At 41.3% G+C, this 243,793-nt stretch overlaps 13 protein-coding genes and 1 long non-coding RNA gene across 25 annotated transcripts in view; 9 read left to right on the top strand and 5 right to left on the bottom strand.

The window, feature by feature from the left end:
- Window positions 1-506: 506 nt before the first annotated feature.
- ppp1r13l (protein phosphatase 1, regulatory subunit 13 like) lies at window positions 507-15,371 on the bottom strand. The gene is made up of 13 exons (XM_084351520.1): window positions 15,019-15,371; window positions 8,903-8,965; window positions 8,682-8,800; window positions 6,935-7,487; window positions 5,713-5,805; window positions 5,457-5,545; window positions 4,585-4,945; window positions 4,024-4,490; window positions 3,775-3,912; window positions 2,957-3,090; window positions 2,697-2,863; window positions 1,942-2,135; window positions 507-1,834 (listed from the first exon to the last, which is right to left on the bottom strand). Exons 2-13 carry the CDS (start codon window positions 8,937-8,939, stop codon window positions 1,799-1,801), a joined length of 2,388 nt encoding a protein of 795 aa, XP_084207646.1. The 5' UTR covers window positions 8,940-8,965; window positions 15,019-15,371; the 3' UTR covers window positions 507-1,798.
- Window positions 15,372-16,016: 645 nt separating this feature from the next.
- On the top strand, window positions 16,017-18,692 carry opa3 (outer mitochondrial membrane lipid metabolism regulator OPA3). Its single transcript, XM_084350789.1, has 2 exons — window positions 16,017-16,205; window positions 17,736-18,692. The coding sequence occupies exons 1-2, from the start codon at window positions 16,064-16,066 to the stop codon at window positions 18,062-18,064; spliced, it is 471 nt and encodes a 156-aa protein (XP_084206915.1). The 5' UTR covers window positions 16,017-16,063; the 3' UTR covers window positions 18,065-18,692.
- A 392-nt stretch (window positions 18,693-19,084) lies between these two features.
- Window positions 19,085-29,910, top strand: hnrnpul1 (heterogeneous nuclear ribonucleoprotein U-like 1). The gene is made up of 16 exons (XM_084351836.1): window positions 19,085-19,190; window positions 19,692-20,005; window positions 20,305-20,568; window positions 20,811-21,024; window positions 21,210-21,283; window positions 21,803-21,942; window positions 22,353-22,452; window positions 22,553-22,665; window positions 22,933-23,199; window positions 23,551-23,673; window positions 23,761-23,889; window positions 26,352-26,520; window positions 27,293-27,559; window positions 27,743-27,900; window positions 27,999-28,226; window positions 28,994-29,910. The coding sequence occupies exons 2-16, from the start codon at window positions 19,726-19,728 to the stop codon at window positions 29,108-29,110; spliced, it is 2,643 nt and encodes an 880-aa protein (XP_084207962.1). The 5' UTR covers window positions 19,085-19,190; window positions 19,692-19,725; the 3' UTR covers window positions 29,111-29,910.
- Window positions 29,911-30,307: 397 nt separating this feature from the next.
- Window positions 30,308-48,918, bottom strand: rasgrp4 (RAS guanyl releasing protein 4). Of its 2 annotated transcripts, none has more exons than XM_084351837.1 (18): window positions 48,489-48,918; window positions 46,478-47,784; window positions 40,139-40,281; window positions 38,664-38,775; window positions 38,375-38,437; window positions 38,130-38,261; window positions 37,848-37,989; window positions 36,295-36,468; window positions 36,008-36,124; window positions 34,340-34,615; window positions 34,169-34,249; window positions 33,779-33,883; window positions 33,540-33,649; window positions 33,239-33,389; window positions 33,117-33,153; window positions 32,459-32,590; window positions 32,133-32,350; window positions 30,308-31,356 (listed from the first exon to the last, which is right to left on the bottom strand). In XM_084351837.1, the coding sequence occupies exons 2-18, from the start codon at window positions 46,492-46,494 to the stop codon at window positions 31,246-31,248; spliced, it is 2,121 nt and encodes a 706-aa protein (XP_084207963.1). In that variant the 5' UTR covers window positions 46,495-47,784; window positions 48,489-48,918; the 3' UTR covers window positions 30,308-31,245. The 2 variants fall into 2 exon arrangements, with proteins under 2 accessions (XP_084207963.1, XP_084207964.1); XM_084351838.1 differs by having other exon boundaries at window positions 47,407-47,784.
- Window positions 48,919-51,115: 2,197 nt separating this feature from the next.
- On the top strand, window positions 51,116-117,273 carry ryr1b (ryanodine receptor 1b (skeletal)). 6 transcript variants are annotated; one of them, XM_084351830.1, is made up of 107 exons: window positions 51,116-51,401; window positions 65,031-65,150; window positions 65,255-65,356; window positions 68,301-68,375; window positions 68,528-68,606; window positions 68,846-68,958; window positions 69,072-69,171; window positions 69,420-69,516; window positions 69,609-69,683; window positions 70,125-70,281; window positions 70,413-70,577; window positions 70,826-70,947; window positions 71,114-71,300; window positions 71,685-71,820; window positions 71,923-72,018; window positions 72,296-72,414; window positions 72,687-72,820; window positions 72,912-73,153; window positions 73,238-73,430; window positions 74,228-74,444; window positions 74,542-74,646; window positions 74,755-74,858; window positions 74,957-75,040; window positions 75,125-75,284; window positions 75,467-75,614; window positions 75,732-75,937; window positions 76,090-76,264; window positions 76,370-76,578; window positions 76,666-77,012; window positions 77,497-77,632; window positions 77,864-78,024; window positions 78,748-78,910; window positions 79,038-79,124; window positions 79,431-79,657; window positions 79,911-80,355; window positions 80,447-81,010; window positions 81,141-81,341; window positions 81,618-81,729; window positions 81,819-81,962; window positions 82,120-82,393; window positions 82,654-82,771; window positions 82,897-83,029; window positions 83,256-83,350; window positions 83,459-83,594; window positions 83,679-83,862; window positions 84,085-84,196; window positions 84,319-84,439; window positions 84,534-84,703; window positions 84,865-85,085; window positions 85,386-85,476; window positions 85,696-85,836; window positions 85,941-86,104; window positions 86,528-86,606; window positions 86,719-86,808; window positions 86,985-87,128; window positions 87,272-87,349; window positions 87,454-87,529; window positions 87,638-87,761; window positions 87,890-88,005; window positions 88,123-88,190; window positions 88,381-88,502; window positions 88,794-88,843; window positions 89,895-89,955; window positions 90,080-90,206; window positions 90,301-90,409; window positions 90,502-90,583; window positions 90,831-90,961; window positions 91,105-91,425; window positions 91,657-91,897; window positions 92,298-92,385; window positions 92,488-92,580; window positions 93,006-93,020; window positions 95,170-95,340; window positions 95,610-95,669; window positions 95,769-95,903; window positions 96,009-96,121; window positions 96,251-96,347; window positions 96,456-96,562; window positions 96,654-96,705; window positions 96,806-96,886; window positions 100,208-100,307; window positions 100,780-100,859; window positions 100,995-101,071; window positions 101,526-101,599; window positions 104,870-104,950; window positions 105,232-105,320; window positions 105,706-105,834; window positions 106,487-106,591; window positions 108,192-108,221; window positions 109,243-109,272; window positions 109,437-109,518; window positions 109,615-110,924; window positions 111,012-111,094; window positions 111,214-111,406; window positions 111,694-111,780; window positions 112,108-112,365; window positions 112,472-112,602; window positions 112,718-112,760; window positions 112,840-112,973; window positions 113,063-113,123; window positions 113,210-113,356; window positions 113,471-113,605; window positions 113,699-113,855; window positions 114,730-114,794; window positions 114,911-115,011; window positions 115,107-115,158; window positions 115,434-117,273. In XM_084351830.1, the coding sequence occupies exons 1-107, from the start codon at window positions 51,354-51,356 to the stop codon at window positions 115,527-115,529; spliced, it is 15,276 nt and encodes a 5,091-aa protein (XP_084207956.1). In that variant the 5' UTR covers window positions 51,116-51,353; the 3' UTR covers window positions 115,530-117,273. The 6 variants fall into 6 exon arrangements, with proteins under 6 accessions (XP_084207956.1, XP_084207958.1, XP_084207957.1 ...); XM_084351832.1 differs by lacking the exon at window positions 93,006-93,020 and having other exon boundaries at window positions 96,806-96,868; XM_084351831.1 differs by lacking the exon at window positions 93,006-93,020.
- A 1,601-nt stretch (window positions 117,274-118,874) lies between these two features.
- LOC311256367 (galectin-4-like) lies at window positions 118,875-125,016 on the top strand. Its single transcript, XM_084351360.1, has 13 exons — window positions 118,875-118,959; window positions 119,215-119,303; window positions 119,845-120,049; window positions 120,368-120,481; window positions 121,074-121,100; window positions 121,212-121,283; window positions 121,397-121,423; window positions 121,590-121,625; window positions 121,770-121,796; window positions 121,877-121,906; window positions 122,197-122,285; window positions 122,394-122,559; window positions 122,686-125,016. The coding sequence occupies exons 1-13, from the start codon at window positions 118,915-118,917 to the stop codon at window positions 122,830-122,832; spliced, it is 1,074 nt and encodes a 357-aa protein (XP_084207486.1). The 5' UTR covers window positions 118,875-118,914; the 3' UTR covers window positions 122,833-125,016.
- A 995-nt stretch (window positions 125,017-126,011) lies between these two features.
- Window positions 126,012-152,562, bottom strand: axl (AXL receptor tyrosine kinase). Its single transcript, XM_084351487.1, has 20 exons — window positions 151,791-152,562; window positions 147,369-147,579; window positions 146,814-146,914; window positions 146,505-146,687; window positions 142,997-143,077; window positions 142,734-142,849; window positions 140,443-140,638; window positions 136,206-136,345; window positions 135,975-136,119; window positions 135,179-135,196; window positions 133,725-133,854; window positions 133,367-133,458; window positions 131,321-131,416; window positions 130,189-130,266; window positions 129,599-129,691; window positions 129,081-129,202; window positions 128,455-128,564; window positions 128,041-128,200; window positions 127,352-127,488; window positions 126,012-126,838 (listed from the first exon to the last, which is right to left on the bottom strand). Exons 1-20 carry the CDS (start codon window positions 151,951-151,953, stop codon window positions 126,379-126,381), a joined length of 2,832 nt encoding a protein of 943 aa, XP_084207613.1. The 5' UTR covers window positions 151,954-152,562; the 3' UTR covers window positions 126,012-126,378.
- A 2,426-nt stretch (window positions 152,563-154,988) lies between these two features.
- LOC311256167 (uncharacterized protein) lies at window positions 154,989-162,472 on the top strand. Its single transcript, XM_084351017.1, has 7 exons — window positions 154,989-155,102; window positions 156,658-156,718; window positions 157,067-157,162; window positions 158,814-159,072; window positions 159,921-159,954; window positions 160,178-160,364; window positions 161,671-162,472. The coding sequence occupies exons 3-7, from the start codon at window positions 157,108-157,110 to the stop codon at window positions 162,024-162,026; spliced, it is 891 nt and encodes a 296-aa protein (XP_084207143.1). The 5' UTR covers window positions 154,989-155,102; window positions 156,658-156,718; window positions 157,067-157,107; the 3' UTR covers window positions 162,027-162,472.
- Window positions 162,473-164,749: 2,277 nt separating this feature from the next.
- Window positions 164,750-168,738, top strand: LOC311256230 (cytochrome P450 2F3-like; the record flags this gene model as incomplete). Its single annotated transcript, XM_084351086.1, has 9 exons — window positions 164,750-164,920; window positions 165,000-165,162; window positions 165,289-165,438; window positions 166,531-166,691; window positions 166,935-167,111; window positions 167,303-167,444; window positions 167,544-167,731; window positions 167,935-168,076; window positions 168,246-168,738. 9 exons carry the CDS (start codon window positions 164,750-164,752, stop codon window positions 168,425-168,427), a joined length of 1,476 nt encoding a protein of 491 aa, XP_084207212.1. The 3' UTR covers window positions 168,428-168,738.
- A 7,794-nt stretch (window positions 168,739-176,532) lies between these two features.
- LOC311256233 lies at window positions 176,533-189,240 on the bottom strand. The gene is made up of 2 exons (XR_014622455.1): window positions 189,062-189,240; window positions 176,533-183,235 (listed from the first exon to the last, which is right to left on the bottom strand). It is a non-coding gene; the product is annotated as an uncharacterized lncRNA (long non-coding RNA).
- A 5,905-nt stretch (window positions 189,241-195,145) lies between these two features.
- On the top strand, window positions 195,146-201,346 carry cyp2y3 (cytochrome P450, family 2, subfamily Y, polypeptide 3). The gene is made up of 9 exons (XM_084351085.1): window positions 195,146-196,517; window positions 196,928-197,090; window positions 197,560-197,709; window positions 198,096-198,256; window positions 198,417-198,593; window positions 198,827-198,968; window positions 199,309-199,496; window positions 200,006-200,147; window positions 200,369-201,346. Exons 1-9 carry the CDS (start codon window positions 196,347-196,349, stop codon window positions 200,551-200,553), a joined length of 1,479 nt encoding a protein of 492 aa, XP_084207211.1. The 5' UTR covers window positions 195,146-196,346; the 3' UTR covers window positions 200,554-201,346.
- Window positions 201,347-202,455: 1,109 nt separating this feature from the next.
- On the bottom strand, window positions 202,456-209,406 carry LOC311256232 (cyclin-dependent kinase-like 1). Of its 4 annotated transcripts, none has more exons than XM_084351091.1 (10): window positions 209,319-209,406; window positions 207,880-208,068; window positions 207,245-207,366; window positions 206,139-206,211; window positions 204,923-205,013; window positions 204,358-204,558; window positions 204,112-204,194; window positions 203,957-204,013; window positions 203,391-203,543; window positions 202,456-202,652 (listed from the first exon to the last, which is right to left on the bottom strand). In XM_084351091.1, exons 2-10 carry the CDS (start codon window positions 208,045-208,047, stop codon window positions 202,557-202,559), a joined length of 1,044 nt encoding a protein of 347 aa, XP_084207217.1. In that variant the 5' UTR covers window positions 208,048-208,068; window positions 209,319-209,406; the 3' UTR covers window positions 202,456-202,556. The 4 variants fall into 4 exon arrangements, with proteins under 4 accessions (XP_084207217.1, XP_084207218.1, XP_084207216.1 ...); XM_084351092.1 differs by having other exon boundaries at window positions 209,184-209,363; XM_084351090.1 differs by having other exon boundaries at window positions 208,931-209,362.
- tgfb1a (transforming growth factor, beta 1a) lies at window positions 209,369-225,108 on the top strand. 3 transcript variants are annotated; one of them, XM_084351087.1, is made up of 9 exons: window positions 209,369-209,459; window positions 210,725-210,933; window positions 211,740-211,783; window positions 214,581-214,757; window positions 221,200-221,469; window positions 221,648-221,882; window positions 222,516-222,666; window positions 223,587-223,697; window positions 223,815-225,108. In XM_084351087.1, exons 2-9 carry the CDS (start codon window positions 210,821-210,823, stop codon window positions 223,860-223,862), a joined length of 1,149 nt encoding a protein of 382 aa, XP_084207213.1. In that variant the 5' UTR covers window positions 209,369-209,459; window positions 210,725-210,820; the 3' UTR covers window positions 223,863-225,108. The 3 variants fall into 3 exon arrangements, with proteins under 3 accessions (XP_084207213.1, XP_084207215.1, XP_084207214.1); XM_084351089.1 differs by lacking the exons at window positions 209,369-209,459; window positions 211,740-211,783 and having other exon boundaries at window positions 210,915-210,933; XM_084351088.1 differs by lacking the exons at window positions 209,369-209,459; window positions 210,725-210,933; window positions 211,740-211,783 and having other exon boundaries at window positions 212,410-214,757.
- Window positions 225,109-241,743: 16,635 nt separating this feature from the next.
- ppp5c (protein phosphatase 5, catalytic subunit) overlaps window positions 241,744-243,793 on the top strand; it is a gene marked incomplete at its 5' end in the record, with an annotated part of 8,652 nt that continues 6,602 nt past the window's right edge. Inside the window, 2 exons of the mRNA XM_084351645.1 lie at window positions 241,744-241,840; window positions 243,532-243,773. Coding sequence (XP_084207771.1) covers window positions 241,744-241,840; window positions 243,532-243,773 — 339 coding nt within the window. The remainder of the gene's footprint in view (window positions 241,841-243,531; window positions 243,774-243,793) is intronic.

Raw genomic sequence — 243,793 nt, 5'->3', positions numbered from 1 at the left:
ATGAAGCATACAAGCGTTGGTGTTTTCTTAATACCAGTGGGATAGAGATAGTCTTCAGATCAAAAGGATTGAGTCAGACTTAATTAAAAAAATATTAATCATGAGTGTAGTTTTTTTTAGTAATTACCCTTATGCATAATAGTGCAGCTAATTGATTCATTAAGAATCACAGCAGTCGCTTGGGTGCTCTGTTGTATAAAAGAAGAGCAGAGGGAGAAGGAACATGAGAATAAATATAACTTCAAAGAAGACACAAACAAGTACTAAGAGGGTTTAATAAAAGCCACAACATACAGGACTAATACCGCACAAAACTGCCTCAATAAATGTTGTTTTACTATATATTAGTTTATATGTGCTGAGTATTGACGAATGTAAACGTTAGCTGGTGCTGAATTTTAACTTGAGTCTACAGCGCCACCTGCTGGTCAGAAAAGGATATTTCACAGTCTAAATTTAAGCCACAAACACACAAATATGACAAAAGATTTCAAAGAAAACCAAAATCATGTGACTCAAGTGTTTATTGAATATTTAAACATTTGGTCACTGTGTGCCCCCTTGGGAGGGGTTACAGGTTAAAAGCACAGCAGTCCCTCGCTACATAAGTGTTACTCTGAAAACTGATAACATACAAAACACACAAACAATGCATCACCAAACATTCAATGACTGTGACTACACATACAGCTACAAAAAGACCAGTTTCATAGTCATAGAAAACATGCATTCCCTTTCAAACAAGATTCATTTAAAAATAGTCTACAGCCACATTGTTAGGAAAACATTAAACATGCAACCCCGTCATCAGAATAAATGCTGGCAACGTACGTTTCTGCAAACCACGGACATGGAAAGTGTCTGGATTTAATCCCTGGCCAGGTGTAAAGTTGGCAAAATATCCAGCGGTTTCATGCTTACAAACATTGAAACATCCTCTCGAACGGTGGTCTGTCTCTGTAACGCCACCGCCGTCCCCTAAACCGCCCAACATGACTGTCGGTCCATGTGCATGTAATGCGTACAGAAGAAATGTTGATATGATACATATGAATTTGAATGTATCGGTGGTTTGCAGAAACATAAAATGCTAACTGGAATGAAACATCACCCCTCAAATAATATTTGGCTAGTAAAATCATGAATGTGGGTGTTAACAGGATCCATCAATGCTCAGAAGAAGTTGCTTTGCACAATAATAAAGACAATGTCATCTCCTGACCACCTATTCACCGTTCAATACTTATTTGATGAAGCAGCAGACGACTCTGTTCCCATAATGGTCAGGTTGATTTTGCTCTGATTGCAGAAGCAACAATCATGTTCGTTATTAGCATACGGCTAAATTGACCTTGCTGATGAGTGGACTGAACACCGACAGCTACTCTTTGCATTCTCATTACTAACCAGCCAATGAGTCAGAAATGTCGATTTCTGACTGGAAAAAGTCTGAGTAAAACAGCAGATAGTATGGCCTTTTTGTAACCTTTGGACAGACATCATGTTTGACAGAAAGGTTTAGCAGAATACAGAGTCGTAGCATTCAAGAAAAAAAAAAAAATCCTACAGCAGAGCCAGCACAAAAGATTTATCCTTGTCAGTGAGGCCAAAATCAATACTGAGACTTCTCCTTCAATCCCCTGACTGACAGATCAAAAACATCGTTCATGCCCTGCAGCAATACAGCCTTTTCATTATCACACAGACACTCCTTAAAAACAACAGTGTGACGCTGTAAAGCAGCTTTTCAGACAGTCCTCTGCACCCATTTGACCAGGGTTGATCATCGAGCGACCACTCAGCAGAGAGATTTTGGTCGAACTTTCGGGAAAAGCTGGAAACAAAAACCAGAAGATTAACATTCACGCTTTATTTGTGTATTATCAGGAGGTGCAGGGTTAACTGTTCAACCCTTCATTAACATTGAAATTATTATCTTACCCCAAAGTAGTTGCTTGGAACAAGGCCCTCCCGGCCACAGAGCGAGGCCCACCACCAGTCCGACCCCTCAGGTTTCTGCAGGATGGTGACCATGTCTCCCTCTTTGAAGCTCAACTCATCGGCTGCCTGAGCCGGGTAGTTCCACAGAGCGTACAGCACCCCGCTGTTCTCCACCCCCATGGCCTCCTCCACACCTGGTATTACAAAGAAAGCAGAATAAATATGTATGTCTAACACTTACAGTACCAGAAACAGATAGTTTATTCTTCCCGACTAGTGTTCTGGGAGTTTCAAAAGCATTTCCAGCTTTACTTTAGAAATATAGCAAAACAACATGGTGGCTTCTAGGATGAGCACCAGGCTTTGTCACCAATTTTACATAGCGACCAAACTGTCCCATGATGCACAGTAGCCCAAGAAGACTTTTACCCATGAGCTTATTTTGTAAAACGAAATGACTTGTTTCACTGTCATAATTTGATCCATTCAGTCCGATAACATTTGGAAAAGTCTAGAAAGCGGCACGATTATATCACTTAATCCATATTCAAATTAGTTAAATTCCATCTCTGCCCCTAGATCCCGCTAAATCCTACACACTTGACCTTTAACCAGTGGTTAGAGGTGCAACTGTCAAACACAAACTGTCATTAAATGATTCATTGCGTGTTCATTTTTAGCATTTAATAGTGCAGTGTCATAGGGTGTATCTGTATCTGTGTGTGTTGGTGCACGTGTAGGTGTAACTGCCTCACCCCTCAGGAAGCTCTCGCAATCTTCAAACCCAGGAGCGTAAGGATCACACTTCTGGGAGGCAGTTGCGCCGTCACTCTGCGTCATGGCCATGACAGCAGCTCCATTCCTCACCAAAAACTCACACAGAGGACGGTCGTTACACGAGGCCGAGCAATGCAGTGGAGTCCTGTGGGCCGAAGCACTGGCAGTCAATAAAAACATCTAGGAATACAACTTAAATGCCAATTATAAAGGCAGGAAATAATAAGCAAATCTTTACCAGCCGTGGCTGTCTGGGGCGCTGACATTGGCTCCAATGCGAACCAGGAAATCCACAACATTGTAATGGCCCCCGCAGATGGCATTGTGAAGGGCAGTGATGCCTTCATCATTGGGTTGGCTTGGATCAGTCATCTATGGAAAAGATTTTACACACTTGAGTGGATTCATCAGCTGAACTGTCGTTAATCATGTGACAAGAACTTCTGCACACTGTTTAAGAAGTTTTGTGTTGTAACTTCCAAAACTACTGCAAAACCGCCCTCAACCGCAACTGCTGAAATGGAAGAAGATGCTGTTTTACTGGATGAGCAACTTCCAGGGAAATGTTTTTCTGTATGAAGAAGATGCAAAGTCTTGTTGAAGGAGGGAATGCAGGCTCAGCAGACCTTCCCCGAGAGAATGGAAGTTAAATATAACATATGTTCAGTGCTTCTTAAAGTCTACGTCCTGTAGCACCGACTTCGGCACTGCACTCACGGACTTATTTCTGAATGAAAGAGTTTAGGAGTTTCTACCCGATAAACTTTATTTATGGGGACTACTGATGTAAGCTAAAAAGATTTCAATATGTTAAAATGCAAGCTCACAGTGGAAAACAAGGTAAACTATTCAAAAACGAATTAGTGCCTATCTCAGTTTAGATTGTAAATGCTGCTTGAGGCTGCATTGTGCAATAGTTTATTGTATTCTTATCGCTGGTTGTGTAAATTGTGCAATATGTTTAATGAAGGATATGTGTAATCTGTGTTTTTGTTACACCATATTGTGCTTGTTTTTTTAAAGTGTTAATGTATTAGTTTGGGCCTACACACACACCTCCTGCACGGCCCTCTGCACTGTCTCCAGTTCTCCAACCAATGCTCCGTCCAGCAGCAGGACGAGTGGGCTGAGCCGAGCTCGCCTCCCTGAAGCATTGCGTTCCCGATTGGACCGCCGCAGAATGGAATGGTAACTCTGAAGGGACAAACAGGAAGCAAGCGTGTATAAAGTAAAAACTTGACTTGCATATTCAGTAGTACATGACAATTGTCACTTTACAGTGATCGCTTTACAAAGATTTCTTACTCTGAAGTCATGGGGAATCAGTGAAGATGTCTGAGGTAGAGGGGCAGGAGGCATGGCGCAGTCCTCTCCATCTGAAGAACTGCTTGAGTCGCTACCTTGCTCCCCCTTCTGGCGGTTTTCCTTCCTGTGAAATAGCTTGTCGATGAGATTTTTGTACTGGTTCGGCTGGTAGTGGGAGGCCTTCTTAAGGGGCCGCGACTGGTCCACGGAGCCCCTTCTCTTCAGGGCTCGGGGAATTTCTGACCGGATACGGAGCAGCTCCTCCAGGTCAGGAATCTCCTGAGTCTGGGCCTCAGGAGCCACCACTGGCTGTAGCCTGGTGGGGCTGAGGGGACGGGGAGCTTTGGGTGCAGCCTGCTCACCCTCCCTTCTGCCCTCCGGCATGCTGGGATTCTCCAAAATCACAGGTATGTGATGAGCAAAGTCCAGCCGCTCTAACTCTGCATCTACATCGCCTTGGTTTAGCACTGCAACAATGGATACAAAAGGTAAAATGAACAAAGATCCTGTGAGCATAGAGCGTGTCAGAATGAGTGTGTGCACAGGTGTGAAATGCATTACCATCACTGTATATGGCTGGCTGTCTCAGCTCAGGTGGGTAGAGCACAGGTTGGTTGGAGAATTCCCTTGGGAAGGGTACGACTGGTGGGTAAGGTCCCATATCACCTTCTTCTCCCAGGACTCTGGGATGGCGAGTCGCAATCGCTCCCCAGTGAGGGTTTTGGAGACGCATGATGACAGAGAGAGGGATGGGCTTGCGTGGACGGGACTGAGTAGATGTTGGAGGAATAGAAATACGGGAGATGATGGGCTGAAGGTGATAGGGGGAGTGGACTGGGGATGAAACATCTGGAGGAACTGATATCCGTGTGTTACGGGGGAGAGAGCCATGAGAGTACTGGAGAGGTTTAGAGTGAGGAACCTGGGAAGGAAAGAAAAGAGGGACAAGTTCTTACTAATCCTGATCCACTGATTAGATGACTGTGTAATTTGAATGGTCTCTGATAATGGCAAATCACAGACAATCATAATAATTTAACTCTGAAGCTTAAGCCTTTTTTTTAGCTCATTGTTTTGATTTTACAGAAAATGTATGTTTCAGTCTCTCAACAATCAGGCAGCCAGTTGTCAACTTTTGGCAGCAAAAAAACCCCATAGTTGTAATTAAAAAACAAAACAAACAACCAATTGTGGAAAAGGAAATGCTATCATTGAGTTTTTGAGTTCAAGCAGATAATGAAAGGTGTGCCATTTCTACAAATCCTGGCTCGTGTCCCCACCCAGAGCCTGTTAGCCACTACACCCTGTTCTTATCTGTGAAAAACAATGCAAGGTGACTTGCAGTCACTTCCATTTGTCGGAACAACAAAAACACATTTGGGCCACAACGTCTCTCACAGCGCCTTCTCAAACTTTTTGTCATCACCACCCACCTTTTTAGGGCTTGGGGCCGGAGGGGGGCCATCAAGGTTGGATTCTCTCCAGCTGCTATTTGGCACAGACGGCCGCAGCCACTCTGTCTCTGTAACAGGAAAGTGTTGATTTAAAAAAAACAGAGGCCACATACAGTACAGGCAGACTGCCAGTGCTCCTCACACGTTGTACCAAAAGTATTTGTCCTGGACTAATTCTACAAATTAAAAAAGAAAAAGCGTTGACGAAGAACAGACTGAACGAAAATAAACTAACTGTCATAGGTGTGGTGAGGCTTCCTCTCATAGGACACGTCCAGATCTGTCTCATTCCACTTGGCAGGAGTCTTTTGCCGCTGCATGCCCTCATCTGAGATAGGGAGATAGAGAGAAAGAGAGAGTGAGAAAGAAACACACAACAATAGAGAAAGAGTGGCAGAGAGACTTTCTTTGTTGAGTTGAATAATCACTCTTTGACATTAAACCCAAATTCCTTTGGATGGGGTAGCAGTGACTCAAAGCACTTGTTAGGTGATATGTCGAGGTGCATTGTCATAACTTTCTTTGTTTGTTTAAATGTTTAGTAAGTATTAACATTATTATGTTGCGTAACCTATGTATTCCATTTTTGCTACCGTTCATTTACACCAAGAGCTTCCACACCCACCTCTAATGAAAACACATTGTTTTGGGCTCATTAACGTAACAGCAGGTGAATCAAGGCAGCCTTCTTAATTGGGAATGGCAGCCTTGCTGGCCCAGTTTTTGAGATATTGGCCATAGAGATGTTTGCCTTCTCTTTACCTTCTCTTGACCTTGTTATGAGCAGTTTCATGAAGGAACTATTTTCTTTCAGTTCTTGGTGCAGAGGGAAGTGTGCATCTAGTTATGACAGGTTCACGCCTGCGATATATAAACATAAATGGTGTCGTCCTTGGCTCAGCTGTAACGTTCACTAGCTGAGTTACAGTAGCTAGTCTCTCATCCAATTTTTTGTTCCTACATGAAACTGGTCAGCACAAGGTCTGTGGATTATCTTGAGTAACCGGGTGATGATTTCTGAAGTCGAGTGCCATTTAGTGTCATTATATTCGAGAGAAGGATTATCTTTAAAATTTGGCAACTAACAACAGGACAAACTATGTATTTTTAATTTATGGGTGAATTGTCCCTTTAAACTGCACTTGGACATGCACAGGACATGTGTAAATAATTAGTCCATCCCTAAACTAGATTACTTTTGTTTCCAAATGAACCCCCTTTTCACAAAAAATAACAATGCTGGTCATATTGTAAATTCAACAGCACAAATCAATTATATGGTGAGGTATATTTTCTTTTATAACCAGTATGGCAGTCTTTCATGTAATTTCTCACCTTGCATGTACGTTTAACTCAAAATGGCTGTACTAGGAATACGGTTAGTTCATCATAAATTATATTTATAGCCCACAACTTCCATCTAACTGTTTTACAGCTGGATAACGACAGTCACTTACCAGGTTTATTGAAACCGCCAAAATTTCGTGGTAGTGTTTTGGACCCTGAATGATTTAAAAACAGAGGAGAGGGGCTTCGGTCTGGCCGAGGCGACCTACGACCCATCGAGCTGTTGTCATAGGGGCTCAGCAGGTTGGAAGACCGCGATGGACGGTCCAAACGTGTGGGGCTTGGAGAGGGGCTTCTGTCCATGTAACTGACTGAGCCTCGTGGGCTCCTGTTGTAGTGAGGGGAGGCACTACGTCTCGGGGAGCGAGGCGATGGCATGGGGCTTCGCCGGTCGTACGAGTAGCTGTCGGATAGAGTCTGAGGAAGTGGAGAACTTGCCTCCGTGCGGATCTTTGGGGATGAGAGTGGGCTGGTGAAGAAGACAGGGGAGTCATTTTTATTCCTGGAGATGATGGAGTCAGTGGGATGGAAAGTTGTTGAGCTCGGGGAGAGAGGCTGAGAGCTGGAGCTGCCATTACTGCTGCTGGTTGACTCCCTTGTTGGAATGGAGGTGCTGGACAACTTGGTGGACTGATGCTTCTCTCTGGAGGTTGTAGAGTTGATCTGAAGGAACAATTTATCGGGTATAAATAAGTATTATGTATTATTATGATTTCATTTTAACAAAAATAAAACAACACTTATTTTGTTTGCATTCAACAGCTGCTGCACCAGTGGGTCTTTGACCTTCTCATACAATATGGTGCTGTTGAATACTGGCAACATAAGTGTAGTATTAGTTTAGGTAATATGACAAGATTTTTAAATGTGACTGGAAAGTACAGTAGTAGATACCCATTTAATTTGGACAGGTAAACCTCAGGAACACATTTTACATTTGAGAAAGATCAATGACAGAAACCCTCTATTGGAAAACCACGATACTCCCTAACAGCGCGCTCACACTAAGTATGTTTGACCTCCAAAGTTTGACTAGTGTAAGCGCTCCATTGTGTGCTCAAGCACTTCCTTGACCTTGGCACGGTTGGAAGAGGTGTGCTTGGGCATTGTATGGTTGCTCATGCACGACTGCCAACGCGATTGTGCAACTGGACATGAAGTATAATCATGGGTATTACGGCGCCTTGCATAATCAAGAAATCCAGGAATGTGAGGGGCAGTCTATGACCAAAACGACACAAAATAAGCCACAAAAAGTCAGTAAAGTTACAGTCATGTTCTCTCTGTTGTTCTCCATTGCACTGCAACCGCGCTACAAAGTGATGACGTATGTACAAGAGGTAACCATGCTCAGGCCCGGTTGCAGCCAGAGCAATGTGAGTGCCCTTGCATGAGTAAAATATTTTTGTATGTTTCTGCAAACAACAAATACGTTCAAACTTGTTGAGCTGACTGTCATGCCAGAAGAAGGAGGGGATGGCTGTGGCCTTACAGATAGGCAAAATGCCAAGTGAGTAGTGAATTTGACATTTGTAAGACGTTGGGGCAAATTCCAACTGTGTTCATGGTGCCAAAATCAGGTTATCCAAAAAAACAATCTTTTCCTCGCCCTAACCAAGCGGCTATAAGCACAGCATTGTCACACAACATACAGTTAAAGTAAAAACTGAACCTAAAGAAACAAAAATTTGCAGCATTCACACACAAGTTTCAACATATCCACGGTTTGAAGAAACATACATTAGCAACATTTATTCTGGTGGATGAGTTGCTGTAAACACTACACAGCATATAACTACAATCTGTTTCAAACTAAAAGCTGAAAAGAGAAAGTCAGTACTGAAGGTATGCGTGTACCTGAGAGCCAGACTTTGTGTTGTTGTTGTCGGAGGCCTCCTTCAGCATGGAATTGAACTCTCTGGACAACTCATCCGCTGTAGCCAGCGATGCATTCAGGTCATCATTTATACTCTGGACTGAATATAAACCACAAAAAAGCACCATAGAAAATTAGCATACAATAATACTCCCAGGTGCACAAATATGCACTAAGCCAAAATGACAAACCAAGGACTCACACAGCATGCTGCTGCCAAAGCTTGTTTGGGAACTCATGGCTGTGAGATCGCAGCTTTCGGCTCCTGAAAAAAGAAACACATCACAGCTGTAAGGAGAGCAGTCTCACACAACCTCCAACTGACAATATTTTCAGAATCTCACGAGATGGATTCTCATTCAGCACTTTAACACAGATTTTGCACGCATTTTTTATGGGACTCAGCATGCCTGTACCAATGAAAAAATGCAACAGCACAAAGATTTGCATGAACAGGCTTGGCATCTTGCCCTTCAGGTTCCTCACTTGTTATTTGCTTAATGCAATAAAATCAGGCTTGCTGCAGCTAAAAGTTGTGTTTAACCATACCCGTTCTCTCCTGCCGCAGGCTCCCAGCTCTCTCAACGCTTCTGACGCTCTGACAGAGAGCCAACTTTCTGGGAACAAATAACCTGAACTCTCTACATGTCTAAACAGGCCACAATTTCCTCATACTTTGTTGACTGTAGATAAACACTAGATTCATGCCTTAACCATCTATGTGATGGATCACACCACTCAGTGACATCAAAACCCTTTGAGGCCCCATTAAGGAAAAATGGTAGCAGTGTCTGTCCTGCTTGCTGACTCATCAGCATCATCTGTGGTGCCAGGTGTTTCAGCTTAATACCACATATGACTTGTCTGTGTGAAAAGCCAGTTTCAGACACACAGACAGGTGCAGTCAAGTGGATGACATATTATACTAATACTCCAGACAGCTGTGTACGACAACAGTTGAATAAGTCCGGACTGACATAAACCTATTCAAGGTTCAAGATTCCTTTACCCATTACTTTACAACACAGGGTTGTACCATGAAATGCAAGCTGTCATCACAAAATGCTTAAAAGAAAGACTGAAACTTATTGTGAAGTGAATTGAGGAGTCTCCCAGCCTGAGGATAGAAGCTGCCATGTGGTCTGGTGGTACGGCAGAAGATACTTCTGTATCACTTGCCAGAAGGCAGCAGAGTGGACAAGCAGTTGCTGTGGTGGTTGTTGTCTTTTAGTATCCTTTGGGCTCTGTTCAAAAATCTCACCTCACCGATCAATGTTTTAATCACCCACTGCAGCGTCTTCCTGTCCTGGGGTGTGGACATTGTGTGACATAATGTTTTCAGTCAAGATGCTTTCTATTGCACCTTGTAAAAATTAATAAGAGCTCTGCACATAAATGTTGCCTTTGACATAGTACAAGGAGTTCTTAACTGGTTATGAGACAGTCAATGCCTCTGTTTGACCTACATTAGCAAACATCACAACCAAGACAACCAAACAAGATTGCCTGTTTATATATGGTTATTATAGTATGTTTTATCTCTTATCTAGTTGGATAAGTTACCAGCGGGGACACTAGAACAACAACAACAACAACAACAACTGTCAAATATAGAGGAAAAGACTCTAGGTAGCTAAGTTGCCTGCTTCTATTTGTGGGGAAATTTTGGTCATGGTAAAATTAAAATAAGTGTAAATAAGTTCAATGCCTTAATAAATTGTTCAGTTTGGTTCATGCTGAGAGGGGACATGTTGGAATAAAAAAGAAAAGCCAACTACTCAATGGCAAGTTCCTCGTAAACTTAAAAGACAAAATATTAAGTGCGTCTTTCTCTTTTAAGTACTTAGAAGCCTTAACATTGTGGAGAACCTTTAGTTAATGACATTTTGAAGGGGAACAGTAAGTCCTGCTGTGGCCTTCACGTACGTCACAATAAGATAAGATGCCATGTTAGTCTAAACCTATTTTTTTTATGTCATTACCGTACTGTAAATATGTACAGTACATGTTTAGGCTGATGAAATATCTCAAAATAACAGCCAGTCGTACATTTATCCAAGTGCATTGAGCCAATCTAACACACCTGTCCCTCATTTGCAATCCTAAAATGAACTAATAATGGCCATGTATAGTCGGGCAGAACATAAGATCAGTCTCTCGCCTGTGGAAAACAAGGACTTGTTGCTTGTTAGGCCTTGTTACTACAAAAAAAAACAACACAAAAATCATGCACAAACTCGACAAACCCTAACCAACATTTGATTATACGCGTCCTTCTCAGTTACCGGATAAGCCAGTAACACCAGTTAAACATTAGCTAGTGCAGAGAGAAAACACGTTAGAGGGTCATGAAGTTAAAGTGTTGAGCACAGTCAGATAATAGCTACTCATCAAACTGTGTGCTGTGCTGTGGCAGGCCGAGTCTCAGTCAGGGCTGGTCACAAGCTCAAATTCCTCACCACTCCTCCCAGTGAGGCATGTAGTTCACACACAGCCTGAGACGCTTATCTTTGTCAAGAGCAGCTCACACAGAAAGAGACTGCACTCTCACTGACTAACAAAGGTCAGGTCGATCACTCAGTCACTGAACTCTCCTCTTCCTGCCCAGTGATTCATTCACCCCTCCTCTTCTTTTACCGTGTTGGTATATATTTGTGTTGTAACAAGCAAAATGTCCTTAATAAGAGAACAGGTGTAACAGCATATATTAATTAATTAAATGTGCTAAAAGGAATATTTTAACTGGTTATGAAACAATCTTAATTTAGCAATGATCCCTCTCCATGACCTGCATAAGCAAACAAGACTATCAGCAAGAAGACTGACTATTTCTATAAAGTTTTTATTTTTAACAGGTAGGACAAGTCATGAAACAAAATTGAGGTGTCTCAGCCTGAGGAAAGAAGCTGCTTTAGTCTGGTGGTACGGCACTAAAACAAAGTTTACCTTGTTTCAACATCGTCATCTTTTATCGACAGTGGCCACCAGGATTAAAAAAAAAGGAAAGTAGTAGTAGTAGCTTTAAGTAATGGCCAACTTATAATGCATTTAAAAGGTTAATTCATGGGTTAATAGACTGAAAAAAGGGTATTTCCCTACTTCCCTCATGACATTATATGCCATAAGGGAAGTAGGGAAATGTTATTTTGTAGTCTTGAGGTTATAGATTGTCAAAATAATCTTCTTGTTTTTGATCTTTATCTTGACAGCTTGTGCTGTTAATTCACCTTGTCCTCTTTCGCTTTTCTTATCCGCATATTTTATTACTGTGCAAATAAACGAAGGTAAACTGAACAGCATTGGCTAGACTTGGTAAAATGGAGATTTAAAGAAGAGTATCAAGTGAGGCAACTGTTGCACCTTAAAGTAGACACCCAGTAGAGAGGAGTGTTTGTCTTTAAGAAGTGAAACACAGAAACATAAATCATTTTAAGATTCAAAGTGGAATGACGGCTTGTGGTCGCTGCAGCAGTGCTGTCCTCTATTCCTGGCTTGCTGGCGCACTTTGGTTTCTTTCTAAAGAGAAGTTTCTTGGAAAACCCCATGTTCACTTTCTTTCCAGTCCTGTTGATTACAATGTCAGCTGGTTCCACCATTTTAACAAGCAACAATTAGCTCTGTCGAGTGGTAAAGCCAAGATGAAAGCCACAAGATTAAACCACAAAGCAGGAAATAAAGCTCACTGGCTACCTCCTCATAGTAGACTTTAAAAAGCTGGGAATTCTTGTTGACAGACACTCAGAAAAGCAGAGATCATGTGGGAAGCACAAAGGAGGTTGACGGATTAAAGACAATAATCATTAGCTTTGCAGAATACCAGGGTGTGTCTGACCAAGATTACAAGCAGTCCCACCCTCTTACGTTTCATGCCCTTCACCAGAAATCCCAGATTACACAAGAAAATGAATCTCTAGTTTCTGCTGAACTCTTGTTTCCACCCAGCCCTACATTCACCCCTCTGCATCATATCCTTCCTCCAGATCGCTCTCGCTTTGTCTCTGCTCACTCTTGGCAGGGAGCTTGGCTGAGACTGAATGATAAAAGAAATTCCTCTGAAAAACTTCCCATTGTGGGTTGCTTTTCACTTGTTTTTAATGGAGTCTTGTAACCAAAGTCTAGTGTTATGTCAACAGGCAGACAACACAAACTAAATTATGACCCACAGGTGTATAAATCTTCTACTGATCCCCACAGCTGTGATTTTATTCTCATATAGGTGCCGGTCAAACTCATCGGACTCAGCTTTGTTAGACATTGAATGCAATGTTAACATTGGGTCACCATTATCTCATGTAATGGGAATCATTGAAATGGGCTGTTGGCATTTCTGGATTCTGACAAGAGATTAAGGCCAAGGCTAATTGTGCAATAACAGGATAGAGGTATTGTGTTATTACTGAATCTGAGTCAGAGTGCTCGAGGAAAGAGATCATCTGGTGAATTCATGGTTTTCATCTTTGCTTTCTGCCACAACCACATAAACAGTGTGTTCCAAAAAAGTGTATCCAAAAATATCACCCCAGGTCTCATAGATTATGAAACAACGACCAAACTGCCATGACATGGCAATAAACTGTGGTTGTTTCTTCTCCTACATGAGCTGTTGACTTAAATTTGACTACTGTCAAGTGCTGAATTCTCTCACGACCTGTTATGGCTCATTGATTAATCATGTCTCCAATTTCCAGACTCCAACTGTAATCTTTCTCCACCCAAAGCACTTTATTATGCTACACCCACACCTCTGAAATGCATTTCTGCCTACATAAATAGATAGTGTGCATTTGCGCAATCATGAACACACAAAGTACATTCTATTCATGACAGCAACCGTCACTGCCAAAGACTACAACCTTAAACAATGCAGCTCGACTGATCTCCTCAAGCTGAGGATAACAGTCAGCCTGTGCAGACACTAAAGGTACATAAGCTATGTACCGACCGGAGGGTATTTTAGAGATGATAGGAACTAATCCCTCATTACGACTATGCCTTCATTCTTTGGCATGGTCGTTTCTAGCACTATGCAAATTATCCTATTCATTTCTAGAGCAACACTGTTCTCCACAGCATGTGACTCAGGAATCTCTCAGTGCTACACAACATAACAGACATTTCTGGCAAGTTACATGCTCTATTTAGTACCTGCAGTGTGTCATGCACGAGCAAAGAGTGAAAAGCATTGCCACGACGGAGAAGTTACACATGTATACAGTGTCTGCTAGCATGTATCTACATGCATGAGTGCTCAATTATGCATGTAGATACATGTATGAGTGATGACTCAAGAGAAAGTCAAATTACAGTCATCCTGGGTAGAGTACGTTCAGTTCATTAGGCAACAGGTTACAGCGTGAATCACATAATGCAGCCCAGCTGGTTTTGAGTGAGAACCAGCACAGAGCACACTGGTTGGACAAACTCAATTTAAATCCTGCTCTGAGAAGAAGGTTGGTTTGTTAGTGGATTACAGTTATTAGTGATCAACGCTGCTCATAAGTTCAGCAAATAACTAACACAGTTGAGTTCCTTCCTTACAGTCACAACAAACAGGACATGAGGAACTCATGTTACAATGGATCTTTTGTTTATCACAGCAACACTGAAAGTTTTATTTAGTGCCAGATCACAACAAAAGTTATATCAAGACACTTTGCAATTAGAGGTTAAGACCATACTCTTTAATTTACAGAGGCTGAACATTCCTCCATGAGCAACAGTGGCAAGAAAAACTGCCTTTTTTAAAATCACAGTTAAAGACATCAACCTACCACCAGGCACATTATGGTGAACATCCAATAATAACACCACAAAAAGGATCATAAAAATACCATTCAATCAGATAAGATTACTATTAAATAATAATCATATGATCATAAATCATTTTAAGGAAGTCACAAAAGCCCACAGGTGATTGTAGCCTATAGTAGTAGCAGTAGTCAGTGTGGTTGTTGGTACTGCACATCAGTGGGCTAGATCAATGACCAGCAGCTTTCCTCTGTGGTTGTAGCCTGCTAGGCATGCCAGGCTGCGATGGTAACATCTGATTTTCATTAGTTTGAGACCAAGCTCCTCCTCGCATTCATGACCCCTCACAATGAACGAGAAAACCATGGAAAGAAGTATTCAATAGGGGGGGAAAAAAGGCGTTTTCATGACTACTGGCGCTGCGAACAGAGTCAAAGAGCTAAACAAACAATACACTTCTCGCACAGTACAGACACGATCTTATAGTAAAACAATGTACTCTCACCTCACACTGTGTTTCCTACGCAGATAGGTGTGTACGCTACGGGACGAATAAAATAAAGTCCTTACCTCAATGGATGAGAGCCTTTTTGTTCGTCTGTCCCAAAGTCGAGAGGAAACCTGAGCCCTCTTCAAAGTTTCTTGCCTTCCTGCAGTTGCGTTGCTTAGTCTGTGTTTCTCTCTCTAGTGGCGGCTGCTCCAGACATTTAGTCATAGCTGCGCACCGAGTTGAGTTATTTTCGCTCAGTCCAGCCCCTCTGGCTCTCCACGCTGCTGTAACCCGAGCCAGGTGTTTCTAGCACAGCTGGCACAGGTAGCCTAAAGCATAGCCTACCATCGTCTCGAGCTGACATTTTTACTGATGTTTTCTTTAAAGAGCCTACATGGTGCATAATGTTCCTACAGGTACATAAAGCTAATGACAGCTTTATAACCCCAGCAGCTATAACTCTCTTTTGTATCCAAGTAATCACATACTAAACAAGTCTAAACTAAATATAAGATACTTTATGTCATTGCATATTCAATTACAACAAAATGTTAAATTAATTACATCCAACCTATAGATGAAGACAATGACTAACAATTATGTCATTTGTTTTACATGATTATGATACATTTGATGCACATTTATAAAACTTAGGTCTTATAATTGAATAATATCTCGTGGGCCTATACAATATATAACTGTATACATGTGGAGAATAACATATATTGTCATAGATTCATCTGCTGATTCTTTTAACGATTAATTGATTAATTGTTTAGTCTATGAAATATCAGTTGTGGAAAAAATGCTCATCAAAGTTCCCCAGTGTCCAGATTTTGATCGACTAATCAATTAATCAACTATATTTGCATTTCTAATAGCATAATGTTGCATGTATGAGTGATGGTCATGTGTGTAAAATAGCTCATAGTATATGTAATACCTCTTGTTTCACCAGAAACCTCATTGCAATACAAAGTTCACATGATTAATACGGTGAGCCATTTAATAAAGCTTTGTCTTTCACACGCGTGCGCGGATTGGTGGCCGCATTTGTCAATCAATTTACGTCATCGCGTAACCTCAGCGTGCTCCGCCCCGCGCTGGTGAAGTATTTCCGCCAAGATGGTTGTTGGTGCCTTTCCCATTGCCAAGCTCCTCTATCTGGGAGTTAGGCAGATGAGCAAGCCTGTGGCGAACCGAATAAAAGCGGGAGCCCGGAGAAGCGAGTTTTTTAAGACTTACATCTGTCTGCCGCCAGCGAACAGTGAGTAACCGAGCTAACGGAGCTAGCAATGACCGCTAGATTTCAGTGTCAGTTACTCGGACGATGGCTAAAGCGAAAGGGGTGCAGCAACCAATCACATTGCACCTGTCAAGAGCGCTTAGCCAATCATTGTCGTAGGTTAATCTGGTAGACCAATAGGAGCCGGGAAAGCTCTAGGAAGGCGGGTCTTGTGTGTCATTGAACAGGTTGTATGAGGCCGAGCCTCTGCTGTGCTATCAGCACAGGACAGCACAATGCTTTCTGCCCTTTTGCCCCACGTCCTGTTCAGATATTGACATAACAGTTGAATTGGTGAGCATATTTCTGACCAGCCACTGTGCTCTGTTGTTTAGACACATCAGGCAGTTCTGTTTAGTCGCAATAAACACTGTCAAAATAGAAAGAAGAGCTAGTTTCATGTAAGGTTGTTTACACTGAATATGCATATTAGAAAACTTGTCCCATCCTCAGATGATCTATAACTAGTCACAGTTCATTTTCAAAACATTTACATTTTTCACACAACATAAAACAGTACTATACAAAAACTGTGACATATTAAGAGGACAGCAAATCTTTCCAATATTATATTGATAACGTGGAAGAAAACCTTTTAATTAGGAAAATAGAGAAACATTGGGTATGATCATTCAAAGACATATCTCTTGATACAATTAACAATATTATGGACACTTGGACAAATGCCACAAGGTACTGACTGCTTTTAAAGAGACAGTTCACCTCAAAATCAAAAATACATATTTTTCCTCTTACCTGTATTGCTATTTATCCATCTAGATTGTTTTGGTTTGAGTTGTCATGTTTTACAAATAGATAGCACTTGTTGTTTCAAGTTGGAGCTATTCTCCTTCTATCCAACTACATCGTTTGACTGTGCAGAAGGACACGTGCATGTGGATGAGAGGCTTTTGCTTAAGACAGCGGGGGATGTTAATCGAATTCTCCTCAACTGAGCTGTACCAAAGCTAGCTTTGTTAGCTAGCCTTTTGTCCATAAATAGATGCACACTTTCTAATGAGTGGCGATACAGGAAGATATCGCTAAAATTGACATCTTCCAAAACTTGGCAGCTCACACCAAGACAATCGAGATGGATAAAAAGCACGACAGGAAGTGAGAAAGACAGGTATTTTTGATTTTCTGTCCCTTAAATGTATTCAGATTGTGTTAGTTTTCCTGTATTTAATGTTTATATCAAGTTTGATGTCTGTCAGGAAATAATGTTTTGGAAAATTGTAAATAAGTGTTTGTTCAACCAAAAAACAAAACAAAACAAACAAAAAATACCCTTCTGTTTTTATACCTCTACGGGTCATTGTAGCTGATAATATTAGTAATAATAAATGTCTAATACTGAATATCGTAAAACTGTTATATTTTCTGAGATGGTTATCGTAAAATGAAAATGTCATACTGTTGCAATCCTTGTTCAAATGTGACCAACACCAAGATACCATATTGATAATCTAAGTGGACCTGTGCGATCACCAATGTTGTTTGTCCTCACAGTTTACCACTGGATTGAGATGAGAACGAAGATGCGGATCATGGGCTTTCGGGGTTCCACCATTAAGCCGCTGAATGAGGAGGCGGCTGCAGAACTGGGTGCAGAGCTGCTGGGAGAGGCAATCATCTTCCTCATTGGTGGTGGATGCATGGTGCTGGAGTACAGCAGGCAGGCTGCTAATTCACGCCGCAAAGAAGAAGAGCTGAACGAGACCATCACAAACCTACAGACTCAACTAGCAGAACTCGAACTAACCACAGAGACTCTAGATGCTCAGCTGAGGGAGGTCAACAGGCAACTGCTGTCCTTTCCTGTTATCAGCAAAAAGTGATTAAATTAGTTCTTTGCATTATGACGTGGCCCGGTTTGCTGGTCAGTATGTGAAAGAACAAGAGTGCAAAACATTGTACTGCCATATGTACAGCCTGATAACGGCCCTACTTCATACGCAGTCCCCTGTCCGTGGACAGGAAGTAAGCATATCAGTGCACAGGGAATGTGGGTGTTGTCAGTAGCTTATGTTTTGAGCAACTGGTAGTAATGGGGGATTGTGATATAGACTATGATATTCATAGTGTATTTCTATGGTTGATCTTGCATGTTCATAAAGCTGACTGTATATAAAGATTTACAGTAAAAACTCCATCATATTAAGTTTTCCTTTCGTTTCAGTGATCGTTATGGATCTTGATCATTTATGAAAGTGATTTTCATGATTTAATTGACTTCAGTTGTGAGTGACTCTGGATTTTAGATTGACTCACGCTTGCCCTTGATTGCCAAAACGGATAACAAAAACAAACATCTGATCATATCAGTGGATTATTTTTGAGTGTCTGCCCCTATTGGTTAATTAACATGACGTATTTTGCTGTAAATCCCTTTTCTGGTGCAGTTTTACTGGATGTGATGACAAGTGTAAATGGATGGTGTAAAATAAAATGGTATGCTGTCTCAGAGTTTGTGTCGCATTTCACATAAATTAAGATAAACTTCACTGAAACTGAAACTAGAAATTCAGCCCAGATGATCCCCCTATTCTTCCAGTCGCTCCACACTAAATGGGTCATTTAGTGGAGTGCTGGCAGAAGTGATAAGGCGGGCACTTATAAAGACTACACTACCCAGCATTCGTTCAATGTAAACACCGCATCACTTCCGGCTTTGGAGTGTACCAAGTGCGTGACGGGTAACGTACAAACTACTTAAGCTCATATGTCGATTCTCCTTCATATTAAGCCGTCCAAATATAACATAGCAATACAAACTAGCATTTTCAACGTGTGCACCTCGGTTTGTTAGGGAAACTAGTAGTCCAATAATAACCCTGTGTATGCATGTGTGTTGGTCCAGTTAACTTCCGGTTTTATGTTTGGTCTGGTGTCCGACCCTAGAGGGCAGTAGCGACTGTCTCCATCATCTATCACGGCTGACCCGCGCAACTCGCGTGTGAGGAGGTAGGCCTCAACATTATTTTTTGTCTTATTTTGTGTCTTAAGTGATAAACTGCCCAAAACTGCTTTGACTACAGGACTTGCATGTAAATCAGATCAACGCTTGCAGCTTGCGTGCTCTCAGAGTTAGAATTACATGCATTGGTTCGCGGTCTGTTAGCTAGTTAGCTAACGCTAGGCTAAGAAGGTTACAAACGTTAGCCCACGTAGCACCAACTTGAAGTGGATAGAAACATGAGCAAAGATCACAGAGATAGGTTTACCTTGCAATAATTATATATGCATATGCCGTTATAAAGTAAGGACCACATGGTTTATTTTATAGATGTTCTGCGGAACCAGGTACGGCGGTAACTTATTAGCTAGCGCTGCTTCTAGACTAGCTAACAAGCTAACGTAGCCTGTTTGGCTAAGGCGGACTGCCGCCATCAGCTATCGATTTGAAAGTTAGACGCAATGTTGTTAGTCCTACTTAACCGTGTTTTTTGTATCTGTTTTTTGTAGCAACTATTTAAAGACAGCAAACATCTGAAGCACAATGAGTGTTGACGTAAAGAAACTGAAAGTAAACGAATTAAAAGAGGAGCTTCAGCGCCGCGGCCTGGACACCAGAGGCCTGAAGGCGGACCTGGTGGAGAGGCTGAAAGCCGCTCTGGAGGCTGAAGCTCAGGATGATGCCCCGGCTGATGCCCCGGCTGATGCCCCAGAGCAAGGGGAGCAGGACGATGAGTACTGCCAGGACATCCAAGACAACGAAGACGAAGAAGATGTAGAAGATGTAGAGGATGTAGAGGATGAAGAGAATGAAGAGAAACAAGGTATCCCCCATTAATGCTGTTACTTTAAAAATATATTTTGCTATCCCATCAGATATTGGCGTTGAAGATGTGTGGTATATTAACTTAAGAGTCAATTTTCCACTTTACGAAATCTTTGATAGGCGCCCCAGTTATGCCTGATTTTAAAGTGCCTGCCTATTTTGTCAAAGTGAAGTTGTAGATCAGAAATTTGAAGAAATCAAACTGTCAAACAAATTCATGCATATTGTTCCACAGGTTCATATCTTTCTGTTTTTGTGAGCCTGACACTTAGAGTTTTGGACTACCCTCTTTTTCAGATGCAGAAGTAGATGAGGAAGAGGAACGTGAAGGCGATGGCGATGGTGATTTTCCTCAAGAGGAAGATGAGGGTAGAGATTCAGGTGGTTACTATGAGGATGAGGAGCCAGAGGGCGAGCCTTTTGAAAGTCAGCAAACCTCAGACTCGGGTCACAGCATGCCCGACTTCACAGCAGATGTTGACATACACAAATCTGAAATGATGTCTGAGGAAGAGGCCAAGCCTGTGCCTGAGCCAGAGGCGAGCGTTGAGCAGCAGAAAGGTGATTTTCAATGTTTTATGGCTATACATGCAATATGAAAAATGCCCTGGAGACAGAATCTTTTTGCTCCCAGATGCCATTTAGAAATGTTTGACTTTTACTTATTTTTTTGAAATAAGACATAATAATTTACCACATAATAAGACGTAATAATTTACCTCAACAAGGTGTTCTTTTTAATTAAGTGTGCTTGTACAGTTCTACCCCATGAACAGGTAGCTCACTGTGATTTTTCATTTCAGAAGTCAAGGTGGAGGTCAAAACTGAAGATGACGCCGAGGCTGTTGGAGATGTAGAGCAGGATAATCATGGGACTGAACATGAGCATGGACAAGAGGATGCAGCTCAGGCTGAGCAAGTCAAAGCTGAAGGTGACAAAGGTGGACACCAAAGCCGCAAGCGACCATATGAGGAGAACAGGAGCTACGGCTACTATGAGCATCGTGAGGAAAAGAGGTATGCTCATTGTAAATTGTGATATTTGGAATTTAGGCTTTTAGCTGATGTTTTAAGTCAGCATAATAGTACAATACTGCAAAAGTAGAACAATATACAAAATATACAGTCATTGACTAGTGTATTTATGTGAATTTTGTCAATAATACTGGTTGTAAACTTCATACTCTGCTGATGTCGCACAGATCCCGAACACCACAGCCCCCTGCTGAAGATGAGGAGGAGAACATAGATGACACTCTTGTCACAATTGATACATGTAAGTATGGGGATTAAATGGATCTCTGCCTGAGTAAAGATGACTTGTGAAAAATGTAGTTAAAGCTGTTATGAATCACTGTCCCAGCTGTAAACAGACTGAGCTGGCTGGTTTGCATTCTCAATAAGCATCGCTATTCAAGTTAAATTTTTAGATTCAGATTAAGTTATTAATGTATCATACAATAGTAGCATTTTCCCGAAGGTCAGGTCCATGTGTCCAAGAAGGAGTTAGGACAGTGTAGCAGTTAGATTAACTCACTCCATTCTGCTTCAAACCTATAGTGCAGCAACTCTCAGTTCCCTGTCAGGTTTTTTCCCCTCAACATATCTGTACAGAGCATGTTGATACATTTTACTGTGACATATTAGTAAATGGAAAGCATTGCCCAGAGGTAAATGCCATCTCAAGATCCATTTTGAAATGCATGTCATGTCATGTTTTGCAAATAAAATGCTGGATTTGTTATGCCACCTTTTCCAAACAAATAACTTGAAATACGTTTTGGCTTCTTTTCAGACAACTGTGATCTGCACTTCAAAGTTTCCCGAGATCGCTACAGTGGTTATCCACTGACAATTGAAGGCTTTGCTTATCTGTGGGCTGGAGCACGAGCTTCACATGGTGTCACCCGCGGCCGCGTGTGTTACGAGATGAAGGTAACGTGTGCTACACGCACAACCCTAAGATGGGCATGCTAACTTTTCTGAGGGAGCAAGTGGTTTCATCTGCTGAGACATGGGGCTACTGTAAATTAACATTTTCTCTATACTGTGTGGACATAATGGTCCCTAATACATGTAACAGGCTTTATTAATTTATTATTTTTGAAACAGTGGATGAGCAGCTTCTTTGTTTCTCCTGTTAACATGTAATATCTTTACATTTAAGTATTACACACAGTTTTGGCCTCAAAGCTGGTCTTAACCATATATTTGTACTGTCTAAAATTGCCATTGCCATCTCTAACAATAACTACAGAATTTAGTTAATTTAGTTGAGAAAAGAAAAACATGTTCAAGTAAATATATAAATACATATTTTGTCATATTTGTCTCCCACTCTTCAGATCAATGAGGAAATTCCAGTAAAGCACCTGCCCAGCAGTGAGCCAGATCCCCATGTGGTCAGAATTGGATGGTCACTCAACTACTGCAGCACTCAGCTTGGTGAGTGGAGCAATTTCTATTTGAAATGAATGAAACTTTCCTGCTAAAGAGAGCCGTGGCCAGAAATGGAAACAATGTGTTTCTTTATGACTTGTTGTAGGTGAGGAGCCCTTCTCCTTTGGTTATGGAGGAACAGGAAAGAAATCTGAAAACTGTAAGTTTGCAGACTTCGGCGAGAAGTTTGGGGAAAACGACGTCATCGGCTGTTACGTCGTAAGTAATGGCAGCTGTAATTCAATCCCTAATCATCTTTTAATTGTATCATATAAGGATAATTTGGAATTACTGCTTTATTGTCCTCTATTACAAAGCAGTTAAGTGAAATGGATGTCTGTTAGATTAATTCATCAATGATTATATGTTATTTTTCACAAATAATTGTGGTAAAAAATTGTAGTGATTCTGATATTGTTTTGTCCACGTAGTTGACACTAACAAAAACTAATGATGCTTTTTGCTGCCTCATGACTTTAATTTTAGGACTTTGACAGTGGTGACGAGGTGGAGATGGGCTTTTCTAAGAATGGGGTGGAGTTGGGCGTGGCTTTCCGGACAACCAAGGAGGCGCTGGCGGGTCGTGCCCTGTTCCCTCATGTCCTGGTGAAGAATTGTGCCGTTGAGTTTAACTTTGGACAGAAGCCGGCACCATACTTCCCCCCACCGGAGGGTTACACCTACATCCACAATCTTGAGATGGAGGACAAAATCAGAGGCACTAAGGGACCTGCCACCAAAGCTGACTGCGAGGTAAGGAAGCACTGAGAATATAAACCAATATCTGGCATTTTTGCTAAAAAACAAAAAAGAACCCCATTAAACTGTGATTGATGCGTGCAGCCTGAAAATTGGGTCCAGTGCCTATAAAACAGAAATATCACCCTTTTCAGTTTTGGGATTTTTTTCTCAACATCAATGTGACACATAGTGAATGTAATTGGCAAAGATTTAACAACTGCTGACGCAACCATATGGTAAAGCATATTTTGAGTCACTATATCTTATTGAGAGGAGGTTTGAATTTAACAGCTGTCAACTTTAAATCTTTGCACCTCTGAAATGGATGCAGAATTAACATGTTTTTTTGTGCACTTATTTCAGATCTTGATGATGGTTGGCCTGCCCGCCTGTGGAAAGACTACTTGGGCCATAAAGCACGCAGAGACTAACCCTGAGAAGAAGTACAACATCTTGGGCACAAATGCCATCATGGACAAGATGAAGGTTGGTTTGGGCCCCCACTGCCCAGTTAAACACACTTCACACAGTGACACTGACCACCATGGTCTTATCTGACTATTTGTTGAGCAGGTGATGGGTCTGCGTCGCCAGAAGAACTATGCCGGGCGCTGGGATGTTCTGATCCAGCAGGCCACCCAGTGTCTGAACAGGCTGATTGAGATCGCTGCCCGCAAGAGACGCAACTACATCTTAGATCAGGTACTGCCCTCACACCCACACTCTGCTCTGATACACGCCACAGTCAGTCAATGTGCCCTGATGATCAATCTCTCTAATGGACTATTTATTTATCTTTCAGGGGGCTCTGTGTATGATAGAGTAGAAGAAGCATTGATCACCCTCTTGTCACTTGCTTGTCATGTATTGAAAAAGAAAATGATTAATGGCTCTCATAAGTGACAGAATATTTCATGTTTTCATCCCTCAGTATATTTTCACTTGCTATTTCTTGTCATAATACAGTATTGTTTGTCTTGTGAATTTCAACAATGTACAAGTAAACCATGACTATGTAAAGATGTTGAGAAACAAGTAAGCTCTGACTGGTGAGTAAGAAAAACACCTTCTGTTGCTAATTTAATAAGACAGAGTTGATAGCTTTTTAAAAAGCTATTTTAAGTGAGATACATGGAACTTTTGAGTGTGTTTTTTAATGAATTGACCCTGAAGGTAAGTAATGACTAACAGTTTTTAGATTTTCAGATGCTTGTGCTAGGACAGTGTAAAAACAGGTAGGTGGGTCTAATGATGGATTGGCTTTTCCGTGGACACTGTGAGTATATGCAGGTGGGTTATATCTGTCTGTTGTTGTCTTGACTGGGACTAGAGTCCGTATGAAGACGAGGTAAGTCAAGGTAAGTGTGAGGGGGACCCGTCAGAATAGCAAGTTGTTTTGATGTAGCTTGATATTGTAAACCTTAAGAGTATGAGATTGACAAAGTTTTACAGTAAATTGAGCTTATTAGAAAGAGAGCATTTACTTTATGAAAAAAGAGTTGTCAGATGTATGCGGTTGATTTGTAGATGTTGTCAATGGAAATGATGGTGTGTAAGAAGTGGTAGGGTTCATAAGTTGGGATTGAAATGAATGCATGAAGATTTTTTACTAATCTTTTATTTATGCATTGAAAGTGTTACAGTAAACAAGTCACAGTAATGATGAAGTGTAATACCATTGAATTGTAAAGTCATATTAGTTGCTAAATTTGTTACGCTGCTATTAATATTATTATCACATTCAGAATAAAAGTATTAAATGTTACTTATTGATTTCAAGTTGTCATATAAATATTAGTCTGACATTGCTATAGAACTTCTTTTAACATACTCAAAGCCTAGTGTTGCTTGTGTTTTGGTGAGCATAGAAACATGTGGTTACTGTTGTGTAAACAGGGAGATTGTTAGATTACAGCTGATACTTGAGTTGCCGGCCAATTCAGAAGCTTTATTGTGCGTTTATAAATTGGTGACTGTGAATCCTTCATTTGAATAATGACAGTATGATGCTGACTTTATTTTTATAGCTGCGTTTGCCAGGTGGTTTTGTGGCAGCTTGAATTCAGAATATAATGTGTAAGTTAGCCTTATTAGGGGTTTGTTATAAAGATCCATTATGTAATTGCAAACAGCTGCAATTTTTAAACACTTGAGGATTTGTTAAGAAATGTTTTAATTCGGTTTTTTATTTCTTAAAGCTGTACAGATGTGTCAAGGAATATTTTTTAGAATATAGAGAACCAAACAGAGATTTTAAAGTGTGGCTAAGGTTAACAAACAACTGTGGTGATGGAAAGAAATGTAATGATGCAATTAACAATCACATTTAGGTTTTTGGTGTTCCCAGTTGTCATGAAGTGGTTAATACTGAGGTGACGAGCTTACATATTTACGTGGCAAGTAATACAGAATATTTATTTAATCGAGTCGTTGTAACAAATTTGAAACTGCTGTTATCTCGCTTGTTATCGGAAATAATTTATTGCAGCCTAAATTTGCATGTGGTAGATTGTGCTTTGGCCATACGTTTTTTTTTTCCTTTATTCAATAATATGCAAAGAATATGGACTGGTATTGTGTAAGAACCAGAATTATCAAGCTGAATCAACATTGCTAAAGCAAAGTATATTTGAATTACTTTGGAGGTGCTTCACTTTTCTTTAGAATCCTAACTCTGCATTTTCATTTCTGCAAAGGCATAGATAAGAGGTCATGACGGTGGAAAAATGCTGACATTATTAATTCCAGTTGTAACATAACTTTTTACAAGAATCGCACTGCATGAAGACATAATTGAACAAGCACAGTAATTCCTAATATCACTTTAAATATCTATATTTTATTATTTATTGATCTGAACTTCGTATGTTGTTGTGACTGCGCGAACATACTGTACAGTGTAGTCAGTTTAAGCATTTGTGGGGTCCCCCTGTGTCCATAACTAACATTCGTCAGGAGTCACAGGGCACCTGGATGCACAGATCACGAGGTAAGTCTGTGGAGTGATGAGAGGCCATTAGAACCTGAGTAAAAGCGTAGACTGACATCCAAGCCAAACCTCTCTCACTTCATTATTGCAGGGTTCCAGCTTCCTTCCAGTGGAAAGCCATTACAAGTAAACAATAACAAACAAGCTTCTACTTCTTTCTTGTCACCATTGCTAGACAAATGTATATGGATCAGCAAGGAGACGAAAAATGCGTCCTTTTGAAGGTTTTCAACGCAAGGCTATTGTAATTTGTCCCACGGACGAGGATTTAAAAGAACGAACATTAAAGCAAACCAATGAGCAGGGGAAGGATGTGCCCGATCATGCTGTTTTAGAAATGAAAGGTAGGAATGCTGTGGAAAAAACAAATAAAACACCAGATCTACTTTTTTACTTTTCTATGTGTTGTCTCTAAAATCAAACTTGGAAGATGTCCCCCTCCCCCCTTCCCCCATCATAGGCTTTGGCCAGATATCAGACCTGGACATTTTTTTTTTTTAATGGTCCACATAAATTCGATTCTTCCTTATTTTTTGCCCTCTATCTGCCACTTGCCATACAGCTTACCTTTTAATGCACTGCAAACTGAGACTCGGGCCTTGTTGAGGCCATGTAATAGTCGAGCTAATATTGCACAATTTGCTTCTCTGAAAAGGATGTTTCCAAATAGCAAACTTACAAGCAGTCACGTGCTGAAGTTTTTGGAAGTTAATTTGTAAGTGCGTTACATCAGCTGTTCTTGGTTTGCAGTGCTTTTTCCTCCTCTCACCAACCTTCTAGTTGTCCTTTTTGCCCCCTCCCCACCTCTACTGAACTCCCCCCTCTCCTTTGTCTGCTTAAACAAATTTTTCCTCCATGTTCCCCTGGAGGTGATGTTTGTTCCCTCTACCCTGCCATCTGCTTTCATCTATCTGCTCTTAGTTTCTGCTCTATGATGTCCACTGTCTTTGTATGGTAGTAATTATTTTTCATTTTGTCTTCCGGTGGTGTGCCTCCTCTGGTCTTCACTACAACCCCCTACCCCTCTCTTTCTCTCTTTTTCTCCATCCGTCTCTTGCTGGATGGGCTGTCTCTCTCCTTCTCCTCCTCCTGTGGTCACCTCTATCACTCTCCAAGCCAACTTTACTCTCCCTGAGGCTTGCGACTTCCTGGAGGCAGTGACGTACGCTGAGCTGCAGTGCGAAGAGGCTGAAAATCTGTTGAAGCAGTACAATGAGGAGGGCCGCAAGGCTGGCCCACCCCCTGAAAAACGCTTTGACAACAGGCAGGGTGGGTTCCGCGGCCGTGGCGGCGGTGGTAGCTTCCAGCGGTATGACAACCGTGATGGGCCTCGCAGTGGCTACCAGAACCGCAGTGGAGATGGAGGCAGTGGATACAGAGGAGGTGAGTGAAGGAGTCAAAAATATCTTATGATGATGTTTTTTTTCTTTTTTTGTAAAGCTAAAGTAATTTTGGTTACATCCAAGCTGCATAGCTAATGAGGTTGCTTAAACACATTTGTTGGGTTTACACTAACGTTTTGTATGTATATTGTAAATTGTAACATGATTTTTGTTTATTTGGCAGGCTACAATCGTGGCAGCTACAACCAGAACCGTTGGGGAAACAGCTACCGCGACGGAGGCTCTGATTCACGCAGTAGTGGATATAGCCGCAGCCAGCAGTCAGGAGGAAGCTATAATCGCTCTGCCCCGTACACCAAGGGAGGAGGAGGATACAACCAGGTACTTATAAATTTAGAGAAATTAAAAAACTGAAAAAACAGATGAAATTTAATGTAAATGTAATGTGAAATAAATGTATTTCTCTTCTTCTTCTCCAGGGCTACAACCAGAGCTACAGTCCAGGATACAACCAGGGCAGCTACAACCAGAATTACTACAGCCAGTACCCAGGATACAGCCAGGGATACAGCCAGAGCTACAGCCAGACACCTGCCACTGGACAGACGTACAACCACCACCAGCAACAGCCGCAGCAGCAGCAGCCGCAGCAACAGCAGCAGCAGCAACAACAACAGCAGCAGAGCTACAACCAGCAATATCAGCAGGTAGGCAATGACTAATGAAACACTGCCTGTCCCTGCCTTTAATGCACATTTGACAAAATAACTAAAATGGGTTGAAGAGGGTGTAGCATTGTACCTGGTGAGGTAACATTAACCTCAGGTAGCTAGCTAACCCTATTTGCAGTAGCCACTTACCACTGCCTGGGGGCAGTTCCATTCCACCAGTAGAGGTAGTGATAGGGACGTACCAGAAATTGACATAGCTGGGCGGCGTTATGCTGGTGCTGCTTGGTTTAGTGTTTAAAAAAAACAAACAAAGGCAGTGCACATTCTCCACTTTATATTTGTGCTATAATTCGGCTGAATACACATCCTAAATTTGTAAACAAAGGAGCAAACCACAAACATATTTTTGCTGGAGGTATTTAATGTTTGTCACTCATACGATAGACTCTGGGTGTTTTTTCTTCTAAAAGTGAAGCACCCTGCATAAGAGAGGTGCAAAAATGGAAATTCACAGATAGTTAGGGGGGAATAAATACATTTTGCATGCCTCAGGTTTAGAATTGTTGAAGACGTCTGCGGCACTCAAGAGTATAATGAGTTAAAATCCTTAAACGTCTCCTTAAATGACGTTTTAACTCGATACCTTCTTGAGTGCCTCAGACTTTTTCAAAACTCTATACTAGTAGGTTCCCTTAACTGAAGAGCACCAGGGGGACACCATTCTTCACACTTCTCACATAGTGTTTTTTTTTCAACTTTTGCATGCTCTCATTGCTGTTCTTGCTTTCTGTTTCTCCCTCCAGTATGCTCAGCAGTGGCAGCAGTACTACCAGAACCAGAATCAGTGGAACCAGTATTACAGCCAGTATGGCAGCTACCCTGGACAGGGCAGCCAAGGCTCATCTTCTGGTTCCCAGTAGCTTCGCCCTGCATCTCTACCTGCATCCACCTGTGTCCTAAACCCTCTGACCTCTGCAGCAAGTTGATTTTTGTACAGTCTCACATCAAGTCCCCAGTCATAACGGTCTCTGTCGGGTTTAACACAGTAGCCTTCATTCCTCACCAATCAGTGTACACTTAAACTGTATACAGTTTGATGTCTTTTCATTTTTTTTTTACTGAATGAAGTCTTACCCTACGCAGTGACTGTGAGGTGGTAGATGATAGGTATCAAAGCATTTAATGAATGTTATCTATTATGCATTGAATGTGGATGTCTGTAGAACTGCAAACTCCACATTTGCTACAGATTGAAGAGGTTATTGTATATTTTATAGGATGCATAGTGTGAAAAAGTGACAAGGCAGGATAAATACAGCAAATCCTGAATAATTTTGCTTGTTTTGAGAAGCTTAACAAAGAACAAAATGCATGCTTTTTACCTTCATGACCCTTTTTCTCTTGCTCTTTATTTTTCAGTTCTGAGTGAGCACATTTTATTTACTCCAATAGAATTCATACATCATTTTTTTATAGGTGTTGTTGATACTGTAGTATTTAAGCGTTAATTGAGTCTTTGATTGAGAAGAATATTTTGCCACTCTTAGTAGTTATGTGCAGTTTTTTTTTAATCCCTTTTGTGATTGGTGTTTATTGAGTCCAGTAGTTAAATCTTGTTGTCAAACCCATTTTTTTCTACCTGAAAATGAAAATCTGACTGACCAGTTACCCAAGCTGTCTTCTTGTCTTTATACAATAAATGCAATTGTATACGCCTGTAGATGTTCATGTGTTCCTTTTTTTCTGCCACAAACAACACATACTGCATGATTCATCATTGTTGTATTTTTCTTATTTTCAACAAGATTGAAATTGAAATTGAAGACAAAGGACAAAACCAAAAAAAAGCATTTATCTTAAAATAATATGCCAGTTTTATGAGCATATGTATAGTTCCAGTGCAGTCCTGCTGAACCTTGAGTGAACTTTAGGAGTAATTTAAAAGTCAAATGTTGTCAGGGCAGGAAATAAAATGTTTTCCACGGCTATTTGTGGTGGCTGACTGATGCAAGTGTTCTTTCACAAATACATTGTGAAAGCAAGAGAAATCGTGAACATTTTCTGGAGATATAAAAGACTAATCGCATCATAATCTCAAGGTTAATCACATGCAAAAATCCAGTATTGCCATAAAGAATGGGCTTCATTTATTCGAGACATTTTCCACCATTGTCCTAAAATAACCAGAGATTAAGGGAGTAGATGGCTCATAAATGGGATGGCAATACCCATGGGTTAACAAATGACAGATTGTGTCATGGTGCACATATATTAACCAAGCCAAAGTCAAACAAATGCCAATTATACATTTTTGACCGCTTACTTTCCAAATTCATGAGAGTTGTCATATAGCTGCCAAAGTTAAAATGAACCAGACTTTCTTTGAGTTTAGTGTTAATTTCCTACCCTGCATTTTCTTTATAGGGATGCACAATAACATCTGCACATGATCGGTATTGGCTGAAAAAGGCTTTACAATATTGGCATGAAATTAACATTTCTGGTAATGCAACAGGTTGATGAAGCTTCGTGTACAGGAAGAGTTTACTAATTACTTTTCTTATTTTCCAATACAGGAAAATCTTTTTTGCAACTCGGGGGGGAGAGAAAATAAATGCAGATATTATCATTGGCCAAAATAAGTGGATGGTGGCAAAAACTAATATCGTGCATCCCTAATTGCGTGTATATTAGATGAGGAAACCCTTGATGTCTGTTGTCATAAATGACCTTCTTCATAGAGGTTGTGTTGAGTCTTAGCACCAGAGAAGCAAGGCACCTGTTCTAAAAACAAGACGAGGTGTTTATAAATTACAGTGGGAAAACTGATGTATGAAGCCTAAACAATAAACCAAACTAATGAGACAGACACAAATAAAATAATAAAAACATATCACAACCATACTTGAAACATGAGGGAGTCCATGTATATTTGCTGGTATTCAGAAAATCTCATCAAGTTCAGTTCAACACCAGTCAGACACAGCTGTGTCAGACACGTGGTGGTGTCTGGATGTTTTGTCCATGAGGGGGAAATGTTGGAAGATAAGAGTGCTCAGTCTGGCTCTCTGCTCTTGTCTTTGTAGAGATGCAGCTCCTCCATCTTCTCCTGCAAGAATGAAACAGGCATGGAGCTGCCTCGTGTTCTCTGTGGCAGTGTGTTAAGCTGGAAAAAACAGAAAAGACAAAATTATCATCAAGAAAACTCAGAAACAGTATTTTATTTTCAGTTTCTAGTGGGAAAACTTGTACACCTCCTGTAAAAAAACTCGGTTAATACAACCAAAACTATGGGCTACGTGTGGTGGTAGCTGTGAGCTGGCAGAGGCTATTTTCTCAGTTCTCTATTGCTTAAGAGAAAGAGTTCACTTTTGGAAAGGGCAGCCAGGCACAGAAAGGATTATTTCTTGGTTTGATTGACTGTGCGGTGACAACACCTGCGTAGGAGCTTTGTGAGGGGAATGAAGTGAAAAACAAAATTATAGCCACAATTATACAAAGATTATACAAACAGAGGATTTAAATCAGGGTTAATCAATTACAAATTCAAATGGGCCAGACTTTAAAACCAGGAAATATACTGTAGATGGGCCACACATTTTCAGCAGCCATCTATAACCATTTCAGTGTATGCATACATTGCCACATGTGATATTTATGTAAACTGGGCCACTCGGAGGTTGCCTCTGTGCCAGATGAGGCCCGGCCAGCATGTGTGGTTGACTCATATCTTTTGTTGCAGCACTTCACAGTGTTTAAGTGAATCACTGCTGCAACTTCTTAAAGTGTTATTTCTCCACATATAGTCACTCTATAGATTTATGATGAAACTGATATGTCTTCAGTTGCCGAGGTGAAGAGCATGAACACAGCAACATAGCACAAAAAACTAGCACTAAAAGCCAGAAAAGGCCAAGAAACTCTGTCCTCAGTTACAATCACCTTGCAGCGTCTCACCTTCCTGTCTGGGGACGCATGTACAAGAGAGTTGTGGTGGTTTCCCCTCTTGTCCTTTTTCTCAGGTGTCCACACCCCAGGATCCGTCTGAGTCGAGCGGTCTGACAGCGCAGAGTCTTCGGTGTTGTTTTTCCAAACCGAGGTGCCCTTGTTATGTTCTGTCTCATTACTTTGGGGGAAAACAAAGGCCTCCTCCTCTGAACCTGACAGAGAACATAAAAAAATCAGTTTGCTAGGTTCGAGGTCATTTTATAAGCAGGGTATTTTAGGTGTTAGCTGTATGTTTTGTATATGATGTAGAAAGGACGTACTCCAGCTGTTGCCCTTGGTTCTTGAGTCAGGGGCAGGGGTGCAGGGGCAGGACCCTGTTGTGTTCTTGTGTTTCTTCGAACACTCCATTCCCACCAGATCTCTACAGTGTCTGTGACAGTTTATCCCACAGTCTGCAAACAGACAAAAACTTTAACAGAAGCATTTCTACTTAAAGGATCAGTCCACTCAAATTAAAAAAAAGGTCTCTGAATTCAATGCTTTGAGCACCACGAACCAAATCACTTTCTCAGACCAAAATGATCTGCTTGGCCGGATACCACAACTGGTAAGTAAGAAAATATATTTTATATATATTACAATTTTTTTTTGTATTTTTGCTGAACAGACCCTTTTTTTGAGCTGGTTCAGAATGAGCCAGTTGATTGACCTCTGGTTTTGCTGCTCGCAGCTTTCTTGAGGACTGCTCATCCAAAACTACTTCACACGTGACGCTGACTGTGTAGACTTTTAAACTCAAATTATCAACTTTACCAAGTGTGAAGTGGACTGAATACAAGTTTAATAAGACATCTGAAGAACATACAGACAGAAAGACAGAGATCCCTTGTTTTATAGTTAGATACAGGGCATCATCTTGCTCTGATGAAGCTGATTACTCTTTGATGAAAACTGAGACCACATGGATTGTGATCTTACCTTTACAGTGGTAGCCCTGCTTGATGACTCCCCACAGCTACAAGAGAGCAGACACCATACATGTTATTGCAGTCTGACTGGCCATGTATATAAGACTAAACGTGGATACAATGGATACTCACAAAGCTTCTACATGTAGAACACAACGTTGGTCGTTTATACGTCATTTCATGGAAGTTATGCGCGTCTTTGAAGTTGAAGCCCAGCTTGGCACATACAGACATTCCCCTCATGAAGTAAGAGGTGATTTCCTCACGGCTGATTTGTCCTTCTCTGGGCAGAAAATTTTCCAAAGTGCAACACAACAGTGAGTAAGTCAGTTGAGGGTTTTAGAAACCATTCAGCAGCTCATGTTGTTTCATGTTTTCTCAGTTTTGCAGCCACAACAACATGAGAGGCCTTTGTGCATTGCAGCTTCCTCACCTGTCAGTTTCGTGAGTGCAGAAGGAAAAGGGGAAGTTGGCTGCTATTTTCTCAAAGTCCTCCAGCGAAATGTAGTCATCCTGATTCTGGTCGTAATTTTTCATTATGGACTGCAGGGGGCAACAGAGCAATCAGATGTTCAGTTGCACTTGTCAGGGAGCAGTTGGTTAGTTCTGCTTTAGCCTGCCAAGTAATAAGGAAGTGAAAGACATGGTTTTGTTGCAGAGTCACATACTCACATCCACCATCTGTTTGACGTGTTTAGAGATGGTGTCAGGGTCGAGCCTGGGTGTGACCCCTGAACCCCACTCTGCCACTACAGGCGGTTTAACAGGAGCTACAGGCTGTGGACCGACAGATGCAGTGATGAGACACGAAGGACTGCACATGTGAGAAACAGGAAAAAAAGAGCACACCCACCACATAACACGCTTCCCTAACGTACGGCGCTTTGATGTGGCACATTTTGATGTATTTCGACACTGAGTCTGTGCTTTTGTTTTGAAGATGTTACACCCACAGAGAGTACGCAAATGTCCCCCGTCTTGTGAAAAGAGGTTATAGCAAGTGAGAGCCTGACGGCTTGGGAGAGAACTCAACTTCAAAGAGGGGTATTTAGCTCTACTGACCTGGATCTTGGGGTTCTTGGGTTCCTTGGTGTATGAAAGTTCATATATCTCATCCTCAGTGTAGTATAAATCTAGAGAGAGCTGAAGCATTAAAGAACATAATTTGAGATGTTCTCGTCAAAATCTTTTTATCTGAATTCTTAAAACACTCTCCCAGTTTCTGTGTCGTACCGTGAGCAGATGCAGGAGGTCTTTGTTGGCCTCGAAAGGTGGCGTGCAGCTGTGTATAGACAGCAGGTCGTTGATGTTGCTGTACAGATGCTGCAGCTTGCTCAGGTTGATCTTGTCGTCGTCGATGTAGTCCGGCAGGGCCTCATTCAGCGAGATTAGATCCTTCAGGTGGACACCCAGGATGGGCACCTTGAAGCCGCTGCAGTCGTTGTAAACCCGCCGGTAGTTGATGTAGTTGCTGCGTGAGGAGAGCAGCTCTGTCATCTCACTCAGGGCCTCAAAGAGGACAAAGATCAAGAAGGTAAAGATAAATGAGCCTGTTGTGTGTCTCTGTAGTTAGTTATTCGAAGGCATACTGTGCAGGATTTGTTGGTTGCTGTTCGTAAACACATCTGGGACCACATGTATAAACCATGCGTACACAGGAGGAATGTTTCCAAATGTATAAAATTCTACGGGTGATGGTCGCACCATCTTTCCACGCAGATTTCCGAATGTATAAAAATCCACAGAGGGAGAGAATGTGTTTACTGGTACACATCTTAACACCCTGTGTACCATGCACGCAGTCTTTTCAGTCTGATTATTGTGATTTTGCAAGTTGGCAGAAAAGGATAAGAAATGTGTGAATTAGGGTGGCGTTTTATTTAGGGCTGTTTTTTCACTAAATTGTGTTAGGATTACATCTATAGTTTAAAAAAACCTTCACTATGATCACACGCTGCTGAAGTGATGTGTGAGTTTTTAACCTTACTTACCGTCTTCTGTAAATGTGTTTGTCAGTATGCATTATGATAATTATAACGATCTTCATTTAAATAAACAAATAAGTACATGATTTTTATATACATATATAAATATTGTTTTCCAATATTATTGGAGAGTAAGAATACCTTCAGGTGTAACCGGCACTATATAGGGGCTGTAGCCGTGCGTAATGGCTGTGCCACATAATACAATCAGTAGCCATGTTGCCATAAATATAACATGTTACATGGTTACATGGGAGGTGCTGTCGTCATTATTAAACTACCACTGCTGCCAATGAAAATGTATCTATGTCACTCAGGCACAAATGTTCATGAGGTAATGTATCGAGTTTTATTCTTGTTATATCTAGTCACGTTCGCCAACTTCCTTCCTCACTCTCTGACGTACCAACTGCTGTTTCCTTGGAAGTTATTACGAAAATTACAGAACTTTGTTGAACTTTTGCTTTTTTTCTTATCTTTTAGTGATCAAATAATCATAATAACCCATTTGGTCCACAACATGTTGAATACACAATGTGTATACAGCTGGCAGCCTTGCTTTAAGCAATATGTTAAATTATTATACTTTTTGTCTGACTCAACAACTAAAGAAAAATAATTGATATAAGGTTAAGGCAAAGGAACCTGTGTTGTCCCCCAAAAGAAAACAAGAAGTGAAAATGTGACCTACTGTAAACCAAATAATTCTCCAATTTGCTGTTACACTTTCTATTATAACAAGCTATATTGATTTTACAAAGTAAGTAACAGCAGCATAAAATTATGAATAACAAAATCACACACGCATACGTTAAAACCAAAAATGTCCAAGAAGGTGAAAGATTCAAGAAAGAAAAGCTGAATTGTTATGGCTTTGTGGTGAGGTAGCCTGACTCCTGTGTAATATTTGAAATACCTTAGTGATGTCAGGAGACAGAAGGTTAGAGGTGTCTTTGAGGCGGGAGATTGAGCTGTGACAGAGGCCTCCAGTCACTGCCATTAGAGTGTTAAAGTTTTGCAGCGCACGAAGTTTCTATAGCGGAGAGAGCAGAGGGAATGAATGCGTGGTGTGAAACAGCAAGTAATTTTCTCCAAAAACAAAACCAAGAAACCAAAACAAGCACATTTGTTGGCAGCCAAACAAAAATCCCCTCTGAGTCTCTGAACTATTTTTTTGTGATGTCCGATCCCTCGCCAGTTTACCTGGGCCACGTGAATGAACTTAGTGAAGACCTGGGCTCTCTGCTGGGCTGTGTGTCTGCTGAGGATCATCAGCTGGACCCACTGGGAGACTCCGTTACACATCATGACCGACCGCTCCAGAGCAGGGTTGTCCCTCACTGAGCCTCGCACCACGTAGCTGCGGTAGTCCAGGAACTGGCCAATCAGATAGCAGTGGTCAGTCAGGAACAACTTAAGGTGTACGAGGGTAGAAATCTGTCACCAAATTCAAACTAGCTGGTTTCAGCAGTTCACCAGCCAGATAATTGTATCAGCCACTGTTGATTGTCAGACAGATTATATTTTGCACTTCTCGCTGCTTTTCTACTGAAAGAGAAAACGGTTCTCCTACATCTGGAAGGAACATCTTACCTGACTTCTCCATAAAAGCAACGCATACAAGAAATGACTTGCCTAAAGCATTGATTTATGTTACATTTTCCATTTAATCCTATTATATAAATTCAATGTAAAGGATCACATTGAATGCAAAGTTTTTCTATTACGTTGAGTCAATGTGTAAAAATTAAAAACTACGTGTGATTTATTACAGGAGACCGAATAACAAATTTGAAATGCCTTACTTTTATTAGATGAATGATAAAAGCTTGAAAAACACATTATTTTATGTAGATGTTCCTCTTAATTATATATGCTATAATTGAATAAACAATAAGGTTAATGAGTATGAATTTAATTTATTCACGTTGACTCAACATGATAAAAATGTTTTAATAAATGTGACACTACACTGAAGTAATTAAAATACTTACGTCACTGTCTGAGGCTATTTTTTTTGGGGAGTTTTTTTTGTGACCCTTTCTAAATGGTTAGAGTCTAAAGATGCAGATATTAATTAGTTATTAAATAAAATAAAAGTAGAAAAGTAAAATAAAAGCACATGGATTTTGGTACGGACGTTCTGCTTTGCCAGAAAGTAAGTGGTCAAACTACCCATTGGATGCTGTTGAAGTACTTCAGTGAAGTACTCTTACGTAATCTGTTTCCAGATTATTGCCAGTATATACAGTACATATAATAATTAATTTATTATATGAGCTACAGTAACTACCTATAATAGTAATACAAAAAGGTTTTATTCTATCGAAGCTGTGGCCTTTAAACTCCCTTACAGTCTGTTGTTTCATTTTAAGTACAGCTGTCTCTGCATTGCATCAAGATGTACAAAAGTGTGAGTGCAGTTAATTGTTCAGCCTCATTTTAACATTTACACAGAGAAAACAATGATAACCTTAAAAGCCTCTGCTTAGTTGTCGGTTAAAATTATGTTTTAACTATAAATTGTTGCTATTATAGCATGTCTTTCTTTATCAGGGTTATTATGAGACAATTATATCCATATAACCTCTGGTATTGCAATTAGTATTTGTTCAGTTAAGAGTGTTATCAAATCTTCCTGGTTTGCACTTTCACCTATTATGAGTGTTTCTCTCAGGAGCAGCAAGTCATGGCAACAGGATGAGGTCTCATTAAGTAACAACAGCAAATAATAAGAGGCTGTTCACTGAACTTACTGAAACGTTACAGAAGTTCTTGAACTCCAGGTAGCTGAGGTGCTCAGCCATCTCATCTGGCTCCATGTGGTCGAAGATCAAAGACACCTTCCTCTTCTTCACAGAGGGTGAGGGTGCCTGGAATATGTTCACATGAGGGCTTCTAGGAAAAGAAAGCCAAGCAACAGGACAAAAATACTCGGTTTTTCTATTTATAGAAAAACTCTATTTTCTATTTATAGAAAAACTTGTTTGAGTTGTGGCCAAATAAGAAAACTATAATCCCTCCAGGGCATGGCTCACAGGCAGGAGGTGTCGATGAGCTGCGAGTGCGTCTCCTCTCCATCTGACCGAACCAGCGCCCACAGGTCCCCCATGGTCTGCTCCAGGCGGGGGTCCGCCTCAAATACCGCCGGGAACTGGCTGATCCACTGCCTTGCCACACAGCAGAACAGAAAGTATGTTTACTACCCGCAAACAGAGCAGGATAACCAGTTCTATCACAGTCTGTCATACAACACGCTCATGTGCCTGGCGTCCTTACTCACCTGGTAAGGTGGCAGATCTGTGAACGCTTTAGTCCTCTCTTGTCTGAAGGACAATCCTTATAAGTGAGAGACAGAGTCAAGGATCTAAACACGCTGAGCAGATATGGCTCAACATTACAAAAGAAAAAAACACCAGCAGGGATATATATACTTTAAATCTGCTTTGTCGACAAGGAGTGCAAAACAAAGCCATGCCTGTTTCCTGATCTGATTAATGAATGTGGACATGTGATTGGGAGCAGTGCACCGGTGGGACCAGAGTATTGCACTGAGTGACAGAGGAGGATATAGCGTGAGAAGTTTCTGGGCAAACATTTGAGATGGCACAACCCAACTGTGCATCATCAGCGTCATGTGGACCAGCTGGGACCCTCTGGGGCTGGAGAGCTTCCCTTCTGAATCTGTAACCAAAACAGAGCAGCACATTTTACATTAAGAGGATTAACAACAAAAACTACAACAACACAAACTGTGGGCTGCACCGATGGCTCAGTGGTCAAGCAGTTCAGTTCAGTCCAGTTCAGTTGAGTTGGTTTTAGATGTTCATATTGGTTTTCTCCAGTTGCTTCGTTTTCCTGTCGCACCCCTAAGACATGCAGCACAGATAGATTGACCTGGATCTAGGGATTTAAAATTTCCTGTAGGTTGAGTGTCGACCTGTATTAACCTTGCAATGAAATGTCCATCAGTTATCCCAAAGGCCAATATGACATTGTCAAACATCTTGTTTTGTCCACAAGCCAACTATATTTAGTTTACTGTCATAGAGCCAGAAAACAGTCACATTAAAGAAGCTGGACTTTTGGATTTTGACTTTTATTCCTTAAAAAACTACTCATACAAAGTATTCAATTATCAAAATAGCTGCTAATCTTCTATATCTATGGATACATGTGCGTGTATGTGATCCGCTGTGCAAGTAGTCTACTGTCTGACACTTTTCACGCTTAATACTATAATAAATATAAGAGCATTAATTTTTATTTCTACTGTACGTGAGGTTTTGATATAGATTACTTATTGATATTACTTTAAAGATACATGTAGCATGACTCAAAGGGTCATTACAAACAAACCACCTGCTCCAAAACAAATTCTACTTCTGATATCCAGATGTTCAGATGTTTTTTCATTTATTTCCTTTTGTCCATTTGTGGTCAACACAACATAAAACTACTCAACATCAGTGTCTCCGTTCCTGCTTACTAGCTGTGGACTTTTTTTATTATTATTTTCTACCTTGATGAAAACTATTCCCTAAGAAAAACTGTAAGGATCTTATATTTGGAAAAGCATGTTGGTTTTTTTTAAATGTCACTTTTTTCAGTTTCTGAGCACGAAACAGATTCCATTCACAGTAAAGGTACCGTGATGGTAGCAGGACTGGATATTTCAAAACCTTCTTTAAATTAAACATAAACTATCTGTGTGGTGGATACCATCAGGGGCATCCAGGCATGTTTTGGGAATTTGGATGACCTGACCAATGAAGAGAGTGAGACCACTGAAAGAGAGACAGAGAGGAGAGAGATTTGTATAGTTTATACTGCATGGGAATAGCTCGTTGGCCTCTGCAGCCCAACAGAACAAAGCTTGATTGTATGAGACTGCCCTTTGTCTCCCTCACTCCCTCCCTCCCTGTCAGTTTCTCTCACCCTCGATTCCCCCTCACTCTCCCTCATCCCTCATTTATATAACCTGGTTGTGATAAAGAGTAAAGACACATGACAAACTTTGGGAACACGTGCAGGGACACAGACTGACCGAAGCAGTTTAGGCAGCGCTGTATGAGCTCATCCAGGCTGGCAGCGCTGGCACTGGGAGCAGAGCTGGGGCTCTGCAGGGCCCGGCTGATGTCCTGAGGACTGGGGCATGTATTCCTCCTCCGCTGGACCAGTTTGGGCTTCCTGAGACAGAGAGAGGGAGAGCGACAGGGAGCGAGCGAGAGCGAGAGAGAAAGAGAGAGTCAGACGCAGACAGGGAGAATAACTAGACTAGAAATAAGTAGAACAGAGTGTGGTGAGGTAGTGCAGGTCAGCATCTGAGGAAATGCAGCTCCCCACATCTGATAAGCTGTGCTACAGCGCTGCAGCTGTCTAAACCATCACGTACTCACAACTGAAAACAACTACATAGCGTTCTGTGTTTCTTCGCCCAAAGCTACCTGACAGATAGTAGCAGAACAGTCAGGAAAATGTTCATTATTCGTCAAGTAGGTCACAGACTTGGACTTGTACTGACATTTCGTCTAGTCACGAAGCATCACAGGTTCAGGTATACTTTCAAGAGTAGGAGGAAAAACTGGCCCAGTTACAGACAAGTGTACTGTATTTTCACTTGATCTGTGCTTTCAGAAGCTTTTTAAATTGAGATGAGGAGTGTTGATTTGGTTGCAATCAATCCTAAATGGCACTAAATCCTACACACTAGACCTTAATTCAACAGCTAGTGACGAGGAGACCAATATGTTATTAGATAATAGGGTATATATAGTTATAATGAACACTGTAATTCCCTGAATGAGTTTAAAAAACTTGCAACACAGCTGTGTTTATTAGGTGGTTTTTATAATTGGCCAATTGTTTGTTGTATTGATGCGTGCCTTTCAAAAGTAGTTACAGTATACACTGAAAATATCAAAGGCAGGCTGTAAAAGTACAGTATTACATAACATTTGGATGGGGTCATTGCTATGATACGTTGCACATCTACAGCAATACTGATTTGCAATCCATTGTAATTTTTGAGCATTTCCTCAGAAAACCAGTCCCACTCAGCGCCTGTTTGCGTATTCACAGAAGTACAGCACAGTTTGTGGGACACATGCTAGCTGGAGGTATTATTTACTGCAATGTTATGCAAATGTACTGTATGGCAGCATGTAGAAACTGAGCAACATGACACCTCAAAGCTCGTAGATACATAATTTGCAACTGTGAGAAGGTGTTACTTTGTTTCAGGGATCACCATTAAACCCCAAGGGTTCTGAACCAGTTATGTTGAGAGTGTTGATATTAGTTGTGTTTCAACGGTAATAACTGAATGACAACATTTGTTTTCGTACAGACATATCATAAACCACACCCTTGACCATACAGAGAAGTTGGATTGGTGGTGAGTGCGATCTCAACTGCAAAACAACTTTGAATCAATGACGGTCAGGATCCACTACTTTTCTGGAGTGTTACCACGGTTACTCTTTAAGGGCTTTTCAAATACTTTGTGATTAATGCTTCCTCTTCAGATCAGGGACTCAGTTTAGCAATGTTTGAATTTATTTCACAATAGCCAGTAAGTGACTCTTTTCGTATATCTTACATTAAAACTCATATCTTTGCTTCAGTTTTGCAAAAGAAAGTTTTTATCCATAATAGAGATGAAACCTTGTTTAAAAAATGTGCCAAAACTCTCAATGTTCTGCTCATGTATTTCAGATTTTGTTGTCATGTGTCTGTAGGAACAGTGTGTACCACGTATGTATCGCTGCGAAGCTGTGTGAAGTGTTCTGTATACTGCGGCTAATGTGATGACACTACCAGGAAACACTATGAGTTCAGAGAACTGCCGACAAGTTCCCTGAATGACCAGATCTGCATCCCCTTCTCTTAACCTGCGCTCGTGAGCGGCTCATTTCCCCCCCCCGCCAACTCATGTTCTCAACAGACACACACACAAGCACGCACACACCAAATAACTAAACATAAACATGCTTGCCGGTCACCGAAAAGAGCTTTATGTACAACACATGAACGGACACTCATGGACGCACAAATTCATACAGGCATACAGGGTGACATTCACTGATCTATTTATACCACGAGCTCCTCTCCTGCCTGTACGTGCTGTTTTATCCAACCGTCACAGTTATCACACCACACATTTCCCCCTCAGCCATGCCTTGATTCAGAAACCCTGATGTCAGTGACGACCCCATCTCTCTGCATCCTGGTAGTCCTGCTCTAGGCAGCTGGTTTGAAAACCTGCTGGGCGACAAAACCACACCTCTCCTCCTCCTCCTCCTCCTCTTCGCCTCATTACACCGGCTGGCTACTGAATTCAAAACACCAACACTAAACAGCACGGCATGTACCACAGTGAGCTACTTTACGGTCCAGCTACATGTAGGTGAGACTCACAACACATAGAGGCCTTCGTGGGAAAAGGCAGACAAGCACACAAGCTGCCTGGGTTAAATTTATCTTGGCAATATGGCGTTAAAATATTATTGCCCTTATATATAATATATAAAATATATATCTTGATGTTTTGAAATCTCCTCAAACATAATCATAAGTAATGTAGATATAATGACTAAGTGAGTAAAGGCAACTGTTGCAGCCTTTACAACCAGAAAAAGACAACACTTATGACATATCACAATATAACAATATACAAAATCTAATGTATATTCACATAACACAATACCAATATAATATTGATATATGGCCCAGCCCTATTTTATGTATACCTCAGCCTTTTACACTTCTACAGCCTCGTCCAGTGAAGATTAGTGGTTGAAGGATTGATGGACATAGATTTTTTTAATCTTAAATCTTAAATAATGTGTACATTATTTAAAGAACAGTGTGTAAAATTACCTGGTGTCTTGAAACCTACTGAATACACTTCACGTCACCTCATCCTCCCCACAACCGCAATTTCTAGACACTGATGTCTTATAGGCCTCTGTGCTACACTAAGCTGCTTCCAATTGACCTTTATAACAGTAAGATTGACCTTTTTACAGTATAACAGTAAAAGATATATATGCCTGTTGGTCTCTTTGCATTTTTTCTTAATTAATAATTTTTCCCATTTTAATTTCTTTATTGTGTCCTGTTTTTAATATCTCCATGTGTATGTTTTACATTTTTGTATAATGTGCAAACCGACGAAGTAAATAAACAAAAATGAAACAATTGAGGATTCATTTCGTGACTTCTGATAGATGGTTTTCTTATCTCAGTGCCCTTTACAACTCGTCATCTCCCTCTTTGACTCAGAGTGAATCCACTTCTGACTGTCAAAGCAGTCTTACATATGAGGGGAGACGCTCGCTACTACAAACAGAAGTGCTGATTGGGAAATGTTATTGATGTCATGACGTTTGTCAGGGAATTTCCCCAAGATTGCTGAGCAGGTAACGCACAGCACAGCAGTCACTGATCTCTGTGTGATGAGTATAAGTAGCTAAAGAGACGGAGATCTGTTGGTAAATACACTCAGCATGTGGTGGAATCAATGCAAATCTGAACACAATTGGAGTTACTGTTACAGCATTTGCATTCCCCTTTTCCAAAGAGTCAGATCAGAAACTGGTTAAACAAATATAGCAGTTACACCCCCTGTACTGTAACAATGCATCCTTGGAAACACATAACTGCTGATAGTGCAAAAGAAAAGCCTCCTGTGCATGATAATAAGGAAAAAAACCCTCAAAAAGGTTGTCTCTTTCTTTAAATATTAATTAACTTGGGTCTGGGTCCATCATATCACTGATTTTATTCTAGGAAGACCTTCTACACCTCCTTTTCCTCACTGACTCTTCCTTCGCCCACTTTTTCCTCTTCCTTCATCCTTGCTCTATTCAAGCCATTCAGGAAACTGCTACTCCTTTTTCTTCTTTGGAAATCCCCCTCTCACTCCCTTTCCCATCCGTGTCAGGGCTCCTGGCTAGAGATCCAGTCCCCCCCCCCCTTCTCCCTCCCTCGCTCTCACACTGGCGGGGGGATATGCAAATTCCTCTCTTTTTCTTTCCCTAATTGATTAATTGAAGCCAGGGCCCTTTGAAGGCCTTGTTTGTGAGCTGCTCTTTTTCTCTCGCTCTCCCCTCTCACAACCTGCGCTCTTGTACCCTCTGCATCAAGAGGATACATCCACTGCAAAGAGCCATTCATCCATTTGTTCCAACAATAAAGTAACTGTACCAACCATTGTAGTTTACCTCAGAAAAATAGCAACCTATTCATAAATGTTTTGGGCTATTTTGTGAGGAAGAAGACATATAAACTGTTTGGGACTGCAGCCAGGACTCTGTTGGACAGTGAAGTTATACCTGTACCACTACACACACCTTCAGTGCCTTGACATACTTTCTCTATGTTCTCTCTCTGTTTCTCTCTATCACACACACACACACACACACACACACACACACACACACACACACACACACACACACACACACACACACTTATCACACATAATCTATATCAGTAATTCTGCTTCATTTTATTCTCCTTCCTCTACAAAGCTTTTCACAGCAAGTCTCGCAGTTTTCTAATGATTTGTTAATTTTAGCAGAACCTAATCTTGGGTTGAGTTCACTTTTCTGAACTGTTAAGTCCCCAACACGCAGCTCAGCATGACAGTTAATCTAACATCGAAAAATGCACTAATGCATACACATCTCAGGATCAGCTCTTATCTTCCAAAAGTCACAGTGTCACTCATTACATAATGACCCTAAAACAGCTAACAGCAGGTAGCACCACAGTATGCATCACTTGTTTCTTTGAAGTATATTTAATGTATTTATGTATCTATTCAGCATAAACCAGGGTTATATTATAACACAACAAAGACATTGCTTTACTGCATGGATACCTAAAAAAGTATACGTCACAGAAATTATTGAGAAATGCTGCAATATGCTTCAGTAAGCTTATTTTTTGGCCAACGTTGGCACAGAGTCCAAGTACACAAAATAAATTTAAGGTAATTTCTGCATATTCACTACACATATTTGTATAGGACAGCTGCAGATGTAGCAATACAAGTGCCAGTCAACCCTGTTCTCAACGACATCACTCCTTCTGCCCTCTCTTGCAAAATATCACCTGGCTGTAAACCACTGTGACTGGAAGATAATGGTGAAACACTGTCACATACAATTACAAAACATAGCAGATCACTTGTCCCCTTTCTTCATCTGGCACAGGTCTGTCATAGAGCTAATAAAGGATTTAAAATATGTGCTCTTGCATTTCCCACATAGAGATTCCTGCATTTTTTTTATTTCTTTTTATATCAGAATGTAGAAAATTTGAGTCCAACTTCAAGTGATTTTGTGTCACGTTATGTTATTTTATGTTCTGAATGTAATGGTTTGGTGGTGACTGAGTTTGAGTGAGAAGATAGTTCATGAATTTTGAATGATTTGGTCATTTTGTGTCATCGCAATGAAAAGTGACCCAAGGTTAAGTCCACATTAACTTCTGTTGTGCTGACAGTGTGACACATTTTGAAAAAGTGAACTCAATATTGAGGGATGCCAGTTACCAATATTCAGAAACTGTAATTCCAACTATTGATGTAAGTTAACCACGCCACTGAAGGAGATGCACAGTAATGCTGCCGCTCCATCAGTCCACCTTAAACTCAGGTAGTTAAGTCACACATAAAACACATCTGACTACCTTAACATTCAAGACACAACCCTGTCATTCCAGGCAATCTGATAAGAGCTGCGGTCACAACTTCAGCAGTAAAAGAGTATCACTGAGAACTAAGGCCACTAAATGTGTAATTTGTAAGCAGTATCCAAGATCAAATGCAAAAAACCATCATTAACTGACATGTAAATGTAAATTAGCTGGTTAGAAGAGAAAAGCAGAACACATTTCTGTGGAAAGGTGAGCAGGCAGCACTCAACAGGCATACACAACTGTTGAATGTCAGAGTCTGCTTGTGTTCAGTACACACACATAATTTGAGATGTTGATATTCTTCACTGATATGCAGGTCAAACACATTAGCTGTGACTGTGTATGTGTGTGTACGTGTGATATGTGTGTCTGCAACCTTTCTTTTAACACAAAGCCTCTTTCTCTCTCCACTGCACACTGTCTGGATTCAAATAAAGGGCAGAAAACATACACACCAAGCGGAAAATCAAAACTAAATGCCCTCGTTTCTCTTCGACTTGTCAAGAGCCTTTGCACAAACCACACTGCATCTCATAACCTCAAGGTTCACACATTGCTGCTGCACACAAAACACTTGCTGCTGACACATACTTAGACTTGCACAAGACACTGAGCTGCAAGTGGGTCCGAGTGCACCAGACTCTCAGTTTTGATGCACTCTCTTTTTTTAAATTACCTCTTGGTCTTGTTCATTGCAGAGCTCTTCTCCTCAGCGGCACTCCTCCTCCACTGGTGATCCGCACGGGCATCTGAGCGTGTCCCTACAGCTCCATGGTTGACCCTGCTCCTCCTCCTCCTCCTCCTCCTCCTTCTCTGCTGTGTCCTCTATGTGTTTATGTGCCCAGGACTGCAGGAGCGGGCACAGGATGGAGAGCTGCTGGGGGTAAGAGCTGCCCACCAACCAGTCATAGACTAGTCTGAACTCCACGCCTAAACCCTGCTTATCAAACCACTTTCTGTGTGTCAACCTCCCTCTCTATCTAAAGATATCTATCGACCACAAACTAGCAACACAAACGACTCGGTGCTCCCTCCACCTGCAACAAGGCAGAAATGCTAAGAGAAAAAGCCTCAAACAAGCCTCAAACTGGACTCCAATAGCGAACAAAAGTCATTCACTTGTCCCTTCAACATAAACAAGTCAGCATCTTAAATGGAGGAACTGGCTCTGACAGATAGGGGAACTCACATCAGTTTCTGTGTGTGTGTGTGTGTGTGTGTGTGTGTGTGTGTCTGTACAAGGGGGAGGGGAGAGTAGAGAGAGAGAGAGAGAGAGAGAGAGAGAGAGAGAGAGAGAGAGAGAGAGAGAGAGAAACTGAGCACAAATGCAGTACCAATAGAGGAAGGAGGAGGAGAGTTAGAGAGATAGTGATGAGCAATCATCTAAGCACCATCAGCGTACTCCAGGAAGCGACATCTGTGGCTTTTTTTCGGAGCATCAACGCAGAGAGAGAGAGAAAAAAAAAAAAAATAGGCCACACCTAAATGTCACTTTATGATGCAGTTTTCTGGAGTGTTGCCTGAACTTGGCAAGAGATTCAGTTCCTGAAAAGAAATCCTTAGATGTCTGATAACATTGTTGAATCGTGACCTGTGTCTCCTCACCAGATTTGTTCATCCAAGGTCTCCAGTGTCCCCCAAATCACGTCTATCACCCTGATTTCTTCCTTTTCTTCTTTTTTTTTAAAACTCCCTCTGTCATTTCTCAGGGGAGCAAGTGATTACACAGGGAGGTAGTGTCTGTGCTTGTGAATGTGGCTGTGCAGCTGGACAGGGAGACTCAAAGGGATCCTTGTTTTAACACACCAAGAGGAAGAGGCGACCAAACAGGGGACATTAATGTCCCTAAGTCTGCAGAGGTGGCTTCTTTTGCTGCAGGAAGCTGACTGGCTGGCGGAGAGAGTGGGTGATATGGCATTCAAAAGCAGGGAAAGATGCACGGAGCAGGAATCCTGCAGTCCTTGCACGGCAACTCCAACACACCTAAAAATGCATTAGGATTTGCATTAGAAAGGAGATCACTGAAGGACAGGGTTTATGGAAATGTAACTGAAGAGAAAAAAAAAAAAAGTATTAATGGTCTTTCCTGGTAATGTGGTAATCTTACTGTAATATTAAGCAATAGGTCATTCAAACAGGAAGAGTTGCAATCAACTCAGCTGGTAAATCTAAAGACACTTGACACATGCTGGAAGAATAGAAAACCTCTAAAGGAGCTAATTTTTATTATAACTCAACACCATAATCAATATTTGGTACAATCTTTTGTTTTGTGACAGACATGTTTATTTAGGAAATTCAGGACATTGTTTGTTTGTTTGACGACTTTTATTTTGTCATTTCTTGTAAAAACGGAAGTAATTGGACGATTGACGGTAACGAAAAGTAAAATTAGCTAAACAGTAACTGACGGACTCAGGGTTTTTGTTAAATTATGACTTTCTGGGAGAAGTGAAAGTTTAATTAACATAGCCTACTTAACATGTTTTTAAGTTAATTCGTAATTTCTTGTGTCATAAGTTAACTTTAGTTGTTGTAAGCTAACTAACTTGTATGCTAACTAGCCTCGTTAGCGCTAACGCTATCTGTCTTTTGGAGATGATTTATTTTCCTTCTTTTGTTTTATTTATTTTTCAAAGAACCAGCCCAATAAGCTGAATTAGACAACATTAACAACCGAGACTTACCATTATACGCCTATCTCACGGCTCTGACTGTTTTAAGCTAATTAATGCTAATTATTGATCAGTTCAGTGCCCAGTGGAGATCCACCACAGAGACGTTGAGGCCAGTTCTCAGTGTAATGTCGCCACCTTCAGGCGCGGCGCCGCAACTGCACGTAAACGGAGGCAGATTCATGAGTTGGCAGAAAAAAACAGGCAACAGCAGGTCTCTTCTGAGTCAGGACTCATACTCCCAGAATTCATGTTAGTTTTGCTTCAGTGGCGTATCACCTCCTCCTCCTCCTCCTCCTCCGCCTCCAATCCGTTTTACCCGCTGGACGGAGTTGTATCCCTGCGAGCAGCGTCCCAAAACATCGTAATAGGCTGCCAGCTGCTGTTGCAGTGGGAGCTGGGCGAGAGGGCGAGCATGCTGGAGGATGCCAGATGGAGTCTAAGAAGGTAAGGATGTGAGTGTGTGGTGCACACTGTCTGTGGGCTGGTCAGCGTTTGCTGATTGAGTGTGTGATGCGCTTTTTCCGCTCAGACTTCCAGGTTTTCTGTCTGGTGCATCCTGCCTGATCTGACCAGGAGGGGTGTGCCACTGACACCCAGGCGCATCCACTGTTCCCCACAGGGATGCATCAGGCTGTCAGTGCAGACAGAGCTGGTGATTTTGTGAAAAGATAGCATGCTTGGCCTGCCATCAGGCGAGTTTGTAGTCTCCTGCGAAACATATTTTCTGGTCCTTTTCTTCATTTTGTGTCAAAAGGGCTAAGGGGATTTAATTCAGCTGTAAGGGGACTGACAGGGAAGCTGGATGGACACCATGTAATGTTCAGGTAAATTAAATCTGATGCTTTGCACTAAGGCTGCAAGATAAAGATTTTGATTTGATTGAATAAGAATAAAATGCTAATCATAATAATAATAATACAAAATATCATAATTTCCCAAGGTGGCATTTTCAAATGACTTGTTTTGACAACAGTCATCTGTGTGATAACAGATTTCGTAGAGATCAGCAGCAAATCTTTACATGTGAGAGGCTGAAACTGGCAAATATTTTTGACATTTTCGCTTGATAAATTATTTACACAATTAATCAATCATTAGAAGTGAAATAAATGTCATGCTGATTAGCTAAACGAAAGGACGAAAGGCAGAAAGTCACTGCCAGCATTTTTAAATCAAAGAATAAATGAAATTAAAAAGATAACTGAGACTATTTCTTGATGGTGAAGTGTCTCAACGTCATTAAGAAACGGGACAGTTTCATCTATTTTAAGTAAATACAAAGATTTTTCTTGCTTGTTTGCAGAAGAAATGACCCTTGGTACTTTAACGCAGAAGCATAAAAAAAATCTGAAATTTTATGGGAAAATGCCAAAGTGCACAAAGCTCATTAAAAGCCAGACATACTGTCTAGTGTCTCATCCTGTTGATGACTTAACTTTAGGAAAGCGTCTGCACTGAATGGACCAAGCGTCAGGCTGAGCTTTGCATTGATCCAACAGATTATAGGTTGGATATTGGCAGTTTTTAAGTTCAAATCACCTGATCATCCAGGGAAGAACATTGATTATATTATTTACAACTGCTGAGTTTTTTAAATACTTTTTTTTTAAGCTTTAGTTGTTATATATACTCTCACAAATACTGAATTATTAGAACATTTTTAAAAATGTGTATGCTTACATTTCATAATCATATTTATTTTAATCAGGAATACAGTAATAACAAAAAATGTAGTAGCCTATTTAGACGAATTGATTATTGTACACTAGAACTGCAACTATTTTGATAATCTATGAATCGCTTCAGTCAATTTTCAAGCAAAAATGTCAAACATTTGCTGATATTAGCTTCCTGTATTCCCTTTACACCGTTTTGAGCTCTGGGAAATTGTGAACAGCATTTTTCTGACATTTTATAGACCACACAATTAATCCTTTAATTGTGAAAATAATCAGCAGATTAATCGATAATGAAAATAATTGTAAGTGGCAGCCCTACTGCACAGATCTCCCATGATGCATCCCTACACGATCTGTCCTGCGTTACTCCTGCAGTGACCTGTTCTTGTTTGAATGCCGTACATCATCACATTAAACTCACACAGCCTCTTCAGCTGACTGTCAGGTGAAACAGATGTCTTAATTTTCCACATAGCTCTGTTTGGGTGCAGAGCAGCTAATGCGGTGTTAATGCACTCATTCACCTAATTCTTAAGGAGTTTCTGTACAGTGCAGCTGACTTATTCACTTTGAAGAGTTAAGGTGTGTGTTTGTGTGTGTGTGTGTGTGTGTGTGTGTGTGTGTGTGTGTGCATCTGTTCTTACTGCACACTCCCAAAAGGCTAGTCCTCACCCCCCTTTCCTTTTATAGCCTCAGACATGTGGAAGGAGGGGTGGGATGTGTGTGTGTGTGTGTGTGTGTGTGTGTTGGAGGGGGACAGCCTGTGTGAAGGAGTGGCCCACTTCTACAAACATGGCGGCATGGTGGGATGGGAGCCGTGTAAATGTGTAACAAGGTGCCTACCCCTCCCACCTCCCCTCCCTCCCTCCCTCCCTCCTTCATCTGCGGTTGGGGGGATGCAAGGCGAGAGGGGAGAGGAGTCGGGGAGAGTCTCGCCTCCCGTCACTCTCTCTCACAACACCGTGAGAGCCACAGGACTCATGCTGTCCTCCAGCACACCCACACACACTAGCACTGAGAGCGAGACACGCTGAGAGCGAGAGAGGGTGAGAGAGAGGGGTACAGCACGAAGAAAGGGGAGAGAGGGAGGGACATAGCAAAGGAGATAAAAAAAAAATCCAAAACCTGAAGAGAGAAAACAAAAGGATTTTCTCTTTTCTCCCGAGGAGCTGCTGCGAATAACCCTCGGTGAAGGATGGCAGAAGGGGGAGAGGGAGAGGAGGAGATTCAGTTCCTGCGAACGGTGAGTCCTGCTTACTCTCCTTCTCGGGAAGAGCTAACCTGCACTGGCTGCTGGAGGGGAGTTCGGGGCTGGAGAAGAAGATGAGGAGTTTTGATACGTGAAATGAGCAAGAAAGGAAATGAGAAGCAATTAATTTACACCCTGTGTGATTCAACTCTTGACCTAAAATTAACTCATGATCTTCCAGCGTCAACTTTATTCCTCCACTGATTTCACAGTTTCTCCACTTTTAGCACTTTTGCTTTTCTGGCAGTGGATATTTAAGTCATGTCTGTAGTTGCAGTTCTCCGAGCCAAGGCCCGCTTCTGTATATAGTTGACTATTTTTGCGTTGCCCTGAATGTGCCATGACCTGCTTATTAGTTGCTCTCTTTAAACTTGGTAATTGATTTCTTTAATCTCTCGTGAGCGCAGAAATCCGGGGGTTGTTAACCTACATTACGTGATCATTATTTTGATCTTTTCAGTATGCACTCCTCATTGTTTTGCCTAATCTCTTTTATATTACTTCCAGAATGTTCTGGGCTTAAGAATAGGTGGGGTAACACTGTATGCGTGCATATGTGAGCAGCGAGCACAGATAGATAGACAGGGGCTGGTGCATCTGTTAGCATCGTTATCTATTTATATCTGAGGAAAGTAGAGCCTGTCAGTGTGGGGTGAGGAGGCAGAGCAACAAGCTACTCAGAGCCTGCAGGGGACAGCTGGCCAAAAACTGCATGTCTTCCTTGGAGAAGCCAACACACAGATATCCACTTCACAGTCTCAAAGTGGGGGGATGACCCTGAAAATGACCTAAAACAGCTGAGTTGTTGAAATTTGTTGTCAAAGCTAAAGAGAAGGGAGATGGATCTGAGACATGTACTGTATTATTTGGTCTGAATATAATGTACATTTGATCCAGTTGGTGCTCTCTCTCCATGCACCTTAACCTAAAGCCTACCACCTTTTGGACCTAAACCGGTGTTGTAAATAAGCTTATAGGCTTTAAATGCAGTGAAGTGTGACATTGATTTATGCTACATACTTGTCCCTGATACGAAAAAATAATCAGGATGAAAAATGTCGAGGAACCCTTGATTACTGATACCAGTAATCTAGAGTTGCAATGATTAATCAGTTAGTGGTATTAAATTAATCACCAACTATTATGATAATCGATTCATTGTTTTGGGTCATTTTGTAAGGAAAAAAAGATTCTTTGATTTCGGTTTCGTAAATGTAAATATTTACTGGTTGGTTTACTCTGCTATGACAGTAAACTGAATATATTTGAGTTGTGGATAAAACAAGACATTAGACACGTCATCTTCGGCTTTGGGATAAACAGATCAACATTTTTCACTAGTTTCCAGCCTTTTTATGGACCAAATAAGTAATTGATTAATCAAGTAAATGATTGACAGATTAATCGATCATGAAAATTGTTTTTATTTGCTCCCTAGTCTTCTGGTTTCTTTACTCCTTTATGACAGGAAACTGAATATCTTTGGGTTGTGGACAAAACAAGACATTCGAGGACGTCATCTTGGGCTTTGGGAAACACTAATTGCTATTTTTCACCATTTTATGATATTTTTTACAGACTGTATCAAGAAAGAATCGATTAATCAAGAAAATTAATAAAAAAAAATGTCTTGATAAAAGATAATCATTAGTTGCAGTAATTACCTGAAGGATTGTAGGGTAGGTAAACAGAATCAGAAACAATTGTGTTGGTTTTTAATGACAGTTTGCTTGAGATAATTCATTTTATTGGTGTTGACAGTTTTAATTTGTCGGTAAACAATAATACCAAAGTAGCGCAGGACTAAATCAGCAGCAAAATCTCCACAATGAAATGTAACTCCATTTAAAGTGGAGCTCTACATAACAGCTACAGTTACCGTGATATTTACCTCGCTGTCATTTTAATCTCGTTAGCTGTGAAATAATAGTTCAGGTACAAAAGAGCCCAGATAGCGGCATGCAGAAAGACCACGAGTAGATTATATTGACTGACAGGATTCCTGTCAAGCTTGTGGAGTCAGCCGACAATACCTACAAGATGATGGCATTACAGAGAGAGCACAGCTGTTCCCTCTATTACAAAACTATCAACAGCATTTTATTTTTGCTTCTCTTCAGGAATTGGCAAATTAATTGTAAGACACGTAGGCTAAACACTTTGAATGCCTTCACTGGGTTTGTCCTTTCACTCAAGAGCTCAGTTATGAAGACACTATTAGACACCAACACTTCAAAAGGAAAAACAATACAGCTCTATGTGAATTATTAATGTCGCGTGTGCTTCAATGGGTTTATCTTCGACACTGTCAGGGTCAGGGGTTCGACCCCCCTTGGGAATACAGGGCTAAAAATGTAAGTGCTCGTGGTGCTGTGAGGACCTTTGGATTAAAGCATCCACCAAATGGTCTGTGTTATCAGGCTTTTAATTAGAGGCCAGTGATGGGAGGCATTGTGTGAGTCAGCTGTTTCTCTCTGCTGGGGTTTTTCCCTGAGTTATATTGGAGGTGGGAGGTGTGATGAGAGTGGTGTGTGGGCACAGAGGAGTTCTTACCTCACCTGGACCAGCAGGGGCAGCAGACCGTAGTTAGAGATTTGCTGATATAATCTTTTTACCATTACATAACCTTAAGACATGGCGGCTTACATCTTGTATGTCAAGATTCACTTTTCAGCAGAGGTTAAACTCAGCCCCTTATAAATCTTCCGAAAATACAGCCTTTGTGAGCTCAAAGCTGAGCACATTTCTGCACATTTACTGTGCATTGATAACTATAGCTTGGACTGCAACTAATTTCAGTTATCATGGTCTCTACAGGAGTAAGACAAGTTAGCAGAGATGCATGATGGGGGATCTATATAGTTGTGCATCCAAAATTTCTTTCCAAAAATAGTCCTTTTTTTCCCCCAGAGCTAAGCACATTTTGGCACACATTACTGTGTATTGATAGCTACTACTTACTGCAGGTCCTACAGAATAAAATCCCTGGGCAATGAGGAAGAATGGTGTTTTTTTACACAAAATAAACACATCACACAAAATATGCTTCTTTCACTGTGACAGGCAGTATAGAGTTTGACGTTATATGGACTATGTGCTAGGTTTGAGCTTACTAAAGTTAAGTTCAGGGAAAACGAAAGCTTTTCAGAACTTGAACAATGGCCGTTGCATGATATAAGACCAAGAAGGAAGGGTTAATTTTTGGGTCGCCATGCGGAAACTGCTGATAAAATAAATTTGCCTTACTGAACTTCCCTTGGGACAGCTCCTCAGAAGTGCCCTCTCGAGTGTTTTTAGGTCAGATTAGCTTGAATTTATATTGCTGTTAGAAGAAAATCCATTATTCTGCGGGAATCATAACTTCAATCACTTCTTAATTGCCAGCTGCTCTCTGTAATGTGTTCTCATGATTGTACAGAGTTTAATTTGTCACAAACATGAGCTGAGGAATTGATAAAAAGGCACATTTTATATTCAGTTGAAGTTTCCCACAGTCCATCACCAGGATCTTGAGTGTAATGTTGGAGCAAACACACAAACTCTACAGTAGATTATACAGGTTGCCCTCCCCTGTCAAGGTAACTGTGAACATGTAGGTGTTCCTGCCGCTTGAGAAACCCATTGTTGTCTATTTGAGGAAGGAGCTGAAAAAACATTAGCAGTGTAATCCTGTCATTTTTATCCTTTTCTCTGTTATTCTTCTTGTTTTTCACCCCTGCTGGGAATCCTCTAAATAAGAAGAAACGATGTGGAGGTGTGAGTTTGAGAGTGATGCGATGCAGCGTTGCACCCATGAGGGTTTTGTTTGATAGTAAGAGGAGGAAAGAAGAGGAGATTAGATCCTTTAAATGCTGAACCTTCTCAATGTGAAACGGGGAACGCAGGAAAATACTTTTGGTCTTCTTTAACACATCTCTGGTGATCGTTTTCACATCACAAAAGGCCACACACAGACTACTCACAGTGCTGCTCTATTCTATTCAGGGGTTTATTGTGTTATTCGAAAATGGCCCAGGCTGTGACTCATACTCCAATAGTTGTACAGTCTACACTTGCTGGTGGTGTATGCATGCCACTCTCTGTACAGTAGCAGGTTACTTAAATTTTTTTGCCCTCAGTTAAATTACAGGTATCTAGTATTTAACCTCCCTTCTTAAAATAACACCTTGCAAGCACTTCAGCCCCCACAATAGCTGTCAAGGGATCAGCTTAGCTTGCAATTGCCAGCAGTCTTTTCCGTTCTCTTTCAAAAAAGCCTATAACAACAGACTGCCGAAATGTCTATAAACACATGAGAGTCGACATCAGGTGACCCAGAGTTCATACAAAGGTGCCATTTCTCTGATGGCGACGATAAAAGCTGCGTCACTGTTTCATGATGCCACATTTGTGGTTTGAATCACACAGGCAAAGTGAGTTTGAAGGGGTATTCAAGCTCCAGTCTATAACAGCAGTTTCTTTTTATAGTATGCCACTATAAGTCACACACTCTGGAGGGAGAAACCAGAGGAGTCAGTGTCCTATTTGCCAGCATCCTTTGGGAGATCTGGTGTGTGTGTGTGTAGAAAGTGGATGTGTGTGTTTCTGTGCGTGTCAAGTGAACAGAGATCTTGTTCATTGTTGTGACAGTCAATTGTGAGAAATGCAGGTCTGCAGGCGCCATAGTAACTTTGTCAGACCTGTATGTTCCTACCGAAGCTCTGATTTAGTGAGTTATGAGTCAAAATGTCACAACGTGTTGATGTCTTTCAATTTTCAGCTACATTTAGCCCAGTTTAAATGTAGATATCAAGACGTATTTTGACCTGCAAACAGTTCAGTGCTCACAGGGTGGATAGTGGTTTTTGGGTGGCTCGTGCAGAATTTGAAGATTTTAGGAGTTTCTAGAATAGAAAATACTTACATGTCACAGTCAAATCAAGACACATTAACATAGAAGCACAATAGGAGCTACTTTAAAAAGAGCACCTAGTACTATGTTCAGGACTGAATCAGAATAAGAAAGATACTTTTTTGCCTTTTTTGATCAACAATAGAGATACAGGTGATAAATGCTGGGAGGGAGAGAGTGGGACGATACACATCAAAGGTCACTTTTTTGTCATATTGTATGACACTTAAACAGTTTTAGGTTGCTTTAAAGTGACTTCTTAGGCAGTGCTTTCTCGGTGTGGGTTCAATTATGCATTCAGTTCCAAGTTAGTAACATTTGGTATCAACAAAACATTTTGATAGTTATTTTTAAACAGTAAATGTTTAATTTATTAGGCAAAACTTTGTTTGAAGGGGGAATTTGAAGGGTTTCTGATTTGATAAGAAAAATAACAACACTGGAGATTAGATTAAGATTTGATGACATGCCATCCCTGATCTTCCGTCATCAAAAGGCAACAACAGGCGACAACATCTTCCAAATGCAGGTTGTAAAAACATTGCACTGCTTCTACAGGGTATCCTAACTAAATTCTGCAAAACTGCTAAGCCCACTTTTATCCCCGTCTCTCTCTTTCTTTTGCCTTTAAAATGTAATTTCTGTTGCCCAGATGGAGAGTTATCATGTCTGGATTGCTGCAGTTTATATGACATTGCCCAAGGAAACACAAAACTGCAGTGTGATCTACAGTTTATTTTATTTTGCTTGTTTCTGCTGCTGTTCATCTGTACAGGGACAGAGAGTCTCTTCCCATTTTTCACAAGAGTCTCTTCCCATTTTTCATAACTGTCATTTTACCTTCTCTTTCTGTTTCTGTTCCTTTTACAGACAGACAGACAGACAGACACACAACACACACACACACACACACACACACACACACACACACACACACACTCTTTACATTAGTGAGCTACAGTAGCAGTAGACTTTGGGACGGCAAATGACGGACAGGGGTGATGGAGGTTGGGCGGGTGTCAGTGAAGCAGGGCTTTAGAAGTGCTGAGCCCAGGAGATGAACACATCCACAGCGGGACAACACATGCAGACACAACCACACGCTTACACAGCACCTGTTAGTCTGCAGCGGTTTACATAATAAACAGGTGGTGTCGTCTGCTTTTTCAGGCACGAGACAGAAACAGAGAGAGGGAGGGATCCTGTAGAAGCAGCGTTACAAAGTGACACAACTGTTATGCAAACTGGCGTTTGTGCGAGTGTGTGTGTGTGTGTGTGTGTGTGATTAGCTCTGTCACCGTACAACTAGAAGGAGCCAGGGATCTTTTCTGGATGAAGGTCCCAGTTGTTCCTTACCATGTTATCACTTATAGTTCAAAGACCTCCAAGTCAGGTCAAGTCATAGACAATACAGACTGCCTTATTTTTAATAGTAAAATAAAAAATAAAAACATGCCTCCTGTAAGTATATGCTCCTTAACAACTTATCTACTAAATTATACATACTTTACATTGCTGCTGATGATTTTTGTAATACAGCTTTACATTTTTGGCAACACATCCTCATGCCTAAACGACTGAATAGGTCCATTGTCAGTGACTCCAAAATACCACAGTTCCAGAAAACAAGAAACACATCAGCATTGATTTCAGCATGATTTGCAGTGATTTAGGTGTGATGAAGTGAATAGTCTAAAACATGCAAGACCATAGATGTGGTCCTTTAAAGCCCTTTAGAAGTGTTTTGTGGCTAGACACCGAGTGTTTACTTGATAATTTCTCACTCTCATTGCTTTGTTCCAAGATGCCATATCTTCCATAATATGTGTGCAGGGGGAGTTTTGTCAGAGAGGAAGGTGTTGGAGACTATTTTGGATCCACAGTGTCGTTTTTTGGCTTGAGACACTTGAATTCTGCTGCAAAAATTACCTTGAGAAATCGGACGATATTTTTTCCGGAGCTGTAGGAACCCGGTGTTATGAAACAATAACTTTGAGCAAAAGTTGAGATGAAACGATGAAGATGTGTTTCGTGAACTTCAAGGGAGGCTCAAGGATGCTTGTTTCAGTCAAACGCTTCATTTTAACTTTTCACAGGCACAAATGTAAGTTGGTGAATAGTTATAGATAGATTGGAGGTGTTCCTTGTATTTGCCCCAACATTTCATTTCATGCTTGTCTTGTACAATAAATCTCTCACTGCACCTTAACTCACTCCTATATTAAATCTTTGGATTATGCATCAGCTTTAAACAGGAGAGTACATTGCTTACTCTTAAGGCAGATAGACTTTTTAGTTGTATGGATTTTGGATTAAGGCCAGCTAAAATAATTTATTTATAACAGTGTTTTCCTTTGCATCGCTGCTGTCTGCCAGACTTATCGTCTTTCAAAGGGCAGAGGCTGTTTAATGTTTGATGTCTGGTAGTTTGTTGCAGTTTAACTGAGCTGGAGGGGAATTAAGTTGGCGTTGGCTGTCAAAACACAATGTGTCAATGAAATTAAACATTAGTGTCTCTTAGAATCTGATTAGTGAATTATCACCATTGAAGCCTTAAGTACCCGGTAGCTTAGTTTTGAGTGAAACTCATAAAATATGGGAATATATGCTCTTTAGTAGATATTTTTCATATCAACCTAAATCCTTCTTAACAACTTTATCAAAAGAGTGTATGAATCTTTTGCTGTTGTGGCCATTGTGAAGGTTATAAACCAGTAAGAATTAATGTACTTTCAAATGGCACAAGTCATTTAATTTCCTTATTTTTAGCTACTATAATCTGCTTTTTAATCATTTTCCTAGGTAGTGATTAGTTAATTTTTTCCTTTGCCTTTTTTCTCATCAGAAGCAGAAGTCATCCACTAGTTTTCCTCTGCTCAACTGCCTTCCCTGTGAGCAAGAGAGTCTCACTCTTTATCCAAGTGAGACTTCTAAGTATCTCCAAGTGAGACCTCTAAGTATCTGCTGGTCAGCAGAAGGAGGGAATGTGATAGTGACAGGTGCAGCCACTTAAAATAGGAGAGGAGAGGAGGGGAAAGGCCCACGGCAGAGTGGTAGAGGTAGTGGAAAGAGGGAGAGAAGAGAGGATGGCAATGAAATAATAAGAGTACAGAGAGTACGGAGAGAAAATATGGGTAAGAAGAGTGTGAAATGAAAGTCAGCATGATCAGGACAAAGGCTACAGATAGTACTTTAAATGTTCTCGACACTCGTCTGTGTGCAGTGAGAGATTTATCAACAATGACTCAGTGCAGCACAATAACTCTTCTGTCTCAAGCCACCTATAACATTTGTACTTCATAACCTATCTACAAAACTCAGTCATCCAGAATACATTAGACATATAACTCAGAGCAGAGACACACATGCACAGATACGTCATTGGCATTGAATGACTCCTGCATCACTGCAGCAGTGTGAAACATGTTCTCATGTTGTTCACAAGCATATAGCATGTTGTTCATAGATTGGATTAAGTAATCGTTGCTTTGTTGTTTATTGTCCCACTGTCAGACAGTCTGCAGGGACTTCTTCCTCTAATATTGTAGCTACAAAAATCCTGACACTGTAGTGAGCATTTATATAAGGGAAGGAAGTTTGCAAAGGTGCCTCAAACCTGCCTTCTTTGTAATGGCCAGCAGGCGGGGGGACTCCACTGGTTCAGAAAGATGTCTGATTATATTTAAGCTAATGACAAAATGATCCTGCTTCTCACTTGATTTATTACCTCAGTAAACTGTTTCCTAGTTTCAAATCTTCTTCAATACAGCATGATGTTCATTTTGTAAATTACGGTCCCATTTAGAGTAGAATAGATGATAAAGAAGGGTTCTCAGTCAGATCCAATCAGGATATCCGCCTTAGCTTCACCTTCTCATCCAAATGGTCACTTCTAGCTCCAAAAAACCAAGATGGTGGCAGCCATAATGCCAAACGCAGGGCTTCAAATGGTAGTCCACAAACCAATCGGTGACGTCACAGTGGGTTTACACTTGGTGGTGAGTTAAGGAGATGCTCTGGCTATTTTAGAGGTGATATGTAAGAGAGATGGTGTGCTGGCTTTGTGTGTACTGTATCTAACCTAAAGTCTCTCAGGCAGATCTTATATTCACACTTGATGAGTCGATTCATATCCTCAGCACGGACTCAAAACCCTCAATTAGGGATGCATGATATTGGATTTTTGCTCATATCCCTTTTACCGATATTTTCCAACATCATTTTGGACGGTTGCAAATGGACATATCAGTATATATGTACATACCTACTCTTATTGTGATGCTTCACTGGCAGATGCAGACATAGCAATGCTTTTCAAAATGTACACATTCTCTGGGCAAAATAAGAAAACTACTTAGTCATTTTAAAGCCTTTATGGGCCAATATGGATGGTGATGGGGTGGACATTTTATCAGGACAATGAAAATGGTCTTATAAAATACTTTAGACTTTAGGCATTGATTCTGAAAAAAAATAACTTCATCAAAAATAGCCCCTGAACAGAATTATAATACAAGGCAGAAACATTTGAAAGAAAAATGCAAAATAAAGTCAGAGAGAACAGAGGAAGGTTGTTTGGGAGATTTATTCTTGGAGATATTTTAGCAAGTAGAGGAGAAAGCAGAAGTGAGAATGCATGATTTAGGAGAATGAGAGTGCCATGAGGCCCTTCAGACTGCAGTCTGTGATGAAGAATCCTGATAGTGCACCAGCATGGTCTCCTCTAGCTTTCAAAGGGAAACCCCATCACCACTCCCCCCTCCGCCTTATTGAACTGTTTCTCTCCGCCACCCACATACTGTGCAATGTGCTGTCCCTCACTCTTTTTATGTCTGCGGAAATATAATCAATGGCCCGAGGTGGCCTGCATCAGCACACTTTGATGAGAGCATTGGGCAGAAATCAGGACTGCGAAGAAAGAATGGTTATATTTTTCATCTGACGAGTGATTTGATGACTTGGCAGGGTTTCAGTGGGGCGGATGTGGCACTTTGTCAATTCAGAGTTTTGAGACCGTGGTGTGAAAGTAAACAGTGAATTGAAATAGAAGGCGAATATTGAAATGAAAATATCCAGAAATCAATCATCAACTGAAATAAAGATTGACACGTATTAAAGATTAGAAAATATGTAAATATTTTAGAAGTTGCACAAACTAGAATGAAAATAGACGAAAATACATTTGTCAAAAAAACTACCAAAACTCAATGATTTAAAGTTGGTCTATGTTTGTGTCTACTCGTCACACGTCATGGTTTGTTTGGGTTTTCTCATGGTGATAAAAGGAAAGGCTTGCAACTGTTGATGTATAAAAAACAATGTAGTTTATTGTGCTAACATGCAGTTGAAAGTCAAGCCAGGAAATGAGCTTTTTGGGTACTGCAACAATAACCAGTGGAGTTAATGCAGTGACTAAAGCCACTAGTCCCATTTTCACACTTTTAAATGTCATTTTTGAGCGGTCAACAAATCCTGAATCAGCTGCTTACCTGCTACTAGAGAAGACAAAGCTCCCAATTAAAGTTAAAAATGTATCAGCACAGCTGGATGGTTGTGTTCATTCTCCATTACTGCATCAATTCAGACTGTGTTAAAATGTCCCACACAGCAGGTTGCCAGATAAACTGATCTTATCTCTCTGTCCAAGGCTCTGTTGCCTCGCCTTTCTCCCCCTATAAGGATATCCACCATAAACAAAAGCGTCACTGCATGATCGCAAAACTAAACAATCTAACACACTCTCTGCCAAACATCAAGAAGTGTATAAGCTTTGCTCACAGATGTGGAATAACACCTCAACGCCCATCCTGCCCTACCCTATACTTGAGTAGAGCTTGAGCAGATCGGTGGGGGAGGATATCTGTCAACATTTTGCATCTGTGTGCTTGTTTGCTTCCTGTTGAGGGCGGGCAGCGTGCCTGCTTGTCTGGGGAACCCTGGCTACCCTCTGTCTGCAAGTTCACGATCAGACGGCCCTGGAGAATATACAAAGGTGTCTGCTTTCAGGCGCTATCTGTGCCCCTGGCTGTAAATCTCTGCTGCATTACACACCTCTATTTGAGCACACACTGTGTGTTTGTTTGTGTAACTGTCTGTCTGTTTACATCCAATTGTCTCTACGTCTCCCTTTGACCCCGAACACCCGCATATCCTAGATGTTTCAGCCGCCAAGTCCAAACATGGTTTGGCTGTAACCCTACACCAGCTATGTTAATGGGGCATTAAATGCATACAGTTCTTCGCCCCCTGTCCTTGTATAAAATCAGTTGGTCAGGTGGGTAACTTTCACTCTGTCTACCTGTCTTGGCTCCATCAGGTACAGTCATGTAAAGATTAACAAATAATCAGGTGTTGTGGTTGGCTGACAATAAAGCGTCAGATGCACATCCTTTAAATCCTTAAAGCTGCCTCTATTAATAACGGGGTGAGTTAAGGGGTTGTGTGGTCTCCAAGTCAGCTTTTCACGTGGTCAAATTGGAAGTGATTCACACAGTGTGACTCTTGGAAGGACACAGCTCTGCATTTGCTGATGCACTTTACAGAGTACTCTTGTCTGAGTGTTGTCTGAGTACCCTAACATTGAGGTTGGAATAACAGGTCAAATGCTGGCCGAGGCTTATGTGTTTGTCTGATCCAACCACAAGTTTGCAGGTAACCAGTCATTTTCTAAAGACAATCTTGACTGGTTAAATAAGTTATATGTAACATTTCTGCATTAAAATGTCAAAAAGCAACTAGACCTTTTTATATATCTGTAAGTCTGTAATTTTAAGCTTCACAGTGCGTGTTAGAATACATTTTGTGGATTTGAAGAGTGATGTTGGTTCCTCTTTCCTTCTTACTATAGTTTGTTGCATGATGTCCTCGCACCCATAAAATATCTGATTCCATAATATTTATAGTTTCCCATGGACGTTGCTTTCAGTTAGGTTTTTTTATTTTGTTCTGCAGTTCGGAGTCGGCTCCTCTGCCTTTTTGATGTTGCTTACAGAGGTAGAGTGATTAAAGGAGGGGAAATCTGCCATGTGAGACTGTGGCTGTAGAAATAGATGGACTGCTGTATAACGTTGGTGCATATATCGCCTACGGTTGTCATCTGATCGCACAGCTTGTCTTGGAGCAATGAGTCACTCGGTTACTTCAGTCTGCTTTTAGACACTCAGAAGCTCAGCCCTATCTCCTTAATCGGGGACTGCAGTCTGTATGCACTGTCCTCAAAACATGGCTACTTTAGCCCAATTTACCCTTTCTGCTCTGCCAACTTCAGCAGAGCTTTTTCTGTGACCTTACATTTATTTTCTCTGCAGCGATGTCTCAGAACAGTTGTGGCTCTAGCCCTGATAAACAAGGATCCATGTCACTGTAGTGTATAAAGCTGCTGGTCTTACAAGCTTTGAAGTTGTGTAAGTGGTACTGTACAGTAGCTGTTGTTGTACAAGGTAGGTGGGAAAGATATTGCACCCCCTTAACATTATTGAGAACTTGATCTCTCTTTTGTACAGTCTTTATGCAAATTTTGTGAAAAAGTCATTTTTGTATAGTCCATCGACAGGTTTAGTAACACTGGAGTTGCCATGAAGTGGTGTTGCTCATGTCTGCAGTGAAGGAGAGAGGGCACAGTGCTCCACTTTCCAGAGTGCAAAGCAGGGAACGCGAGGACAGGACAGAGGAGACATTTCAAGGCTGAGAAGAGATAGATGATAGCCTAGCCAAAGGAAGAGGGGGCACTCTTCAGCCAACGAAACACTAGAGGCCTCTGGGTGTAAGAGAGGAGTAGATGTTATGAGGTCACTGATCTGCATCACTTTCCCTTTCCCCGCAGTGTGCCACAGACATCGACATGCAAACATTCTGCCCTCGACCTCGCTTTAAAGAGCATGTCTATTCTCCTAAACACTCAGTCATGAAACATCGGTGGCGCTGAATCACCAGGGCAATCAGCTAGCAGGTCAAGAGCAAGAACACAGTATAATTCATTGGTTGTTAGACAAGAGGGGAGAAAAGGCAGAAATCTTTCCAGAACTGTGGAGAGGAATATTACTCAGGTTAAGTGATAGATCCACTTGCATAATGACTGAGTAGAAGAAGCAGCTGAGAATGTGTCAGTGTCAGGTGTGGGTTTCGCAGGGGAGGGGTGTTTATCGCTGTATTTACACCAGTCTCCGGAGGGTCCAAGCATTGACGAAGAGCAACAAATTACTGTCTGTTAGCATTCTGCTTGTGTATTAGGTTGTGAATATCTATTGTGCCGGCCACTACTGAGAAAAAATGTTTGCAGACTTCTCAACTGGTCGTTTAAAATATCGTATCAGTGTTTTTGGATATCTCCAAAATCACACCAAAATAATACCTTTACAGCTAACAGGAAAAATGTGTATGTTTTATTTTAGGGTGAACTGTCCCTTTAATGTAGACTGTGATGGATTTCATTAGTAAAGCAAGTTTCAAGAGTTTGCTAATTGATGTCTATACAGTGTGGAAATAAAAGTAAAAAAAATACATCCAAACATATCATAATAACTCGGTCTAGGTGAGAAACAAATATCCAAAACACAAAACAGAGTGTGCTAAAATATGAAAAAGCAGGCTTAGAAGGGACAACCAGCAGCAACAATCAGATCTAAGGGGAATAAGTGTGTGATTGAATGCCAAAATTAGTTGTAGTAGCGTTAAATAATGTGTGCCAAAATGAAAGAACAGTAAATAAGTGTTTGATTGTGTTTTGGGTGCAGGATGACCACATCGTTCTGCAGTGCACTGCCTCTGTCCTGAAGGAGCAGATTAAGCTATGTCTGTCCTGCGAGGGGTTTGGGAACCGTCTCTGCTTCCTGGAAACCACATCCAATGCTCAGGTAAGCCCCGGATAAGTTCCTCCCTCTTTTTGTCCTGTGTTGTATGTACGAAACCTTGTTTTAATCAACTTTGTTGAACCTGTGTGTTGTTTATATATTTGCAGAATGTACCCCCAGACCTGGCCATATGTAACTTCATTCTGGAGCAGTCCCTGTCGGTCCGCGCTCTGCAGGAGATGTTGGCCAACACGGTGGAGATGACCGATGTAGGTTCAAAAACAGAAAATAAAGTATAAAATGAGTAATAGATAGAGGAATTTTTGGAAATGGGACGGTCCTTCCTCTTCTTCTGTTTATTTTATTGGGTCTTTTTGGTTACATAAAGATTGCAGATTGGGCCTTTAAACATAAATGCAATAATCCTGTTTGACTTTGAAACTCACCATAAAGCATGTTATACATCATGATCCTTCAGTCTTTCTGAACACCATAGAAGGAGTTATTCTTTGCTTTTATTTTAGTATGATTTTATTTACCTGTTATCTGACATGCCCTCCCCTTCCCTTCTTGCTATCTGCCAAGCAGGCAGTCGATTTGGATAAATGGGTATGTCTGTTAACATGTCTTTTTTCCTGTAACGTGTGTCCAAACCAACCTGGCAGCTGTCCTCGTTCTTGTCCTGTTGCCCACTGGATGTCCTATTGAATGAAATAGTGCTGTATCATTCACACATTTCATATCTGTTTAACCCTCACCCCAAAGGTGGTGATCACTCTGTACACCTATCATTATTTTTATGAGTATGTCTTTAAATGATCCCTTTTTTTGCTGAGTTGTTCCTTATCCTCTGAAAAATACATAGTTACTGTTAAAATAAGTAAGCTTTATTTAGGCTGTGGTAAACAATATTTAGTGTACTTCTGTTTTTTTTGTGATAAGACAACTGCATTTGTTACAACTCATTTTTACAATAGCAGGCAAATCTAGCAAGGTGTCACAATGCATCATTCATTTGCTTTTCATGCAGAAATATCACCAGCTTCACCGTTCATCCTTATACCATCATGATAAATATGACCTTACCCTGCTTAATGTTGTTCCTTTTGTTTCAGCACATTGCTCTTTGTTAGTCTTTGTCAATGTCAAGCAAATTTCTGTCGCCCTTTTTATACAGAACGTGTTTTCTTACTTCTGCAAAAACTGAATGTAATTAGACAAGTCTCGTCTAACTTGGCTGACCTTAAAGACTTTAAAATCAACATAATGTTTAAAAGTGTCATATAGCTAACATGTTGTTGTTTGGTAGTATATTTTTCTTTTCCACTGGCTAACTAGAAAAAACATAGGTGATGTCACATCGTCATGATATTTTTGCAGACGTCTAGCAATCTAGGATTTAATTGAAGTCCCTTTGACTCAATGAGCAAGCTTTTGTAGGGTCAACATTCAACAATCATATAATGAGAACTCATCAACATATTATGAAATTACCAACATACATCATCCTCAAATATCCAGAATATGAGACAGTCGAAAGACGTATTGTGTTTGTAGTGTAACTTACATTTCCGATAAAACCCTCTTTGAGATTTGTTGGATATCGGAAACTTAAAAAGTGGAGGAAAAGTAGGTGTATCAGTGTGTAGAATTTAATATCATACTCATGTAGTACCTTGTTGTCAAACCAAGATGAAACAACAAGTATTTTGACTAAACCTCCCATGAATCTTAGTTCCAGCTATGCTATCCAAATGGCTAGCACGTACAATGATAGAGACTTAGAATGAGAACACAACAACCCAATTTTTCAGCTATAGTGAAAAACAGATGAAAGAAACCTTGGTTCACTGAAGCTAATGGATCTTCTGCTTTAGGAAAGCCTCTCTATTTGCAGAATTTCCTTAGTTGCATTATCGTGGCCAGTTTGGACAGCTCTTGACCTCACAGGAGTTGGAGGAAGTGGATGAGCTAGGCCTTTCTGATAGTTAGCAGGAGGATGAGAATAGCATGGCACGCGGCCCAGTGGAGGGTTCCACCCGCCTCTGTGGATGAGGAAACGAGACACCCCCAGAGCTCTGGACAGGCCTATCTCCCTCTTAAAACACACACACGCATGCACGCACGCACACACACACATACCCACACATCACCACCACCTGTCGTAACAAAGCCTAGTGCTAATGCCGATCAGGGTTAATGGTATAGCGTTACCACTTGACTTACCTGCCCCTGAATCATCCTAGTGGATTATAGGTGCTTAACCCTACATAAAGGCTTGACATTATCTTTCTGCTGGCTCGACCTGGCTGATTTATCTATAACTGTTGCAGTAATTGTGTTTTCTTGTTGCATCCTTGCTGGATGTTGAGAAAAGGTAGGATGGATTAATGTTATGTTTGCCGTTGTGTAAGATAAAATCTCAACTTTTTTATTTTTACTTATTTTGCACTGTATCAAACTTTGTTAGTGACATCGTTGTGATACCTTGTCTGAGAATAATGATTCATAACATAGTTTAGTCCTAGTTACAGTACTATCTCTATGCCGCTTTATTGCTTATGTGGTTCTTGTTTTTTATGTTGTATTTGTACGTATAAAAATTAACCCCAACATTTTCTGTACAGTATTTGTTTTTTGGAAAAAGCCGTTTATCAGTGATGTGGAGCTGTCCCCAAATGACTTATTTTTTGTCTACAAATGACTTACTAAAGTATTCTTTTCAGGGTTGTTCTTTTTTCTTCTTCTTAAAAATACGATGATAAACTTTCAGTACACACTCAACTTGGCACAATTGTTAACATTCACTTCATCTCATCTGTCCCATCATTATTTTTTCTGTATCTTTTCTCTAAAATTTAACGAAAAGAGTTTTATTGGTTCCCAAAGGATATACCTGGACATGGACAGCCTATGCTTACAAATCATATGGAAATGTACTGTATTGTTAATATAAATAACATACAGCAGTTTTATATTCAACATACAGTGCTATACAACATCGAATTACAAAATACAGTCGCAACAAACAAAAAAGTGTCAGTTGAAACTGATGTTAATGTGTTGTGATACATTCATTTACAGTTATTGACAGTTTTGTTCCTGTGACCTCCAGACCTAAAATATTTCCATTTCCTTCTGGTCTGATCAAGGTGTAATTGAAGTTTTGTTAGGCTGTTCTTTTAAATATCGCTCTATCTTCTCTTCCTCCAGTCGTCCCAAGGTGGAGGTCATCGTACATTACTGTACGGTCATGCCATCCTTCTGAGACACAACCACTCAGGCATGGTAAGACTGCATCCAGAGTTGGTTTAAGGAAAGGAATAAACTATTTGAACAAAGGATGGTCTAATTCCAGTTTGTTTACTGTAATCTACATCCAAATTTGTATCTGCATTTTAAAAAAACTCTGTCCTGATTTAAAAAACTTTTTTCCCCAGTACCTGAGCTGTTTGACTACATCGCGGTCACTCACGGACAAGCTGGCCTTTGACGTGGGCTTACAAGAAGATTCAACAGGTAACTGATTACTGAAACTTGTTATCCCTTAGTAGTATGGTTGAATGTTTTTTTTTCTTTCTTCGTGTTATGCATTCTTTGCGTTTTGCTAAGTTGAGAAATAGAAACATTGTTGAGATGACGGTTATTGTGAGGGAGCAGTATGTTGTAGGTGGACAGGCAAGGCTTTTGTTATTGAGTGAACATCAGTCAGTCTCCGTTGGGAAATTTTAGGTAGTTGTTTGTTGTTCTTCTTGCAGGTGAGGCGTGTTGGTGGACCATTCATCCAGCCTCAAAGCAAAGGTCAGAAGGTGAAAAGGTCAGGGTGGGTGACGACCTCATCCTTGTCAGCGTGTCCTCTGAGAGATACCTGGTAAGACTCTTTATACTCAAAACACTTTGCTGTTACACAGTGGATGATTTAGACATGTAAATGCTGTGCTCAACTTGATCTTTTTTCATCCTGTTCTTGTCCTCCGTCCTCAGCACCTGTCCTACGCCAGTGGAGATCTGATGGTGGACGCCTCCTTCATGCAGACACTGTGGAACATGAACCCGATCATGTCAGGATGTGAACTAGCTGAGGGTACAACCTTACCTTACACTTTTTCCTGTGCAGCCCTGGAAAGCTTTCAAACTGAAAATTCATATAAACACACATTGATATACATAGATGATCTGCATGTTTTATAGTTGTATTTCAAAATATCAACTGTGAGCAGACTGGGTGCTGTCAGAAATCATGTACCCTGCAGTTACCATATACTGTACATAAAGAGAAATGTACTCACAGATTGCATCACAACATACTGTGGTGTGTATTCCTCCTCTCAGGGTTCCTGACAGGAGGTCATGTTCTCAGGCTGTTCCATGGCCACATGGACGAGTGTCTGGCCATTGCTACACCAGAGGAAGGAGAGGAAAAGCGCAGGTAAGAGGAAGCAGAGCAGGTCTGAGCAGCAAAATACCCTCTTAACCTGATTCAATATGACCGTTTGTGTCTCTGCCCTGACTCTGTTACAGAATGGCTCACTATGAAGGTGGTGCTGTATGCAGTCAGGCTCGGTCCCTGTGGAGGCTGGAGCCTCTCCGAATCAGGTGATTGTCCCCTCTAATTTTAAATTTGTGCCAGATATGCTTGTTGGCTGATTTTTGTTTATTTATAATGTTTTTTGTGAGTGATAAGTCCTAAGTATTGGACATTTTCTTTCCTGTTGTCATACCTTGCATTTGAACTTCTTATGTTATGATTTTAAGCATCAATTGCCTTTATTTAATAAGAAATTAGTGGGCCGTTAAAATAGGAAACTTATGGGGAAAGGGAGAAGAGGATGGCATTCAACAAAAGTCTGTTTGTTCTTGTTGCATGTTAACAAAGTGTCTGTTTTGTTACTTGTTGACACATTGTCTATAAACTAGTAAAAGAATTGCCTGAACGATTTCAACCGCAAACACCAGGAACTGATAGTTATGATGAGTGGTAATTAATTAATCAGCTTTTTTAAAATCTGTTGTTTTTCTTCTGATTTCTGCCTGCAGCTGGAGTGGTAGCCACATGAAGTGGGGGCAGTCGTTCCGTATTCGCCACATCACCACAGGCCGGTACCTGTGTCTGGATGAAGAGAAGGGTCTGTTGGTGGTCGATCCAGAAAGGGCCAACACCAAATTATCTGCTTTCTGCTTCCGTGTTTCAAAGGTCAGAATGAACATTTTGAGTTTCTCTGGACTCTTGCCTTTGGTTTCTGTTATTGTGCTATGATTTCTTCTCTCATTGACCGCTGTGTGATTTTCTCCCACCCATTTTTCCTCCTGGATTCCCCTGAGCAGGAGAAGGTGGATGTGGCTCAGAAGCGTGATGTTGAGGGGATGGGCATTCCAGAGATAAAGTATGGAGAGTCCATGTGCTTCGTCCAGCATGTGTCCACAGGCCTGTGGCTCACATATGCCTCCCTGGATGCCAAAGCTGCTCGTTTGGGAATGATGAAGAGAAAGGTTAGGTTCTACCTGGGGGATCAAATAGCACAAACACTGTCTTATTATAGCAGTAAAAGCTGAGTTGAGTCTCACATTTTTAATCATACAATAATAAAAATGTTTATGTCTTTGGGCTACTTTAGATAGAGCATGGCTTTCCCAGTATCTTAAGCACAAGATAATCTTACTTGTGTAGCTGTTACATGACCAGCCAACAGAACAAAGGGATATCATCTGCAGTAAAATGATGTTGTTCGTATCCCCAGGTCATTCTGCACCAGGAGGGTCATATGGACGATGCCCTAACTGTGTCCCGTTCCCAGACTGAAGAGTCTCAGGCTGCTCGTATGATTTATAGCACTATGGGCCTCTTCAGGCAGTTCATCAAGTAAGTAAATGCATTTTCAAATGTGGTGGGGGATTCCTCTTTGTGTCATGATGTAGTGATGAACAGTGTTGTAATGTGGCCCTATTTGATCTGAACTGTAAAAACTAGGAAGACAAAATGTTTAAAAGATATGACATTCTTTGCCAATTTGTTTGTGTTTTTCCAGGGGTTTGGACTCCCTGAGTGGGAAGAACAAGTCACCAGGGGCTGTGTCACTTCCTCTGGAGGGGGTCATCCTCTCTCTTCAGGATCTCATTTTCTACTTCCGTCCTCCCGAGGAGGAACTGGAGCATGAGGAGAAGCAGACCAAACTTCGCTCCCTCCGCAACCGGCAGAACCTCTTCCAAGAGGAGGTGACCTGCATGCTGCCTGCACAGCCTCACCCACCCTCAGACTATCCATATATGATTTTGATTTTGTTTCTGTAACATCACGCACACGTACAAAACATAAACTTTGTTACTACTTTGTGAGGACATAGCTTACATTTATTCCCTGTAGGCTTACTTGAACCTCCACCACAGTACCATAACCTACATACCGAAGCACAAACCTTAACCAGTAACTCAAACCTCAACTAAATCCCAAGTCTTAACCTTAAAATTAATTGTGTCTTTCTTGTACTGTGATGGAATATGAGTTACCACAAGGTGCTTGTTTCAGCTTGTTTCAGCTCGTTTTAAACAACATAATAATGATGTGTGCATCCACCCTTATACTTCTGTTTTCTTTCTTAGGGAATGATCACTATTGTGCTGGAGTGTATCGACCGCCTGAACGTGTACAACACTGCTGCCCACTTTTCTGAATTTGCCGGGGAAGAAGCTGCAGAGTCGTGGAAGGAGATTGTCAACCTCCTCTATGAGCTGCTGGGTAGAAGAATCACATATGCTATGAAAAGACAAAGTACATATTAAATGTTGTCTGAACTGAATAAAGTAACATTATTTATCTCTCTGTGTCTCCACTGAACAGCTTCTCTAATCAGGGGGAATCGCTCTAATTGCGCTTTGTTCTGTGACAACCTGGACTGGCTGGTCAGCAAGTTGGACCGCCTGGAGGCTTCTTCAGGTATCAAATTCTTCTCACTTACTCACTGATACATCATGCACAGTAGAGTTGTTCTTTAGTTGGCTCTGATTTGAATAGAAATCTCCTCCGATTAGATAATGGTTTAACTCTTTTGCACTTTGATTAAAAAAGGTGTTTTATGTAGTTGTGTTTAAGCCATTTGATTTCTTTTGATTTTGATTGTTACTGATATGTCTTAATTTAGTTCTTAAATCTTATGGGTGCAGTGTCTCTTCTGAAAATGCTTAGATTTTATCATATTTTTCTATACATTTAGGTATTCTTGAGGTGCTGTACTGTGTGCTAATTGAAAGCCCTGAGGTCCTGAACATCATCCAGGAGAACCACATTAAATCCATCATCTCTCTCCTGGACAAGCATGGAAGGAATCACAAGGTTTGTCTTTTCTCACTGCCAGGAAACTGGTGGATGAGTAACATTAGCCAGCTGCAAATTGATTGACTCCAGCTGGCAGGGTTACTTTACGAGACACTATTGTAGGCGGTGATTTGAAATGTTATTGCATCCTGAAATCACATTTGGCTCGTAAAAAACATTTCTTGGTTTTGTAATTCTAATAGAAATTGTAGTTAGTGGATGAATGTGTGAATTGTCTGCCCCGCTCTGCCACATTTAGACAAAGAGCTGATAGTATTGTTTGCCTCTAGGTCCTGGATGTCTTGCGCTCTCTTTGTGTGTGTAATGGTGTAGCTGTGAGGTCCAACCAGAACCTCATCACTGAAAACCTACTGCCTGGTCGCGATCTCTTGCTGCAGACCAACATTGTAAATTATGTCACCAGGTACGTGAGTTGCTGTTAAGTTGTTGCTACAGACTGTTGGTTATCAGGGTCTTTTCTGTTTTTTAACTTTCTTTTCTCTTACTTTACTCAGCGTAAGACCCAACATCTTCCTGGGTACATGCGAGGGGTCCACACAGTATAAGAAGTGGTACTATGAGATGATGGTGGATTATGTAGAACCCTTCGTGACGGCGCAGGCTACCCACCTGCGTGTGGGATGGGCTATGACCGAGGGCTACAGCCCCTACCCTGGAGGAGGAGAAGGCTGGGGAGGCAATGGTGTGGGAGATGACCTCTACTCCTATGGCTTTGATGGACTGGATCTGTGGTCAGGTATGGTGACTATTTAATATACTATTTTCCATGGTGATGTATGCATTGTTATATGACTTCCACACACCCTGCTCTGCCGTTCAGGTACCGTACCCCGCCAGGTTGCCTCGCCCAGTGCCCACACCCTGGCTGCAGATGACGTCGTCAGTTGCTGTCTGGATCTGAGCGTGCCCAGTATCTCCTTCCGTATCAACGGCCACCCAGTTCAGGGCATGTTTGAAAACTTCAATGTGGACGGCCTTTTTTTCCCTGTCATCAGCTTCTCTGCTGGAGTCAAGTAAGTATAAAATATAAAGTGCTGTCCCATGTTCACTTATTTTTTTCATTTTCTTTTAATGTATCATTGTGCATGTTCATTTCATTATTTAACAGTAAATAAATGGAACAAATATTAATGCAGTACAATTATGCAAGTGCAGAGGCTTGCAGAGGGATTTAACAGTTTCTTAGGAGGTTGCTGGCTTTCAAAATGATGTCAGTTGATACCAATTTATGCTCTAACAATGTAGGAATACATACACTACTAAAAATTAGTTAGGGATATTTTAGTGTTTGACTTGATTGTTTATTCTGTGATATATCTGATTTTTTATTTTGTATAAATATCCATGCACATGCATATATGCACCCATATCCCAATATCCTAACTATTTTTGAGTAGTGATTAGTGAATAGTAATACAACATGACTATCGAAAGAAGCGAAAGAAATAATTAACAACTGGTAGAATATTTCAAATGATTGATTAAGTTTCAAACAGTCCTGTATTTTGCACGACTTACAATCCTTACAATTATCTCCCACATAGTCTCTCTAATACTTACTATGTTCTGTCCCCCAAAAGGATTTTATAGCTGCTGCGTGTAATGATCCCTCACAGTGCTGAGATGGGGCTAGTGGTGCAGGGAGGGAAACACAGCCTCAGGAACTGGCACAGAAATTAAATCAATGTTTTCTTTACTATGAGTCTTATAAACATCAAGGCAGTGTTGCCACAAAGGACTCAAGTAGTATATAAACATGTCTTTGGCGAATAGATAAAGACTTGGATTTATTCTCTTCCTGTCACCTCAGGGCACGGTTCCTCCTTGGCGGCCGTCATGGAGACTTCAAGTTCATGCCCCCGCCTGGCTATGCCCCGTGCTACGAGGCTCTGCTGCCGAGGGAGAGGATGCGTATTGAGCCCATCAAGGAGTACAAGCATGACTTCAGTGGTGTGCGCAATCTGCTTGGTCCCACCCAGTCCCTCACACACACCTCGTTCACCCCTTGCCCTGTGGACACTATTCAGGTGAAAGCCCAAAACCTGAAACCAAACTTTGATCCAGTCATTAGAAGATCTGTTGCATATTGTTTCTTTCTGTTTGCTGTCTTTCCTTTCTGTATAGATTGTTTTGCCGCCCCACTTGGAGCGCATCCGAGAGAAGCTGGCAGAGAACATTCACGAGCTCTGGGCTGTCACCCGTATTGAGCAGGGCTGGACCTATGGGACTGTGAGTATGGAAAAGATACAGAAGCAACAGCATGGGAATATTGATTTGACAACCTCAGATTTAGATGATATTAATTGGTGAGTAACCTACCATTGTCTTCCTCCACAGTTCAGGGATGACAACAAGAAACTCCATCCTTGTCTGGTAGACTTCCAGAGTCTCCCTGAACCAGAGAGGAACTACAACCTGCAGATGTCTGGAGAGACTCTGAAGTGAGTTACCGAGATTTGAGAGATGTGAAGGTCAAAGGAGGAGTTTCATGTCCCTGGAACACAATTGTTGATGCCTGTGTCCTTTCATTATCCCACAGGACTCTCCTGGCTCTCGGTTGCCACGTTGGTATGGGTGATGAGAAAGCAGAGGAGAATCTCAAGAAGATCAAGCTGCCCAAGACGTATGACAGCAAAGATATTTCTGTCTGTATAAGCTAACTCTCTACACTATCTTTATGTCTGAATATAAATTTGTCTGCCTCTAGCTATGTGATGACCAATGGATACAAGCCTGCCCCCCTTGACCTCAACCATGTTAAACTGACACCAAACCAGAACCAGCTTGTAGAAAAACTGGCAGAAAATGGGCATAATGTTTGGGCAAGGGACCGGGTAAGGCAAGGATGGACCTACAGTATTGTGCAGGTAAGCATCCTTTTTAAACCCTTAATAAATCCTTTATTTAGTTACTTTTATTATGTAAGTCCTCTGGTCAAATGTAGTTGACCCTAAGCCATGCTGCCATTCTACTGTTTAAAAAAAAAAAAAAGTTTTGTATATTGTCTTCTGAAATTATATATCAATTTGTGTTCTGTCATGCTTCTCAGGACATCTTAAACAAGCGAAACCCTCGTCTGGTACCTTATAACCTGCTGGACGAGAGAACTAAGAAAACAAACCGAGACAGTGTTAACAACGCTGTCCGCACCCTCATTGGCTATGGCTACAACATTGAGCCTCCAGATCAGGAGAGCAGTAAGTCAGCTTACCTCATGATGACAATTGAATGTAGAATATCAGGCAAATTCAAAATGATTTAATACCTCCAACCTTCTTAATCTTATCTGCAGTCTTTTCCTTCTTTCCCTGCAGCTGGCCATGGCCTCGAGAACATTCGCGGGGACAAGGTACGAATCTTCAGGGCAGAGAAGTCGTACGTTGTCACCCAAGGGAAGTGGTACTTTGAGTTTGAGGCAGTTACCACGGGGGAGATGAGAGTGGGCTGGGCACGTCCCTGTGTCCGCTCTGACACTGAACTGGGAGCAGATGAATTAGCCTACGTCTTTAATGGCAACAAGGTCAGTCCGCATCTTTAGGTTCACCTTAGTTAAACCAGTGTCAGTCCAATTTGATAAAGCTTTGATTGGGCAAATGTTTATCACTGTCAAAGTAGGTAATAAGCTCTGTATATTTTATTCTTATTGATTATTATTGATTTAACCCTCTCCAGGCTCAAAGATGGCATATTGGCAATGAACCCTTCGGTCGCCAGTGGCAGTCTGGTGATGTAGTTGGTTGTATGATTGATCTGACTGAGATGAACATCATGTTCACACTCAACGGAGAAATGTTGATCAGTGACTCAGGCTCGGAGATGGCTTTCAAAGACATTGAAATTGGGGAAGGTAAGAGTTAATGTTCATTTTACCTTATTGATTGATTTGCATTAGTTGCGGTAACATAAGGGAATACAAAATATGTATTACTTTACTGTTTTTTTTATCCCTCAGGTTTTATCCCAGTGTGTGCTCTGGGCCTGTCTCAGGTTGGAAGGATTAATCTTGGTCAGAACGTCAGCAGCCTGCGCTACTTTGCCATCTGTGGCCTGCAGGAAGGATTTGAACCTTTTGCCATCAATATGAAGCGAGACATTACCATGTGGTTCAGTAAAAGTTTGCCCCAGTTTGTGCCTGTACCACCTGAGCACAATCAAATTGAGGTAACACCGTAGTGACACTAAATGTTTAATGAAGAGAGAACTTTGAAACTAGATAATTTATTTATCCTTAAACATGTTGTATCCCAGGTATCACGTGTGGATGGGACTGTGGACAGTGCCCCCTGTCTGAAGCTGAACCATAAGACCTTTGGCTCGCAGAACGCCAATACTGATATGCTGTTCCTCAGACTGAGCATGCCCGTCCAGTTCCATGAGACTTTCAAGATCCCAGCAGGCACCACCCCTCTCACCCGTGCCCTCACCATACCCGAGGAGGAAGTGGTAGTGGTAGAGCCTGACTCAGAGTTTGAAGTTTTGAAAAAGTCTGCCAGCCGCAAGGAGCAGGAGGAGGACAAGAAGGAACCATCTGTAGCTAAGGATATCTCTGTGGAAAATGAGAAGGACACAATGTCAGAAAAGGGAAAGAAACTAGGGTAAGTGTTGCAGTTTGTGGAGGAAAAAGCCGCCTAGATTTAAAAGTGCAGATTATGATGTAAAGAAGTCATCCATGCTCTCTGTAAAACAAAACATGGGTCAGGGAAGAGCATCCACACTAATTGAGACTCTGTGGAGTTGCTCAATTTGCTTCAGTTGTGATTACTTTTCAGCCTGCAGGGAGTGACAGTTTAAAACTTGCTGTCGAATTACAAATTGCGTTTTAAACAGCATCATCTCTTCCATCCAGCAACAGCAAGACTCAACTTAGCAACTTATCCTCTTTTGCCCCTTTGTTTTTTTTTTGTTGATATAAAGAAAATGTCCTAGTGTCTGTGCTACTTGCAGTTGACTGATGTTACATTATGGTTTTTGTTAAGTAATTCAAAAATGACCTGAATCAAATCAAATTCAGCTTAAAGATTTAAATGTCCAGTTTTAAAAAATAGACTTCAAATGTATGTTATCTTCTGTGCAAAACAGATTCTTCTCCAAGGCCAAGAAGGCTGCAATGACACCTCTCGCTCCTCCTCCTGCCCCTCCAACGGTGCCCCGTTTGGTGGAAGATGTTGTTCCTGATGACAGAGATGACCCTGAGATCATCACGAATACCACCACTGTGAGCTATTCATCCTCTGCTAATGCAAAACTTAGATGTCAAAATTATCCCTCCAGTTAGTGCAAAGTCCATGGATCAGGCTGGCATGATTTGCTGAGCCTGCTCATGAGGATTTGACTGTATATCATGTTGCAGCATACTACTGAAGCTATTAGAGTATCTGTTTATAATCCAGTATTACTGCTTCTAGATATCTCACTCAGATGTCTCATTTTCTCTTTTTATTTTCAGTATTATTATTCTTTGAGGATCTTTGCTGGGCAGGAGCCCTCTGGTGTGTGGATTGGCTGGGTCACTCCTGACTACCACCAGTACGATCCAAGCTTTGACCTCACCAAAGTGCGCTGTGTCACTGTTACTGTGGGAGATGACAAAGGCAACATACATGACAGGTTAGTCTTCCACATTTCAATGGTATTTTATTCAGAAGAGCAATGCCTGTACTTTTAAATGGTAAGACTATGTATTTATTATTTATTGAATCTTGTTTTAAAAGTTATGTGACATAGGCTAGCCGTTTCATTCACACACTGGAGGGATTAAGGACAAATAGCAGTAAAAAAATGCCAAAATACATGGTTGTAATTCTAATTTATGGTGTTAATGGCACCTCGATGGGAGTTGTCATGAAAATGAGAGGGTATCTAATGTAATCCCTTAACTAAGTAATAGTGGTAGTAAAGCAAAAAGGAACTTTATACTTTTTTTTATTTTCTGTGGTATCCCCCAAGGTTCAATACTTGGTCCCATTTGTTTCCCCATTTAAATGATTTACTAAGCTTTAAAGGTAAATAGCTATTTAAAACGGACACAAAAACTACCCTCAGGACATCAAATCCTTAATCAGAGAAAGTTAACTTAGTAAGAACTGCCTCACTGTGTGTGTGTTATTTTCCATTTTCTTCCCATTTAGATAGAGATAGATAGATCGATACTTTATTTATCCCGAGGGAAATTTAGACATCCAGTTGCAGGAAATTTAGACATCTAGCAGCATTTGTTTTGTTAATTTCTCTCTGTGCTGTAAGGCACTTTGGATCAACTGTATAGTGTTTCTACTGCAATATGAAAAAGATGAGTTATAACATTGCAGTGCATTTGCTATTTTTCTGCAGTATGAAACATAGTAACTGTTACATGGTGTGGGGAGGTGACCTAGTCAGCAATCAGCAGACCCGCTTCAGCCAGGAGGACATGGTGGTTGGCTGCTTGGTCGACTTGGCAACAGGTCTCATGACTTTTACAGCAAATGGAAAGGAGATTAACACCTTCTACCAGGTAAGAAAAGTTACACATTATAGGTTGTGTGTGTATTTGTATCAGTATTTTTTAGACTCAACCTCAGATGTGTCTAGATGAGTTATGTAACACTGCAGAGCTGTAAAATCTGAGGTGTTCCTTTCAGGTGGAGCCCAACACCAAGCTGTTTCCTGCTGTCTTTGTTCAACCCTCCAATCAGAACATGGTGCAACTGGAGCTGGGCAAACTCAAGGTCAGAAGCTACCTTTGCGCACATACTACAGTAAACATTTTTCTCTGGAAGTAATTGTTTCCTTTCTGATTGAGATTCTCCAACAACTTTTATTCATTGGAAATGTGTGTCATGTGGTTCATCAATAAAGTCTAAGAACCACACTGCTGACTGTAGTCTCTGTTGAGCAGAGACTAAACAGTGACAAATATCTCACACATCACAAGTACGTCTGGTGTATTATTGTGGTATCAGCACCTTTAAATGTCTTCTTGTTGTCTTGTTTTTTATCCTTTTGTTATTTTCTTTACCTCTTCTCCCTCTCAGAACATCATGCCCATCTCGGCAGCCATGTTCCGCAGTGAGCGCATGAACCCAGTCCCTCAGTGCCCTCCCAGGCTGGATGTACAGATGCTGACCCCAGTTATCTGGAGTCGTATGCCCAATCACTTCCTCAACCCGGAGGTGGGAAAAGTGAGTGAGCGGTTGGGCTGGATGCTGGAGTGTACTGAACCTCTCACCATGATGGCTCTGCACATCCCAGAGGAGAACAGGTCAGAGGCAGTAGCCACAGCAGGCAGACTGCAAGTTACCAGCATTTCCTATGGTGCATTGCAAGTGATTTAGTTTGGTGAAAAATGTGCGCACTAGCAGCAGAAACTAAAATACGATTAAAGTTAGGAATTTGCTTTGCAAAATGTGGGAAGATCCATCACTACAACATAATGCATTTTTTCATGATTATGATAATTGGTCACCTGTGTTAGCTGATTAGTTTTGATCTTCGAGTCTCTTTTTGTTTCCCAGGTGTATTGATGTCTTGGAGCTGTCGGAGCGCCTGGATCTGATGAAATTCCACTACCACACACTCATGCTCTACTGTGCTGTGTGTGCACTTGGCAATAACCGTGTGGCTCATGCCCTGTGCAGCCATGTGGATGAATCCCAGCTTTTCTACGCCATCGAGAACACCTACCTTCCTGGACCTCTCCGCAGCGGCTACTACGACCTGCTCATCAGCATTCACCTGGAATCTGCCAAACGGGCACGTCTGGGCACCAACCGGGAGTTTATCGTCCCCATGACTGAGGAGACTCTTAGCATCCATCTCTATCCAGATGAAATCAAGGCACATTCTCTCCCCGGCGTTGGCCTCACCACCTGCTTACGGCCCAAGCTGCATTTCTCATCCATCAACTTTGTTGGCACAGACCCTGACTTATACACCCTTAGTCCTGTTTTCCCCCTGCAGGTAAGAGACAAGAGACAAGTTGAATTGGAAATTCCCTGACATTTTAGTATCCTTTTGCTTATTTTTATCATTAATCAATTTCTCTCCTCAGGAGCTGAAGACCAGGGCGATTAGCATGTTAACAGAGGCTGTGCTGGATGGTAGCCAGGCTATGCGGGATCCAGTAGGAGGCAGTGTGGAGTTCCACTTTGTTCCAATCCTGAAACTCATCAGTACGCTGCTTATTCTTGGCATTTTTAATGATGAGGACTCCAAGCACATCCTCAAGATGATAGATCCAAATGTTTTCAGCGGAAAGGAAGAAGAGGAAGAGAAAGAGAAAGCTGAGGAGGGTGGAGCTGCTGAAGGAGAAAGTGAGGAAGCAAAGGAGGAAGAGGAGTCCGAGCTTGAGGATGAAGGGGTCGGTGACGAGGAGGAGGAGGAGGAGCTGAAAAAGCTAGAAAAAGAGGAGAAGGAGGAAGAAGCTGAGCCTAAGGAGGAGGGGGAAGAGGAGGAAAAGCAGGAAGAGGGAGAGACCAAAGTAGGAAAAGTGGATGGAGAGAAGGCAGAGGAGGAGAAGGAGGCAGAGGCAGTGGAGGCAGAAGTGAAAGATGAGGAGGAGGGTCCAGAAGAGGGATTACTACAGATGAAGCTACCAGAGTCTGTCAAACTGCAGGTGAGTTATTGTCAGCTGCTCATGCTGTAGATGTAGGCATCTGCACAGTATTCATATACTTATATACTGTATCTGTAATCTGTAATAATACATCTCAAACTCTCAATCCAATCTTATCTACTTCTCTCAGATGTGCACACTTCTGCAGTACTTCTGTGACTGCGAGCTGCGACACAGAGTTGAAGCCATTGTGGCCTATTCAGACCAGTTTGTCCACAATATTCAGAGCAACCAGCGTGTCCGTTACAACCTGTTAATGAGAGCCTTCACCATGTCAGCTGCCGAGACTGCACGAAGGACACGCGAGTTCCGTTCACCACCACAGGACCAGGTACTGATTAATAATGGTTTCGATTAAAATTGGATTTTGATAATATTCCTCCAACGAGTCATTACTTCTGAATGTGTGAACTGAAACTTAGAGGCAAAGCAACAGATGTTATGTCATATGGAACATGGAGAACACAAGAACAGCAAAGGAACACACATTGTATTGCTGAAAAAAAAAAACCCTAAGAATCCCAGGAAGTCAACGAGAAGAAAACGAGAAGAAGCAGAGCCGACAAAACATGTTAACTGGGTTGTGATTACTGTGTTCTTCTTAAAGGTTCTTTTACTGACCAACTTCAAGCAATGTCCAGAGGATGAGGACTGTCCAGTGCCTGAGGGGGTGCGGGACACTCTGGCAGAGTTCCACAATGACCTCCTGCTTCACTGTGGTGAGAAGATTTTGGTTACTCTGCAGGTGTGAATTACTTCTTATGTTAAGTATTTTGGGGTCTTAATGCTCAACTCACATTTCACATAGGTATACATATTGAGGAAGAGGCAGAGGAGGAAGAGGTGGACACCTCACTGAGGGGCAGACTCGTCAGTTTGGTCGACAAGGTCAAGAACTTGCGCAAGAAGGAGGAGGAGGAGAAGCCAGAGGTTGAGGAGGAACTAAAACCAAGTAAGAGTAACAGCCAAGTCACTCCTGAAATATTTGAAGCACTTGGTTGATTGTCCACTTCAGTCCAAAAGTAGTGAAATCGGCCTTTATAAATCCAATCTAACACATGATATTATACAGCAGTCATACTGTATCTCTCTGTATCTGCTTCAACAAGGCACCCTTCAGGAACTGATCTCCCACACCATGATCCACTGGGCCCAGGAGTCCTTCATTCAGAACCCTGAGCTGGTGCGTCTCATGTTCAGCCTGCTCCACAGGCAGTATGACAACCTCGGCGAGCTGATCAGAGCACTACCGAAAGCCTACGCCATCAACGCTGTGTCTGTTCAGGACACCATGGACCTACTTGAGTGTTTGGGACAGATACGTTCACTGCTTATTGTTCAGATGGGCCCAGAAGAGGAGCGTCTCATGATCCAGAGCATTGGGTCAGTGTGGGGTGATGATATATACTTAATATGCATCTGTAGTGGTGACAAAGGTGGGACATGTGATATTGATTTAAATATTTTGATATTGTATTTCATATTTTTAATCAGTAATCTATGTTTGTTAAATGGTTCAGGCTCTGTGGGTTTTCCTCCTGCCCTAAAATCTCTAATTAATATCCAATGTGTCATAAGAACTTCAAATTAAGTGAGCAAAGAAATATGAATTTGACTTGTGTTTGTTATGTATTACTTTTTAGGAACATCATGAACAACAAGGTGTTCTACCAACACCCCAATCTGATGAGAGCTCTTGGTATGCATGAGACTGTCATGGAGGTGATGGTCAATGTGTTGGGCGGAGGAGGAGACTCAAAGGTAACTGTGATGATTTTCAGTTCAGCTTTTCTATCTTTGTGGAGACTTAACTTCAATGTTGGAGTGTGCACCACACGGTGCAGCCCACATTAGACAGAACTTACCTTTTTACTTTTTCTCTTCAGGAGATTCGATTCCCCCAGATGGTGACCAACTGCTGTCGTTTCCTGTGTTACTTCTGTCGCATCAGCCGACAGAACCAGCGCTCCATGTTTGACCATCTGAGCTACCTGCTACAGAACAGTGGCATCGGCTTGGGTCAGTATCAGCCACCTGTTTGCTGTACTGTAAATAGGACAACTTTTCCAGTTTATTTAAAAAAGTTGATATAAAGGTCAGACTCTAAACTGTCCCTGTCATCAGATATTGACCACAAGAAGTAGCTTCCTTAAACCTATTTCTTTTGAAAAATATAGAATGATGAGACTGTATATTAGGCAGTGATGAAACGTATAGGCTCACTGTGTTTATTTTAAATTTGCAGGCATGCGTGGGTCCACTCCTCTGGATGTGGCTGCGGCTTCTTGCATTGACAACAATGAGCTGGCCTTGGCTCTACAAGAGCAGGACCTGGAAATGGTTTGCGAAAATTAAAAAAAATTACAGGAAAGGACCACACATGAAAGGGTACATTGGACTTGTTATCTTATAACCTTCTTGGTGTCCTTCACATGCGCGGTGATATAGGTGGTGACATACTTGGCAGGCTGTGGGCTGCAGATGTGTCCAATGCTCCTTTCTAAGGGCTACCCCGACATCGGCTGGAACCCCTGTGGAGGAGAGAGATACCTGGATTTCCTTCGCTTTGCTGTCTTTGTGAATGGTCAGCACCCTCATATAATGATTACATTTGTAGTTTAGAGTTTTGACTAACTGTCACTAACATTTGCACACCTGCTCCTCACAGGAGAGAGCGTAGAGGAGAATGCCAACGTTGTGGTGCGTCTGCTCATCCGTCGGCCAGAGTGCTTCGGCCCAGCCCTGAGAGGAGAGGGTGGGAATGGTCTGCTGGCTGCCATGGAGGATGCCATCAAGATCTCAGAGGATCCAGCAAGGGATGGACCCACTGTCAAAAAAGACAGACGCTTCATGTAAGTGGTAGCACAGCAGCAATGATACTTGATGCATGCAGGCTTATTGACCTTTCAGTTTGTATTTACAAACTTTGATCAAGCTGCACAGTTTGACTCTACAAATAACAATCTGGACACACTAAGTAATGGACATTGTTGTGTATTGTCTAGTTTCTTTTAAAGCTATGCTCAGACAGGCACAAACAATTGTGGAAAGAAAGACGTTTTCTTGATTGGCAGGTTTGGTGGTGAGGAACAGCATGAGGAGAACCGTGTACATCTGGGAAATGCCATCATGTCATTCTACTCTGCCCTCATCGATCTGCTTGGTCGCTGCGCCCCTGAGATGCATGTGAGTGGGACAGATTTTCACACCATTAATTTCTCATAAACCTCCAGGCACATTGGCTCAGTATGTGGTTGAAGAGCAGTGTTTAGTCTCTCACAGTATCTCTTAACTGTCCTTATCTACAGCTGATTCAAGCAGGCAAGGGTGAGGCTCTAAGAATCCGAGCCATCCTCAGGTCTCTGGTGCCCATAGAGGACCTGGTAGGGGTCATCAGCTTGCCTGTGCAGATTCCTGCCTATGGCAAAGGTTAGATTATATGGACACACTTTGTAAATATACAGTATTTGGGAATATTTTAGCATTTTCCTGCACATATAACTTTTTCCTTTCTAAACCACAGATGGTCAGATTATTGAGCCTAAGATGTCAGCCAGTTTTGTGCCAGACCACAAGGCATCCATGGTGCTGTTCCTTGATAGAGTGTATGGTATTGACAACCAGGACTTCCTGCTTCATGTGCTGGAGGTTGGCTTCTTGCCTGACATGAGAGCTGCAGCCTCTCTGGACACGGTGAGTAAGAAAAGACACAGACGAGAAAGCAAATGGCAAGAGAAATATTTTCTTCTGTCCACTCCAGAAATGTCTATGTTGATGTGACTTACTAGCTATCTGTGTATCTGAGTATTATACTAAGTGCAAATAGCTTTTCTGTCTCCCTCTTCCCATTAAAGGTGGCTTTCAGTACGACTGAAATGGCCTTGGCACTGAACCGTTACCTCTGTTCGGCTGTTCTGCCTCTGCTCACCAAATGTGCCCCACTTTATGCTGGGACGGACCACCGGGCCATCATGATTGACTCAATGCTTCACACCATCTATCGTTTGTCCCGTGGCCGAGCCCTTACCAAGGCTCAGAGGGACGTCATTGAAGAGTGCCTCATGTCGCTCTGCAAGTCAGTTTTCATCCCGGTTTCTCTATTTAGATTTTCTCTATGTTTGATAGTTGGGCATCTGAATGATAATAATAGTAAATACATTTTAAATGTTATTAATTAAACCTTTATTTATCCTTGAAGTCTCTTGATATCTGACTAAATGGAAAAAAGAGTTAACATGAGAATACACAGACGTGTGAACACAGACAGCCAGTTTGCAACATTGTGCTCTATGTAATTGGCCCCTGAAAATACATAAAGGAATATCACATTTTGAACATTTACATTCCTAGTGAAGCATTTTGATGACATTTACAGGTACCTTCGACCCTCAATGCTGCAGCATCTACTCAGACGGCTGGTATTTGATGTGCCCATCCTCAACGAATATGCAAAGATGCCTCTTAAGGTTTTTATTGCATTTTCTTATTATATTGACTAGAGGAGAATTTAATAAATAAATTCAAAGATATCATATATACACACAATCTACCCAATCTGTGTTTAAAGTTCAGTTCAAGCACTGATTGATTGATTGCAGTTGTTACATATAGATATTAACTAGTTAATTGCTTCTTGTGACTAACATAAATTAAAAATATCCCCGATTGTGATTCAATTGTTTCAGCTGTTGACTAATCACTATGAGCGCTGTTGGAAGTACTACTGCTTGCCTAACGGATGGGCTAACTTTGGGGTGACCTCAGAGGAGGAGCTGCATCTTTCTCGTAAACTCTTTTGGGGAATCTTTGAATCTTTGGCACACAAGGTAAGAGAGGAATCTCCTGGTGTCCCTCCACGCTTGTTATTCTGTACAATTACACAGGGTTGCAAGTTATGTCATTGACTTCTCTGATGTCATCCTAACTCTAGAAATTTGATGCAGAGCTCTTCAAGATCGCCATGCCCTGCCTCTGTGCTATAGCAGGAGCCATCCCGCCTGACTATGTGGATGCCAGCTACTCCTCTAACACTGAGAAAAAGGCCTCTGTGGACGCTGAAGGCAACTTTGATCCTAAACCAGTCGAGACCACCAAGTGAGCAGGAAAATACAAGGCATTACAAAAATAGTTCACAGTGGTCTACAGAAACAACATTTAAAAGCACATTATGATATAATATGATATAGTTTAGATACTTGTTGCCTTTTAATGCAAAATTATGCTTTAAACATAACAATGCCAAACATTAACAGATACATTTCATTTGCAACTATGTTGTTATAGCCTTGTTAATGCCCTTTGAAGGGTGTTTGTATAATGAGCAACGTCAGCATCTCATTTTCAGTGGAAAAATCAGCAACTGCAAAGACGTGAAATGTGCTGCGACGTATGACCTAACAAAGAATTGCAGTGAGATTTAGCTAGGCTTATTGAAAGCTAATAAAGTAATTCCTTTAGGTAAAAGTGAATGGTTTTTATATCCTATGCAGTTTGAAATGTGAGTCGATCTATTCACAGCACAATCATCCCAGAGAGGCTGGATACTTTCATCAACAAATATGCAGAGCATACTCATGATAAATGGGCCTTTGAAAAGGTCAGTTATGTCAATTGTAAATCAGCATATATATATATTAAGTCCTGATTTGTTTTTTGAAATTGCTAGTACGTTATAATGATTATGTCGATGGTTCATGCAATTTTTTTAGATTCAGAACAACTGGACCTATGGAGAGGTGTTGGATGAGAATGCGAAGACTCACCCAATGCTCCGGCCATACAAAACATTCTCTGAAAAGGTAAAGACTCGCCACCTTCTGTATAGTCAGAATCCTGATAATGTGCACACAGGTACAAAACTGAAGCTAAGCTTATTTATTAGCCAAAATTTGAAACTAATATTCCTGAGCCAGGAACTTTATTTAATAATAGGCACCCAGTTAATTTTTAAGTCTTCTTCTTCTCTGTTTTTCAGGACAAGGAGATTTATCGTTGGCCCATCAAAGAATCCATCAAAGCCATGCTGGCCTGGGAGTGGACCTTGGATAAAGCCAGGGATGGGGAGGGAGAGGTTGAGAAGAAGGCCACTACCACACGCAAGATCTCCCAAACTGCTCAGGTACAAGAGAGAGGAGGAAATAAACACTCAGACTACTGTTTTTGTGTAGCTATAACACCTGCGTGTTTTAGCTACAGATCAATAAATGCTTATCTTGTCTCATCTCATGTCATTTCATCTCATCTCATCTTCTTTGTCTTCAGGCCACTTATGATCCCAGTCACGGCTACAACCCTCAGCCAGTAGACATTGGAGGAATGGCCTTGTCCAGAGAGCTGCAGGTATGTATCTTTCTGTCAGTCTTTGCAAGAATAGGTCTCATATTTTGGTTAGATGTTTGTCAGGAGCCTGATTATTTAATTAATGTTTCCCCCTCTCCATGCAGTCTATGGCTGAGCAGCTGGCTGAAAACTATCACAACACGTGGGGCAGGAAAAAGAAGTTGGAGCTACAGGGCAAAGGTAAGAGCAGCTCTGTTTTCCACATCCTCAGCTGAGAATTTTGTTTCTAGTGGTGGCTAGTTTGCAGTCTGTTCAGTCAAAAAATTACTTAATTATTGCTTCTCTTAGGCGGTGGCACCCATCCTCTGCTTGTGCCTTATGACACCCTGACGGCTAAGGAGAAGGCCAGGGACAGGGAGAAGGCCCAGGACCTCCTCAAGTTCCTCCAGCTCAATGGATATGCTGTGACGAGGTAAATTTCGCTTTTTCATTTCGCTGAGTTAGTAAAATGATGAAATGATGAAATTACTGATAGTTCTCCATATGTTTCTCTGTTTCTTTATTTTTAACTCTCTCTTCCCTCCTACCCTTCTTCCTCAGGGGACTGAAGGACATGGAGCAGGACATTTCCTCTATCGAGAAGCGTTTTGCCTACGGCTTTCTCCAGAAGCTTCTTAAATGGATGGACATCGCACAGGAGTTCATCGCTCATCTGGGTACTGTGGTTTTAGAGACAAAGGCCTCTCATGGGAGCAGCACTTTACTGTGTATTGCTTACTTCAACTTGCACGTTTGACTGAGAGCTTACTTACTCTTATCTCTGTTTTTAACAGAGGCTGTGGTTAGCAGTGGTAGAGTGGAAAAGTCGCCACATGAACAAGAGATCAAATTCTTTGCCAAGGTGAGCTGTTTGATGCATTATTGTGTTCTCCTTTTGCTTGTCTGCCTCTACAAGGAAGTCATGTGTAGTAACAGATTCATGCCATCCTGCTGCAGTTAATGAACACTGAGAGATGGTCCCTGTTTACTGGCTCGATAGTGTGTTTCTTATTTCTTGAATGAATATTTCATCCTGGGTTGTTATTTTATAGATCCTCTTGCCACTTGTAAATCAGTACTTCAAGAACCACTGCCTTTACTTCCTCTCTACTCCTGCTAAAGTCTTGGGGAGTGGAGGACATTCGTCCAATAAGGAGAAGGAAATGATTGCAAGGTATGTGCAGTAAAAATGTAGAAAAGGTTATTTAAAAGACTGGCTTGTTCTCTGAAATATGTGACTTGAACTCTTACCATTTACCTTTCCTTTAGTACAGTACTTTCATGGGACAGTGTCTGTCCTCTACCTCTTCCATCTCCCTTCATCTCTCTCGTATTGAGTGATGTCCCTTATTTCCTTGACCTCCCTTTTGCTTTCTGTGTCACTCCAAATATCTTTCCTGCCCTGTTTCCCCTTACCGTCCTCTACCCTTCTCCCTCCTTTTCCTCTTTTCTCCTCCTACCTCAGTATCTTCTGTAAGTTGGCTGCTTTGGTGAGGCACAGAGTATCTCTTTTTGGTAAGGAATCTGCATGGTGGTGTTATGCCCTGTCACCATCCCTGTCCCTTTGTATCTGTTTTCCTGTCTAATTTCTCTTCATTCCTCTACCTTCCCATTTGTACAATAAATACTAATCAACATTGTATCACAGATTCACATATAGTCTGTTGTCTTACGCTCTCATTCCCTCCTTACTGGATCTCTTCATCTAATGCTTCTCTCTCTTTAGCTCACCTACTGCTTGGCTTTGATGTTTTCTGTAACCTGGGGGTAGATGCATACAACTCTGTATAGATTCATGACTAAAAGTCTGTGTATGCACAAAGACAGAAATATGCAATATTTTCTTTAGATTTAGAAAGTTGCACATACGCCTGGTTCTGTTTTATAAATCTCACACGTCTCACATCATTCAGACACAAGGCTATTCAACGTGCTTTGCAGGGGCATAGTTTCACATTAAAACTAAGATATTAAGAGAACATTAGAATATAAAATTGAAACAGACTTTACAAAGTGCTTCACATTTAAAAATAAAATTAAATGATTGCAAAGGGGGGTATGATGGCTCAGATTTAAATAAAAATATGATAAAATTTGTCACAAAGTAATAATTTCAAATTAAGTTCAGAAATGCTCAGATTTTGACAGAAGATGTAAAGACTACATGAATACAATCTCAATCATTGAAATGAGCAATTAATTTAAACAATGTTTTACTTTTATGTTACATCATCTTATATTTAATCACTGCTTCATCATATCACCTGTAGCTATCTCTTGAAAACTGTATTCACCCCTTGTAAGAAGTATGTGCAAGGTGTGCACATTCTCACCACACCTTCCTTTTTCAATAATAAAAATGCCAGTTTATGTCGGAAAGGCATATGCATGGTTTTTATAACACGCTGTACCACAACTGTATGCCCTGTCTTCTGTTTTTGATGTGGAGCTTTTAAGATTATATCTGGCCTCTACAATAAATTGAAAGTGTGTGTGTTGAAAGTAATAGAAATGGATTTTAAAGTAGGAAAGCTCTGACAACACATGTTTGCTGTGCTGTTTTCAGGAACAGATGCAGGTGCAGTGGTAAACTGTCTGCACATCCTCTCACGATCACTGGATGCCAGGTAACTCACTATCTTTTGGCAGGATGAAAATAGAAACAAACCACAATCATTAGATTATATGCAGCTTTCTTTCTTTCTTTCTCCCTTTTTTTTTTTACACATTTTTTGTGTCCTTCTTTTTAAGGACTGTTATGAAATCAGGCCCTGAGATTGTGAAGGCGATCCTGCGTCAGTTCTTTGAGAGTGCTGCGGATGACATTGAGAAAATGGTTGAAAATCTAAAACTAGGCAAAGTGTCCAGTCGAAACCAGGTCAGGCACAGCACCATACTGTGTTTTTTTACATTGCTGTACATTTTTCTTATGAACTGATGTCCATATTTGTGTATGTATTATGTTCCTGTAGGTCAAAGGTGTGTCCCAAAACATCAACTACACCACCATTGCCCTGCTACCAGTCCTCACTACACTGTTTGACCACATTGCCCAGCACCAGTTTGGAGATGACGTCATGAGTGAGTGAAGGGCTTCTCTCCATTGAATGAATGGTTCATTGTTTGTCCCTAACTGACTAAAAGTGCAATGCATCTCTTCTCTTTATCTTCAGTGGATGACTTGCAGATATCCTGCTATCGTTTAATGTGCAGTATCTACTCTCTGGGCACTGTGAAGACTCCACATGCAGAGCAGTAAGTAGAGTCTGCTTATGTCTATGAAAATCTAAAAATATGTAAGAAAGTTTCTTTGGACAATTTGCATTTATGTGGAATTTGATTATTAAGTCAAGTTGATTTATTTACATAGCTAAAAAACACTTACATAAACTGCCTCTAACAGGAACAAATTGTAATGTCTGCTTCAAAAGATTGATTTGTACAATGATTTTACTTGTTTTGACACTTCATGAGGATTTTGTGGTATTTTTCTCCTCTGCAGACAGCGACCAGCACTTGGCGAGTGCTTGGCCCACTTAGCAGCTGCTATGCCAGTGGCTTTCCTTGAGCCAGTACTGAATGAGTTCAACACGTTTTCTGTTTACACCACCAAGACTCCCAGAGAGAGATCCAGTGGGTTTTGCGTTCTGCCTTGTTTTTCTCCCTAGCACAACATCACATTGTTTTTCTTACTTGTTTTCTAATTATTAGAGTGTGGTAATGATTAACTTGTTTCCTTAACTTTCGATTCATCTTTCCACTCTCTCTCTCCCCAGTTCTGGGTCTTCCAAACCAAGTGGAGGAGCTGTGTCCCGACATCCCAGAGCTGGAGATCCTGATGAAGGAGATCCATGACCTGGCTGAGTCTGGGGCTCGCTACACAGAAATGCCCCATGTGATTGAGATCACCCTGCCCATGTTGTGTAACTACCTCCCTCGCTGGTGGGAGAGGGGCCTGGAGAATTTCCCTGACATGGAAGGTCAGATCTGCACCTCTGTCACATCCGAGCATCTTAACCAGCTGCTGGGTAGCATCATGAAGATTGTGGTTAACAACCTGGGTATAGATGAGGCCTCCTGGATGAAGAGATTGGCAGGTCAGTGAGCAGTTTCACAATAAGATTTTACAGATTTTCACAGCTAAACTTACATTTTCTTTTTTTAATCTTATATCATACCCACTTAAATATGCTTCTAAAGTAATTTACTATATTATTACTATAGCAGTATAGAGTATTTTTATATTTGGTACATTGCATATTTGTAGAAATTCTTACTCACTCTCATTGCTGCTAACTACCGTTGATTCCCGTATATCCCTTGTCCAGTGTTCGCCCAGCCCATTGTAAGCAGAGCTAAACCAGAGATGCTTAAATCCCACTTCATCCCCACCATGGAAAAGCTGAAGAAGCGCTCTGGAAAGGTGGTGGCCGAGGAGGATCAGCTGCGCATGGAGGGCAAGACAGAGGTGGACAGTGAAAATGGGACCATTCGAGATGAATTTGCCGTGCTGTGTCGCGACCTGTATGCTCTCTACCCCTTGCTCATCCGCTACGTGGACAATAACAGGTAACTGAACTTACCAATGTCATGAAAAATGTTTCAAACACATTACTGCTGTTGTGTTATTGCTGTTTAGTATCACAGTTAGTTGACACTATTCTCCTGAGTGAGTATGGTTCTTCTTTTGTGGACGCAATATTATTTGTATTTGGTGTAAAGACTAAACCACAGCATATTTTGCTGTAAAAGATCAGTGTCTAGTGCTTAAACTGACATCATCTGTGTGAGCACCAGACCATTTTTTATTATATCTTTAGTTGGAAAACCTTCAGACTTCATGGAATTAACTTTATAGCTAATAATATAGATAATCTGACCAAATTCAATCTACCAAAGCAGAATGGTCAAATGTCATCAGTATAACACGTTTTAGGGTATGCTCACACAACCATGTCTTTTTCTGTAGGGCGAGGTGGCTGACCTGTCCAGACCCAGATGCAGAGGAACTTTTTAGGATGGTGGGAGAGGTCTTCATTTACTGGTCCAAGTCCCATGTGAGTCCTCTGTTTTTTTGTGATGTTTTCTGATTTAGTTTTTTCTATATTGTGATTTGTGTCTGTCCTTTGCCATCTAACATTTGTCTTTGGTCATTACAGAACTTTAAGAGGGAGGAGCAGAACTTTGTAGTGATGAATGAGATCAACAACATGTCCTTCCTGACTGCCGACAGTAAGAGCAAGATGAGCAAGGTGAGAGTGGACAAGTAGACAAATGGTCAAGTAAAACATAGCCTGTTACTTACAGTAAATAGATGTCTTATTCGCTTACTCCATATCTTGAGTTTAACTCATTAAGAAACTAAACTCTAATAATAATTAATATTCCACTAACACCACCCATTCCAAGCAGGGAAAGATTCAAGGAAACCCTTCTTGATCTATTGTCAGCTGTTGTTTCCTTTCTTTCCTTTTAAGTTGCTATGGATATTAAAGTCAGGTAAATGATTATTATGTAAATAAGAATAATTTTCTAGAATGTCAGAGTAATAGGTTATTACATAACTAATAACATCCCTTCAGCAGGACAATGTAATAGTGTTTAGGCAGTAGTAGGAGTGTTGCTAACTGTGTTTTCTCCTTATATCCTGTGTCGGGGTTGGACGCTGGGCCACTAGGCCGGAGATGGAGAGGTTAGATTGTGTTTGTGCACGAGCGCTGTGCTGATCGCATGGCACCCTGAGTCTGAGGAGGCATTTCATCAAGCTCTCCCATGGATTACCACACTTCTTACACACAGACCCCAACATTCACACACATACATACACACAAACAGCGCTATAAAAAGACAAGATAAAATAAAATACAATGCAATGCAATGCGATACGATACAATACGATACGATACGATACAATACGACACAAAGACAAAAATGAGTACAAGTTAGGGCTGCAGAATTAATCGAAATATTACTGAAGTCACAATTTGGCCAGGTACAATATGCAATTTGCAAAGCTGGTATTTTTTGATAAAGGTCAAATGTGTGATGAACAGCATTATAAGAAAGTGCTGTAGGGCTGCAGAGATGCCCTGGCCTCCAAACCTTGTTCTTCAGATGGAAGAAAACATGTACGTTTGGTACAGACCTCAACAAATGTCACATCAGCATTATTTAAAATGTTTTTCAGTGAAAATATATTCATGAATCATATAGTTATCTGAGTTATCTAGTTGTCTGATCAAATAATTGTAAATACATTTTTTTACTACCTTGTGCAGCCCTAGAAAAAAGAGGAACTTAAGGAAAATAAATAATTAAAAGTTTATGAAATCAAAATGAAAATAGGAGGACAGGATATAGCAGTACTCACATCTAGAGTTTTATTTAAACTAATAGACAATATAGTAACGGCAATATCATTATAATGCATATCTATGGGTGAAATGATTCTGTACAATGTAGATTTTGTCGAAAATGCTTATATTAAGAGTATTTTCTATGAGTGGGACGTATTTGTGATTGTCTTGAAGTAATATGGAGTGTGAGTGTGCGTGTGTTAGCGATGTGTGTCTTTATTTCTATGTCTGTGTTTGTATATGTGTGAGTCGGGGTCTGGAGTGGCTTGATGAAAGCTCTTTGCTGTAGATCGTAGTGGCCTGAGAGGTTTCATGGTGCTTGGCTGAGCAGTTGTGTATTTAATTTGGAGTGAACGCTCCTGCAGCCGAGCACCATCACCCTATTCTCTTTGATTAATAAACAGTTTGCCTTTAGATCGTCCCTATTGGATACAACTGTGGAGCCGATGCTACTCTGCCATCTGTGATGTTAAAATGTTGTTGTTGACGCTTGGATTTTTTTCAGCTTTTGTGGTAAAGATTCCTGCGCTGGTGGACTCTTCTCTTTTCCATATTATCATTGACTTTGTGTCCACTACTTGTTTACACCAAAAAGCTATGAACCCTCCCTCCCTGTCATTAGATTCACATATACCATTTATGTAGCATAATGTTGCTAGCTGGGTGTTGGCGGAAACTGGAGCTAGCTTGACATCACCAGATAGCTGTCATCATATTTACTAACTGGACTCGTTCCTTCATGTCTAATTCATTGACACCATTAAAGTGTTAAATCATTGAATATCTAATAACTGTTTGATGTTTTTCATGGTTGCCGTAAGATAAATAAGAAAACCTCCTCTCCTTGACTATCAGATGGTCATTACTGTAGTGAGCTTCTGTTACCTGATCATCACAACGCCTCTCTCTGCCCAAAGAGTAGATTTATCTACATACACACACACACCATGCACACTGAGGGCAGAGAGGGTGCTGTGAGGCCAGACAACAGTCAGTAATGAGCATTGGGAGCCTCTGGACAGGAGTGTATGAGAAGAGCTCCAGGGCGATGGAGCTGACCCCATAGACTTGTGCTGTTCTGTGTGCTATCCAACGGGCAGGATGTGCCCTGTGTGGCCTCTGCACTACTAACAGTGAGGCTGCATTGTGTGTAGAGACTGTAGCTGATGCAGCAATGAAGCAACTGAAACACCACTAGAAGTTTTGGAAGAAAATGTAGTTGTTGGTCTGTCTTATTTCAGCTGATGAAAAATCTCTTTCATTTAGTTGCTGAAACACTTTGTCAGCATGCTGTGATCTTTTTGCAAAATGTGACTAGGCAGTTGGTTCAATCTTCCTGTGTTTTATTTAAGTCTTACTTCATCACTCAAAAGCCTCTGATGTCACAAAGATATTTTATGAAAAGGAAATGCTTGATGTTTGAGGCGCAGGTGTATGTAAATGTAACAGTGAGGCATCAGTGTGAACTTTTCTTTCTCTCTTTAGTCTGGGGGCTCAGAGCAGGAGCGTACCAAGAAGAAGCGGCGGGGTGACCGCTACTCTGTGCAGACCTCCCTTATCGTTGCAGCATTAAAGAAGCTGCTTCCCATCGGCCTCAATATGTGCTCCCCTGCAGACCAGGAGCTCATCAATCTTGCCAAGATCAGATACTCACTGGTACTGTAAAGTGTTTCAAGCCAACTTGCTGACTGTATTTTGTCCCACCATGGGAAAACTGGCACATTCTTCATTTGATTTATTTCATTTATAAAAGTATGTGAAAATGATCCTATAAAGTCACATTTGTCTGTATTCACAGAGTTCAGTCTCTTTTTCCTTTTGAAACTCAGTATACTGTTCTTTACTAAACCCTAATATGTTTTTGATTGTCTTGAGTAAAAGATGAAAGATCATTGTCCTCTGAATCTTGGTCTCTTTCCTTGTAGAAAGACACAGATGAGGAGGTGCGGGAGTTCTTGCACAACAATCTGCATCTGCAAGGGAAGGTGGGTAGACTCTTAAATTGTTTTACATATTGAAGAAAATAAATATTAAAAAAAACACTATCTTAATATCTTTACATACATTATACATATTGGTTCCAGGTGGAGGACCCAGCTATGCGCTGGCAGATGGCTCTTTATAAGGAGATGGCAGGAAAGGCTGAAGATGCAGAGGACCCTGAGAAGGTGGTAAAAAGGGTACAAGAGGTGTCTGCTGTCCTTTACCACATTGAGGTGGTGAGTAGAAGACAAGCCAAAGAAACATATTTAAGCTTTAAACTTCAGCTCTTGTAAATATTTTCAGGAACAATTTGTTACAGTGGACATTTTTTCTTGCTATAGACAGAGCATCCCTTCAAGTCAAAGAAAATGGTGTGGCACAAGCTGCTGTCCAAACAGCGTCGCAGGGCAGTCGTGGCCTGTTTCAGGATGACGCCCCTGTACAACATCCCCACGTAAGGATTCCCTTCATACTCACTAACAAAACAACCTATTAAGATCAGAAGGCTTTACATGTGCCATCACAACCCGTCTGAATTAAGTTTTTATTATGTGTTAAGTCTTAAATATCGGTCCTCACACAGGCACAGGGCAACCAACATGTTCTTGGACGCCTACAAGCGCAACTGGTTGGAGACTGAGGGTTATTCATTTGAGGACAAGATGATTGATGACTTATCAGTAAGTCAGCCTCCCTTTAGTTCTGAGTCACACAGTTGGCATTAATGGCATATTGGTATATAAGAAGGTTTTTGTCAAGATTCATGTTATCTCCAATAATTAAATTAGAAAGCCATGGAGGAGGAGGAGGAAGAGGAAGAGGAGACTGAGACGAAGCCTGACCCCCTTCATCAGCTGATTCTTCATTTCAGTCGTACAGCTCTCACAGAAAAGACGTAAGAGCATCTGGCTGCTTCTGCATTGCGCCTTTGTTACCTGCCTCTGAGTAGGACTCACTGATTCCTGTTATGTGATGTCTCATTTCAGTAAACTTGACGTTGACCATCTCTATATGTCTTATGCGGATATTATGGCAAAGGTAAGTGAGCAGCACCTTAAACTTATTGTCAGCATTGCATAAAACCTTTTTTATTACAAGGCGTGTAAGATTGCTTATCTCTTATGTCCTACGTCTCCAGAGCTGTCACATTGGTGAGGAAGACGAAGGGGGAGAACAGGAGGGGGAGGAGCCATCCTTTGAGGTGCGACAGACAGAGATGGTATGGGGGGACCAGGGGAAGGGGACACAGGGGAGTCAGCGGAGAAGCAACTCCCCACGCAGTGATCACACCAGGGCATCACACTCGGCACACCCCCCCCAATCCACCATTTACTACAACATTTCTCTTCTATTCTCTTCCTGTCTGTTCTCACTTCTTCACTCACACCACTTGTCTATTTCCTGCTATGGTGGACTGACCTGTGCATGCCTTTGCTGGACTCTTCCCACCAGTCGGATCAATGTTGCGGAATCAATTTGTTTTATTTGCTAAATTGCATGACTTGAGTGCAGAGAGATGGTGCAGCTAAAGACAACAAAATGAAACCCAGGTCAAAACAAACCACTGAGTCTTTGTGCCAGCTGCATCATTTCAGAAACATAATTTCCAAGTCTGATGTGATTCTGAATTTTTAGGAGTTGATAGACTAAGTCGATCACATCTCACAAGACATTCGCTAGAAATGTTTTGCCAGCATACCATTGTTATCGGTTGTGCACACAGCCCTGCTCCACAGACACACCGCGCTGTTTTTCCCAACACGAACTGGGCAAAATGCATTACAAGGCTTTTTTTAAGTGGCAGCACCTGTCGTGACGAGTCTAAGGGTGATTGGATCTATCACAGAATAGCTGCTAAATTCAGCAGCATATCAATACATTTGCAGGACACTGTTTGAAAACAATTAAGTGAAAAATGCCGACTTAGCCGGCACAAAACCTGCACAGTTATGGACACAAATAATCATAAGTGTCTAAATAAACAATAACTTAGTAAATCAACTCCTTAATATGGTGATTTGAATGAACATCTCAATGATTTGTTTTACCTTAAAAGCCAGATTTGGACCCTGTAATGTAGCTATAGAGATTCATGGCTTTTCCTGGAGGGTAGCATCGCAATCATTGCACTGCAGATTTCTTAACGTACTATAATAATCCCTTCGATGTTGATTATAAACATTATTTTCATGTAATGAACATTATTACTATTCCTTTTTGGTACCTGATATGTGCTAAGAAATGTGATGTTGCTATCCAAGACTTAATTGAGCAGCTCTTTGTGGAAACTGATAGTTATCAAGTGAAGCCATGCAGAAGATTTCCTAACAGTGAAAAACCAGCTCTCTTGTACTGATCGTGTGTGTCTGTGGCAAGTCTCTCCTAGATTTGCACCACCTTTTTCCCCGACTCACATCGTCCTGTACTCACTTGCTAATTGGTCTGTGTTCACCTTTATGGACTCACCTGGTAACTTTAATTCAAAATCTAACAACTGGCAAGTTAACGGATTTTGTTTGTCTTTACTTTGAATTTGAAAATGTCTCCCTCTCTGTGCTCACCAAGGACTACAGTAAAAGCCTGCACAGTCAGCCGTGCATACACTTGTCCCAAACACAAGCACGCAAATTCATGCAAATACAAGCTGCATCATTCACACAAACACACACACACACACACACACACACACACACACACACACACACACACACACAGAGACATACTCACACCCATAATCTCATAGAAACTCTTTTCACTCACCACAAAGACACATCATTTGCTCGAAAGTTGAGCAGAGCCTCTAACTAGAAAAAAGTTTCTCTGTAACTTTTGAAAACACAGTCAGGCTTACGAGGGAGGGGGGCGGAGGGAGGGGTAGAATCAGTTCTGGGTGCTTTGGTTGGGGCTTTATGCATGGTTTGCAGTGGGTGGGTCACATCTAACCTCTTTTGTCAACAGGATGGTTGTCAGCAGCTATATTGTATGATTTGTAGCAAAGAGAGTTATGTACTGTAGTTTGATATAGGACAGTGAAGAGCATTGACGTAGAGTGCTGTATTGTCTAGCAGCATTAAAGCAACGTAATATGATATTACAGCAGTGTAATAGTGTACACTACTATTACACCCGTGTAAAACTAACAATAAGATAAAACTATATACTGTATATTACAGTACATTGTATACAAACAGTATACAATATCTATACACGGAAACACATATGATAAAAACAATTACATTTTTACTAAGATCAAACTGAACTTTTTTTTTGCAATTAGATATTGAATCAAAATCTCATCATTTACTTTTTAGCTGAAAGATAATTAAATATCATCACGTAAGACTTGTTATGTTGCTTTAAGTAAATCTGAAATGATTATCTTACAGGAGGCGATTGTCATGACTTCCCAAGAGAACAGTGCTAACTGACCTATAGTCAATTTGAGTAAAAGCCTTTGCCTGAATTTCAGCTAAAGTTCACAGTAATAACCTGTAGTTAAACTTAAAAACAGAAAGGACCCACATGATGCTGCTGGAGGTAGTGTAGCTGTAGGCCTTTTAGATAGCTGACACTCAGTTGTAATGCTGGAAGCAGGATATGCATGCTGTGTTACTACATCTACTGTTGCTTACTCGTAAAAATGTGTGAAATGTGTGTTTTATGCTCCGGGAAGAAATGTTTGCTGCCATCGAACGTTTGCTGCCTCTGAATGATGTCAAGAGCTGGTGTAACTGTTTACATCACTAATACACATCGTGTTCAAATGGAAGAGAGTGTGTGTGTGTGTGTGTGTGTGTGTGTTGCTGAATTTCTGTCTTTCTGAGACTTCATATGAGTTTTAGTCTTTTAGATTTGGCTTTTCCATGAAAAGAGGCCGGTGCTGCAGCCAGGTCCTGAGCCCAAATCATGATCTTGATCAATTTACATCAGCAAAACAGTGATTTTTTTAAATAACAGGTTCATTTAGGACCCTGAAAGGAATAGTTCAACATTTGGAGAAATATAAATGATAGCTATCTTGGCTACAGTCTAGTTTATTACAAAGAGCAGATGCAGCAAGCTTAACTCCGTCATAAGCGCAAAAAAATCTAAAACTGCATAATTTATCATCTTAAGACATTGAAATTTTAGTCGTTGCAGCTATTTCTTCGTGTACGCCCATGTTTTTGTTCACCCAGCACATCTGCCCAACATCAGGACCAACCGTATTTGTTTAAGGAGATACCGTAGTGCTGAATCTGGCAACCTCACTATGAGGACGATTCAGTAGTTACAGTATTTGTCAAAAATAACTTCATACATTTAACGAATCCTAGAGTCATCATGTAATGCTAACTGAGCTAGCTGACTCCATTTGTATCCAGTCTTTGTGCTAAGCTAAGCGTTATTAGGAATGTGTTTGGGTGCAGTCAATTGATGGTCACAATTAGGACAGAGGAGGAGGATGTTTGTTCATTTGTGTGTGATTGAGTGAGTGTGGGGGGCAGTGCAGCCTTTGTTGACAGGGTTACAGCTGTGTCCTTCCTGCTCTGCTCCACAGGAAAAGGAGATGGAGAAACAGAGGCTTCTGTACCAGCAGTCCCGTCTACACAACCGTGGGGCTGCTGAAATGGTGCTGCAGATGATCAGCGCCTGTAAAGGTAGCTGCTGTACCCACTCACACATATGGACTTGAACACTGACACACAAGTTTTTGTCACTTTCATGCCTAATTTCCCATGAATGATATATTGCCCATCTGGACAAATCTGTAGCAATTATTTTTTTGAGCTGTGTAACTATTATTGTACCCCCTAGCCCATTTTCTTTGGATGCCAGGATTGAAATGTTAAGTCAAAATCAGATCAGTGGTGTTATTGAAGATATTGAAGATAATTATGTAGATTTTGGACCTTGCCTCAAGAGGTGAATTATGAAAATGTTAAAAAAATAGTGGAGAGGTCATTCTCCCAGGTTTCAGGGTACATAAATACCAGATCAGCTTTTTAGACACTAGCATTGAGTAGGTAGTCAGATATATGTTTTGTGATGGCAGAGATGATCCTTCTCTACTTTGATTTCATTGTTGGGTCAAAACCTGTTGGAAACCACCGATGTATGGTTTTATTTCAGGTGAACCTGGAGCCATGGTTTCTTCCACACTCAAACTGGGAATCTCCATCCTCAACGGAGGCAACAGTGATGTACAGCAGGTACTGTAAATAGACAGCGTGCAAGTTTGATATACATTTTAGACAACTGAACAAAATTTTGATGATCTTAATCTTTGTGGTAGATTTCTGTTGATAAGAAAATCTGTTGTGTTCTCTCTTCCTGTCTGTGTGCAGAGAATGCTGGACTATCTGAAGGATAAAAAGGATGTGGGATTCTTCCTTAGCGTTCAGACTCTGATGCAGACCTGCAGGTCTGTAATGCATTTACATGTTTTTTTGACAGTATATTGTGATTGACTGACAGCAGAGATTAGAGCAGTATTTCAAATAAATGTATTAAAGATATGTATTGAATTACTTTTGAGAATTTTCACATTTGTATTTCACTTAGCAGAAACAACACTTCAAGAGCTTTTATATGCTTATTTAAAACACTTAAACACATTAATTTATACCAGTGCAGTGCCCCTTCAAAATGTACATGTTAGATTGCTTGACCTCTGGTATTGGTCACTGCAGTTTTCTTGAGATCCACTCATCCAGCCTACGTCACACTCCACACTGATTGCAAGGAGTGATCAAAACATTAACATTAAAACTGAAATTAGCTGATAGTTTGGTATAACCTAATTTGTAATTTGCAAACTAGACACTTTTTGATGTAGTCGTTCCCATCCCTGCTGACTGAGTATTTGATGTTGACAGCGTTTTGGACCTGAATGCTTTTGAGAGACAGAACAAGGCAGAGGGACTTGGGATGGTTTCAGAGGAAGGCACCAGTGAGTATGGTCTATAGCTTCTTACTGACACACACTACTGTATGTGAACGCACAGGTCATACACACTGTTACGTTTAAGTACACACAAACACACTCTGCCACATATTTGTTCTCCTACTTAATTTTGCATTGGCTTGTTATATAATCTGACAATTTTCTAGTTCCAGTGTGTAGTCCACTCTTGTATGCATTTGTGTGTGTCTAAGTGTGCCTGTTTGTGGATGCCGGGTTGCAGGTATGTTTTCATGGAATTGTGTTGGGCCCACGACTCTTGTATAAGTCACAGCATTTTGACTGTTGATGTATGGTGATGATCTGTTTATCACTCACTGACAGCCATGAGATTTCTGGACTCACTGCGTCTCTCTTTGTCTTTCTCTCTCCTACATCTTGTTTACTTTGCCCGTTTTCAACCCTTTACCCCTCACACCTACGTCCTACCCACTGTCAATTTGCTGCTCTTGCGGTTCTCAGATAAGAAGCTAGAACGTGGTAAATGAAACTTTGCTCTCATATATTTTCTTTCTTTCTTTCTCTCTCTCTTTTCTGTCCTCTCTGTCTCTCTTAGCTCTTAATCACCTGACTAGTCTTTTCCTTGCTGTGAATTTAATATGCATTTCATTTCACACTCAAGGACTCAATGAAATGAAACTTTATACTCACTGAAACCTTGCAATGATACATATGCTGCTGTAGCTGTACTTGTACAGTACCGGTAATTGTATCTTTGCGGTTTTCCTCTTGAAGTGATTTTAAAGTTTGATTTTCATCCTTGAGTGTTTTATCACAGATCTACTGTAACTCTGACACACTTGATCAATGGGAAGGAAAGGCAGTAACCTAATTCTTCCTCTCCCACTTATGTAGATCATAGAGAACTACACTGACCCAGTGTCCTAGAAACTCTGAAATGAATTGCAGCAGCAGTCAGGACTCTCTAAGCTCTGTATAGCTCTTACTCACATTATTCAAATATAGTTGGTTTGGCTGTTTTATGGTAATTTGTCCAAGGTTGACCCACAAAGCTGGACCATCTGTGAAAAACAAATGCACAAAAGTCCTTGCATTCCCTAAAATACCCCCTACGTTCTGCTTATTTTGATGTAATCCTCCCGTATCACAACAGTGTCATGGGATTTTCTGTGGAAAATCAGGTCACAAAATTCAATTGTAGCTTTGTTGTTTGGAAAGACTCAACAAGGCGATCTTCCAAGTCAACAGGGTGCATTAAAGTTAAAAGTGTAAAACGTTTGCTGATCCTGCAAAGCATTTGGTAGCACTGAGGAAAGCACAGACTTTCCCAATTCTTTGTCTCATCAGGTAGGATATCATAAAGTAAAAAATAATTAGAGAAGATAACCAGAAAACAGACAAAATAAAAGGGGAAAAAAAGGCCGAAATGCTACACAGAACAAATCTGTCTAGCTAATTTCACGTAGTATAGTATATGAACACAGTACTCTCAGCCTAATGCTTAATGTATATAATGCAAAACATGATAGTGTTAATTGTTAGAGTAATAAAACTATTGGTAATTCATCTAACCTGTAATTATGTATTCTATACTCCTAACCTATTGACGCTGTTGTATGTGATCCTGCACCTTTGCTTGCTATGGATACTGGATTATTTAGCTATAGTCACTGTGATTATCCCCGGGACTGTGTCCTTGTTAAACACTATAGGAAAATACGATACCCATGATCATCGCCGCAGTTTTGCTTTGTTTTGTTTTTGTACCGTCACGGTGCAGTCTGAGCATGCGTGTGCATTTTTGACGAGGACCGTTTCTGATGGCATGCTATCGCAGGACTATAAGATGTGTGTTTTGTAATGAATGAGATTTAAACTGTAAAAAAGTGCAATATTCAAATCAAAACATACTTATAGTCAATACTATAGTTAATGAACTGCCCACACAAAAAAGCTACTGACTTGCTGTGAGAAGATAACTTGCCATTCCTGACAACAGCAGGGATAAGCTGATTCTGCATTTTAGCGTGTATTGAGTGTTGTCTCCCAAACATCCATACTCATATCTTGTTGGAGTTTGAAGAGTTCAGTAGATCTGTCCTGCATGTTTGTGTGCCCTGAAGTTTATCTCTGTGTTTCTGTGTTTCACTGTCTACATTCGTGTCACAAGTGTTTGCTCAGTCGTATTTTTATATATGTGTTGTTCCCTGGTTTCCTGTCTTCATTTATTTGTGTGTTCCCTGTCCATTTCAAAGTGATGTGAGTGTTTGATCTGTTTACTTGTTGAGTTTTGTTGAATAGATGTTTTTGTAAAAAAAAAAAAAAGAAACAGGAGAGCTAGACAGAGGTAAAGTTTGGGGGAGGGAACAGGAAGAAAAACCAAAAGTTGCTTTTGGTTTTTCCAGCATGGAAGCTTCAGCCTCCATTTCCTGCTGACAAATGGACTCAAAGGTCTCTGTGGTTTTACTAAGATATTCTAATGAAAGAAGGGGAGTGGTCTGAGGTGATGTACTTACAGTTTTACTGTTTTTGTCCATGCCCATGTGTGTACACACTTATACACAGTCACTGACACTTGCATAAAATCATGCATACATATAATAAAAATACACTAATCAATCTCAGTGTCATTACACACACACTCTGTGCTTTAGTTTCATTTACTGTTTTATGCTTATTGACAATATTTTACTACTAAATCTGGAGTATTTTACAACGTTTACTGTGTATCAGTAGATGTAAAGTTAGATATTCATAATCACCATTTCACCAGTGTCGATTCTTAATTAAACATCATTGATGCTTTATTCTAAAAATCTAATCTGAATACTAAGATGGAGATATTACCAGTGTATTGTTTTAATGCGGGAACCTTGTTGTTCCTTTAGGTAAGAACTTAATATACCTTAATAAAAAGCAATGAGAAATGCCATTTGTAGGAATAGTAAACTCTAGTTTGCAATTGATTTTGTTGGTAACATTTTTCAGAACATTGTTCTTTAATTTTATCATTTTTAAAGTGATATTACAGATATCTTGCATGACAGTAAGAGGAAAATGCTCAGATTCAGGAGCACAATAATTCAAGAGAAAATTCAGATGTTTAATAGCCTTGGGATAAAGACTTTAAATACACTGGTATTTTCTTATATCACACCTAATTCCATGTGTTTATTTGTGTTTACCACTGCGACTCTAACCAATAACACAGCAAAGTTACATATATACCCAGTGCTGGGACTGTTGAAAGCTTCTTCTGCACAGAGTAATTTTCTTTTCCTGTGTCCCTCTGCCCAGATGAGAAAGTGATGGCGGACGATGAATTTACGTGTGACCTCTTCCGCTTCCTCCAACTACTTTGTGAGGGCCACAATAACGGTGAGTCTCTTTACCAAACACCAGACGGTTTAAAGTGACCTTCCAGCAAGGAGAGTGCTCGCTCGAGTGTCCACCACTGTCCTACATTTATCTTGTATGTGTACTTATGCTTTGCCCGCTGCCTGGATTGTGAAAGGTAGATACTGACATTTAGGGACGCTCTATTTTTTTACTGATGGTAAAAGAAGTAACCCTACTCAATATTTGGTTACCATTTATGAAATTGACGTAATTTAGTTGTTGAAAACTCAAAATGAAGTGCATTTTATTTCCACTTTCAGATTTCCAGAACTACCTGAGAACTCAGACAGGCAGCACCACGACCATCAATGTTATCATCTGCACTGTGGACTACCTGCTTCGACTACAGGTCAGTCTGAGTTACTGATAGCAGTTCTCTGATCTTCAACCCATTGATTTCAGACCAAAGCCTCCTTTCTTATAGATGTATAGATTGTGCACAAACCCACATTGTTTCAGTGCTACTTGTTGAAATATATCTTCAAAACAAGAAACCACTTTCACTGTCATTTTTTCTGAGAGATTTTTGGATCTCAACCAGAACACATACATTTATTTAGTATTTCTGTCATGTGTGTAAAAATATACCTTATCTTCTCTGTACTAAAAGTATATATATATTTCTTCTATTTCTGTCTTTCACTACAGACAGATCTATCAGTTTTTTTGGTTCCATAGTTATAAAGTATTTAAAGGTAACATCGTGTTTTTTTCCTCCTCCTTCCTGTATACAGGAGTCAATCAGTGACTTTTACTGGTACTACTCAGGAAAAGACATTATTGATGAGCCTGGTAAGAGGAATTTCTCCAAAGCAATGACCGTGGCTAAGCAGGTCTTCAACAGCTTGACTGAGTACATCCAGGTGAGAGAGTTTTTGTGTGAATGATAAATAGAGTACATGTTGATTCATAATGCAAAGCATAATTTCAAGGGGGCTCCACGGGTCCGGCTGGGGCAGGGGTTAAATTTCTGGAAGCGACCCTCCAGCGTAGTCATTCATTCTGTTAAACATAATTGTATGAGAATGGGAAGCCAATGGGAGATCATATGTTTGTCACTTGGCAATGCCAACATCCACTGGTTGGAGGTTGTAATCTGTAGGTGGTTAGCCTGAACACTGTGCATGTTACACCCTTTCAGGTTAGCAGGTTTTCCCCACATTACGTGGAAATTGGCCTTTTGGGCTGAGAAAAGAAAAGGCAACGAAATACAGTAATTCCAGTTAACTATCACTGTAAAACCTGCTTCTCCAGATACATTTTAATGTTTGGAAATGCTAAAACCAAGTTATAACGCAGTTAACCAAACAAACCATCAGATGAACCGAATCACGTCACTTCCAACGAAGCGAAATTGACAATGAAGCCAGATTTTAAACTTCTGTCCCCACTGAAAATACCTCCTCGTGAAATTTTGTTTCAGAACATTAACTTTGAAACAAAAGACAATGTTTAAATATATATTTGCTAACATGCATCCATACATTTTCAGCATTGTGTTCTTGTGTCTGACAGGGTCCATGTACTGGTAACCAGCAGTCTCTGGCCCACAGCAGGTTGTGGGACGCTGTTGTGGGTTTCCTACACGTCTTTGCTCATATGATGATGAAACTGGCTCAGGTAAGAAACTTCCCAATAAATGTTTATTTTTAACCTTTTTCTAGCCAAAATACGCAATCTATTTCTCCGTGTATTTCATGGGTCTGTAGAGAATCCAGAAAATTCAGCATTTTGAATAATTTGTTTGTTGTTTTCCAGTTTACGAAAAGATGAATACAAACAATTTGGAGATAGATGTTTATACATTTCCGAATGGTATATTTTAATACATTTGCCGCCTTTGAGTTTACTAATTTTGTGAACTGTTTCTCTTATGGTTCCTGCAGAGTAAAGTATGTATTCATTTGATTTTTCTTTTGTCTAATGAATTGGTTTCTATGTCTCAACTAGTTTTTCCCCTCCTGTCAACCTTCTGTCAGACTGTTTCTGCCTCTTTACTGAGCGATTTTATGTTAAATACACAGAATTAAGGGTTTATATTGAATATGACAGAATTTTGTACATTTTGTGCAACATATATTTTCGATGCTGTAGGTTTTAGTCAGATTCAAACCTATAAAAAAGTATAAATTGCACAAGCTTCCATGTTAATACAACTATATGATTTATAATTGATAAGAGTTTGATTTAATTATAAAACAATTACACCAAATGCTGTTTTAATTTAATTTTCAGCTAACCTTGTTGTCATTGTATTAGTTACCACATTCATTAGCTGCGTTAATTGTTTGAATTTAATTGAAATAATCTTTTTACTTTCAATTTAGATTTCCTTTATCCCTTTCCATTTAGCAAGTGTTTCTGAAACCTGCACAAACCATAGTTGGCACTATAGTAGAAAAGGCTAATAACATTATTAAATACTGTTTTAATAACTAAAATTAAATCGAGAGGCTTTTCACTAGATTCATTGACAACAACGTGGATTCAGTAAAGGTGGCAGAAACAATTTGAGAAATAAAACAGATACTCTTCTTCTCTTACTCTTTAATTTCCTTTCTGATTCTATATAATACAGTTAATCCAGTTTATCTAATTTATTTAGGTTTAGGTTTGTTTTATAACACTGACCGATGCGTAAGTTCTGCTTGTGCTTTGGACAAACGTGTGTTCGCTTTGATAAATGTGTGTCTGCAGTCTGTAACTTGTTTGACCTAACAAGGAGCTGCAGTGCTTCCCACTCAGTCTAATGTTGTGTGACAGTGTTGATTACTACTGATGCTGCTATTCAAAATGCATTTTTGTGTTTTTATTTGTTGAATATCTTTCAAATGGTGTCAGGGTTTGTTAAAAAAGCAAGTTAGATTAACTTTCACATCGGCACTTTCAGATGAGTGTTGGTCTTGTGTATATATATATATACAACATATATATATGTATATTTTTAGAAATTTTAGAAAAAAATATTTTTACATGAGCACTGAAAATATGTTATATCTCATATTTTTTTATATTTGATAAGCAGATTTGTGCTTAGGTATCAAAACTGAAATTGAAGTGAAAAAGTGTTGGTCCGATGATTAAAATTGGATGTGAACTGGCAGAAACAATAGCTTAGAATTGAGAAAGTGATTGAGGCAGGCATTGACAAAATGAAGTAAAAAAATGATGTAAAAATGTTCATGGATAACATTTTTATTTTCATGTTAAACCTTGTTAGATGCACCCCGATCCTGGACAACGTAATGGCGTAAGAATCTGTGTCTCTCTGCCAATGCCATCTCATTGATATGCCCCTCATACTCTTTTTATAGATCTCACGCTTCATTGTATTATTTGTGACGCAGCTTAATACCCGCGTCATTTACATTTGCCCTTTTATGTTCTCCCTCTATTCCATCAGTTATTGCTTTTCCTTTGCTTCGCTGGTCTCATTGCTTTTTTGTTTTTCTAACAAGCCATCGAGTCAGTTAGACATTGTTCCTGAACACAGGGATAATGTGTAACAAGCACAGGCAGTGACATTACATTAAGAGGCTGTTTGAGTAAATGTTGCCTGGGAAAAGATTAAACTTTTACTAAATTACATGGACAAAGTGTCACAGTTCAGCTGCATTCTGAAAGATGTTGTTTAAGGTGGTTTATGACAAATAGAAAGTTAGATGTTTGTTTCACGTTTTTGAATCCCACCACATATTTAAACAGTATGTACCTCTGAATGTAATGTTGCTCCGCTCTTTGCTTTGGATTTTTATTTAATTTTATTCTAGTTTTTTTAGCAATTAAATATATTACCTGTTGTTCCTTAAAGCACCTTAACGTCTTGCTTTGCTTCTTTTCATTCAGCTGTATGTTTGGTGTCTTCATATGTGTTTCTTCTGTGTCATTGAGATATTTAAGGTCCTATTTAGGTCCCACTGTGATTTCACAGGTGGCTAATGCTTGCTCATCCTGAAGCTCTTTTCTCCACCAGCCTGACAACCACTTTAGACTGTCTAAAATATTTGTTACTCTTGTTATCGGCTGGTGCAGGTCTTCAGGACTGCTTAGATCAGCATCTGCAAATGTGTTTATGTCTTCCTTGCTCCCCTCCCATGCTGCAGCCACTTTTTCAGATAAAGGGGAAAGGCTGGGCTTTCTAGCAGAGGCATTTTCTTTCCTCCTCTCATACCTGTCTGTGTTTCCAGGGTCTGTCTTTTCTTTCCATCCCATTAATTGTTATATTTGAGATGTTAAAAATGCATATTCTTTATTTAAAAATGCAAACCCAGGATCATTTCTGGAGTAGAACACACTCTGAGGTAGTGTCTCTCTCTGTTTTATCTCTCAGAAAGAAGCATATTTCTTCTCAAATTAAATTGTGATATGTTATGAAAATAACAATTTTCAGCCAGTCCAAATATTAAGAATATTGTTTTGTCTGCTGTGTGTTTGTGGTTTGCTCTTTGATTTGGCTTTGTCGCAGGACTCCAGTCAAATTGGACTGTTGAAGGAACTCTTGGATCTGCAGAAGGACATGGTAGTGATGCTTCTGTCCCTGCTTGAAGGTATGTTCAAGTGGTCAAGTCAAGTGGTTTCCCTTCCCTCTCTGTCACTTACTTTCAAGACATTTTCCATCTTCTCTCACTTTGTTCGGCTCTAAGGCAATGTGGTGAATGGCACAATTGCCAGGCAGATGGTTGACATGCTGGTGGAGTCCTCGAGCAACGTGGAAATGATCCTTAAGTTCTTCGACATGTTCCTCAAGCTCAAGGACATAGTGGCATCTGATGCCTTCCGAGACTATGTGACCGACCCCCGTGGTCTTATCTCTAAGAAGGACTTCTCTAAAGCCATGGATAGCCAGAAGCAATACTCTCCGACAGAAATCCAGTTCCTTCTGTCTTGCTCGGAGGCTGATGAGAATGAGATGATCAACTTTGAGGAATTTGCTGATCGTTTCCAGGAGCCAGCCAAAGACATTGGTTTCAATATCGCTGTTCTGCTCACAAACCTGTCAGAGCACGTTCCTCATGACACTCGCCTTCAGAACTTCCTGGAGCAGGCAGAAAGCGTACTCAACTACTTCCGCCCTTTCCTTGGTCGCATTGAGATCATGGGCGCCAGCAGGAAGATCGAGCGTATTTACTTTGAAATCAGCGAGGCGAATCGCAACCAGTGGGAAATGCCACAGGTCAGAGAGTCCAAACGGCAGTTCATTTTTGATGTGGTCAACGAGGGGGGTGAGAGTGAGAAAATGGAGATGTTTGTGAACTTCTGTGAAGACACCATCTTTGAGATGAACATTGCTGCATCTATCTCTGAGCCTGAGGGAGACGGTGCAGAAGAAGAAGATGATGAGGAAGAAGAGGAGGGCGGGGGAGATGAAGCAGAGATTGCAGAAGGCGATGAAGGCAATGGAGAAGGGGAAGCTCCCGAGTCAACCTCAGCCTTTGCAGACTTTCTGAAGAGCGTGGTTGACTTCTTCAACATGTTCACCTTCCGTAACCTGCGACGTCGGTACCGCAAACTAAGAAAAATGACAGTGAAGGAGATGGTGATCGGCCTGGCTACATTCATCTACACTATTGTGATGGGTATCCTAATGTTTGTTTATAGTATATGTAAGGGCTTCTTCACACTCATATGGAAGGTGCTGTTCGGTGGAGGCTTAGTGGAGAGTGCCAAGAAGATGACAGTGACAGAGATCCTAGCCAGTATGCCAGATCCCACACAGGACGAAGTTCACGGGGACCTGCCACCTGAACCAGGGGCTAGAGAAGTCCAAGACATAGACGGAGGAGCAGACCTCTTAGATGCTGTGGGAGGAGAGGAGGAAGAGGAGGACAGCGAGGAGAGGGAAGGTGGACGCCTGCCTGGTTTCAATACTCCTGGGGGACTCGGAGACTTTGGAGAGACGACAACTGAAGAGCCTCCAACTCCAGAGGGCACGCCGCTGCTGAAGAGAAAACTGGTGAGGTGTTCTGTATGATGTTTGCTGCCATTTAATGTGTAAACTCTCCATCAATTAACAACAACATTATTATTATTATTTCAACAGTTGGAGGCCGCAGGTGGAGGACAAGGAGAGGAAGAAACGGTTCAACCGGAAGAAGAGGCTCCTCAGGAAACTGAGAAAGCAGAGTAAGTTATCAGCCTGCTGAGGATCAACATCATAACTGAGCTTTTGGCTAATATCAAACTGCACTCAGTCTTTGTCTTTATAGAAAGCAAACGTTTTTCTCCATGGTTAACTTTTCCAGCACCGAGAATGGAGAGAAGGCAGAGAAGGCAGAGAAGGCAGAGAAGGCAGAGCCAGAACCTGAGGTGAAGGAGGAAGAGCCTGAGGAGCCGGAGGAAACGGCTGTGAAGACCAAGGCAAAGAAAGAAAAGAAAACTGTCGAGGAGGGCTTCGAGCTGTGGAACGAGCTGGAGGTTCAGAGGATTAAATTCATGGTGAGCAGCTCTTTATTACAGTTATTTTGTACCAGCTCATGGTTCATAGTCGGACATGAATGAGGTTTGCTGGAAAAGGTCAACCAGTTTCTGAGGGATGTCATTCGGTTTGGACTGGTTATTACTGAGAAGTATTTCCCTTGTGCACGATGCTCGGGCAGTAGTATGTCTGTTACCTAAACCATTTTCAAATGTTATTGTCGTGGAATCAGGCAGTAAAATGTTGTTTTTGTACTTTGCTTGGGCAGTAGTCAAGTCTTACTCACTGCTTCTCCACCTCCTTCCAGAACTACCTTTCTCGCAACTTCTACAACCTTCGGTTCTTGGCGCTGTTCATCTCCTTCGCTCTGAATTTCATCCTGCTCTTCTACAAGGTCTGTGCATTTTAAACTACATTTCGCTGACACATGCACAAATCCAAGTGATGTGCCAGTGCATTATTGTAAATTTCATTGGCAATAAATCTGTCTCCAAGAGGTTTATCAAATGTATCTGTAATTATCACTGATATTGCTGCATGGCTGCCATTGGTAGGTAGTATTTTGAAGTATAATGTCAGAAAAGGCATCTATTTTTTTTTTTTTAATTACCACCTTTCTTTATTAACATATTACCATCATTTTTGAAAATTAGTTTTAATGTCACAAAAATAAAAAACACCCATAAGACTTGCAGGACTAATTTGTGTCTGCCTTTTCAAGGTATCTGAAAGTCCTCCAGGCGAAGGGGATTTCGAAGGCTCTGGTCTGTTTGAAGGCTCTGGCCTGTTTGAAGGCTCTGGTGCTGAGGAAGATGGGTCTGGATTAGATGACGGAGGAGGAGAAGATGAGGATGAAGAAGGTCCCTTGTATTACTTCTTGGAAGAGAGCACAGGCTACATGGAGCCAGCCATGGCTTTCTTTGGCATCGTCCACACCATCCTCTCCGTTATCTGCATCATCGGCTACAACTGCCTCAAAGTATGTGGAGTTTAATGTGCTTTGTTTCACAACAATCCACCCTACATTTTAGTGTCTGCTTGAACGTTTCATGCTGGTTGTCTTCTGTTCCCTCTGTACCCTTCAGGTCCCTCTGGTTATCTTCAAGAGAGAGAAGGAACTGGCCAGAAAACTCGAGTTTGATGGTCTTTATGTCACTGAGCAGCCTGAGGACGATGACATCAAGGGCCAGTGGGACAGACTGGTGCTCAACACCCCGTAAGATAGATTGATGGATGCATTGACAGTTAGGGCTGCCACCAACATTATAACACACCAGATATTTTCATTGTCAATAAATCTGCCAAAATGTTTTGTTTCTCTTTTAATGCAGATCTTTCCCGAACAATTACTGGGACAAGTTTGTAAAAAGAAAGGTGAGTAGATTTTTCATTGAAAATGTCAGCAAACTGTCAGTGTTCTTACAGTGACATGACATCTGCGCGTGATTTCCAGGTGCTGGATAAATATGGTGACATCTATGGCAGAGAGAGGATTGCAGAGTTGCTCGGTATGGACTTGGCTTCTCTAGACGTCAGCGCCATGACACATGAAAAGAAACCTGAACCAGACACCTCAATGTTCAGCTGGTATGTGCTGTGCTCTACACACTTTGCATAAACAATTCAAACTTATAGTACATGATATCACAGAACAAACTGGTCTTTCTCTCTTGCAGGATAACATCTATTGACATCAAGTACCAGATCTGGAAGTTTGGTGTTGTTTTCACTGACAATGTGAGTTAAGGCGGCCGTTCATGGTTTAATTTAGACAGTCTGTTTTGACCATAGTGTTACTGACAGCCTCTGTTTTAATCTTTTAGACCTTCCTCTACCTGGTTTGGTACATGTTAATGTCTCTGCTTGGACACTACAACAACTTCTTCTTTGCCTGTCATCTTCTGGACATCGCCATGGGTGTCAAAACCCTGCGCACCATCCTGTCCTCTGTTACTCACAACGGCAAGCAGGTCTGCACACTTCCACTATAATGATGCATCATGAGGCTTTCTGCACACCTGTTCTTCCGATCAAGAGAGATGGGATAACCTTGTACTAATGTCACATCCATCTGTTCCTCACAGCTGATGATGACAGTGGGTTTGCTCGCTGTAGTGGTGTACCTGTACACCGTGGTGGCCTTCAACTTCTTCCGCAAGTTTTACAACATGAGTGAGGATGAGGATGAACCAGACATGAAGTGTGATGACATGATGACTGTAAGTGGACGGCGGAGATGGAGCATGATTCAGGAGAGGTTGACTTTACTTTGAATTTGTGTTCAACATAATTTTCCTCTCTCCTTCCTGCAGTGTTACCTGTTCCACATGTATGTCGGCGTACGTGCTGGTGGTGGCATAGGAGATGAAATTGAAGACCCAGCCGGCGATGAATACGAGCTCTACCGAGTTGTCTTTGACATCACCTTCTTCTTCTTCGTCATTGTCATCCTGCTGGCTATCATCCAGGGTATGGTTTATTATGTAGTGGTTATTTTCTGAAGCAGCAGTGCTACAAGTGAGCAGGTTTTTCTTACTTTCTGATCTAGAAGAAATAATGCTGGTTATGAAGCTTCTCAAGTCCCGCTAGTAAGGGGTAACACACAGCGATGGGTGAACAGACTTTGTCTGCCCTTTCACTTTTGTTTTACATATTGCTCCTCTTGTTTTTTTGGTTGCACATTGGCAGGTGAGCTCCTTTCTGCCGTATCAAACTTTGAATTTAGAGGGATAAACCTTCCCTGGTGGAAGACAGAATAGCATAATAAAAGCAAGACTTATAGCGAACCAAAACAAAAAACAGATGTCAATGTCATTTTTCTATAGCCATTATGCTATGCAAGTAATATTTACTTCATGATTATAAGTTTAAGCAAAAAGTGTTTACTTTAATTGTAGTGAGGGACCCACAGAGAAGTATCACCTCATTCTTATAACTCTTAAACCTCACACTATGCACTGATTTTGAATCAATCAATGAAAATGGTTTCGGAAGGGGGCGTACAACACCGATAGCTCATAGTGAAGGGTTAGGGTTATATTATATACTGTATATATAACATATTATATATATTATAATATGTTACCTCCTTTTCTTGTGTTTCTATTAATGTAAAGCTAGGAAAGCCTCCTGAGTGAACAAGTCAGAAACTTAGAGAGAAAATAGGGTGAAGTGTTTTTGAGGTCACAAAATAAGTTTTGTGACTAGAGGTTTGCAGTCTTGAAATGTAAAAAATCTGTCCAGTAGCAAACACTCTCAGCTCCCTAAACAAACTTTAACATTGTTGAGAAGAACTCAAATCTTCAGACTCGTAAGATTTTCTGTTTGTCCTTCCGTCTGTCAGGTTTGATCATTGATGCCTTTGGAGAGCTGAGAGACCAGCAGGAGCAGGTCAGAGAGGACATGGAGGTAAGATAATGAGTTTCAGAGGGATTTAACTGGTCACCTTTCCTAATCCACCTTCAGTTCTCCTTCAGTTACAAGGCAAGAATGTGATTAATCTCAACTGTCCATTCTCCCTCCAGACAAAGTGCTTCATCTGTGGGATAGGAAGCGACTACTTTGACACGACACCGCATGGCTTCGAGACACACACATTAGAAGAGCATAACTTAGCCAACTACATGTGAGTGCAGAAATGACAATAACGACCCTCTTGTCCTCACAAAAACTAACTGTGAATAATGTATTTTCTTACCCCGTTTCCCGTCTCTCTTTCAGGTTCTTCCTGATGTATCTCATAAACAAAGATGAGACAGAACACACGGGACAGGTCAGTAAACATATTAATGTTTAAAAAAGTATTTCACTACTGGAAAGATGGTCTTCTCATACAACTGGGCTATTAATGCAGTAGAAAGACACATACTTTTTTGAAATTGCTACATGTCGAGAGAAAAACAGAGAAAAGGGGCTGTGGTGAACATCAGCACAGTTTCCCTTTTGCTGTAGCGATCCTTTTTGTCTCCATAAATATCTAAAATCATCCTTTTTTCTTCTTCTTACAATTCTGCCTCGTGCTGCAACTTGTTTCTGTCTCTGTTTCAGGAGTCATACGTGTGGAAGATGTACCAGGAGCGATGCTGGGACTTCTTCCCTGCCGGAGACTGCTTCAGGAAGCAATATGAGGATCAGCTCGGATAATGTCCGACATCGTTAATATGCATCTGAAGGAGAAGGAGTGAGGTGGAGAGGAGAGGAGAGGAGAGGAGAGGAGGGAGGAGGGGAGAGGAGAGGGAAGGAGAGGAGAGGGGAAGAGAGGAGAGGGGAGGGGAATCCAGAGACGCGAAAAGATTAGAAATTTAGAGATTGAACACGTCTATGTCTTAGTTTCGTCCTTTGTCGGCACATTTCTCTCTTCTGTTGAAGCTATGCACACTTTGACTGCACTTTTGTACAACCTGCAGCAGATTGGGGATGAAATAGATTTGAGAAAAGCAGACAAATAATATCAGAGAGGCATAAAAAGAAGCCAGGGGCCTTTTTATTCCACTATGAATTCACTACATGGCCTTTTTTGTGTAAAATATACGTAGATTGCCTTGCATACCGATGTGTTTATACACAACGGGCTCTTTCAGTCGCTACTGCTGTAAACGTTATAGTGCCTATAGCAATGTCACTGCTTTAGCTATCAGATGGTTTAGATTTTTAGCTTTAACACTTTAATTTGAGGTTATTATTTTTATTGTTTGTAAGGTTGAGGGGTTTTTTTTGTATGTGGCTACTGCCATTTGATGTTTCATTTCTGGTTTCTGGTGTTTCGGTGAGAGAGCGTTTTTGAAAGAAACAACTCACAGTCGTATCCTGAGATCCTTAACAGAGCGGTGAACATTTTAGGCCCCCTCTCACTCCTTTTTTTCCTCTCTCAAGACTTAGAAACTTCAAACAAGCTATGACGAATGTAAACTCTTGTTGGACTGACTTGCCAAGATAATAAGCGGAGTATCATCTGCGTATGTGATTTATACCAGTGTGAAACAGCTGTATAGACAGACCCAGTTTGCACTCTGAAGTCTTACAAAGCGTCCCTGGATGTATGTGGTCTCCACTGGTGTCTCTGTGCCATATAAGATAGTGATGATATACACACATACAGTATAGGAGGATGCCAAGGTTTATTTATTTATTGTTTATATGCAGATCAAATCTTCAGAAGACGACCGTTTTAGCCCGTCTGTATTTCTGGCCAGCAGTCTGTTTTACAACACTTTATGCACAAATAAGTTTTTGTCAGTGCATTAAAATAAGTAATGAATGTATTTAATGTATACATTTTGGCCAAAGTGTCATCTGTATAACTGAGTCATATTTAGGCTGCTTACAGGCCTTTTGATGAAAAGACATATTTTACATAAATCATAGATACATATATTTATTTTTCTTTAGGGCTTTGAAGAATATAAACGATCATGCTACTGTTGTCGGACACGAACGAGTCACGTGTCCTGTTTGTGAATGGTGAAGAGAATCCGTCTCACACTAAAGTTAAACGCCCAGTTTGCAGTCAGAAGATCAATTTAGCTTTTGTTTTCGCTAGTTAGGTTTTTATGATAGATATTTTTAGGAATCCAGCATTTTCAGTTATTTTTTCTCAACCCAGAAAGTCACGTGTGATGCGTTGATCTCAGACAGTCCCGTCTCACTACGCCTCTTACAGATCACGTACAAACTCACCAACTATCCATCTTGTATTTAATGTAATGACTCTGACAGAGGCAGTATTTTGTGTGCTGACGACTCTGAAGCGTGTATCTGCTGCTGTGGTCCACGCAGAGGCAGCGGATGGTATGAAGCTGAATGGAGATCACTACTTTGCACCTGACTGAGTGTCCTCTGACTGAACCCTGTGTTTCAATACAGAATAAACAGATTATTTTAAGGAGAACTGGAACATGTGTCTTACTGTATGTAAGGTTGTGTGTTTGATGCTGTTGTCCCAGCTTTGTGAGGACCAGTTTCAGACCTCAAGTGTGAAGACAAACCTCAAAGTGTAAATATTAGGTTTATGCTTCAGGTAGGAGTTTGCCAGTGTTAGAAAGCAACGAAGCACATGAACCCAATTTATATATTCTGGTACTTGTTCTTTAAATTAGTAATACTATACTTTTTACCTCACTACATTTATATGATAACTTTAGTAACTAGTTACTTGGCAGATTACATGCTGAATCAGAGCCAAAGCAGCACTTTTAAATCAATTAATTTTAGGAGCAATCAGATAAAAAACAAAAAAAAAAAAAACACTGATTCCAGTAAAAAGAAAAATGCTGAATACAGAATCAAATAATCAGACTAATACTTTGCACACTCATAGTATAAAGTATGTACATAAAGATAGATAGATAGATAGATAGATAGATAGATAGATAGATAGATAGATTCATAAAATAAAACAGACGATAAAATAATAGCATTTTTAAGATTTAAAAAATAAAGAGACTTTATAGTTTATTGAATTAAACATTCTCCTCTCCAGCGTCATGTCATGTTGGCAGAACTTTATCTTAATCAAATATCAACAGTGCAATGCTTTGCTTTAAACCTTTCAGGAACCACCCATGTATAACTACGGCAGGCTTTGTTGCCTGGATGTCTGTGTGCATGTATGTGTGTGTGTGTGTACAATCAGCTTGAATGTTTCCTTTGTAAAGAATTTGTTGGAATAACATACTGCCTCCTTGAAGTACATATAACATTACTTAATACATGCTTATCTGGGTTAAAGATAAGGATTACTTACTTGTGTTTGTCTTAGGTTGACTGGTTCAGTTGGACATTTTATGAATCATACATACGCCCTCGTACAAATCTTCTCAGGGAGTAAAAAAAAAAGATGACTTAATGTGCTGAACAGAGATTATGTCTCCTGTCCATCGCCAAAAGAAAAAAAAAGTAATCATTGAATTAGGCCAGGTTAAAAATGATTTTTATTTGTAGCAGTCCAATTGTTTGGCTTGTTATACTTATTTTTCTTTGTTTGGGCTGATTTTCCCTCATGACTAATCGCAGGGTATTCAGATCACCTGTGCACAGGTGGGGAGACTGACTCCTGGTTTGAGGAGTGGAAGCAGCTCGGGGTATTTCCCTCCCAGAAATCTGAACTGGACATTTTCCTTCCACCTGTCTCAAATAAGACATGTTATGGAAGCAAAACAGCCCAAAATTTAAAGATTGACCAGTGCATGAAATAACAAAGTAGTGTCTCCCCTGAAGTAAAATATCTGAATCCTAGAAGCAAACTTGGCGCTTCAGTAGCTGCTACAGTTTTCCATCATGTTAGTTTTTCCTTCCACATGCTGCACACACACAGTACACAGTCTTTTGTTGTAATGTGCCACTCCTCTGCTGGGTCAAAGGTTAATTTGCATCTTGTGCCTCTAAAGCAAACATGGTGTTGCAGGCCTGGGTTTGCTACCCAGCTCTGCCCCTCCCTCATCATTTGTATAAAACGAGGCCTCCAGCAGAGATCGGTTCCTGACACAGCTCTCCAGATCCTGTCTGCCGGGCCACCTCACTGACTGCTGCCATGTCGTTTGTTGCTCCTCCTGGTTATCAGCCAATCTACGGCCCTGTAAGTATGGACTGGTGGAGGATGCACTGCATGAGTGCAAAGGGATGAAGATTTAATCACCAAAGGGGCAACCACGCTGAAAAATCTTAATCTATATCACAGTAGATGCTTCTGTATTTCGCAGGACTTTTATTCATGTTGGAGTTTAAATACCATTTGAATACTTCTTTGCTTTTTACTGTATAATATGACATTTGAAAATGTGTCTTACATGCATTGTGCAGTGTGGTTGAGTGTTTTGTGTTGCCTAAACAGAGAATCCCTTATCTGGGGCCCATTTATGGAGGCCTGAGGGAGGGGGTGTCCATCTACATCCAGGGGTCCGTTCCTGAGGACATTACCAGGTCAGTGTGAAAAACATTAATGTGTTTGGGTGTAAAATTAACTCTTCATCTTGAAAACAGCTTCCACTAACTAGTTAAACGCTGGTGTGTGTGTGGTCAATCCATGTTATATAAGAAGTAGGTAACTGTGTTATGAGTTTTATTCACTGGGACATTTTTAATCTCCAGCCTGAACCTTGTGAGCAAACCGAGGGAACACCTTGTGTAATCTTACTCTGGGTGGAGCAGGTTTCTTTGCGTTGTTGCATGTCAAAGCTGACTCTGAACGCACAGCTCCACTTTTATCGTTTGTTCTTCCTCTTTTCAAAAAAGTCATATCTGCTTTGCCAAAGGTACATTTACAGGCCATTAACAGACAGAGTCAACACTCCACATACCGGACTGAATTGTGAAATCTTTAGCTCCTTTGTTGAAAAAGATTTCTTACACAATCCTCAGGTTTTCACAGTCGGCCCCACCTTCACTGTTTGTTTTCTGACATTTAACCACCTCATCAGTCACTTCAGGACACGATGATGTAACGTCTCTGGTTTGTCTGCAGGTTCTTTATCAACCTGCTCTGCGGAGAGTCCGAGTCCAGCGACATCGCCCTCCACTTCAACCCTCGATTTGACGGCTGGGACAAGGTGGTCTTTAACACCCGTCAGAATGAATCCTGGGAGTCAGAGGAGAAGATTCGCAGTATGCCTTTCAGCAAAGGCCAGGCCTTTGAGATGGTCATCAAGGTCACTTCACAAGGCTACCAGGTCAGACCAACCACAAGTCCACAAATACCTGCAAACCATTTACTTTAAGTCCCCTCTTTACCATTTACAAGCACTTCTTATACATTTAATTAAATGGTTTATAACACACGGTAATGGAGCTGTAGTTTGTGCAGTATTTGTCAATACACTGTATGTATATATTGTATACTACGGGTAAACTGATTCACCATTTTTCTGGTCAAGTAGAAATACTTCAAAATTGTACTTAAATATAGTACTTGAGTAAATATACTTAGTTACATTCCATCCCTTGGCCATAGTACACTCTGCCTAACATTTTTAAAATCCTTGCTGCAGATCAGAGTCAATGGGGATGACTTCCACACCTTCGAACACCGTATGCCTGTGGAGAGAGTTTGTGCGATGCAGATCGCAGGAGATGTTTCCATCCAGACGATTAACGTCATCGGGGTGAGACTCACAGCTCCTGAAGCTTTCAGCTTAATGCTTTGGGCTTTGCTGGAGGGCAGTTAAACAAATGATAAATCATGAACAACTGATTGCTGATGCTTTCTGCTTCTGTGTCAGGGTGGTCGAGGTGGCATGAATAGGTATCCTGGAGGAATGGGAGTGAGTAAAACAGGACAATTAACAGTGTTAACAGCAAATGTTCGTGCTTGCCTTGTTTTGCTGGGTTTAAATGTTTTTAATTAAATTAATGGTGCTCTGAGGTTATTATAGGTGAATATATTATAACAGCAGCTATGTTAGTAGTAGTTGTTGCAGTACCTTTTTTTGCTTAACCTGTGTTGTTTTATTTGTAGTGTTGTCAAGAAATACTCTGTTATTACCACTGTTTTATCTAATTTCCCGTTATTACCATGTTTAGTTTTACACTGTTGTGTGGTCTTTTTAGGGTGGAATGGGAGGAGGCATGGGAGGAGGCATGGGAGGAGGAATGGGAGGAGGCATGGGAGTAAGTAAACATAATTTACTGTAAGTGTAACAATTAAATTCAACAAAACAGTGTGCAGGATTTAACATGTTCACTACTTTTTGACAGGGAGGATATCCAGGAGGTGGCATGGGGGTATGTTACTTTTGATGGGGTCCATTGTCGGTTATTGCGTTGTTCTTTAAATATTCCTGAAAATATTGTGGGAATAGAGTGAATATATTGCTTCTTCTTATGGCGATCCAGGGAGGATACCCAGGAGGCATGGGAGGAGGAATGGGAGGAGGAATGGGAGGAGGCATGGGAGGAGGAATGGGAGTAAGTATACTTAGGTGGCCTTTGTGCTTAACAAAACAGTCATTCTTTCAGATGTTAAACCAAATTAAATACATAATTAATCATTTTTAATTGTGTTCACTACTTTTCAACAGGGTGGATATCCAGGAGGTGGCATGGGGGTGAATTTTTTTTTTTTCTGCTCTTCACCAGTGCTCAAATTTAGGTTTATAAACTGATATAGTGTCTATTAAATGCATGTCAATAATAAAGTCTAGCTAATTTACAAACCACACAGAATTAAATCATATTAAATTGTCTGTTTTTAAAATATGTTCTTGTTCACAGGGTGAATATCCAGGAGGCATGGGAGGCGGGATGGGGGTATGAAATGATTTAATAATACCAGATTTTATTTTCTATGTGCACTTTATGAGGCATGTGTAAGTTTTATAAAAAAGTTGGATTGTAATCAGTAGACGTATAAAGAGGACTGTGGCATTAAACTTTGTACAATTTGTTTGTCAGGGAGGATTCCCAGGATCAAACCTGCCGGTGAGAAAACTACATGATAAAGTTGGCATGGTATTTTCTTACTTGTGGTAATCCAATTTAAATTTTATTTCTCCTAATAGGGTATGGGTGGACAGCCAGTCTACAACCCTGTAAGTAAAATTTGTTGCAGATTTATTTGCAGTTGCAGATTGACACTGTGGACACTTCCTGTATTTAAAACCTCAGGGAAGTCCCTGTGTGATTCACAATCACTTGCTTTCACTTGTTTTGGGCGTAATGATGTGAGGCAGCTATATATCTTGTCATGATATTTTGGTTTGGAAAGATCCATAACATGTTTTGTAAAATATGTATCTAATTTCTAATTGTTTTAGTTTTCTTACGATTAATGATTTATGTCATGTTACCTGTCTTATTTTGTTCTGCTGTGTGTTTTAAGCCTGTGCCCTACTCCAACATGATCCCAGGAGGGATGTTTCCTAAAAGAACCATCATCTTCAGGGGCATGGTGCCCTATGGAGCAGACAGGTGTGTGTTTGAGCATGTCCATGCTTAGTCCACATAAACATATAAAGTATGTAGTATGTGAGTGCAAACAGACACATTTCAAATGCCTCCTGCTTCTGTGTGCTGCAGAATGAGCATCAACTTCATGGTGAGCAGGTCTCGGGACATCGCCTTCCACATGAATCCCAGGGTGAGGGAGGGGATGGTGGTGAGAAACAGCATGATTGGAGGCAACTGGGGCCAAGAGGAAAGAGAGCTCAGCCTCAACCCGTTCATGGAGGGACAGTACTTTGATGTAAGCAGCAGTCTTTGCATTAAGTCTTTATAATTAAAGACAATTGGCAATTTCTATGTGATTTTGCCTTGTTTCACAATATTTTGACTCACTGTAACTTGATATTTTTCTGCCTTTGTTTCTCAGATGTCAATTCGCTGTGGAAACCAGAGATTTAAGGTGTTTGTTAACGGGCAGCACTTGTTCGACTTCTTCCACCGTTTGCAGTCCTTCAATGAGATCGACATGCTGGAGATTGAAGGAGACGTTCAGATCTCCTACATCCACTTCTGAGACCACATATGTCTAAACTATGCATCCTGTACATTATTCAGCTTCTCATGTGCTTTTCAGTCGTTTCAGATGATGTGTCAGCCACTGTGTAGTTTATCTCACTGCGTCTGTACTGTTGGGTAACTGAATTAATACATAAAAAACAATAACACATACAACATGGATGAGATTAATACTGACAACATCGGAGCTCAATCATGATGAACACATTTATTTCTTATACAAAATACTGTAGGTACTGTATAAAAACTTGTTTACAAAACATGACAGTGACAATATAAAGGCAATTATAGTACAGTCCTCTCCCAACTCAACACAACAAGAGAATCACAATCCACACACATCTACTGTGTGTAGATCTACACACAAATACTGGCTCTCTGAAGGCACTGAAGGTTAAATTGTGAAAATCTAAGATTTAAGGCTGAATTGACAGTCGTCATTTGCTGGAGTCTGCTTGGAAGAACAGTTTTTCTTACTGTTTAAAGACCAAAATGTTACAAAAACACAAAGACAAGTCGGTGTATCTGCCCTCAAACTGGTGAAATATTTGTACAAACCAAATTGGACCAGTGCTTCAGTCTCAGCTAGGGCTGCAACTAACAGTTGTTTCCATTAACAATTAATCAATTAGTCTATAAAATGCCAGACATTTTTGAAAAATGCACATCACAATTTCCCAGAGCCCAAATTGACGTCTTCCAATTGCTACTTTTATCCAACCAACAGTCCAAAAGCAAAGACTCTTCACTTCCTGTCATAAATGACAAAGAAAAACAGCAAATCCTGACATTTCAGAAGCTGGAAGCAGCAAATGTTTGACTTTTTTTGCTTGAAAAATGATTTAAAAGACGAATCAAAAATCAAAATAGTTGGCAACTAATTTTCAATCCACGAATCGTCGCAGCTCTAGCTACAATGTAAGACTACCACTGAGTATACAGTACCAAAGGTTTTGTAAGAAATGTACACTTTATCTTAACAAGTACTTTCAGTAATGCTACAAGTATAAACTGTATACTATTTCATATAGTAGTACCTTTGCTGTATACAACTGAGAAACACAGCGCCTCATTTAAACATATATTCTCCCAGAATGTGTGTTTGAAAATGTCCGACTCCAATGACAGAATTATGAACTAAAGCAATTATATATATATATATACAGTATATATATAAAAATAAGTGCATGCATGATGCAAAGTCGCAGCTGAAACTGAGGTTTGGACGATCACACTTGCTGCTCCTCGACTCTGCTGGTAACAGACTTCTATTTACAGTGCTAAACCTCGAGAAACAAAAATATCCCAGAATAGGAGAGCGGCAGGATGATGTCAGATGACAAGGTTAGTCATGTTTCCCAGTCTTTGCTCATTTACGGAAAACACTCCTCTGAATGAGGTTTAACGCCCTTCGATGCGTTCACAGGCTTTTTCTCTCCGCCTTGATGAATAAACATGTTGTTACATGTGAAGTGATTTCATGGGAGACGTCTGCGGAATGACTGAGAATGTCCACCAAAGAGTAAAAGATATACAAATCATAAACAAACATACATAGATATAAAAACATTAGTGCAAAGTTGTAGAAATACAAAAATCAGCATAAAAAAATACAAAATGTGTCATAACACTGTGCTTGAGCCAAAAGCAAAGGCAAGGAGCTTATCCCGCCGTTTGCCTCGGGTAACTCCATCATGTCCGTACCTGCCCTCAGTCCGTCCACCTGCCTCTGATTACTTGTACCCTCTTCATTCGACCAGTACCGTTGTCCCTGTTGAGCAAAGTCTCAGCTTCCTGAGTTATGAGATCTGTAGAATAGTTGAATCAGGACTCGGTAAGAAAAGAGTCGCCTTGTGTGAACTGTAAACGGCTCACGATGCTTCATGCACAACTGGCAGTGCAACCCCTGGAGAAGACGCAGGCGTTGTTGGAGCGCTACATGAACTACTGCAGGTTTTGATTAAAATGAGGGTCATTTCATACCAACTCACCTACGACATCCCAAACTGCAACATGCAAATGTCCTGAACCCAATGAAAAACAGACTCAATAGGTATCAGAAAAAAGAAAACCTTGAAGTCAACACAGAACAAATATGTACAAATTAAATAAAACCACAGGATGTAATATTACAGCCTGTGGAAAGTACAAAGAATCTGCTACTTCTGCTAATGTTTAAATGATGGAGTAATATTTGTTTTTAAACTAACGTATATATATATATATATATATATATATATATATATATATATGCAATGGATATTAACACCTTCACACACAAAAGTTTCAAGGACATTAAAAATAATCCTTCTACAGTCAAAATGTTGCAAATTAGCCTTTTTTGTTTCTTTGATTTTCAGGACAAATTTCATCCCAACCCAGTGAAAAATAAACAATGGCTTAAGTGGCTTATAAACACAAAAACAATTAAATAAAGCTCAAATTTTAGCCCAAATTAAAAAAATTCATAACTTGAAAAGTTTTTGGATTAGAGCTTGAGAGTTTTGCAAAGTCTCTTGTAAGAAATCAGTGACATGAACTGGGAGGTCGCAGGTGTGTCGGTATGAAATGAACCATGACGGAGGTTCTCATTCAAAACAGCTTCACATGAAAGTCTCTAAAGCCGGCGGTGGACTTTCTTTTTCAAATTTTGGTTACCTCTTTAATGAATCAGTTATTGTTACTTATGTTTTTTTTTTAATTGCTTTTGTGTGAAGTCTACTAACTTCAGGTACGGTGAACTTGATTTTCTGTGGGGAGAGAAAATTGTGTCAAAAACCAAACTGCTCAAGGTAGAAAAATCACCACATCGTCGGTGATTTTAGCCTAAAAAGTTGTTCATTGTCCTTCATAAACCTCCATCAATATAACCTTAAAGCAGCCAGCCGTCTTCACCTTTAGTGAAAGCGACACCGCTTCTTTCTCATTTCCCCAAATCCTCAAGCTACGTTTGCTCTGCGTTACAAAGGAGCAGGATTCAGATGGATTGAGGTGGATTGAGGTGGGTGAAGTTCCTCCATCAGCTGCTGTAAGTCCTCCATGTCGGCGCTTACTCACTGTAAAGTTCGAGCTCCTGAGTTTGTTTGGTTGTAGATTCAGTCTGGCAGTGTCTGAGCTGGTTCACAGAGACATTTGATTTTTTTTAGCTTCATCACTCTGCTGTGTATAGGTAGTTGGTATTTTATTGCTATAGCGACTGGGTACTATTTCTGTGATTGTGCTGCAGTGGCCGACAACATGTGCTCTTAACTTGTTCACCCGCCGTTGTCTCTATTTGTTTTCCTCCACAAATGACACATTAACTTTTACACTCAGTTGGAAATGTGCTCATTCGAGAGGGGAGGGGGTTGACAAAGGAAATAATCCTTCACTTCCTTGGAATGCCTTCGGCTGTGTGTGTGTGTGTAATTGTGCAAAATGTGAACATGGGGCATGTCAGGTTTCTTACAGTCAGTAGCACGAGGCTGGATCTCGTTCTCGGACTGGGGTGAAAGGTGGCGCACTTTGACAGTGACCAGTCTTGTCATTTTTAGGAGTGAACCCATCACTGCCAGGGCATTTTTCTGGACCCTTCCCTGTCCTCCAGCAGCTCGACAGTCGGGGTGGGAGCTGGGGTGGGGTTGGGAGTGGAGTGGCAGGACGGCTGTAGAGGCAGCGTGGCTGTGGAGGACGACACTGGCATGTCCAGGCTCTCCAGGGAGTCAGAGAGGGCTCGGTTGGTCTCGTGCTGGGGACAGAGGACGTAGCGGTTGGGCTGGTGGACCTCCACTGTGGTCACAGAGTCCAGGCCCTTCAGACAGAGAGGGGATGGCCCTCCGATGGGGTCACGGCCACCGACGGCCCCCAGCTCCATGGAGGACTCGTCCATGTTGACGTACAAGATCTCATCTGGGTCCTGAGGGTCCGGCAGATCCTCAAGGGCCTTTTCCAGCTCGCAGCGCAAGGACTCAAAGGATGGGCGATCCTTTGGGCTCAGTAGCCAGCAGGAGAACATCAGGGAGTAGCTGGAGAGGAGGAAGAAAAGGTTTATTGTTATCTTATATTCCTGCCTAGAAGTGAACAGTAAGAAACACAGAGACCTGCACAGCTATCTGCTCTACCCGAGGCTGGGAGACTGTCCTGTGGTAAGTCGGATTACAAACAAGAAAAGCACTTATTATAGTGTTACCACCAAGGGTATTATTAGTACCAAATCATATATTCTCTGGATTTTCCTTAGCTAGGGAAATTATTAAGAAATTGTAAAGGGAAAGTTGTTTAACAATTTAAGGTGAAATCACAGGACCAGGAAGGGTGCATGAATCAGAAGCAGTATGTTTTAAACATTTAAAGGCATCATCTCATAATCTGAGCCCCTTGTAAAGCAGTTAAAGTGGAACAGTTTGTAGCTTCTAGACTTGATTGCTTTATAGAAAAAAGGTACTTCATGAAGTAAAAAGACCCAACCCTATTCCCAACGTACTTCATCATCAGAGTGTATTTTGTGAGGAATGTGCAGTGAAGGAGCGGACACTCACATGCAGTCCAGACAGTCTGGAGGCTGTTTGAGACGGTTTCCTTGTCTCAAATAATCATAAATCTCACTGTTTTCCACCCCGGGGTACGGAGTCTGACCCCGCGTGGCGATCTCCCACATGGTGACTCCAAACGACCACTGACAGAGACAGAAAGAAAAAGAGGAACGGAGTGGGAAAGAGGGAGAGAGAGAGGGGAAGGGTTAAGGAGTTTTGAATTCCTTCAGGTTTTACACACTTTGCCACAAACATGAATCTGCACTGGTCAAACATCAGCTACGGAAATAACACGGCCGTGTTTGTCACAACTTATTAAGGAATGTACAGTACGTGGTCTTTAATGCCTGCACTGTAAGAGCGCTTTCACTTGGACATGCAAACCACAGCCCCTCATACAGTGATACTATCAGCTGTTACTGACTAACATCTGTCACAGATGTTGCAATATGGTGCAGTCTATTTACTTCAATCCATCAAAAATCTGTCTTCACGAGGTTATCAAAAGAGCACATTTCTCAGGTTTTGAGAGTAAATATTCCTGGACCTCCTGGAAGCTTCTCCAAAATTCTGGACTATCCCTTGAACATTACGTTAACCTTACAGCAATAGTCACCCAAAATCTCTTGGATACTCAAAAGGTAAATGGAAGTACGACTTGAACTTCAGCATAAGGACACAGTAAGTGAACTAACCACGTCACTCTTGGTGGTGTAGACTCGATCAGCCAAGCTTTCGATAGCAATCCATTTGACCGGCATCTTTGAGATCCGCCCCTGCCTATAGTAGTCTCCATTGTAGATCTTCTTGGAGAGGCCAAAGTCGGCCACGCACACATTCATGTTCTCATTCAGCCTGAGGAAGGGAGACCAAAGTGTTACGGCGCTGTTGTTTCAGAAAGTCGGCATTCAAGCAGAGGTGGGAATTAAAAACAGTGCAATCATCCAAGTGCAGTAAAATTAAATATTTACTTTTGATGCTTCTGCTTCTACATTTTCAGAAGTAAATCTTATTCCACTACATTTAACTTGAAAACTAGATTTACTAGTCACAACAAAATATATACAGGGACCGAGGGAGTAAAAAGTGGATGCAGAGATTGTGCTTACATGCAGTTGCGAGCAGCGAGGTCTCTGTGGATAAAGTTCTTGCTGCTGAGGTACTCCATCCCTCGGGCAATGTCGGTCATAAACTTCACCAGCATTTGTGATGGGAGGTACTGCAGGACAAAAAGGTTTTCAGTCACACATCCATCCACCACAGCTGTCATTTACCTTCTGCACGGTAGAGGGCGCTAGAGCACATCTCTTCAGCCTGAACTGAGTGCTCCCTGCTCCAGATACTAACAGCCTCCTCCTGTGGGAGGAACAGAGCTCAACGCCGCTGTGTTTTTGAATGTTCGCCGAACTCGTGGAAGTTTCAACATTCTGCAGAAATCCTGTTTTGATTAGGCTTGTGTTTCTCAACAGGGACGCGTATTCCAAGGAATCATCTCATCAATTATCAAGTAAAACTGCATATAGTAAAAGATGATCTCAGAGTGTGAGTGCTGCCAAAAAGGCGTGGATGGGGACTGTAACAAATACTCTACGTCTTTGTTGACCTTTGGATATCATTCTGCTGACAGACATTCATGTGAACTTCTACACCCTGAACCCATTAAGCTGTGCCTGCCTGTGTGTGCACATGTGTGTGTTGCTGACTCTGTACATTTATTGTTTGTAATCCGACTTACCACAGGACAGTCTCCCAGCCTTGAGTAGAGCAGATAGCTGTGCAGGTCTCCGTGCTTCATGTAGGGTAGAATGACAACGGGGGAGGGGTAACCTTCACTCTCCACGGTCTGCAGACACACACCTGTAAAAACACCACAGCTTAGTATCACACACAGACTACAGAAATATCGAACATGAACACGGTTTTAGCTCAGTCTTGAATTTGCTAATGAGCTACGGCTGTATTTTAAAGGTTCAGTTGACCAAAATAACCAAAAAATTAAGATATTTTCTCACTCACCTTTACTGGTATTTAGTCATATAGATAGTTATGATTTCATTGGCCCGTATATATGAGTTTCATTGGGAAATTCACCTGACTTTCCATTGGCATGGGGGTCAGTAGGTAATGAGTGAATTGTCATTTTTGGGTGAACATTAGCTTTCATCTAAAACGTATTTCTCTCCACTGTTTCTATCTCAACACCTGGGCAAAGAAACCCAACAATCTGGGATAAGTGAGAGACTCCTGACTCACCTAGAAGCCGCATGACGTTGGGGTGGTCGAACTCCTTCATGCAGGCAGCTTCACGGAGAAAATCTTCCATCTCTGAGCGGGTGCAGATGGCAACTAGAGAGGAGAGCACGGTGGTGAGACAATGTGGTTTTGTATAGCTCGTGGCACATGTTGCCAGGGTAAGAAATAAACTTTTATTTCAGAGGGTGTTTTGGCTCCTGAATTTATCAGGCTATGAATTAATACATGTCAGCAGATTTTACTACAAAGTTTGTTTTAACTTCATCACCGCAGCTGATGAAACTGGCAGAAATCTCACAGAGGAGGTTGACACTGTTTTTAATCCATAAAAAAAAACATTTTTTCCTTCTCAAATATGGAGATGTTATGCAATTGTCTTTATTTTGGCATGACAGTTTATTTGGGGTCAACTTCTTGCGCCAGTTTTTTCAACAAGCTGAATCTTTGTCTGTTTTCTGATAAAAAACTTAAATCCCCCCCTGACCCCGGTTAATTTCGAACCCAGAGGGCAGTCTATCAAAAAGGCCTGTGTTCCCAAAGACGAAGGGATTCATTGTGGTGATTGCCGAGTACTTTTGCTGTCTACTCACTCTTCATAGTCTTGACAGCAACTTTGAGAACCGACTCCTCCTGAGTCAGCAACCCTTCCATCACAGAGCCAAACTCTCCTGAAGAAAGAAGTGAAAACACAATCAAACACTCAGACAACATGAAATGTTTTATTCAACAGTGAAGAGCTCTGACTTTACAGAGCACAGGAGTATGATGTTGCATTGTAAACTGTTACACTATACCCAGGGTCACAACATACTTGTGTCAGACGGTAATTACTTGAGATAAGTGGGAAGCAACCCTCGGCGCCCGGGCAGATAAGCCCTGACTATGTACTATGTACCAACCTTGATATGAAAGTGTTACACTTTCAGGCACTCACTGTACTGATACTTTAGTTTGGTGACAGACTGATGTTAAAACCTGTAAGGCCTGGGGACCAGCTCTGTGGTCTTCAGCTGGGAAACATCCTTCATTTATGTGGTCAGGGACGTCTCCCTGCTGCTGAATTAAGACATCAGGTGGCTCCACTACTTGGCTTCTCGGTTCCTCCGTCTCTTGTCTTTTTTTGCAGCCAGAGCCTAAAACTTCCCCTTTCTGTTGCTCTGACAGGCCTTCTGGGACTTTTTTTTTTAAACTTTCGCTGACATGACGTGAATGTCTCTCAGGAAGTGCTTGGCTTATATTGTCACAGCGCTTCCTGATGAGCCTCTCTGTAAACATTAAAGTCTCATATAAAGCTCATTTTCAGGTTTATATTCTTATTTTGGGTGTCTAATAGAAAAGGTTTAAATGCTGTAATGTTCAAAGAAACACATTGTCCGTCTCATACTGTCTATTGCTGCAGCGCCTCTACTTCCACATCAGCTCTGTCTGTGTTTTTGCAATGACAGCTGTACTGAGAGCGATGACTGTATGTTTGTGACATCACAGCGTCACAGAAGTCCTGACGGCTTGTTTGAAGGCACAGTTCCTGAATACAGGCTGCGTGCATTTCTACATGGGTTGAACATTTTGATACTTTCACAAAACCCGAATCTGCTTTATAATAATAATAATAATAATAATAAAAAAAAGACGTTAAAAAATCTCACTTTCTAAAAATGGGACCTTTAACTCCAGGCTATCCTCAAAAGGAGACTGACACACATTCAGAAAACAAAGCAGTACCTTCTCCCAGAGTCTTTCCCAGGGTCAGTTTATGCCTATCCACCATCACGTCTTGGAGTTTCTGCTTCAGCTCATCGCTGATGCCCAGGCTGTTCACTGAGGAGGAAAAAATAAGGAATTTTAATGGGGCCTGAAGCACTTTAATGAACAACAAAGAAAAGGGAGAAAAACAGCCAGATTGTAAAACCACAATGCACAACACAAAGCCAAAAACAAAGTGTTAATAAACACTGCCAGCGTGAATAACAATGAAACCAAGACCAGAACTGAACTTGTAAAACTCCCTAAAATAAAATGTTCATTAAATCTTCTTAGTTTTCCTCTTTTTGTTATTGCAAAAATTAAACAATTTATAATAGGACTAACATTACATTATTGGAATTAGTAATAATGTAATAAATTATTAAGCATCTGTAGTGTATATATATGAATATATAAGTTCTGTTCCAGTAATACTGAAAAATTTTCACTGTCAATTATCATTCATACAAAAAGTACAAAAATGAAGACTAATTTAAAATTTAAAACTACACTAATGTGCAGAAAGTGTCTGACATGGAGCCTCTCTGTCATCTCAGACCATTTTTCAGGTGTTTCACGATCCTGTTGAGGTCAGAGGATTTAAGCTGATTTCCTGACTCCCGTCAGCCAGCTGGCTGTCATTTGGCTGTATGGTTGTGAGCAGACACTGCGCTACAGACGTCCGCTCTGTTTTCACATCTGGGCCAGGATATGACAAGGCAACGACATGCTCAGAGATCCCGCTCCAGCTGCTTCTACACTATCAATCTGCCACGCGTCTGACAACAATGTGCTCAGACCTCAGGCATGTCCCAACACATGCTGGCGTGACCAACTATTAGCCAATGCATGCAATAACCGGAGCCCAAGGGTACAACATTACCCTGAGAATTGGCCAAAATTACTGGTCAACATCAGCAGCCGAAATCCCTCCAATCTGACCTCTTCCTTTATTCCCAGCGCTCGTTCCTCCTTTCATACAGAGTGCACGCTATCTCTGCATCTCTTTCTCCTGGCTAGTCTCACTTTACTCACTGAATATGTTTTGTTTTGCTTTTTTCTCTGCAGTTTTGCCTCTCCCCTGGCCTCTTTGTGGCTGTGGCAAGATGAGACTTGTGTATGAGGTCTACACAAATATTGTGCATACACCAGGGACAATGTCAGGGCTTGACTGTGACCCAGCTGTGTGAAATTTGAGCATGTATGGTGTGTTTACAGGTACGTATCTCTGTCTGTAATCATGTGGACCTCACAGGAGCCGCTCACTGGGGATAGCACACGAACCACTGCAAACCACTGCTTTATATTCCACTTTCTAGGTTGATGCTTCACCTGGATGAGACTTTAAACTCCCACTTTACTCCCCAAAGGTGCAATGACCTCTTCACACCGGTCAGAGGAGTGAAGCTACACAAGTTTGAAATCTGAGGAATAGGTTTGAGTCACGTTCTCCCTGAAGTATCGTCAACCTCTCCAATGCACTGTTATCTTGACTTCACCTTCCCGGTCACACCTCCTTCTTCTGCTGAAATGTAGTCAAGTCAGATATAATACGGTCGTTCATGCCTGATTGCACAGGGCGTACCTTCATTAATGGATTTTCTACACATCTAACAGATGTGACAACAAAATGATAAAACATTATACAGAATAAGGGGCACACTGTTGTTGCCGAGCATGTCAGCTGACTGAACACTCCAGGACTGTTTTTACAGCTGTGGGGAAATGAATTAACCCTTAACTGTTCATGTTCCTGCCTTTAATCTACCAAGTAAACCATTCCTAACTTGAAATGTGGAGAATAGCTCTGCCATTGCGTGCAGTCAAACATTTCCTTCCAGTGAACTATTAGATTCAGGCCCCAGGGCATGAGAGGAGATGCTTTGTATCGCTATCTTTCCTTAGGACAGAGGCAGGTTTGGGCATGCTGAGAGACGTAGTATCTCTTACTGCTGTAGGGACAGTCAGAGGCATCCAAAGTGTCGTCTTTCTGAGGAACATGCAGGGGCAGAGAGGGGAACTCACATGTGGCTTCTGTAGTCCTGCGGCTGTAGGTACGGCGAGCGCGATACCTGACCACCAGCTCTCCGCTCTCCATCATGGGCTCAAATGCCTCTCTGTGAATGCATCACACAAAAGACAGAAAATCACAATGAGAGGTCACTCCAGCAGACGTGTAAACACAGCTGAACACATGGCACTGCTCCATAATACTTAAGAAGGACTTTCAAAACAGATGTCTGCTGATAATCCAAATGCTGCAGAATGCATGCAGAAGTAAAGCAACTAGGTCAAGCAACTGAAAAACACTGAAGCGTTTTGGTTTGGCACAGCTTTCGAGTCCCTCCCTTCTACCCACGAGGAGCGCCAACAGCCTACGCACCCAAAGCGCGTCTCCTTGCGCCGCAGCTTGGCCACGTAAACAGCCATGAGCACAGCTATGGACACGGCGCCGGCAATGGCCATCACCACATACCACCAGTGCCAGGAAAAGGCGGGGGGCGATGACGGACCTGAGGGAAAGACAGATGAGGGTTTAGTCCTGTGGGTCTATGAAGGTTAAGCAAGAATTTAGGATTATGGAGGCCATCAGGTGACAAAAGCAATACAGGATTGATTTATTTTATAAAATAAAGGCAAAGGGAAAAAATGTAAAGCCGTGTGTAGTTATACTCGTCACATTGCCTATTAATGCTTTAACGGGAGCCATGGTGACAGTGTACAATTTAAAATTAAATTGTTATACGGCTGCAACTAATTATTATTTTCATTGTGATTAAAGCAGCCATTTATTTTAACCAATGATCGATTAATCTCTTAATAGCTGAGTCTAAAAATGTCAAAAAATTGCTGCTTTTCATATAACATATGACAAAAAAAGCAGCAATTGCTTACATTTTAGAAGCTGAAACAAGCAAATATTTGACATTTTTGCCCCAAAATGACTGAAATTATTAATCAAAAAAACAAAATAGTTGGTGATTAATTTTCTATCGATCGACTACTTGATTCATTGACTGCAGCTTTATTGTTACCACACGTGCAAATGCTTGACAAAACCTCCTCATGTTATCTTCATAGGCAGGTTGTAAAGGGTGCATCGACTGAAATACACTGTCATTAAACCAGTGTAAGAAAACAATGTTTACTTCTTCTCTACAAACATATCCAGTGTTATTGGGAGCAAAAATATGTTTTAACTGGTCAAATTGACAAAGTGACCTCAGTCCTGCCCTCCATATTTGCGGAGCTAAATCTGAACATTTCTACTCATACTAAAAATATGCTCCTTTTCCCCTCATTGTCAAAACATTTACTTTCTCTGTGTTCTTGTTGTCCCGTCTCACACAACTACACCCTCAAGTTACTGCTTTTCACTCAATGCCTCCACCCACTGTTGTCTACTTTTTCTCCCATTAACACTCATCCTCCCCCAGCTTTCCCTGCCACTTTTTTATCTGCCATTCTTGCTGTTTGAATTGTCTGTCTGGCTCTATTAGACTAAGCAAACAGAGATGCTCCACTGTTCCTGCCTGTTATAAATATTTATGACGCGTCTCCCCATTCACCCCACACCCCTCTTCCCCTTTCCCGTCTCTCTGAGATCCTCTCTTCTCTTTTTTCTGTTCCTTCCTTTTTTTTCTTCTGAGATACACAGGAAGGAGCTCTCAGGCTCGGGGAGGAACCCGGTGACACAGAGTAAGAAAGAGAAGTCTTGTGGTGCAAATAACACCATGAGCTCACTTCCACTGTCACTGTGTTATTACGTGCCACTCTGAGAGGTCACAGAAGTGCATGTTTGTGGGTTTGGTCATGAAAAAGCTGGTCGTTACTCACCTTTTAACTCCCCCCTTTCTGTGGGAGCAAAAAACACAGAGTTCATGTCAATACTTGGACTTTTGGGAGAAAAACAACAACATGTGTATCCATGCAGGATTTACAGCTTCTGACTCCTGATGGTTACTTTGAAATGCTACTGAGGTAATGAGCCAAGGATTTACATTATTACATCTTATATAAACCAGTTGATATATATCAGTCTGTATACATATCCTTATAAGTCATATATCATTAATATATTTACATATTTTTTATGTATAAATGTACCCACCAACCATACTGGGTGAAAACTGGATTATATTCAGTGTGGACAGCTCACATGTCTTTTGTACCTCTTTTCAACCAGCTATAATGCGGTTACAACATCAGCCAGCCAAAAAACACAAATCTGTAATCATTTTGAAAACTTGTTCGGTTGTAGTTGAAAGAGAGACTACACTGAGCAGTGTAAAGATATTCCTCAAAAGTCATGTAGGTTAAACCCATTTAATGTTTCGTATAAAATGTCATAAATGTGGAAATATATCCAGTCCGCTGTTTCATTTTAATCCACCAGTCAATCACTTTTTGTCCTCTGCTTCTGACTCTTGAGCGGCTGAAATACTTGAATGTCCCCAGGGCAGGATCACGTTTTATCTTATCTTAAAATCAAACTACTGTTGACAGCATGATGCAGCTTACCAAATAAGGAATCCTAAAAAATGTATTGCAATGATCATTCATGTGTCAGTGTGGACACAGGGTGTAATTTGTCATATTTTCATGTGTAATTTCAACAATTCTTGTCACTCACCTGGAGTGATAAGTGTCAGAGTCTGTGTAGGGGACCAGGGTCCTTGCCCAGCCCCCGTATAAGCACACACTCGAAAAGACACGTTGGACAGGGGGACGGACAGATTGATTGACAGCTCAGTGTCCAATCCAGTATCCACAACAAACTGAAAAACAAAAGAGGGAAACAGTCAATATGAAGCAGATAGAATATTTTCTTTTTATCTGTTTGTGTTGTGTGTCCCAGACTGACCTGCTGTGCAGCAGGTGTGCTGTACTCCACCATGAAGCCCTGCAGTTCCCCATTCAGCTTTCCCGGAGGCCCCTCCCACATCATCAGCACCTCTGTCCCATTCAGCACCGCCGTCACATTGACAGGTGGGTTTTCTGGCGCTGAAACACAAAAACACCCAGAACTTAAAGGCATTCTCTCACTTCTCTCACAGTCACATGGATTCATTATTTGTAGAGTTTCTACAAGAATGTAGCTTAGGGCGTGGCAGTGTGCGTGTCAAAGATTTTGGGTATGAATGAGGAGTCGGCAGTGGTAAGACTGTGGGCTCGGTGGCCAGAGGCCAGTGGGCCGGGGGTTAGCCAGGCGTGTGTTGTTTTGACAGCCTGGAGCCTCGAGGGTGTGGATATCGTCAACAGCTGGAGAGAGAAGATGTCAGAGAATGTGGAGAATTCAGCTTTATTAGGCCAAAAAAGGCTAGCTGAGGGCACCACAGACAGGGGCAATTAGCAGAGTTCAGATAACTGGTGCGCTCTCTCAGATGGACACATGTTGAGGCCCGTGTGTCCCTCCTTCATGCCTCCCTCTTCTGTCACTCCCTATTTCTGCCTTGCCTGCCATTTTCTTTTCTGGCTCTCTGGAGCAATGAGTGAAAAAAAGCTGCTGGCAGCAGAAATACCCAGCGGAGAGAAAACCTAGCTGAATGTCATGCTAGGAATAGTGTAAGGAATGTGTGTGTGTGTGTGTGTGTGTGTGTGATTGATGCTCTGATTGGCAAAGAAACGCACAAACCTTTTCGCAAGGAGACGACAGCGCTTTTTTTTACTTTGTTGCCATTTGAGTTAAGGCTCTCTTTGTCTTTACTCCTCGCTCTCTCTGCAGGCTTACAAATTCACACAAACTAGCTGGACACCCACCCACACCCACACACACATGCGCTAAGTCAGTGTGAGTTTGGGAAACATGGCCCAGCCTATATGGATGATGTTATCAGGAAGCGTTTGGCGGCTGATTGTTTCCACATGCGGTCCCTGCTCTGCCTGCCAGCGGCAACAAAAACAACCTCGAAGTAAAGTTCGTTCCAGCAGTTCGTCTCCACCTATGAGCCGTCATCTGTCGGTTTCTCTCTCTCTCTGCCTCCTTCTCAACCTCTTTGCTGCCCACCCTTTCTCCCTTTCTCTTCCCTTCCTTCCCTGTCTTCCATCCAACATGATTCCATCTCCTTCTTTCCAAGTTTTCTTCTCCCTCGCTGCCCTCTCTGTGGTAATCACTTTTTTGTCATGGAGGTATGAGTTCAAGAGAACAGAGAAGTTAATTGTTTGACGTGAGGAGAATGAAACTGTTGCACTTGTATGGACTCCAGTTGCAAAATTTGGGAAGTTTCAAAAGGAAAAAAATGAGTGGTGGTGCCGTTTTATGAAATGCAGAAACTACACAAATATGCCTCGTGAAAGCAGCCCAGGCTTGGCAAGAGAGACCAACACTTTTGGGCCACAATTAGTTCACAACAGTAAAGGTTAACATCTGCATCCATGGCAGACTACTGTTTCACTTCCTGCTGCATACTGCCATTGAAGAAACAGTGTCAGATAACCATGCTTGGAAGTATTCAAACATTGTTTAGAGGCAGGGCTGTTCCCCCGTTTCTCTTTCCATGCGCTTCGTCTCGTCCTCTCAGTCTGCTTAGTCTCCGCATGGGTCAACACGTGGATGGAAAAGGGTCATCCTTAAGCCAAAAATTGACTCATAAGCCTGGGATCTGGAGTCTGTTCTCCATAAATGAAAACAAACTCGTCACTACACAGGAAACATGTTTCCCAGATCAGTCGGAGCACAAGTTTTAGTGTCATTAAAAACGTCAACCCTTAAGGACGTCCATGTTGCTTCAGTTTTTATGTCAGAACAGACTGTTGTCCTTTAATGCTTGTAGTTGCATTTCTGTTGGCAGTATTACACAGGATTAAATGTGACACATGTGTGTGCTGTGCCACGTCACCATGACTCACTTCCATCAGGACAGTGAGTTTGGGTGTCCCGTAACTCTGGATTAACTCTGGTGTCACTTTAGGGGTACAGACAGATGTGATGCAACAAAAGTGAGGGAATCAGAAGTCCTTTTGTGCCCTTTTCAGTGTAAAAAAACTATGTCAAAAGTGGTACAAGTACACAGTAATACGTGTCAAGTGTTGCCACACCCTGTCACAGTTCATTCATTTTGTTTGGTTCTTTGGAAAGATGCATTTCTGGACTTTCTGTGCGTTAACAGAATGGATCTGTAAAACATAATCTCATTGCAGCTTTAGGATTAGGAGGGTGACATGGGTCGCGTCGCTTCCTCTCCCACCGACAAGCTCCCTCCTTCCCCCTTCTGTTCTCTCATCCTCCGGGGAAAATAGTGGGCTTTGGGAAAATAGCAAAATGAGTGTTTTCTCAAAGCGCCCCCTTCCCTTGTTTCCCTGCACTTCTATCCATTCCTTGCATGGTCCCACCATTAACCCCCTTTTTGTTTTTCCCACAGTGCCTAGCTGTGTGCTCTGGAAAAGAGAAATCACAGGTCATCTGAGGTCAAAAAGGGGGGGGGAGACGAGAGATGGAGTGAAGTTGAAAGACTGGATTCAGGAAAAAAAACTTGTTCAGCTTGTTTGATGCAGGAAATAAATTCCTCGGTGGTGTTGTAGTGAGGGAAATGGAGGATGGATATGAGAAGAGAAAAGAGCTGGCAGCAGGAGAAGTCTGTAATGAAGTGAAAAACTTAAATAAGGAGGAGACAGACGAGCGCCGGATGGGGATGTCTGTGCCAGGATAACACATGTAAGAGATAGTGCGGCACAGAGTTGCACGATTTATTAATGAGAAACAAATGGAGCAGAAATAAACCCTAGAAAGACAGACTTCAGGCTCAACAAAAGAGCATTATGGGAGTTTTGTCTTCAGAACTTAACCAAAGACAAAAGATGTGGAAAATATTGCTAAGGTCTACCTCTCCCCTTCATTCTCTCCCTCCCTTTGACCTCCATTGCCTCCTGAACTATCTTTGACCACCAGCTGAATCTTATCTTCTGTTTTTCTTCATCCTCTGACTCATTAGGACAAGTGCACAGAGAGCTGCCGGAGCTGGAAATGAAACAATATCGTCCAAAGGGAAACAAAACAGAGGATATTTTTTTCCACTGAAACAAAACTATAGCTTTGTTATAATAAAGAAGTGAAACTTGAAAATCCGGACTGTAGCCAGCATATCTCAAAACCACTTAGTTTAGTCCTTCTCCATTATAGTGGCAGTGCTACTTCTCCCTTTTTCTGTTTATGAGAAATGTTATGTTGAAATGTTTTCAGATTATAAGCAGCTTCCATTACGGAAAACCCCCATCATTCCTCCTGTGGCATATCTCTCCTCTTAGTATACGCTGTTTCCACTCCTCTTCGTCCAGGGATAGAGACAGCATGAGCTGGCATGGAAAATCCCACCTCAGTTTAAACTCACAGCAGCCTAGCATTACAGTTTGGACAGAGTGCTGCGATCCTAACTGAAGCCTTTCAGGAGAATTTAATGTCCACCCTCCCTCCCTCCCTTTCTCCGTCTCCACCTACTCTGTCCCTTCAATACCAGTCAGCCTTCCACCTCCAGAGTTTACATTTGAAACTGAGTTTGCGGAGGTACACCGACTCATGTCTGGCGTTCTTCAAAAACACAGACTACATTTCAGGGGCACAGGAAGGAATATTATGACTAACAGTGCACCGTAACTTGATGCTCTTCTCACCCTGTCATCGTATGTTTCCAATAAGCGTTTACTCGGTTAGAAATCGAGATGCAAAGTCAACAGAATTAACTTGCAGTGAATTCACCTCAGAACAAGCTCACAAAAAATGAATCTGGGGGCAAAAAATGCTGTGCAAGAAACAATCAGTATCGCTGATATTAAGACTAACCCTTTAAGCATTTCACCTTCTTTCAGTCAGCTGGCAAATAGTCAGCACAATGTGCAAATGTTCAATGCAAACGTATTACTTCATAGTATGTAAAAAGCGTCTCAATCGTGCCTGCTAGCTGTCGTATAGCATCTGTCCAGTAGGTTATAGGACACAGCAGCAGTGGGAGGGGATTTAGACTTCAACCTAAACCAGTAGTCAGATAACACAGCCTTGACCTTGACTCACTTCAGAGGAGGTGAATGTGCACACACACACACACACACACACACATGCACAAGACATCCAGGATGAAAATAAACATCTCTTCACTTGAAAGACTCACCTCCTTCTTTGGTGCGTAGCTCCACCCAGGGCGACCAGTCCGATGGCCCCTGGCTGCTATGACAGGCCACCCTGACAGCATAGAGGCTGTGAGGCTCCAGGTCCTCGATGAGGTGTGTGGTTGGTGGGATGTTCACATTCTGGTTGTGGATCATCTCATCCGGGCCTGCTGTGAATAACTCTCCTGCGTGTTTTCCCTGAAACATTCAGATAACACTTTTATTATAGCTTCTACCCATCATACACTTGGTTTCAGATGGTGTGGCCAGATCTGGTGGGTGATCTCTCGTTTTGCTTTTTGGGACAAACAACTAGACATTTTGGCCAATGATATATAGTAAAAGGATGTAAGAGTAATCTCTTCTAGCAAGTTGTATAAAAAGAGTCAAACCAAGGAAAAAAACAAACAACTGCAGAACAACGACAAAAGCGATGGCATGTAGAAATATAATCTTTGCGATAAAAGTGACTGGACTATGGGAAATGTCTTGATCAACACTACCAATACCACCTCCATGAGGTAATTGTTCTGTTGTAGTGTTATTTTCAATATCTTAATAACAATTAAAATGATCACACATAAAAATTATTGAATCAACATTTGATTGGAGTTAGTCTTAACGTATAAAATAATACAGTATTATGTCATAGCATTGAAATGATTTCAGTTTCTAGGATAGAGTAAATAAAGATAGATAAAAGCTTAGATATTCCTGTTTCTACAACCAAACAATATTCTCTTAACTAGTATATATTTCCCCTTTATTTACATTATATGACCACAATGGATATGAGGCATTGTGTGAGAAAAGACACGTGAAGTGGTGGGGGATGGTGAGCAATAGTTAATTGCCATAAACGGTGTAAAATCTGTTTCATTGCTGTTTTGAACATGACCCAGGCTCAGCGAGGTGCACTGAAAGCAGAACCCATCAACCAAAAAAGCTGAGGCAGAAAACTGCTGTCTCTGCAAACTCTCTGTGGTAAACAAATTTAAAGAGGAACACAAGGCTGTAAAAAAAAAAAAATCCTTCATTACAGCAATTTGAAAAACCACATTAAAGTTGCCGGTCTGCACCATTGTTCTCTGCTGCATTGCTCATTATCAAGCAGCTCCTGCCGAGAACAGGCTGCACTTCACAAGGTGGAATAAAAACTTAGAAACAATAGACCAAATGAGCAGCCACACATTTTGTTTGTGTATGTACAGCAGGTGCTGTTGTGTACTGCTACTTTAAAAACAATATGAGTATTCAGAGGTCATAACTGTATAACTAACTGTAACTGGGTGGGTGATTTTTCCTCATGGCATGAGTTGGTGGTGTGATTCCAAGGAATATTAAGTTGTATGACTAAGATGTGTGTGTGCGTGTGTGTGTGTGTGTGTGTGTGTGTGTGTGTGAGAGAGAACAAGTAAGTCCTGACTGGATGAATCACTGTCCAGCATGTAAACAACCGGTTTAATCTAATTGTACAGCTCAGCCCTGAGTCACACTTCAGTCTGCATTCTCCTTGCATGGCTCAGACTACAATACCTGCTGTCACTGCCTTTCTTTCTTTCTTTCTTTCTTTCTTTCTTTCTTTCTTTCTTTCTGTCTGTCTTTCTTTCTCTTGCCTCTGTTGTGGAGCACAGTAATATCTTTCTCCCTTCTACACTGTAGCCCTTTTTCATGTTTCTCTTCGCCACACAATGGACCGTTAAATTCAGATTTTTGCCCCGTTCTGCTGAGGCCGGCCCCTCGCCTTGTTCCCCTGTGAGGGTGAGGGGGTGACGGAGGGTGGAGGGGAGGGGAGGGGAGGGGGGCAAGAACAGAAAGAGGTATGAGGGGCAGCTTTATTAGAACCAGACGTTTATGGGTGGTGCTGCACTGCTCCCTTCTCCAGGAGAAAATGTTCCTCCTCTCAGCTATGAGCTGTAATGGCCGCAGAGTGGGATAGTGGCAGAGAGACATTGACAGATAGAGAGAGAGAGAGAGAGAGAGAGAGAAAGAGAGGGAGTGGTGCGACAAGATTAGTCCAGGAGGCCACTTTCCCAGAGTGAAACCTGATCTACTGGTACGTGGATAAAGCAGGGAGGGGTAGAGGATGAGTTAAGAGAAGAAAAGCAAAGCTCTCTTTTCTTTAAAAATTTGGCTTGGAAAAGGTAACGCTCTGATCGTCAGAGTCTGCAAATAGAGGGAGAGTGATGTATTTGTTTAACATGCAGGTCAAGCAGTTGCAGTGATTTTTCCTGGCTAGTTTTCTCAGCTAGTTGTGGTATTCTCCTCTCACATTTAACTCGTGTTGTCTCACCTGAACAGAGCAACGCATTATTGGGTAGTCGCCTCCAAAACCAGGCTCCCATGACAAACGGAGACTTGTCTGAGTGATCTCTACAGCGCTCAGCTTGAGAGGCTGGGATGGAAGAACTAAAGAAAGAAAGACACAAAAGACAATGAGAGATAATAAATAAGAATAAAACACAAAGGAATGATGCAACTAACAATGATAGGAAATAGGAAAGTTCATCTAAACTGAACGGGCTGAAATGTTGGTGCTTCCACAGAGACACCTACCAGTGATGGTGCCAGATCCAGACGTGGCCACACCTTTGTGGTTATGAGCCTCACAAGAAAAGGTGCTGGTTCTGTTCAAACCTGGATGGAAAAATCAAACAACATGTGCGTGTGAAGCGGGAATATTCAGGGTCTTTTGAAACCAAGTATCTGTGCTCAGCATTATGTGCTGAGCTGCACATAACGTTAAAGTGAGAACGAGTGTGAAAGTTCAAACTGAAGTGAGAACAGTAACAGTTTCCATAAGGTAACGTGATCTCTCTGTAAACAGTGTTATGATTAGTTAAGGGGTTAGTGTGTGTTTGGTGATGTGGGGGTATTTTTGAGAGGCTGGCCTGCACAAAAACATATCAGTATTGGCAAGTTGTTGGTCTACTGTAGCACAGGCTCTTATTTCCGATAAAATAGTCTGGCAGGAATTATGCAAACCTGCCTTGAACCAATCTATCAAGCATCTTTCCACTACATTTCATCAAAACCATACCAGCAGTCACAGCCTTTTAAAGTACAAATTTGTCTTGTAAAGTCTCGCCAACACCTTCTCGTCTTGTTAAAACTGGAGCCACTGTGTCTGACTTATCAATTTTAAAACTTTTACTTTTAATCATAGTGCCCCCGTCAGCCTAGTGTCATTTTTTGTGTTAATGTTATGTTACTAAAACATGCATTTTACAAAATGAGGTAATGATATTGTTGACAGACACAGATATTAATGGGAGGCCTTGATTCAAGCATCTTTTCACTGTTTCAAGATTTGTTTGAAAATCTTGAAAAAATCTTGTAAAAAATAAATAAACTATAATATAAACTCTATATTATAAACTACAATGCATTGATTCCCTATGTGTCCAGCTAGCCACCTTGTTTATCTTAAATCATACAGTCTTTTCATACTTTTAATTATATATTTATCACAAATACAAGTTTTATTTGAGTTTATTTGAGTTTTTATCATTATTGCTAGTATCTGCACTGAGACCACAGCACCTCATTTCATTCCCTTTCATGAACAACATGTTCTGGAATAACCATGAAGACCCTTCCTTATTGAAAACAATCAATATGTTATAGCACAGTAAGCTCTGATTAGGTGATTTGCAGGTCCAAAGACGTCTAGGTTAAAACTGGGCTAAACTTAGTTAAAAAGTAAAAGTTTGTATTTATCTGGGTTGCAATAATTTCTTCAGTAAGGACTTCCTGATGTCTAAAAATCCTTCTACTAATCATTTACACGGTGAAAACTGCATTTTTAGTTTACACATAATGTCAGTGAAGCATTGGAGAACAAAGCGAGCAGTCGTGTTGAGGTCCAGGTGTAAAAGGCTGAGCTGCTGCCTTCAAGAGGCTGGGGCTCCTCTGAAGGGGGCAAAACACCACGATGACACACACTGACATTCAACAGAGAATGAGTCCTCTCACAGAGTGACTCACAGCGTGCTCACACACTCGAATCATTCCACAACACAACGCAGGCTTACACACACATACTCAAAAACATGTGACATTCAAGTTTTATCACTGTTATCTAACACCCTAACATTGTCAATCAGCCACAAACTGAGTCTCGCACAGAATCACACAGTGTGTTGCTCTGCGCCGACGGCACCATGCCTCCATTGTGCCGGGGCCGGAAAAAGAACAGGGGGTACGATCCTCGCCGGGTGAAGCGAAGGATTGTGAGAGAGGAAAAGGAGAGAGGGAGGGAGGGAGGGCTGAGGGATGACCACTGGCTGTGAGGGTGAATGAACTGCTCATCAGGCGATCTCAAAATTGCGCCACTCGCCATTCTGTCTCTTTCCTTCCTCATCAGCGACCCGCAACACAACAATCCCCTGATCAGCTGAAAATGTCATAATCAGTCACTAGGAAGAACTCCTGAGCTCATGAGCATTACGGTATTGACCAATCTGGCAATTTTCAATAAAACGATACCCTGCTTCAACACACTTTCAATACCATGTGTTCAAAGCAATATGATAGTATTGAAATTACCTGTAATAAAAAAAGTACAACCAGAGTTTCAAATGTGTTAGTATATGTTCATTTACTTTTTCTGTACTAACAATGCGCACAGGTTGATCATTTAAAAAGATTATCCTAGTTTGTGTGCCTGGGACTTTTTTTCTTCAGCTCCGGTATTGAAAGGTATCGAGTGACTATATCAAAGTTTAATATTCTGATATCGTGACCTTAATTTGTGCTTCATTTGCTGAAGCAGTCGAGACGGCTGCAGTGCAGGCTTGACAGAACATCACATGGAAGATGTAAAGTCTTTGCTGATGTCTGTTGGTCGTACACTTCAGTCATTGTCTGTATAAAGGCCTTGAAACCAAATATAATTAATATTAGGACTAAATTTAAGTTGTATTATCTTGTCCAAATGCTTTCTGCCCTGAAAATGATGGACTATAGGCAAGAAAAGAGCTTCAGTTCTGACACTCTCAGACGGAAACTTGAATTAAATGGGACATGTGTTGCCTTTGATTCCTTCATGGTTGGAATGTGCTTCATGCCATTTCTCTTTATGGGCCTATTGAAAGATTATTTGTGTTTGCCTTGGTTTGGACTTGAGGTCTGCCAGCACAGCTGCCCATTCCAGAGATGTGAGTGTAGGTTACCGTCAAAGGGGTCCTGGTCAGCACCAGCCAGCCTGCTCTGATGAGTCAAACCAGATCCTTAAACCATCCGCTGCCGCCTGCTCCTCCCTCCTCCCATCTGACTCAGCCTGTCCTCCTCCTACTACTGGACTTAACACAGGCCAGCTATCTGGTAGGCAGCTGTGGTTTGCATTCGAGCAGCAACAGATCCCTTTCTCTCCTACTTTCTTTTATCTCCCTGTGTCCTCTGCCCATCTATTTTCCTTCCCCCAATAGTGCCTCTTGTGCCTGCTGCTCTGCCTTTTTACCCATCAACCGCACAACCACAAGGCACGTCCTCAATGGATCCGCTGGCTCTGAGCCAGCCAGTCAGCTCTCTCTGGGGAGGCTGGTTATTTGGTGGTTTGTTTAGGCCATGTAAGGGGGGATTTGAAAGCCTTTGAAACTATAGAAGATAGTTGCTGTGTTGCTTTTCAAGCAGTACATTATAATCAGGCTAATCATATTAAATTAAACCAATGATTCTGAGATGATCTTGTTTCTAGTCATTTAAAAATGTTGCTGCTTGGAGCCACAGGCTTACAGTGACTTCTTACCTGACTTAGGTAGTGCTGAAATGAGCAGGCAGTAAATCAACTTGACAGGATTTACTAGTATTTTTTATGTTATTTAATTGGAAAATTAATATTTCTGTGGTTTAGGTTTTTAGAGACATCACCTCTGCTAGCATGTGATGGCCATTTATTTTAGCATTTTTTCCACATTTTATATACTTAACAATTAACTCATCACTGAACATTGGGCTGAATCAGTACAGAGTGAGAGCCGTTGAGGAGTTGATTGAAGCTGTGTGTCTCAATGTGTCTGATGTGGCCTTGACTGCTGAGGCATTAGAGAGTTAAAGATGATACCTGTGAGGTTGAGTGTGGAGGGTGACAGGGCCACCGGGTCTGAAAGGGAGTTGAGGGGAGCACCGTCCTGCAGCCAGATGACCCTGACAGGCTCTGGAGGTCCGTGGGCCACACAGCTCAGAGTCAGGGATACGTTGGCCACTACAGACATGTGCTGGGGCTCCACAGAGAAATGAGGAAGGCCTGAGAAAGAATTAGCTGAATCAGAGTCTCGCCTCTTTTAACAATCCAAATAAAACTGCAGCACTGAGAGGAAACTCATTAATGTAGCTGTTATTGTGAATGTTAGGCAGCTGGAGATGAACTCACCCTCCAGCTGAATGCTCCCCTCCTCAGAAAAAGTCTGGTGGCTGTCTGATAGAACAGCACATCGATAGGAGCCCATGTCAGGAAGCTGGACCTTCTCGATACTGTTGTGTGTATGAAAGTGATAAAAATTATTTGTCAGGTTTTTGAAAGATCAAGCCAGGATAAACCAACCTGATAACAGGGAGATTGAGGCAGAAAGATGCACAGACCCTGATTACTTTCCTTCCAAATTTTGCCATCCAATCAAACAGGGATTAAATACATTAAGCTACAGCCGGAGAGGCACACAGGGTTATATCATTTCTTTCAGACTTAATTTCAAAGTGCTCCCCAGTGGGAGTGGGAAGTCAACATGCTGATGTACTGTAATCCAGCGGCAGTACTGGTTAAGCGAGGTGGAAGGATAAGGTGGGGGAACAGGTAATAAACACAATCATAGCAGAGGCATGACTGACATTTTTGGGCCAGGTGTGGCTGCCTCACAACAAATGAACCTTTATCATGACAACATGACAAAAGCAGCTGGCATGTGTAGCAGAGAGAGCTGCTGCCTACCTGAGCGTGCTGATGACTGTCCAACTGTTGCTGCCAGTGTGCACTTGGAACTGGTTGGTGTCTGCGTACTGAAGGGGCACGCCGTCTCTCAGCCACAGCACGTCAGGGGGGTCCTCCTCCTCGCCCCCCGTGCCCTTCAGGGAGCAGTGCATTTTAACGGGTTTGCCCAGGGAAGAGATGACAGTTGTGGGACTCCGCTCAAACTCCAAATCTTTGATTAAGAGAGGGAAGATTATTGGTTAGTTTTTCTGTGATTCCTTCAAATAAACCTTACAAACCATAAGACAACAAATCAGCTACAGCAAGATTTCCTCCGATCTGACGTTACTGCTGTGCTACTTTATATAAAATGTGAATAGGATGTCTTTATCTCCTGGCACAGAAGGGGGAATAAATAACCACAAAACAAAATAAACAACAGCAGTAAACATCGTTTTCGGCATCTCCTATCTGCCGAATTCTTCATTAAAACATTGTATTGGCCCAAAATGTCACAATCGGTCCATGATTCCTATTCTACATCAACATTTTGTGGTTTTTTTTTTACCAAAGGACAATAGAAAAGAGGCCATAACAAGTTCCCATAGCTCAAGATGAAACCATCAAATTGTTCGTTTAGTCCAAAATCCAAAGATATTCAATTTACAATTATACAAAACATGGAACATGACTGGATTTAGTCAATAGCAAAATTATTTTTAACCTTCATTAAGTTGTGTGTTCATTCTGATAAATGCCTGTTCATGTTGGACCGGCCTGATTTAGCCATCGCTGAGACTTGATAAGAGCAGGTGAACCCAGAGTTTATCCACCACCACACGAGTTTCTGAACAAGTGTGGCATCTTGTGTTATCTTGTGTCCAGAGCAGGTGACCTGAGAAGGACAGAGCTGATACTGGGACAAAGGCTCCTTGTCAGAAGATGGCTGCTCCGACAGTGTCCCACCACAGAGGGCTCAACACAAACACTGAAAACACTCAGGGTTTCTCTTAAACACCACAGATAAGCCAGCAGGTCGTCTGCCAAGACGTCTGTGAATCTGCTAAACATCCAAAAAATGACTCGGACAGGGTCACGATGAATATGCTGAGTATGAACTGCTTCTGCTTTTTCTTACTTTAAGACATTTAACAGTAATGAGAGGTATTCCTGATAATGCTGAGGTCAAGGCTCGTATGCTGTTTAAACGATAAAAGAATGATTATCACATACAGTACAAATGACAGATTAAGGATCAACTGATGAGGTTTTTTCAAGCATACTGATTATTAGTAACCAAGGAGCCATGTACTTAAGTGCAGTTTTGAGGTACTTGGACTTTACTTGAGTATTTCCATTTTCTGCTTTCACTCCACTACATTTTGGCCGCTAGTGTCCTAGCACAGCCTGATGTGCGCCAATATGAAAACTCTATCTGCAGATATATCAATATCAGAATCCTTTACTTCTTAATACCATCGTCAGCCCCAAAAATCACATATCGTTCAGGCTCAAAGATTTACTAGTCCCTTTGCAGATTCAGATTATTCACTGAGTACCTGCACAGGTGCACGATAATGCAAAAGATTACACCGTAACACCAGACTAATTACACTGCACCTTGGCTGTACTGTAAAGCATTAAAGCATTACTCTTCAGTGTTGATGGGCTATTACTTGGATGTGCAACCAATCAGATTGTTGTGGGTGAGATTTTAAGTGAGATCACAGAGTAGTGACCACAGACAGAGAGAGGCGGGTGCATCAGAGCCAAAGTAGCTGATCTTTAAATTAATTAATTTAAAACCAAACGATTCTGTTAATCGGGAAAATGCTGAATTGCGATCCATCCTTAGCATTGATCTCCCCTGCAGGAATCATTTTCTTTCTTCTAGCATCAAATAAAAATGCAACTCTTTATCTTGATAAAATAGATAAAAGATATAATATGAAAATGTGTAAACTTGACTCATGTTCTTGAATTTCAGGGCAAGAATAAATCGCACTTCTTTCAGTGAAGCCTATAAAGATTTTCTCAAGCTTGTCAACCCGCCCACCTAGTCTGTTTCATGGCCAACCTTCGACCTCTGACCCCGTCACTGTGACCCCACAGGACTCCACACTTCAACCCACCGCACACAAACAGACACACACACACACAAACACACAGCTGCTGAAAACAGACCTGCAATTCAAGCAGCACTCATTTTAGTCAAAAGTAGAACATGCCCTTGATTCTGTAAATGTGCATGTAATCTACACACACACACACACACACACACACACACACACACACACACACAACCCAGCATTCAAAGCTAGTTCTGGGAGTGTGCAATAAATGAAGGGGCCCGCTGAGTCTCTGCTTCACCGCCTCTCTGTCTCCGTGTGCTTTTTGGCGTTAAAAGTCATTCCTCCCTTTATTTTTAAGCTTGGCTGAGCCCTTTCAAGAATCTGCGTAGCCCTGACTTTGTGTTTTTTTTTTCTCAGAACCATATTGAACAAAAACAGCCCTACTTTCTCTCTCTGTCTGCGTTCATATACGAATACGCTTGTAAACCTTTTATGAGGATGCAAAGGTAGACTGAGAGAGCAGACTTGGGTTTGTGTGTCTGTGTGTGTGTGTGTGTGTGTGTGTGACCAGTCTCCAGTGATTCATTTGTGCTTAACTACTCCATCTCCTCCCTTTTGTCCCCTGAATTCCCTCTTGGTCCCACACTTTTTTTCATGATCTATCTCTTTCCACCCCGTCTTCACTCCTACTCTCTCTCTCGTAGAAGTTGCTCAGATGTTAAATGTCATTGGACATGCACATACCAAAAATACCCAACACAGTCTGAGCATTTATCCTCCTCTCACTCCCTCCTTTATCTTCCTGGCTTTTTAACGCTACGCATTCAGCCCCTGCATTCACTGCCGCGCCTTTGCCCTTTTCTCATTTAGCCTCCTTTTCATGCCATTCTTCGGATTCATCGCTACACATTTTGCCGCCTCCCCTCCCAACTCTTTCTCCTCCACTCTTGCCCCCGTACCCCATCCATCATCTCACTGCTTGCGTCTGAGTCAGACCGGCTCTGACTCACAAACCAAAGCATTTTGCCCCACCGAACCCCTCCTCTTTCCTCACTCATAGGCCACAGCCATCCCTGGCTGCTTCCAAATAGGAACTGAGACATCGGGAAAAATTCTCTTTGAAACCATCATCTTATAAATCAGCGGTGTCTAGTGATCTCTGTCTCTGCTGCTCATATGTCTGCTAAGGGCAGAGGTACAGCTCCCAGAGAGACAGTGTGACCATAATGGTCAAAACACATGAGCTGACAGGTGGAGGCCCCTGGAGGGACTCCATGTTTTGATGCACTGGTTGCAGTAGCTGATGGATTTCAAACTTTTAACAGCAGAGCTGATTACTAGAACAGATAAAGACTTTTGAACGATGGTTGGCACGTTTTCCACTTCTGGTCCAGATCTAAAATGAGAGTCTGGTTCCACCTTGGTAGAAAAAAAGCAGCTGGTGGAGAAGGCTGGTTTTTACATTTATTGCTCGAAGGATAAATATTCTCTGTGATCACTGAAACTCTGATTTTAAAAGCGTGATTTGTGACATCACAAATAATTTGGAGCCAATCCTGGTCCAATATTCAGTGTGTGATGTGGAAACTTGAAGCCTTCAATGTACAAACACTGAATGGACATTACAGTGAAGTAGGAGACATCTTGTGTCCTGTGGGAACATTTTAGAAATGTTCACTTTTCTTGTGGAAAAACTGTCAGAAGCAAAATATTATATTGTTTTATATATCTTAAAACATGTCGGGAGGGGATCTTTAAGTGTCATTACTCTCTCACTTCCCAGCAGGATTTATTTTTAGGCTTTGCCTTCTCCCTGCCTGGAAGACATCTCTTAAAATTCCTGCAGTCTTCTGGAAATGCCATCACTGGTGGGAATCTTGGTCTGGATACCTGGTTTGGATGAGTTCCCCACAAAGAAGAGTACACTTTTTGCAGAAGGGTTCATGCTGCAGCTGATCTCAAAAACATGATCCTCCAGCCAGGAAAACAGCTCCCCAAAAGAAACTCTCCTCCATCACCTTTTATCTGCTGTCACTGAATAATCAGCATAATTCAAGCCACTTTGAGCATAAGTTAGTAAATCCTCAGCCTGACTGAGCCAATACAACTTTAACTGGATTTCTCTCATCACCTTGTTTTAAAAGGCTTCAATGTGCAGTGAATTCCTTCATGCTGCCCAGATGTTTATCGCACTTGCAGCTGTGGTTGCACTCGCCACCCCAAAGCAAATTGATTTAATGAGTTAAAAGCAGAAGGCTGACTGTGCTAATTGCTCGTTACAGTGTTTTTCCTCGCATTGAAGTTGACAAACAACAGTCAGATTGGAGTAAGAAAGGCTGCTGCTGCTCAGCGGAATTAATTAAAACCTTACCTGTCACTGTTCCGGCGGTTGCTGGTCTCCAAGCAGAGAAAAGGACGATGAGGATCAGAAACGACCATTTAGACCGGCTCATGGCTGTTCTTGAAAGGAGATCACCTCTGGAAATATGCTTCATGAAAAGAGCAGTCATCTTGGAAACATCACAGGACTCCATCACCGCATCTCAGCAGCGCAAAGACCCAAAGTTGTGCGCTGAAAAAAAGTTTCGCTGCGACTCCGGCAGATGCTGGAAATGTGCTTATCCACAGTTGGGACCCAAGAAAACCGGATCCCGTCGTTTCAGTTCCCTTTTCAATGAGACAGCTTGTGTTTAAAAAAACTCTCCGCTCAGCTGAAAAGTCTTGTTGCTTTTCTCCTTACGCTGTTGTTTTGGTTGATCCCACGGAGTCCTGTCCACTAAACTTTTAGTTTCCCAAAAGCGCACACACAAAAAAAGAAAGGCGCACCAAAGTTTCTCGGTTCCTGATTAAGTTGTCCAAAGCCGAGTCTATTTCTAGCAACCGAGGGTGTATTTTTAAACCAGTGTATCCTGCAGCCTGTCGTCCAAAGTCTCTCTCCTGCCCACCGGTTCCCTCAGACTCCCTCAAACATTCCCCTGGCTCTTTCTTTTCCCTCTCTCCCCCTTCAAACAGGATTCAAATTCCTCAACTCAAGTTCTTTCCACCCTCCTCCTCCTCCTCCGCCAGAGTCTCCCTCCTTTTCTCAGAGGATGTGAGAAACCCTGCGGCATGCTGATTGTCTCAACACAATCCCCCATTCGCTTTTTAATTACGCGCGGATCCCCAGCAGTTGTAAATAGTGCAGTAAATCACCCCTTTCCCGCTTGAAACAAAGTGTCAGTCTGTGGACACATCTGACAGACACGGACCTTTATATCGCCCATGGGTCGGTCAGCGACATGATAGATGACATTTTGTCCCGGCAGCACATAAATTTGTCTGTTTACATAAGAATAAATGAGATTAAATCCTTTATATTGAAGTCTGCGTAATAAACCTTTAGTTTAACCTTATTATGCCTATTAACATTAATACGACTAAATAAAAACTAATGAGCTGTCTTAAAGTGTGTTTTTGTGCTTTACAGACAAAATGTTGTATTAACTTGTAACTTCTTTCTTTGTTTTTGTTTTCATCAACCTTGACCACATGCTGTGATCACTCCAGATGGGGGAGCTGGGAAAAGCAAAGCTAACTGTTACAAATGAGTACAACTATTAGTACAATGACTGAGATAAGCACATTAAGATCAATTGTATGATGTAAAAGATATTCTGAAAACATGATATAAAACACTAACTGTTGAAAAGTGGGGTGTGCACCACCTGGAACACATGCTGCATGTCTTGTAATCCTTTAAAAATAAGTTAATAAGTGCATAATTAAGCATTTAAAACAACAAACATGTTCATGGTGCTATTATTAACTCTATATAATACAAAGATATAATCTTTTTAATGTTAATAAGCATCTTAGAATGACTTATAAGGCCCTTATTACCTGTTAACGAACTCTTATTACAAGTACCTTAATAAAAACAGTTATAACTGTAACAAAAGCAATTTCCCCTCGGGGGGTCAATAAAGTACTTCTGATAACAATAACAAATCAATTCTCATATTATTATTATTATACATTTGCTCATTCTATCTGATTTAAATGTGAGTATCTACTCATTGTACCCTGGTTTAATTTTACCTGCATGGTGCAAACTGTTTATACTTAGGCTACATGCTGTACTTATTGCTTGATGTTCCTATATTTTGTATTATTTGTTTTACAGGTTTAACAACATGTTTAGGGTTAAAACACACGTTCACATTAACAGTTTAATTGATTAACTTGTGTTGTTCATGTGAAAAGATTAAGTTAAGAAGATTAAACGAGTAAAATCAGGTGGCTTCTGAACTTCATGAAAGGATTGCCTTAATAACTCGGTTAAAAACCAAAAACCTCCTGCCCTATGATGAATTAACTGTTTCAACCTGAATTTAACTGGGCATATTAATGTCTTAATTACAATGACAGCAGGATAAAGCCTGTTGATGGATGCTGGGAAAAAGGAAAGCGACCAAAAATGTATCTAATGCTCCACATAACCAGGATTATGTCATCAGCATGTCTGGGAATTTCTTTGAACGTACCGTTTCAGCCAAAACAGACCGAAGCATCAGCTGTAGCGTAAATAAAAGCTGCTGTGCCTGATTCCCATCGGACGTGGGGAGCAGCAGTGCGGGTATGTTGTGTTGTTGCAGACTGTGATGTCTGAGGTGACTGTGTGTGTTTGAACAGAGGTGATGCTGGCGCTCACTGCCTGGGACAAGGCTCTACAGAGTTCGCATACCATTCATGAATAATTGATTTGCTGCGTAGATTCCTGTTTTTTCCTTTCCCATGAAAATGATGGGATGGGAGGTGCTGGGACTCAGGTTGCAAAAGACCTGGGTCCCACTGGCCCTTTAAGAGCGGCTCTCTGGACAGTGTTGTGTTCCCAGGGTCTTTAATGGAGACAGAGAGGGATTGAGAAAGACCCCATTGTATATGCTCTCTTTTCAATAGGAGCTTGAGCAATGGTGCTCTCACTGCTCCCAGATAGAAGCACAGAGAGAGAGAGGCAGGGAGGGAGGGAAGAGGGTCACCGAGGGGGTCCTGTACAAGAAAGAGGGGTGTTCTGCTCAAAAACACAAAGTTTTGGGGCTGGAGACGACTGGAAGGAGTGACTGTTTGGGTTTTTGAGGGGGATGGGCTTCAGCTCTGTACATCTCAGTGTTTAGGTTTAAGCCACACCAAAATCCTGCAAACGTGATTCACCAAGACTTAAAGACTTAGTCCACTTTTACATGAAGCTAAAAGTGGATTAACAAAGTCGAAGGTACACGTTTCCAGTTATAAAACCACCTCTATCAACAAAAAAATTTAATGAACACCAGCTATTATTTTCCCTCACAAAGACAAACTGCAGTGTCAATATCCTAGTTAGTCTCCACTGCCTGCTGAACAAAACAATCTGCTAGTTTCAAAGGAGAGTCTCTATTGGCTGCGAGACATGGGAAACACCTTCCTCCTGCACTCCCAGCTAAAGGGCCACCCGGGGATGCTAACAATGAGCTAACCTCTTCTTGCTCTTGTTCTTCTTCTTCATCTTCTTACTGCAGACTGGATGCAGCCAGACAGATCACTTCCCCCAACCTGTTGATACATCACAGAGACTGCAGTGACACGTGACTGCTGAGAGTTCAGACTCTTCTGCCTCCTGCTGGTGACAAATGCAAAGTCCTCATACTGCACATCTCGCTAAAATTAAGTAATCTATAAGTATACAGGAAATATAGGGTGTGTTGTCAAGATATGTTATGATAAAACCACTGAACTTCATTTAGTGTCTAAGAGGAAGTTGTATGTTTGGGCACTTTTGGCTACCAGAATAGAAAGATGCATTTGAAGTAATTAAGTCTAAGTGATGGGGACAAACTCCACAGTCTTGGTTCTGAGGGAAACCAAGACTGTGGAAGTTAAGATGAGGCTAATATGAAATGTCATTTACAATGTTTTTAGTATGAAATTTCCTCTTTTTGCATCCATAAACAGTGTTTCCGTGGTGAATAATGACAGAGGAACAATAACACAAAGCAGGAATTTGGTTCTAATATGACTGTAACTTTGGACGATACCCACTTTGGCTTAACCGCACTGCTAAAGCTTCAAATGATCTTAAATTACATTAATTAAATTACAGTAAAATGGAAACCTGTAAACATTTTTTTATTACTTGTACTTCTTATAGGCCCTTTTATCCAAAAACAACACCCCAAGCAACAAGGTACCTGCAGGGTACATACACCACAATATTATTCAGTGCCCTCAGTATGTTGTCCTTTCCGAAAAAACAAAACAAAAAGCAACCAAAAAAAAGCTTTTTATATTAATTTACTTTTACGTTTTGTGTTTTTATGTATCTAAAGACTGCTTAGACTGATACTGAATGAGCCCAACCTTTACTAGAGTCTGACAACCCTTGATTTTGAACATCTGCTTTCTTTTATACACTTATAGAGTTAATAAAAATCCATTCGAGAGCACAGATCTGTCCGATGGGAAAATAGCAGTCACTGTAATCATAAGAACCTGTTTTTCCATCAACACTTGCCTTTTAATGACTATCTGTTAATGATTAGCCCATTTTCACAGTGGATAAACTCCCAGAGCCGCTAGAAAACAGAAACAGGCTTCAAACAAACAAAGTTTTGGCGTGTTTCTGGTGTCATGCAGTACATTTCAGATCTTTTCTCTTTGACTGTTGTTTGTTGTGGAGGGGTTTAACACATTAATTGGTGGGGTTCATTTTAAAATGTTTGTGAGTTTTTGCAGAATATTTTATTCTTCTATTTGAAGATTTTCCAAGATGGTGCTCCTTTCCATTGTTGTTCAGTTGTTGCTTGAAACCTGACATTTTTCTGCAGTTAATAATTTATATTTTGATTAGAATTAAATAAAAATGCACTTTTCGGTGCCTTAACTTAAACAGTGGATAAATTAACTGTAGGTCTTTTTGAACATATAGTAGGACGTGTTTGATTGTGTTGTGATACTGTCTGTCTCTCCTTGATCCCTGTTGTTACATAATGTTTTTCTTACTGTGATAAACAAGCACACGCTGATACAATGATTGTCGTTTAATCCCACTGAGATATATGACATTGAAAAAACTGTTAATATCTTGAAAGTTATTGCTTGGAGTGAGCCACGTATCCCAGGTCTGGGCAGATTAAAATCTTGGTTGGGCCTATCTACAGCACTGCAACAACAGGCCTCCAGCTGCGCAAGAATAATAATCCCTCTGTTTTAATCTGCCCGAGCAGGACGTGATCCAAGCCCTGGTTCGGAGGCCATCCAAGGGCGCAGAGATACACCGAGAAACAGGTTTGATGACGGTTTAATGATAAGCTATTATGAATCACCCATATGTTGTGTGCAGGACAACAGACAGAGGCTGAAATCTGTCTGCTCCTGAGAGAGGAGCAGTACGGGTCCAACGTGACATCTGGTGATGGCTGCAGTGGAAATTATAGTATCTTTCTGGTGGGATTTATCCACTGCTATTATGATTATTTGGGCCTTATGATGTTTATGTGTGCATAAGTGGGGACGGCTCCAATTCTGCTCAAAACAGCACGGGTTTAAGGAAGGAAGGCCTAAATAGTGGGGATTATTCTCTCTCTCTCTCTCTCTCTCTCTCTTTGTCTCTCTCTCTCTTACCCTATTTTTCAGCATCAATCGCTCTGCCTCTCATTTCGGTCCCTGTTGCTCTGATGACCACAGGCATGAGCACAGCAGGCATTCATCGAGGCTTCCTCAGGAAATATGGTAGGCCTACTTTCATTCCTTCGTCTATGTGCAGTTCTCTGCCTTCATGTAATGGGTGATAGACTGTTTTTATTTGTCTGGTTGTTGTTTTTGCACTCAGTCTATATAGGTCATTTTATTTAAGTGGATTCACCTGTCCCCATTCCCCATTCACCAATGGCTCGCAGCATTTTTCACTTGACACTTGAGATTATGTCTGCAGTACTGTTTTTTTCATGTCATTGATCTAAAATTGCCATTCAAAATCATGTAACAAGATTAAAAGCCAAAATTAGAACAAATTATTATAGTTTTTGAAGGTTTTTAGATGACAAATGACACTTTCACAGTCTTACATTTAGACGTATTGTGATGAGTGGATTGAACTTTTAAACACTCAGCAGAGCTCATAAGGCTGTTGATTTTACAATGAATGAGGAGGATGGTGTCTCAGATCAGCACTCCAACTCTAAGATGAGTTATATGAATCTGAGAATCACTTTGTGTGATATAATAACTCCCAGATGTGTTTTTATAGAATGACGAGATGTTCGCTTCAAAAGCCAAGTCAGGATTCAGGACTCAGCCAATGTTTTCATGTCTTTGTGCTTAGTTTACATCTGTTTTATATTCACTCAATTTGATAATGGCGTCATGATGGCTCAGGGGACTGATGCCAAAGATACTGTTTACAAGCAATGTCAGCATTATGTATTATTATTATTTTTGGTATCTATCTATCTATCTATCTATCTATCTATCTATCTATCTATCTATCTATCTACTGTATCTGTCTGCTGTCTGTCTGTCTCTCTGTCTGTCTTTCGCAAAATCCACCTGTAATCCTCTGTATGGAGAAATAGAGCAGGTCGTCCACATCCATCAACATGTGCTCTCCATCTATAATCATTATTACACAATGGAAGGCTGTCTGGGACACTTACAATCTGACGCCATCATGTGTGTCCCGTCCTGAAAACTCACCAACAGCTTTTCCTTTAATGTCTACGGGTTAAGGGTTCACTTTAACAGATACTCACTCACACTCAAACCCCTTTTGCAATAAGAAAAGTTGACTAAAAGTGCATTATTTCCTATAGAATTGCTCAAGACAATATATTTTACATGGCAGTTGTTTTTTCATACTGAACAAAAAGAAACGACACGAAGACCATAATCAAATGGGTCCAAAAATGACAAACTCTCCACTATAGCACCTCTTGTGTATTACATTTAAAAAAATGTAATACACATGAAAATCTAAATTTCTCATGTGGAAATGTTTTTCATTATACGGGACGAAAGCCACATACTCAAAATGTTTGCTCACATGTGGGAATTGGCAACCACATGTGAAAATGTGTTAAAATTAAGAAACAAATTTCATGGGATTTCATGTGCCTTGTTTAGTTTACACTTACGTAAAAATCCCATGTATTTGACAAGTGAAAATGCAACACTGATGTAAGGGCATGTTTCCATGTGACGCTTTATAAACCTCTTCTGTCCAGATTTTCACATCTATTTTCATTCATAGTAAATTTAATCTTGTGTGACTCTTAATCAGCTAAAACAACAAAATAAATAGAATTAAAAAAAAAAAAAATGAACAAAATGGACCCCTCCTTTTACATAAAGTACACGTCTCTCTCTGTTTCTTCTTCTGCTGCAGGGGGCTTCATGTTTAAGCAGTGGAAGGAGAGGTACCTCGTGCTGACCATGGAGGGGAGCCTGTTGGTGTGCCGCGATGCCGAGTCTCCACCTGACCAGGTGGTAGCGCTGCAAACCAACTGTGAGTCGATTGCAGAGGGACCTGCGATTCTTGACCTGCCCAAGTTGCCTCCAGGGGGCAGGAGGGACTGCTGCTTCGCCCTCATCCTGCCACAGAACAAGTTCCTGCTGCTTCTCACTGACAATCCCGATGACTGCAAGTGAGTCCCCCCTCCTCCCTCTCTCTCTCTAACAAACACACACACACACACACACACACACACACACACACACACACACAGAAAAGTCCTTTGCCCCACTCATTATCAGTTGTTAACTGCACCTGGTGACATATTGACACATATACCGCTTAAAGCAGCCGTCTGTGCTTTTTATCTGAAGCGTCACGTTGTATGTCACCAATGTCATGTTTTACGTCATGAATGCGCCGGAAACAGTTGTAACAGAGGAGAAAGGAGCCATTCAGTCCAATAACATTTGGGAAGTCTAGAGGAGCCACACGATTAAATTATTTTTCCCCATTCAAACCGGAAGTTAGCCGGCTCGGTTGGTGATCCAGGTATTTTCATAGCTGGGAAGTTGAACTTTTTTGGCTTCAAAACACCACTGAGCAGCTTTCAAATGAATTAACAGGGCTCCACCTCCAACACTGTCCAGTAATACAACAACCTTGGATGGATGCATCCCAAAATCCTTCTTTAGTTATGCGCCACCACCGGATGTTGATAACGCGTCATCACTCCGTGTGGTGGAATTTAGCATGTTCACCCGCATCTCAGTTGGATCAGAGCCGAGCTGAGCTGACGTGATAAAAACCCGGGTCTAGTTTAAATGCAGAGTTTACCCATTGCACACAAAAGCCCGATCTTAGCGGGTTTAAGCCTACACATGCTGGAAATTAGGTCTCCTTTGTCCCACTTACTATCAGACATGTTTACTGCTGATGGTTATCAGTTAGGACAGATCTGCACTTTCTCTTGTGTTGTTATGACCGTCTACAAGTTGGATGTGGTTCAAGTTTAATGACTTGTCATTTTATCTTTCACAGTCTGTGGCTGAACCTGATCAGGAAAGTGAGGGAGGTGAGTCAGCAGTTTTGGCTTTTGTCTGGTCATGTTGATTCTTCAGTCAAACCTGTTTTTGTGTCTTCATTGAAGCACCTCACCCCTCTTTTCTAGTTGTGTTTTCATACATACATTTCTAAAAATATCTGAAAAGGGGAATTTCTTGTTTGTTTTTCACAATATGTGAGTTTCTGTGTTACTGTTACTACAATATATTAGCCTTTTCCCCCTTATTTTCTAGGGTGTCATGTCCCCCCTCACCCTTCAGAGACAGCGCAGCATCACTCCCTGCATCACCGACAGAGACCCCCTGCCCGACTCCTTCAGTGATAAAGACCCCGGGTCACCCAGGATTAGTGAGGGCACCCCTCCTTTGACTCGAGTCACTGAGCGGGGAGGCTCCTTCAGAGACCGAGGCCAGAACCAAGGTCTGCTATCGGGTCATCTGTAGTTACTTAGCAGGTGTAATTTAAGAAAAAAACTAAAACAAATGAAGAAAACATCGCCACCACTTCAACAACAGGATGCATTTAAAGAAAACATTAAACACAAGCAAATTAAGAAACACTTAGTGGCATGAGTATATTTACCTACAGTACAATAAGTAAAAGGCTTCTGAATAAAAGTATGTGTTTTTAGCATTTTCAGAGAAATCTTTCTGTTTTGTGACTTGCAGTGTTTCAAATGTTTAATTGCAGTGCATATAATGTCAAAGTGATGACAATCTTTTCTTCATTTGTGTGTTTTCTGGAGTAAGGCTGCATTAGTGTGTCTCTCTCAGCTGTGGGAGACAGATGAGCGTAAAGACTACAAAGCAAACTCACAGACACACAGCTGATACAGTTGGCAATATCAAATTATTATGGGTGACATGTAAGCTAACAGTGTTCTGCTCAACATCCAGCAGACAACGTGGAGTTATATCATAATTGTTTCTAATTTCCAGCAATCTTCACTTGATTTTTAGGTCTGGTTTGGCAGCTCAAGTCCTGTGATACATTTCAGAAAATCTCTTTAGTTCTCACCCCTTAACAATGAGCATAAAAGGCTAAAAGTACTGCAAAGGTGGGGTGAAGAACAATTTGAGTCATTATTATTATCAAAAATATTACTTTCTGAAATAATGCTATTGCAAACTGGCTCCTGTGTTAAATGTGTATGTTTCATATGTATAATAACAACATTACTACAATACATATGATACTGTAACATGTATATGAGCTGACTTTCATGTCACAAGGAGGAGGGGATGGTGGTGGTGGTGACATGACACCTAGGTGAGAGACCACTATTTCATTTTAGTGACCATCTAAACCAGATATTTTAAACCAAAACATGATCTTTACCTAACCCTGCCAAATTGGCTTTTTTAACCTAACCAGACTATAAATGTAATGTTTTCACAGCATAAAATTGAAAATTCAAGAGTGAAGAAATGTAAAGTTGAAATGTAAAGTTTCAACATATCCATTGTTTGCAGAAACGTACAATGCCAACATTTCTTCTGGCAATTTGCTTGGACATTGTTGTAGTCTCATCTCATGAAACGTTAATTTGCTGCTACTTGGTCCCACACACATCCAGGAATCTTGCAACAGTGCTGGTTAAAGAGAGGGAAAAAACCCAAACAACACATAAACATAATTAAACAGATACTTGTCAACTTTTTCCTAGTTTGGTGTTTTTAATGAAAACAACCATTTTATTAATACTATTTTTCAAATTACTCCTCAGCGAGCGCCCCCCGGCGACCTCTGCGCAGTGTTTCTGTGGCCCCCCCTCATCGTGTGTCAGATTGTCTTCGCCATGGCAACAGCAGCGATGCCCGGGCAGTGAGGGCGGTGTGCCTGCTGATGGGAGGGGCAGCGGCCTCCTCTGCTCTTGGCTACCTCAACTCCTGCTCCCCCTCCTCTCCCCTCGCCGGCAGAGGCCCAGAGATGGCCCACGGTGCAGGCGGCTTCTCCGAGCTTTCCGCGGGAGGTTCCTTCCACGCCTGCAGCCAAGACGTCGACTCCCCACACTTCAACAGCTTCGACTTTGAAGGAGACTCCGACTTTGATGCATTTGACTGTGGAGGCTTTGCTTTTTAGTTTTGACTGGAAAGGGAGGGAAACTGTGTGAAAGACCTTTTAGTCTCATAAAAATCCCTCTGTTAGTTTTCCTTTATAAAAAAAAAGGGCGTTGTTATTAATTAACCACTCAGTTTAATTATCTATACGTATAATTTATAAATTAATGAAGGTGTTCTTCCTGGCTTTATGCCCGTGCTCCTCAGGTAAATCATTCATGATCTTGACTCCTCTGAACACTGTCTGTCTGTGTTGTATCAGTCTTTCCATGCCACAGGACGGCTCGAGGTTAAGCAGTATAATGAGTCCAGACAGCCATGCAGATATTAATGAGGACATTTTATTCTCAGAACTTTGACACTTATGTTTCTCCACAGTTCGTCTCACCACTATGTTCATTTTATACTTTTTTAAAACATTTTACCTCTGTGAATATATTCTCCTCATCCACATTCTCTCCATTTCATTTGCACAATTTCCTTTTCGTCATGCTTTCTGAAGTCACCCACCATCTGCATCTTCTATTAACCTATAAGAAATGCAGTCCAAAGGTGAACTCTTAATAAATCCTGCTGTCAACATGCTGTGTGTCTTTCTCTCTGCATCCAGAGTGTGAGTGCCGACACTAGGCCAAGGTTTCGAGAGCAGGGATGATGTTGCAGATTTGCACAAGAGGGATATATGCAGATCCTGAATGGCTGTGTGTGTTTATCTGAGATTTTGTCGTACAGCAAAAATAATCTCTTGGGTTTACAGCTCATGTGCAGGGACGTGTGCTCTCGGCTTTTACACCAGAATGGGCGACGTGCTGAGATCAACATGCAGCACCTGCTCACAAACCACAGAGTGGAAGGAAAACCTGATGGAACAACTGCAGCCAGATTCTTGCTGGATTCAAGGATTCAAGTGATCATGAAGACATAAATTAAGATACATTTTTATTTTACACACAGATGAAAATAAATCATTGACATCCTGGAGAATATTTCCTTACCTAAAATAAATCTTTCTGCTTCGTTGTCATTTTTGATAATCTTTTCTGAATAATTTCTTACCACAAACATCACCGGTGTTTATCATATCATCAATATTGTGCAGTACCTCAAAGCCGTCTCGCTCAATATTGGCTGACTGCCAACCAGACCAAACAGCCACCTAGCCTGCTGTCCCGCCCCCCCAAAAGCCATGAGTCATCTTTTTGCAATTCAGCTACCAGCAGACAGGAATGTGTTTGACAATATGCACTACGAGCAGTTTAAAACATGTTTCAAAAGTTTTTTTTAAAGTGGTATTGTGATTATATTTCAACCTAGTTAGGTTTAGGCACAAAAAACACTTTAGGTTAGGAAAAGACCATGTTTTGGCTTTAAATACCTTGCTCTGCTGCACAGACATGTCTAGAAAATGTCCATGAAAGTCAGCTCAAATACACGTAATGTGATTTTGATGTGACAAGTAATGTACAGATGTATATATGTTATGTATGACACATACAAATTTAACATATCCATGGTTTGCAAAATATAAAATGACATAACTTTTCCCGGTGACTGGGCTGTGTATTTTTATATATTTTAAGCAAATTAGCAAAAGCATGTTGGAATTGAAACTATTCACACCTGAATTCACCTGTTGCAAAATGCCTCTCCTTCTCCTTTCTCCTTTCAACTTTGTATGAGAAAAAAAATCCAGTCAGCGACTTGACGTCAATGGAAAATTTCTAATGCTAATGCACTGAGGACTATTTAAAAAAGAAAATGTAACAAAGGTTGTGCACAAATCCCTAATCAATGGAATCAGTGTTTTCTCTCCAGTCTTTTTTTCCTCTATATCTAAATGGCTTCCTGAACAGAGTGTGTGTATAAAGGGCAAGCCTGTCTAGCTCTTGTTGTTGATCTATCTGAAGATGTGCAAAGATCGGTGCAAGTCATGGTATATCTAAATGCAAACTGAAGGCAACTGGACTTGCTTGACCTCAAGCAAGTTATATATTATATTATATGGTTTTATTAGAGTATGAGTAGTAAGAGTGGCTCTAGGATCAAACAAATGAGGGAGCCTTGTCGGACCTTTCAAGTTAGACACACATGCATTTACTGAATAAATAAGATGGATGATGGACGGATGAAGCAATGGGTTTGCAGAGTGTGAAAGCTTTGTTAATTGCTCAGCACATTTTTCCTTCTCCCTTCAGCCACACTCTTTATGGCAGTGAGTGGAGAATAATCACAGAATATGCTGTATAAATTCAATGCATGAAGTCCAGTCTTCATTTACTATTATACAACCTGTGATGTTAAATTACATTTTCATTGAACTGCCGTGTGCATGGTAAATTGTCTCAGTGATGATGATCACTTAATAGGTTTAAAATATTATAATTCTCTAATATAATACTGCTGTAATGAGTATTTCACACAACAATGTTTGAATGCTGTTATGATTTGGTAAACTGTACATGGCTTCATTTTGTAAATACCACAGCGATTCCAACTACTGCCCTGCAGATGTGCACTGTACTTTTAATACTTCGGATTCAGAGGATCCATCACAATAATCAAGTGAACGTGCACTGTGACACACTGGAGAGTCACATGACTCACCTGTAGCCTAGTGCAGTGCGCCTGCCAACTCCCTGTTACATATAAACACAAATCACCTTATATAAGCTCCAATCACAGCGTGAAAGTCAGTATAAAAGAGACCTGTATACCAGCAAAGAGCCGAGCGGGGTAAAGAGCATTATGGACCTTTCTGCCACACTGATCTTAGGAGGGCTAATCTTAGCTCTGCTGTGGTTGTTTAAGGTAAAAAACAGTAGGAAGTATCGTTTGCCTCCAGGACCCACTGCACTTCCCCTCATAGGAAACCTGCCACAGCTGGAAAAAAATGCACCTTTCAAAAGCTTTCTAAAGGTGAGTTTGGAAACAAATCTCTTCATTTTATTATTTGATTTTGAATTTGATTACCCTATCAAACCATGTCTTTCTGCAGTTCAGTGAAACATATGGTCCTGTGACGACCTTGTACCTGGGCTGGCAGCGGACTGTTGTTCTGACTGGATATGATGCAGTGAAGGAGGCTCTGGTGGACCAGGCAGATGACTTTGTAGGCAGAGGGCCGCTGCCGTTTCTGATCAAAGCTACCAATGGCTACGGTAACAAAAGACACCTCAAATCTCTGTTTTCTCTGTCAAGGAATTAGTTAATTTTCAGTGGCTTCATGTGTCCGTATATACATGGCTTCTGTTACATATTTCCAAGCACACGTCTCCTTTTGACAGGTTTGGGGATCAGTAATGGGGAGCGTTGGCGCCAGCTACGACGCTTCACACTGTCAACCCTAAGAGACTTTGGGATGGGACGTAAGGGTATGGAAGAGTGGATCCAGGAGGAGAGCGAACACTTGAGAGCCCGCATACAAACATTTAAAGGTGTGTTTTTAACTGTCGTTGTAAGAGCACATATTTCACTGGAGGTTCATGTGTGCATAATCCATTTTGTACAGCCCTTAACCACAGCTTCAGTCCCAGAGATGTTCTCACGCCAATGTTTCAGTTCAGCAAATTTAACCAAAGATGTCAATTCATTATTACACTTGAGAAATGAAGGCGGACAGAGGAAACACCTTATTAATCACACACCTCTAGAAAAACAAAAAATAAAAAAACACTTCATGCATGTCTGCACAAGACTGTTGACAGTCAAATAGAGCCTTAAAAAATACACAAAAAAATTACGAAAAAGTAGATGATGGATGAAAATAATTGGTGTGAAAGCTTTGTTGGATCGCTTGATGTATTTCTCTGTCTTGTCTTATGCCCCCTTTAATTCTTATCTCTCTCTGATGGCAGTTTGTGCAAAGTAAACACACTTTATGTTACACAACCCACTAAAACACAGAAGCTTGGACAGAACTAAGATCAAACAGTGCATTTGAAACTATATTTGAATTTGAACAAATAGCACATGTGGTTAATTGTGGTCAACTAATCAATGCGAATTCAAAAATACTTTTATTGAATGTTTTTAAATTCTGTATTGATCATTACAGGTTAATGATTGAACAAAGTGTTTAAAATTAAAATGGTTGCCACAGAGAAACCTTCGCAACAGATAGTGAGTAGACGTCTACAGACTCACACAACTTTATGCCACAAGGCCAAAGGTTGTGTTTTCAAGCTAAATCCTTTAAAAACATTTACATGGCAGGACCCAAATTCCAGTAGTTAATGGGTTGATACAGATTACATCAGATTGTTTAAAAGTCTGCTAGAAAGTGTTCAAAGTTTGGACATTTTGCTTTTTGAAATAACTTGCAAAGCAGGTAAAAACATTTTCTCAGTAGGTTTTCTGATCTTTCCAAAATCATTTTCAACCCAATCGCCAGAATAAGTGCTAGCAATGTACGCTCTGCAAACCACAGATATGATGATACTTAAAACAACATTTATTCTGCCTACTGTGCTGCACTTTTTTATACTTTTAATAGATGAGTCCAACTGTGTTTTCCTCTCCTCTTTCAGGCAAACCATTTGACCCCACGTTTTTGTTAGGCTGCACCGTGTCCAATATCATCTGCTGCATGGTGTTTAGCCAACGCTTCAGTTATGATGACAAGGAGTTCCTGCGCCTCCTCAACATCATAGCGGAAGTTTTAAGGTTCAATAGTGGCCTCATGGGTCAGGTAAGTAGAGGTGAGAGCCGGAAAGTCAGAGGCTGATGGTCTTCTGAATACAAATCCATGTTTCTTAAATCCATGTTTCTTAAATATCGTTTTCATATGGTGTCCATATATTATCTTCAAGAAATATTAAAAGAGGTTATTCTGAAAAAACTGGAATGATTGCACCAACACACTTTAATTTTCATTTCGATGTTATTCCCTGAGAAACAAAGCTGCAGCTTGCTGTGTGCCTTCTTTCCACAGATGTACAACATCTTTCCCTGGCTCGTAGAGCATCTGCCTGGCCCACAGCATGCTGTTTTTGCCCACATTAAGGAGTTGAGAGAGTTTATCAAGAAGAAGATCCAAGAGCACAAAGAGACACTGGACCCCAGCTCCCCGAGAGACTATATTGACTGCTTTCTTAATCGAATGAATCAGGTTGGAAAGAACTTCAGGATAATTTGTTTTGTTAAGAGAACGCTCCCTCATCCTATGAGTTTCATGTTAAAACTCCTCTTTATCCGTTAAAATTATTTCTTTAGATTAGAGGTGCTAGAATTGTTGTGCTTGGTGTAGCTGTGACTGATTTTTGGTTCTGTTGTGAGTCATGTACCACTTTGTCCTGTCAGGAAAAGGACATCCCCACAACTGAGTTCCACTATGACAACTTGGTCTCTACAGTGATGAATCTGTTCCTGGCAGGAACAGAAACCACCAGCTCCACCATTAGATATGCCCTCAGTGTGCTGATCAAACACCCCGACATACAGGGTAGGTCATCTTATTTTACCAGCTCTTAACACAATCTGGTCCCACCTTATAACATTCATAATTACAGAGTAAAAATACTTTTGACTTTGTCACGTGCAGAGAAAATGCAGAAGGAGATTGATACTGTGATTGCCCAAGACCGTTGTCCCAAAATGGAGGACAGGAAGTCCCTCCCCTTCACAGATGCAGTCATCCATGAGGTGCAGCGTTTTCTGGACATCGTCCCCTTCAGCCTCCCTCATTATGCACTCCACGACATCTCTTTCAGGGGTTATACAATCCCCAAGGTATCCATGATTCTACGACGCCCCTAAAGTCTTGAAAGGAGATAATTGTGGGTACAAGATAATAAATTGTATGGAGATCTATATCTTGTGTGCACAAGAAAATATCACCTTCTAGGACTTTAGGGGCTTTATACAATTCAGAGTGACCATATTCATCAGAGAAAAATGCATTATTACTCTAACATGATATCTTGTCTCAACAGCACACTATGATTATTCCATTGTTGCACTCAGTGCTGAAAGGGGAAAAGGAATGGGCAACTCCCTGGTCCTTCAACCCCCAGCACTTCTTGGACCAGAATAGCAACTTTAAGAAAAACCCTGCATTCATGCCATTTGCTGCAGGTAAAACACAGTCCTCTACACATTAAAGAGTGTTTACGGATCTTTGGGAGTACTGTTGCATATGTGAAAAAGTAGTATAAAGCTTTTTGTGGTGCCAGAGAAGCTGAATGTTATCTGATAAATGGCCTCCAGTGATGTCACTAAGCAGTGACATTCTGTCTCTTCACAGGGAAAAGAGCCTGTGTTGGCGAGTCTCTGGCTCGAATGGAGCTTTTTATCTTCCTCGTGTCACTGCTGCAGCGTTTCACCTTTTCCTGCACTGAAGGCCCTGACAGTATAAACCTCATGCCAGAGTACAGCGGTTTTGCCAATGTACCTCGCTGCTACCAGATCATCGCCACACCACGGTGAAAAGAGGAGCTCCACTCAGACACACTAATGTTTGAAGTTTTCACAAGCATGACTATACAACATACATTATGTTACTGTGATAAAGCAATGTCTGTTGGACAGTTGATGTTTGCTGTTACCTGGCTGAGGGCAGTCAGACTTAACGTTTAAAGAACGAGTTCTCTCCAACCCCAATTATGAATCCTCTTGTCTTTTGGTTTGGTTGTTTTTCATAAATATCTTTCTTTTGTGTGACTTTTAATCAACTCTTGATCCTCATGTTAATTTTGAATATGCTTTCTTACACAAGAAAAAACAAATGTATTACTACTTTAAAATGTATTGCTAAATAACCCCTGTAAAAGTATTAAAACCTTTAATACAAATGGCAATAAAACACTTCCTGTTGTGGAAGAATTGTGTAAATACCCATTTTTTCCCCCTTTATATTAAATATAAAATGATTAATAAATGAACCTTGAACTTTTATTCTACATAATTTAATTGGAAGAAGAGCTATCAAACAAGGAAATGTACCCACTTACAAAAGAGATGTAAGTTTATTTTATGTAGCTCAGAATCACAAATTAAAATTTGCCTCAAGGAAAACAAAGTATTCAACACCCAGTGTCCTCAGTACCTGGATTCAGATAGAGAAAACAAATAAAGAAGGAAACCTCAGGAGCAACAAAAGATAGATCTAGCTCCCAGCATGGACATGTGTACAGAACAGATCAGCAAAAAAGTCACATGAAATAAAATACAGACATATGTACATTGTAAAATGCGAGGAATGCCTGCTTTATTTGACACATTTCATTTCGCACAATCATTGTTAAAGTTGTCCAAAATAAAAAATAAAGTCATAACATTGAAAGAGAATAAGTTATTTTCAACATGAAGTTTTTGGCCATTTCCCTCCTGTAAAACAGAAATTTGAAATCTAGATCTATTTGTTTGCATTTATGTTTATATATCTATTTTAATATTGTTGCTTGTTGACAGCTGAAGCTGCAAAAATGATCACTTTGTGTTCTTCTGGAGTATTTCAGCCTTTGGTCTAAACTAATTTCTTCAATATTAAACAAACATCAGTCACAATAAAGAAACCCATCAAAGGTCAAAAGAGATCTCATGAGCAGCAAAGAGAAAACATGAAGACAAAAAGGAATATTTTCTTGTGGAGAGAAATAAGGTTCTAGAATGCCTTTGTATCGCATTGTATGCCTTTGATGTATCACTAGTAGACAGATTGTCTTTGATGTTTGACCAACAGTTCTAGAATGCCTTTGTATCGCATTGTATGCCTTTGATGTATCACTAGTAAAAAAGATTGTCTTTGATGTTTGACCAACAGTTCTAAAACGCCTTTGATGTATCACTCTTGCTACACTTATAAATTAATAACCCTGGATTAAAACACACACATTTGGTTGTTGACTTAAGTTCAGCTAGTGTTAAAACTATCAGACCAGTAAGTGGAAACTTCGCCAAGTAATTAACAAACAAATCAAAGATGACACAATCAACAGAGGACACAACTCAGACACAGGAGTCATGTAGCATCGATACTTTTCGACCACTGGTTGAATCCTATTTTCAAAGGATGACACCAGAAGGATGGACAATGCTGGCTTTTGGATCTCCTGATGAGGCCACAAGGATTATGCTGGCAGACTTGCTTTTGCACATAAAAACATCTGTGTCTAAAGCTTTGCTGGCCCAAGTTAAGGCACGTGAAGACGTGCCTTTGGACAGTGACACTCTAGATGCGCACAATGTTACCGATGGACTTACTCAAACTTTTGCCGATGCTCTGGGTGTTTCTGACCCAGTCCAGTCTGTCAGCTCAAAACAATTGTCAGACTTGGTTAGCAAAGAGATTGTAGAGAGCATCAACTCTGCACTCTCCACTAGTTTGGACACCGAGGAGCCTGTAATCGATCGGCACATCACTTGCCCCAGCAGACTTAATGCTATGGTTGAACATGCCAGCAAAATATTGATGGCATTGAGACCCAAGATGAAATTTTCTTCCACGTCCGAGTTAGGTCGACAGAAGAAGGAAGAAAATCTTAAGTCTGCAGTCAGTCAGTCATCAGTCAGAACAGTGGAAACAGACAGCTTAGAGAGTGTCTCATCAGAAGACAGCTTTGTGCAAGCAGCATCTAAAGTTGCCTTGAGAATAATTAGGAAAGAGCTGGACGACATCGCAAAACCTGTTTTGGATGACGTGTCTGCGTATGAGACGCTGCAATCCGAAACCTCTAAGGAGATTATGGCTGTTGCAGATGACATCGCTGAGTTCATTGTAGAAAAGACTGTGAGTTTGGAAGAGACAGACATTGCAAGTCCCAGTCCAAAACCCAAACGGAAGCACAAACTGAAAGTAGTGGTCAGCAAGATAAAAACATTTGTTGCAAAGACTCTTGCCAAAGCAGGCATTTGTCGCATTGCAGCAAAGCTGAAGGCCAAATTCCATCAGGACACCAGCAGTGAAAGCAGTCAGTCGTTGCAGCCACTCATGGATAGTATTGACTCTCTGCTTCAGACAGAAGATGGTGAAAGTGATGGTGAAAATGAGCTGGCTTTGGTTCCTTTGTTCAAAAAAATTTCCAGTGGTAAATCCCAGGAAGTCACAAAGGAACTGAGTTTTGTCCTCTACAATTACATCACAGATGGAATCATCCCTGAGGTCGTCCAAGTAACACAAACACCTGGGACACAAACTTGCTCGGACAGTGATGTTGCCATTCCATGTACTACCATGTATGCTGACATCGAGATCCAAGTGCTGAATTTTCTAGCCCTAATTAGCTGGTGGCTGTATACTCAGAGTGACAACCACAGTCGAAGGGTGACAAAGGCTTTAATGCACCACGTGCCAAAGACTCCCAAGACAGCCTCAAAAGTTGAGGAGACGCCACAGGTCATACAAAACAAAATGTCTGTCCAACTACTCGTCGAGATGGTGGTTTGGGATACATTCCTCAAAGTCCATGTGCTTTCTAAAAACAAAGATGACATCATTCAGCGTCTATTTGAAACCACATGGGCTAAGGTTGAAGGTGCAGATTTAAACATCAAATGCTTAAAAACCCTCAGAAAGGCCATTTTTAAAGACCTGTGTGGAATTTATGGCAGTGCAGAGATGCTATTGCTTTCACTGAATTTGAAAGACCCAATACTTGATAATTGTATGGCCTTGATTTTTAAAGATCACCTGACAACCCCACCAAAACAACCTAGCGCCATCTGCAGGTTCTTCTCCTCTGTGGGCAAATTCATCTCCAAGCCATTCAGACGTACAAAGGTTAGTCCCCTGATGGCTGCTGGCAGTTTTCAACTACCTGTGTAAAACGTGGGGTTGTGCAGAGGCCTTGTCTTCTATGGTGACATGGGGTTTACTCCGGGGTGCTCCGGTTTCTCCCACTTTCCTCGCAACCACGAAGCCAATTGTGGGCTTTAAATTGCCCTCAAAAGCTAATTGGTAGCAGGAGGCTACCTTGATGTCCAGGTTAGCTTTAAAAAAACTTTTTAAAAAACTTTAAACCCCCCCCCCCCCGGGTAAAACGTGGGGTTGTGCAGAGGCCTTTCTGTGCAGAGAAAAAGTGCCCCCACTTTCAAAGATCATCTGACCACACCACCAGAACAACACAAGCACACTGCAGGTTCTCTGGCCCGTAACTGCCTGAGACCTGCCTGAGTTGTGACATGGGGTTTACTCCGGGAATGCTCCGGTTTCTCCCACTTTCCTCGCAACCACGAAGCCAACTGGGGGATTTAAATTACCCTCAAAAGCTAATTGGTAGCAGGAGGCTACCTTGATGACCAGGCTACTTCTACTCCACTTACCTCTGGCAATGTATGGAGACCAGTGGAGCAGGAGGCTGCCTTGATGTCCAGGTTAGCTTTAAAAAAAACTTTTTAAAAAACTTTTTAAAAAACCTTTCCCAATATTTGATAGTTGCATGGCCTTGATTTTTAAAGATCACCTGACAACCCCCCCCCCCCCGTGTAAAATGTGGGGTTGTGCAGAGGCCTTTCTGTGCAGAGAAAAAGTGCCCCCACTTTCAAAGATCATCTGACCACACCACCAAAACAACACAAGCACACTGCAGTATCTCTGGCCCGTAACTGCCTGAGACCTGCCTGAGTTGTGACATCGGGTTTACTCCGGGATGCTCCGGTTTCTCCCACTTTCCTCGCAACCACGAAGCCAACTGGGGGATTTAAATTGCCCTCAAAAGCTAATTGGTAGCAGGAGGCTACCTTGATGTCCAGGTTAGCTTTAAAAAAACTTTTTAAAAAACTTTAAAACCCCCCTCCCCCTCGTGTAAAACGTGGGGTTGTGCAGAGGCCTTTCTGTGCAGAGAAAAAGTGCCCCCACTTTCTAAGATCATCTGACCACACCACCAGAACAACACAAGCACACTGCAGGTTATCTGGCCCATAACTGCCTGAGACCTGCCTGAGTTGTGACATGGGGTTTACTCCGGGAATGCTCCGGTTTCTCCCACTTTCCTCGCAACCACGAAGCCAACTGGGGGATTTAAATTACCCTCAAAAGCTAATTGGTAGCAGGAGGCTACATTGATGACCAGGCTACTTCTACTCCACTTACCTCTGGCAATGTATGGAGACCAGTGGAGCAGGAGGCTACCTTGATGTCCAGGTTAGCTTTAAAAAAAACTTTTTCAAAAACTTTTTCAAAAACCTTTCCCAATATTTGATAGTTGCATGGCCTTGATTTTTAAAGATCACCTGACAACCCACCCACTGTGTAAAATGTGGGGTTGTGCAGAGGCCTTTCTGTGCAGAGAAAAAGTGCCCCCACTTTCAAAGATCATCTGACCACACCACCAAAACAACACAAGCACACTGCAGTATCTCTGGCCCGTAACTGCCTGAGACCTGCCTGAGTTGTGACATCGGGTTTACTCCGGGATGCTCCGGTTTCTCCCACTTTCCTCGCAACCACGAAGCCAACTGGGGGATTTAAATTGCCCTCAAAAGCTAATTGGTAGCAGGAGGCTACCTTGATGTCCAGGTTAGCTTTAAAAAAACTTTTTAAAAAACTTTAAAACCCCCCTCCCCCTCGTGTAAAACGTGGGGTTGTGCAGAGGCCTTTCTGTGCAGAGAAAAAGTGCCCCCACTTTCTAAGATCATCTGACCACACCACCAGAACAACACAAGCACACTGCAGGTTATCTGGCCCATAACTGCCTGAGACCTGCCTGAGTTGTGACATGGGGTTTACTCCGGGAATGCTCCGGTTTCTCCCACTTTCCTCGCAACCACGAAGCCAACTGGGGGATTTAAATTACCCTCAAAAGCTAATTGGTAGCAGGAGGCTACATTGATGACCAGGCTACTTCTACTCCACTTACCTCTGGCAATGTATGGAGACCAGTGGAGCAGGAGGCTACCTTGATGTCCAGGTTAGCTTTAAAAAAAACTTTTTCAAAAACTTTTTCAAAAACCTTTCCCAATATTTGATAGTTGCATGGCCTTGATTTTTAAAGATCACCTGACAACCCACCCACTGTGTAAAATGTGGGGTTGTGCAGAGGCCTTTCTGTGCAGAGAAAAAGTGCCCCCACTTTCAAAGATCATCTGACCACACCACCAAAACAACACAAGCACACTGCAGTATCTCTGGCCCGTAACTGCCTGAGACCTGCCTGAGTTGTGACATCGGGTTTACTCCGGGATGCTCCGGTTTCTCCCACTTTCCTCGCAACCACGAAGCCAACTGGGGGATTTAAATTACCCTCAAAAGCTAATTGGTAGCAGGAGGCTACACCTTGATGTCCAGGCTACCTCTACTCAACTGACCTCTGGCAATGTATGGAGACCAGTGGAGCAGGAGGCTACCTTGATGTCCAGGTTAGCTTTAAAAAAACTTTTTAAAAAACTTTAAAAAAAAACCTTTCCCAATACTTGATAGTTGCATGGCCTTGATTTTTAAAGATCACCTGACAACCCACCCCCTGTGTAAAATGTGGGGTTGTGCAGAGGCCTTTCGGTGCAGAGAAAAAGTGCCCCCACTTTCAAAGATCATCTGACCACACCACCAAAACAACACAAGCACACTGCAGGTTCTCTGGCCCGTAACTGCCTGAGACCTGCCTGAGTTGTGACATCGGGTTTACTCCGGGATGCTCCGGTTTCTCCCACTTTCCTCGCAGCCATGAAGCCAATTGGGGGCTTTAAATTGCCCTCAAAAGCTAATTGGTAGCAGGAGGCTACCTTGATGACCAGGCTACTTCTACTCCACTTACCTCTGGCAATGTATGGAGACCAGTGGAGCAGGAGGCTACCTTGATGTCCAGGTTAGCTTTAAAAAAACTTTTTCAAAAACTTTTTCAAAAACCTTTCCCAATATTTGATAGTTGCATGGCCTTGATTTTTAAAGATCACCTGACAACCCCCCCCCCCCCCCCCCCCGTGTAAAATGTGGGGTTGTGCAGAGGCCTTTCTGTGCAGAGAAAAAGTGCCCCCACTTTCAAAGATCATCTGACCACAACACCAAAACAACACAAGCACACTGCAGTATCTCTGGCCCGTAACTGCCTGAGACCTGCCTGAGTTGTGACATCGGGTTTACTCCGGGATGCTCCGGTTTCTCCCACTTTCCTCGCAACCATGAAGCCAATTGGGGGCTTTAAATTGCCCTCAAAAGCTAATTGGTAGCAGGAGGCTACCTTGATGTCCAGGCTACTTCTACTCCACTGACCTTTGGCAATGTATGGAGACCAGTGGAGCAGGAGGTATCTTGATGTCCAGGTTAGCTTTAAAAAAAACTTTAAAAAAAACATTTTTCTCCCACTTTCCATAGAAAATAGACAATCGGAAACTTTAAATAATAGACCAATAATAATAATAATAATAATAATAATAATAATAATAATAGTAAGAGAAGAAGAAGGAAAAGAAGAAATACTGATATTAATAAATACTGATTCAATAAAAAAAGCTAAAATGTTAATTTCTATTTCTCTCTCATCATTCAGACAGCTTTAAATGTTCAACTCAAGCTGAAGTTTTGCAGATTCAGTTTCACTCATGAATTTTGTTTGTGAACAACAAACTTCATTGCGCAACAATGTTTTTTTGCATGTGAAAATCACTTTCCACTATGCAACAAACAATTCATTTTCAAATCAACATTAAAGCTTCTAGAGCTCCCTGCTCCAATATTATGGCTTTAATTTTATAAACTACATTTTAAGTTTGAAATTAGATTCTTGCACCAGTTTCAACATGTAACTACAATAATGGTGGGAGGATATAAGATTTTATTGCGGATCACAACAAAAACATTCAGGATAAGTTGATTGTCGTGAAATTCCATTATCAGGGCAATCGCAAATATTCTTGCATCAGTGACTTCAAAAAGCTGTCTAGCTCAATAACATACAGACCTTTATTGATTTCCTGATATATTTTGAATTGCACAAAGATATCACAGATTCCAAACTAGATAATGACAAAGGGATTAGGTGTCCACCACTTATTTATCCTTTATTTATGCAAGGGGACCGTATGATTGTATTTTTTATTTTATTTTATTCATGATAACCTTATTTAAGATTGTTTGATTGCTTTTCACTGAAAAGGATGTTAGCAAAAGAAAATGTGTGTCCTGTCTGTTGGTTCCATACAAAATGTGATGGAAGTGATTGCAGTATGTGGTAGTGCCATTTTGAGAGTTTAACATGTTGACATCCTGACCCATGACTACATTTTGTAATAATGTAATGTAGTCATGGGTCAAAGTTGTCAATAGAGTGGTGTAGGGATGATGTATTATTGTAGGCTGGACCTGGAAGTTAGCATCCCCCTGGTTCCATCGACAAAAAGCCTATGGGATTTTTGAACAGGATTTTAGGATATTGCTGAAAATAATCTCTGTGGCAAACATAAATTTAAGATACTTACAAGTTTTTTTCATCAAAGTAATCTTCATAGATGAACACCTCTTTTGTGATTTTCGAAAGTGTGAATTAAATCGCTAGATGTTAGGTTATAAACAGACTACATTGCCGTTGGATGACTTAAATGTCACCACCACTAAGCGTCTTACTACGCAATTACCATACATGTTTTCTATAAACTGATCAATGTACAAGTTGCCTGTTTTATTTGACACATTTAATTTCGCACAATCATTGTTAAAGTTGTCCAAAATAAAAAAATAAAGTCATAACATTGAAAGAGAATAGGTTATTTTCAACATGAAGTTCTTGGCCATTGCCCTCCTGTAAAACAGAAATTTGAAATCTAGATCTATTTGTTTGCATTTATGTTTATATATCTATTTTAATATTGTTGCTTGTTGACAGCTGAAGCCGCAAAAATGATCACTTTGTGTTCTTCTGGAGTTTTTCAGCCTTTGGTCTAAACTAATTTCTTCAATATTAAACAAACATCAGTCTCAATAAAGAAACCCATCAAAGGTTAAAAGAGATCTCATGAGCAGCAAAGAGAAAACATGAAGACAAAAAGGAATATTTTCTTGTGGAGAGAAATAAGGTTCTAGAATGCCTTTGTATCGCATTGTATGCCTTTGATGTATCACTAGTAAAAACAGATTGTCTTTGATGTTTGACCAACAGTTCTAAAACGCCTTTGATGTATCACTCTTGCTACACTTATAAATTAATAACCCTGGATTAAAACACACACATTTGGTTGTTGACTTAAGTTCAGCTAGTGTTAAAACTATCAGACCAGTAAGTGGAAACTTCGCCAAGTAATTAACAAACAAATCAAAGATGACACAATCAACAGAGGACACAACTCAGACACAGGAGTCATGTACCATCGATACTTTTCGACCACTGGTTGAATCCTATTTTCAAAGGATGACACCAGAAGGATGGACAATGCTGGCTTTTGGATCTCCTGATGAGGCCACAAGGATTATGCTGGCAGACTTGCTTTTGCACATAAAAACATCTGTGTCTAAAGCTTTGCTGGCCCAACTTAAGACACGTGAAGACGTGCCTTTGGACAGTGACACTCTAGATGCGCACAATGTTACCGATGGACTTACTCAAACTTTTGCCGATGCTCTGGGTGTTTCTGACCCAGTCCAGTCTGTCAGCTCAAAACAATTGTCAGACTTGGTTAGCAAAGAGATTGTAGAGAGCGTCAACTCTGCACTCTCCACTAGTTTGGACATCGAGGAGCCCGTAATCGATCGGCACATCACTTGCCCCAGCAGACTTAATGCTATGGTTGAACATGCCAGCAAAATATTGATGGCATTGAGACCCAAGATGAAATTTTCTTCCACGTCCGAGTTAGGTCGACAGAAGAAGGAAGAAAATCTTAAGTCTGCAGTCAGTCAGTCATCAGTCAGAACAGTGGAAACAGACAGCTTAGAGAGTGTCTCATCAGAAGACAGCTTTGTGCAAGCAGCATCTAAAGTTGCCTTGAGAATAATTAGGAAAGAGCTGGACGACATCGCAAAACCTGTTTTGGATGACGCGTCTGCGTATGAGACGCTGCAATCCGAAACCTCTAAGGAGATTATGGCTGTTGCAGATGACATCGCTGAGTTCATTGTAGAAAAGACTGTGAGTTTGGAAGAGACAGACATTGCAAGTCCCAGTCCAAAACCCAAACGGAAGCACAAACTGAAAGTAGTGGTCAGCAAGATAAAAACATTTGTTGCAAAGACTCTTGCCAAAGCAGGCATTTGTCGCATTGCAGCAAAGCTGAAGGCCAAATTCCATCAGGACACCAGCAGTGAAAGCAGTCAGTCGTTGCAGCCACTCATGGATAGTATTGACTCTCTGCTTCAGACAGAAGATGGTGAAAGTAATGGTGAAAATGAGCTGGCTTTGGTTCCTTTGTTCAAAAAAATTTCCAGTGGTAAATCCCAGGAAGTCACTAAGGAACTGAGTTTTGTCCTCTACAATTACATCACAGATGGAATCATCCCTGAGGTTGTCCATGTAACACAAACACCTGGGACACAAACTTGCTCGGACAGTGATGTTGCCATTCCATGTACTACCATGTATGCTGACATCGAGATCCAAGTGCTGAATTTTCTAGCCCTAATTAGCTGGTGGCTGTATACTCAGAGTGACAACCACAGTCAAAGGGTGACAAAGGCTTTAATGCACCACGTGCCAAAGACTCCCAAGACAGCCTCAAAAGTTGAGGAGACGCCACAGGTCATACAAAACAAAATGTCTGTCCAACTACTCGTGGAGATGGTGGTTTGGGATACATTCCTCAAAGTCCATGTGCTTTCTAAAAACAAAGATGACATCATTCAGCGTCTATTTGAAACCACATGGGCTAAGGTTGAAGGTGCAGATTTAAACATCAAATGTTTAAAAACCCTCAGAAAGGCCATTTTTAAAGACCTGTGTGGAATTTATGGCAGTGCAGAGATGCTATTGCTTTCACTGAATTTGAAAGACCCAATACTTGATAATTGTATGGCCTTGATTTTTAAAGATCACCTGACAACCCCACCAAAACAACCTAGCGCCATCTGCAGGTTCTTCTCCTCTGTGGGCAAATTCATCTCCAAGCCATTCAGACGTACAAAGGTTAGTCCCCTGATGGCTGCTGGCAGTTTTCAACTACCTGTGTAAAACGTGGGGTTGTGCAGAGGCCTTGTCTTCTATGGTGACATGGGGTTTACTCCGGGGTGCTCCGGTTTCTCCCACTTTCCTCGCAACCACGAAGCCAATTGTGGGCTTTAAATTGCCCTCAAAAGCTAATTGGTAGCAGGAGGCTACCTTGATGTCCAGGTTAGCTTTAAAAAAACTTTTTAAAAAACTTTAAACCCCCCCCCCCCGTGTAAAACGTGGGGTTGTGCAGAGGCCTTTCTGTGCAGAGAAAAAGTGCCCCCACTTTCAAAGATCATCTGACCACACCACCAGAACAACACAAGCACACTGCAGGTTCTCTGGCCCGTAACTGCCTGAGACCTGCCTGAGTTGTGACATGGGGTTTACTCCGGGATGCTCCGGTTTCTCCCACTTTCCTCGCAACCACGAAGCCAACTGGGGGATTTAAATTACCCTCAAAAGCTAATTGGTAGCAGGAGGCTACACCTTGATGTCCAGGCTACCTCTACTCAACTGACCTCTGGCAATGTATGGAGACCAGTGGAGCAGGAGGCTACCTTGATGTCCAGGTTAGCTTTAAAAAAACTTTTTAAAAAACTTAAAAAAAAAACGTTTCCCAATACTTGATAGTTGCATGGCCTTGATTTTTAAAGATCACCTGACAACCCACCCCCTGTGTAAAACGTGGGGTTGTGCAGAGGCCTTTCTGTGCAGAGAAAAAGTGCCCCCACTTTCAAAGATCATCTGACCACACCACCAGAACAACACAAGCACACTGCAGTATCTCTGGCCCGTAACTGCCTGAGACCTGCCTGAGTTGTGACATGGGGTTTACTCCGGGATGCTCCGGTTTCTCCCACTTTCCTCGCAACCACGAAGCCAATTGTGGGCTTTAAATTGCCCTCAAAAGCTAATTGGTAGCAGGAGGCTACCTTGATGTCCGGGTTAGCTTTAAAAAAACTTTTTAAAAAACTTAAAAAAAAAACGTTTCCCAATACTTGATAGTTGCATGGCCTTGATTTTTAAAGATCACCTGACAACCCACCCCCTGTGTAAAATGTGGGGTTGTGCAGAGGCCTTTCTGTGCAGAGAAAAAGTGCTCCCACTTTCTAAGATCATCTGACCACACCACCAGAACAACACAAGCACACTGCAGGTTCTCTGGCCCGTAACTGCCTGAGACCTGCCTGAGTTGTGACATTGGGTTTACTCCGGGATGCTCCGGTTTCTCCCACTTTCCTCGCAGCCATGAAGCCAATTGGGGGCTTTAAATTGCCCTCAAAAGCTAATTGGTAGCAGGAGGCTACCTTGATGTCCAGGCTACTTCTACTCAAATGACCTCTGGCAATGTATGGAGACCAGTGGAGCAGGAGGCTGCCTTGATGTCCAGGTTAGCTTTAAAAAAACTTTTTCAAAAACTTTTTAAAAAACCTTTCCCAATATTTGATAGTTGCATGGCCTTGATTTTAACAACCCCCCCCCCCCCGGGGTAAAACGTGGGGTTGTGCAGAGGCCTTTCTGTGCAGAGAAAAAGTGCCCCCACTTTCTAAGATCATCTGACCACACCACCAGAACAACACAAGCACACTGCAGTATCTCTGGCCCGTAACTGCCTGAGACCTGCCTGAGTTGTGACATGGGGTTTACTCCGGGATGCTCCGGTTTCTCCCACTTTCCTCGCAACCATGAAGCCAATTGGGGGATTTAAATTGCCCTCAAAAGCTAATTGGTAGCAGGAGGCTACCTTGACGTCCAGGGTAGCTTTAAAAAAACGTTTTAAAAAACCTTTCCCAATATTTGATAGTTGCATGGCCTTGATTTTTAAAGATCACATGACAACCCCCCCCCCCCCCCCGCCCCCCCCTGTAAAACGTGGGGTTGTGCAGAGGCCTTTCTGTGCAGAGAAAAAGTGCCCCCACTTTCAAAGATCATCTGACCACACCACCAGAACAACACAAGCACACTGCAGTATCTCTGGCCCGTAACTGCCTGAGACCTGCCTGAGTTGTGACATTGGGTTTACTCCGGGATGCTCCGGTTTCTCCCACTTTCCTCGCAACCACGAAGCCAATAGGGGGCTTTAAATTGCCCCCAAAAGCTTATTGGTAGCAGGAGGCTACCTTGATGACCAGGCTACTTCTACTCCACTGACCTCTGTCAATGTATGGAGACCAGTGGAGCAGGAGGCTACCTTGATGTCCAGGTTAGCTTTAAAAAAACTTTTTCAGAAACTTTTTAAAAAACCTTTCCCAATATTTGATAGTTGCATGGCCTTGATTTTTAAAGATCACCTGACAACCCCCCCCCCCCCCCAGTGTAAAATGTGGGGTTGTGCAGAGGCCTTTCTGTGCAGAGAAAAGTGCCCCCACTTTCAAAGATCATCTGACCACACCACCAAAACAACACAAGCACACTGCAGTATCTCTGGCCCGTAACTGCCTGAGACCTGCCTGAGTTGTGACATCGGGTTTACTCCGGGATGCTCCGGTTTCTCCCACTTTCCTCGCAACCATGAAGCCAATTGGGGGCTTTAAATTGCCCTCAAAAGCTAATTGGTAGCAGGAGGCTACCTTGATGTCCAGGCTACTTCTACTCCACTGACCTTTGGCAATGTATGGAGACCAGTGGAGCAGGAGGCTACCTTAATGTCCAGGTTAGCTTTAAAAAAAACTTAAAAAAAAATCCTTTTTCTCATACTTTCCATAGAAAATAAACAATCGGAAATTTTAAATGATAGACCAATAATAATAAAAATAATAATAATAAGAGAAGAAGAAGGAAAAGAAGAAATACTGATATTAATAAATACTGATTCAATAAAAAAAAGCTAAAATGTTAATTTCTATTTCTCTCTCATCATTCGCTGACAGCTTTAAATGTTCAACTCAAGCTGAAGTTTTGCAGATTCAGTTTCACTCATGAATTTTGTTTCTGAACAACAAACTTCATTGCGCAACAATGTTTTTTTGCATGTGAAAATCACTTTCCACTATGCAACAAACAATTCATTTTCAAATCAACATTTAAGCTTCTAGAGCTCCCTGCTCTAATATTATGGCTTTAATTTTATAAAAACTACATTTTAAGTTTGAAATTAGAGTCTTGCACCAGTTATTTATCCTTTATTTATGCAAGGGGACCATATGATTGTATTTTTTATTTTATTTTATTCATGATAACCTTATTTAAGATTGTTTGATTACTTTTCACTGAAAAGGATGTTAGCAAAAAAAAAATGTGTGTCCTGTCTGTTGGTTCCATACAAAATGTGATGGAAGTGATTGCAGTATGTGGTAGTGCCATTTTGAGAGGATAACATGTTGACATCCTGACCCATGACTACATTTTGTAATAATGTAATGTAGTCATGGGTCAAAGTTGTCAATAGAGTGGTGCAGGGATGATGTATTATTGTAGGCTGGACCTAGAAGTTAGCATCCCCCTGGTTCCATCGACAAAAAGCCTATGGCATTTTTGAACAGGATTTTAGGATATTGCTGAAAATAATCTCTGTGGCAAACATAAATTTAAGATACTTACAAGTTTTTTTCATCAAAGTAATCTTCATAGATGAACACCTCTTTTGTGATTTTCGAAAGTGTGAATTAAATCGCTAGATGTTAGGTTATAAACAGACTACATTGCCGTTGGATGACTTAAATGTCACCACCACTAAGCGTCTTACTACGCAATTACCATACATGTTTTCTATAAACTGATCAATGTACAAGTTGCCTGTTTTATTTGACACATTTAATTTCGCACAATCATTGTTAAAGTTGTCCAAAATAAAAAAATAAAGTCATAACATTGAAAGAGAATAGGTTATTTTCAACATGAAGTTCTTGGCCATTGCCCTCCTGTAAAACAGAAATTTGAAATCTAGATCTATTTGTTTGCATTTATGTTTATATATCTATTTTAATATTGTTGCTTGTTGACAGCTGAAGCTGCAAAAATGATCACTTTGTGTTCTTCTGGAGTTTTTCAGCCTTTGGTCTAAACTAATTTCTTCAATATTAAACAAACATCAGTCTCACTAAAGAAACCCATCAAAGGTCAAAAGAGATCTCATGAGCAGCAAAGAGAAAACATGAAGACAAAAAGGAATATTTTCTTGTGGAGAGAAATAAGGTTCTAGAATGCCTTTGTATCGCATTGTATGCCTTTGATGTATCACTAGTAAAAACAGATTGTCTTTGATGTTTGACCAACAGTTCTAAAATGCCTTTGATGTATCACTCTTGCTACACTTATAAATTAATAACCCTGGATTAAAACACACACATTTGGTTGTTGACTTAAGTTCAGCTAGTGTTAAAACTATCAGACCAGTAAGTGGAAACTTCGCCAAGTAATTAACAAACAAATCAAAGATGACACAATCAACAGAGGACACAACTCAGACACAGGAGTCATGTAGCATCGATACTTTTCGACCACTGGTTGAATCCTATTTTCAAAGGATGACACCAGAAGGATGGACAATGCTGGCTTTTGGATCTCCTGATGAGGCCACAAGGATTATGCTGGCAGACTTGCTTTTGCAGATAAAAACATCTGTGTCTAAAGCTTTGCTGGCCCAACTTAAGGCACATGAAGACGTGCCTTTGGACAGTGAAACTCTAGATGCGCACAATGTTACCGATGGACTTACTCAAACTTTTGCCGATGCTCTGGGTGTTTCTGACCCAGTTCAGTCTGTCAGCTCAAAACAATTGTCAGACTTGGTTAGCAAGGAGATTGTAGAGAGCGTCAACTCTGCACTCTCCACTAGTTTGGACACCGAGGAGCCTGTAATCGATCGGCACATCACTTGCCCCAGCAGACTTAATGCTATGGTTGAACATGCCAGCAAAATATTGATGGCATTGAGACCCAAGATGAAATTTTCTTCCACGTCCGAGTTAGGTCGACAGAAGAAGGAAGAAAATCTTAAGTCTGCAGTCAGTCAGTCATCAGTCAGAACAGTGGAAACAGACAGCTTAGAGAGTGTCTCATCAGAAGACAGCTTTGTGCAAGCAGCATCTAAAGTTGCCTTGAGAATAATTAGGAAAGAGCTGGACGACATCGCAAAACCTGTTTTGGATGACGTGTCTGCGTATGAGACGCTGCAATCCGAAACCTCTAAGGAGATTATGGCTGTTGCAGATGACATCGCTGAGTTCATTGTAGAAAAGACTGTGAGTTTGGAAGAGACAGACATTGCAAGTCCCAGTCCAAAACCCAAACGGAAGCACAAACTGAAAGTAGTGGTCAGCAAGATAAAAACATTTGTTGCAAAGACTCTTGCCAAAGCAGGCATTTGTCGCATTGCAGCAAAGCTGAAGGCCAAATTCCATCAGGACACCAGCAGTGAAAGCAGTCAGTCGTTGCAGCCACTCATGGATAGTATTGACTCTCTGCTTCAGACAGAAGATGGTGAAAGTAATGGTGAAAATGAGCTGGCTTTGGTTCCTTTGTTCAAAAAAATTTCCAGTGGTAAATCCCAGGAAGTCACTAAGGAACTGAGTTTTGTCCTCTACAATTACATCACAGATGGAATCATCCCTGAGGTCGTCCAAGTAACACAAACACCTGGGACACAAACTTGCTCGGACAGTGATGTTGCCATTCCATGTACTACCATGTATGCTGACATCGAGATCCAAGTGCTGAATTTTCTAGCCCTAATTAGCTGGTGGCTGTATACTCAGAGTGACAACCACAGTCAAAGGGTGACAAAGGCTTTAATGCACCACGTGCCAAAGACTCCCAAGACAGCCTCAAAAGTTGAGGAGACGCCACAGGTCATACAAAACAAAATGTCTGTCCAACTACTCGTGGAGATGGTGGTTTGGGATACATTCCTCAAAGTCCATGTGCTTTCTAAAAACAAAGATGACATAATTCAGCGTCTATTTGAAACCACATGGGCTAAGGTTGAAGGTGCAGATTTAAACATCAAATGTTTAAAAACCCTCAGAAAGGCCATTTTTAAAGACCTGTGTGGAATTTATGGCAGTGCAGAGATGCTATTGCTTTCACTGAATTTGAAAGACCCAATACTTGATAATTGTATGGCCTTGATTTTTAAAGATCACCTGACAACCCCACCAAAACAACCTAGCGCCATCTGCAGGTTCTTCTCCTCTGTGGGCAAATTCATCTCCAAGCCATTCAGACGTACAAAGGTTAGTCCCCTGATGGCTGCTGGCAGTTTTCAACTACCTGTGTAAAACGTGGGGTTGTGCAGAGGCCTTGTCTTCTATGGTGACATGGGGTTTACTCCGGGGTGCTCCGGTTTCTCCCACTTTCCTCGCAACCACGAAGCCAATTGTGGGCTTTAAATTGCCCTCAAAAGCTAATTGGTAGCAGGAGGCTACCTTGATGTCCAGGTTAGCTTTAAAAAAACTTTTTAAAAAACTTTAAACCCCCCCCCCCCCGTGTAAAACGTGGGGTTGTGCAGAGGCCTTTCTGTGCAGATAAAAAGTGCTCCCACTTTCTAAGATCATCTGACCACACCACCAGAACAACACAAGCACACTGCAGGTTCTCTGGCCCGTAACTGCCTGAGACCTGCCTGAGTTGTGACATGGGGTTTACTCCGGGATGCTCCGGTTTCTCCCACTTTCCTCGCAACCACGAAGCCAATTGGGGGATTTAAATTACCCTCAAAAGCTAATTGGTAGCAGGAGGCTACACCTTGATGTCCAGGCTACCTCTACTCAACTGACCTCTGGCAATGTATGGAGACCAGTGGAGCAGGAGGCTACCTTGATGTCCAGGTTAGCTTTAAAAAAACTTTTTAAAAAACTTAAAAAAAAAACGATTCCCAGTACTTGATAGTTGCATGGCCTTGATTTTTAAAGATCACCTGACAACCCACCCACTGTGTAAAATGTGGGGTTGTGCAGAGGCCTTTCGGTGCAGAGAAAAAGTGCTCCCACTTTCTAAGATCATCTGACCACACCACCAGAACAACACAAGCACACTGCAGGTTCTCTGGCCCGTAACTGCCTGAGACCTGCCTGAGTTGTGACATGGGGTTTACTCCGGGATGCTCCGGTTTCTCCCACTTTCCTCGCAACCACGAAGCCAACTGGAGGATTTAAATTGCCCTCAAAAGCTAATTGGTAGCAGGAGGCTACCTTGATGACCAGGCTACTTCTACTCCACTGACCTCTGGCAATGTATGGAGACCAGTGGAGCAGGAGGCTACCTTGATGTCCAGGTTAGCTTTAAAAAAACTTTTTAAAAAACTTTTTAAAAAACCTTTCCCAATACTTGATAGTTGCATGGCCTTGATTTTAAAAGGTCACCTGACAACGCCCCCCCCCCCCCCCCCCCCCGTGTAAAATGTGGGGTTGTGCAGAGGCCTTTCTGTGCAGAGAAAAAGTGCCCCCACTTTCAAAGATCATCTGACCACACCACCAAAACAACACAAGCACACTGCAGTATCTCTGGCCCGTAACTGCCTGAGACCTGCCTGAGTTGTGACATGGGGTTTACTCCGGGAATGCTCCGGTTTCTCCCACTTTCCTCGCAACCACGAAGCCAACTGGGGGATTTAAATTGCCCTCAAAAGCTAATTGGTAGCAGGAGGCTACACCTTGATGTCCAGGCTACCTCTACTCCACTGACCTCTGGCAATGTATGGAGACCAGTGGAGCAGGAGGCTACCTTGATGTCCAGGTTAGCTTTAAAAAAACTCTTTAAAAAAACTTGAAAAAAAAAAACCTTTCCCAATACTTGATAGTTGCATGGCCTTGATTTTTAAAGATCACCTGACAACCCCCCCTGTGTAAAATGTGGGGTTGTGCAGAGGCCTTTCTGTGCAGAGAAAAAGTGCCCCCACTTTCAAAGATCATCTGACCACACCACCAAAACAACACAAGCACACTGCAGTATCTCTGGCCCGGTACTGCCTGAGAACTGCCTGAGTTGTGACATTGGGTTTACTCCGGGATGCTCCGGTTTCTCCCACTTTCCTCGCAGCCATGAAGCCAATAGGGGGCTTTAAATTGCCCTCAAAAGCTAATTGGTAGCAGGAGGCTACCTTGACGTCCAGGCTACTTCTACTCCACTGACCTCTGGCAATGTATGGAGACCAGTGGAGCAGGAGGCTACCTTGATGTCCAGGTTAGCTCTAAAAAAACTTTTTAAAAAACTTTTCCCAATACTTGATAGTTGCATGGCCTTGATTTTTAAAGATCACCTGACAACCCACCCCCTGTGTAAAATGTGGGGTTGTGCAGAGGCCTTTCTGTGCAGAGAAAAAGTGCCCCCACTTTCAAAGACCATCTGACCACACCACCAAAACAACACAAGCACACTGCAGTATCTCTGGCCCGTAACTGCCTGAGACCTGCCTGAGTTGTGACATCGGGTTTACTCCGGGATGCTCCGGTTTCTCCCACTTTCCTCGCAGCCATGAAGCCAATTGGGGGCTTTAAATTGCCCTCAAAAGCTAATTGGTAGCAGGAGGCTACCTTGATGTCCAGGCTACTTCTACTCCACTGGCCTCTGGCAATGTATGGAGACCAGTGGAGCAGGAGGCTGCCTTGATGTCCAGGTTAGCTTTAAAAAAAACTTTAAAAAAAAAACATTGTTCTCCCACTTTCCATAGAAAATAGACAATCGGAAACTTTAAATAATAGACCAATAATAATAATAATAATAGGAATAATAATAAGAGAAGAAGAAGGAAAAGAAGAAATACTGATATTAATAAATACTGATTCAATAAAAAAAGCTAAAATGTTAATTTCTATTTCTCTCTCATCATTCAGACAGCTTTAAGTGTTCAACTCAAGCTGAAGTTTTGCAGATTCAGTTTCACTCATGAATTTTGTTTGTGAACAACAAACTTCATTGCGCAACAATGTTTTTTTGCATGTGAAAATCACTTTCCACTATGCAACAAACAATTCATTTTCAAATCAACATTTAAGCTTCTAGAGCTCCCTGCTCCAATATTATGGCTTTAATTTTAAGTTTGAAATTAGAGTCTTGCACCAGTTATTTATCCTTTATTTATGCAAGGGGACCATATGATTGTATTTTTTATTTTATTTTATTCATGATAACCTTATTTAAGATTGTTTGATTGCTTTTCACTGAAAAGGATGTTAGCAAAAGAAAATGTGTGTCCTGTCTGTTGGTTCCATACAAAATGTGATGGAAGTGATTGCAGTATGTGGTAGTGCCATTTTGAGAGGATAACATGTTGACATCCTGACCCATGACTACATTTTGTAATAATGTAATGTAGTCATGGGTCAAAGTTGTCAATAGAGTGGTGCAGGGATGATGTATTATTGTAGGCTGGACCTAGAAGTTAGCATCCCCCTGGTTCCATCGACAAAAAGCCTATGGCATTTTTGAACAGGATTTTAGGATATTGCTGAAAATAATCTCTGTGGCAAACATAAATTTAAGATACTTACAAGTTTTTTTCATCAAAGTAATCTTCATAGATGAACACCTCTTTTGTGATTTTCGAAAGTGTGAATTAAATCCCTAGATGTTAGGTTATAAACAGACTACATTGCCGTTGGATGACTTAAATGTCACCACCACTAAGCGTCTTACTACGCAATTACCATACATGTTTTCTATAAACTGATCAATGTACAAGTTGCCTGTTTTATTTGACACATTTAATTTCGCACAATCATTGTTAAAGTTGTCCAAAATAAAAAAATAAAGTCATAACATTGAAAGAGAATAGGTTATTTTCAACATGAAGTTCTTGGCCATTGCCCTCCTGTAAAACAGAAATTTGAAATCTAGATCTATTTGTTTGCATTTATGTTTATATATCTATTTTAATATTGTTGCTTGTTGACAGCTGAAGCTGCAAAAATGATCACTTTGTGTTCTTCTGGAGTTTTTCAGCCTTTGGTCTAAACTAATTTCTTCAATATTAAACAAACATCAGTCTCACTAAAGAAACCCATCAAAGGTCAAAAGAGATCTCATGAGCAGCAAAGAGAAAACATGAAGACAAAAAGGAATATTTTCTTGTGGAGAGAAATAAGGTTCTAGAATGCCTTTGTATCGCATTGTATGCCTTTGATGTATCACTAGTAAAAACAGATTGTCTTTGATGTTTGACCAACAGTTCTAAAACGCCTTTGATGTATCACTCTTGCTACACTTATAAATTAATAACCCTGGATTAAAACACACACATTTGGTTGTTGACTTAAGTTCAGCTAGTGTTAAAACTATCAGACCAGTAAGTGGAAACTTCGCCAAGTAATTAACAAACAAATAAAAGATGACACAATCAACAGAGGATACAACTCAGACACAGGAGTCATGTACCATCAATACTTTTCGACCACTGGTTGAATCCTATTTTCAAAGGATGACACCAGAAGGATGGACAATGCTGGCTTTTGGATCTCCTGATGAGGCCACAAGGATTATGCTGGCAGACTTGCTTTTGCACATAAAAACATCTGTGTCTAAAGCTTCGCTGGCCCAAGTTAAGGCACATGAAGACGTGCCTTTGGACAGTGAAACTCTAGATGCGCACAATGTTACTGATGGACTTACTCAAACTTTTGCCGATGCTCTGGGTGTTTCTGACCCAGTCCAGTCTGTCAGCTCAAAACAATTGTCAGACTTGGTTAGCAAAGAGATTGTAGAGAGCGTCAACTCTGCACTCTCCACTAGTTTGGACACCGAGGAGCCTGTAATCGATCGGCACATCACTTGCCCCAGCAGACTTAATGCTATGGTTGAACATGCCAGCAAAATATTGATGGCATTGAGACCCAAGATGAAATTTTCTTCCACGTCTGAGTTAGGTCGACAGAAGAAGGAAGAAAATCTTAAGTCTGCAGTCAGTCAGTCATCAGTCAGAACAGTGGAAACAGACAGCTTAGAGAGTGTCTCATCAGAAGACAGCTTTGTGCAAGCAGCATCTAAAGTTGCCTTGAGAATAATTAGGAAAGAGCTGGACGACATCGCAAAACCTGTTTTGGATGACGTGTCTGCGTATGAGACGCTGCAATCCGAAACCTCTAAGGAGATTATGGCTGTTGCAGATGACATCGCTGAGTTCATTGTAGAAAAGACTGTGAGTTTGGAAGAGACAGACATTGCAAGTCCCAGTCCAAAACCCAAACGGAAGCACAAACTGAAAGTAGTGGTCAGCAAGATAAAAACATTTGTTGCAAAGACTCTTGCCAAAGCAGGCATTTGTCGCATTGCAGCAAAGCTGAAGGCCAAATTCCATCAGGACACCAGCAGTGAAAGCAGTCAGTCGTTGCAGCCACTCATGGATAGTATTGACTCTCTGCTTCAGACAGAAGATGGTGAAAGTGATGGTGAAAATGAGCTGGCTTTGATTCCTTTGTTCAAAAAAATTTCCAGTGGTAAATCCCAGGAAGTCACAAAGGAACTGAGTTATGTCCTCTACAATTACATCACAGATGGAATCATCCCTGAGGTTGTCCAAGTAACACAAACACCTGGGACACAAACTTGCTCGGACAGTGATGTTGCCATTCCATGTACTACCATGTATGCTGACATCGAGATCCAAGTGCTGAATTTTCTAGCCCTAATTAGCTGGTGGCTGTATACTCAGAGTGACAACCACAGTCGAAGGGTGACAAAGGCTTTAATGCACCACGTGCCAAAGACTCCCAAGACAGCCTCAAAAGTTGAGGAGACACCACAGGTCATACAAAACAAAATGTCTGTCCAACTACTCGTCGAGATGGTGGTTTGGGATACATTCCTCAAAGTCCATGTGCTTTCTAAAAACAAAGATGACATCATTCAGCGTCTATTTGAAACCACATGGGCTAAGGTTGAAGGTGCAGATTTAAACATCAAATGCTTAAAAACCCTCAGAAAGGCCATTTTTAAAGACCTGTGTGGAATTTATGGCAGTGCAGAGATGCTATTGCTTTCACTGAATTTGAAAGACCCAATACTTGATAATTGTATGGCCTTGATTTTTAAAGATCACTTGACAACCCCACCAAAACAACCTAGCGCCATCTGCAGGTTCTTCTCCTCTGTGGGCAAATTCATCTCCAAGCCATTCAGACGTACAAAGGTTAGTCCCCTGATGGCTGCTGGCAGTTTTCAACTACCTGTGTAAAACGTGGGGTTGTGCAGAGGCCTTGTCTTCTATGGTGACATGGGGTTTACTCCGGGGTGCTCCGGTTTCTCCCACTTTCCTCGCAACCACGAAGCCAATTGTGGGCTTTAAATTGCCCTCAAAAGCTAATTGGTAGCAGGAGGCTACCTTGATGTCCAGGTTAGCTTTAAAAAAACTTTTTTTAAAACTTTAAACCCCCCCCCCCCGTGTAAAACGTGGGGTTGTGCAGAGGCCTTTCTGTGCAGAGAAAAAGTGCTCCCACTTTCTAAGATCATCTGACCACACCACCAGAACAACACAAGCACACTGCAGGTTCTCTGGCCCGTAACTGCCTGAGACCTGCCTGAGTTGTGACATGGGGTTTACTCCGGGATGCTCCGGTTTCTCCCACTTTCCTCGCAACCACGAAGCCAACTGGGGGATTTAAATTACCCTCAAAAGCTAATTGGTAGCAGGAGGCTACACCTTGATGTCCAGGCTACCTCTACTCAACTGACCTCTGGCAATGTATGGAGACCAGTGGAGCAGGAGGCTACCTTGATGTCCAGGTTAGCTTTAAAAAAACTTTTTAAAAAACTTAAAAAAAAAACCGATTCCCAGTACTTGATAGTTGCATGGCCTTGATTTTTAAAGATCACCTGACAACCCACCCACTGTGTAAAATGTGGGGTTGTGCAGAGGCCTTTCGGTGCAGAGAAAAAGTGCCCCCACTTTCAAAGATCATCTGACCACACCACCAAAACAACACAAGCACAATGCAGTATCTCTGGCCCGTAACTGCCTGAGACCTGCCTGAGTTGTGACATGGGGTTTACTCCGGGATGCTCCGGTTTCTCCCACTTTCCTCGCAACCATGAAGCCAATTGGGGGCTTTAAATTGCCCTCAAAAGCTAATTGGTAGCAGGAGGCTACCTTGATGACCAGGCTACTTCTACTCCACGGACCTCTGGCAATGTATGGAGACCAGTGGAGCAGGAGGCTACCTTGATGTCCAGGTTAGCTTTAAAAAAACTTTTTAAAAAACTTTTTAAAAAACTTTTTAAAAAACCTTTCCCAATACTTGATAGTTGCATGGCCTTGATTTTAAAAGATCACCTGACAACCCCCCCCCGTGTAAAATGTGGGGTTGTGCAGAGGCCTTTCTGTGCAGAGAAAAAGTGCCCCCACTTTCAAAGATCATCTGACCACACCACCAAAACAACACAAGCACACTGCAGTATCTCTGGTCCGTAACTGCCTGAGACCTGCCTGAGTTGTGACATGGGGTTTACTCCGGGATGCTCCGGTTTCTCCCACTCTCCTCGCAACCATGAAGCCAATTGGGGGCTTTAAATTGCCCTCAAAAGCTAATTGGTAGCAGGAGGCTACCTTGATGTCCAGGTTAGCTTTAAAAAAACTTTTTAAAAGACTTTAAACCCCCCCCCCCCCCGTGTAAAACGTGGGATTGTGCAGAGGCCTTGTCTTCTATGGTGACATGGGGTTTACTCCGGGGTGCTCCGGTTTCTCCCACTTTCCTCGCAACCACGAAGCCAATTGTGGGCTTTAAATTGCCCTCAAAAGCTAATTGGTAGCAGGAGGCTACCTTGATGTCCAGGTTAGCTTTAAAAAAACTTTTTAAAAAACTTTAAACCCCCCCCCGTGTAAAACGTGGGGTTGTGCAGAGGCCTTTCTGTGCAGAGAAAAAGTGCCCCCACTTTCAAAGATCATCTGACCACACCACCAGAACAACACAAGCACACTGCAGGTTCTCTGGCCCGTAACTGCCTGAGACCTGCCTGAGTTGTGACATTGGGTTTACTCCGGGATGCTCCGGTTTCTCCCACTTTCCTCGCAGGCATGAAGCCAATTGGGGGCTTTAAATTGCCCTCAAAAGCTAATTGGTAGCAGGAGGCTACCTTGATGTCCAGGCTACTTCTACTCCACTGACCTCTGGCAATGTATGGAGACCAGTGGAGCAGGAGGCTACCTTGATGTCAAGGTTAGCTTTAAAAAAACTTTTAAAAAAACTTTTTAAAAAACCTTTCCCAATATTTGATAGTTGCATGGCCTTGATTTTAACAACCCCCCCCCCCCCCCCCCCCCGGGGTAAAACGTGGGGTTGTGCAGAGGCCTTTCGGTGCAGAGAAAAAGTGCCCCCACTTTCAAAGATCATCTGACCACACCACCAGAACAACACAAGCACACTGCAGTATCTCTGGCCCGTAACTGCCTGAGACCTGCCTGAGTTGTGACATTGGGTTTACTCCGGGGTGCTCCGGTTTCTCCCACTTTCCTCGCAACCATGAAGCCAATAGGGGGCTTTAAATTGCCCTCAAAAGCTAATTGGTAGCAGGAGGCTACCTTGATGTCCAGGTTAGCTTTAAAAAAACTTTAAAAAAAACTTTAAACCCCCCCCCGTGTAAAATGTGGGGTTGTGCAGAGGCCTTTCTATGCAGAGAAAAAGTGCCCCCACTTTCAAAGATCATCTGACCACACCACCAGAACAACACAAGCACACTGCAGGTTCTCTGGCCCGTAACTGCCTGAGACCTGCCTGAGTTGTGACATTGGGTTTACTCCGGGATGCTCCGGTTTCTCCCACTTTCCTCGCAGGCATGAAGCCAATTGGGGGCTTTAAATTGCCCTCAAAAGCTAATTGGTAGCAGGAGGCTACCTTGATGTCCAGGCTACTTCTACTCCACTGACCTCTGGCAATGTATGGAGACCAGTGGAGCAGGAGGCTACCTTGATGTCAAGGTTAGCTTTAAAAAAACTTTTAAAAAAACTTTTTAAAAAACCTTTCCCAATATTTGATAGTTGCATGGCCTTGATTTTAACAACCCCCCCCCCCCCCCCCCCCGGGGTAAAACGTGGGGTTGTGCAGAGGCCTTTCTGTGCAGAGAAAAAGTGCCCCCACTTTCAAAGATCATCTGACCACACCGCCAGAACAACACAAGCACACTGCAGTATCTCTGGCCCGTAACTGCCTGAGACCTGCCTGAGTTGTGACATGGGGTTTACTCCGGGATGCTCCGGTTTCTCCCACTTTCCTCGCAGCCATGAAGCCAATTGGGGGATTTAAATTGCCCTCAAAAGCTAATTGGTAGCAGGAGGCTACCTTGATGCCCAGGGTAGCTTTAAAAAAACTTCTTAAAAAACCTTTCCCAATATTTGATAGTTGCATGGCCTTGATTTTTAAAGATCACATGACAACCCCCCCCCCCTAATTTGTAACTGAAGTCAGCCTGTAAAGACGGACTAGTGAGTCTCTGTGTTCAACCTCTGTAGTCTCATTTCGCCACTTGTTAGCAATCGCCGCAAGTGCTTTATAATTAAATTGTTGCGCTTTTAACAATGTATTTCATGTTGTTGATCAGTATTGTGTAAATATCTTAAGCCTGTGGTAACTGAAAACAGAGTAGAAAAACTCATAGACTCTGAGATGAAGGAACCAGATGTACAAAAATGTTGATCGATTTTCTGGATTTAAGGACTACAAACTACACTACTCTATTAATTAGCAGGCAGAGCAACATGAAACAGTTGGAAACTGATAATTAAAAACGCTTCAAACGAGGCTTAATGTTCACACAGTTTCTCTTGACTGTCCCTTAGTACTAAATACTCCAACAATGCTCCAGTGTGTTAAACTAGACAGAGCAGAGGTTCACTGTTTATTCAAAATGTATTAATATTGAACACATTGCATGTCTGAATTGGTCTAAATTCGACACTGCACATCTTTGGGTACTCAACAACAAACCTGCCAAGCAGGGCCAGTTTTAGGCAGACGTATATTAGGTGGCAGTCAGAAATGTGAAGGGGGTATCGGTGGTGCACATAATGCGCCAGCAGCAACTTTTAGGGGGGTCATTTTTGCCTGTCACACTGATTTCTCTATGGAACTGGGTTGTTAGCAGTGTGTCCAACCACCGACCTGGAGGACCAGGTTCGCACTTGGGTGTCCCACCAGGAGACTAAGCTCCTGCCGGTAAAGCACCTGGTGTCACTGAGGCAAGCAAGCCCCCTGACCATGACAAGGTGGCAATCCCTCAGAGGGAAAACTAAAAAAAATAATAAAATAAAAATTCCTTCATCCAGTTTTTAAGAATCAACTCCATAACATATATTTTCATTGCGTGGGCCTAGTTCTTAAATAGTATTAAAACACACCATAGCCAATATTTACAAAACTAGACGTTAACATCCCTGCTACTGCCATTACTACAGGCAGGAGCAGCACTAGGCTTTTTAATAGGCCTGACAAACGGATGCATCACACAGTATCAAGTGTTTGTCTTAATGTAAGTCGTTAGCAGCTGCACAATACTCACAAAGGCACTGAGAGTGGAGAGATTAAACTTTCTAAAAGTCACCGTGATTATATCCTGAAAACAGTGTGAAACAATAGTACTCACTGTTGGTGCAGAACTAGGGGCTGGGTGGGGTTTCAGGTCGGGGTCTGGCAGACACAGGTCATTTCTCCTCAGTCTGTTTCGTGCAGCAGACTCTGACTCACCTCTGTACCTGTGTGACTGAAGAGACGCTCCACTCCGACAGGCACACAGACTGGTGGAGGAGGAGGGGGTCGATGTGGTCGACCTTGAAGGTCTGAATTAAAGTTCATATAAAATAGAAGAAGCACTAAAGCCAATAACAAGAGTTGTGCCCTATGTGGCCAGTGCAGAACTACAATTTGGCATTGATTAAGAGTTACTGGGTCACGTGACATGGAAGCTATTAAAAAACAAACAACAACAACAACAACAATAACAAACTGCAGGCTAATTATTCAAATGATCATCAATTACACATTTTCAATCAAAAAGGCGTGTTACATGCACAATGCCGATTTATTATATTGTTTTTAATCATAATTATCACTTATGCAGGTTTTGCAGAAGAAGAAAGACAAAACCGCAGTGAAGTGAGTTTTCATTCACTCCGGACACGGCCGCATAGCTTTCTCAGTCACCCACTGTGTCTGCAGTCACGGGAAGGTGAACTCGCGTCAGAGCCCCTCAGGGGGTCTCACTTAGGGACCATCAACAAGTTACTCTCTGAACGACACAAACTCCGTTTTCCTGCCCAGTCGCTCTGCCGTAAATCAGCAGGGAAACCAGGTAAAAGGTTGGTCACCCGACAGACAAACAGCAGCAGTCACAGCTGTATGCACGTTGCAATCAGGTGCTCTCTCTGAAGACTTCGACCCTCGTCAGCTGCACAGGTTAGAGCTCTACCTTCGGGCAGCGTTATGGAGCTCTCTGTCACGTTAGTTTCAGCAGGGCTGCTCATTGTGTTGCTGTGGCTCTTGGTCCTGAAGAGCCGCAGACAGATGTGTTTACCGCCCGGACCCTCTGGCCTGCCTCTCATAGGAAACCTGCTGCAGCTCGACAGAAGAGCTCCATTCAAAACTCTGCTCAAGGTGAGAATGACAACTTTGTTTTTACAGTCTGTCATTATATATCTGTCATTTTCTCAACTTCTTGTCTGTAGATAATATGATAAGCCTTGTCTGCTTTGGCTTTATTACAGTGTGTTGTACATTGGGGTTACAATTCCTTCTCTGCATAAATCCCTTGGCTGATTGAACAGTTTTGCCAACCACACTTATTAATAAGAGATATATAGATACACTGTGCTTTAAGTCTACTTTTGCTCATTTACTTTTAAACTCTTACCAAGTCTCAGTGGTTGCTCTTGTTCTGTGTTTTTGTTGGGAGCCCAGCCCATGTGTTTTGTTCTCTGCAGTACACTGGTTTATTTACTTTGGCTGCTCCTTGCATGCCTGCACAAGAGTCAAAGGGCTGTCCGTTTGCTCTGTTTAACCTTCAGCTCAGTGAAAGCTATGGCCCTGTGATGACTGTGTACCTGGGCCGTCAGCGCACTGTGGTTCTGGTGGGGTATGATGCAGTGAAGGAGGCACTGGTGGAGCAAGCAGATGACTTTACTGGCAGAGGTCCTCTTCCTTTACTGATGAGAGTCACGAGGGGCTATGGTAATATGGCACTGTTTGATGTTTGTGTAACATGTCAACATGTGATCTAATCATCTGCAGATTACTGCAAACAGTTGGTTTATTAGTTAAATGTTCCCAAATGCTTCTGTAAAAATATTTGATGTTTGTTTTCCCTGCAGTCACAACACACACAACCACACAAACTTTCCAACTTGCTACTTTATTGTTCTTTAAAAGAACAGCTCACCCAAAAATGAAAATTCACTCATCGTCCACTCACGCCATGCGGGTGGAAAGTCAAGTAAAGTTTTGTAGTCCACAAAACATGTCTGGAGCTTCACAGCAAAAACAGTACTGCAGCAACAACTGAAGAAGATGGGGACGCTATCCAAGTCTCTGGAAGCCCTGAGATCCCAAATTGATTTGCAAAGATGTATTCACACCAACTAGCTACATGCTTTTTCTTTCATACGAGTTAATTGTATCTACCATTTGTACATCTTTAAAGGTCTGGGGATCAGTAATGGAGAGCGCTGGCGGCAGTTGCGACGTTTCACCCTGACAACGCTGAGAGACTTTGGGATGGGACGTAAGGGGATGGAAGCGTGGATCCAGGAGGAGAGCAAACATCTGGTGGCCCGCATAAATTGTGCCAAAGGTACGTATGTATGTGTGACAGTGACTGTGCTTGCCCTGTATGTTAGGTAAACAGGGTCATGACTGAAAGGTCATCCTTTTGTTCCAAATAAGCAATGTTTATGGACTTTAAACTTGCTTAAATAAACTGTAAATAGGACACATGAGATTTAAATTCTTGAGACAAATGCTCAAAACTGGGCTGCTGTATTTTTTTTAAATTTTTTTTTTTAAAGTACTTACAGTCAAAGTCAAATGCAGTATTGTTTTCACTGAAACTCAGAACTACAGTGAAGAGGTGGAACATACCACTCAGATAGGGGGGGACAAAATAGTCCAAGTGGTGTTGGCCCTTTATTAACAGTCACACTGAAGGTCGACCGAGCATTATCTCCTTTTTTTCTCTAGCCACACCTTTTGATCCCACCTATTTCTTGAGCTGCACTGTGTCCAATGTGATCTGCTGCTTGGTGTTTGGTCAACGCTTCAGCTATGACGACGACCACTTCCTCCACCTCCTGCAGATAATCTCAGAGACAATCAAGTTTGGCAGCAGTCCCTGGGGTCAGGTAAGATGAGTTTTTAAACAAGTTCTTGGCCATGATTATAATTGAACTGTCCATGCATTTCAATCTGAGCAGCACCACAAATGCAGGTACTCAGTTTATAACCAGTTATGAAACTTTATACTTTATTATATACATGAGTCCTTTCCACTCCCCATCACAGCTGTATAATGTCTTCCCTCGGTTGATGGAGTGGCTGCCAGGTCAACACCACAAGGCGTTTGGCAGAATTGAGGAGGTGAGAAAGTTTATAATGAAAAAAATACAGGAACACCAGGACACTCTGGACCCGAGCTCACCCAGGGATTACATCGACTGCTTCCTCACAAGGCTCAGTCAGGTATGACCAACATCAGTTCATTAACCAGAATAAGCCTCAGTGAACTAAAAGTCATGCCTGTTTAATTTTCTCTGGGCATGTTGAGCTTGCTTTGTTACACTTTATTACTTACTTATGTCATTCATTAATGCAAATGCACATACACCCTATAATAACAATAATAATGATGATGATAATAATAATAATAATTAGTTAGTAGTCATATCAGTAAAATGGTTGTTTCATTTCTTTAGGAAAATAATTTTCCCACAACTGAGTTCCACCATGACAACTTGGTGTCAACAGTGTTGAATCTGTACCTGGCAGGGACTGAAACCACCAGCTCAACGATCAGATTTGGGCTAAATGTACTGATCAGATACCCGAAAATACAGGGTAGGTCTTAGAGGCTTGTGTGAAAGAATATCTCTCTCACTTGGACATGTTCAACAAGTCTGATGACTTTCACATCAAATAGATTCTCTTACCCAACTTTCTTTGAAGCACATCTCAATTTACAAGATCATTGTAGGTTCACATATTTTTTTCATCAACCTAAGGTAATAAAGCTCTTGACCTTTTGCCTTGTCATTGGTTGCACGTGATACTTTTGAAACTGTCATAACATGACATGTCATTATGACTGTGGGTATTTTTGCAATATGAAAGATCAAAATAGGTTTTGTTTGTTGATTTACTTATTGTTTCACCATTGTTGTTTTTTCTAATTTTTAAGCGACTATGCAGCAGGAGATTGCTACTGTGATTGGACAGGAGCGCTGTCCTTGTATGGACGACAGGAAATCCCTCCCCTTTACAGATGCAGTCCTCCATGAAATTCAGCGGCTTACGGATATTGTCCCTATGAGTATCCCTCACTACTCACTCCAGGACATCTCTTTCAGGGGTTACACAATTCCTAAGGTATTCTGGTTTCATCCATTTACTTATGTTAAGATGGACGACATGAAGCCAAAATATATGGAACGCCCCCTGGTGGCCGGCTGCAGTATAGGACATAATACCTACCCCCTCCATGATCACAGATGGGACATGGGCCAAATTAAAACTCAAAACACATCAACATAATTTTTCCCAAAAATGGTTTCTGTCTGTTCAAGTGTTTTAACTATGTGCTGGTATAAAACGAGGGTCAATGGTCATGATTGGAAGCTGAGCCTAGCTCACGATTGAGCTCAGTAATGCAGCTCCACCGCCCTATCAGTACCGCACAGACTCTGGTTCCAACTAATGTAATCAGCGCAAGATGGCAGCGCCCATTTACATGTTTTTGTTTTTTTTGTACAGTGGTAGGAAGTCAAAACATGTCGTCCCTCTTTATATACGTCAGTGGTTTAATCACATAACGTGTCAATGATGCAGAATGTTTACAGATGAAATGCTCCACCTGATATAATGTCCTGTCTCAACAGGATACAATGATCGTTCCGTTGTTGCACTCTGTGTTGAAAGAAGAAAAAATGTGGGCGACCCCTTGGTCCTTCAATCCACAGCACTTCCTGGACCAGAATGGCAACTTTAAGAAAAATCCTGCATTCCTGCCGTTCTCTGCAGGTAAACAATTAAGTCAATTATCTTTCACTATGTTTTACTCAGAAAACTAGGCTGAATCCTCAGACCTGCTTGCAAAAGAGATTTTAGTGTTTACAGTTGAGCTCTTTTCTATGACGTGTTCAAGAGACCAATTTTAAAAACCCAGTCCCTACAATCATTTTTCCATTTATCTCGGGCATAAAATTCTAATTCTCAACGATTTGTTTGTTGTTATCTCTCAGGAAAGAGATCTTGCGTTGGAGAGTCCCTTGCACGCATGGAGATTTTCCTCTTTGTGGTGTCACTTCTGCAGCGTTTCACCTTCTCATGCCCTGAAGGACCTGACAGTATAGATCTCAGCCCTGAATACAGCAGCTTCGCCAATGTGCCTCGAAGGTACAAGATAATTGCAACTCCCCGGTTGTAAAGATATTTTTTACAAATTATGTATATGTTTTCAGCCTTTCATTAAGCTTACGACTTCCAAAGTGTGTATGATTTGATACCAAGGGATCTAATTTTGTGTGTAGGTCAAGCACAGTGACTTAACATTTCTTTCTCTTGTGCCTGTATCTCTAAACTTTGCCATGACAGCACTAAAATGGACTCCTCGCTCTGACCATGTCTTCTCAGAGGTCACAGGGGCACATACTGTATTTGCAATTAACCTCACAATGTAGACACATTGTTGCCAATAGTGCTACAATCCTATTAAAAAAAACAATCAATCAATTATTTTTAGTGATGAAGACAATCTCCACTGGTTATTTAAGTATTACCATGCACACAACTGGCTCTCTGCAGTGTACATATACACAAAGATATTCACACTTGAACAGTGTTAGTGATGCCAAAGGAGAAAAAAAAAACAACTGGAATTTTTCAAATGTTTTTGTAATGGGAATTTCTTTCCATCTGCTGTAATCTATACCTACCTCATTGCCATCGTTTATTGTCCTCTTATGGCTGTAAATCGTGTCACCAGTATTCCCATTAAAGTACCCAAACCAAATCCACAGTATGTCATCATATTTATAAATGTGTCAGCCCGCTTCAAATGGAAAATTGTTATGTATTTTGTTTTGATAAGGAGACCTCTAGCAGCAGAAATTATGTCTTGTGTGTTTAAAGGTTTTACCAAAGATTTTACAGGCTGTCTTTTTTATTATGTCACAATGGCATTTCTCTTTTTGAGCCTGTTTAGATTTCCCCCCAGAAAACACAGTTCACAGAAAGTCTATCTACTCTACCAGTAATAATCTAAAATGATCCCACAGAGCAGATTAAGTCCCCAGTTGTCAAATCTGTATATAATTTAACCACATATCATCTATCATAGATACCTAAATATTGGAAGCCCATCTTATGTAGTTGTTTGTAATAGCACACTTCATCAAGATAGAGTATCATACTGATCCGTATCATTTATTGATAAAAAATGAATACTGACTGCTTTGTCCAAATTCCACTAATCAATTTTATCGGTCTTAATCCCAGATTACCACCCTCTGCTTTACGGCGGTTAGCTCACTGATGTATAGCAAGTAGTTACATCTGTAATTTGATGAGTTCAAGGTCAGGTGATCGGTCAAGGTGTGTGTCAGCCTGTCAGTGTGTGGATGGATGTTCCAGTGTATCACTGTCTTGTGTCCGAGCAACAGAGTGAATGTCCATGTCAGACTCCGGGGATCATTGTCAAAGACGGAGGCTGCAATATCTTAAGAACCCATCAAATTACTTAGAGTACCAACTGTCATGTCAGGTTTTATTAAACCTTTAATAGGACGGTGTTGGGAAGTTACACGTCACGTATACAGCATTGTATACGTTTCTGTATTATATATTCAGTACTTTTGGTTTTATAATACAACATTTACAACTTGTTTACTAAACCTAAAGCTAACTAATGCATGAATTTTCTATTTTTAATAAAAATGTATGCAAAATAAATCAATTCAACAGCATTTTTCAACTGTCTTGTTTAATATATGCATCCTTATATGAAGTACATATTTTTGTAGCCAGTATTAATGTGCGTAGAGATCAGTTGTTGTCAATGACAGAGCCAGAAAAGAAGAAAACAATAGTACATTTGTCCAAGTGATGATGGCACACTGGTAACTTTTATAAAATAATGTTGAAAATGCAGAACCAGGAAGTGTCTTCAACTTGGACACTTACTGTATTCTTTGGTGATAATACAGTAAGTGTGTTGCCTAATCTGCAGCTGTAAGTGCCCTACCTATGTTGTGTTGTACTAAGAATATTAAGAGACATTGTTAAAATGACAACTGAAACTGAAAGTGAAATACACTGCCTCACTGTCACATGAAGAATATATGCGACTTTATTCAAATGGTTGCACAAAGCAAAGCACAAGTCCATCTTTGTCAGCTCAGCCACAAGCTTGTAGACCAATTTGTTGTTTTGTTAAATGTTGGGCAGGTGGTATTTATGCTTCACCTGTTTCTTGACATCCGGTGCTGGTGAGATGTTGCTGTTCGGTAACTGTGGCAGATACTGTGCCTAGAGAGAGGAAAGGGGAAGACAACAACAACACAGCCTTACAACTTTATTCACTGAATTGGATGAAACTAGATCATATTTGCAGAGAAATTGGTTTTCCCTCTAATGTCCTCAGGCTGCTCTGCTTCAAATCTGGACAGATCACTTGTTGCAAAAGTAAATGCTAACCAGCAACCTCCCATTGCATTACCCTGGGCCAGGGCTGTACACTGTCTCCAAGAAGGACGGAGGCCAGTTGTAGTTCCTCCCTAGCTGTCTGTTTTAGGAAACACATAAATATGCCAAAGAATACACTATTCCCCTAGCTTTTCATGGGAACTTTAAATTGAGATGATGTTTTTTCAGGGTGTCTAGCAATGTAAAGGATAGCAAATGTTTTTTTACATAATTAAAAAAAAAGTAGGTAGAGGCTTCTTTGACAGTGGTTAGTTTGAATTCATGCCAAGTTAAAATGTATGGCAGTGGTAAAGAAGCAGCTCTTGTGACTAACAAATATAAGGAGTGTATCATATTTTCAGTGTTTGGAGCATACTGAGCACATGGATGCAGTAACTCACCCATAGCAGCATTGTCAAGTCTACAGGGGCAAATATTTTGTACTAAAAAGATTTTGGGTGGATTTTCTGTGTCACTTCGACCAACTCAAAGAAATGCATGGCTATAGCAGAGTGCACAGTCTGCAGTTTTGGGTAGTTTAATGATTTCTTACACCATTAAGCCACGGTATTTCATACTCACCCCTGCCTGTCTACGTCGGGAGCCTTTGTCATGTCGTCTCCCAAGGCGCTCACCATCACGGCCCCAGTTGGCTCCTCCTTCTTCTTGGAAGTAAGGCAGCTCCAGAAGCTCTTCACAGGACAGCCGGAGAGAAGGGTCCATCACCAGGCATGACTGATCACAAGAAGCATGGTGGAACGTATGCATGTCAGATCTCAGTTTGTAGTTGTATGTTATGCACTACAGTCTTACAAACTAGGTTTTTAAGGCAGTTATGATATCGAAGAGTTGAGTCAGATGCCGATTGTCCAAAACTAAAAGATAACTTAAGTATTTTTCAAGAAAGATCCCTTAAATCTGTGACTGTGACTAAGACATGTACTTAGAGGATTATTTCATAGTTGAAAAACTAACTTTAGTATCTTATGATAACACTATTTATAAATTACATAAATACAGATTATTATCCTTAGCTTTTATAAAGTGAAATTTTCTTGTCACTAACTCACTAATCAACATATACAATATGTTGATACGACATATATGTGATAAGCTCAAATAATGCCGGTGTATCAGACATAACATACCTTCATAACTTGGAGGGCATGAAGCGACACTCCATGGAAGCGCTTTTCCAAAGGCTCCTAAGAGCAAAAGTAAATTGGGAACAGAAACGTCACACTTCAACATACTTCACTTCCTTATCCATAAAGAAGATAAACAATGATAACAGGACTCGTACCGTCGTGTCAGGTTCAGGAATACTGACTCCACTGAAGAAAACATTGGAGCGGAAGACCTGCTGGTGACGTGGAATCAGGTCACCTGAGGTCAGAAATGAGATCATCAAAATCACCATTAATGACCAAAATGTTATCAGTGTGTGTGTGTGAATTGGTGGAAATGCTTGTAATCATCTCCACAATTATGCATGCAAGTTTGTGCACCCAGGTAGATGATATCTTGATGTGGTCTTCTATCAATGTACCTAGAGTTTTTCGAATGAGGTAGAGCTGGTCAACATCAGACTTCCCGGGCCACAGTGGATTCCCGTTTAGCAGCTCAGCAAACACACAGCCAAGAGCCCACACATCTACAGGAGGACCGTACTGAGTATCTCCGACCAGCAGCTCAGGGGCCCGGTACCAGCGGGTCGCTACGTAGTCTGTGTAGTCATCCTCTGGTCCCGCTGAGTATACGACAGAGGGAGATAACTTGTACTGACACGCATACACTTAAATACTGAATAATGAACACTAAATAACACGAACATTGTAGAGGGAAGGATTACATGGCATGCTGAATGACTACATGACTACATGTTAATGTATGGTAACATAACACTGAAACCTAAGGCAGGGAGGGTAAACAGAGACACACCACACAGAGGAGAACTAACTGGCTGAATTGTCATCCGGTGCAATGCATTCATTGAAACATTGAAAGTGAGGAGGCCATCAGCAGGAGCTGATATAGGCTCTGTGTTGAATAAGTCATTAGAGGTACATTAACACTAAATGCACATAAATGCACTGGCTCTCTGGGTGACCTACTCAGAATGCGGGCGAAGCCAAAGTCACAGAGCTTGATGACTCCGGTTTTGGTGAGGAGGATGTTCTCCGGCTTTACATCACGGTGGATGCACTGCAACATAAATGCTCATGATCAGGGATTTAGCAACATGATACACAGTCTCTTAGTGACAGAGAGGCTTATATTAAGGCTGACAAATTAGGAATGGAGGCGTGGAGGAGCAATACCGAGAGATCAGAAACCTATACATGTCACTATTGAAACTGAATACGGCATTGCAGTCACTGAGCTTTGCTGATTCCTGTTGTCAGGAACTGAAGTCTAAACACAGTCAGACTTTGCTCTGTGTGGTCTGGAATTACTGTATACTTTATTTAAGTTAAGCAAGTTAGAGTGGTTGCTCAGAAGTTTTGCGATGGTACAAATGCCTGGACACCTTCAGCCAATTCTCAGACATCTCAGACAGCTATTTTACACCGAAAAGTAAAAGCAAGTTTGCCCTTGCACACACACAATTAATATAATTAATAATAACTTGTTAACTTGATATAGAGTGTGTGATGCAATGATGCAGCTACAGAACATAAAGAGAACAAAATCAGGTAATACATTTAAGCAAATATAGGAGCAAAAAAATTACATAAAATGTTTAGTCAATATAATACTAAACAGTAAAACAGTGAAACTTTTAGCATAATTAAGATATGTTTAGGGCTGCAACTAATGATTATTTTTAATCTACTGAGTATTTTCATTGACTAGTCTATCAAATGTCTCTCTTCAAATTGCTTCTTTTGTCCAACCAACAATCAAAAACCCAAAGACTCTTCATTTACTATAATAAAGAAAGAAAGACAGCAAATTATTACATTTAAGAATGCTGGAAACAGCAAAGACAGTTGGCGATTAGTTTTCTTTAATTCGACTAATCGATGAATCAAACAATGTTTGCAGCTCTAGATAAATTCAGATTTTTCTACCTTAAGTCTACCTTAAAACAATAACCAAGGGCCATTAGATGTCCCCCATCTATCAAAGTTTATTCATCATACTAGGAATGGATCACTGCATGGCTCTCAATACAAGAGGAGGAAACAATTAATTAGTTTTGGTCTAAGACAGTCTTGAAAACCTCCAAACTTATCCTTCAAGACAAATAAGAAGAAACAAACACACAATAACAAAAATAATACAGCAAAAGCACTGAATTAAGTATTGGATTAAAAATATACTAACATTGTGTTTGTGGCAAAAGTTGACAGCCTGCAGCGTCTGCCACACTATACTTTTCAGCTGAGCCTCAGGTACCCTGCAGACAACAAGAGACAAAGGTATATTCATGGCTGTAAGAGGAACAAACAAAACCAATTTACTAGTCGTGTTTTCCTCATCTATTATTCCAGCTATTTCAAAAAAAGAAGTGGTGCTTTACACAGCCCTCTTGTCACCCGGGTAACCGCTGGCCTGTCTCTAACAGCAACAGCGCCTTTGTTTTCAGGAGCAGCTAGAGTTTCTGCTGCACAGCCTTGTGGGAAAAGGAAAAATGGTGAGGCAGCAGCTAGCCATTGTGACATAGGCTCGCTGTGTGACTTCACATGACAAAAAATAAACTACAAACTGATCTTGTGACCATAGATTGCATGAGGAGTGCTCAAAGCATTGTGCCTTTTCCCTAAACACCAGTAATACTTAGTCTCAGACTTGGCTGTTCCTCCCTCACTCTGTTCAGATCATTCACACATCTTCAAAATCTCTTGGCAGCTGTCTTAACTCCCGCTATGTAATTCACCGGCTCCTCTCTGCTGCCATTCTCACTTACACAACACTCTGACAAATACATGGACACGCAATTAGTTATTTAGTTAAACTAGAATAGAAGTGTTATGCTTTAACTTATCATTATGAAGTAAATGATGATTGCACATCGTAATGTCTAAAGAATAATGACACCATCGGCGTCTCTATAAACCTTGTTTTCAATATGTTATTTTGTCTGCCACCAGGCACAAAATCTCTTGGAAAAATTAAGGCTGGTGATCTAGTCAGACTGGCACCATTTCTACCTGCTTTAATGTCTTTCAGTCAGTTTTAGTCCACCACTGTGCAATATTGTGGTGCAAACAACGTAGATAACAGATAGACTTTTGAAGATTTCATGATTTTATTTGCCTTTCTAAGTACAAAACCCATCAGCGTCTACAATACCACACCGCTCTAATTTTAAACAACTCACAAAGAGGGAACAGGTACTTTCAAATGTTACTCAACAACCCTTAACATATCATGTGGCAGCAGATGACTGTCTGTTACGCATTTAAGCCTCTGTTATGCCCATGACCTACCCTCGAGTGTGTTTGTCCAGCTCATTGAGGACGGTCTGCTCACAGAACTCAAACACCAAGTGGAGCCGTCGTTTCCTCCTGAAGACCTCCAGCAGGTTGACCAGATTCACATGTTTCAGCTGCTGCAGGGCCAATGGAGAACATGGACAGTGTGTCAGCATTCAACAGCCCAAAATGTTGGACAAATGCTTAATTAAAACCGCAGACGATCTAAGGTCTGCCCAAACTCTGAGTCATCTTTAAGAGCAGACTTGAAAACTCTGTTATTTTCTGCTGCCTCCTGATGCTATGTTTATGGCTTTTAGTTTGATTGTATGTCTCTGTTTACATTTTTGTATCAGAGTTTCTGCCAAATTTGCCCACGCTTTATTTTATTCAGTCTTTTAAAGTTTGTTTCCAATCCCTTTAAAGTTTAAATGTTTGTAAAGCTCTTTGAAACTGCCTTGTGTATAATAACAATAATAATAATGATAATGATAATAACAACTGTGCATGACACTCCTAACAAAGTGAAAAAAGATCATCTAACTTAAAGAGTGGACTGAATATGTGTTCCTGTGTGTGCGTGCGTGTCCACCTGTGGTGTTAGATGCGTGCTAACTTGATACTATTAGGTAATACTAATCTCTTCTTACCTTCAGCATACGTATTTCTCGCAATGCAATCTTCTTAATGACCGGGTCATCTTCAGATTCCACAAACTTCTTGATGGCAACTATCTGGCCGGTGTCTCTGTGTCTGCACTTGAACACCACACCGTAGGAACCTTCACCAATTTTGGACAGCTTTTCATATTTCTCCATTGGGCAGTTAGTAGCCGTCACCTGTCAGAAGGCAAACATTTTCACAAAGTCACCACCTCGATAAAATGTGATAAGCTGATATTTAATCATTCCCCAAATAAAATAACCTGAATGTATACGGTGGTGGATGAAGTACTTCAGGTCCTGTATCTGAGTAGAAGTACTAACACTAAACTATGAAAATACTCCACAAGTAAAAGTATTATCAACAAAATGGATAGTATGGAAAGTATAATTACTCACTGTGCACAGTCTTTTACTATTATACCTGATGGTTTTTTGCAGAATACACCTGCTGCATTCATGTGTATGTTGCATTTTACTGCTGTAGATGTTTAAGATCGAGTTCATCTTAACTACTTTATATACTGTTGGCTGGTTTAATGCATCATATTCTGTAAGATCAATTGTTTGTAGTGTTGCTGTTCTGTGGGAACCACAAATCTCCAAAAAGATATTTTTTTCTTTAGCTCAGAAAAACCTTTGTGACATTAACCAATTAATCCAAGAGGTGTTGATAACTGGTTTATTTAGTTTAAGAAGTAGGATAATCTCAACTCATAAATGAAACACTGCATTCTTCAGTTTATTAGAAATATTTAAATAAACACAAGTAACGAGTGGGAAAAGCTATCAGACAAATGAAGTGGAGGGAAGTTGTATAAAATGGAAATACTCAACACTTTAACTTAAGTACAATTGTAAAATTGATACAAGTAAAATTGATGAAATGAATCTTACACTTTGGGAAGGTTTTCACCTGTGACACCTGCCAGACAAAGCCACAGTCCAGATGAGGTCTCTGGTATGTAGACAGGCCAACTCATGCAGAAAACCTGTCAGTGTCACAACCGGCAGCCTAAAGACTGAAGGGCACACTCACCTGTCCAGAATCTCAGAGGGTCCACATCGACAAGTCAGGAACAAGTCGGCGGGTGTTTCAGTCCATCAAAAGTCCGCAGAGCTACATGTATGTGTGCGCAGCCACTTCTCTCAGCCTCTCTGGGCTTAACTTCATAGCGTTAATGTGAATATTGTCACGGTGAGGAGCTCAGAGGTCTCTTACTGTTACTCCCTCCGCTGTCTGCTCGTCCTGTGCGTCGTCACTACCTTGGCAACCATAGTTGGTAACCCACCTCTGGTTAGTGTTTCCCCTCAGCACCGTCCACTGTCTCGACCCACGTCTTCATTTTCATCTTAAAACCACGTTTTGAAGAGGCTTGCTCATAAACACAGAAGGAAAGGGTCGTTCATCACGACGTTTAACTTACCCCTTAGAAACTGCGCAGAAAAGAGCGACACTAACGCGGTTGCACGTACAGGAAGCCAATTCACAAAGCTGCCTACGTAATTAAAAGCGCGCATGTGAATAAACGTGCGTTGTTACCAAGGAGACAGCGGGCTGACAGCAGGTGAGGCTAACTGTTAGCTTTCCAAATCAGTTAGCTTAGCTTGCAGCCTAAATTAATGATTCAGTAAACCACTACTTTAGTTTGTTGTACATGTTCAGTATGAGACAGTACACAACAGATGCAAAATCCCATAAATGTTCTCTAAGATGGACGTAGGCTATGTGCTTACACTTCTTAGGCTAATGTTGATCAAAATGGTGATTTAGCCGTTTGAATCATATATATATATATATATATATATATATATATATGCCTGTTGTACTTCATTGGACAGCTAAAGTTACTCTGAAGATCCATACAACCAAAACATAGGATCAACTCATACAAGATCCATTTTAAAATGAGCTCAAACTTAACCACTAATATAATATTGATTATCTAAAACACTGAAAGCTGCAACTTTACATTTTGCTGATATGACCTCTGTACTTCTACTTGAGTCAGATTTGAATGCAGGACTTCTGCTTTAGTATTTTTTACATTTGTTATTTTGCTACTTCTACTTGAGCAAAATATCTCAGTGCTTCCTTCACCACTGCTTATAATATACTGAAACAGGAACATGCCTCATATTAGGGCTGGGCAATGTGGCCTCAAAATAATATTGTGATATTTTTAGGTTATATTGTGATACACAATATATCTTGATATTCTGAAATCTCCTTAAAAGCACCTAAGCACCTAAATACTAGGACTGTGAGACAAAATCAAATATAATTCAAATTCCTCAATATCGATGCAGCAACAATATTGAAGGGATGACTATTGGTACTTTGACAAAATACTAACACAATGAGATTTCTGATAAATAATCATCAGTAATGTTGACGAAAAGACTTATGTGGGAAAAGGCATGTATTACAAAAAGAATAACAGTCTGGTAAGTTCAGAAAACTACATCACTTTACTGTGATGCAGCCTTTAAAACCAAGAAAAGACAACACTTATGAAATAACATTAGTACGATGATATCCAAAAATCGAATATATAGTCTCATAACACAATAATCAATATATGGCCCAGTCCTAACTCATATTATTGTGTACTATAAATGCATGTCCATACACCAGTATAGGCAATTAATATATACGCTGTTTTCCACAGTTACAGAGCAAGCCTCTTTTCACTGTCCAAAAGTCACAAGAAGCCACAGCAATGTGTCACCCTGCCACAGATATGAAATGTCTGCAGGACAAACTCTGATGTGGTAACATGATTTATAGACTATCTGTTCTCTCTGTTGACTGTGAATATCTTTCTCCCAGCATGCTCCCTCGGCTCGTCTGGCCTCAGAGACTTTGGGGTTTGCCACAGCTCTATGGGATCCAGTGCAGAATCACACGGAGAAGCATTTGAAGTCAATGATGAGAAAGCAGACCATGTTGCACTCCTGTGCTCAGAGACACACAGACACCTTGAGGTGGTGGCATCGAGGCCTTGTGGTGAAGGGTATGAAATGCCCCATGGCAGATGGGTAAGATGTGTTGGTTGTTGTGTTCAGAGGCCCATGCAGTAGGTTAAAAAACCAATGGAGAACAGAGAAAATCGGTCAAAACTAGAGGTTAATTGATTATGTATTTTTTAAAGCTGATATAGAAGCAATAGTTTGGAGCAGGAAAAAGCTGATAGCTGGTTGATTGGCTGATATCAGAAATCTATGTCAAAGTCATAAATACATAAATCTGCATCACTGAAAATTAAACTCAAAGTAAACATAACTAAATAAATATATAAATCTCTAACTGAACATCTTACCAATAGTTTGTAATATCATATCGATGCCAGTTAATCAGCTGAACCAATTAATGGGTCAACCTTCACTCAAAACATTTATTTAGGATTTGCAATCGAGCTTTATTTGCATTACAAGAACTAGTGTATTGCTTGAGCAAAATTTTGCGCAATGTCTGCTCAGTGGTTTCCTCTTTTAATACAGTTTTCACATTTTATTTTTCTAATGGTGTTTTTTTTTTAATCACAGGAAACATCTTTGGTTAAATGAGAGAAAGAGGAAATGTGTAATGCCTTTGTTTCATCAAATCTGTAACTGCTATGTTAATCGAAGCAAAACCTGTAAGTGCATTGAATAATTCTTCTAATGTGGCTGCTGTTATTTTATTTCTCTGACTAAAGTATACAGGAAGATCTGTAATTTTGTCTGTTGTGACCTTTCTCCACTTCCTGTACACTACCGTTAAAATGGTTGTGTACATTTGTACTGCACAATTACTTAGAATGAGAAGATTATACGTGTGGATAATAATCATCTTTGACCACCAGGTGGCAGTGGACACCCACAGACCAGCACAACAGGACAAGTTACAGTAAGAGTTGTTGACATGTGATAGTCAATCTCATTTTGTTCTCACCTTATCATTAACAGTAATCAGAGATATAGTGCAGTCAACACTGGGACAAACTGTCAATGGTTTCTGTTTGTGTCATCACTGTTGTCATAAATGCTAGTACGTTAGGGGATTTTTACCTTGAATTTCCTTCTGATAAATGTCACCATTCATTTCCAGCGTTTGATGAATAGCTCACTATTCAGAAAGGACCCACTGAATAGAAACCTATTGCAAACACATTTAGGCAAAACCTGAAATATTCCAAGAACAAAAACTTTACAATAGTAGTTTACTATCTTCACTTCCCCATTGAATCATCCCTCAGACAGACATATGATTGAAACCATCACCGGTTTGTTTTAGTCTTGGCTTCCTTTTGAAAATACACAATCCAACCTCTAAAAAGCACCCAGGCCTAGGACAGTGCACCACACAGTCCAGCCCTGTTGGCCCTCCTCATCCCTTGAACTTTACCGTTCTACTTTTAGACATTTAGTCTCTTTGGCCTGGCAGGCGTTCACCTTCACAGCCCCCAGGTAAATTTGTCTGCCACTCTGGCAAGACTCTAGTACCATGCATGGTTTATTGACTCGTCAGTCATCACTGTCTCAGTAGCAGACAGGCCAGACAGTGAGAGAGCTGGTGCCTCTAAAGTGAGTTATTCAGCGTGTTCAGGTCCTGGCTTCCTGATGTGGACACAGGGCAGGCAGCAGAGCTCTGTTAAACAGCAGATGTTTTACACTGCGGCCGTTACCCTCATTTCCTGGGCGGAGAGCTGCTCGCTCTATTAGACGAGTAACAGGAACAAGAAAAAAAAGAAGAGTTAGGGGGAGAGAGAGAGAGAGAGAGAAAGAGGCAGAGCATGTGAGTGCAAGAGAAAAGTTAGCTGAGCTCAGAGCTCACACAAATCACTTTGTCACCAGCAAGCTCTGACAAGCACCAGGAGAGAGAACGCACCAGGAGAAAGGGAGCGAGGCAGGGAGTTAAATAGAGGTGCCAATAGGGAGTTGTGTTAGAGGAGACTCAAGAGGGAAGGTGTGAAGGAGTTGTAGAGGGCATAAACAAGGTGATACCAATGGATGGATAGAGGGAGGAGAGGACAGAGACAAGACCAGAGTCGCGATTCCCAAAACAGCGTGAGCTAAGGACTGCTACTGCTGCCGTTACTGCTGCTGTGTCTGGATGGTACTCTCATTTAAAGAGGAAGGTGTGTCAAATTTAAAAGTTTTGTTACAGGAGGACAGTCTTTGATTGACAGAAGGAGAGTTTTGCTGTGTTTTTATCTTCCATACTTGAGCTGTTTTTATCTCAGGATTGATACACAGAGAACATATAATCATATTATTGTGTTTCAAAATGAAGATACAGTTACAGAGACAACTGCGCTGTGTTTAAAGTAGGCATGAGTTGGAGGTTTTGAAAGCAATTACGGGTGAACTGCAGCTGTACACAGATCACATGCTGTTATTGCTAAAAAGAGGTAGTCAGAGTGAAGAGTGATACAAGTTTATCAGATGTTTTTTTGTGTTTTAACTTAACTGCCTGACAGCATAGGTTTGTGACTGGAGTACAATAAGTTAGTGAGATATTTAAATACAACGGCATCCTTTTTTCTTCTGCACCGTAGATATCTGATTAGCTCTGGGCTGACTCAAAGCCTCTGAGAGTTCAATCTGGGCTCTAAAGGAAGCCAGAGGTCATCTGATCAAACTTCAAAAACAGCAAACAAAGAAATAGGAAGGACATTTTTTTCTACTCTAAGCACAAGACATATTACTACGATTTTCTCTTCCTTGGACACATTTAGAGAGGGCCTATCTGGCATTACATACAAATACAATAGTCCTAAACGAATTGTGAAGAGACCTTGTGGGACAAGGAGGACGGGAAACGAAAGCCTTAGACTCAAATAGTAAGTAAGTTAGGCTCTGCCAACAACACTTTTCATTTTGTGTCCCTGGGGACATGTAAAGAGAGACTGCCGGGTGAGCAGTACAGCACTGAGCCGACACGTGGAGATGTATACAGTATAGCTGCTTCAAGTAAAACAGGATTCAGTTTAATATTGTGGGTGGAGGCTTGAAATCATACCAATTACAAGTTAATCTGTGAGCACATAACCAGCTCTGTTGGATATCTGAGTCTTAGATTATTTTGGACTGATCAGTGTTGTCAAGGTTTTCTGAGCCTTGGGGGCGCTGTCTGGTTGCATGTTTGGCTGGGCTCTGTTCGCATTTGACAGCTCTGCTCTGGACTCACTTCAGCGTCTGGGACGTCATTGTGTTACCTGTGTGGCTGAGTCAGAGGCTGGCTCATCACTCGATGTCTGTCTGCCCACTGGGATTCTCTCCACCTGCTTCTATGCAAAGAAGACACAAGTGTTAGGTAGTTTTCACAGCAGCAGCGACAGCAGTGGCACCAGTAGCCCTGAACTTTCAGGACTCTCCACAGTGCTTTAATTGTGTTGTCGTGTGTAAACACCTTGAGTCACTCACACCTCTCTACAGAGTGATTCACTGTTGCCAAAGCATCCCTGGTCAGAGACGGGCAGTGAAAGAAAAGGTGAGAGAGGATTTGCGAAGAAACCAAAGTGCACAAGTGCACAGTCAGGTTGGCACCATGAAGCTGGTATTCTTGATGTTCATGGTTGTGTACACGGTGGGCAAAATAAGTGGTATGTCTACATGTAAGACGGTGGACTTGGAGATGGTGAAGAAAAAGCGCATTGAGGCCATTAGGAGCCAGATCCTTAGCAAACTGCGCTTGCCAACAGAGCCTGCACCAGATCAGGCTGGAGACGAGGAGGACATCCCTAGCACCCTGTTGTCCCTCTACAACAGCACCAAGGAGATGCTGAAGGAACAGCAGACTGAGGTCCAGACTGACATCTCCACAGAGCAGGAGGAGGAGGAGTACTTTGCCAAGGTGGTGCACAAGTTCAACACGAGCAGTGAGTACTCAGAACAGCAATACATCAGTCATGTATTTCGCACACATGGACACCCTTGGTCAGGAGGCAATTGCTGATGGCTTAACTACAGCACTAAGAAATGTCAAGTAATAGTATGACTGATTTATGCTCCTATATTTACAGGCACTTGTGACACACTGCTCAACACACACATGGAAACAAAGAGTATTTTGAAAAATGATCATTCTTCACATCAGGGCCAAATCACATTACACTCGTGCCACTACCACTTAGCCCTACACCTCAGTTTTCATGCATAGTTGAAGGATATCCTGATTCTTGTTGGGATTGAGGGGTAAGGTGTGTTAGGGCTACATGGTCCTCCAAACTGAGCATTTTTACTTATTTCAATGTTGTTGGCCCATAAAGCACCGCTAGTGGCCTGTTCTTTTCATTTGATGATCTGATTTATAGTGTGAAGTTGTGAAAAAATTATGAGCATCAATGCTTTTCTACCTCCATCAGATAAATTGCAAATGGCATTGTGATAATACCGGGATTGCCACAATAACGCACAAGAAATCACTACAGCTGAAGATGGCATATTGGAAATGTACATTCACATCTGTTTACACTTGTGCAATCAATGACGACTGATGACGAATGACGTTCTTGAAGGGTTGCCCCATTTCATAGGGGGAGAATTCAATCACTGAAGCAAGGGGGTACTCAAAAAACAAGGGGAAGGGGAAAAATTGCAACTGTGATTGAACCTAACAGTTGCTAAGACAGAGGGAAATCAACAGGTGACCTTTGGACAAGAACTACTATGTATAAATGTACCAAAACCAAAGACGGTCAAGGCATTTTGTTGCTCAAAACCAATTTTTCACATTGTCATTTTCTTGGCCCACTACAATACAGCATTAATAAGCCATAAAGCACTCGCTGGTATAGACAGACCTAGCGGATACAGCCCAAATTAACCAGCATGTGCCCCATGGCTGGCGTCAATTCCAATCTTGTCCATAAATTCCCACAACATGTGTACCCTTCTGATCTCCATCCAACATCTTCAGGCAGCTTGAGGAGTTCAGAGATCACAGGCGTTACAAGTTAGCCGGACTGTGTGTTGCATATGGTCTGAAGCACTGAGTTGCTTTCGTGGTGTCCATGGCATTTTTACTGCTTTATTAGCGCTGTTTGTTTGGCTAGGCTGCATACGCTGTTTGTTCAGCCAAATGGTTTTTGGCTGTAATTGTGCAGTGACTCCCAAACTATTATGATAAACAGGTTTTTTTTTTTCATTTTGTGTCTTTGCTCCATTGTTCTCTACATGTCTATACTTCTCACCCTATCAGGCAGGCATCCACGCTATCCCTCTTTTATCCACCACTTCAAAAGAAAGACTAGAGTGGATGGACCGTGCTCAGGAGTGTGCAGACCAAAAAGAGAACAAAGGAACTTTCAAAATGAAGGGCATGATTTTGTTCTGGTTAGATGGAAACCAAAGAACAGGAGGGAAATGGAAAAATTAGATGAGAGAAGACGTGAAATGCACTCCTTCACCCTCACCCTGTCTCATTCTCTCTCTCTCGTTTCTCTTTTTTCTCTCCCTCTCGTTCCCCCGGGGATTGGGGGTTTCCTGTAACTTGAGCATTGGGTTCTCCCTTGTTTATCCTGTCACTTGTTCTCCATCATATCTTTCTCTTTTCCCTAGACCATTTTCTATTTCGTTTCCATATCTCTCTGCCAGTGATTACCCGTTTCTCTCTTTCTTGCTTTCTGTCTCTCTGTTATTCGCTCTTGCTCCTCTCTCTGCTGGGTTTCCTGAGCTTATTATCAGTGTGTTTGCAGCATGTTTGTGACAGGGCAGCTTGGCAGGAAGGAAGGCAGGCTGATGGCCACTGAGATCTTGAGTGACTCAGGTCCGGTGCAAGCGGTGCCCATGGGGAGCATGTGTTTCCTACCTCTGCAGAATGCCAGAGAACACTTGTCTTAACCCTCAGCACAGCTCCTTAAAGGGACAGTTCAGCAGAAAAATCACAAATACATATTTACCTGTAGTGCTACTTATCTAGCTAAATTATTTTGGTGTGAGTTGCCGAGTTTTGAAGGTCGTAGAGATGTCTGCTTTCTCTCAGAGCTACATGACACTCAAAGCACCAAAAAAAAAAAGAAATCATTTGAAAAACTCAACAGAAGAACTACTCAGAGGAGAGGCTTGTGCTCGCGACAACATGGGATGTAAACATTAATGCCATCCTCCTAAGAGAACTAAGCTAGGCTGTAATGTTCGCTTGCTTAGTCAATAGTGCTACCCCTACTTCATCTACCCCTACTTCATGTGGGAGCAGCTGACATCACACAACAATGGCAGCACCCATGGGGAGGGGGTTTGTAGATTTGTATTAGGCTGGTGAATGGAGTATTTAGATTTGTTTCCAAGTGCCGTAAAATAAAATGTATAATGGCGTCTGTTACCTGGTGTGGTTTTCCCACCACTGTTTGATTTATATATGCTAGGAGAGTTCACTTATGTATAAAATTGCCAAAGAGACATCATTTTGTCACGGTCAGCCAAGATTTTTGTTAACTTTGGCGTCATGCACCTGGAACGCTTGGAGGTCGGAAATTGGAAATTTCAACTAGGAAATTCCAACCCTACGATTTTTACTGGAACACAGCATAAAATGCATTCTTGCTTCGGCATGGTGATACACTTGGTAGGTGTACTTCTGTGGGGGGAAAATAGTCCTAAAAAATACTCATAGCAAAGTTTGTGGATTATCTTGAGTAACCAGGTCATGATGTCTGGGCAGACACGTTGCTGTTGAGTTTTTCAAATGTACTTTTTTGGCATGTGTCATGTAGTTTAATTATATTCAAGAGACTGCAGACATCTCTACTGACAGTATCTCCAAAAACTCCCAAACAAAATCTAGATGGATAAATAGCACTACAGATAAAAGGGAAAATGTGTATTTTTGGTTTTGGGGTGAACTGTACCTTTAACAGACTCAACCTCCACACACTGGGAAAGGATGAACGCCAGCTGTATGTGTGTACGTGTGGAGGCTCAGCAAGAAATGTTTTGCAATTATTTTAAAAAAAAACCACACGCAAGGGGCGTGGAAGACAATCCAGCTTCTGCTCCTATGTGAGAAGTAAAAGACAGGGAACTGTGTTTCAACAAAGGAAATATAATAGGGTCCAACTGGAGTACAAGTTGTTTTTTATAATATTCATTAACAATCTTATCCGTTATTTTAATTTGTGGTTCTTTTTATAGGACGACTCACACTTTCCTGATACTCCAAAACAGCCTACAGGGATGCATATTTGTGTGGAGAGCATTTTAGGACTTAATAGTTTTAGTCTCCATTATGATAATTGTGTGGTGGTATTACAGCCAGTTAGTAGTTACATCCATCCGTTGAAGCCCACAATTCACCTCTCCCATTTACCATGGTACTGGTCCAAATGTTTTTCAGCTTGTTTACAGAGGGAACTCTTTTCTCCCTTGCAAAAAAGCCACTTTGGGAGTGAAGTGAGTTCACTGCTCCGAAATAATTAAGAGTAAATCAAGCTGCTACCACTGTATGATGAAGAGGAGTAGCAACAGGGTTCGGACAGTATGTGTAAAACAGGGTGAGATGGGGAAATGAGACACTGACGATTGGGCTGTGGGAGGGTGGAGCTGAGCGCATGAAGGAGGCAGGTATTTAGGCTGTTGCTGGAATCTGTTTCCTCCAAGTGGTAATTACAGAGCTGTCTCCCTACCTGTCACAACAGCTGTCCCCGGCTTACCTGCGGATAGGCCCTGATTCAACACACAAATCCCCCCACACCCATGTTAGTACGCAGGCTAGGGTACTATCTTCACCCCTATCTGGAGGAGCTAGGCCTTTTCTCAAGTCAAGCATAGAGAAGAGATTTCACACTTTGTTCCTTCAAAGTGTTTTATTTTGATCACATGAGCAGTTCAGTGAGAGGGCTCCTCAGACGATGCAAGCTTTGTTAATTGAAAAGTAGAAGTGAGGATTAAGGTCCATCGAAGCTCACTGTGGCACTGCAGCCAATTTGCTTCTTAGGGGAAGTGACGGAATTTCCTGTTTCGTAAACACTTCTCTAACCCTTAACACATATATCTTAGTTTACTCAAACTAGCTGGAGACGATGACTTTCCGTGCTTGGTGTTGCTTGGTACACCGTTGCCAATTCATTGCTCCCCACATACTGTACACTGTTTTGACACTCTGTGTTTCCATTCATGTACTTACAACCAAACATTTGACTCTGTGTGCTCTGGGTGGGACCAGTAAAATGTCATCTCATTTCCCTTTACACTCCCCACCAGCTCTTTTCAGTTTCATTTTGGCTTCGCAACAAGGGGTGAAACACTACCTTCACAACCACACAGATGGCGATACTGGTAAATGATACACATAAACAGCCGTGACATGGAGGTTCCTGGTACGGCCTAGATCGACTATGCAGCTCAAGTATGCAAGGCTGGGTTGTAGCCGCTGTCAAAGAGTAATTCCGGGATTTGAGAGCAGAGAATCCTGGCTTTGACAGGCTGAGGCAGAGTAGAGGGTTTGGACCTGGGCCAGACCCGGGCTACATTGATACACATCTCCAATTTCTTTGCAGCCCCACTCACACCACCACCACCACCACCACCACCACTGACAACTGTTGAGTTATATTCATGAATGCATTCTTCACTTCTGCTGTTTTCTTTGCAGATACCGTTACAGCCCCCTCTCTCACTCTCTCTTTCTACACAGGGTTTCACTCTCGATCATCTGCCTTCCTGCTCTTATCTTCGCAGGTCTCCGTCCGCCGTAATCCTTTTGTAATGTAACGCTGCTAGATTTATGGTGTTAAAGCCTTCAGTAGCTTGGCTCTGTTTTGTATCAGGCTCTGCAGGGGAATGTTCCTGCTGTCATGATATGGGCAGGCTTAGGAATAAAAGTTGCAAATATGGGCAGGGATACTGTAAGAAAACAAAACCCTCTCTATGGTCAACTTTACAGCAGCTGGAGTGGATGAATGTTTGGCTGCAGTTAAGATTATTGAGTAACACTTTGAATTTGGCTGTTCCATTTTATTTATGGTTGTACAGACAAACATCTAAGACAAAACTTTTCATGCAGTATAATGCAGCAAACAAGAACTTGTGGACATCATTACAGAAAAATGTCCTCACTGCTTGTCCTATCCTAAGGTTTAAAGAAAGGGGAAATCCTATCCTTTTATACCCGAAGCAATCCCTAAACTCACAACTGTGTCCCGTCCTCTCAATTCTTCATTCAGCACTCATTCTGTCATTCCCACTACACTGTCGGTATCCATGATACAACGGCTGGCTCAACTCACTTGTCGCTGGCTAGCAAGCTTTTTATAGCGTACAAGAAAAGATGGGCGTTCAATTACAGCTTCGCTGAGTCAGATGCATTATTTGTGTCAGTAGAGCAGACGATATATACGCATTGTCAGGTAAATTTATAGCCAACAGATAAACATCCAAGTTCGTCTCTCCCGCAGGCTAACATCAGTGTTGGCTTCTCCGACAGTTTGAGGGTTTGAATAGCCTTTTTATCATAATATTTGGTGTCCATGTTGATCTTTATTGTCATTGACATACAGACCTAACAACAGTTAGTGGCAGTTATTTTGAGTTTAGGACAGGTTCTTTATTCAACCTTAGGATTCCTAAATTAGGCAGTTCCTCAGTTAGGATGACCAAATTTGTATCCTAAGACAAGATAGGAAATTTTTCTAAATCCAGTAAGAAAACATGTTTCTGTTACACCAGAACTCCTAAATGCCATCATTTAGGAGTTTGAATTTCTTTGAACCTCATGTACATTAATTGTTCTCTTACAGCACCCATTTACCCATTGTTGTGTTCTTTACATTCAAAACTAATGTGTTCTTATGCCAAGAGAAATTGCAGTAAAGCCTACAGTACTTAGTACTGCGTATAGATCATAATTGTGGTTTGCCAACGAACTAGAACTCCAACACCCCTTCAAGACCACAAAATGGATTTGTCTGACACAGAGCTCAGTACAGCTCCTGTTCTCCTCATCCAAACTAATATTGGAAAATATGGTGAGGGAATGAAGTGTGAGGAAAGAAACAACACAGGTTTACCTCAGTGTACCTCTGCTCCAGATCTGAGTGTGTTAATCAACTGAAAAAGAGTCTTGATCTAATATTTATATACTAATTAATACGTTTAGACATCCCTAAGTAGGTTTGGTTTTAAAAAAAGGAAAAAGTCAAAAAGACTAAAAACTATCACACATAGAACATTTAAGAAACAATTCCCATTTAAAGTAGTTCTCTGTCTTTGTGGATATGATTGGGTGAGACACTAGATTATATATCACACGCCAGTAGGACGTGTTTTCCATTTGTCTCTCTAACATGCAGAAACTCAGTCTTTGTATTTTTCTTGGCTGAACAGGTACCAGCAAGAGCCCCAAAAACTACTCGATGGCCTTTAACATCTCTAAGATACGAGAAAGTATTGGAGATTACCGCCTGCTGACCACTGCAGAGCTACGGATGCTCATCAAGCATACCACAATACCTGATGAGCAGCGGGTGGAGCTGTACCAGGGTCTGGGGACCTCCGCTCGCTACCTCGCCTCCCGTTTCATCACTAACAAGTGGAGGGAAAAATGGCTGTCCTTCGATGTTACAGAGACCCTTCAGGACTGGCTCAAAGGGAACGGTGAGATAAAGCAAGCTTGATGTAATTATCTTCTGTTACAATCACCTCTGTCCATTTGTTGAGGTCAGCCCATGTGCAATCTCATGCAATTTCCAGAAGATAATTACCTTTACAGATAAAGTAACCAGCCACTTTTTAAATTGCTTTATGTTGTAAATGTTTGTGTTTTTTTTGGCAGATGATGAGCAGGGTTTCCAACTTCGGCTGTACTGTGAATGCGGCCAGGCTAGTGACACCAGTGCCATCAATTTTGAGGTCTCCGGGATCTCGAATAGTAGGGGAGACACACAAGGATTACAACAGGTGTCGCAGCAATACCCGTACATCCTGACCATGTCTATCCCTCAAAACGTCAGCAGCCACCTCTCCTCACGCAAAAAACGCTCCACTGAGACAAAGGATACCTGTACAGCGTAAGCAGTCCCACACATCACATAGTTCTTGTTGTATTTTATTTCATTGACCTGAAGAATGCTGCACTTGGCAGCCTAACCCATTGTTAGCTTCAGAAGGCAGTGACAGTGTTTACCATCTTGACTAGTCTGTGGTCATTTTAATTGCTAGATGGTAAATGGACTGCATTTCTACAGTCTTAGAGTCTGTCGACCAATCAGAGGCTGTGTTTCTGACTGAGAAACTTTATTAGGCTATACAATTTTGCCCGCTACTGGATTTCTAATGAACTGCAATAAATTTGAGCTTCTTTGATTACGCACTATGAAACATGACCCTCTTCCATTTAAAGCTGGGTGCAGTAAAACTGTGCATGAGCGTAGTTAACAATGCTCCCGTGTTAACTTTCCCAGGGGTTGACGATGCTCACGTTCATTAGGTGCAAATGTATACGCTCAGATCACTGCTCACCAAACACATGAGCACGCCCAATGAACACTAAACACTGATGGGGTGTGTTGTATATAAACTTTCAACTCGGCTTCAGAACTGAAAAATGCAGCTCATACAGCATATATGTTCTAAAAATCTCTGTGACATCTCATCACACACCTCACTTCACAAAAGATTTTTCCCTTTTGTTCTCTTTGCAGCCAGACAGAGACCTGCTGTGTGAGGAGCTTGTACATCGACTTCAGGAAAGATCTGGGATGGAAATGGATACATAAGCCAACTGGCTACCATGCCAACTACTGCATGGGATCCTGCACCTACATCTGGAATGCTGAAAACAAGTATTCTCAGGTATAGTACAACACCTCACTGTAGTGTGCAGTACACATCTGTTTATATGGATGAATAAGGTACTGCCATGTAAAGTTTGGCAGCTCAGACCAAAAGCTTTCTCTGGCTCCAGGGAGGGTAATGGCAGTCTGTCCGTCCACCACTTGACTCCAGACTGAAATATCTCTGCTATTGAATGGATTATCATTAAATTGTGTCCGCACATTCATGTCCTACTTGGGATGAATTGTAAAAACTTCTGTGATGCCCGACTTTTCCGGTCAAAATTTTTATTTGTCCAATACTTAAGTTTATAAGCAAATACCTGCAAAGGAAAGGCATTCACATCAGCCTCGGGTGTCCTTTGTGTATTGTGATAGTTAGCAGAATTTAAGCATGTCAACACAGTGAACTAACATGATTAAATGGGTGTAACATCCAATTTGAATAGTGTATTGGTGAGTACAGTGCATACAGCATATTGGACACTTGCCAGATTTACTGCACTTTTGCATATGGCTTGTCCAACTGGTGTTGCCGTGATTAGCTGTCCAAAACTAAAATCGGGCAGCTACTCAGATCGGGTAGTGACAGTTGTAAACATTGTGCTAAAAGTCAGCATCTCAGCACTGACATACAGCCTCATAGAGCCACTAGAGTGTCATTTGTAGTCACACATCAAGGAACTAACATTTTGTGTGAGTAATGTGAATATTTGAATCATGTTTTGTTCTGCTTTGTTGGTCGTTGCTCCTTTGAGGAAAATGGAAAAAGATCCAGTTGTCTTTGCAACAGCAACAAAAATACCACTTGGAGACGCTTTGTGGCTAAAGCTGGATCTTGACAAAAGCACTTTTGTAACTCACACTAGTAAATAATTTGTCTCTCATGTTGATGATGAAATGCTGAGGTAAACGCTGTTTTCATATAACTGTTAACAGATTTTGGCCTTGTATAAGCATCACAACCCAGGAGCCTCTGCCCAGCCCTGCTGTGTTCCTCAGGCACTGGAGCCACTGCCAATCCTCTACTACGTGGGCAGGCAACACAAGGTATCTATACCACAGCCAAGGAAACCTCATACTGGGGTGAAATGTTTACAGAACATTTTTATGTGAAAGCAACACTTACAGATGATTTATCACATTACTGTTGATTTTCACTTTCAGGTGGAGCAGCTGTCCAATATGATTGTGAAGTCCTGCAAGTGTAGCTAAAGATACAGCGTGGCACTGTGCTCTGCCTCTCCTCAAACATGTACAGAGATGGAAGAGGCCGTGTTTGAGACCACAGAGAGGAGCATGTGACAGAGATAAAGAGGACGAGAGAAATGTGGACAAGGGGAACATAATATTTAAAGTCATTAGGATTTTGGTGGTCCACTTTTCCTCCTGCGAACTCTGCCTTATCATGTTGAACGCACATCAAACATGGACGTCTTTATTTAGATATTATAGATCTTCTTTTCTATGTGTATATACTTTTTCTTTGCAGTAGTAAAATGTCTGTCTTGAAATGAACTAATTTATTTGTTGGTGAGACAGATCTGTAAAGAAGTGATATACATGTATAAAAGTGTGTCGGTTTGACATGAAAAAGGAGTAAAATGATTTATTATAATCAAAAAAAGGTGGATAAAGGATGCCAAAGGACATGTGGCCCAAAATGACCACAATGGAAGAACGCTTTTGTTTTCACAGATGATTGTCTGGGGCATTTCAGTCTTCCTAATGAAGTCATAGTTAAAGGTGCTAATTCCCAGGTATGAAACGCAGTGGTTGTTGGGGTTTTCCTGGAAGATAATGCCAGCGTGAGAGTTACACCGTAAAGGACAGCAGACAACCACAGGGACAGTCCGACCTGGGGAAACTCCCTCTGACTGAGCGACTGGAGCTGTCAGCCAACTGAGCAACGTTTCACACGAACCGTCCGTCAGTTTTGTTTGTTTTTCAACCCATGTGATTTATACAATGCTTTTTTTGTCACTCTGTTTGTGTTCATAATTGAATGTCAGCCTGTCCTCATGAAGCCTCCCCTGCTGTCAAAGCCATGAGTAATATCAGTGGTTGTGATGAGAGTGATGACACCATGTTTTTCTCTCTCTCAGGATTTACAGACAGTTTGTTGTCTTTAGATGGTGAGGGTCAGGGGATGTGGTTGTGGTGTTGGTTTTAGGGAAGCCATTCAGACTTAATACACACATTTGCTGTTTTTTATTTTTTTAATCACTGCAGTAAATTAGGGGCAATGTATTGCCTTTTATTTCAGGACAAGGTTTTACTTTCATCTGAAGTGTGATGCTTTTTGTACAACTTGAGAATTATTTCAGCTTCTATGATATGTTTTAGGAATAAAGCCAAGATTTTTTTTCAGTTTACCATATTTTTTATTAGTGCACTTACGATTTGAAATTTGCTTTTGTAAATATTTAAAACATTTGAAATAAAAGTTGAAGTTAAATTATCACGTCACGAGTGGAATATTTTTGCAAGCAAAATAAAACAACACGCAGTGTTTCCACTCGTCAGAGAGCTGTTGTGTAGGTGTGCGTGTGTGTATTTCACTTGTCAGTGCTTGCATGTGTGTATGTGTGTGTTTAATTACGGTAAAGGGAGAGAACATTTTAAGAAATGAGCACAAACTAAAACACACCTACTGTGTTGTGGGCATGAATGCCAACACCATTTAGACAGTTTAGTCTTGTTCTGCACATGGAAACATGACTGTAAGGTTTTATCTTAGTGTTGGGTATGTTTTGATTCATGATGTTTAAGGTATGGTTAGCTTTGATATAACAAACTTTGAAAACTGGCTTGAACTTGAAACTGAGAGCAGATTGTTGTAGTTTAAGGCTGTATTTGAACATTTATATTAAAAACCCACACATATCGGGGGAAAGGGGCAAGCTCTCTGTGGCTCAGCCCCGAGGGGGGCCCGTGTGGGGCTTTTCCATAAACATGTGCAGGCTCGGCTCGGTTTGGCTCCTGACGCTTGTCAGGCCAGTGCGGCAGGGATTTGCAATTCCTTTAAAACATTGCTACCTGCTGGAGAATGGGTCTTAAACTGACGAGCTGACACACTTGTCTTGAGTAGTGGTCAAAGCAACAGCTGTAAATACTCTTCCTCCCTGCGGTATTATCGAAGCATCGCCGCTAACAAAGCTCCTCCAGTTTGGTAATAAACATGCTTTGTTTTTGATAACTTCTTTACAATAAAAGTCAGGGGGGACTTTTATGTTGGTTAAAAGCTTTTTATTATCAAGCAGAAAAATTAGGAAGTGTTTGGTTTTCACCAGCCATAACTCCTGACACAGCTGAAAGCAATTATGATGAAACAGTGAAGTAAGGCAGATGTTTGAAAGTGCAAACAGGGTCACAGGAGAGAAACTACAGAGATTGACTTACATTCACAAAAGCACAGACAGCAAACAAATCATCTTCATGCTAAATTAGCAATGATGACCAAATTGTATTTATTTGTTATTGTATTCAAACCAAAATGTGCCCCATTACTTTTAAAAACAATAAAAACTAAACATTTATTGTTGCTTAAGCAAACTGTAGCCTGTTTCATGCGGCCAGCCACGACCTGAGAAATGTACTGATCCAAACTAACTACTTGCTTGGAGTAGGACCTGCAGATAAATCGGGATGCCAAAAAAACATAAGTAAGAGAAAGAGAGGGAGGTGGCCAGGGCTAGACCCAGACCCATATAATAATGCAATGACCAACTTTCTTCAATGGAAATGACCGCCAGGAGGCTAACGTTACAGCTAACATAACTAGCCAAGTAGGAGCTTAAATCATTGAAGGAGCCACCACTGCCTGTGAGAAAGTGGATGATGTTGATAATAGCAAAGTTCATGTGTTTATGTCGGAGACAGAGAGCATCTGCATGCACAGATTTGGGGATGGGCCCACTCACCTTTTCAGGGACCCAGCTGTCACTGTGTGTGGGGCTGCTCCCACCACACAGCTCCTTTCCCTCCTACACTTCTTCAGTATAAAGCTTCTCTTCTACCTAAACCTGACTCTTGCACACATGATGCTTCTGTCAGCTAATTTTTGTAAAACCAGGTTGTGCACTTAGCAATGACTGTCCAGTGCCAGGAGAGAGATCTTTCAGTGGAAAAGCACAACATATGCCAGGTGCGTGTGGTCTATTTCTGGGCAAGCAGTGCCTTTCTGTTTACTCTGGACGACGATGGACTGACTGAAGAAGAGCAACAGGCTTCACTGGGCTTCACTGATGGCTGAACCAACACTAGAATTCATTAATGCACAGCCCGTTACTGACACTATACCTGTTGGGATGCATGCCCTATAAACATATTTTACTATCTTCTAGCACCTCGTCCATCCCCACCCCCACCCACCCAACCAGCCCCACCCCTCTCCCTCAGTACTCAAGGGATTACTGGCAGCCCATGAGGCTGAATTGGAAGTGCGGCGAGCAGGTCCAGACCCGTTGGTAAGTCCCAGACTTAAGGGCAGTGACTACATGGAAAATTAAACACACATACTCTACACATGCACATGAAAACACTGAACCCACTGACACACAGCCACGACTCAAGCACATCAACGTCAAATGCCTTATATAAGCTTTGTGCGAGTGAGTGGTATGGGGGGTGCTTGTGCTGCTAACAAGGTGACAGTGATCTGTGCGATCTTGTTCCAGAGCTGGTCGTGTTACCCATAGTTCCTCTGGAAAGCAAAGGAATTTTCCCCCCCGTGAGCCAACGCTGAGAGAGATTGTTTTTGAAGGTGCTCTCCAAAGGCAGATAAACAAAGTAAAATGAAACATGATCAACATAATTGAATCCCCTTTTATCTCACCTCTCCAAGTGATTCAGACAGATCTACTGCCAGGTCTTGAGTTTTAATGGTGCCAGGGCACAATATGTACTGTTTTATCTTGGCACAGCAAATGTAATTGGAATGTTAAAAGGCCTTTTTTTCTCAGAGAAAACAAGATCATTACCAAACACACAACACGCAAAACACAGATTTTGTTGGAGGAGACAAGATCATTAAACATAGTTTCTAAAAATGCCGGCATTTCCACCTGTTTTACTTTCCCTGTAACAACCAAACAAAGGGGATGAATGTCAAGAGCCTCATAAATCTATTGTGGTGTTAATGGAACAGTCCCAGAGGGAAGTCAAACTCAAGTAGGCTTGTCCTTCTAACCAATGTTCATTTCTCAGCAGCTGCTTCCTTTCGAGCCCTCAGGCTTTTTTATGGGACTGAAACAAACTGCTGACACCTCCTGCTGCAGACTGAAGCACATCCCACAAAATGTTCAGTCCAAATCGGAGAAAAGGGGGCACTTGAAATCACCATACTACGTTTGAGTGTTACACAAGAGTGAAGTTAGATGCCTGCAGCATTTCAAGGTCAAGCAGGTGTTCTTTTACCACTAATGCAATCCACGTGCCGGGTTTATGCAACTGCATGAGTAACCAGAAAATTGTTCTTTTGCTGCACTTCATCAGCGTGATTAAGTCCTTCACTTTTGACATAATTGGCCCTTTAATTGAACCCATGTGCTGTGTTTCGTCTTCTTTTATCCGCGAAAAAATGAAAGGCTCTCTTTCGTGTAGTGCTGCCCGAAAAGTTTTGTCTTTGTGGCACTTTTACAAGTTCACAATGAAAACTGATCATGCTAAATGTAAGATGATTTGCCACACTACTGGTCTTGAAATGCTATTTTGGGTTCTGTCTTATTACAACATCTATGACATTTGCAATTATATGTCCACTGATCTTTTGCCACAACCAGTCATTAAAAGTGGAGCAGTAGAGCGGCCTGGTGTAATTCCTGTGGACTCAGACGGAGCTGACTGTGACCTTAATAACACACTCCGGTGTCCTGCTGCTGCTCAGCTCTGCTTCACAATCATACAGCTGCTCAAAGCTATTGTTGCCCCAGGTGCTGAAGCTGTGTGCATACACACACAAATACACACATCAACAAACAGGCCTTCCTACTCCCTGTTATAACTATTTGTGATTTTTTTTCATTTTAATTTAATTTTGTCTCTCTTTAAAGGTCCGGTGTGGATTTAGGGGGGTCTTTCAGCTACAATGAACAAGTTTAGAATGACTTAAACACTGACTCTAAAGAGGGTCTTTCATGTTTTTTGTATTTTTAGCAGCCGCCATGGGGGAGGATAAAGTAATACAGTTGGTGGCAATGTGCAACTTCACTGTTATATGCCACTAAATATAACACAATGTACATTTAAGTGTAATAATTTGAGTAATCAATTTTCTTCCAAATAACATTTTCACTATTTGACATGGTAAAAGGTGGGTTGAATAAATTGGAAAAATTCCTGACTTTATTCATCCTTAGATTTTCTATATCCTGGATATGTGATATGTTTATTTTGCTTAATGTCATTTTATTTGTCTATTTATTTAGGTGTACCTTATTGTATTTAACACTTTAAGTGTGCATGGTAGCCATGTATGACCATGTAATGAATTGTAGTCTCTAGTTTTGCCTTACGGACAGAGGATTTGTGGTAGCTGTAGTTTACATTTACAAAAGTTTCCTCAGTTTCTTTCTTTTATTTTTAGCTAGACTGTTACATAAATATCCTCCTTGAAATGGTAACATGTTAACGTTAACACTTACTGACACACCCTATCACATTAACTGGTCTCGCTGTTTTTGAGATACATATGACTTATATCTTAGATTTGTGAGTCTACCAGTGTCTACATATAAACTGAGATGTTTTCAGAAAAGTGTGTGAAGGCAACACTGCTAAATGTGAATAAGATTACTAGTGAGTTGACAGTTTTTTTTCCCACTCCACCTGTCTTGTCTGTACCAGCATCCCTCTCACTTCACACCTGCAGTTTAAGCTAAGATGTTTATCACGGTCTTAGTCAGCTGACCATATCGCTTGCTCCATCTCTTCTTTTCTCTCTCTTCCTCTCTCATCTTTTTGTTAACCCCTTCCAGCTCTTTGAAGACTTCCTTGCCATTTTGAATTATCACCTGAACTAAACAATGCAAGTGATAGGGGAAGAAAACAGATGTCGGTGAGTGAATGAATGGGGAAGACAGAATAAAAGACCACACACCCCTGCTTGCTAGACATTTAGCTAAACTGATTTCACACTAATGTCTACAAGAAAAAAAAGATTAACTGGGGAAAAAACAACATATTCCCATATGGGAATCTTTCATTTCGTCCTCACCAGATGGTGGCTCTGCTCTTTTGTCATGCACATAACCAGTAGCTAACATCATAGCTTAATACACGGAGGATCAAAGGCAGAGGAGAAACTTAAACCCTCTTCAAAGTGAAAACTACAAAGGGAAAGTATGATAAACCATGTGAGAGTGTCTGAGTGTGGTTATAAAGCATGCTGCGCCCTGACTCATTTGCTGGACCTCGCTTAGTAAGAAATGTTTTCTAAAAAAGGAAAGGTACCAATTACATCTCCGGACTGGCTCCTTCTCACGGTACCGCCCCTCCGTTTCCTTGCTTCTCAGTGTCTCTCTCTCTCTCTCTTGCTCTCTCTCTCGCACTCTCTCTTTCTCTGTCCCTGGTCACAGAGGGACAAATCTGCCCCTATAAACAGCTACCATCTCCCTGGATAATAAACAGAGCGGAGGATCTGACTCTGGGGTCTGAAAAGACAACATTGGTCATGTAGATGCTACACCCAGAGGAGAGGCAGGCCCTAAATAGCAGTTTAATCTCACAACCCTGACTGAATAACATATCCCAGTGGGTGATGATGACGCTGGGAGGGGAGGAGAACTGGAGCGAGCTGAGGTTTGAGGGTCCCATATTTCCCCCGAAGCAGCCCCTAGCGTGCCTCTATTGCATTAGCATCTGTAACTCAATGAGTTTTTAATAGTAGGTTTCTTTCAACGGTCTTTTCTAAAAACTCTGGAAATCTTTATGGAGTTTTCTGTCCATATTAAAAACTAAATGCTTTTCAACAATCATGATGCTGTGTAAAATTTAAATAAAAACAGAATTAAATCATTTGAAAATAACCTTTTTATACAATCATGTTTTTCACAAAGTGGCAAACCTCACTCCATCCTGTGAACATCTGAGCCCTCGAGGATTCCTCTTCCATACCCAATCAAGATACTATCACCTGTTATCAGTGAACCTGTTTACCTGTGAAATGTTCCAGACAGGTGTTTTTGGATCATCCACAACTTTCCCAGTCTTTTGTTGCCCGTGCCCTTAACTTGTTTGAAACATGTTGCCGGCATCAAATACAGAATAACGATATATTCACAAAAAATTAATAAAATGAATGATGTAAAACTTGAAATACAGTATATTGTATTTGTACTGTTTTCACTATATATGCCGAAAAGGCCTGGCAAATTATCACATTCTGTTTAATTTATGTCTTACACACCTACCAGCTTGTTCTGAATAGGGGTTTTAACTACTATTCTGGCTTAAAATATGTACACCACAACAACAATTTTGAATGTGCATTAGTTATTTTTGCTTCGGCCGCTTGGGGACAGAATGACTCTAAAGCTGAAAGATGGATAGCCTTGCTTAATTATTAAGCGTCTAATTCAGTCTTTATGGCCAACCAGATGTCTAACGTGCACTGTCTTGTTCACACTGTTTTGTTGCACCAGTTGCTGAGAAAAATATCCCACTGTATAGCTAGATATTTGACTTGACTGAGTTAATCAGAGTTTGTGTTTTCAAAACAGCTACCTACTGATGCCAGTAAATGGGCTGGCAAAACCAAAACAATGAGATAAAAAAGGCTAAAAGGCCTTGAAGAGCTCAGATTTGTCACTGTGAGTTCGCCCTTTCACATGACTACCGAGAGAAATTCTTCATTTTATTCAAGTTGATGGTGCGTTTCATCAGGTCGTCTGTCGCTCTAACCTCCTGGAGAGAACCAGAGATTGAAGAAAGAAGTCGGTGAACATGACTTAACTTAATGCGAATGAAACTTTGAAACATTACCTTGTCTGCCTGGTTTCATTAGCAGTGGTGGTTGTTTAGCAATGAAGACAACAACTCTCATGATCCCACGCTACTTTGTTGTATTGTTGAATCATTTGTGCCCTCTGTATGCCGTAAATTAATTATATCTGACATTAAACACCATGTAGTGCACTATATAGCGAAGAGTGGAAGATTTTGGGCACAGCCAAGTAGTTACAAAAGCAAGTCGAACAAAAGCATGCTGGGAGATGGGGCCGGGCTTCAGCTGTCCAAAAACCTGAGTTTGGCTGAACTGAGGCTGTGACCCACACCAGTGGGAACAAACTGAAGTTCAATCACACTCTATTACTCATCCCACTGCCTCCTTCGTCAACACACACACACACACACACACACACACACACACACACACACACACACACACACACACACACACACACACACACACCCACACACACCCACCCACACACACACAGTAAAAACTGCTGACTCCAATTAAGTGAGGTGTGACTAAAGTCACAAATCACACAGTGGCGTTAAAATGACACAACGGACAGGAAGAAATATCATCTTCCTGTTCTGTGAAAGCACACACGCACACACAAGCCTACATACACTCATATTGTCTGTAATGTATCACACGGTAACCTGACTCTTCATATTGGATAAATGGGAGGTAAGGGAGGTGTTAGGTTTTCGAGGAGAGCTTGGTACAGGGTCTGTTTTAGATTAGTCAGCCGTGATCTGTGGCCTCCTGTGTCAGTGGAGCTCTCACATGTATTGATGGGCTTACAAGGGTTATGACAGCAGAGAAAAAGGCCCGGCAGCCTGTTCCTCCATTGCCTACACTCAGTTGGACATTAGGTCAGCGTGCCCCCACCCCTCCTTCCTCTCCCCACTGGCTCCGAAATTCCCCAATGAACAACACATTCCTCCTTCCCAGTCCCTCTGTTTATGACACGCCATCCTTTGAAGCAGCATGTCAGTGTTTGTGTACGTGTATGTGCTTGGGTGCACGAATGAGTGTGTGTGTTTGTTAGCCTTGAGCAACTCAGCCTTTGTGAATACATAAACGTTTCAGCATGACGCTATCAAAGTTGGAGCGTATGTTTGAGCATTTTGTGAGTATTTTGCAAATCAGACGCACCTGAGCAGGTATGATAAGGGCATACATCTGTGTGACAGCTGTTTTTTTTACATTGCTGCACCAAAGGCAGAATCTAGGCCAATTGAATTACACAGAGAGGGAGAGTGCATGAGAGCGATGGGTGGAGGAGAAAGCTATGACTCATCACCAAACTTGAGATGCGCTCGTTTTAAAAGGAAGAGATTGAGAGGGGCAGACTGGGTGTTGAGACTAAGAAAAATAAACTTGTTGCTTTTCTAATTAAAGCAGCCCTGAAGGAGAGGGTGGGGGTGTTAGGGAGTTGGGGGGTGGCGGAGGTCAAAGCAAGCTGAGTCATTCCTTTACACCCATTTCCTGTGATCGGGGCACTTTGGGAGCGGGCAGCAGGGTGAAATTATGTGTTTGGTTTATGCAATCCTTCCTCATTTCTCCTCCCATTCAAGCACTCTCACACGCAATCATATTATACATGGACACCCATGAGAACTCTTTAAACACACACGTCCACACACGTGCAGTATGTACGGCATATATGCACACGTGCTCACACACAACTTATTTCTATATGAACAATGTAATACACCACAGAGCTTTTTGCAATATCTGCACTGTTACTGATAACGATTCTCCTCAATCCGGCAAGTCAATCAGTGTTTTTTTCAAGCTTTACTATAATTTGCTCATTTTCTACTGATATGTTCTGTGTGTATTATTTTGCACTTTTAACCAGTGTTGGAAAGTACATTCACTACACAGCATTGTACAACTTTGAATTACCTGTACTCAGCTTGACTATTTTAATTATATGCTGCATTTAACTTCAACTCTAGTAATATAGTAATCTTAAGTCCATGTTACTTTGCAGATTTTACCTGAAAATGAATTTAATTCAATATAATATGATTCATTTTTATATGTTAAACCACACAATGGTAGGTAAAATTACTCCATTCCAACCAGTTACATTAAAATGCTGTTTACTCATGAATGCACCAGCAATTGATCAATTATCAAACAGGTTAACATGCATTTTAGATATAGTACATTTCTATAGGAAGCTGAGAACGGCCATTCTTGCAATTCTTTTTTTAAAGCTGTTATGTCGAGATCACAAGTGGATTATTATGCAATCTCAAGATAATAAGATAATCAACCAGTCATAATGAGAAAAACGAAGGTCATCATTGTGTAATATAATATATTTTTCATATAAAAACAACAGTGCCATGGCAGCATAAATAGATTGCATATTGACAACTGATGACTGATTACAACATTACTGATTAATGCATCAGATTGTACTTCAATCTTACTTATTTATTTCCATTTTTTTTTAATATACAATTAGAACACACAACAATGTAGGTAGTTTCCCTGTGCCAACGAGAATTATTTTGGTTGTAGCTTACTGTACAGTAACACATCTGCTTTAGGTTGAACAATGTATGTAAGCCCATTGGCCCTGTCTCTATACTATACAGAATGAACAAATAAAGTATTTTCCACTTACACTATTTTTAAATCCATCACAGCTTTACATACATAGTGTAATGAACATTCTTGCCATCTTTATGAAGTCTTAACTTAACAACACTATACTGTGTGGACTTTATTGTATTAGCTGCTACGTCAGTTATGTACGTCGGTTACATACGTCAGTTACGTACATTAGTTACGTAAGTACACATTACAACTCTCAGAAACCTTGTGCACTGTGTGTTTACCTTTTCATTATGGAGGAAACTATACAGGGCTTAATCCCAACATATCCCTTACAGTGATTAGCCATAATGTAAAAAGGTAAAACAATCCAAAGTTCATAAAAAGCTCATATGGTTTGCTTTAAAACTCCGACCCCACAGAGCAGTGTGTGTATGCCATGGTCCACTGTTATAAATCTTATGAAATAGTCTTCTTGTGGTAAATTATCTCATGAACTTGAGTCAGCTATATGTTTCCTCAAGATAATAAAATAAATGAAGCCTTTATCACAAGAAAACAGGCTTTGTTATCTTGAGATAACAAACATCTTGAGAAAATGGCACGCAATCTTTTTTTTTTTTTTTGCAAGTACGGTCCTTGTTGGCTTCCTTACATGTCAAATCTGTATAATGACTACTTTCAATATATAAGTTAATTTCTGCAGTTAATACTGTTAAAAGTTTGAATGCAGGACTTCAAATGGAACACTTTTATTTATTCTATTTTATTTATTTTACAGGAGGTCCCATTGAGATCAAGATCTCTTTAACGAGAGAGACCGGGCCAAGATAGCAGCCGTATCAAAGTCACAACATAATAAAATGCAACATATAAAACATGATATACAGTCATTCACAATAAAACAGGAGAACATGACATAGTGTTATTGATACTTTTATTTACTGCACACTGACAAAAAAGGAATAGGGGTGGGCACATATAACAGTGGGCACTAATTCAATTCAGTCTATCTTGGAATCGGCACCACAGTCCGGCCCTCCGGCACTGCTGAATCACAAAGGCTAACCCTCAACACACTGGGACCACAAGAGCACCACACACAGCCCGTCTTCCTTAGTTGCTTTTGAGCAGTCTTTGACAAAATTAATTTTGGCTGATCAGCTTTTTCGACCACAGTGATGATAAAGAGGGAGATCATAAAGTCTACTGCATTCCACTGAAGTCCAGTGAGAGTTTGAACGATGGTATCTGTGACTGATTACTGCTTCACACCACCTGATGAACACATGTGACGATGCCATTGAGTGTGGTCCTCATTTTCTTTTGGATATATACCCGCTGGTCTCTGCGGTGCAAATAGGTGCAAAGAGGCCGTCTGCTCCAGAGAATACCTACAACTAACGCTGTCTCCTCTGCCTGGCCACCCAAGTGTACAGGATGTGAACTAATACTTTACAGTAAGGAATCATACTCCCTAGAGATAGAAAAAAAAGGCTCAGGGATGAGTCTGGAAGGCACCCAAAGGTCTGTCAGTAGTTAATACTAACTGACAGGAAAGTCCAACAGTAAGAGCAACAGGAAGAGGAAACTCTCCCCCACAACATCCTGGATGGCCTGCCTATGTGTGAATGGATATTTTCAGACCCTGCGTAGGGTTTGTGAGCCTGTATTTGTGCCGCACAGCTGGTATTGACATGGCAAAGTTTTAGTGTATCATTAGTGACTTAAAAAGCATCTGTGTTCCAGTTTGTGTGTGCCCACTATTATGCTGCGGTTAGGAAAGTAATGTTGTTCTACTGACGGATATTTAGGGTTGGTCTTAAACACTTGTGACATGTCAGTCTGTCTGCTGTTTTGCTTGACTGTTACTGCCGTCTCACCACATCAGATCCCAGCTATTCACGCCACTTGAGACAATTCAGCCCCGTTAGAAGAGGCTGGGGTGGTTTTCTCAACAATCCGTGTCTCTTTCCACCTTGTTTGCGGAGCTCTATGGAAGTCTTCCTTCCCTTTTAAGTCCCATAGTCATCTAATAGTCCAAGTATTTGCAGCCCAGACATCCTGAGTCACTTATGATGCGGGTTCCTTTCTGTGGGAAAGCTTGACCATGTGGGCCGCGCTCGATCGTTCATTGCTCATAAACAGTAGGAGCACAGCCTGCGATGTAAAATAAACTAGCTGCCACAACATGTCGTCGCTACCGTTAACTAGCGTGAAAACAACAACCGCACTGCCAGATGAAAGGGTTGCAGCAGGTCACACTGCCCTGCTGGTGCGCCACTGTCGCTTTGATAGATAATCCTAAAGCTCTGACTTGTTTTATGAGCTCAACTGCTAGAGGGTTGCCGTCTGGCACATTAGTACAACTGTGGGACGTGGGTGTGATGCAGAGCCTGTTGCAAAGCCGGTGTTACCTCCAGGTAAGAAGAGCAAACACTGCACTGTCTGACTCCAAGTGAGCTGTTGGTGTCTTCCACGGCTTGAAATGGGAACTGAAAAGGTGTCTTTGAGATTGAGAAAATGAAGATGAGCTCACAGGTGCAGTTAAATGGAAGTTTTCGTCACCCTCGACGGGTTCAGTGGGATGGTTGATGTCATAGGGTGAGACAGAGCAGCATCTGGGGTGGTCACCGTCTATAAATATCATACTTGGGGTGTTCCTCCTCTCTCTTTGCTCGTGGCTCACATAACAACCTTTTCACCTCGAAAATACACAGCCTCTTGATTCAGTGTGTCTATTTCACATCCTCCACCGTCTGCCCCGCTCTATCTATCTGCATTCCTCCCCGCAAGTTTCTGTCTTTCTCTCTGAGGCACACAGACACGGGTCTATTTGCTTGAATTTCTCATTTCCTGTTTGGGGTGTGTATCCGATCCCTTGTTCTCGTGCCCAGCACACATCAAACACTCATGTTGTTCAAAATGAGAAAAAAAGACAGAAAGGAGGATACACAGAAAGCATATAAATGAGGGAATGATAGCAAAAGTAGATGGGAGAGGGTGTGTGTGTGTGTGTGTGTGGGGGGGGCGAATCAGGATGAACATGGAAAATCCTGAGTAATGACACAGTGTTATACAATGGAAAATGAAGAAGGAGTAGAGAATACAAAGTGGTTAATTATCATTCCGTCCACAGATATGGCCAAATAAGGCCAGACTCATGCCAAACAGAGTTAATACAGCAGAATCCTAATCTAATTTTCAAGGAATCTGGCCTGCTTTCGCTTCCCGTAGCATTTGTTTTTATTTATTTCAATTATCTGTTTAGTCGGTCATTTTCTAAATTTGCTTTAACAGGCCTGTGGTGCCAGTCGATCGGGGGAGCCTGCTGAGTTCGAGCCATAAAAAAAAAAACAACCTCACATAGTCTGTTTCACATTTCCACAGTCAAGAATTCCATTCAGTCTGTGTGTGGGCTCACACTCAGGTATGGAGCTGTGGTTTCAGTGGCTAATGCAACTACTCTTATTGCATTAGCTTAAAAAAACCTGACTTGACTTGTATTAGTTTGCAAGGTTCTGTACTGGGCTCTGTCAGTACTCTATTAAATGTAAGGGGGCTCATGGTATGGAGCAGTCATATTCAATTTGTATTACAGCTTTGGGACCTGTCTGATGAACCAAATTAACAATCTGAACCGATCGTATCTGACAATTACACACCCAGACACACGCTTCAGCCTGCACAATTTTCGTCTTTTCTGTTGTTGTTGTGTTTCAGAAAGAAAGAAAATGGACATTTCATTCGGTTGGAAAATAATCCTAAAAATGAGCCACATGCCAGCGCATACTGAAAGTCTGTTCTACCAGCAAATATGAAATAAAACCAAACATTAGTTTTTTCAACAGTTTGGTATTAGAAAGATATTTTTTCCTTCTGTTTTCAATTGTTAAAACATTTTAATGATGGGATCAAAAAATATTTTCTATGTGGAAAGAAGTATCTGTTCAAAACCAAATCGGACTCCTCCGCAACAGTCATCAACTTACGCATTTATACTAGCGAAACTCGTATTTAGTCATTATAATTAAACATGGAAAATGACTGAACTGTTATTTGTGGTTATCTATTATACTCAAATAACCTTAAACTGGCAATACACAAGGTTTTTGCCTTAACTTATCATTATGAAGTAACTGCTGATTGCACAGTGTAATTGCTATAGAATAATGACACCATCTGCATTTAGATTGGTACCCTTTAAAACTGGTTTCACTATGCTTTTCTGTTTGCCACTGGGTACAAACTCTCTGGGAAAACGAAGGCAGGCAGCCTGTCACCGTTTTGATCTGCTTTCACATCTCATGTTTCATTCTAGACTAAATGACTAAACTCATGTTTTTTTCGTCCTGTGTTGTTTGTAGTTGCTACTCTGAAGAGAACATAAAGCAATCCAGTTGTTTTTGAGACAGTGGCGCCAACAATAATGCCACTTGAAAACACTCAAGTGGGTAATGTAGTCTGTTTCCACTTTAAGTTCAGCAAAAAGCATCAGCCATTGCCTTTTAACTAAGCCCTATTAATAGCTATAGTTTCCAAAAATGTGTGTTCAAATGCAAAAGTTAGAATTTAATTCTAGGCAAGTCACAAATATTTTGCTATTGTTAATTAACATTGTTATAAAATCATATCTGGTCACCAGGGCTTACACTGCAGCTGGTTTTATTGCAGGACAACCTTGCTTTAAATTTAAAACAGCCCTACATGAAACGTAAACAGACGCTCAACAAAATATAAACACAATTGCGTTTTTTACCCTCCTCCAGTCCCCGTCCCTGACCACCCTGGTTTAAAGTCCCAGAAACAAAGGAGAAAACAGAGGAGGTTTTAATGTGGAAAGGTAAAGCCCGCAGCAGACTCTTTAGGCAGGTATGCATCATGTTTCTTTTTCCATTTCCATGAAATTTCCAACTCATTCCCCCGTAGCACAAATAACTGTAGTGAACATGTGATGTGTCATTTCAGGATGTTGAGTTACACACTGACTGATGGCTACACTGATCAACAGGAGCTTCCACTGAAATACGGAGGAGAGACTTGGTAATGCTGTTTTATAATATGAGCAATCCACGCGATTCATAGATGACTCAAAGAGACGATCAGTAAAAAACGCCGGCTTATAGAGGAACCAAATGGCTAAACCAAGCGTAAGCAAGATAGAGGGAAATAAGAAAAAGGAGGAAGGGTGGAGCGCAAGAGGATGAGTTTTTTTCCCAATTTATCTTTCATTTTGCTTGAAGTCCTTTGCCCTGCCCACTAGAAAAACATATGGTTCAAATAAGTGCGACCCCCCACAGACCCCCTGAAGTCATGCTCTCATTAGTGAATTATTTGGGCAGAGTGGAGCAGAGATGGGGCAACAAGACTTTTTCAGCTTCTACAAAATACTGGCAAAGTCTGACACAACAGTTAAAGGAGTGGAGTAAAAGATTAAAGGGGGGTTTTCAAAAAACACTCACTACACATTGGTCTTACATGCTACAGGATAATAAATAGTAAGAAGGTCTAGATCAGGCCTATGTAACATATACTCCACTCGCTCTGAGGCCTCATCATTCATTGGCTTGCGACCTTGGAATGTCACTCACATTCGCCCTGACCTTCATCTGTCTCTTTCTCTGGTTGCTCGTATATCTCCTCGCTCCTCCATTCGTGTTTGTTTTAACTTTCTCAGGACCCCTCCAAAGCCCACGCTCATGCATCGCGCACCCAAGAGAACAGCAATTTCCCTCAGTCCTCGCAGCAGAGCCAGATTTTCTCTACCTCTCTTCCTCCCACACTGTCTCTCCCACTCTCTGTCTGCGTTTACTCTCATGTGGGGCTGAGGCTGTAACGTCAGCTTGGTCTCAGGCAACACTTTTTTCCCCTCCCGCAAGCACTACTAGTAAAACCATCACAGAACTAGACGTGTTATGCCTCACAGAAAAAAGGGCGACTCATAGATAATCTTGCTAAGAGAAAGTGAACTCACACTGAACAGTTAGTAAGTGTTCGACGGGGGTCACAGTGAGTCACCCGACTGTTTGGCCTCTTACTCTTCACTGCGGGATGTCGCTTATGAGTCAGGGCAGCAGACTGGACTGGGCTGTATCCTCTGTGTCACATGCTTTTCTTCAGCGTCTCTTACTCTGTTGAACTTCTAACCCTAACCATCTAAAACCCAAACACACCAAACCACAAACCTACGTCTCAAATTGTTGACTTTTCCTTTCTGGTGCACATGACAGATGTCCTTTTCTTGACTCCAGTGACGCAAAGTACTATTTGACAAGAGTTTCTGGCAAAGAAAAGGTGTCTAAGCTTGGATGTGTTTCTGCTTAAGGTTGCGTGTTGTTTTTGCAAACCAGTTATTTGAGGCTGGGGTGCGTCAGATGCCATGTGTGAGTGAGTAAAGATGTGGAGATGTGCACCTGTGCCATGATTGTCCCCTCACTGCCACATCTGTGGAGGCCGGAGGCCGACATTGCTGCGTTCAGATGGCAGGAAACTTCCACTTCAACATGCTCAGGCCTTGAGGCAACTGGAAGAAGACCAACAGGAAATGTGACTGAGGCTGTACTTTTGTGTCACAGGAGCCAGCATTTTAATTGATGGAATTTTATTGCAGTTGAGCCAGAGAGGTAGGACTTGAGGACAGGCTATCACTCTAAATTAAAGTCATTATTCCAGAGAAGGCAGGGAAAACCGGCTCCCCCCTGAATCATTAACCTAATCTTAAACTAATGATTCGGTTGTAACACATTACTCACCATCAGAATATTTTTCTGGTTAACCTCATATGAACGCACCGGTATTTTCCTCTAGGCCCCTAACCCAACCAGTTATGCTGCTCAGTTTCATGACAATGTCATGGCTAGTTCAGTGAAGGTCTATATTGACCCCTGCTGGTTAATAAACTTAAAGAACTAAAATGTAAACATTATTCCTGCTTAATATTTTCGACCTTTTACCATCTTGACTTTATTGTCAATGCCTCTGTCTCACACCTAGCAATTCACACACACACACACACACACACACACACACACACACACACACACTTTACTTTTATCAAAACTAATGGGACACTTAATTATTATTATTGGACAGTGTAACACAAACTTAGCTATAGTCACAATCTACAGAAAGCCCTCTTAAAAACAAGCAGTTTCCTCAACACAGGCATGACAATCTAAACACATGCTACACTTGTGATTTACCCACATAGGGCTATAGTTAGTTAATCTGATTAATTAGCGTAATGTAGTTTCATAATTAAGCTTAATTGAGACAAACTCAATCACATTCTTTATATTTTCCTTTCCTGTGTTTGTATGTAAGAGATCTTTGTACTACATTGCCATATGTTGTATTTTAGTGAGATAGTAGTGGGCTATCTTCAAATAATTAACTTACAATTTTACACTACGTGTTGTTTTCCATACATTTAGCCGAAAGTTTCTGTGTACGGTTTCTTTTGAGGTAAACTTTGAAAGTTATCTTTTTAAAAAATATATTTATATTATTATTATTTATTATGATGAAAAAAAAAAAAAAGACACTTTGCGACCTTTGCGACCGTCAATGGCGAACGGATCGGAAAACGGCAGTGAGAAGAAGATGGCGGAGGGAGGTAATGATGCAGAGCTGCTGAAGGAGAAGGCGAATAAGTACTTCAAAGGTAATTTGACACACCTGTCAAGTCCGTGGCTTTTACCAGCGGTTTACAACAGACAGAGATGTGACCACTAATTACAGCAGCAACATAATTACGTTGCAACACGCTCCGGCTGGAACCGGTCGCTAATGTTAAGCTAAGCTAGCATGGCTCAGAGCGCATGCTAGCTGTAAACCCCATTCATTGGATTACGCGGCACTGAATTGAAACGGGTTAGCGGATTTAGCTAACGCTAGCTAGCAGCTAGTTTAATACCAGCGGCAACAGCATGTTAACCCATGCTGTCACGCGTGTCACGTTAAATGCACCGCGAACTTTCTCACATTTGGTCATTTCTTTGGGTTTTGACCGCACGGCCCTCCGACGTGATCACCCATTTTGTTTGTATCCAGCCGTGTTGTCAGATTAGTGTGCAGCTAGCTGCAGGTGAGGATCGGGACACAACCAGAATGTTCTGCTAGCCAGCGGGCGCGTGTGCGCCAGCAGCAGGGCAGAGCCTCGTTTTAACACGGCTCACAGTGGAAACAGGTGCTGTAATGTTCAGCGTGTGCTGCTTTTGAGCCATTATTCCTATCTAGTTACATAAAATCAGATGCATCCATTCCTTACTAAGCGGTAGGATATAAATATTAACAGTGCGCCTCCGCTTTAATCATTAAGGAAGCATCAATAATGAAAGTCAAGTTATCTGATTGTGGGCCACTGTGAAGTCTTTGTGATGTTTATTTAGTTACATTTCAGGTTGTACTTATAATGCGAAATATTAGAGGATTTTACTTGTGCAGATCAAGTGTTCCTTCTATATACTTCCTGTTGAAGTTTGATATCTGTAGGCCTGAACATTACCAGGGCTGACACCCTCATGAGTCATAGCAGATGTAATGTGAATGCTGTCTGTTGAAGGATGGGCATGATTGCCTTTTTTTTAAATGTCTTATGCGGCATAAAATAAGGGACATGATTAGATATTTACCCATAATTACCAGGGAATTGCTATGTGAATGCCCCCTCACCTATCCCAATATAAAACTTACCACTTAGTGACAGAAAGATTGTCATGTCAAAGTAGCAGGCTTGCAACTGACAATTATTTTCAGAATTGATCAATTAATAATTTAGTCTAGAAAATGTCAAAAGACTATAAAAAACAACAATCCAAAACCAGAAGACTCTTCATATACTATCATAAATGACAAAGAACAGCAGCAAATCCTCACATCTCACAGCTGGAACCAGACAATGTTTGGCATTTGTGACTGAAATGATTGATTATCAAATTAGTTGACAAGGTTTTTCTTGCTTATTGGTGAATAGTGGTTCCAATTTTCTTGACTACTGGAAAAGGGAGGCATACAATTAGGTTTTCATAAATGTTTTATTTGTAACAAATCATTACAACAAAATTCAATCAAGTTATTGTTATAACATTCAGTCAACAAGTACACTGAAGTATACCAAAGTGGGAAGAAACAAGCACTTGCAAATTATTTCCAAACACTGACATATAACTGAGATTGATACAGTGACATGAGCCCAAATGGCATCACCATTGTTTCAGCACTCCTTGTATTTTGGCCTTAGTGTAAGAAAGAAAATATGCCTGTACTGCCTGCAGTGTTTGTGACATTTTGATAGGATCTTTGTAGAGCCACAAACTCTGTTTGCCAGTGAAGATGTTACATTTTGTTTTTCAGACAAAGACTATGAAAATGCAATCAAGTACTACTCAGAGGCCGTGGAGCTCAATCCATCCAATGCCATCTACTACAGCAACCGCAGCCTGGCATACCTACGCACAGAGTGCTATGGCTATGCCCTGGCTGACGCGACGAAGGCCCTGGATATAGACAAAAACTACATTAAGGGATATTACCGCCGTGCCACCTCCAACATGGCACTGGGCAAGTTCAAGGCTGCACTTAAGGACTACGAGACGGTAATAAATGCTGCACACTT

The sequence above is a fragment of the Pagrus pagrus genome, assembly GCF_965226575.1.
Source record: "Pagrus pagrus genome assembly, chromosome: 4".
NCBI lineage: Eukaryota > Metazoa > Chordata > Actinopteri > Spariformes > Sparidae > Pagrus > Pagrus pagrus.
This window is presented reverse-complemented; position numbering and strand designations above follow the sequence as displayed.

Excerpts from the sequence above, each read along its gene's own strand:
- ppp1r13l (XM_084351520.1), bottom strand. The coding sequence starts at position 8,939 with ATGAGTTCCCAAACAAGCTTTGGCAGCAGCATGCTGT. Across the intron at positions 4,946-5,456 it reads CGGCCCCAAGCCCTAAAAAG|GTTCCTCACTCTAAACCTCT; the intron begins GTGGGTGGTGAT and ends TTTCCTTCCCAG. Across the intron at positions 4,491-4,584 it reads GCCAGCCATATACAGTGATG|TGCTAAACCAAGGCGATGTA; the intron begins GTAATGCATTTC and ends CCATTGTTGCAG.
- opa3 (XM_084350789.1), top strand. The coding sequence starts at position 16,064 with ATGGTTGTTGGTGCCTTTCCCATTGCCAAGCTCCTCTATCTGGGAGTT. Across the intron at positions 16,206-17,735 it reads CTGTCTGCCGCCAGCGAACA|TTTACCACTGGATTGAGATG; the intron begins GTGAGTAACCGA and ends TTGTCCTCACAG.
- hnrnpul1 (XM_084351836.1), top strand. The coding sequence starts at position 19,726 with ATGAGTGTTGACGTAAAGAAACTGAAAGTAAACGAATTAAAAGAGGAG. Across the intron at positions 22,453-22,552 it reads CTACTGCAGCACTCAGCTTG|GTGAGGAGCCCTTCTCCTTT; the intron begins GTGAGTGGAGCA and ends GACTTGTTGTAG. Across the intron at positions 23,200-23,550 it reads CCACCAAAGCTGACTGCGAG|ATCTTGATGATGGTTGGCCT; the intron begins GTAAGGAAGCAC and ends CACTTATTTCAG.
- rasgrp4 (XM_084351837.1), bottom strand. Across the intron at positions 36,125-36,294 it reads AGTTCATTCACGTGGCCCAG|AAACTTCGTGCGCTGCAAAA; the intron begins GTAAACTGGCGA and ends TCTCCGCTATAG. Across the intron at positions 33,884-34,168 it reads CCAAGAACCCCAAGATCCAG|CCTGTAGCTCCTGTTAAACC; the intron begins GTCAGTAGAGCT and ends GTCGGTCCACAG.
- ryr1b (XM_084351830.1), top strand. The coding sequence starts at position 51,354 with ATGGCAGAAGGGGGAGAGGGAGAGGAGGAGATTCAGTTCCTGCGAACG. Across the intron at positions 86,105-86,527 it reads AAACCAGTCGAGACCACCAA|CACAATCATCCCAGAGAGGC; the intron begins GTGAGCAGGAAA and ends ATCTATTCACAG. Across the intron at positions 87,530-87,637 it reads GTTGGAGCTACAGGGCAAAG|GCGGTGGCACCCATCCTCTG; the intron begins GTAAGAGCAGCT and ends TGCTTCTCTTAG.
- LOC311256367 (XM_084351360.1), top strand. The coding sequence starts at position 118,915 with ATGTCGTTTGTTGCTCCTCCTGGTTATCAGCCAATCTACGGCCCT. Across the intron at positions 121,797-121,876 it reads TCCCAGGATCAAACCTGCCG|GGTATGGGTGGACAGCCAGT; the intron begins GTGAGAAAACTA and ends TTCTCCTAATAG. Across the intron at positions 122,286-122,393 it reads GTGCCCTATGGAGCAGACAG|AATGAGCATCAACTTCATGG; the intron begins GTGTGTGTTTGA and ends TGTGTGCTGCAG.
- axl (XM_084351487.1), bottom strand. The coding sequence starts at position 151,953 with ATGGAGTCCTGTGATGTTTCCAAGATGACTGCTCTTTTCATGAAGCAT. Across the intron at positions 147,580-151,790 it reads AACCGCCGGAACAGTGACAG|ATTTGGAGTTTGAGCGGAGT; the intron begins GTAAGGTTTTAA and ends TCTTAATCAAAG. Across the intron at positions 128,201-128,454 it reads CTCGCTGCTCGCAACTGCAT|GCTGAATGAGAACATGAATG; the intron begins GTAAGCACAATC and ends TCCCTTCCTCAG.
- LOC311256167 (XM_084351017.1), top strand. The coding sequence starts at position 157,108 with ATGACCACAGGCATGAGCACAGCAGGCATTCATCGAGGCTTCCTCAGG. Across the intron at positions 159,073-159,920 it reads GACAATCCCGATGACTGCAA|TCTGTGGCTGAACCTGATCA; the intron begins GTGAGTCCCCCC and ends TATCTTTCACAG. Across the intron at positions 160,365-161,670 it reads AGACCGAGGCCAGAACCAAG|CGAGCGCCCCCCGGCGACCT; the intron begins GTCTGCTATCGG and ends ATTACTCCTCAG.
- cyp2y3 (XM_084351085.1), top strand. The coding sequence starts at position 196,347 with ATGGAGCTCTCTGTCACGTTAGTTTCAGCAGGGCTGCTCATTGTGTTG. Across the intron at positions 197,091-197,559 it reads GAGAGTCACGAGGGGCTATG|GTCTGGGGATCAGTAATGGA; the intron begins GTAATATGGCAC and ends ACATCTTTAAAG. Across the intron at positions 198,594-198,826 it reads TCCTCACAAGGCTCAGTCAG|GAAAATAATTTTCCCACAAC; the intron begins GTATGACCAACA and ends TCATTTCTTTAG.
- LOC311256232 (XM_084351091.1), bottom strand. The coding sequence starts at position 208,047 with ATGGAGAAATATGAAAAGCTGTCCAAAATTGGTGAAGGTTCCTACGGT. Across the intron at positions 206,212-207,244 it reads CTGGACAAACACACTCGAGG|GGTACCTGAGGCTCAGCTGA; the intron begins GTAGGTCATGGG and ends TGTTGTCTGCAG. Across the intron at positions 203,544-203,956 it reads ATGCCCTCCAAGTTATGAAG|TCATGCCTGGTGATGGACCC; the intron begins GTATGTTATGTC and ends TCTTGTGATCAG.
- tgfb1a (XM_084351087.1), top strand. The coding sequence starts at position 210,821 with ATGATGAGAAAGCAGACCATGTTGCACTCCTGTGCTCAGAGACACACA. Across the intron at positions 211,784-214,580 it reads GCACAACAGGACAAGTTACA|AGCCTGCACCAGATCAGGCT; the intron begins GTAAGAGTTGTT and ends GCTTGCCAACAG. Across the intron at positions 223,698-223,814 it reads ACGTGGGCAGGCAACACAAG|GTGGAGCAGCTGTCCAATAT; the intron begins GTATCTATACCA and ends TTTCACTTTCAG.